At 45.1% G+C, this 253,554-nt stretch overlaps 4 protein-coding genes, 2 long non-coding RNA genes and 2 pseudogenes across 14 annotated transcripts; 4 read left to right on the top strand and 4 right to left on the bottom strand.

Moving 5' to 3' along the window:
- The first annotated feature begins 28,622 nt into the window (after positions 1–28,622).
- LOC112204602 (small ribosomal subunit protein eS19-like) lies at positions 28,623–31,435 on the top strand (annotated as a pseudogene).
- Positions 31,436–32,849: 1,414 nt separating this feature from the next.
- Positions 32,850–105,086, top strand: LOC134807060 (uncharacterized). 2 transcript variants are annotated; one of them, XR_010146610.1, is made up of 6 exons: positions 32,858–32,943; positions 33,199–33,261; positions 38,293–38,339; positions 38,901–38,987; positions 102,643–102,728; positions 105,004–105,086. It is a non-coding gene; the product is annotated as an uncharacterized LOC134807060 (long non-coding RNA). The 2 variants fall into 2 exon arrangements; XR_010146611.1 differs by lacking the exons at positions 33,199–33,261; positions 102,643–102,728 and having other exon boundaries at positions 32,850–32,943.
- Positions 48,254–52,418, bottom strand: LOC129136101 (double homeobox protein A-like; annotated as a pseudogene).
- Positions 103,750–108,606, bottom strand: ZNF22 (zinc finger protein 22). The gene is made up of 2 exons (XM_521459.8): positions 108,090–108,606; positions 103,750–105,799 (listed from the first exon to the last, which is right to left on the bottom strand). The coding sequence occupies exon 2, from the start codon at positions 105,708–105,710 to the stop codon at positions 105,036–105,038; it is 675 nt and encodes a 224-aa protein (XP_521459.1). The 5' UTR covers positions 105,711–105,799; positions 108,090–108,606; the 3' UTR covers positions 103,750–105,035.
- Positions 108,607–114,382: 5,776 nt separating this feature from the next.
- RASSF4 (Ras association domain family member 4) lies at positions 114,383–149,340 on the bottom strand. 5 transcript variants are annotated; one of them, XM_016918162.4, is made up of 11 exons: positions 149,192–149,340; positions 138,796–138,895; positions 137,212–137,287; positions 126,427–126,569; positions 124,976–125,067; positions 124,119–124,276; positions 119,715–119,816; positions 119,369–119,420; positions 118,020–118,141; positions 117,085–117,182; positions 114,383–115,828 (listed from the first exon to the last, which is right to left on the bottom strand). In XM_016918162.4, the coding sequence occupies exons 2-11, from the start codon at positions 138,855–138,857 to the stop codon at positions 115,768–115,770; spliced, it is 966 nt and encodes a 321-aa protein (XP_016773651.3). In that variant the 5' UTR covers positions 138,858–138,895; positions 149,192–149,340; the 3' UTR covers positions 114,383–115,767. The 5 variants fall into 5 exon arrangements, with proteins under 5 accessions (XP_016773651.3, XP_063636697.1, XP_063636696.1 ...); XM_063780627.1 differs by having other exon boundaries at positions 124,976–125,219; positions 149,192–149,325; XM_063780626.1 differs by lacking the exon at positions 117,085–117,182 and having other exon boundaries at positions 149,192–149,325.
- DEPP1 (DEPP autophagy regulator 1) lies at positions 130,269–131,732 on the top strand. Its single transcript, XM_016918164.4, has 2 exons — positions 130,269–130,470; positions 131,033–131,732. The coding sequence occupies exon 2, from the start codon at positions 131,058–131,060 to the stop codon at positions 131,700–131,702; it is 645 nt and encodes a 214-aa protein (XP_016773653.3). The 5' UTR covers positions 130,269–130,470; positions 131,033–131,057; the 3' UTR covers positions 131,703–131,732.
- Positions 149,341–172,235: 22,895 nt separating the features above from the next.
- On the bottom strand, positions 172,236–197,977 carry TMEM72 (transmembrane protein 72). Of its 3 annotated transcripts, none has more exons than XM_024346339.2 (6): positions 197,584–197,974; positions 187,964–191,810; positions 181,253–181,319; positions 177,180–177,433; positions 175,472–175,611; positions 172,236–174,594 (listed from the first exon to the last, which is right to left on the bottom strand). In XM_024346339.2, the coding sequence occupies exon 6, from the start codon at positions 174,587–174,589 to the stop codon at positions 174,116–174,118; it is 474 nt and encodes a 157-aa protein (XP_024202107.1). In that variant the 5' UTR covers positions 174,590–174,594; positions 175,472–175,611; positions 177,180–177,433; positions 181,253–181,319; positions 187,964–191,810; positions 197,584–197,974; the 3' UTR covers positions 172,236–174,115. The 3 variants fall into 3 exon arrangements, with proteins under 3 accessions (XP_024202107.1, XP_054515459.1, XP_001154517.2); XM_054659484.2 differs by having other exon boundaries at positions 177,180–177,251; XM_001154517.7 differs by lacking the exon at positions 187,964–191,810 and having other exon boundaries at positions 177,180–177,251; positions 197,584–197,977.
- Positions 197,978–225,729: 27,752 nt separating this feature from the next.
- LOC104008166 (uncharacterized) lies at positions 225,730–231,476 on the top strand. Of its 2 annotated transcripts, none has more exons than XR_001706576.4 (3): positions 225,730–229,060; positions 229,694–229,802; positions 231,213–231,476. It is a non-coding gene; the product is annotated as an uncharacterized LOC104008166 (long non-coding RNA). The 2 variants fall into 2 exon arrangements; XR_682648.5 differs by having other exon boundaries at positions 225,732–228,928.
- Positions 231,477–253,554: the final 22,078 nt, after the last annotated feature.

The following is a 253,554-nucleotide window of genomic DNA, read 5'->3' as shown; positions in this document are numbered from 1 at the left end:
TGCCTCTCTCCTGATCCCATTTCTAGTAGGAATTGTTAAATATGTTCTTGCTGGGAATAGGTCCTACTTCTGGCCACTGAATCCTAATTCTCTGCCAGGTCGTTCCTATTTGCAGAGTGGGTTTATGTCCCCCGCCGGAAATAACCTCCAAGCCAGTCATTCTGTTACTGCTTCATTCCACTGCAAAAGGTTCACAAGTTCCCATATCTTTTCCTGTGCAGACCCTCAATAGCCTCTAATTTCTTTAATTCTTTGAACCACATTGTTTTCTCAAACTGTGATTATTTGCTTTTTTGCCCCCAAATACCATCATTTTTAAGAAACACATAGAGGAAGCAGTTCTTTAAACAAGTCTGGCCGTTTCAAGAGGCCATTTGTTAGAAATTAGAATGCAAGCACCAGGAGGGCAGGGGCGTTTTCGCATTTGTTCCCTGGGGTGCAGTCCTTGCTCAGAAAACATTGAATGAATGAAAGAAGCAAGGACCTTGGATGGCAGGAGGTTAGGAAGGTTATGAGGAGGCTGATGGGGCTAATGGTTACGCATAGGAAGACTGAGACACAGAGCACGCCCATCAGCACTGAGAGTTCTGCTGGCAGCTTTATTAGGCTAAAGAGAAGGCAGTCACGTGATTTCCTGGAACAGACGGAAAATCCCACCTCCTCCCTTCCCATTTCCCTTAACTCTCTTGTTAGTGTTAAAAGACCAGATGATTATTTAATGATTTTTAAGGGCTGAGGAGCAACTCAACATTTCTCTTTACTGAGTTGCAAGCAGTCAAGTTTTGTTTTGGGAGCAGGGTTACAAAATCAAGAAACGCTTTTTGCAAACAATTTCAAGGCAAAAAACTTCTTGTCAAAGGAGAGATCTTGGGCTGGACACCGTGGCTCACACTTGTAATCCCAGCACTTTGGGAGGCCGAAGAGGGTGATCGCTTGAGCCCAGGAGTTTGAGACCAGTGCCTGGGCAACGTGGTGAAACCCCATCTCTACAAAAAGTACAAAAAATTAGCTGAGCATTGTGGTGCATGCCTGTAGTCCCAGCTACTCAGGAGGCTGAGGTGAGAGGATCACCTAAGCCTGGGAGGTCAAAGCTGCGGTGAGCCGTGATTGTGCCACTGCACTCCAGCCTGGGTGACAGAACAAGACCCTGTCGAAAGGGGGGGGAAAAAAAAGAGAGATCTTGCACAGTGGTTAATAACCACAGATGTTATCATTAGTAATAGCTGCGGAGCTTCTACAGAACTCCAATACTTGCTTCCTCCCCAGCCTACTAAATCAGGATCTCCAGGTGTGAGGTGAATTCTTGTGTAACTTGGTGTAAAGCTCATTTAATGCCTCTGACATGTGTCCTTGGTTAGCATGGTTAGTAGAAACAGAAAAATAAATGTATATTTTGATGTCATTTGATCTTATTTCATTTTTCAAGCAATGAGGCAACGTAGGATATTAAACAATTATTTTATCAGACAATAATTTGCCACCAAAATGTCTAGTTGAACCTACACGTGCCTATGTATATATTTTAAAATCTTACTCATTTTGCTTATCTTATTTAAATACTATATGAGGTCATCTTTGTTCAACATTTCTGTTAAGCTTTCCATTAACAACTCATGTATATTTTTATTCAGGTGTAGAATTGAGGGGGCAGGCTTTAAATGACTTTATTTTTGACAGCCATATGTAGAAAAGCTTAATCTTAACATTTGCCTGATAGCAGTTTTTCCTGATTATAGGCAAACACTTAGTTGTAAGTAAATGATAAACCTTTAGAAGTCACTGTCACGAGCTAAACTCAAGATGAAGACAAATGTACTATTTATTTTTGAATGGTGATTTTTTTAAAAAGTCAACATTAATATAATACTAATATAGTAACAGCTATTATAATAATAGGTAGAATGTATTAAGGCCTGGAATTGCGAGGCAGTAAGATAAGTGTTTTTCCTGCAATATCGCCTACAACTACCATAAGAATTACAAGCAGACTTTTTAGAGGTGAGGACATTGAGGTGAGGTGTAGAGAGGGTTGGTTGGTGACATGTCTGTGGGGGACACACAGCTAGTGAGTCACAGAGGTGAGATCTGAACCTGGCAGTCCCTCCTCTGGGTCCAGCTTCCTGATCATGGTGAGGTCCTCTTTCCCACCCATATGCTGGTAAAAGGATTCCTAGAATTGCAGTTTTAAAGTTTGAACAAAACACAACCCCAGCACACCCCCCCCAAAAAAAGCAGGCAGAGAGACGTTGCTGGATGGTGAGTTGGCATGGGCTTTGCCGGTGTGTGAGGAAGGCTAGCATAACACTTTGCAAAATGCAACTGAGATGGCCTCTGGAAGACAAATTGCTGTCCCATTCCAAGTCAGTTGCATTGTCCCCATGTCTCTTTCCCCTCAACAAACATGACCCCCAATGGGAACCTCTTTTGTTTGTTTGTGTCCCCAACACCTGAGGTGACCATCTGGATGCTGCTCCGGGCTGGCTGATGGGCAGTGCCGGGCACTGATGATGCACATGAAGCTTATGCTACAGGTTTGCTTCTGGGGGTGTTTTAAAGCATGGATGATGATCTCTCCCTGTATATTTTGTATGTATCTGAATATACAAGATGAAGGCTTTTGAGATTTCTGTGAAATTTCCTTTCATAATAAATCCAGAGTTTATTAACTTGTAACTTGTACTAGTATTTCAGCCAAGCAAGAGAATCTAGATGAGTTCTGATTTGTCAGGTCTGAGAACATGCAGGGACACAGCAAAATAAAGTCAGGGGCTTAGCTGGAGTTTTAATATGTGATTGTGTTACTTTCCCTTTATTGTATGTCCTTGAATAAGCTACTTAAACCGTTATGTCTGATTTCTAAGTAGTAAAGCACTTGCTTTCATATTAGTCTTTATACCTATCAAAAATGAGATGTAAGTTGAGTCTCTTGTGTAGCCATTCATTCATTTATTTATTCAGGTTAAGTTCCTACTTTAGGGCAGACCTTTGAGTCCAAGGAACTTTCTTTTCCAGTAAAGTAAGATTCACTTATTCAACAACTGTTTGTTGAGCCCCTGGTATTTGCTAAGGGTTATGACAAGAGACAGAACACCCGTTATTGATGATGTTCTAGTGGGAGAGGACAGAAAAAAGGAAGAGAGAATATGAATGACAGACACGTGATATTAAGAGTTCTGGGAAAAAATTGAGCATGGAAGGGAGTGTCCGGCTGGGGAAGGGGTAATCAGAGAAACCCTCACTCATAGGGTGGTGCCCTTTATGCAGAGACTTAAAGGAAGAAGAGAGGTCTCCTGATGGAGAGAACAGTAAGTGCAAAGGTCCTGGGTGGGCTTGTGTTGAGGAAGAGCAAGGCCAGTGTAGCTGGAACAGAGTGAGTGAAGGGGAGAGAGTTGTAACCAATGAGCTTATACAGGAAGTGGGGTCTGGTTCACCTGGGAACTAGTAGGACATTGTCAGAACTTGGGCTTTTACTCTGTGTGAAATGGACACCCCCATAGATGCTCCCATCCTAATCACCAGTATATGAGAATTTGTTACCTTATGTAGGGAAACAGACTTTCCTTATGGGCTTTGGAATCTTGAGATGGGGAGAGTATCCTGGATTGCCCAGGTGAGCCCAATGTAATCACAAGGGTCCTCATAAGAGGGAGGAAGGAGGGTCAGAGGTAGGAGTAGAAGACATGGTGACAGGAGCAAGAGGCTGGAGTCACTCGTGAAAGGGGCCACGAGCTGAGGCAGGCAGCCTCCAGAAACTGGAAGGGCATGCAGCCAGATTTCTGCTCCCAACCCTGAAGCTTCCAGAAGGAATGCAGCCCTATTGGCACCTCAATTTTAGTTCCATAAAATCCAATTTTTGGACTTGTGCACTGTAGAACATTAAGAGACTAGATTTCTGTTGTTTTAAGCCACCACTTGTGGTCATTGGTTAGAGCAGCAAAAGGAAACTGATACAAATGGGAAGACATTGAAGGGTTTTGAGCAAAGGCATAGCATGATCTGACTTTCTTATTTAGACACAGAGTCTTATGTGATCACACAGGTTAGAGTGCAGCAGTGCAATCATAGCTCACTACAGCTTCCATCTGCCAGGCTGAAGTGATCCTCCCGCCTCAGCCTCCCAAGTAGCTGGGACTACAGGCATGTGCCACTATGCCCCACTGATTTTCTCATTTTTTGTGTGTGGAGATGGGGTCTTGCTATGTTGCCCAGGCTGGTCTCAAACTCCTGGGCTTGAGTGATCCTCCTGCCTCAGCCTCCCAAAGTACTGGGATTACAGGCATGAGCCATGGTGTGCAGCCCTTGACTATTTTTCGGAGGAGTTCTTTGGCTGCTGTGTTGAAAATAGGCTGGAGGGCAGAGGGAAAGGGTGGAAACAGAGTCTGAGAGACAGGAGACTATTGTAGCAATCCTGGTGGGAGTAGATACTGGCTTCATCCAAATGGTAGTGGCAGTGATACAAGTAATGGTCGGATACCGGATCTGCTTCAAAGGCAGATCTAACAGGAATTGGTAACAGTTTAGATGAGGGGTGAGAAAGTTAAGGTTAACTGTGAGGTTTTAGTCTAAGCAACTGGAAGGCTAGGAAAGGTTATAGGAAGAGTAGAAAGGTTATAGGAAGAGTAGATTAGGAGAGGGATTGAGGAGAGGAGGTCGTACTGAACTGAGTTTCAATAAGTTAAGTTTGAGATGCCTTTGGGGTATCTCATTGAGAAGGCAATGGGGTATAAGAATCTGGAGTCCAGAAGAGACATCTAGGCTGCATATATAATTTGGGGCATTATCAGCATACATTTAAGGCTACAAATTGGATAAGATCCTATGGGTGTGACTGCAGAGAATGAAGGATTGAGCCATAAAGCACTGTGGTTCCTAAACACTGAAGCCAGAAGGATTGAGGATGTTTATGGGTTGGGCTGACTCGCAGGCAGACATCTGTGGCCAGTCAGGGACTGTGGCCAGTCAGGGACTGTGGCCCCCTCGGTTGGCACCACAAATGGCTCCCCATTGCTGGGGCTGTGTGGTGTGTTTTTGCTTCATAGGAAAAAGGGGTTCTTTTAGGAGGCAGATAGGGGCTATTCTCTTATTCCTGACATCTGCAGTTAACGCTGCCAGGGCAGGACAATGGAATGCATATAATTGAAATATCATCTGGAGCCTGCCTGAATGCAGAAGGCTCTTTTTGACCAGTATTTTCAGCCAGCTTCCAGTCTCCTAAAAATCAGCCAGCCATGTGGCTAACTGAAATTTCACCCCTTTTTTGTTCCTTCATATATTATTTCCTGGAAGAATTAATTAGTAGAGAGGATAAAGACCTTCATTGGTAGTGAAGAAAGGAAACTCAATATATGCCTTGACCAATCCTCAGAATAGGTCAGCAGCCCCGGAGAAAAAACAAAAAGGTAATTTGGGAGCTGGCGGCATCACCTGGGGTTTGCAAGCAGTTCTCTGTCCCACTTCTGCATTTTCTCACCCGCTGATGAGACCACTGTCATGTGAGCTGAATATTTGGATTATGTGTTTTGCATAATTCTCTTTGCTAAGCATTCCATGGTTTCCGCTGCTTGTTCTGAATTGGAATTGTTTCTGGTTTCTTGGCTTCTAGGCAATGATGGGACCTCTTCTCCGGCATTTGTTGCCCAGATAATTTTGCCTTTGGAGAAGAGAAGAAAATCACATTGGTCTGCTCGGAATGCAACAAAACAAAGTGTTATTGACACCAAAACCTTATTTGCACCAATCCAAACAGCCTATGGGACATATGTCTGCAATGCTGCACACACCTGGGGCTAGCCAGCTTAGTGCCCTACGATATGTGCCAATAATCGATAGCATTTTTTACTACAGTAATTATGAGAAGCTTAGTATTTTCTAGCATACTTGTGAAGAGTGGAAACAAATATTAATCCCCTTCAGAGAGTAAAGGACATTATGAATTGAGAATTTCCTCCCAATTTATTCTCCAGAATGAACAGAATTAACAGTGAGTGGATGTACGTCCAAAATTTCTTCTGTTATATCTCTTAATCCTTTTCCTGCAGACATCGAGAAACTAAAGAAAAATAACTTTCTTTACTGAGGCAGGCAAGAAGGAAATCCAGTATTCTTTGTTTGATCAATTAAGTCTCTGATTGTAAGTGTCTCATTTATCTTCTCTTTTGTTATTGTCACTCTGTCAACTGGTTCCCAATTATTTTATCCAGAGGTTTAAAACTTTTTAAAAATGTAAACAGTAGAGAATAGAGGTTAAGTGCTGCTCTCTTCATCACTAGGCTTGGGTTCAAACCTCACTCTCCCACTCCCTTGTTCTGTGACCTTCAGACTGATATGGTTTGAAAGGAAAGGAAAGGAAAAAACAGATCAAAATGTTTCAATAATCATGAACGTATATGTATCTGATAATGTACCCTTTATTTATGCTCAATGAGATTTAACATGTTCATCTCAGAAAGGGATAGATCAAGCTGCAAAAAGTTTGCATACATAGAAGATCTAAATAGCATGACTAATAAGTTTAAAATATTAATGTAGAATCATAAAAATATAATTTTTTCAAGCACACATATAATATTTGTAAAAATTGACCAGGTACAAATCACATAGTAATTCTCAATGAATTTTAGAAAAAGGAATAGCATTGTATAAACTGTGTTTATTTATCACAATGAGGTAGAAGTAGAAATTATTAACAATTATTAACAAAAGTAGAAATTGTCAAAAATGTTAGCTAATAAAAAATTAAAAGTCCATATGTCCTGAAACAAAAACACATGCCACTAAATACATCTTATCTGATTAAGAAATTATAATTTTGAAATATTAAAACTGAACATCAATAAAAAGTACTTTATGTCAGAACTTTAGGGTAAATATGGTCAAATGTAATTTATGGGTTTTTTTTTTAACTTCCATAGGTTTTTGGGGAACAGGCAGTGTTTGGCCATATGAATAAGTTCTTTAGTGGTGACTTCTGAGATTTTGGTGCACCCATCACCCAAGCAGTATACACTGTACCCAATTTGTAGTCTTTTATCTCACATCCCCTACCCTTTCCCTCGAGTCCCCAAAGTTCACTGTATCATTCTTTGCCTTTGCATCCTCATATATGCATCCTCATATCATTCTTTGCCTTTGCATCCTCATAGCTTAGCTCCCACTTATGAGTGAGAACATACAATGTTTGGTTTTTCATTCCTGAGTTACTTCACTTAGAATAATAGTCCCCAGTTCCATTCAGGTTGCTGTGAATGCCATTATTTCATTCCTTTTCATGGCTGAGTAGTATTCCATGGTGTATATGTATGCCACAATTTCTTTATCCACTTGTTGACTGATGGGCATTTGGGCTGGTTCCATATTTTTGGAATTGTGAACTGTGCTGCTATAAACATGCGTGTGCATTTACCTTTTTCATATTATGACTTCTTTTCCTTTGGGTATATACCCAGTAGTGGGATTGCTGGATCAAATGGTAGTTCTACTTTTAGTTAAGGAATCCCCACACTGTTTTCCATAGTGGTTGTACTAGCTTATGTTCCCACCAGCAGTGTAATATAGTATATTTTTTCTTTTTCTTTTCTTTTCTTTTTTTTTTTTTGAGATGGAGTTTTGCTCTTGTCGCCCAGGCTGGAGTGCAACGGTGTGATCTCAGCTCACTACAACCTCAGCCTCCTGGGTTCAAGCAATTCTCCTGCCTCAGCGTCCCAAACAGCTGGGTTTACAGGCTCCCACCACCTTGCCTGGCTAATTTCTGTATTTTTAGTAGAGATGGTGTTTCACCACGTTGGCCAGGCTGGTCTCAAACTCCTGACCTCAGGCGATCTGCCTGCCTCAGCCTCCCAAAGTGGTGGAATTACAAGCATGAGCCACTGTGCCCAGCCAATATGGTATATTTTTAAAAGGCTAGAAGAGAGGATTTTGAATGTTCACAACAAAAAGAAAGAATAAATGTTTGAGGGGATAGATATGCTAATTATCCTGATGTAATCATTACACAACGTATACACATTGAAATATTCTGTATCCCATAAATATGTACAATTACTATATGTCAAATAAAAATAAAGGGGAAAAATACTTCATGACAATATGTATGTGATAAAACAAATGCAGTACTCAGAAGGAAATTTATAATTCCAGATATATTTATCAGAAAACATGTGAGATCAAAAACAAATCACCTAAGCCTGTGCCTAAATGCAGAGCTTATCTGCACTGAAAGCTTTTCTCTGTAGCTTTAATTCAATGCAGGAAGATTTGAGGAGGCATGCCGCCTCCTTACTTTCTCCTTATTGAAGATATCCATTTATATTCTTCTAGGAACTGGCAGAATCATGTTGCTGGGAATATATATTTTCCACCATTCTATCAGGGCTCAATGATACACTGATTTCACCGGCACCCCACATCCACTCAGTAACATAGCAGCAGCTTCTCATTTCAGTGCCAGCCCACAGCTTTCCACTGCTGACTCCGCCAGGTCCTTTCCCCCAGGCATCTGTGTCAGACCCTGAGTGCAATCACCTGCCTCCCTTCTTCCCAGGCAGCCCCAGACAAGCAAGACCTACAGAGACTCCTCAGGCCTTTCTATTCTCCTGGTCCTGAATCTTTTCATTTCCCCTCACTTATTCCAAATGTTGATTTGGAAATACAGATGCTCCTTGGCTTACAATGGGGTAACCCCCCGCCCCGATAAACTCATTTTAAGTTGAAAATATAATAAGTCAAAACGCGTTTAATACACCTAAGCTACTGAACAGCATGGCTTAGCCTAGCTAGCCTACCTTAAACGTGCTCAGAAAACTTACAGTAGCCTGCAGTTGGGCAAAATCATCTCACACAGAGCCTATTTTATACTGAAGTGTTGAATATCTCATATAATTTATTGAATATGGTGTTGAAAGTAAAAAAACAAAGTGGTTGTGTGGGTACTTGAACAGTTTCTGCTATATTGACAATTAGCAGAATAAATTAGTTACCATTTATGTGAAATTTCCTTATTTAAGAATTAAAAAGGGCAGGTATAGTGGCTTATGCCTATAATCCCAGTACTTTGGGAGGCCAAGGTGGGCAGATCACTGGAGGTCAGAAGTTTGAGACCAGCTTGGTCAACATGGCGAAACCCTGTCTCTACTAAAAATACAAAAAGTAGCCAGGCGTGGTGGTGGGCACCTGTAATCCCAGCTACTCGGGAGGCTGAGGCACGAGTATTGCTTGAACTTGGGAGGTAGAGATTGCAGCAAGCCGACACCGCACTCCAGCCTGGGTGACAAGAGCAAAACTTTGTCTCAAAAAAAAAAAGGTATATGAAATATAAAACAGGACTGACTGCTCTGGCTATATATACACACACACATATTATATACATATATATGCTATACATACATATGCATACACACAGAGAACACTTAGTCCTGTTTTGCTCCAGGTTCTGAGGATACAGCAATGAACCAAAATGACAAATAGCCCTGCCTTGGGACCTTACAATCTAGTTGAGGGAAAGGCAATAAAACAAATAAATATATTGCATGATGATGCAGAGGAGAAAAGTAAAGCAAGTAATGGACAAAAGGAGAGTGGGAGGTGGGTGTTAATGATTAAAGGATGGATTTAGAGCCTACATCTGACTCCAATCAGGAAAAGGAGATGGTATCACCATTTCCTAGTCTACAATTACCGGAATGTTTTTCACTTCCTTTTCTTCATCCCTGATCCTATCAAAGTAGCCACCAATTTCTTTAGTGTCTTCATTCCCAAAGTCTCTGTCATCCACGGCTCCTCCCCATTCCTGTATGAAGACATCCTCATCCTGCCTCCTCTCGCCAAGGTCCTGTTCACACCTTTCCCCTTCCAGGAAGCCTCCCAAGCTCCTTGGCCTGAACTGCATTCCCTGTTATTTAATTCTCAGGAATTCTCTGTGGGCCACTTAGCACTGGCTGCCATAGCTGTGTAAGTTCAAATGAAAATCCCAATTATAATGCTTGTGGGATGAAACTTTCTCTGTATCAAATCACATTTATGATTAGAAAAAAACTGCAGAAACTGTTGAAGCTGTGCTGCAAAGGCCTGCAGCTGGCATGACAAAATGTGGCAAAGAGCTTCCTGGGTATTGGAGGAATTTCACTGTGTAGCCTCCTGAAGGCTCAGCTTCCTTGTCAATAAAATGGGAGTGAATAATCCCTACTTCATAGCATTGTTGAAAGGACTAATTGGAATTAAGTAGTCAGCTTGTGCCTTGCACATAGTAAACCAATAAGCCTTCGTAGGGCCGTTGAGGGAAACTGAGGACCGGAGAGACTGATATGGAGAACAGGAGGATTGTTTATTTTAGGCATGCACCGGCTCAGTGGATTTGCATCCAAAAAGCTGAGCCTTGAACAAAGACAGAGCAGGGTTTTTATAAGCAGACTTACAGAAGCAAAACAAAAGCAGTTAATCATACAGTGATAGGTCCCATAATCTATAGCATAACATAACTTGTGACCTTGTGTAGCTGGTGGCCTTGTAGCTGCATCAAAAGAAAAACAAGAACTGGCTAAATACAGACATTTGTAAAACATACTCATGCCTAAGAAGCCAGGAAAAGGAGTAACAGTAAAATAATTTGTCTTTCTCTTCTTTTTCCTTCAACCTTGCTCTGGAAGGGGGGCAGGGGTGTCTGGAGCCCATTCCTTTGGCCTTGGCTTCTCAAACAGCGTTATAACTGTCCTTCAAGTGAGCTTGCTAGGCAGAGGAAAACTTGTTCTTTTCTTTTTAACCCTTGCCTTGCCTCTTACTTTATTTATTTTTAAATTTCTGCCTCAGGGCCATCATCACAGCAAATGTGAGGTTTCTCTTCTGCTTCTCTTGGTGTTGCCTCTCCCTGAGTTCCGACTCCCATAGCTACCCCAAGCTCCCTCCCTCCACCCTTCCCTATCTTAAAGTTTACAAAGCAAGTCTGCTATTTGTCTTTTATACTTGACCAGCAGTGTGATTTTATTTAGTGGGCATAAATTCTAGTGTGTCACCTCAACCAGGATTTGCATTTTAAAACTTCAGTCTGATTTGGGAAAAGCTCCCAGCCTCACCCAGTAGGCTGGGAGAAGTGTGGGCAATTAGGGGGTTTTGGAGTCTGCCTCCAGAACGTCTCCTTCCGGCTTTGCTGAGATGAATTAATTAACAACTTGCTCAATTGCAGCTGTGGAAAACTGCCTTCATGGTCAATGACATTTTCCAGAATCTAACATTCACCCTCCCCGACTCCAAACTCCTCTCACTTCTCCCTTCCCGCCATGATTCAACTGAATGCAAGTTTCAGCTCACAGCCTCCCAGGAGAAGCCTCAGCACCCTGAAGAGAGGTACTCCCTTTTGAGAAATGCCACACAGAGATGCACATTCTTTCCCCAGGAAGGACCGCCTACAAGGCAAGTGTCTCTATATAGGGCTGTTATAAATAGAATCCCAATCTCCACAGTTAAGTTTCTCAGCATAAATGTTTAGCATCAAGTTCATCAATCCCCTTTTTGTTGTGAATTTGGGTCACTTGAACCGAAGACCCAGAAGCCAACAACTCCCACTGGAGCAACTACCAAGGGAGGCCTTTAATCTGCTCATGGTCACAGCCAGCCCCTGGATGGGCCTTCAGGGATGCCAGCAATGAGCACCGAATCTTGCCTGGACCCCCTATCCTTACTACGACAGTAAGATGATGAAATCCATTTTGGATCCATTACCTAACAGAGTCTTATCTCCCCACTCCGAATACAAGCTCCTTCCAGGAAAAATGAATTCTCTATTAAAAGGTGCATTCTGTCAGTTCTAGCATTTTCTACATGACATGGATTTCTTTCTCACATTAATTAATCAAACACACCAAGTACAAAAGCAGGCTTTCCCCACGCTCCACATTTCATCATGCGTTGTCTGTGGATGGGCCCCTGGTGGGAGGACAGTGATCTCATGGCATCTTCAACCCTGTAGATTTAGAGTCCTACATGTAATTGAAATCGGACAACATCACCCCATGGCTGATTGGGGGGGATTTGAATGTCAACAACACCAAAAACAAAACAAAACAAAACAAAACAAACAAACAAAAAATGCACAATAAAGTTCTGAGATTCTCATGTCTAGTGTGTTTTGTAAAAAGGGACAAGATTTTCCTGAAAAGTGTCCATCATTCCTGCAAGCTTTCCCTTGTACATGACTGATTGGAAACATGAGGTTGTAAATTACTTCAAGCTGGTGGGGACTGTTCTTAGGGATGCCAATTAGCATGGACTCTGGATTGACAAGGATGAGACCTTGTGTGAGCCATTCAACTCTGCGAAGCTACCAGTGGTGAAACTGATCCTCTGAGGCAAAGTCCTTCATCAATGGGATTATTAGCTACATGGGCAAGAAAATGAGAATGCTTAGTGAAAACGAAGAAAAAAATGTTTTTTAAGAAAAATCACCTAAGCAAAAGAATTTCTTGTTTTGGCAGTTTTAATGATGACTGTTAACAAGCAGCCAGCCACCATGCCGCGTTCTTTTCAGCTGCATCTAATCTCACACCTGCATCTAATACTCATTAATCCTTAACATCTGATAGCATTTCCATAATTTCCATGGAAGGGGACATTTTCTCATCATCTCAGTAATTAACTGTGTGGTGCATGCAGCTGAAGAGAAAACCTAGCAAGTGCTCAGGATTGATAAGCAGGGTCCTGAGTTACAGGGTCCAAGCTGGGCATGGGGTGGGTGCTGTGGTCTGTGGGACACCCAGAGGCAGAAAGGCCTGTTCTCTCCCTGGGCCCCCCGAGGCTGCAGGTCAGCAGCACTGCTCACTGAGCCAACACCAGGAGCTCTCTCTTCATCTAATCAAATGCATTCTTATCACAGGTTTGATATTATTTACAGATACACAATGTATTAGTCTGTTCTCATGCTGCTAATAAAAACATAATTGAGACTAGGTAATTTATAAAGGAAAGAGATTTAATGGACTCGTAGCTCCACATGGCTGGGGAGGCCTCACAATCATAGCGGAAGGCAAAGGGGGACCAAAGTCACGTTTTACATGGTGGGAGGCAAGAGGGCTTGTGCAGGGGAACTCCCATTTATAAAACCATCAGATCTCATGAGATTTATTTACTATCACAAGAACAGCATGGGAAAGACCCACCCCCATTATTCAATTACCTCCCACCAAATCCTCCCATGACACGTGGGAATTATAGGAGCTACAATTCAAGATGAGATTTGGGTGGGGACACAGCCAAACCATATCAAATGACATTCACATTATTTAATTTTCTCCCTGGAAGCCTAAGCCACACAGACAGTAATCATGTTTAGTGGAGTATCCAAATTAACTGGGATTTGAAGGTTTCCAATGACCTGTGCAGTCTATTAAATACTTACATTAGAATAACTAGAATTATGCAGGAAGTTGCAAAGATATTCACAGCCATGTGGGGTGATCTTGGGAGGGAGCAGTACAGAGGCAATAAAAGTTATTCCTGCAATTCCCTTCTTGCAATTACTCTGCCTCAGTCACAGCATGTATTTTTAAGAATCCATTTTGTTAGAATGGCACTCTGATATATTTCTTTGTCAGTGATCTTGTAGCCCCTGTTGGTGCTTACTTCTGGAGAAGGCCTGTGGTCTATGTGAACATCGGAAACCTTCTGGGCATGGGCTGTGGCTCAGTGAATGTCATCAGTGCCTGATGCTGGGGACCAGCCTCTGTTGAGGCTCTGTGTCATGACTGGCTCTGCCTTCTCTCCCTTTTCTGAGCCTTTCTTACCTGAAACAGAGAAAAGCAGAAAAGACTCGCCTCCAGGGAAGCTATTTTGGTCACCACTGGGGAAGTTTTGCCATGGCTGATGCCTGATTCTGAGAAAGCGGGCACTCCATTTTTGTCTCGGAGCCACAATTGGCCTCCTTCCCTGATCCCCTGCTGAGGGAGACAGCTGGGGAGAGATCCGCCTTACCAGCCAACTGGTCCTGGAAACCGTGCCCTGAACCAGCCCACAAAGCTACTTGCCATCTGAGGGAAATGTTACTCATAATTTCCCACCTTAGATATGTCCACCTGCATGTCTGTCTGCGAGACTTAAGACTGTCCTGGGGAGCAGAGGGCTTTGTTGTGGCTCACACTGCATCCTGGGATTGTGTACAAGGCCTAGCATGTCAGAGGCATGTCGTGGATGTCCTTTTTTTTTTTTTTTTTTTTTTATGATTCTGTCTCCCATGCTGGAGTGCAGTGGCACGATCTCGGCTCACTGCAATTTCCGCCTCCCTTCAAAACTCTAGCTCCCAGGGAAGGGTTAGCCACAGCTTTTAGTTTGTTTTATGGGTGGGTATTGGGAGCGGGGGTGGGAGCTGGTGAGTGATGCTAGTCTCAGACTCTTGAGTGGAGTAATTGTATCCTCTTTACCCCACTGGAACCAAACTGCAGACTGCCACAGTCTCCTTCCAGAACTGCCGTCCAGCAGGCCCCCAGCTCCAGCAGAGCCCACTGACTTGCGTTTCTCTTCTGTTTCTGGTTCATGGGGAGATTTATCTTGTTATTTGAGTCTCATTATGCTTTCAGTGTTCTGTGTTTCTATTTAATCTATTTTTTTTTCCTCTGTATTTGGACTGGGGGAGACATGTCCCATAAATAGGTCTTAATTAGGAAATGTCATAAATAGAATTATGTTTTAGAAAGAGCTCTCTGGGCTGGGTGCCATGGCTCACACCTGTAATTCCAACACTTGGGAGGCTGAGGTGGGAGGATTGATTGAGGCCAGGAGTTTGAGGCCACCCTGGGTAACTCAGTGAGACCCTCGACTCTACAAAAATTTTTAAAGAAATAGCTGGGCATGGAGGCATGCACCTGTCCCAGCTACTCAGAAAGCTGAGGTGGGAGGATTGCTTGAGCCAAGGAGTTCGCAGCTGCAGTGAGTGATATTTGTGCCTCTGCACTCCAGCCTGGGCAACAGAGCAAGACCCTGTCTGTAAATTTAAGAAAGAAAAAAAAAGGTGGCAGAACAGTTTCCCCTCTAATTTACTACAAAATTCCAAATCTTTACCAGCTGAGAAACAATTACTACTCCCCTGGATAGGAATTTACATTTACAGAGCCCCTCACATGTGGTTTCCTGGGATCCCCAGAGGGACCCAGGAGGAAACAAGGGCACATGCTGTCATCTCACTTTCGAAAAATGAGAAAACTTGGTTGAGTGAGATGTTCAGAGTCACAGAGCCAGTGGGTGTGCAGGAGAGCAGTAAGCTCCGACCTCTGGAGGGTCTCTCCCCACAAGTCTTGCAGGTCAGTGTCTTGTTTTGGAGCAGATTAAGTGGGTAAAATTTGGGAGCACTTGGTAGGATGAAGGGAGACCCAACTCTTTTTCCCATGAAATCTGGTAACTGGTTCAGTAACAGTGGAGGAAGGAGGGAAGGAGGAAGGGAGGGAGGAAGGAAGGAAGGAAAGAAGGAAGGAAGGAAGGAAAGAAGGAAGGAAGGAAGAAAGGAAGGAAAATTAAATGCAAATAATTAGACCACTTTCTGTGTCTGGTTCTCTGTGGTCAGTTTGTAGTGGGGTCTAGTTGGGCGTGGGTCACACCTTGACAGGTTGGGAGACCAGTACCCTGGGGGTGATCACAGATCAGTACATCTGGGAGTGAGGACTGCTCTGTGAACTATTTGTGTCTATTGGGGCCAGCACAAAGAGGTTCATGAGAAGATCCCGTGGTGCTTTCTGCTTTTTCCCCACTGTTTTCATCCAGGTAAAATCAGATGCCACGTGGGGAATGGAGGGGAAGGAGAATCATAAAAGGCCAAGTGAGGGCCAGAAGATGCAGGGTAAGGGAGTCTATAGACCCACACATCTGCTCGTTTATTATAAAGACATCTGGGCCGGGCACGGTGGCCCACACCTGTAATCCCAGCACTTTGGGAGGCCGAGGCAGGCAGATCATGAGTTCAGGAGATAGAGACCATCCTGGCTAACACAGTGAAACCCCACCTCTAATAAGAATACAAAAAATTAGCCAGGCGTGGTGGCTAATTTTAGGGCTAATTAGCCCTACTTGGGAGGCTGTTACTCCTTTTCCTGGCTTCTTAGGCATGATTATGTTTTACAAATGTCTGTATTTAGCCAGTTCTTGTTTTTCTTTTGATGTAAGATGAAATATAGATAGGTTAAGCATTAAGCATTCAACTTGGATGCTTGGTGGGAAGACTATATATAAGAAGGAGGAGGAAATAATAAAGATAAGAAATAAAATAATAGCAAAAATGTAACATAAGGTAATCTAAAGCTGACTATTTTTAAATGATCATGACAAATCACTTGAAAGACTGGTTAAGAAAAAATTAGAAAACATATATTAATAATATTAAGAATAAAAGGAAGCCATGATTATAGGCATAAAAATTTTAATTGAAAGAATTCACTAAACAATTTTATAAAAATAAATTTTGAAACTTGATAAAATAACCTTTTAGAAAATAAAATTACCAATTGTATTCGGCTGTTCTTGTGTTGCTATAAACACCTGAAACTAAACCATTCATGGGAACTCTTCCCCCATGAGCCAATCACCTCCCACCAGGCCCCACTTCCAACACTGGAGATTATATTTCAACATGAGATTTGGTGGGGATACAGATCCAAACCATATCACCAATATTGACTATAGAAGAAATTTATAACTGAATAAATCAATAATCTATTTCAAAATTAAATTAGTAGTCAAATATTCATCTCTAAGAGTCATCAGACCCAGAGCATTTTAAAGGAGAGTTTTACCAAACATTGGTGGAATAGATAATTTCTCTTTTACTAACTGTTTCTAAGTTGGAAGAGAAGAAAAAGGTACCTTTTGGGGGTATTAGTTAAAACCTTGATACCCAAAAGAGACAGGATCAATACCATAGAAGAAAGTTACAGATAAATCTTGTGTATGTACATACATGCAAAAATCCTTAAAAATTAATTTTTAAAAAGCAAATCAAATTTACATGTTTGTAAAAGTAATACACCATACACCATGTAGTGGATCATTTGAGGTCAGGAGTTCGAGACCAGCCTGGCCAATATGGTAAAACCCCATCTCTACTAAAAATACAAAAATTAGCTGGGTGTAGTGGTGGGCACCTGTAATCCCAGCTACTCGGGAGGCTGAAGCAAGTAGAATCCCTTGAACCCGGGAGGGGGAGGTTGCAGTGAGCCAAGATTGCACCACTGCACTCCAGCCTGGGCAACAGAGCCAGACTCTGTCTCAAAAACAAACAAACCAAAACAAAACAAAAAAACACTAGATGAAATTCAACATATTTTTATTATTAAAATATATTTGAAAACTAGATAGGAATAGGACAATTCTTAAACTAAAATACCTCGCTACAAACCTACACAAATGTTGCACTTAGATTTGAAATTTAGAAAATTTTTATTCAAGTCAAGAACTTTCTAGTTACAATTTGTATTTAACACTATATTGAATGCCCTACTCAATCCAATAGGACAGGAAAAATAAATACTATGAAAATTAGAAAGAAAAAGACAAAATTTGCCTTTATTTGTAGGTGCTATAATTGCTCACAGAGGAAATCCAAAAGACTAGAGTTATTATTGTAACTCTTTCAATATAGAAATTTTGCAATAATATGGGTACATTGACAATCTTCAGCTTTGATCCTATAGTTGTTATATATATATATATGGATTTATAAACAGCACAAGTCATTCTTATAATTTATGCCTTAAATAAGAATATGGACTTTCAAGTAATTAGGAGGAAAATATAGACTTGGAAATTTATCTATTATTTTAACTATTTCTCATGTTCTTCTCTCCTTCAGAAAGATCTGGTGTCATTTCCTTTAAGCATGACAAACTTCCTTTAGCATTTTTATAACTGAAACATTTCTTGAAATTTAGCATTGCTAGTTCTGCTGGCAATAAACTTCATTTCTTTCATCTGAAAAAGTTTTTGTGTTGTTATTACTCCTATTGTTTTCTCTGGATATAGAATCTGGGTTGACAGATTTTTTTTGTTTTCTTTCAGCACCTTACATATGTTATTTCACCAACTTCTGGACTCTATTGTTTGATAAAGTCACCAGTCATTTGAATGATTGCTTCCTATAGGCAATGTATCATTTTTCTCTGTTTTCAAGACTTTCCCTTCATCTTTGATTTTCATCAGTTTGACCGTGATGTGCTTAGGCATGTTTTTCTGTCAATTTATCCTACTTGGGATTTATTGAAATTCTTGAATCTGTAAATTTGTATGTTTTATCAAATTTGGAAACCTTTCTAGCATCATGACTTCTTTTTTTTCTTTGAGACAGGATCTCTGTCATCCAGAGGAATCACAGCTCACTACAGCCTCGACCTCCCAGGCTCAGGTGATTCTCCCACCTCAGCCTCCTGAGTAACTGGGACTACAGACATGCACTGCCTTGCCTGGCTAATTTTTTTGTAATTTTGGTAGAGACTGGGTCTCGCCATGTTGCCCAGGCCTGGTATTGAACTCCTGAGCTCAAGCAATCCACCCATCTCAGCCTCCCAAAGTGAGCAAACACTCCCAGCACATTGTCTTTAAATAATGTTTTCTGTCCATTATCTCTCTTCTCTACTTCTGGGACCCCAATTATGCATATGTTACATATCATTCTTTCTTCACAGTTCTCTGGGGCTCTGTTCATTTTTTCTCTTTTCTCTCTGTTCTTCATGTTGCATAGTTTCTATTGATCAATCATTAAGATAACTATAATTTCCTGTCATCTCCATTCAATTGTTAAGACTATCTAGTGAGTTTTTAATATATTTGATTTTTTAGTTCTAGAATTTCCATATTTCTGAATTCTTATTCTTCTGCTGAAATTTCCTCTGCCTTTGTCTGTTCTGAGCATATTTTCTTTTACAGCATTGAGCATTTTTATAGTTGCTGCTTTATACAGTTTGCCTGATAATTTCAACAGCCAGGAATGGTCCTTGTTGATTTTCTTTTCTTAGAGAATGGGTCACATATACCTGAATCTTTGCAGTCAGATAACATTGGATTTTATCCTGGACATTGTGAATATTAAGTTATGGAATCTCTGGGTTTTATCATTAGTCCTTCAAAGAATATGGATTTTGTTTGTTTTACAAGGTAAAAACTCTGTGTGTTTGATAGCAACTCAAATCTCAGTTCACTTTTTGTATTGTTAGTTGAGCTTCTCAGAGTCTGCCTCACATATAATATGGCTCAAGTGTTAACCAAGATTTGGGCAGAGTTTATGCAAACAATTTGGAGATTCCCTTTCTGGCTCTCTGCTCTCTGAGATTCCTCCTTAACTTTCCAGAGACTGTTGTTGCCTAAATTTTTCCTCTGGTTCTTCATGCCAGAAATACTATAGATTTCCTCTTGGAATTTTAGCTGCCTCACATGCTGCAGAATCCCCTGAGGCATTTCAGTGCCTAAAAATGAGGCACTCATCTAGAGTCATTGCCTTCTTTCAAGCATTAACTCCCTTTCATAATATTCCTACTTTGGTTCACCTTCCAGTGCCACCTCTGTTTTCTGTTTTTACTTTAATTTTCCTTCTCTTCTGTTTGTCTGTTCAATGTGTATAGTTATTAAAGGTGAAATCTCAGTCTGATATGAGCTTACTTGGCTATTAGTAGAGGAACTAATATTTTTTAAAACTTACAAATTGTTTGCATATATAAAAGAGTACAGTAAGGCACTAGATACAAAGTCAGCATCATTTAATTTCACACCAGTGATAGCCACTTAAAATGTAATAGAAAATATAATTTTTTAATTCCCACAGAAATTTTCTATCAAAATTAGAAATACCTTGTATTAATCCAAAAAATAAAAATATAAAGAACTTAATAAAAAATAATTATTAACAGACATACAAGAATTTTGGAATAAACGAGAGAGCAACTATATTTATAGAGAGAAAAACTCAGAGTAAAGATATCAGTTCTTTAAAAATTAACCTATAAATTTAAAGCCATTCTGATTAAAAGCCCCAAAGAGGTTTTCATTGACAAGCTGCTCCTTAAACTCATATGGAGAACAAACATCAAGAGCTAGAACAAACAACAACTTATGATGTAAAATACCAAGACATTTTATGAAGTTACATGTTCTATAGTAGTGAGACCTACAAGTAAACCCATGGAAGAGAACAGAGAGTACAGAAAGAGAACCACACATATATGAAAACTAGACATATAGAAAAGGTGACAATATAAATTAAGAGAAGGAGAAAGAATGAAAAGCTCAAATGGTACTAGAACAATTGATGATTCCTAAGGAAAATGGAGTAAAATTACATGCATACCCCAAAATAAATTCAGTTAGATTCAAGACCTAAAAGTGAAGTATTGGACTCTTAAAGATTTAGAAAACAATATGGGAAACAACTTAGAATAGCATCTTGGGTAATGATTTCCTAAACTAGACAATGAAAAATACAAACCAGAAATGAAAACATGGCATCCTTTCACTAAATTAAAAGTTAAAGCCTATTGTATGTCAATAAACATCATAAACAAGATAAATCACTGACCTGAAGTTATTTACTGTGCATACATACCTTTGTTTATTACACTGTATAATTTTCATTACGTTTGAAATACAATATTTCAACACACTTATTTTGAAGATCGTTCCATTGCCATTCACTTTTCTTAGAAGAAAGACAAAAACCCCAAGCTGCTCTTCTTCCAGCTGTTTTCTTTCCAGACTCCATTCCCCACTGTCTGTGACTTTTCTTGTTTTGGGGCCTTCAGATAAGTTGTGCTATTCCTTCTAATGAAAACACCTGCCCCCCGCTTCACTTAGTGAACTCCTCTTTCACCATCAAGCTCAAATGTAATCCTGCCATAATGATTTTTCTTGCCCATCCACTATAACACAAGTTAGTCCCCTGTTACAAACTCTCACACACTGTGAACTTCTCTTTCATTGTCATAAACGTTAACATTAATTATGTGTGTATTTTTTTAATGTCTGCTCTGTAAATTTCATGAAAGCAAATAAAATGTCTGTGCTATTCACCACTTAATCTACCACAAGACTTGACACATAGTATATGCCCAGTTGATGTACTGGGGAAAAAAGGGCAATAGAGGAAAGAGAAAAAGGGACAGGAAAGGAGGGAAGGAGAGAGGGGATGAGGGAGGAAAGAAGGAAGGAAGGGAAGGAGAGAGGGAGGAAGGGAAGGAGGGAGAGAGGGAGGAGGAAGGGAGGGAGGGATGGTGGGTTCTGGCCATTATGAACTGTTGGTTGGGGATGGTGAGATTGAACTGGGAGTCCAAAAAAAGTGGAAGAGGAGAGACAAAGATGAAGCAAGATTATACCTAAGATAGCTTCAATTTCTTAAACTCTATATTGAAAGGAGCTTGGGGGCTGATTTCTATTGGCATTGGCCTACATGCAATTTTCCAGTGTTCTGTTATTTACAATTTCTGACCCGTAATTATATACTTCCATCAGGGGCCCAGTTGCAGGAAGTCATGATTAAGAGTTCCTGCTAAATTGGCCCCTTGTATATTAGTCACTATTTTAACATTGAGTGTAACAACATATTCGACAGTGTATCTGTATATTTAAAAGGGGGAAAGGAGTCATTCTCTGTTAATACGAGGCATTAGTTCTGCAAATGAAGCAATTAATTTAAGTGGATCGGAGTTTTTAAAGATTGGATCCACTAAAACACACACATACACACACACATACATTCATCAGCACTTTCACACACTAATACTTATGCTCATACTCACACACTCACACACATACACCATTTAATTTGTTTCTAATGCAGAAAATACCTATTAGAAAATAAACCTAAAGAAAGCTATTTTTGAAGGGTGTAAAATTCATTTTGTATTTTGAAATAAGCGGACAAAGGTGATAATGGTGATGATGATGATGATACATGTAGACACAGAATAGTGACTAATATTTAGTGCATGTTTACTATGTGCTAGGGATTATACTAAGTACTTTACATGCAATAATTATCTTAAGTAATCCTTATAAGACCTTATGAAATAAATAATTTTATTACTCCCTTGTACAGTTGAGAAAAGTAAGGTATTCTTACCCAAAAGTTATCTAACTTTAAAGCCTATGATATGCCTAGCCACTTGGCTAATTGTCTCACCTGCCCCCACCACATCCCCAAAATTGTCACTCATGTGCCACATACCACATGCCACAAACATACACACACACACAGCTTAAAGTTCATTTTCACAAATATATAGTGGAAGCCAGATGTAGAAAAACTTTCATTCAAATGCTTAAAAATAGAGGCATTCACAGTAAAAGCAGATCTTCATACTGAATTCCCCAAATTGTAGAATGATTAATCTAATTTCCTCCTCCATGTTTTAATTCTGAACAGATGGCCACACAAACTGTTTAGTCTCATTGGTTAGTATCTATTTTCCAGACAATTCAAAGTCCCAACAGATGCTTGAGCCTAAATGTCACAAATTTATAAATGAACCTCCCACTCCTGATTTTTTTGTGCATTACAAAGCACCATACCTGACATAGTTGATGTGTTCATTTTAAAATAAATAAAGTTGAGGTTTTTCATAGCAATAACACGTTAAATGACGCTTTCAGTTATGGTGACCATGTGATTGACAAAAATAAATGGAGATCTAGAAACCTGTATCTGAGAAAGAAAATAATCTGATATATTTCCCATGAGAATTTAGAGGCCATCCAGATGGAAATAGCCTGTTTGCTAGGATTGGATAAGAATTCAAGTGCCCCAAGTGAGTACTGAATGTCCAGGATTCTCAAACAGCCTTTATTACCTTAAAATGCCCAATTTGAAAGGCATCCTGAGCGCAGATGGATTTTAAAAGCAAGGCAGGTATCTGTCTTTGCATATCAAAACAGAAGAGCATAACTGGAATATTTGCAACACAAAGAAATAATCGATACTTGAGGTGACAGATACCCCATTTACCCTGATGTGATTATTACACATCGTATGCCTGTATCAAAATATCTCATGCACCCCACAAATATATACACCTATGTACCCATGAAAATTATTTTAAAATTTTTAAAGGAAATATCAAAGAAAAAATTAACAGAATTTTGGAAGTAAAAGGGAATTTTCTTCTTGCCTTAAGTAGAATTGGAACAAACAGAAACTGATATTAAACTTGGGACAAAAAGAAATAAGTAAATGAAAGAAACATCAAAATATTTCCATGATTTTTAAATGCGTCTGTTCTCTTGTCTCTCTCCCCTCCACACCCTTACCAGAAAAAAAAAAAAACTCTCATCTGGAGAGAGGGGCAAGTGGGATCATAGTTAACCGCCTTCAATTCTCAAATCTCAGATGCAGTGATCAATACTTCCAAGCCAGAGGCAGTGGCTTTACTGTCCAACAAAGAATGGCATTCCCAACATCATTTTCTGACAGCTTCTGACGCTCATCATTGTAATATGGAACTCTGCAATAGGACAGGAAGAGTTAGAGAGACTTAGTCTTCCCTAATCTTCCCCTTTGTTAGCTCCTTGATTTTGGACAAGTTACTAATATGAGTCTCTGCTTCTTTGGCTCTAAAATAAGAGCAACCCTACCTATCTGATAACAAATGGAAATGCCTAGAATAACACTAGACAGGCACACAGTATACTGTCAACAACAGTGCGTAGTTCATGCAAGTAGAGTCAATTCAAGGAATAGAGTTTTGAGAGTCAACAGAGAATATCGTCACAAAATCAAAGAATTTTAGAATCAGAAGGAAACCTTTAGATAATTCTCGTATAGTTCCTTCCTGTTTAAGAAGAGGAAACTGAGAATCTTACCATCCATTAGCATCTTTTAATACTTAATGGAAGCACAGACTTAAAATGATAACCATTTAAAAAAAAAAAAAAAAGAAGGCCGGTTCTTAAAAAATGGTCCTAACACACAGTAAAGTCCCTAGTGGTCAGGGCCAAGCCAGAGCTCAATATATTTCTAGTGGAAGAATGACTTCATAGAAAGACTTTGCCAATAAAAACCTTACAGTTTGTAGTTTCTCAGGAGAACTCAAGATCAGCCCATTGTTTTTACTGTAGGCGTCTGGCCACTTGGCTCCCACTTAACTGGCACTAAAATAGGGGTTCTTTTTTCCAGTGGCTGATTTCCAGTCCTTCCCGTCAGAGCCCCAGTTATTACAACTATATATAAAAATGTCATTTATTCCCGGTGCTGAATTTTAATCTTTCTAAGTTGGTTCTAATCCCAAGAAGTTAAGAAGTAGTACATGAAGAGAAGCAATGGGCATCCGATTTCCTTCTAGGCCTGCCATCAGCCATCGAATAATGGAATCTATGAGTTGGACCTTATTCCAACCTCCCAGTCCTTGAAGGAATCCCATCTACGACATAAAGCAACCTGGTTATGCCATCCCAGAATATATCTGAGTTCAGGCATTCTTGGTGTCACAAAGACATTCTTTCCACTTTCCAATAGCCCTGTTTCACAGAAAGATTTATTTTCCTTTTTCCCTAAAATCTGCCTCTCTAGGACTTTTCCCCATAGTTCCTGGTTCTTCCCCTAGAGCTACAGCTTGTACCCTGATGTATTAATCATAGTTTTTAGTTTTTATATTTTATGATGTTTTGACCTCTTGGGGGATCTAGTTGGGTAAAAGAAACTGACCCCCTCCTCGGGGCTAGCTAATTCCTAAGATGATAAATGACTGGTCTGTGTGAGTGCTTTTCATACACAAACCAGCCAATCCAAAGGCTATATTCCAACTACCTCCTGTATCTAACATATACCAGGCCAATACTTCCCCTGTCCGAAATCAACACAGGACCAGATACCAGACAACTAGGGACAGCCCCTCTGCCCCTAAACCCACTGGCGTCATTCAAACTAGCCAATCTTAAGCTGTTTCCCCTGCCCTGCCACACCTGTTCCACAGAAAACACAATGAAGACTGGCCCAATCTCTCTCCTCACTCCTCTCCACCTCCTGTCCAACACTGGCCTTCCCCCATGTGGCCCTGGGTGGCCTGCCATGCCCTTCCTCTCGGGAATTAGAAGCAACGAAAATCTTTCCATCACATTAGCTGCTCAGTCACCTTTATAAATTAAAATAAACGAGTGTTCCAGCACTTTGGGATGCCAAGGCAGGAGAATTGCTTGAGCTCAGAAGTTCAAGACCAGCCTGGGCAACATGGTAAGAGCCCACCTCTATAAAAAAGAAACAAGATCACAAGGTCAGGAGTTCAAGACCAGCCTGGCCAACATGGTGAAACCCCATCTCTCCTAAAGATACAAAAAAATTAGCTGGGTGTGGTGGCACACGCCTGTAATCCCAGCTACTTGGGAGGCTGAGGTGGGAGGACTGCTTGAGCCTGCCTGGGAGGTCAAAGCTACAGTGAGCCATGACGGAGCCACTGCACTCCAGTCTGGGTGACAGAGTGAGACTCTGTCTCAAAAAATAAATAAATACATAAATAAATAAAATTGATGTGTGTGATCACTGAGATGCCTGAAAACCCATTGAAAGCAGTTACCCAGTCCCTTCCGAAGCTTTTTTCTGTGCCCTTAACCGTATCCTTTATCACCTCCCTCAAGACTCTAGAGGCATCTCTAATGCGTCCAGCTCAAAGAGTCGGCTATTCAGAACTGGGCCCGGTCCTTCATATAGGATCTGACTATTTTAGAATACTAAGGCATTCTCAACTTTGCCAACCTGGGCAATATGCTTTTATCCATTTAGCCATTATCTTTTTCAATAGCTCATTCACACCACTGATTAAAGCAAAGCTTGATTTTTAACAAAAACCTTCACTCTGTTTCACACTCACATTTGTTAAGCCAAATTTTCCCAATCCTTTCTTGCACAACTGATTGTTTAAATGTTAAAATTCATGATTATCTTGATTAAATGTGCAGTTTCCTACAAAGACTAGATAACTCTACTATAGTATTTATTTTTGTTATTATTTTAGAGACAGAGTCTCACTATGTTGCCCAGGCTGGTATCGAACTCCTGACCTCAAGCAATCCTTCTCACTTGGACTCCCAAAGTGCTAGTCTGCAGGCATAAGCCACCATGCTGGCCGTGTTTATTATCCATATTTATTATTCTTAATAACAACTATGACGACAGTAATAATAGCTAAAATGTATTGGGGGCTACTATGCTAAGTATTTGACATGTCCTATCCTATCAAGTTCTATTCTAGGTACTAATATTATCCCATTTTCTAGATAAGAACATTGAGAATTTTAGAGACTAAGTGTAACTAGCTCAAGATTGTACGAATTAGTGTTAGAACAGGGATTCAAATGCAGGCTTAAATGTGCATCTTGTTAATTGCGTCTTATTTTAGTTGTTTATGCGTGGATCTCCCAGTTAAAATTGTAGAATCCCCAATATGATATGTACCCACTCCCGAGGATCTAAATTGTGAGTGCTCAGATATTTGTTTTCACTGGATTCTACATTAAATGTTGGTAGTTTCATCAATCTTGGTGGCTATTCCACCTGGGTTTCCACAAGTGCCTTCTTTGTCTTCATGCAGCCATTAATAAATATTTTGAAAGATATAAAGCCCTGTAACATTCCCCTGAGAACCTCTGCTCTTTGGGATAATATTGGTGACTTTCGATGTATGGTTGTTCACAAGCTATGGATCTTTCTAACTAGATTTCTTCTTTTGACATTTCTCCCTACATATAACAAATGCTTCCTGGGTGTCAGCTGTCATTATTGTCATTATTTCCACTTGAACACTCACATGCTACCATGAGAGAATTTTTCAAATGATTTATTAAATCATGATTACATCAAGTTTATAGCAATCCACTACTCTTAACAGTAATCACTTTATCAAAGAATTAAAAAACAGAGGAAAGGAGTAAGCTTCCTTTTCTTTGTTCACCAATGCAGGCTCAAAATAATCCACCATTTTCTATTCTGAGCACTCTCTACTGCATTTAATAATGTATTACTCAAATTGATGCAGATTATGATTAAATTCACAAGAATAACTTTTCCATATTCTAATGAAGGCACACTCCAATAGTGCTTTGCAATTTACAAAATAGTAAATACTCCAATAGTGCCTTGCACTATTATACTCCAATAGTGCTTTGCAATTGACCCACAAGAAATCTTTCAGAAAATGTGAGGGTGTAATGACTCCCCTGCTTAAAGGGGTCATTTGCTGTGCCTCCTTGATTCAAAAGTTGAAAGCAATAAAATAGATATTTGCATGCACAAGATTTTACATTGTTTTCAATATTCTTATACCTGCGACTTTTGATCTGGAAAATCTCTCCTAAAGTTATCTTTTAACTGCAGCATTCAACATGGAAAAGATTGCAGAAAGCCTTCCAAGAGCTATAAAAATAGAATTCGTAACATTTGGCTTGTGGGGAGGGCTGTGTGTTTACCAGCTTTAAGGTAGAGTGGTGCGCAGCAGCTCTATGCATTTTCTCACGGGGCATGGTTTCAAAGCCCTTCCTTCCTGTGCTCCCCAAACCTGTTTACAACAATCTCTCTCCTCCACAGTACTTGCCACACGTAGTTAAGTGTGAATAATGACAACCAAAAAAAAAAAAAAAAAAAAGAAACAAACAAAACTAAATTCCCATCACTACAGAAAAACTCAAGTTAGCCCTCTGGGGGAGAAGCTCACAAGGATTAATTATATTGTAGGGGTTGATATCTCCATTTCCCTTTCCAGCAGTTTTGCAAATACATTTTTCCACAGTTTTAAAGAAGTGTAAGAATTCCCAAGTTCCACAACCAGAAAATCCTGAGTCTCTGATAGCTGAATAATGGATGAATCTCCACTGTTTACTTAGCAGGAGAAAAAAAAAGAACGATAGAGAAGTCCAGATAAAGTGCAGGAATCTGACATCCTCTTGTGCTGAACAATGGTGAGAAGAATATCCCAGCTTCTTCTTCTTTTTTTTTTGTCCATGTGGAAAACGTATACTAAAACAACAGTTCAGTATGGGGTTTATTATTATTTCACACCTGTACCTAAGAGTTAATCGGGTGATTCTCTTCTGTGTCAATGTGATTGCTTCCTTCAGTAATGGGCTAAGACCCGGAACACAGATTACTAAGCATTTCCATCCCAACAACTCCACTCCATCCCCTACTCCACTGTCACTCCAGAGAACTTTCTCTAAGATACCGCATAATTTTCCCAGCCAGGAAACACCTCCAATATTACCACATACTCATTTACTGAAATGTTGATTAAAACATTAAAGTATAATTAGCAAAGCTGAAGGTTTTCTTTGCAATAACGTTCAGTATTTCATGGCTGATTAATTCACATTCCTGTACTCCTTTGTAGGGTCAACCATACCAAGTCAGTCAAGTCGAAAGCTGTGGGGGGAGGTGTTTGTCTTCTGAGAGAATCCTCCCCATGAAATCTCCCACAACGCCTGTCACTGGTACCTAAAATTACACCATTAGAGATTCAGTCTTCTGGTTCTGGAGGCATTTTAATCCCTGGGGGTCCTATTAAAATGCAAAAACTCTGAGAAGAATAATAGCATTGAAAGCTATTATTAACTGACAGCAAGGAGGCCCTTGGGAATTGGACACGGGATCGAGCCTGAGGAACAACTCCAGGAAATTGGGGTACAAGCAGAGGGAAGGTAAGATGGCAGCAAAAATAAACTTTATCTACTTCGCCATTTTGCAGGGGCAAGGCAGCCCCACTTCTGATATTCTGTACGCTAAGGAAATTCCATTCAAGGTGAGATGATGGACACAGTGAGAGCAACTTATTTTCGGTTGTGCTAAAGGAGAAAATCAACAGTGACACAGAATAGTATTTATGCAGAACTCTGACTTCAGTGCAGCATGTTTAATCAGCATGTTGCCCCTGCCTGCCAGTGCCTTGAAGTACTCACTTGGGCTTGTCAAGGGTCTAAATCATATGATTATAAGCTCATGTTCTTCTATTCTTTCATCCTCTTTAGAGACAGCGATATGGAACTTTTCTTTCTCTGCTTGCTTTTAAAATTGTACTTTTCACAAGCACTTGGAATGTTTATGTAGAAAATGTGGAAGTGACTTAAACTAATAAGGTGTCACCAGAAGAGAAGAACTAGGAGTCTACGGAAGCTGACTTTGTAGATTTCAGAAAATCTGCCTGTATCTGATAAGGTGCTGATAGGCAGGAGCAGAAGTTGGTCCCAGAGCCGTTTCTCTCCCTCTCAGAGATGCTTCCTACCTTGAAAAGTCATATGGACACTAAAAGCTTTAAAATTCCAGGAAAGATTGAATTTCTGTTATTATTGTGTGGTGGTGATATGTGTATATGTGTGTATATGCATATGTACATGTGTGTGTATTGAAAAATGTAAATGCACAGTGGGAAAAATTGCAGTGGGAGATTAGATTTCCCCTAGAAAGATAACGTAAAACATTTAAACGTGTTATGACTGTAGGGAGAAAAGAATAGGTTGAGGCAATAAGTTTCTACACTTTTCTTATGTACCTGAAACAAAAAGTTATGGAGGTATTTTGGGCGTTTTATTATCGTTGCCATTGTTGTCATCTTTATAGTATACAGACGGAACGATTTAACCCAAACTTAGATCCACCTCAAAGAACGTCAAAGTCCAAGGCTTCTCAGTGAAGGCTGCCCAGGGTCAAGTCAGAGAACCAGGATTACAAATTGCTTCTGGCCAGAAGGAGAGAAGTATGGTGCAGAAAATAAATTCCTGGGGAAACAAAGTGAGTAGGCCTTTAGAAAACTGTAGATTTAAGAAGACAGAATAGATGCATTTCTTTAAATCATGGTGTCTTCACCATAAGCGAGTAACTGTGTAACTGTACTTCATTAAGGATGAGCTGATGGTTATAATATTTTAACAAAGAGTTACACTTTTGTGGAGAAAGCTTAATCAAGGGTGTCTTTACTCTGTCACTCATCTCAGTTATCTGAACTTGATGTAATATCTGTATCTCCACTTGCTTGCATTATACCATAACTGGCCTTCATCAAACAGGATGTGCTCCATTTCTAATGCTCCAGAAGCACAAAACACAAAACTCAGAAATATCTGAGAAAAATCCAGCAAAACCCTCGCCAATATAAAGATATGGAAGACTGCACACTACAAGAAAAAACAGAAAATGAGTATCCTTCAAACCGCAGGTCAACAGCTTTATCTACATGCATTTGCAAAACAGCAGTTTATTTTCCCCCTGACCAGCATTCAGTGGCCTTATTTCATGCTCTACTCTTTCCAGGGTAAGGAAGGAGGAGCAAAGACCCACAGGAATCTCCTGAAGTTGCCTTCCATAGCCACTTCTGAAAGAAGTAAATAAGGAATACAGTGTCTGGGGATTGTCAATATTTTGATTACAGATATGGAGGAGCATGAGAATGTACATGCGTGTTGGGTGTGTTTTATAATTTTAAAGTCCGTATCACCGGTTGCTGATAACAGTCACAACCATTCATCCAATCAACAAATACTGATTACCTATTAGGTGCCAAGGAATGTCCTATTAAGAAAAAATAAATGAGAGTTTCTGCCATTTAGTCTAGGCTAGGAAATAATTCCATAAAATAATTACTAGGGCCAGGTGTGGTGGCTCACATCTGTAATTCCAGCACTTTGGGAGGCCAAGGTGGCTGGATCACCTGAGGTCAGGAGCTCGAGACCAGCCTGGTCAATATGGTGAAACCTCATCTCTACTAAAAATACAAAAATTGGCAGAAGAATCGCTTGAACCAGGGAGGTGGAGGTTGCAGTGAGCTGAGATCATGCCACTGCACTTCAGCCTGGCTAACAAAGCGAGACTCCTTCTCAAATAATAATAATAATTGTTGTTATTATTATTATTACTGGCCAGACATGGTGGCTCACACTTATAATCTCAGCACTCTGGGACGCCAAGGCAGGAGAATCACTTGAGGCCAGGAATTTGAGAACTGCCTGGGCAACATAGGAAAACCTCATGTCTACAAACATTTTTTTAAAAATTAGCTGGGTATAAAAGACGTGAACCAGCAGGAGTTCATCAGAGCTCTGGCAGCCTTTCTCAAAAAGTCTGGGAAGCTGAAAGTCACCGAATGGGTGGACACCATCAAGCCGGCCAAGCACAGAGAGCTTGCTCCCTACGATAAGAACTGGTTCTACACGTGAGCTACTTCCACAGCGCGGCACCTGTACCTCTTGGGTGGTGCTGGGGTTGGCTCTATGACCAAGATCTACAAGGGCCGTCAGAGAAACAGCGTCATGCCCAGCCACTTCAGCTAAGGCCCCAAGAGTGTGGCCCGCTGGGTCCTCCAAGCCCTGGAGGGGCTGAAAATGGTGGGAAAGGACCAAGATGCAAACTGAAACCTCAGGGAGAGAGAGATCTGGACAGAATTGCCGGACAGATGGCAGCTGCCAACAGGAAGCATTAGAAAAAACCATGCTGGGTTAATAAATTGCCTCATTCAAAAAAAAAAAAAAAAAATTAGCTGGATGTGACCAAGCATGGTGGCTCACGCCTATAATCCCAGCACTTTGGGAGGCCGAGGCGGGCACCTCGGTCGGGAGTTTGAGACCTGAGGTCAAGAGTTTGAGACCAGCCTGCCTGACATGGTGAAACCCCGTCTCTACTAAAAATACAAAATTAGCTGGGCATGGTGGCAGGTGCCTGTAATCCCAGCTACTTGGGAGCCTGAGGCAGGAGAATCACTTGAACCCAGGAGGCGGAGGCTGTGGTGAGCTGGGATGGTACCACTGCACTCCAGCCTGGGCAACAGTGTGAGACTCTGTCTAAAAAAAAAAAAAAAACCGGGTGCAGTGGCTCATGCCTGTAATCCCAGCACATTGGGAGGCCAAGGCGGGTGGATCATAAGGTCAGGAGACCAAGACCATCCTGGCCAACATGGTGAAACCCTGTCTCTACTAAAAAAAAAAAATACAAAAATTAGCTAGGCGTGGTGGCATGTGACTGTAATCCCACCTACTCAGGAGGCTGAGGCAGGAGAATCACTTGAACCCGGGAGGCAGAGGTTGCAGTGAGCCAAGATCACGCCACTGCACTCCAGCCTGACGACAAAGCAAGACTCTGTCTCAAAAAAAAAAAAAAAAAAAATTAGCTGGGTGTGGTGGCAGGTGCCTGTAATCCCAGCTACTCGGGAGGCTGAGGGAGGAGAATCACTTGAACCCATGAGGCAAAGGCTGCAGTGAGCGGGGATAGCACTACCGTACTCCAGCTTGGGCAACAGAGTGAGACTGTCTCAACAACAACAACAACAACAAAAATGGCCGGCCGCGGTGGCTCACACCTGTAATCCCAGCACTTTGGAAGGCCAAGGCAGGCGGATCACGAGGTCAAGAGATCAAGACCATCCTGGCCAACATGGTGAAACCCCGTCTATGCTAAAAAAAATACAAAAATTAGCTGGGCATGGTGTCATGTGCCTGTAATCCCAGCTACTCAGGAGGCTGAGGCAGGAGAATCGCTTGAACCCGGGAAGCGGAGGTTGCAGTCAGCCGAGATCATGCCAATGCACTCCAGTCAAGCAACAGAGTGAGACTCTGTCTCAAAAAAAAAAAAAAAGGGAAAAAGAAAAAGAAAAAAAAAAGTAACTGGGTGTGGTGGCAGGTGCCTGTAATCCCATCTACTCGAGGGGCTGAGGCAGGAGAATCGCTTGAACCTGGGAGGCGGAGGCTGCAGTGAGCTGACATCCGCCACTGCACTCCAGCTTGGCGAGAGAGCGAGACTCTGTCTAAAAAAAAAAAAAAAAAAAAAAATTGGCTGGGTGTGGTGGCTTGTGCCTACACTCTCAGCTACCTAGGAGGCTGGAGCGGGAGGATCGCTGAAACCCAGGAGTTCAAAAGTTATTGTGACTGTGATGACATCACTGCATTCCAGCCTGGGCAACAGAGCAAGAGCCTGTTGGGTGGCGCTGGGGGCGCCGTGCCTCGCCCGGAGCCTCACCCAGAGCCTTCTGGGGTGGTGGATAGGTGAGGACCTCATTGAGGTAGGGGTTGGGTGGTGGGGAAGGGAGAGTGGGCGGGTAGCTTAGGGAAGCTCGTGAGCCAATCAGCACACAATGCGCCAGAGTGTGGGCGTGGACTGAGGGAAGAAGTGAAAAACACAGCCTGCAACGGTGCCTCAACAGTACCTCCATTTGAAATTTTGCCGGCTCCTGAGCAGGCTGGGGGTCTGGCGGGCTTTTGACATAGATTGTCAAGATTGTTTCAATTATACACTTGCAGTTATTGAGGCTGAGAGAGGTGAAGCACCTTGCCTAAGGTCATACAGCCAGTGTTCGAGCCCAGGTGAGTCATAGCTAGATGACCTCACCAACCCCTCCCACCCCTCTGCATAGGAGATCAGCTAGTTCTGGAGGAGGATTATAATGAGACCTACATTTTAAGTGAGCAAGAAATTCTTGAATTTGCCCGGGAGATTGGTATTGATCCCATCAAGGAAACAGAACTGATGTGGCTGGCATGGGAGGGCATTGTGGCCCCACTGCCTGGGGAGTGGAAACTATGCCAGGACATGGGGGGTGACAAATATTTTTTCAACTTTGCCATCAGGCAGTCTATGTGGGACCATCCACATGACAAACACTATCAGAACTTGGTGATCTGAGAGTGGGCAAAGCTGTCAACTCTGGGGTCATTAAGAAGAAGAAGAAAAAGGAAAAGAAAGACAAGAAGGACAAAAAAGACCCCCAAAAGTCCCCTGGCCCTGGGTTCCTCGTTAGCCCCAGTTCATGTTCCTCTTGGGGCCTGGCTCCTTTAAGAGGTCTTGTTAGAAATACCAAAATTGTTAGAAACTGATCATCAGTGCTGTGAAGAAAAGTCAGCACAGAGACAAAAGATCTCTCAGCAAGGCAATCTTTACTTTCTGCAGAAAGGTTGCTCAATCGCAGATGGACCAATGGTGAAAGCACACCTGAACAAAGGAAAAGCAGACATATTTATCCCTTACACATTTGGGTTGTCCTTACTGCTGTGTCCTGCATCCATTGGCTGGAGCGGAACCTCACACTCTTAAACTGATACCTGATTTGCTAATAGCCTAAAACTTCCTAAATAGGTAAGTGCAGGGACGAACAAAGAAGTTGCTTACGAAAAGTTTAAGGAAGCAATAACATTTCCAAATAAAGAAGGGGCATAGGCTGTGAGCTGGAACGTGCCTGTGAGCATGTCCAACAATTATATAGAATAGGGTTAAACAAAGCGAGGAGGCTTGAAGAAAGTTAGTCTTTAAAAGAAACTATTATTTCTAACACTTATGATTTATTCTTTAACAAGAAGGGAAACTTTGAAGAGGAAACTTTTTACTTTCTACAATTCCCTCCTCTTTATAGTTTCAAACTTGCTTAGCAAGTCTTGACTTAGTTGTTTAGATTAACTCCTGGATGTATGGTACAACATAACACCTAAGAAGAAGGAGTATACTTATTATAGTTGTTAAAGAGGTAAGAATTGAGGTTATGTGTTTTTTTTTTCTTTTTCTTCTTTTTCTGGTTGATGAAATGCCAGGGTAAAAGGGATAGCCAATTGAATTAGAGCATAAGTACTGCTCTAATTATTTGGCAGAGTGTCCAGTGAAGGTCCTCCATAATACAACCACACATCCAATCAGGGATGAATAAGGGCAGACTGATGGGTCAACTCTTGGAAGTGCCTGACTTCACTGCATGCTGTTAAGTCTCCAAGGAACGCGAAAATTTTCCTCTTGTTGGAGACATGAGGTAAAATTGGTCTTGGAAGATGGAGGCTGGATGGCCCTCGGGGGCTGACCCACAGGGTGTTGAACTTCAGGAAATAGCAGAGAAAGAGCTTGGCACAATTTTTTATTCCAGGCAGTGGAATCTTGAAAGAGAGCTACCATGCACTCCATGTCCACTTGATTTGAGGACCATCCTAATGGAAAGGGAACAACCTGGGCCTCTAGCCTACCATGCGCACAAGTGTAATAGTCGCTGTTGTTTAAAGTGTGAATGGAATATTTAATCCATTCTAACCAGGCATTTACATCTTTATACCCTGTTTTAATGGCTATGGTTTGCCTTAGGTCTCCTATTTGTACTACTGAGACCTTGGTTTCGCCATTGGGCATGAGGTGAGGCATAGTTTGATTTTGTAGGTTTGAGAAAGGGGCAGTTGTAGGAGGTGGAGAAAGGAGAACAAAGTGCATCTTAAAGAAGCCTATAGGATCCTTTCCAGTGACCTTTGCTCCTAAACCATAGAAACGCTCTAAAGTGGGGTTAGAGTTGCTAGTGGTAGGAATAGTAATGGATACAGGCACTGGGTTAGGAAAGAAAAGGAAAAGATAGATAGACTAAGCTTTTCTTAGTTTTAATTTGGTAGGGCTTGATCCAGGAACAATGGCCCATGATTCTGATGATAATGGTGCTTGCTTGACTCGGGTGTAATGTGTACATTCCCTTTCCGCTGTGTGAACAGCAGTCTCGGTGGTTAGCAGCACAAGGTAGGGTCCTTCCCGGTCTGGCTTGAGTTTCCCTTCTTTCCACCCTTTGATGAGAACGTGATCCTCTGGCTGGTGCTGGTTTACCGGAAATTTTAGGGGTGGTACCTGTGCTAAAAGACTTTTAGTTCTGAGGGAAAGTGGAAGATAAACCAAGTATATAATTTCTGAGAAACTGATCTTTTGTTTTAAGTGTGGGGACATCAGCAAGAACATACATTGGGGAAACAACAGTCTCTTCAATAAATGGTGCTGGAAAAACTCAATATCTATATGCAGAAGAATGAAACTAAAACCCCTGTCTCCCACTATATGCAAAAATCAAATAAAAATAAATTAAAGACTTAAATACATGACCTCAAACTATGAAACTACTACAAGGAAACATTGGGGAAACTCTCCAGGACATTGGTCTAGGCAAAGATGTATTGAGTAATAACTCAAAAGCACAGGTAACCAAAGCAAACATGGATAAATGAGATTACATCAAGTTAAAAAGCTTCTGCACAGCAAAGGAAACAGTCAACAAACTGAAGAGACAACCCTCAGAATGGGAGAGAATATTTGCAAAGTATCCATTTTACAAAAGATTAATAACCAAAATATATAAGGAGCTCAAACAACTCAACAGAAAAAATATCTAATAATCCCATTAAAAGTGGGCCAAGCATCTGAATAGGCATTTCTCAAAAGAAGACATACAGATGGTAAACAGGCATATGAAAACTTGCTCAACATCATTGATCATCAGAGAAATGCAAATCAAAATACAATGAGATATCATCTCATCCCAGTTAAAATGGCTTTTATCCAAAAGATAGGCAGTAACAAATGCTGTCAAGGGTGCGGAGAAAAGGGAACCCTCATACACTGCTGGTGGGAATGTAAATTAGTACAGCCACTTAGGAGAACAGTTCGGAGCTTCCTCTAAAAACTAAAAATAGAACTACCATAAGATCCAGCAATCCCACTGCTAGGTATATATCCAAAAGAAATTAGTATATTGAAGAGATATATGTACACCCATGTTTATTGCAGAACTCTCCACAATAGCCAAAATTTGGAAGCAGCCTAAGTGTCCATCAACAGATGAATGGATAAAGAAAATGTGCTACATAATGACAATGCAGTACTATAAAAAGGAATAAAAGGCCATAAAAAAATGAGATCCTGTCATTTGCAACAACATGGATGGAACTAGAGGACATTACATTAAGTGAAATAAGCCAAACACAGATAGTCAAACTCCACATGTTATCCCTAATTTGTGGGAGCTAAAAATTAAGACAATTGAATTCACAGAGATAGAAAGTAGAACAATGGTTACCAGAGGTATGAAGGGTAGTGGAGTGGGGGTGGGGGAGTGAGGATGGTTAATGGGGACAAAAATATAGTTAGATGGAATTAATAAGATCTAGTATTTGATAGCACAACAGGGTGCTTACAATCAACAATAATTTACTGTACATTTTAAAATAAACAAAAGAGTATAATTGGAATGTTCGTAACACAAAGAAATGATAAATGCTTGAGGTGAAGAATACCCCATTTACCCTAGTGTGATTATTACACATTGTATGCCTGTATCAAAATACCTCATGTACTACATAAATATATATATCTACTATGTATCCATAAAAATTAAAAATTTTAATTTTAATTTTAAAATAAGAAAAACAAAATCAAAACACAAAACCAAAAAAAATCAAATAGCCCTCAGAGAGATTACTTGTTACTGCTATTCACTTCGGGTGAACTGGTTTATCAGATCACCTGGCTCAGAATATGCATTCAACTATTTGTTGAAATAATTAATGAATCATTTATCTGTCCAGATGAATTTAGGCAGAATTAGAGCACTCAGCACAGAAAATAAATTTCAGCATTGACAAGCAGAGCCGCTAAGGTGTGAATGTGTTTCCTAAAAGTTAGAAACTTGTGTTAGAAACTTAATCCTCAAAGTAGCAGTATTGGGAGGTGGGTTCTAATAAGAGGTGACTGGGTCATGAGGGCAGAGCCCTCATGAACGAATCAATGTCATTATCATGGGAATGGGTTTTTTATTGCAAGAGTGGGTTGTTATAAAGTGAGTCCAGCTCCTGGAGCCTTTCTCTGTCTCATTGGCTCATTTGCCCTTCCACTATGTTAGGATACAGCAAGAAGGTCCTCATCAGATGCCAGTGCCATGCTCCCGGACTACCCAGCCTCCAGAACTAAATTTATTTTCTTTATAAATAACCCAGTCTATGGCACTCTGTTATAGCAACAGAAAACGAACTAAGACAAAGGCTCCCAAAGAAGATGTGAGAGGTATATAGCTAACCTACTTTGTAATTTTGCCTTATCATGGAATTAAAACAAAAATCCTCACGTGAAATGATTCAGTACTTTTCAGATAGAATGTAATTCGTTTGAGTTTAGTTTTTTAAAAAATCAGCAGAAATCAATTTTATGTTCCTTTTGGTAATCATTTAGTATAATACGTACTACTTAATTATAATCATGTAGATATACAGATGAGTATTATAGCTAAGACTTATGACATACACTTCCCTCCCAATAGCTGCTAAGAAGACCGCAGCAGCCTTCATAAGTTGTATCTTCCCCTTTACTGAAGAATCACCAGTCACCTACAGTTGCACAGCAAGCATGGGAAAATAACTGAAATTTTGATGTGCCATTTATCACTTCTTTAAGAACCCTCCTTCAAATTCCTGAATAAAGCTGCTAACTAAGACAAATGAATTTTAAAAGTGAGCCACTTATTTTTATGAATGAATGACAGAGAAAAGAAATAGGATTTGTAAAGTGACTGGAAAGTGATAACTATAGTTAATTAATATTTTTTTCTTCCCAAATTTCAGGTTTGAGACTTAAATACCTCTCTACTAAAAGGGAAATGGAGAAAAAGGTAAAGTAACAGGGCCCAGTTACCCCTTCTAGTCTCTGCTTGAGGTTGGCAGGGCTTTGGAAATTTGGCGGGACTGAATTTCAACGCAAGAATAATCACCAGGTGACAGATTAATAATAAGAAAGAGGGAAGTTGCACAAATGCAAGGCAGTCTAGAAATGAGAAAACACAGCTCTCAGCTGGACATAGTGGCTCACACCTGTAATCCCAACACTTCTGAGAGGCCAAGGTGGGAGAATAGCTAGAGGCCAGGAATTCAAGACCAGCCTGGGCAACATAGCAAGACCCAGTCTCTACAAAAACATTTAAAAATTAGCAGGACCTGGTGGCGTGCACTTGTAGTCCCAGCACCTCAGGAGACTGAGGGAGGGGGATTGCTTGAGCCTAGGATTTGGAGACAACAGTGAGCTATGATTGCACCACTGCACTCCAGCCTGGGCGACAGAGTGAGACCCTGTCTTGGAAAAAACAAAAACAAAAACAGCTTTTAAGTGAGCAATATGGCCAAGCAACTTTTCTTCTTGAGAAGCAATAACTCAATTCCTGACCAATGTCTACCAGATGCTGACTGCCAGGCTGGTTTCGGATCCTTTGTATTCTGTCAGATGAGAACACTTGTTTACCTTCCAGGACTGACCTGAGCATGAGGTGAGGTTTCTCCCTGATTTCCACTAATTTATACACACTCGAAACCATAGATTTTTCTAGCATGGATGGGTTTAAATTCTATTGTCTATTTCTGCTATGTTGTTTTCATGGCAGCCTTCCCATTATAAACCTGGGCACTCAGGGAAGGGGTTGCTTACATCTGGAAGGAGAAGTGTATTAAACTGGACAAGTGAGGAATGAGTCCGTACTGGGCAGAGTGGTGGGGGAAGAAGTGGGGGTGGCCAAGGGGCCGGAGGCAGGGAACAGCTGTGAGTATCCTCCCACAGAGAGATGGACATTTTTAGACTTCCTCTCTTCAGAAAGTCAATTTCTCAGCACTACCAAGGCTCTCCACTACTCGTCCTATAAAACCCAACTGCCACAGCTCACCCTTGGACCTCCTCCACAAACACCCCTTCCCTTTCCACTACAGCCATTTCTCTTTAGTCCCTCAGAAACTCTCTACTTCAGCCAAACCTATGTGCTCACTGGCCCCCAAACATTGTTTGCCTCTTGCTATAGCCAAGTTTTGGTCCGCATTCGACCCAAGTGACTTTCACAGCTTCTCTCTGCCCTTCACTTTCTAAACACAAAGAATAATTCACCCCCTTCAGGAAGCCCAACTCACCTAATCACAACACATACCACTGTCCCTCACTGGGGACTATGAAGGCACCTGCCATATGAAATTGTGTTGTTTACAGACACCCCATACCACTTTGTCTTCTTAGGCAGGACCAGAAACTGTGCACCAAATCTGAGTTTCCGAGGTGTCCATGTGCCTGTCCCTGTGTGTGAAAATACATCTGCCTTCTGCGTATCTATTGCAATACATTCAAGGACAAATAGTGACCACTTTTCAATTAGCCATGACTTCAGAATGCCCACTTCAGGACTTCTGTCCACTGGATGCCACACTCTTCCCCAAGGCTCACAGGGCTGTCTCTTTATCATTCAGGATGATGTTCAAAGAGCACCCCCTTATGAAAGTTTTATCTTGCTTTCCAGCCTAAAGAAATTTCCCAGTCATTTCAACTGATATCACACTGTTTGGTTTTCATTATAACACCCATGATTTCTTATGTACTATTGCATTCTTTCTTTCTTTCTTTCTTTCTTTCTTTCTTTCTTTTTTTTTTTTTTGAGGCAGAGTCTTGCTCCGTCTCCCAGGCTGGAGTGCATTGCTGCTATCTAGGCTCACTGCAACCTCCACCTCCCTGGTTCAAGCAATTATCCTGTCTCAGCCTCCTGAGTAGCTGGGACTACAGGCACATGCCATCACACCTGTCTGATTTTTATATTTTTAGTAGAGACGGGGTTTCACAATATTGGTCAGGCTGGTCTCAAACTCCTGACCTCAGGTGATCCACCCGCCTCGAGCTCCCAAATTTCTGGGATTACAGGCGTGAGCCACCGCACCCAGCCCATTATTTCTTTATTATCTCTGTTTCTGCACTGGAGTGGAAGACTCGTAAGAGAAAGTAGCTGTCTGTCCTGCTTACTACTTGTCCCCGGAATAATGCCTGGTACATATTGCATAATCAATAAGTATCTGTTGGCAAATCAGTGAATTCACATTCTAAGAATGCAGTTGTGATTTTTCTTTAATTATTCCATTCCTCATTTACAAATGAAAGAACTACCTGGTAGCATGGGAAGTTTTCTAATTTACTTTAGGAAGGTTCTACTCTTTTGTCATTGCTGTAATGATGCCAGGGCCGCAGTGTTCTCAGAGCTCTTGACTCAGGCTTTCTTCCACTCACCCTTTGAAACCACTTCCTTGTACAGAGAGTAGCTAATTAATGTACTTCATTGCAAAACCCAGGCAACTTCAAAATGTTTAATAGCCTTGTGGGTTTTACTGGGGAATAAAGGGATATTTAAAAGCTATCACTGAGCATTTTAAAATTCAGTCTCCTCTGTGATCATATGAAGTAGAAATAGTATATTCTCAAATGACAGAAAATGGAACCCTCAAGGGGTTTAAATGCTTGGATCAGGCCCAGTGTGGTGGTTCACACCTGTAATCCCAGCAGTTTGGGAGACTGAGGTGGGAGGATCGCTTGAGGTCAGGAGCTCGAGATCAACCTGGGCAACGTAGTGAGACTCTGTTTGTATGAAAACAGTAATTTTTAAAAATATTTGGCTGTGCACGGCAGCATCCCAGCACTTTGGGAGGCTGAGGTGGGTGGATCACCTGAGGTCAGGAATTCGAGACCAGCCTGTCCAACATGATGAAACTCTGTCTCTACTAAAAATACAAAAATTAGCTAGGTGTGGTCATGGGCATCTGTAATCCCAGCTCCTCAGGAGGCTGAGGCAGGAGAATTGCTTGAACCCAGGAGGCAGAGGTTGCAGTGAGCCGAAATCACGCCATTGCACTCCAGCCTGGGCAACGAGAGTGAAACTTCATCTCAAAAAAAAAAAAAAAAAATTTGGGGAGGCCAAAGCGGGGGGATCATGAGTTCAGGAGATTGAGACCATGCATCCTGGCTAACACGGTGAAACCCCGTCTTTACCAAAAGTACAAAAAATTAGCCGAGTGTGGTGGCGAACGCCTGTAGTCCCAGCTACTCGGGAGGCTGAGGCAGGAGAATGGCGTGAACCCAGGAGGCGGAGCTTGCAGTGAGCCAAGATCACGCCACTGCACTCCAGCCTGGGTGACACAGCGAGACTCTGTCTCAAAAAAAAAAAAAAAAAAGTTTAAAATTAGCCAGGCATTTGGCATGAACCTGTAGTCCTAGTTCTTGGAGGCTAAGGCAGGAGGATCACTTGAGTCCAGGAGTTCGAGGCTGCAGTGAGCTATAATCATGCCACTGCACACTCCAGCCTATGCAACAGAGTGAGACTCTGTCTCAAACAAACAACAAATGTTCAGGTCATATGAGTAGTAAGTGGTCAGAGCTGCATGCAAACCTGGGTCTTTTAATTTCATATCAACCATACATCCTTTCACATCTCCTAACACCAGTTTCTAAGAGGCAACATCGTCTCATGAAAGCAGGCCTAGACCAGAAGTAGGAAAATCTCTCCTCATTCAAAGGTCAGCTTGCCATTTGCCAGCCATGCTATCCTCAGCAGCTTCTCCTTCTGTAAAGTTGGGATAACAAAAAAGTTTCCCTCCTTGCCAACCTCCTCTGGTGACTGGGATAAGCACACAAGATGATGTACATCAAGACACAACACTCCCAGCAAACAATGGCATCCCAGTGGACTCTTGTGGACTGCCTGCCACGTGATGGCTTTCGCTTCAAGTCTACTGCCAAATCTGCTAAAGCGAGGGAGGAGTCGCAGGTGAGAAACACAATGACGTCATGGGTTTGTTAGCTGAGGATGGTGGTAAGCGAAGAAACTTCTTCTGGAAGAATAAAAATGGAAATAGCAACTAATGCTATTCAAATGGCTTGTTGCCATTTGAAGTGAGTATTAGCTTGCCTTGTCTTGGCAAGTCCTAGAGAGATATTTCACTGTGAGCACAGGAGTTAAAGGCGGCATGCTTCAGCTAGCACATTTCAGCTGGCTTAATACAACAAACCCAGAGGAAACCAACCAGCCCCAAAGGGAACTGAGCGCACAGCTCTACATCCCCATGAGGGATAGTTCATACTCACTGTGGCAAGCTGCTGGAGAAGATGCAGGGAATCTGTTCCTTCTCTAGCTGAGGATTCAGATCTGACAGGTCCAATGAACCAGGATCACCCTTTCCTCCTCCCTGATCAAGTTTTTCAGAGAAACTATGAGGGAACAAAAATAAATCCCTAGAATAATCCTTCACAGACTCCTTCTCAAAATTGTAACTCATCTAAAATGAAAACCAATCAGAAAAAAGCTAAAAGTTTTATTCATTTTGGCTGAATTAGAAGAATTTGTGTTATGACCTAGATAAGAGGCTCTTCCATATTTTTTTCTTTTGACTTAAGACACTATTGAAATGAGGCTTTTAAGGCCAGGCGCGGTGGCTTATGCCTGTAATCCCAGCACTTTGGGAGGCCGAGGCTGGTGGATCATGAGATCAGGAGATCGAGACCATCTTGGCTAACATGGTGAAACCCCGTCTCTACTAAAAACATACAAAAAAAAATTAGCCAGGCATGGTGGCGGGCGCCTGTAGTCCCAGCTACTCGGGAGGCTGAGGCAGGAGAATGGCGTGAACCCTGGAGGTGGAGCTTACAATGAGCCAAGATCACACCACTGCACTCCAGCCTGGGCGACAGAGCAAGACTCCGTCTCAAATAAATAAATAAATAAATAAATAAATAAATAAATAAATAAATAAGGCTTTTAATATCTTATCCTAAAAAGCCTTGGACATATCTATAATTTATGTTATGATTGTTGAGAGGTTTCACCTGAAGGGAGCGTGGAGACTATCAGCGCTCTATCGAGCTCTCCTTGAAAATGCTTTCCATTACTAATAGAACTTCTTTTTCTTATTATTTATACAAGACCTTCTTTGATTTCCGGCTTGTGACACTTTGGAATGAAAAACTGGTGACTGCATTAATTAAAAACAAAAATGAGATGGCTTATTTTTTTCTTTCCAGAAAATCCTAGCCAGAGTCCCTGCAAGCAGACCTCAGTGTGAGCCTGCAGTCTGCAGGGCCAAATGTTCAGGTTTCTGTCATTTGATCTAATACAAGCTTAAGCACTGATTACAATCATTTTGTTGGGGGGGGGGGGGTGTGTGTATGTGTGTGTGTGTGTGTGTGTGAGACAGAGAGAGAGAGAGAATGACAGGGTCTCATTCTATTGCCCAGTCTGGAATGCAGTGGTGCCATAATGGCTCACTGCAGCTTTGAACTTCCCGGTAAGCGATCCTCCCACCTCAGCCTCCCAAGCACCTCAGCCTCCCAAGTAACTGGGACTACAGGCTATGCCACTAGGCCTGGCTATTTTTTCTTTCTTTCTTTTATCTTTTTTTTTTTTTGAGAAGGAGTCCCGCTCTGTCACCGGGCCGGAGTGCAGTGGCACCATCTTGGCTCACAGCAGTCTCTGCCTCCCGAGCTCAGCCTCCCGGGTAGCTGGAACTACAGGCACATGCCACCACACCCAGCTAATTTTTGTATTTTTAGTAGAGACGGGGTTTCACCATGTTGGCCAGGATGGTCTCAATCTCCTGACCTCGTGATCCACCCGCCTCAGCCTCCCAAAGTGCTGGCGTTATAGGCATGAGCCACCGTGCCCAGCCGCTGTTTTCTTTTTTAATTTTTTGTAGAGATGAGATCTCACTATGTTGCCCACACTGGTCTCAAACTCCTGGCCCCAAGCGATCCTCCCGCCTCAGTGTCCCGAAGCGCTGGGATTATAGGCATGAGCCACTGCGCCCAGCAGAACCATTATTAATTGGAGAGTAAGATGAAGCCGAGCAACAGAGGCAGGTGGAGGTGGCAGTTTGATCAGCCATCTTAAAATTCAAAGAGGAAAGGAAACTTCACCTGCCTCCTTGACCTCCTACTTCCTTTCCCTCTCCTCCCCTCCCCTACCCCAGTCGAATTGCATGATCAGACCTGAGAAAGAAGAGAGACTTAAAAGAGAACAGGGTGAGGACTTCTGCAGCAGCAAAATGACCAATGAAGAGCTTGTGCCCCACTTTTCACTACATGGAGGAATAGCCCAGGTGCTTGGGGGACAGCTGCAGCTGGATGCAAATCCTGAAACCAGGAGGTCCTGGCCAGGTGCGGTGACTCATGCCTATAATCTCAACACTTTGGGAGGCCAAGGCAAGAGGATCACTTGAGGCCAGGTGTTTGAGAACAGCCTGGTCAACATAGTGAGGCCCCATCTCTACAAAAAGTAGAAAAATTTGCTGGGCATGGTGGCATGCTCTGTAGTCTCAGCTATTCAGGAGGCTAAGGTGGGAGGACAGCTCAAGCCCAGGAGTTCAATGCTGCCATGAGCCACAATGGCATCACTGAACTCTAGCCTGGGCAACACAGCAAGATCCTGTCTCTGCTTAAATAAATAAATAAAATAAAAGTAAGAAGTCCCATCTCCCTCAGAAAACCACCAACCAGTAAATGATAATACCCATACATGGGAGATGAACAGGAGCTTTCAGCTGTATTATCCCACACAAATCCTCCTTCAGTCAGTTCGTTCAGTAGGAGACTTCTGCCGTTGCGAGGATAAGGAAATGGTCAGCTTGTGCAAGAATCCTCTGTATGAGAAAGAAAAGACACAATACCAGAATTTGGATTTTCGGTCTGAGTCAGATCTCTTTCTTAACTCTCTGACACATTTAACTGAGTAACTATCACAAAGCAAAGGAAAATAAAGAAATACTAGACTTGATCTCTATCCTTAAAGAGCTTCCTGATCTGTCTGGGAATTCAGGGCATCATCTGGCTGTGAGTTACAGCTGTAATAGCTCAGTACAATGGCTGGGATGTAATGTAAGGGCAATGAGTTTATGCTTGCATTCTAGGGATAATCAGCTCTCACCTGCTCTCTAGAATGCCCAGCCCAGAGGTGGTCAGCAGTACTTAATCAGAAAGGGCCACACACTGGGTGATACGGCTTGGCTCTGTGTCCCCACTGAAATCTCATCTTGAATGTAATCCCCATGTGTTGGGGGAGGGGCCTGTTGGGAGGTGATTGGATCGTGGGGGCTGATTTCCCCCTTGCTCTTCTTGTGGTAGTGAGTTCTCCTGAAACCTGGTTGTTTGAAATTGTGTGGCACTTTCCCCTTCACTCTCCTGCTCCGCGGTAGTAAGATGTGCTTGCTTCCCCTATTCCTCCCACATGATTGTAAATTTCCTGAGGCCTCCTAGTCATGCTTCCTGTTAAGCCTGAAGAACTGTGAGTCAATTAAACCTCTTTTCTTCATATAAATTACCCAGTCTCAAGTAGTTCTGTATAGCAGTGTGAAAACAGACTAATACACTGGGGCAACAAATGTAAGTTCATCTGTTATCCTTATTGCCATCAAAAATTCATATTTTGCAAGTCAATAGGGCAGCTCCTCAAAAAATTAAAATTAAATTACCACGTGACCCAGTCATTCCACTTCTGGACATTTCCCCAAATGAATTGAAAGCAGGGTCACAAAGAGATATTCAAACATCCATGCTCATAGCAGCTCTATTCACAATTAGCCAAAACATAGAGCAACTCAAGTGTTCATCAAAGGATGAGTGCATAAAAAAAGGTGGTATATACATGTGAAGGAATTCAGCATTAAAAAGGTAGAAAATTATAACATGTGCCACAATGTGAATGAATTTCTTTAATTCAGACAATGAAGATGGTACAGCCTAAACCCTGACTTTTGATCCTGGTATTGTTTTTGGTTAAGCTGTTGTTTTTGATGGTAGACATCAGGTCCATTTTTCTCTTAAAACTATTTTGTATTCACCATAGTAAAATTATGTTTCGAATCCATCTAAAAGCTGCATGAAATTATTTAGATCTGGAGGAAGAAGGGGTCTAGAAAAAGCCTCGTCTCACACCTCTTGGGATGAACCTTGAGGACATTATGCCAAGTAAAGTGGGACAATCACAAAAGGACAAGTATTGTCTGATTCCACTTAATGAAGTAGTGAAAATCATCAACTTTATAGACAGAAAGTAGAATGATGATTGCCAGGGGTTCGGGGGAGGAGAGAATGGGCAGTTACTATTTAATGGGGACAGAGTTTCCATTTTGCAAGATGAAAAGAGTTCTGAAGATAGATGGTGGTGATGGTTGCACAACAATGTGAATGTATTCAATGCTATTAAACTGTATACTTACAACGATTAAGATGGTACATTTTCCAGCCTGGCCAACAGGGCATAACCACATCTCTACTAAAAATGCAAAAATTAGCTGGGCATGGTGGTGTGTGCCTGTAGTCCCAGCTACTCGGGAGGCTGAGGCACGAGAATCACTTGAACCCAGGAGGTGGAGGCTGCAGTGAGCCAAGATTGCACCACTGCACTCCAGCCTGGACAACAGCATAAGACTCTGTCTCAAACAAAACAAAACAAAAAGATGGTAAATTTTATGTTTCATATATTTAACCAGAATTTTTAAAATAACAATAGATACATTTATAAAAAATTGTTTTAATGTTTTGCAAATGAACATATTGAATGTCAAAAATGGGTTTTCATTAGTGAAACAAGTAACTTTCAAGTAGTGTAATTAATATTAGAAAATGACTTTCATTGGTGAATTGAAATGTAGTCAGAGCATGTGGATTCACTAAAATTGTCATTGCTCCCCAGCCTTACATGAACCGGACATAGAAGAGCATTCGGCCAGTGCTGGGTACTCCAAGGACAGCACTCGAGGTCTGATCCCTGGGCAGAGCACAGTGTAGTCAGTGATGTTTGTAGAGATGGGATCTCACCATGTTGCCGAGGCTGATCTGGAACTCCTGGCCTCAAGCAATCCTCTCGCCTCAGCCTCCTGAGCTAGGATCAATCCATTGTTGAAGAGTACATGGATGTTACTTTGCAGACTGTCAACCTGAATTTGTGTTTGCTTGACATTGCCTAATTATTAGTTTCAGTTTCAGCTTACCCACTTTCTGTCAGCAATATGCAGAAGAGACTGTGCCCTTTTTAGTGTATCATATCAGGAAGCAGCTCATGTTGGTTTGTGCCATTACTGGTGCAGTGACTTTCAGCCAGTTGGTTAAGGTGGAGTTGGCCATATTTCTTCACTGCAAAATTACTGATTTTCCTTTTGTAATTAATAAGTGTGTTTGAGAAGATTCTTCAAGATGAGGTATATATCTCATTCTTCATCGAACTATAAAGTTTTTTTTAAGTGAAAGAAAATTTATTAAGAAACTAAAGGAATAAAAGAATGGCTACTCCATAGGCAGAGCAGCGTCACTTTAAGGTTTTGACATCAACTGATTTTTGTCCAAATCAATAATTACTGCAATGATTGAAAAATGATTATTACTAAGTTTATTTTCATTGTCTCAAGGTCTGCTGAACTCTGGATCCAGGCTGTGTCAATAGGGTAGTGTGGTGCCTCCTGTACCTGTCTCGGTCTCCTACAGTCCTTTTTATTTATTTTGTTTTTTATAATAGAGACAGGGTCTTACTATGCTGCCCAGACTGGTTTTGAACTCCTGGGCTCAAGCAATCTTCCTGCCTCAGCCTCCCAAAGTGCTGAGATTACAAGCGTGAGCCACCACACCCGGCCAAGTCCTTTACCATTTTCAGAAGGCTTACCTTGCACTTTCAGCAGAAGGATAGACTCCAGGAAGACTGTGAGAGAGATTTAGGGCCCAAGTTGATAATATCAAATACACTGAACTTGACTGTGTTCACCATGTTCTGGCTCTAGAGAAATGAGAGTGCTAGTGAGGTTGGTGCCATTTTGTGTATCTTCTGTACCTTGAAGTCCCTCAGAAATCTTGCCCCTGGTCTTCTTGTTCTAAGGACATAACAGGTTCCCTTTTCTCTGGAGATGAAATCTAGATCTTCAATTTTTGGAACCAAATTTGGACTCTTGACTCTGGAGCACCAATTTCTTCAGCAAGTTGTTCTCTGGAATCAATCCCAGGGTATGGATTTTTCATAAATGCCTTGATGAGAGTGTGTAATTGAGAGGCGCTGTAGGTGGTATGACACCGTCTGGCTTCTCTACTTTGAAATTCCACCCCAGGTTGATCTTGCCCATGGCTCTGGCTTGAATCTAAAGTCTCAGGTTCTGGTCTTTTCTGGAATCTGTGCCTAGCTCTTTGATTCTGAAACCAAATCTGGATTCTGTACTTTTCTGTATTGATTTCTAAAGCAAGTTTTTGTTTGGTAGCATAATCTGGGTAAGGTTTTTGATTGAAGGTGTTGATAAGGATTTTCAATTGATCTTCTGTGAATTTGGTGTGATTGCTCCTGCGATTTGTGGCTACCATCTTGTGTGAAGAGGTGTCTTTGGCCATGCTGGAAGAGAGTTCTGGAGGCTGAGCTACTGTCTGGGAGACCGCTTACAGCTCATTTTTAAAAGGAAAGATTGCATATAATACAACATAATTCACAAATCTAAAGCATATGATTTTCTGGGTTTTGACAAATGAAAACACCTGTGCAACTTCAACCTTAGCAGGATATGGATGAGAGTTTCTACCCAAAAGCACCAGTATTCTAACAAACAGCTTTGGATTTTTTGAATTGTTCAGTGCCTATGAGGATTCCTTACTCCAAATTTATGACAAATATATTCAGAAGGCATAGTCTATAATTAGTGTTTGGGTAAGTATTTTCATCGATTAATTATTTGCTGTGAATTTAAGTATGCTGATTTTTATGTAGTTGTCTTCTGAGAAACATTGTGCCATTTTTCATGTAGAAACCACTTGTAGGATAAACAGAGATTATGAATGCACAGAGTTGGTTGTGATGGGCACGTCTACCTGTGGCTGCCATTTAAGGGGAAGGTGGAATCCGACTCTGGAGCATCGGCAGCCTGAGCTGGTGCTGGGCTCACACTGACCCTGGGAGTGCTCTATGCGTGCTTCACCTTATGAGGGGTGCAGCAGGAACAAAAATAGAAAAGTGTGCTCTACTTTCACATGTTACCAAAGGACAGAGGATACCACCAAGGAATTAGAAAACTGTTAAGTGAGGATTTATTCTTCTTAATAGCCTTTCAAAGAAGGAATTTGAAAACAAGATTCTACTCATCCCACACCAAAATGTAAACAGATATATTATTTTTTATATTCCCAGGATAATTTTGGTTTTACTTAAGCATCACTATCATGAGCAAAAGAACAAAGCTGGAGGCATTGCACTATCTGATTTCAAACTTTACCACAAAGCTATAGCAAATAAGACAATGTGGTACTGACCAAAAATGGACACACTGACAAACGGAACAGACTAGAAAGCCCAGAAATGAACTCACTCATGCACAGTAAATTAATTTTGACAAATGTGCCAAGAATACACAGTGGGAAAACATAGTATCTTCAATAAATGGTGCTGGAAAAACTAGATATTCACATGCAGAAGAATGAATCAAACCCTTATCTCACACATATATGAAAATAAACTCAAAATGGATTATAGTCTTAAATGTAAGACTGGAAACTGTAAAACTACTTGAAGAAAACACATGGGGAAAACTACATGACATTGATCTGGGCAATAATTTTTTGTATTAAACCCCAAAGCACTGGCAAGAAAAGATGAATGGCATTATCTCAAACTAAAAAGCTTCTGCACAACAAAGGAAACAAGTATCAGTATGAAGAGACAACCTACGGATTGAGAAAAAATATTTGCAAGTCATACATTTGATAGTGGGTTAATATCCAAAATACATAAGGAACTCAAACAACCCAATAGCAAAAAAATTTAAAAGTCAATTAAAAATTTGGTAAGGGACCTGAATAGACCTTTATCACGAGAATACCTACAAATGACCAATGAATATATGAAAAAAATGCTTAACACTGCGAATCATTAGGAAAATGCAAATTAAACCCACAATGAGATACAATCTTACACCTGTCAGAATGGCTATGATCAAAAAGACAAATGATAACAAGTGTTGGTGAGGAAGTACAGAAAAAGGAATCCCTGTATACTGCTGGTGGGAATGTAAATTAGTACAGACATTATGGAAAACCATATGGCAGTTCCTCAAAAAACTGAAAATAGATTTACCATATGATCTAGCAATCCCTCTTTTGGTTATTTACCCAAAATATTTGAAATCAGTTTGTTGACAAGATGTCTGCCCTCTCATATTCATTGCAGAACTGTTCACAATAGCCAAGTTATGAAATCAGCCTAAGTGTTAATCATCAGATGAGTGAATGAAGAAATGTGGTATACATACACAATGGAATACCATTCAGTCTTCGAAAAGAAGAATATTCTGTCATTTGCAGCAACATAGATGGAAATGTAGAACATTATGCTAAGTGAAATAAGCCAGGCACAGAAAGACAAATACCACATGATCTCACTTACATGTGGAATCTAAAAAAGTCAAACTGATAGAAGCACAAATTAGAATGGTGGTTACAGAGTCTGCCAGTGGTGGAGACAGAAATGGAGAGATGATGGCCAAAGGTTACAAAATTTCAGTTAGATAGGAGGAATAAGATTTTTTTAAGATCTACTGCACAGCATGGTGAATTTAGTTAAAAATGGTGTATTGTACATTTCAAAATTGCTAATACATTTCAAATGTTCTCATCACAAAATAAATAAGTATTTGAGTTGATGGGTATATGTTAATTAGCTTGATTTAATTATTCCACATTGTATTTTAAATCATAACATCCCTTTTACCTCATGTATATACAAATATAAATTGTCAATTTATAATTTTTAAAATATATGTTTCCAAATGAAGAAAAACTAAGATATTTTGTTGCCATCAGACCTACTCTTCCTCTACTCTTGCTAAAGAAATTTCTTCAGACAGAAGGAAATGATACCAGAAAGGAACTTGAAAAATCATGAGTGAAAAAAGAACAATAAAAAGGGTAAAAATATGCAACTCAAATGATGTAACATTTCTGAGACTAGGATTTAACAGGCATCACAATGTCTGCTTTCAGCCTCTTAGAACATTGAGACCTCTATGTTGTGAAGAAGTCCAGCCTAGCTTACTAGAGGAGGAGAGGCATGTCAGATAATAGCTAGTACCAACTTCCAGAATGTAAATAGGGTTGTTTGGGGCCTTTTAGTTTCAGTCAAGCTGTAAGATATCTGTAATTGTATGAATAATCTCATGTAAGACCAGTTGGAAAACCACCCAGATGGCCAGTCTACAGAACTGTTTGTTTTTTCAAAAAATTCTTAAGAAAATAAAGATGAGCAACAGATTTTGAGAAAATATTTCCAAAACACATATCTAATAAAGGACTTGTACCAAGAATATGGGAAGGACTCTTACAATTCAATAAGAAGAAAACAATCACCCCAAATAAATAAATGGAAATTATCAATACTTCATTGAAGAAGGTATATAAAAGGCCAATGAGTATAAAGAAGATGGCCACAAATTGTTAGTCACCATGGAAATGGATTTCTACTTAGAAATTAAATGAAATCAACTACTGATGTTTGCAAAAAGGTATAGGCATCTCCAAAACATGCAGAATCAAAGAAGCTAGACACAGAGAGTACATATTGCATGATTTGGATTATATGAAGTTTTAAAATAGATGAAACTATTATATGATAGTGGAAACAAGAACCGTGTTTTTCTCTTGGGGCAAAAGGCAGTAATTGAGGAAAGAAAGAAGAGAGCTTTTGGAGTTTTAGAAATGTTCTATATCTTAATTAAAGTAGTGGCTACACATATGTATACATTTTTCAAATTAATCAAACTTTAAACTTATAAACTATGCTTTTTGTTAAATATAAATTATGCCCCAAGAAAGATAAATAGAAAAAATAAATGCTAAATACAAGCTGACATTTTCATACAAATTATAAAGATACATAGTTTTAATCTCAAGACATAAAAGTCCTTACAAAAAATAAAAAATAAAAAATTATGTGTTCTTCAGAAACATAATCTTACAAAACAAAGTGTTACAGTCATCTGAGTTGTGAGTGTATTTATGTGAAAAATTTTTCTAACTGTTGAGAAATTCTTAACTTCAATGGGAAGAACAGTACAGAGATAGTTATGAGCTGACAACAAAAATATTCTCCAACTCTTTATTGTTCAAATAACCCATTTCTTGTTTGATAACTTTAAGGAAACTTTTAGAAAAATATTGGAGTTTTTTCAGAGGCTAACCTTTATACTGATAATGAATTGTGGTCTATTTTCAAGAAAACTGATTGTGCCTTCATATTCTTTATTTCCATGATGTTTAGAAAGAAATCCCAATGCAGGAGCACATGAAAAATTTCAGTGTTGTCATGAATACATTCCATTTGCTGAAAATTTCTCTAAAGTAAAATAAGAATTTTTCTTGTAATAAAATTTTAATCCTATTCAATTACAAATTGTAATGTAGCATATATTTTCATCACGAGGCATAATAATTTAGGTCATTATAATATATTAATAAAATCCATTCCTAGCTAAATACAAATTTATATGATGTTAAAAACTGGTAAGAAGCCAGGCAAGGAGTCTCAGTGGGTTATCGAAGTGATACACGGAGAACAGGATGATACCATAGTTGTGAAGTCTGGTTTTAAAAGTGTGTTTGTACAGAGTCACTATAGTCAATAATAATTTAATTTTACATTTAAAATAACTAAAAGAGTATAAATGAATGATTTGTAACACAAAGGATAAGTGCTTGAGGTAATGGATATTCCATTTCTTTTGGGGGGATTATTACACATTGTATGCCTGTATCAAAATATTTCATGTATCCCATAAGTATTTACAGCTACTGCATACCCATAGAAATTAAAAATTAAAAAAAAAAAAGTGTCTGTGAAGTGCACCAAGCTCTCCTGAAGGAGGGCAAGCCAGGAACAAAGATAAGTGGATTTTACCAGAAAGATGCTACTGGGGATAAGTGCCGAAGTGTTATCAGCAGACTGTGGAGATTAAAATCCAGGCCAAGAGAGAGAGCAGACATAGAATGGAGGTTTTGGCATTGCCAGCCCGTCACACCCAGCCTACCCATATACCCTCTGCCTACCCTCTCCACCCCACCACCACTTGATGCTGGTGACATGTTGTCTTCCAAGCGTGGTAGGAAACCAGTTCAATAGGTCTTTACAATTTGACAAGCAACCCACACCTAGGATGCACTGTTTTTGCTCATTATGCCACTGCCAGCCAATAACTAATTTCCTACTCGCAGTGGTTCTCAAATTTGGCATGCATCACTACCACTTGGAAGGTTTGTGAAATCACAGATTGCTGGGCCCTATCCCAGGAGTTTCTAATTCCGTATGCAGGGTCCAAGAATTTGCATTTATAACAAGGTGCTGTATTGCTACTGGTCCAGGGACCACAGTTTGAGAACCAATGTCATATTTCATTCTTCTGACACTCATTTTAATTCTCTTTCGCTAAGTGTAAATTAGTTTTTCCAGAACATTAACAGTAATGGAAATGAAGCTGAGGAACTAATGAGCTGTTTTACATACAAGAACAAGGCAGAGTATAAGCAAATCTGTATCACAGGTCGTATCAGTCTTAAATGAGGTGCTTATTATAATCATGCTGCTTGTAGGGGATAGAAAGACTGGAGACATGAGAGAAGAAAGGGAAAGTTTATTTTTGCCTACTTTGCACCAGCTGGCTCTGAGAGCCATGAGCAGAAGTGGCTTCAGTGCTAGTTAGTGGTAATTGTGATACAACATTTTCAGAGATGGGGATAGAGTTCTCTAGGGTTGCCTAAAACCCCTGTCATCCATTAACGCCACAAGTAAAGAGCTGCCACAGAATTTCTCTGCCCATTTGGGCTTAAGCTAGAAAGTGGTAAGTTCATTTCCTGGCCTACTGGTCACTCCAATGGGGATAAATGAACAGATAATTAATTCTTCAGAGAGTATATTTTCTTCCATTGTTTAGTTCAACTTGAAAATGTTTTCAATGAAACTAACATGCCTGTGGGAAATTATAATAGCTTGCTTTAATTATATTACTAATGTGCTAAGTAATTAGTGTAGAAAAGTAGTTATCAGGCATTTCCTATTATGAAATGCCTTGGTGAGTTGAATCTTTGAACTCAGGGCAGGGCTAGGCAAGGGAATTACAATATAAAATGTCACTTAACAGTATAGTGACATAGTATTGATTTGGGAAGAAAGAAAATGAGGTGAGAACATAAGATGTTAAAAAACTGGAGGACAATATTAGGTGTAGGTGATGCGTGACAATAGAGGAATAAATAACTTGTAGGAACCAGTTTTAGATAGGATGGAGAAAACACATTCCACACTGTCTCTACCACTGAATGCAGCTATGAAATAGAATATATATTGAGCAGCTATTATCATACTCTAAAAAATTAGTAGTAGCAGGATTGGAAAGAAGATCAGAATCCAAAGCCCCACCAAATCAGTGGCGAGTTTACCATTTTTCAGTCTTCTTGTCCTCTTGTGTGTTGCTCCAGGACATAGGTACAGTCACAAAAGTAAGCAACAGAGAAGAGTAACTAAGGCTCTATGTTTCTGGCTACAGAACCTAAAACAAGAGCCTCAAGGAAAAAAGATGTACTGAGGAGACTGTAATGATGAAGAACCTTAAGAAAGAAACTCCATTATGTTAAATAATCCCAAAGTTTACTCCAAAACTACACATGATTGGATCTGGCACTAATCAGTATAACAAAGACATTGAAAATTGAACTAACAGAAAGATTTCTGGCCAGAACCCACAACACAACGGGATAATACACAAATGGGACAGATCTGAATAGCTCTTTAAAAGTTTTGAAGACTGAGCTGATGGGACACCATTTCAGGTGGGATAAAACTTTTGGCCCAAATTTAACCAGGTCAATTTCTTCCTAAAATAAATATATCAACATTCTCCAAATGATTTTGCTTCAAGCCTCAAAACATGATACCTCAGTCCAAAACTACTCAGCAAATGGACACAACAGATACAAACACTGAGATGGCACAGATGTTGGAATTATCTGACACATACTTGAAATCAGCTATTTAAAAGTGTTCTAACAAGCAATTGCAGACACGCTAAAATTTAAAGAAAAATGGTCTCAGCAATGATATGAAAAGAAAAACAAATGAAAATATAGAACTAAAAAATACAATAACTGAAATATAAAACTCATTGAAAGAGCTCAAAAGCATAATTGAGATGACAGATTAAGTGGTAAGTGAAACTGAAAATAGATCAGTAGAAATTATCCAATTTGGAAATCAGAAAAAAAAAGCATTTAAAGCAAATGAACAGAGCCTCAGACCTGGGGGAAAATAATAAAGGTATAACATTCTTGTCATCAGAGTCTCAGGACAGCAGAAAACAGTGCTAAAAAGTACATTTCAAGAGATAATGGCTGTAAAATTCCCAAGTTTGGGAAACTACGTAAACCTACAGATTCAGGAAGATGAGTGAATCTCAAATGGGATAAACTCAAAGAAATTTCATGCTTAGACCAATCATAATCAAATTACTGTAAACAAGAGGACAAAGAAAAAATAATTGAAATCAACCAGAAAATAGCCACATCACCTATAAGGAAAGAACAATTTGTGTTTTTTGTTTTTTTCAACTTCTAGTTTCTGGGATTACATGTGCAGGTTTATTACATGGGTAAATTGTGTGTCAGCGAGATTGGCTGTATGAATGATCCCATCACCCAAATAATGAGCATAGTACCCAATACGTAGTTCTTCAACCCTCACCCCCTCCCATCCTGCCTACTCTAGTAGTTCCCAGTGTCTGTTGTTCCCATCTTTATGTCCATGTATACTCATTTTTTAGCTTCCCTTATAAGTGAGAACATGTGGTAGTTGGTTTTCTGTTCCTGCATCAATTCACTTAGAATAATGGCCTCCTGTAGATTTCTAACCAGAAACTACAAAAGGAAATAGCATAATATTTTTCAATTACTGAAAGAAAAAGACTTTTGGGGCCAGGCATGGTGGTTCACATCTGTAATCTCAGAGCCTTGGGAGGCTGAGGCAGGAGGACCACATGAGCCCAGGAGTTTGAGACTAGCCTGAGCAACATAGTGAGACTCTGTCTCTACAAAAAAATTTAAAAATTAGCCAAATGTGGTGGCATATGCCTGTAGTCCCAGCTACTCAGGAGACCGAGGTGGAAGAATCACTGGAGCCCGAGAGGCCGAGGCTGCAGTTAAATCCTGCAGCTAAAATCCTAAAAGTATATACACGTTTGTGCCACTGCACTCCAGCCTGGCTGATAGAGTGAGACCCTGTCTCGAAACAAAAACAAGCAAACAAACAAACAAAAAGAAAAAGAAAATAACTGTCAACTTGAATTTTTTTTTTTTTTTTTGAGATGGAGTCTCACTCTGTCACCCAGGCTGGAGTGCAGTGGTGCGATGTCAACTCATTGCAAGCTCTGCCTCCTGGGTTCATGCCATTCTCCTCCCTCAGCCTCCTGAGCAGCTGGGACTACAGGGGCCTGCCACCTTGCTCGGCTAACTTTTTCTTTTGTATTTTTAGTAGAGGCAGGGTTTCACTGTGCCAGCCAGGATGGTCTCGATCTCCTGACCTCGTGAGCTGCCTGCCTCAGCCTCCCAAAGTGCTGGGATTATAGGCGTGAGCCACCATGCCCAACCGTCAACTTGAAATTTTACAGTTATCAAAACAACCTTTAAAAATTGAAGGTGAAATGACAGAGTTACTGATGAAGGAAAACTAAGAATATTTTGCTAGCAGATGTGCTGTAAAGGAATTGCTAAAGGAAGTTCTTCAGACAGAAAGAAAATGATACCAAAAGAAAATGGTACAACAGGGATAATAAGAGAGAAATAGAAAATATCTTGGTAAATATAATAGGCTATTCTTATCCTCTTGAATTCTTTAAAATACATTTGATAGTTAAAAGAAAAATAATAACATTAAATAAATGTTTCAATGTATATAAATGTAACCTAAAAGACAGCTATAACATAAAGTGGGGAGGGTAAAGTGACACATATGGTTGTGGGTTTTCTACATTCCACTTAAGTGATAAAACGTTGATTCTAATTAACCTGTGAAAAGTAAAATATGTTCATTATAATTTTCAAAGTAACACTAAACAAATCTATTCCAAGAGATATAGCAAAAGCATGCTTGGTAAATTAAAAGATAATACAAAAAAATCAAAATAATCCAAGAAGGCAGAAAATGGGGAAAAATAAAAAAGCAAAACGGGGGAAATCAAACAAATAATAATATGGCATAGCTAAATCCAAACATATCAATAATTAAGTTAAATAGAAATGGCCTAAAGTCACAAGTTAAAAGACAGAGATTGCCAGGACAAATCCTACATGATTCTATTTTATGAGGCATCTAAAGTAGTCAAACTCTAGGAAACAGAAAGTATAATAAATAGTCTTTACTGGAGGCTGGAAGGAAATGGAAAAGGGGAGTTGTTGTTCGATGAGTATAGAATTCCAGTTTTGCAAGATGAATAAGTTCTAAAGATTTGTTGAACAACAATGTGCATATAGTTAACATTAGTATATTATAGACTTAAAATGGTTAAGATGACAAATTTTATATTTGCAAATAAATATATGGCAAAAATTTATATTATGTGTTTTAACTTAATAAAAAAGATAGATTTTCAGATTCATTAAACAAATAAACATGATTGCACTATATACAGTTTACAAGAAATAAATTTCAAATATGCTTGTATAGATAGGTTACAAGTAAGGAATGAAAAATGAGATAGTATGCAAATACTAAATTGTACTTTGGTGAATATACTAGTATCAGACAAAGTACACTTCAGAGCAAAAAAAAAATTACCAAGGATAAAGAAGAACATTACATAATAAAATTGTCAATTCGTCAGGAAGATGCAAAAATCCTAAAAGTACATACACATATGCCTAACTAAAGAGCTCCAAAATACTTGGAACAAAAAAAGGGCAGAATTGAAAGGAGAAATAGAGAAATTCACACATATAATTGGAGACTTCAACACTCCTATGTTAGTAATGGGTTTAACTAAGAAAAAGAAAAAAGCAAGTATACAAAAGAACTGAATGACACCATAAACTAAATAGATACAAACAACATTTACAGAATGCTTTGCAAGACCACAGCAGAATATACTGTCAGGCCTCTGAGCCCAAGCTAAGCCATCATATCCCCTGTGACCTGCATGTACACATCTAGATGGCCAGTTCCTGCCTTAACTGATGACATTCCACCACAAAAGAAGAGAAAATGGCCGGTCCTTGCCTTAACTGATGACATTGTCTTGTGAAATTCCTTTTCCTGGCTCATCCTCACTCAAAGCTCCCCTACTGAGCACCTTGTGACCCCCACTCCTGCCCACCAGAGAACAACCCCCCTTTGACTGTAATTTTCCTTTACCTACCCAAATCTTATAAAATGGCCCCACCCCATCTCCCTTCACTGACTTTCTTTTCGGACTCAGCCCGCCTGCACCCAGGTGAAATAAACAGCCTTGTTGCTCACACAAAGCCTGTTTGGTGGTCTCTTCACATGGACACGAGTGAAATTTGGTGCCATGACTCGGATTGGGGGACCTCACTTGGGAGATCAATCCCCTGTCCTCCTGCTCTTTGCTCCATGAGAAAGATCCACCTACGACCTCAAGTCTCAGACTGAACAGCCCAAGAAACATCTCACCAATTTCAAATCCGGTAAGTGGCCTCTTTTTACTCTCCTCTCCAACCTCCCTCACTATCCCTCAACCTCTTTCTCCTTTCAGTCTTGGTGCCACACTTCAATGTCTCCCTTCTCTTAATTTCAATTCCTTTCATTTTCTGGTAGAGACAAAGGAGACACGTTTCATCCATGGACCCAAAACTCTGGTGCCAGTCACAGACTAAGGAAGGCAGCCTTCCCTTGCTGTTTAATCATTGCAGGGACGCCTCTGTGATTATTCACCCAGGTTTCAGAGGTGTCAGACCACACGAGGATGCCTGCCTTGGTCCTTCACCCTTAGTGGCAAGTCCTGCCTTTCTGGGGGAGGGGCAAGAACCCCAACCCTTCTCTCCATGTCTCTACCCCTTCTGTGCTTTTCTGGGGGAGGGGCAAGAACTCCTTAACCCCTTCTCCTTCACCCTTAGTTGCAGGTCCTGCTTTTCTGGGGAGGGGCAAGAACCCCTCAACCCCTTCTCCTTCACCCTTAGTGGCCACTCCTGCTTTTCTGGGGGAGGGGCAGGACCCTGACCTCTTATCTCTGGGCCCCGATCCCTTATTTCCACGCCCCGACCTCTTATCTCTGTGCCCCAACCCCTTATTTCCATGCCCCAACCCCTTCTCTGCTTTTCTGGAGGGCAAGAACCCCCCACCCCTTCTCCGTGTCTCTACTCTCTTTTCTCTGGGCTTGCCTCCTTCACTGTGGGCAAGCTTCCACCTTCCATTTCTCCTTCTTCTCCCTTAGCCTGTGTCCTTAAGAACTTAAAACCTCTTCAATTCACACCTGACCTAAAATCTAAGTGTCTTATTTTCTTCTGCAATGCCGCTTGACCCCAATACAAACCCGACAGTAGTTCCAAATAGCCGGAAAATGGCACTTTCAATTTTTCCATCCTACAAGATCTAAATAATTCTTGTAAAATGGGCAAATGGTCTGTGGTGCCTGACGTCCAGGCATTCTTTTACACATCGGTCCCTCCCTAGTCTCTGTGCCCAATGCAACTCATCCCAAATCTTCCTTCTTTCCTTCCGACCTGTCCCCTCAGTCCCAACCCCAAGTGTTGCTGAGTATTTCTAATCTTCCTTTTCTACAGACCCATCTGACCTCTCCCATCCTCGCCAGGCTGAGCTAGGTCCTAATTCTTCCTCAGCCTCCGCTCCTCCACCCTATAATCCTTTTATCACCTCACCTCCTCACACCCCATCCCGCTTACAGTTTCATTCCTTGACTGGCCCTCCCCCACCTGCCCAGCAATTTACTCTTAAAAAGGTGGCTGGAGCTAAAGGCATAGTCAAGGTTAATGATCCTTTTTCTTATCCCAAATCAGATAGCATTTAGGCTCTTTTTCATCAAATATAAAAATCCAGCCCAGTTCATGGCTCGTTTGGCAGCAACCCTGAGATGCTTTGCAGCCCTAGAACCTAAAAAGTCAAAAGGCCATCTTATTCTCAATATACATTTTATTACCCAATCTGCTCCTGACATTAAATAAAACTCCAAAAATTAAATTCCAGCCCTCAGACCCCACAACAGGACTTAATTAACTTCGCCTTCAAGGTGTACAATAATAGAGTAGAGGCAGCCAAGTAGCAACATATTTCTGAGTTGCAATTCCTTGCCTCCACTGTGAGACAAACCCAGCCACATCTCCAGCACACAAGAACTTCCAAACGCCTAAACCGCAGTGGTCAGGCATTCCTCCAGAACCGCCTCCCCCAGGAGATTGCTACCAGTGCCAGAAATCTGGCCACCAGGCCAAGGAATACCCGCAGCTTGGGATTCCTTCTAAGCCATGTCCCATCTCTGCGGGACCCCACTGGAAACTGGACTGTTCAACTCACCTGGCAGCCACTCCCAGAGCCCCTGGAACTTCTTTTCAAAGGCCTGTTTCCCTTGCCGCTCAATGCCAATATCCCATCCCACAGCATGCTTTAAAAGGATTAAAGCCTGTTATCACTCACCTATTACAGCATGGCCTTTTAAAGCCTATAAACTCTCCTTACAATTCACCCATTTTACCTGTCCTAATACCAGACAAGACTTACAGGTTAGTTCAGGATCTGTGCCTTATCAACGAAATTGTTTTGCCTATCCACCCCATGGTGCCAAACCCACATACTCTCCTATCCTCAATACCTCCCTCTACAACCCATTATTCTGTTCTGGATCTCAAACATGCTTTCTTTACTATTCCTTTGCACCCTTCCTCCCAGCCTCTCTTCACTTTCACTTGGACTGACCTGACACCCATTAGGCTAAGCAAATTACCTGGGATGTACTGCCACAAGCCTTCACAGACAGCCCCCTTTACTTCAGTCAAGCCCAAATTTCATCCTCATCTGTTACCTATCTTGGCATAATTCTCATAACAACACACATGCTCTCCCTGCTGATCATGTCCAACTAATCTCCCAAACCTCAATCCCTTACAAAACAACAACTGCTTTCCTTCCTAGGCATGGTTAGTGTGGTCAGAATTCTTACACAAGAGCCAGGACTGCACCCTGTAGCCTTTCTGTCCAAACAACTTGACCTTACTGTTTTAACCTAGCCCTCATGTCTGTGTGCAGTGGCTGCTGCTGCTTTAATACTTTTAAAGGCCCTAAAAATCACAAACTATGCTCAACTCAGTCTCTACATTTCTTATAACTTCCAAAATCTATTTTCTTCCTCGTACCTGATCATATAATTTCTGCTCCCTGGCTCCTTCAGCTATACTCACTCTTTGTTGAGTCTCCCACAATTACCATTGTTCTTGGCACGAACTTCAATCTAGCCTCCCACATTATTCTGGATACCACACCTGACCCTCATGACTGCATCTCTCTGATCCACCTGACGTTCACCCCATTTCTCCACATTTCCTTCTTCCCTGTTTCTCACCCTGATCACACTTGGTTTATTGATGGCAGTTCCACCAGGCCTAATTGCCACACACCAGCAAAGGCAGGCTATGCTGTAGGACAAGCCACTAGCCCCTCTTAGAACCTCTCATTTCCTTTCCATCGTGGAAATCTATCCTCAAGGAAATAACTTCTCAGTGTTCCATCTGTTATTCTACTACTCCTCAGGGATTATTCAGGCCCCCTCCCTTCCCTACACATCAAGCTCAGAGATTTGCCCCTGCCCAGGACTGGCAAATTGGCTTTACTCAACATGCCCTGAGTCAGAAAACAAAAAATACCTCTTAGTCTAAGTAGACACTTTCACTGGATAAGTAGAGGCCTTTCCTACAGGGTCTGAGAAGGCCACCACAGTCATTTCTTCCCTTCTGTCAGACATAATTCCTCAGTTTAGCCTTCCCACCTCTATACAGTCTGATAACAGACCAGCCTTTATTAGGCAAATCAGCCAAGCATTTTTTTAGGCTCTTGGTATTCAGTGAAACCTTTATATCCCTTACAGTCCTCACTCTTCAGGAAAGGTAGAACAGACTAATGGTCTTTTAAAAACACACCTCACCAAGCTCAGCCACCAACTTAAAAAGGACTGGACAATGCTTTTACCATTTTCCCTTCTCAGAATTCAGGCCTGTCCTCAGAATGCTACAGTGTACAGCCCATTTGAGCTCCTGTATGGGCGCTCCTTTTTATTAAGCCCCAGTCTCATTCCAGACACCAGACCAACTTGTACTGTGCCCCAAAAAACTTTTCATCCCTACTATCTTCTCTCTAGTCATACTCCTGTTCACTGTTCTCAGCTACTCATACGTGTCCTGCTCTTGTTTACACTGCCAGTTTACACTGTTTCTCCAAGCCATCACAGCTGATATCTCCTGGTGCTATCCCCAAACTGCCACTCTAAACTCTTAAAGTAAATAAATAATCTTTGCTGGCAGGACTATGCTGAATCTCCTTAGGCACTCTCTAATTAGATGTCCTGGGTCCTCCCAATGCTTAGACCTTTAATTCCTGTTTTTCTCCTTCTCTTATTCCATTTAGTTTTTCAATTCATACAAAACCGTATCCAGGCCATCATCAATAATTCTAAATGACAAATGTTTCTTCTAACAGTCTCACAATATCACCCCTTACCACAAAATCTTCCTTCAGCTTAATCTCTCCCACTCTAGGTTCCCACACCACCCCTAATCCTGCTAGAAGCAGCCCTGAGAAACATCGCCCATTATCTCTCCATACCACCCCCAAAAAATTTTCGCTGTCCCAACACTTTACCACTATTTCATTTTATTTTTCTTATTAATATAAGAAGACAGGAATGTCAGGCCTCTGAACCCAAGCTAAGCCATCCTATCCCCTGTGACCTTCATGTACACATCCAGCTGGCCAGTTCCTGCCTTAACTGATGACATTCCACCACAAAAGAAATGAAAATGGCCTGTTCCTGCCTTAACTGATGACATTATCTTGTGAAATTCCTTCTCCTGGCTCATCCTGGCTCAAAAGCTCCCCTACTGAGCACCTTGTGACCCCCCACTCCTGCCCACCAGAGAACAACCCCCATTTTTCCTTTACCTACCCAAATCCTATAAAACGGCCCCATGCCTATCTCCCTTCACTGACTCTCTTTTCGGACTCAGCCCACCTGCACCCAGGTGAAATAAACAGCCTTGTTGCTCACACAAAGCCTGTTTGGTGGTCTCTTCACACAGACGCAAGTGAAATATACATTATTTTCAAGTACACATAGAATATTTACCAAGGTAGATATGACACAGTTGTTGGCATTATCAGACAGATGATTTAAAATAACTATCACTAATATGTTAAAGCCTGTAATAGAAAAGTAAATAACATACATGCAAGGTGAGTAATGCTCTTAGAACATTTATTAGGAAATGCTCTAAGAGAAAGTTTTTTTTTTTAAGTTAGGAATAAAAAAGCCACTATAAAAAAAATAAATAAATAATGCCTCTGATGGGCTCATCAGCAGAGTTGGTACAAGTGAGAAATCAGTGAGCTTGAAGATAGGTCAGTAAAAACTTCCTCAACTAAAATGCACAGAGAAAAATATAATTTAAAAATGAGAAAAGGTTAGAAGATCCTAACATGGAATGCAGAATGTAATAAAAGTATTAAAAAAAAAACCTCACTGGGCTAAAAAGTTGCTGATTTAAGTAACTTTGCTATGAATGGAGCCTGTAAGCCTAAAGGCTAAAGAAATTGTACATAAGCACTGTATTCTAATTGATAGTTATTTCTCACAGGGGTATGTTTTAACAATTCTGATGCCACGATACATGTATACAGGGATTGAAATTTGCATAAATAATTGACAGATGGGAGCTAGGTTTCACACTGTTGGAGCTGGGGATTACTGGTAATAATGGGAAGGAGGCTAGAATGATCCATGTGGTAATGAATGAGAGTTGTAGACATCAGTATGAACTCATGTTTGGCTTAATATAGACAGTACAGGACTTATTAAGAAATTATTTTTAGGCAGATAGAAAGGGGAAAAGTTCTCAGTGGAATTTTCCTTTAATGAAAGCAGCCCTAAACCATTTCTTTTCTAACAGAAAGCAGCATGATAGATATGCGAACTAGGGGCTTTCATATGTAAATGCAAGCAGCTGTACCTGGAAGCCAGGTACCTTCAATATGGCATTTACCACCCTCTTTTCCTTGTCACCACATGTGCCGGTGTCTTGGCGACCTCCAGGTAAAAACGTGTGCAGATATCATGGCAACCTTCAGGTAGAAGGCACATCTGCACAATAAAATAACCTAGTCTTTTATCGTGGGAGGGTCCATCTTTCGCAGGCTATGTGAATGGCACACATACACAAACCAATCCCCTGGGCCCTATGTCAATCAATCACTGCATCCTCAAGCCTCTGTACAAAATCAACTGTGTTCTGCCACAAACCAGAGATCCTCTCTTGGGCAACCCACTTTATCAACATGAGAACGCTTTTCTTCTCTTTCTTCCACTTTGTCTATTAAACTTTCCACTCCTAAACCCACTCCTTGTGTGTGTCTGTGTCTTGAACTCTTTCTCAACTGAGACAAAGAACCAGTCTTTGTATTAATATTGGTTTATTTGTAACAAATATGCCATGATAATATAAGATGTTAATAGTAGGCAAACTAGGTATAGGGTATGTGGAAACTATATTATCTTCATAAATATTTCTGTAATCTAAAACTATTTTAAAATAAAAATATTGTTTAAAGAACTTCTAATAAGGAAATTTCTAGGTCCAGATGGTTTTAATGGTAAGTCTACCAAAAATTCAAAGGAGAAATAACACTAATTTTAGAAATCTATCCTAGAAAATACAAGAGAAAGAGACAATTTCTTACTCACTATATGAGTTCAATATCACCCTGCTTCAAACTAGACAAAGACATCATGAAAAAAATAACTACACATAAATATCCTTCATAGACATAGATTTAAAAAAACTCAACAAAATATTAGCAAACTCAATCTAGAAAAATATTAAAATAATAATAAAATACCACTTATGGGGCTTATCCAAAGAACTCAGGGATGGTTCAATTTTTAAAAACCAGTAAATATAATGCATAATATTACTAATCAAAAGAAAAAGCACATCACAATACCAATTGATGCAGAACAGACATATGACAAAATTTAACATCTATTCATGGTGAAAATTTCCCAGAAATCTTCTTCAATGTAATAAGGGCATTTACAAAAAAAGTCATGATATACTTAAATGGTAAAAGGGTGAATGCTTTCCCCCTAAAAATCGGTAGCAAATCAAAGATGTCCCCCTTCACCATCCCAATTTAACACCATACTACAAGTCCCAGCCAGTATAATAAGGTAAGATAAAAAAGTAAAAGACACACAGACTGTAAAGGGAGAAACAAGACTGTACCTACCAACAGATGACATGATTATCTTCACAGAAAGACCCAAAGAAACTCTAGAAGGCTTCTTAGATCTAATAAGTGAGTTCAGTAAGTTGCAAGATACAAAGTGAACACACAAACCTCAATCATATTTCTATACACTAGCAATGTAAATAGAAACAGAAATTTTAAAACAATAATTAAAATATCTCAAAAATGTAAATAAGTATAAATATAACAAAATATGTACAGGTGTGTTGTGCTGAAAACCACAAATTAATGAGCAACAAGATCAAAAAAGATCTAAATAAATACCGTGTCCATAGACTATACAATCAATATTGCAAAGGTATACATTCTTCCCAGATTGATTTAAATTTTAACTCAATTTCAATGAATATCTCAGCAAGATTTATTATCGATATAGAAAAATTGATTCTACTACATATGGAAATGCAAAAGATTAGAATATCTTCAATAATTTTGAAAAAGGAGATAAAAATGGAAGAAGGTAAAGCAGTGGAAGGTGAATATAAGTGGAGTCATATTAGAGCTATAGTGAAGAGCCATAATAAAAGACTTCCAAAACCACACAGAGAAGACAAAACATTGCTATGAAAATTTGAATCCTATTATATGCTTACTGTCCAGGGATCCTAGACCTAAACAAACAAATCTTTCTCAGATATAGAATAAATAATTATTGAAACCTACCAAGGGGAAATTGAAAAACATTTTTAAAATTCCACCATGCATAACAGCAAACAAGAACTAGAAAGAGCAAGAAAAGTAGGGCAAAACTCCAAGAAGGCCATCTGAAGATTTTCTTTTATAAACTAATATCTAAGGTTATAAACAAGAAAAAGAAAAATGTAGAGAAGATTTTTGGATTCTACTTCAGGAGACTTTCAAAAAATATTCTGAAGCAGGCCCAAAGCTATTGTAAAAGGAGCCCTGTCCTCTCTTTATGTAATAGATGTGCTAAAATCTGAAATAGAAAATTTGGTTAAAAATTGCTTGGAAAATTGTAGTTATGGGGGAATCTCCAATATTTTGCTGAGTGATTTCAAGTGGACTTACAACAGTTGATATGCTAAAGGCCAAGACAAACTTATGGCCCTTCAGGTAAAACAACAGGTCTCTAAATAGAAACTGAATTGAAGGGCCTTCCATAATCTAAGAATTAGGGAATTATTACTGAGGATATGTACAGCTATTGCAAGCAAAAAAGCAATTGGTAGAGCCAATGTCTCATATTATTGAAAATCAAAACAAATCAAAACTAATCACCCCTTTCACTAGTCTATGTAATATGCCTGATTTGCTCATAAGGGCCAAATGGATGAGATTGTAGTTCTTTTCAAGATTTCCAAGTAACTAATACAAAGCTATGTGGTTATACTTTACTTTCTGGTATTTCCTAACCCACTGAGCATACTTTGCTCAGTCTTACCCTGAAGATAGAAAATTCTTCACTAACGTAGACTTCTATTCAGCAGTCTTTACTATCCCAGTAACTAAAGATAGTTAATATTTATTTTCTTTTCCTGGGAAAATATATTACTTGGACAGTGAAACCTGTGTAATTACTGGGGCTCTAGCTCATGTCTCTCAACTTTTAGATTAGGATATCTAAAATAAAATTTCCATTTTGATCTCCCTTATACAATATGTAGATGATCTCCTTCTACACTTCACTGATTCAGATTCTTCTACAACTAACTCTAAATATCTATTTGCTGAAGTGGTTTAAAAAGGATACATAGATTAAGAAAAAGCTTCCCAGTTCTAAAAGGCCAATCATTACCTCAATCATGATTTGTCAGCCAAAGTTAGGGTGTTATCTGGGGAAATATTGTTAACTATTCAAAATTATCCAAAGCTATTTTCTAAAAGACAAAATTTTTTGGATTTGCTGTATTTTTATACAATGGTGACTCAGCTTTACTGAAATAGCAAGGCCATACATGAGCTTCACTTCTGTGAAACTCAGAAATTAAAAAATGCCCTTAGTAACCTCAAAATACCTCTTCAATAACTACCTTTGCTGGGTCTTCCAGATTATGATAAACAGCTGTTTTTGTTTGTTTGTTTCTTTGTTTGTTTGTTTTTTCTGTGTTTCCAGATAAGTTCAGGTCGTGGTCTTAAGGCATGAATGTAAAACACCCATCAGTAACTCATTGCCTATAGCCTGTCTCTTGATCCAGAAGCCAAGACTTATCCTTTTGCCTCCAGATGACTGCAGCTTCAGCTAAATTTTTCAGCTAGTGAAATTAGTTACTCTTTTCCCTTACCTGATGACTGAGCTGCAATGATGTTTTTATCAGGAAGAATGCCAAAGGCTGATAATCTAGATTTTCCCCTTCAAAATCTTAATGTGACTTTATTTGTTGATGGGTCTTATCTAAAAAATGACAAATGTCAATACTACATTTGGTTTCCTGTTTGCCTAAGCAAGAATTTTGAAATTTTTTTGTTGGAGATTTGAGAAAAGTGTGATTTCCTTTAATTAGCAGCTGCACAACTGTGCCACGGTTCTTAAGCAAGAGAAGAAAGTCAGAAGCTGTCAAGCTAATTGTTAAAACAACTAAACTAAAAGCTGAATTTTAAGAACATAAATGATTATTAAGATTCTGCATAGCAAAATATACATTTATATGAACAAGTCAAGTACAAAATGATAGATTGGAAGAAAATAGTTGTATTTTTTTTTAATTCAATAGATTTGGGGAAACAGGTGGTATTTGGTTCAATGGATAAACTCTTTAGTGGTGTTTCCTGAGATTCTGGTGCACCCATCACCCAAGCAATGTACCTTGTACCCAATGTGTCATATTTTATCCCTTACCCCACTCCCACCCATTCTCCCATGCCCCCAAAGCTCATTGTATCATTCTTATGCCTCTGCGTCCTTACAGATTAACTCCCACTTATGAGTGAGAACATATGATGTTTGGCTTTCCATTTCTGAGTTACTTCATGTAGCATAATGGTCTCCAACTTCATCCAGGTTGCTGTGAATGACATTATTTTGCTCCTTTTTATGGCTGAGTAGTATTCCATGGTGTATATATATATACCACATTTTCTTTATCCACTCATTGATTGATGGGCATTTGGGCTGATTCCATATTTTTATAATTACAAATTTTGCTGCTATAAACATGCGTGTGCAAGTCTTTTTTTGTAAAATGATTTCTTTTCCTCTGGGTGGATACCTAGTAGTGGGATTGCTGGGTCAAAAGGTAGATGTACTTACAGTTCTTTAAGGAATCTCCACACTGATTTCCATAGTAGTTGTACTAGTTTACATTCCCCACAACAGTGTAAAAGTGTTCCCTTTTCACTGCATCCATGCCAACATCTATTATTTTTTTATTTTTTTATTATGCCTATTCTTGCAGGAGTAAGGTGGTATTGCACTGTGGTTTTGATTTGCATTTCCCTGATAATTAGTGATTGTTGAGCATTTTTTCATATGTTTGTTAGCCATTTGTATATCTTCTTTTGAGAATTGTCTGTTCATGTCCTTAGCTCAATTTTTGATGAGATTATTTGTCTTTTCTTGCTTTATTTGAGTTCCTTTTAGGTTCTGGATGTTAGTCTTTTATTGAATGCATAGTTTGTGAAGATTTTCTCCCACTTTGTGGGTTTTCTGTTTATTCTGCTCATATTTCTTTTGCTTTGCAGGAGAATTTTAGTTGAATTAAGTACCGTCTATTTACTTTTGTTTTTGTTGCATTTGCTTTTGGGTTCTTGTTCATGAAGTCTTTGTCTAAGCCAATGCCAAGAACGGTTTTTCCAATGTAATCTTTGAGAATATTTGTATTTTCAGGTCTTAGATTTTAGTCTGATCCATCTTGAGTTGATTTTTGTATAGGGTGAGAGATGAGGATCCAGTTTCATTCTTCAACATGTGGCTTGCTAATGATCCCAGCACCATTTTTCGAATAGGGTGTTCTTTCCTCCAAGTTATGTTTTTGTTTGCTTTGTCAGAGATCATTTGGCTGTAATTATTTGGCTCTATTCCTGGGTTCTCATTTTGTTTCATTGGTCTATGTGCCTATTTTTATACCAGTACTATGCTGTTTTGATGACCACAGCCTTATAGCATAGTTTCAAGTTGGGTAATGTGGTACCTCCAGATTTGTTCTTTTTGCTTAGTCTTGCTTTGCCTATATGGGCTCTTTTTTGGTTCCATATGAATTTTAGGATTGTTTTTTCTAGTTCTGTGAAGAATGATGGTGGTATTTTGATGGGAATTCCATTGAATTTGCAGATTGCTTTTGGCAGTATAGTTATTTTGCAATATTGATTCTACCCCTCCATGAGCATGGGATGTGTTTCCATTCATTTGTGTTGTTTATGATTTCTTTCAGCAGTGTTTTGTAGTTGTCCTTGTAGAGGTCCTTCACCTACTTGGTTAGGTATGCTCCTAAGTATTTTATTTTATTCACGGCTGTTGTAAAAGGGGTTGAGTTCTTGGTTTGATTCTCAGCTTGGTTGCTGGTGTATAGCAGTGCTACTGATTTGTGTATATTGATTTGGTGTAGCAGTGCTACTGATTTGGTGTATAGCAGTGCTACTGATTTGTGTACATTGATTTTGTATCCTGAAACTTTACAGAATTCATTTATCAGATCTATGAGCTTTTTGGATTAGTCTTTAGGGTTTTCTAGGTATACAATCATATCATCAGCAAGCAGCAACAGTTTGACTTCCTCTTTACCGATTTGGATGCCTTCATTTCTTTCTCTTGTTTGATTGCTCTGGCTAGGACTTCCAGTACTATGTTGGATAAAGGTGGTAAAAGTGGGCATCCTTGTCTTGTTCCAGTCTCACAGCATTTGCAGTGGCAAGCTGCTCCTTTCAAGGCATCTGCGAATTCTTTCAGTTTTCCTGTGTTCCTGTGGTGGTTCTTGGAGCAAAAGTTCATGATGTGGGTCTCCACATGCTGTTCTGTCCACCTGAGTGGGAGCTGCAAGTTAGTCCTGCCTTCTATCCACAATTCTCATCAAACCTCCCCTACATCATATTTGACAGACAAAGGTTAGTTTTCTTAACACAAAAATCTCTCCAAATAGATAATCCAATAGAAAAATTGACACACGACATAAAGAGACAACTCTCAGAAGAGGAAGTGTGCACGTCAATCATGCTGGTCACCAAAAAAAAAAGCAAAAGAATAATACATAATAAGTAATAAAATAATAAATAACAGTAAAATGACATTTATCCATGATATTGGCCCACACTTAAAAGAAGTACAACAGTCAGGGCAAACAAAAGATACAGGGAAAAAGCCCCATTCCTCTGCTTTGGGTGAGTTGCTGCAGCCTTTGTGGATCAGAATGTGCAGTACCTAGTGACACTGAGACACGCATACACTTTTATTTTTTAACTTTTAAGTTCCAGGGTACATATGCAGAATGTGCAGGTTTGTTATATAGGTAAACAGGTATTGGGGGGTTTGTTGTACAGATTATTTCATCACTCAGGTATTAAGCCTAGTATCCATTAGTTATTTTTCCTGATCCTCTCCCTCCTCTCACCCTCTGCCCTCTGGTAGGCCCCAGTGTGCATTGTTCCCCTTTATGTGTTCATGTGTTCTCATTATTTAGCTCCCACTTATAAGTGAGAACGTGTGGCATTTGGTTTTCTGTTCCTGCATTAATTTACTAAGGATAATGGCCTCCAGCTCCATCCATGTCTCTTCAGAGGACATAATATCATTTTTTGTGGCTGCATAGTATTCCATGGTGTATATGTACCACATTTTCTTTATCCAGTCTATCATTGATGGGCATTTCAATTGATTCCATGTCTTCGCTATTGTGAATAGTGCTGCAGTGAACATATGCATGCATGGGTCTTTATAATAGAATAATTTATATATACCCAGTAATGGGATTGCTGGATCAAATGGTATTTCTGCCTGTAGGTCTTTGAGAAATTACCACACTGTCTTCCACAATGGTTGAACTAATTTGCATTCCCACCAATGTAAAAGCATTCTTTTTTCTCCACATTCTGCCAGCCTCTGTTATTTTTTGACTTTTTAATAACAGCCATTCTGACTGGTGGAAGATGGAATCTCACTGTGGTTTTGATTTGCATTTCTCTAATGATTGGTGATGTTGAGCTTTTTTCATATATGCTTGTAGGATACAGAGACAGGCATACATTTTGATACAGCAATCACACTTGGGGGAGTCTATCCCACAGAACTTAAAGCCCTAGTACAGAAAGATCTATGTGCAAAATTTGTATCACAGTCTCAGCTTCCACACTGGTAAATAGTTGACTGTGGTGTGTACTTCATGAGGCCATTACTGGGGTTAAAGCTAATGAACAGGAAATGCATTTTGAAAATTAGTTATCACTATTAAAACACATGGCAACATGGAAATACTGTGGGATTTCCAAAAGAAGATCCCAGATTTCCTACCCTGACTCCTCACACAGCATCCTCTGTGTTTCCCACAGTGTAGTACTCAGAGGATACAACATGGGAAATAGCAGAGATAAATGTGACAGTGCAGGAGAGAAGCCTGTGCTTCCTCAGCCCAGAATAGAGCCACCCTAGAGGGCCCCTTTCTGGAACTTTGACTAACTAGTCTACTGAGGTTTCTCTTGGTATTAATTACTCCCAGAAAGTTTGGGGAAACTACAAAAAGAAGCCTCTGGATCTTGGAAGCAGAGACAGCTCCAGCCATGTCTGCAGGGATCCTGGAGTTCAGTCATTATCTGCCTGTCTCTGAGGACTTTGTTAACTCTAGGAGGGTGGCCTCCCAGTGGGCTCTTCCAGGCAGCTTGGAGGCTCTGGGGTGTTTTCAGAGGTCAATTCTAGGCTGAAGTGACTCGGAGCCTTTGGGAAATTTCCCTTAGTAGATAAGGGATGGATAAATTCAGGGGAATTATTATGACTAAGAGAAAAGTCTACAGGCTGGAGTAAATGTATGCCAAGAAAATAGAGGCTGCAGAGGACCCTTTGCTTTGGGAATCATATATCTTTCTACCAATGATGTCCCAAGTTAGTGAGGGAGTTTCCCAAAAGCCTGCAGGGTTAGGATGCTTGCTTTGAGTAATGAGAGATGTGCAGTGTTTATAGGGCTTCCTCTCCTCCACCATCACCCAACATTTATCCCTCTTACCCCATATCCCACCCTCTCAACCACAACTTCACTGGCTTTAAGGGCATGACTCTTTTTAAAAAAATAAAATGTGGAGACAATGCTATTATGTTAGTCTGATAAGTGAGGTAACTAGAATTTGGCTGGAGTTAATTCTATGAGATCCTTGGTCTGTGCAGAGAGGCAGGAATAGGTAGGTAATGTGGAGTTACACAATGTTAGGACATCACCCTGTCACTTGCCTGTCATGTGCCTGTCACAGTGATTTCACCTCTGATATCTCTGTCTTGTGTAAGGTGGCCTGAAACCACAGAAGAGCTCAGAACATGTTAGTTTCCTTTACCTTTGAAATTAAGGCTGTGCAATTGAAAGTTTGTTATATGGGTTTTATCACTTGACTATAGAAAATCATCATAATCTAATAGAACAGAAAAATGGGCTCCAAACAAACCTGTAGCACATAGTTTCACAAATCAATGCTGGTGTTTGAACAATGAATTATTTACAAAAATAGCTACTCTCTTTATAATATATGGTAAACTAAATTCTAGTTGAATTAAAGAGTTAAATATGAATAATGAAACAATAGGAAACTACAGTGGATATTTAACTCATCTCTTAATCACAAAACTTAAGCACAAAAGTGAAAAAGAAGGAGAAGAAGAGGAGGAGGAGAAAGAGAAAAGGGAAAGAAGAGAAAAAGGAGAAGGATAAACATGTAAGATTTAACTGTATAAAATGCTAAACTTCTGTATTAAATGTAAAAATAGCCAGAATATATAGGAGAGTTAATTTCTTAATATGTAAAAAAGCTCAACCAAGTCACTAAGTAAAATATACACATTCTAAAACTGTCAAAAGATAGTAATAGAAAATAGCAAAATCATTTCAAGTGCTAATAAATGTGTGAAAAATCCAACAAACTATAACACTTAAGAGAGCAAGATCTAGACGTTGACTATAAAATGGAAAGGCCAAAGTGTGCATTAATACTGAATGCTGGAATGGATGCAGACAAATGGGCCCTGCTGGGAAGTGGGGGCATAAGCAATTCCATAGGGATGTGCCACTGGAAATACCAGGAAGAGCATGTGCCAACTGTGGGGCAGCCTGATTCCAGGAGGAAGGGAAAAGGAAGGATGAGGACATACCTGCCCAGCTTTTCTCTCAAAATTCACCAATAACATAGGTCATCCTCCAATTCACATCTTCTCAGTAAATGAGGTTGGGGGAAAGCAAATGTCTTACAGTTGGAGGAGCTCTCTCTGCATGAAAAGAAACATCAGGATTTGGAAAGAAGTCTCCCATTCCAATGACAAGTGCATTCCATTATCTTCTCCTTGCCCTCAACTGTTTAACTAATTGTATTACTTTTCAATTGCTGAGTAGCAAATTATCACAAATACACCAGCTTAAAACAACACAAATTTATTATCTCACAGTTTCTATGGGCCAAGATTCTGGGCATGGTTTAACTGGGTCCTCTGCAAAGCTGTAATCAAGGTGTCTGTCAGAGCTTGGTTCTCATCTGGAGGCTCAAATGGTGATGAATCCACTTCTAAGGTGTTGACAGAATTCATTTCCTTGTTGCTATAAGATTGAGAGTCAGCTTCTTGCTGGCTGTTGGCTGGAGGCCATCCTAAACTCCCAGAGGCTGTCTGCAGTTCCCTGACACCTGACCCTCTTCAGAGGCCCTCTCATAACATAAAAATTTGGTTATTCAAAGCCAGCATGGGAGAAAGAGAGTGAAATTCTGGCAAGATGGAGTCTTAGATAATGTAATCATGAGAGTGATAGCCTATCATCTTTGCCATATTCTCTCTTGATAGAGGCAAGTCAGAGGTCATTCCCATTCAAGGGTACATCACACAGGGTCTGACCACCAGGAGGTGAGCAGCATAGGGGCAATCTTAGAGTCTGTCCACCACAACACTGCATAACAGGGACAACCTGGCCACAGATCGAGGAATGCTCACGTTCCTCATTTCCCCCATCTCATCATATTTTACAATCTGTCATTTGTAACACTCCAATTCCAAGTAACATATTTCTATATTAATCAAGACTTCCAGTTTTAAAATAACATACACCAAACCAAAACTAGTTTATGAAGAAGCTAAATTTGTTAACTCACAAATACAAGTAATAAAAGAATATCCCAACTATAAGAAGAGACCAGGGATGGTGGCTCATGCCTGTAACCCAGCACTTTAAAGGGCTGAGGCAGGAGGACTACCTGAAGTCAGGAGTTCAAGACCAGCCTGGGCAACATAGTGAGACCCCATCTCTACAGAAAATGTAAAAAGTAGTCAGGTATGCTGGCACACATCTGTAGTCCCAGTTGCTCAAGAGGCTGAAATGGAAGGATTGCTTGAGCCCAGAAGTTGGAGACTGCAGTAAGCTATGATCATGCCACTGCATTCCAGCCTGGCTGAAAGAACAAGACCCTATTTTAAAAAAAAAAAAAGTAAAAATGGGCCTCAACAAAAACTGAAACTAGGACTCCAGGACTTTAAATGCTATCAGGACATGTTTTCCATCTCTCATAAATGCATCTCTTTGTGTGTTAGACTTGTTGTTTCTTATAGTGGTGAAATTTCTCTGGCACTATTAAACATGGCTACTGATAGCACTCAGGTTTTATGTCTTAACAGCTTCTACAACTGGGAAGATATCAACCCACTATTAATTTCAATGTTAAAAATACCACATGAGGGGTTTCACTTATGTGTAGTGGACTTCTACATGTGGTATGGTTGAAAAAATAAAAAAGATCTTGAGACCAATTTGAGAAACCAGATAAGATTTTTTTTTCTAATTTAAAAGCACTGGCTGGACGCAGTGGTTCATGCCTGTAATCCCAGCAATTTGGGAGGCCGAGGTGGGCAGATCACAAGGTCAGGAGATCGAGACCATCCTGGCTAACATGGTGAAACCCCATCTCTACTAAAAATACAAAAAAATTAGCTGGGTATGGTGGTGGGCACCTGTAGTCCCAGCTACTCAGGAGGCTGAGGCAGGAGAATGGTGTGAACCTGGGAGGCAGAGCTTGCAGTGAGCCCAGATCGCACTACTGCACTCCAGCCTGGGTGACACAGTGAGACTCTATCTCAAAAAAATAAAAAAAAAATCAAAGGCACTGGGGAGTTGTTGAATTAACCAGGACTAGAAGCACCAATATTTTACACAGAGGAGAGAAATCATGGATTGATTAGATGATGCTTTGCAGTCACATTTTTCCCTAGAAGCATTTGCTGACTCCCATTGCGGGAAGTCAGGGACCCTGAACGGAGGGACCGGCTGAAGCCATGGTAGAAGAACATAAATTGTGAAGATTTCATGGATATTTATTAGTTCCCTAAATTAATACTTTTATAATTTCTTATGCCTGTCTTTACTGCAATCTCTGAACATAAATTGTGAAGATTTCATGGACACTTATCACTTCCCCAATCAATATCTTTGTGATTTCCTATGCCTGTCTTTACTTTAATCTCTTAATCCCATCATCTTTGCAAGCTGAGGAGGATGTATGTCTCCTCAGGACCCTGTGATGATTGCGTTAACTGCACAAATTGTTTGTAGAGCATGTGTGTTTGAACAATATGATATCTGGGCACCTTGAAAAAAGAACAGGATAACAGCAATGTTCAGGGAACAAGAGAGATAACCTTAAACTCTGACTGCCGGTGAGCCAGGTGGAACAGAGCCATATTTCTCTTCTTTCAAAAGCAAATGGGAGAAGTATCGCTGAATTCTTTTTCTCAGCAAGGAACATCCCTGAGAAAGAGAATGTGTCCCTGAGGGGAGGCCTCTAAAATGGCCGCTTTGGGGTGGCTGTCTTTTACAGTTGCAGCAGTGGGATGAAATAAGCCCCAGTCTCCCATAGTGCTCCCAGGCTTATTAGGATGAGAAAATTCCCACCTAATAAATTTTGGTCAGACCGGTCATCTGCTCTCAAACTCTGTTTCCTGATAAGATGTTATCAATGACAATGGTTGCCCGAAACTTCATTAGCAATTTTAATTTCAACACGGTCCTGTGGTCCTGTGATCTCGCCCTGCCTCCATTTACCTTGTGATATCTTATTACCTTGTGAAACATGTGATCTCTGTGACCCACACCCTATTCGTACTCTCCCTCCCCTTTTGAAATCACTAATAAAAACTGGCTGGTTTTACGGCTCAGGGGGCATCACGGAACCTGCTCACATGTGATGTCTCCCCTGGACACCCAGCTTTAAAATTTCTCTCTTTTGTACTCTGTCCCTTTATTTCTCAGACTGCCTGACACTTAAGGAAAATGGAAAAGAACCTACATGAAATATCGGGGGTGAATTTCGCCTGATAGACTCCTAGTGCAGAGAAAAGAGGCTAAGAATCTGGTTAGGTAGAGGATCATTAGTGGGAAGCAAAGAAACCAGTGGAAACTCTAGAAATCTTCTGGAGTTGAAGAAGAGAAATTAGAGATTGGAAGAAACAAGATCTTAATGAGAAGAAAAGAAAAAAAATCCTAAGCCAGATACGTGGACAAGTTTCCCTTTAAGACATTTGCTGAGTCCTAAAGCTTCACAGAAAAGAAGGCAAGTGGGGGCACAGCTGGGGGGTGGGAGTGTGGGGGGAAAAGCACCTGGAGAGTGGTAAAGCATGTTTAGCAATCATGGCTAGTTGAGGAAACAAGGGAGTTCAGGAACCTCCAAGAGAAGGGGCCCAGGTGAATATGCTAGGCTTTTAGTTAGAATCACTAAACAACTGTACCCTAAGAACATGGATGGGCCAGAGGCAGATGGAGCCTTTCTGAAGCTGCAATCACATTTGACTCAACACAACACAATTCCTGATGAAAATAAAGTGACCAGCCAACTCCCAGACTAGGTAACATAATAAGCCTCTGTCTCTACCAAAACAAACAAACAAACAAACAAAAGGCAGGTTTGGTGATGTGTTCCTATGGTCTTAGCTACCTGGGAGGCTGAGGTGGGAGGATTTCTTGAGTTTGGGAGGTCAAGGCTGCAGTGAGCTGTGATTGTGCTACTGCATTCCAGCCTGGGTGACAAAGTGAGACCCTGTCTCAAAAAAAAAAAAAAAAAAATTAAAGAAAAATGATGCTAGATGGAAATGCAGAAATGCAGGAGGGAATATAAATATAAAATATAAAAATTAAAAATGAAAGGACTTACAGGTGATTCAGATATTGAGGTTAGCAGATAAGGGCTTAAAATGAGTTATTTAAAAAGATTAACATATCCAAGATATAGAGGAGAAGGTGGAGGAAACAATGGAGAACAATTTCACCAGATAATTTGAATTTAATAAAAAGAATCTAGTTGAAATTCTGCAGTAGAAAAATATTCAAAATTAATAACTGAAAAGAATAGATTTAACAAGCAGATTAGAAACAACAGAAGAAACAATTTGTAAATTAGAAGACAGCTCAATAAAAAATATCCAAATGAAAGCACAGAGAGATAAAAAAATAAAAAGAACAAAGAAGTGTAAGAGTCATGAGGTACACAGTGAGAAATGCATATATAACTGGAGACATATAAGAAAACAGAATGGAGCAGAAGAAATATTTGAAAAATAGTGGTCGAGAACTATCCAGAACTAAGAAAAAGACTTCAGTCCGCAGATGCAAGAAGCTCTGTGAATGACGAATACGTTAAATACAAACAAAACCATACCTAAATATATCATAGTAAAACTTCTGAAAATCAAAGACAGTTAATTCTAAGAACAACCAGAGAAAAAAATTTAAATTAGTAGCAATAAAACTGAAGTCAAATTCTCAATAGAAACAAGAGAAGGTAGACTATAAGAAAACAATATTTAAAGTGTTGAAATAAAATTAACTGTCAACTGAGAATTCTATACCAAGAAATATATTCTTCAAAAACAAAGATAAAATATTTTGATAAGATACTTTGCAAAAAACATTGAGTAACTCTATTGCCAAGTAACTTCATTAAAAGAAACACTAAAGGGAGTTGTCTAGGCAGAAGAAAAGTGATGCTAGATGGAAATGTAGAAATGCAGGAGGGAATAAAGGAACATATAAGAAAATATAAGTGACTGAATATTGCCTGTACAAACAATAATAACAGTTTCTTATGCAATTTAAAATACATATAGAATTAAGATGCATGCCAAACTTAAGATAAAAGGCATGCAGATGATAAAAGAAGTGAAATTGTTCTAAGGCATTGGTATTATCAGGGAAATAATAAAAGTGATTATATTGGACTGCAAATACCTAAGATACACATAATTATTAGAGTAACAACTAAAAGGGTAAAATATTGTATGGCTAACAAGTTAAGATATATATATTTATATAATATTTGTAATATTAAGTAACATTTAGTAATTGATAATAATTAGTATTAATATAATTAATATATGATAACATAATTAAAATCATATATAGTAAATAATATATAGTACTGTATGGTAAATATATAGTTATTATATAATTACTATATATAATAACCATATAATTAAATAATATATAGTACATTCATATATTTTAAAATATATTATATATAGTATATTTAAATATACTATATATAAAAATTATATAATTAAATAATATATGGTACATTTGAATAGATTATATAAATATCAAATATAAAATATTAGATATATAAATATATAATATTAGATATATAAATATCTAATAAGTAATATTAGATAATTCTAATATCTAATATTAGCTATAATATATACATATCTAATAAGTAATATTAGCTATAATATATACATATCTAATAAGTAATATTAGATATGATATATAAATATCTAATAAGTAATATTAGATATGATATATAAATATCTAATATATAAATATCTAATATGTAACATTACATATAATATATAAATATCTAATATGTAATATTATATATACTGTATATAAACATCTAATATATATATTTATGTAATTAATTATTGAATATTATACATATTAGATGTTTATATATAGTATATATAAAATTAAATCCTTCTCCCCCAAAAAAAGAGAAGAAAGGAAAAGAAATATATCAAATAGAAAAAAGTTAATCCATATAAAGAAAAAAGACGGTATATATAAACACATTTATCTCTGTAACTATGTTAAATATAAATAATGTAATTGTGTCAATAAATAGACAAACTGAATTAGAAAAGTAGAAGACTAATTCACCTATATGCTATTACAAGTAAACAACTTGTTAAGGACACAAAGTTTAGAAGCAAAATTGTGGGAAAAGGTATTAAGAAAACAGTGAAAAAGGGAAACTGATATAGAAATTAATGGCAAAGTAGGCTTTAAGGCAGGAAAAGTCACTAGAGAAAAAGGAATATTTCATAATTAGGAAGGAATCAATTTACCAGGAAGATATAACAATTCTCAATGTGTATGCACCAAATAATATAGTTTCTAAATATATAAAACCAAAATTGACAAAATAGAAGAAGAAACAGAAAAAACACAATTAAAGTAGGAGACTATAATACGCCTCTCAATAACCAATAATATAATCTAAAAAGGATATATAGTAAAGATAAACATTCTGAAGAGCTTAACTGAGAAATGTGACCCAATTGATGTGCATAGAATCCAACAACATCAAAATACAAAATCTTTCAAGTGTACATGGAACATTCACCAAAACTGGCCATATTTTGAGTACAAAGTAAATCTCAATACAAAATAATCAAAATTATTCAAAGTACATACTCTAAGCATAGTTCATAGAGGAAAATTTCTGGCCTTAAATGCATACTTAGAGGAAAAAGTATATCTGAAATGTTATTTTTTAACTTTCCTCTAAATAAGCTAGAAAAAGAAAGTAAATCAAACTTTTGAAAGGCTAATGAAAACATAAAGAAAATAGCAGAATTCCAAGACATTAAAAAAAATGAAAATAGAAAACTCAACAATTTCAATAAAATGACTTTTTTGATATGTTAATAGAATTGATGTTAGAATTGATATGATAGCAAGACTGATAAAGAAAAAAACACAAACATTACAAATAACAGGAATGAAAAAAGGGACATCATTCCAAATACCACAGATATTTTAAAAATAATAAAATATTTTGGCAGTTTTTTGCTTAATTCATATATATCATTCTCTGGGTTCTTCCCTGGAAGGACTACACCAACAGGAGTTCTTTGTTCTCTGTTCTTCCATTTGGGGGTACCCTGACAAATTGGAGGTTGGAAGGAGAGTGAAGTCAGGGTATTTATTCTAACAGCTTCCTCCCTACTGTGTCATTTCAGAGGAATGGAGGCTGGATGCCTCCATCAAGTGCCCTAGCTCCTCTCAATGGTCACCCTCACCATACAATTATCCTTCCCACTATGACAATCATTCCTTCCCCTCTTCTCCCCTCTTTAAGCCTAAGGGTGGTTCCAGCCCCACTGCTACTAGCCCCAGGGTGCTGCACTGTTTCTTGTGATTTTCCCACATCTTGCCCATACCTTTAATAATTTTCTCTATAAGAGATAGTTTCTTTAATAAACCCTGTACAGAAAATCCTAATTGGAACATACCATCTGTTTCCTGCTGTGACTTTCACTGATACAGCTCCTTTGTCCCCAATATCCTTCTTCTAACATATTGCTTTATCTTAATTAGCAATGTCACATTTCAATAGGTTGTCCAAGCCAGAGATGTAAAAAAAATCATTCTAGTGCCCTTCCCTTCTCTCATTCCTCATACCTAGCCATTGCTGAGTCTGTGTGATTCTTGCTTTTTTTTTTTTTTTTAAAGAAATCACTTTTGTTGCTCCCCTCTTCTATCATCACAACCACTGGCCTCATTAATCAGGCCCATATCTTTTCTCTCTGAAAAAAAAAATGCTGCACTCTTTCAATTGGCACCTGCAAGGTTGTTGCTCTGCACTCTACTTGTGCACTCATCAGTGGAAGGATGAAGGGGGCTGAAACCTCACTTCTCCTCCACATTACATGTTATATGTCCTGCAGCAGGGTCCTGTTAACTTGGAGGAAAGGATTCCTTTCTTATTCATACAAAAACAATGAAACTAGTGGTGGTCCTGAATTTAGCAACCTACAGCCCATGTAATGTTCTGACCACCAATATAATCCAGCCAACACATGATCTAGTAACATAATCTAGAGCCTTGCTTGGCATAAAAAGCCCACAAAGATGTGGTCCCTGCTTAGTTCAGATTTTTTTTTCTTTTTTTCTTTTATTATTATACTTTAAGCTTTAGGGTACATCTGCACATTGTGCAGGTTAGTTACATATGTATACATGTGCCATGCTGGTGCGCTGCACCCACTAACTCGTCATCTAGCACTAGGTATATCTCCCAATGCTATCCCTCCCCGCTCCCCCTACCCCACAACAGTCCCCAGAGTGTGATGTTCCCCTTCCTGTGTCCATGTGATCTCATTGTTCAATTCCCACCTATGAGTGAGAATATGCGGTGTTTGGTTTTTTGTTCTTGCGATAGTTTACTGAGAATGATGATTTCCAATTTCATCCGTGTCCCTACAAAGGACATGAACTCATAATTTTTTATGGCTGCATAGTATTCCATGGTGTATATGTGCCACATTTTCTTAATCCAGTCTATCATTGTTGGACATTTGGGTTGGTTCCAAGTCTTTGCTATTGTGAATAGTGCCACAATAAACATATGTGTGCATGTGTCTTTATAGCAGCATGATTTATAGTCCTTTGGGTGTATACCCAGTAATGGGATAGCTGGGTCAAATGGTATTTCTATTTCTATTAATCTCTACTTTGTATTCTATTCTCCAGCTATGCTAACCCCTGGCAAGTCCCTAAATGTGACATTCTATCTCACACTTTCATATCTTTGTACAAACTGCAATCTCTGGAATACCCTTCCTCTGCTCCTGTGCTGTGTGGGCTTCAAGATGGTCCCTAGTCATCTCTGCCTCCTAATGTTCACATCCTGTGTGGTTCCCTCCCTTGAGTGTTGATGGAGGGGGAGCTCTAAGTTAATTCTAACCAATAGAACATAGCAGGCATAATGGAATATCACCTCTATGATTATGTTACATACGATTGTAACTTCTATCTTGCTAGCAGACTGTCTCTTGCTGGCTTTGATGAAACAAATTCCTATCCTATGAGCTGCTATATGAGGAGGCAGGCCCACATAGGAAAGAACTATGAGAAGCTTCTAGCCAACCACCAGAAGGAAATAAAGTCCCTCAGTCAATAGAACACAAGAAACTGAATTCTGCCAATAACCACATAATTGTGGAAGAACATCCTTCCCCAGTCAAGCCTTGAGATGAAATTGCAGCCCCAGCCACCATCTTTTTTCTCCCCAATTGTTTTCTTTTTCTTTTTAGTTGACACATAGAAGCCATACATATTTATAGAATGCAGAATAATATTTTGATGTATGTATACAATGTGTAATTACAAAATCAGGGTAATTGGTATATCCATTACCTCAAACACATCATTTCTTTGTGTTGTGAACATTCAAAATTCACTCTTCTAGTTTTCTGAAAATACACAATAAATTATAATTAACCATATTCATGCTACAGTGCTACAGAACACTAGAACTCGTTCTTTCTCTTTAGCTGTAACTTTGTATCAGTTAGCCTTCTCCTTATCTCCCCTCCCTTCTACCCTTTCCAGCCTCTAATACCCACAATGCTACTCTCTACTTCCATGAGTTTGGTTTTTATTTAGCTCCTACACATTAATGAAAACATTCAGTATTTATCTTTCTGTGCCTGACTTATTTTGCTTAACATAATATCCTCCAGCTCCATCCACGTTGCCATGAATGACAAGTTTTTATTTCATATTTTTTTTGAGACAAGGTCTCTGTCACCCAGGCTGGAGTATGGTGGCATGATCATAGCTCACTGCAGCCTGGAACTACTGGGCTCAAGTGATCGTCCTGTCTCAGCCTCCTTGAGTAGCTGGAATTACAGGCATGTGCCACCATGCCCAGTTGCTTTTTTGTATTTTTCCTAGAGACAGGGTCTCACTATGTTGCCCAGGCTGGTCTTGAACTCTCAAGCAATCCTCTAACCTCAGCTTCCCAAAGTGCTGGGCTTACAGGCATGAGCCACTGTGCCCAGCACAGGATTTCATTTTTTATGGCTGAGTAGTATTCTATTGTGTATACACACCAAATTTTTTTAATCCATTCATCTGTTGATGGACATTTATGTTGATTCCATATCTTAGTTATTGTGAATAGTGTTATGGGGGTGCAAGTATGCCTTTGATATACTGATTTCATTTCCTTTGGAAAACACTCAGTAGTGAGATTGTTGGATTGTTTGGTAGTTTTAGTTTTTTGAGAAACCTCCACATGGTTTTCCACAATGCCAGCCAACATCTTGATTGCAGCCTAGTGAGAAGCCAGGAAGCATAGGACCCCAAGAAGCTATGCCTGAACTCTTGACTCATAGAAACGATAAGATAAGAAGTGTGTGTTGTTCTAAACTGCTAAGTTTGTAGTTATTTGTTATGCAGCAACACATAACTAATACAGCCTCTGAATTCAGAAAACTCTTGGTCATCAGCGGCTGGGATGCTCCTTCCTCTTGATTCCAATACACCAAGTGCATTCCCCATCATGCTAGCCAGAGACTCGAGAGCTGAACTCTGTCCATTGAAATTCTCACTTTTCTTTCTTTCTTTTTTTCTTTTCTTTTTTTTAAGATGGAGTCTTGCTCTGTTGCACAGGCTGGAGTGCAGTAGTGCCAACTCAGCTCACTGCAACCTCCAACTTCCGGGTTCAAGCAATTCTCCTGGCATCAGCCTCCTAAGTATCTGGGATTACAGGTGCATGCCACCACGCCTGTCTAATTTTTTGTATTTTTAGTAGAGGCAGGGTTTCATCATGTTGGCCAGGCTGGTCTGGAACTCCTGACCTCAAGTGATCCACCCTCCTCGGCCTCCCAAAATGTTGGGATTACAGGTGTGAGCCACTGTGCCCAGCCTCATTTTTATTTCTATGTTCTTTTTCTCTACACTCTGGATGTGTCTCCTGATCTCTCTTTTACATCATTTTGTTGTCTAAAATATCTGCGTTGGTCTCTGCTGCTTTCAGTGTGGATTTCAATTGCCTGGATTTCAATTTTAGATTTCTTGCAATCTTTCCTAATCCAACTGTTTTCTTATTTTGTCTTTTTGCTTTCTGAACTTGGCTTCTCTCATATTTGTGAGGATGAGAAGCATTTTGCTGCATTTCAGTAGATAGTTTTCAGAAGTATTGTACCAGGTCTGGTGCCAAACTCCCATCCTCTCAGTCTTGCTTCTGATTCCAGCAGTGACTGAGGCAAACAACTTAGCATGGGCTTTGACTCACCTCACACCACAAGCGTCTTGCTCCAAATATGCCTTGCACATCCTTTACTTTCATTTTTGGATGTCTTTGTCATCATAGACTGCAGCCCTCTCTCCAGCACACAAGAACCATCACAATCTGGAAGTATGTGGGGGATTTAGTGTCCTGGGCAGCAGCCCTATCAGAGCCAATGGATAAAGACTGCTCCCTGTGGGTCCTTGGATAGACAAATGGGAGAGACACTCTATAGGCTCCTTTGAATGTCCTGATGGAATTAAGTTCCAGTTGCTCTCAGTTTTTCTTCCTTTTATCACTTTCCCAGGGGCCTCCCTTCCATTCTCTGAGATTTTCTCCCAAATTAATTATCCTATATATATATTCTTGCTTAGTCACTGTTTTTGGTAGCATCCAAGCCAAGCCAAGTATATTCTTCCTTTCTAATGCCGGGATAATTCCTTTTTACTACTCTGTATTATTTGCCAGCAACCTAGATGACCTGGAAGCACCTTCTTGCCCAGAGCCTCCTGATGAGAGCCCAGCCTAAACCTTGATTTTGGTCTTGTGAGACCCTAAGCAGAAAACTCTGTTGAGCCCATCCAGAATTTTGACCAATAGACCTATGTTGTTTTAAGCTACTTAGTTGGTGGTACCTTGTTTTCTCACTGATCTTGAATCACAGGAGCAGGCCAAGAGATAGAACCTGCACTGGGTTAGATAGTGTCTCCCCAAAATTCATGTCCTTCCTGAATTTTAGAATGTGACCTTATTTGGAAATAGGACCATTGAAAGTGTACTTACGGTTAAAATGAAGTCTTATTGGAATAAGTGGGCCCTTAATCCATTCTAACTAACTGGTATTGTTATAAGAAGAGAAGAGGCACAGACACTGAGACACACCAGGGAGAAGGCTTTGCAAAGATGGAGGCAGAGATTGGAACAATGTGTCTATAAGCCAAGGAATGTTAAAGATAGCCAGCAGCAACAAAACCTAAGAGAAAGGCATGGAACAGATTATTCTCCTCCAGACCCCACAAGGAGTACATGGCCCGGTGTACACTTTGATTTCAGACTTCTAACACTCAGAACTGTAAGAAGACAAATTTCTGTTATTGAAAGCCACCCAGTTTGTGTTACTTTGCTATATAGCAGGGCTAGAAAACTAATACAGGACCTAAGTGTTTTTCTGCTGTTTTTATGTCGCCTTTGTTTCATCAATCAAAGCCTGAGCCTTCCATGTAACAAAGTCTGGACTGTATTCCTTAATCTAGGCTTATTTGTTAATAGGTTGTCTATCATTCTGAGGTTTTAGTGAGAGCATGGGTTTGTATTCTCACCTGTGTGTTCAGGAAGATATCAGTGGGCAGTTGAAATAAGCTCTTTTAGAGACTGCTCTAGTAGTCAGGGCTCTCCAGAGAAGCAGAATCAGTCAGATATATATAGATGCATAAAAGGAGATTTATTTTATTTTATTTTTTGAGACAGAGTCTCCCTCTGTCACCCAGGCTGGAGTGCAGTGGTGTAATCTCAGCTCACTGCAACCTCCGCCTGCTGGGTTCAAGCAATTCTCCTGCCTCAGCCACCCTAGAAGCTGGGATTACAGGCATGCACCACCATGAATGGCTAATTTTTGTATTTTTAGTAGAGATGGAGATTTCACCATGTTGATCAGGCTGGTCTCAAACTCCTGACCTCAGGTGATTCATCTGCCTTGGCCTCCCAAAGTGCTGGGATTACAGGAGTGAGCCACCGCGCCCAGCCTATAAAAGGGGACGCCCAGCCTATATCATGGAAATTGGTTCACATGATTATGGAGGCCAAGAAGTCCCACGATCTGCCATTTGCAAGCTCAAGAACCAGAAAAGCAGGTGGTATAATTCCGTTTGACTCCAAAGGTCTGAGAACCTAGGGGGCTGCTGGTGTCAGCCTCCAAATATGAAGGCTCAAGAACCAATAGTATCAGAGCCTAAGGGTAGGAGAAAATGGATTTCCCAGCTCCAGAGGAGAGTGAATTCACCTTTCCTCTGCCTTTTTGTTTTATCCCAACTCTCAAGGGATTGGATGATGCTCATCTACATTGGTGAGGGCTTATCTTCTTTATTCTGTCTACAGATGCAAATGCCAATCTCTTCCCCACATACACATCCAGAAATAATGATTTATCCACTACGTGCATATTATTTAACCCAGTCAAGTCAACAAGTACAATTAACCATCACAACCACTATGAAGCATGACCATTCTGAGTGTTGTTGTTGCACATTTTGGAAACTTACTATAATTTTTTTCTAGGACCATGTGAGGCATTAATTAATTATCAAAATAATAAATGTTGATAGAAGATAAGTAAGTCCTTCAATCCACTACATAAACTTTGCCTTGGCTTTGGAGCTCTGGAGGTTTAAAAGGCCAGCTCTGGAAAGGAAAGGCCTAAGCCACTCAATTTCCCTTGAATTTCAGAAAGGAAATATTAGAATATATGATTGTCAAGTGGTATTATTTGGAATAACATACCCTCAGCATCAGAAAATGGAGAAGAGGAAACTGAAAAGAATCTGTGTAACGTGCAATAGCATATATACTTGAGACATTCTTCTACATGGCTGCCAGAAAGATCCATTAAAAATGCAAATCTGGCCAGGCACAGTGGCTCAGGTCTGTAATCCCAGCACTTCGGGAGGCCCAAGGTGGGTGGATCACTTGAGGTCTGGAGTTTGAGACCAGCCTGGCCCACAGGGTGAAACCCCATCTCTACTAAAAATACAAAATGAGCTGGGCGTGGTGGCAGGCACCTGTAACCCCAGTTACTTGGGAGGTGGAGGCAGGAGAGTTGCTTGAACCGGGGAGGCAGAGTTTGCATTGAAACGAGATGGTGCCCCTGCACTCCAGTCAGGGTGACAGAGTGAGGCTCCATCTCAAATTTAAAATAAAATAAAGTAAAATAAAATAAAAATAAAAATAAAAATCTGACTCTATATTGCCCCTACTTAAAGCCCTCTGGTAATACCAGAATGACTTCAGGAACATTGGACACACTTCTTAGCTGGTCATTCACACCTTCCATGATTGGTGCCCTCTCTACCTCCTCATCCTCATCTCCTCTGAACTGGCAAATCCTTCCTGGCCCACCCAACCAGAGGAGGTTCTCTCATCCTTGGTGCTGTGCTGGGGCCAGTGCATGTCTCCGTTCTGCATGTATCCCCATCTTAGGCATGATTTGGTTTTGTGGCTCATTTTTTGCATAGCTGGGGCCCACTGAGTCCCCCACTGGCACTATTGGCATGGAGCCCATCAGTGTTTGCTGATTAAAGACACAAAGTGGAGTGCTGGCCGCCCATCCAGAGTCACATCAGAGCTGAGTAGCAAGTCACATCACAGCTGAGTAGCAGCCTGGTGTCTGCATAGTATAAAGTTGTGGAGATAGACAAAACCTGGAGTCTAGTGGGACATGGCTACATAACTTTTTGAAATGAAAAAGAAAAGACAAGCCAGTGCAAACACATAACCTTAAAAAGCATGATTTTTCCCACTTTGTGACTCTCATGCCCATGCACAGTAACCAGATTTGCATCTCCAAGATTATTTTCCAGGAAAAGGAACCATCACCTCTTGGAGGACAACTGATTCCACAGCTCAGGAAAAATCACCATGGGTCTAGACTTACTAGTAACAGAAAATGGGGATGCTCTCAAGATGTCAGGGCGATCTGCTCCTACTAGTGAGAATCAAAGACCACAATCATAATTATGTTTAATTAGAAGAGCTTAAGCCAGTAAAAGGTCATGAGTTCATAAAGTACTTAAAAGAGGAGAGTTAATATTATGTAATAAAACAGTAGTAATATTTAAAAAGATGAGTATAATAGGATTAAAAGAAATTTATATATATTTCAATAAATATCAGAATATTAATATGAGAACTTTTTCTCCTAATTACATGTTAATTAAAAGTTTATACACATCTAGGTAAGAATACACACTTTTTATTGGAGCACAGGAAAGAGAACAAAATAATGTGGTCATAGTAGATATAAGCAATCTGAAAGCTAAGTTAGAAAATATGGCTTAATAATTCTGCTATGAAGTATTAAGTTTAAAACCAGTACTTGAGTTAAATCAAGATTTTTTTAAAGGGAAAATTGCCGGTGAGGAACTTTTCTCAAGTAAGTGTGAAGTAAAAAGCAATTTAAATGCAGGCAGACCTCATTTTACTGCCTCCCTTTATTGCACTTTGCAGATATTGCATTGCTTACAAATGGAAGGTTTGTGGCAATCCTGTATGCAGCAAGTCTATTGGCACCATTTTTCTAACAGCACGTGCTCACTTCATTCGCATTTTGGTAATTTCACAATATCTCAAACACAACAATACTGAAATTAGGCCAGTCAATAATCCTACAATGGCCTCTAAGTGTTCAAGTGAAAGAAGAGTTGCATGTCTCTCATCTTAAAAGCTAGAAATGGTTAAGCTTAGTGGGGAAGGCATGTCAAAAGCTACGCAGTAAGCCAAGTTGTAAATGCAAAGAAAATGTTCTTGAGGAAATTAATTTTTTTCTTTTTCTTTTTTTTGAGATGGAGTCTCACTTTGTCGTCCAGGCTAGAGCGCAGTGGCGCGATCTCAGTTCACTGCAACCTCTGCCTCCTGGGTTCAAGCAATTCTCCTGTCTCAGCCTCCTGAGTAGCTGGGACTGCAGGTGCCCACCACCACACCTGGCTAATTTTTGTGTTTTTAGTAGAGACGGGGTTTCACCATATTGGTCAGGCTGGTCTCGAATTCCTGACTTTGGGTGACCCACCTGCCTCAGCCTCCCAAAGTGCTGGGATTACAGGCGTGAGCCACCACATCCAGCCGGAAATTAATGTTTTTTTAAAAAAATCATCATTCATGGATTCAGTGAACATATAAATGACAGGAAACTGAAACAACCTTATGGCTGATATGAAGAAAGTTTTAGTGGTCTGAATAGAAGGTCAAAACAGCCACAACATTCCTTAAGCCAAAGCGTAATCCAGAGCAAGGGCCTAACTCTCTTCAATTCCATGAAGGCTGAGAGAAGTGAAGAAGCTGCAGAAGAAAAGTTGGAAGCCAGCAGAGGTTGGTTCATGAAGTTTAAAGGAATGGGCCATCTCTATAACATAAAAGTGCAAGGTGAAGCAGCAAGTGCTGATGAAGAAGATGCAGCAAGTTATCCAGAAGATCTAGCTAAGATCACTGATGAAGGTGGCCACACTAAACAACAGATTTTCAATGTAGATGAAATGGTCTTCTGTTGGGAGAAGACACCATCTAGCTAGGACTTTCATAACTAGAGAGGAGAAGTCAATGCCTGGCTTCAAACATCAAAGGACAGGCTGACTCTCTTGTTAGGGGCTAATGCAGCTGGTGACTTTAAGTTAAAGCCAGTGCTCATTTACCACTCTGAAAATCCCAAGGCTGTTATGAATTATACTAATTCTACTGACTCTGTTCTGTAAATTGAACAAAATCTGGATGACAGTTCATCTTTTTAAAGTATGGTTTACTCAATATTTTAAGCCAACTGTTGAAACCTAATGCTCAGAAAAAAGATTCCTTTTAAAATATTACTATTCATTGACAATGTACCTGGTCACCCAAAAACTCTAATGGAGATGTACAAGGAGATTAATGTTGTTTTCACAGCTGCTAATACAACATCCACTCTGTAGCTCATGGATCAAGGAGTAATTTTGATTTGCTAATCTTATTATTTAAGAAATATATTTTGTCTGTAGTTTCCATATTGATTCCTCTGACAGATCAGGGCAATATAAAGTGAAAACCTTCTGGAAGGTATTCGCCATTCTAGATGCCATTAAAACCATTTATTATTCATGAGAGAAGATCAAAATATCAACTTTGGAAGAAGTTGATTCCTATCCTCATGGGTGACTTTGAGAAGTTCAAGATTTCAGTGGAGGATGGCACTGCAGATGTGGTGGAAATAGTGAGAGAACTAGAATGAGAAGTGGAGCCTGAACATGTGACTAAATTGCTGCAATCTCATGATAAGACTTGAATGCGTGAGGAGTTGTGTTTTATAGATGAGCAAAGAAAGTGGTTTCTTGAGATGAAATCTACTCCTAGTGAAGATGCTGTGAACATTGTTGAAATTACCACAAAGGATTTAGAATATTCCATAAACTTAGTCGGTAAAGCAGCATCAAGGTTTGAGAAGACTGACTCCAATTTTGAAAACAGTTATATTGTGGGTAAAACGCTATCAAACAGCACCATATGCTACAGAGAAATCTTTCATGAAAGAGTCAATTCATGTGGTAAACTTCACTAAGAATTTGCCATAGCCACCCCAACCTTAAGCAACCATTATCCTGATCAGTCAGTAGCCATCAACATCAAGGCAAGGCCGTCCTTTAGCAAAAAGATTGAGTCTGTGAAGGCTCAGATCATCTTCAGCATTTTTTTAGCCATAAGGTATTTTTAATTAAAGTATACACATTGTTTTGTAGACATCTTGCCCTTGCACACTTGACTATAGTGTAAACGTAACTTTTATATGCACTGGGAAATAAAACAATTTGTCTGACTCACTTTATTGAGATATTCACTTTTTTGCTGTAGTCCAGAACCAAATTTGCAGTATCTCTGAGGTATGCCTATAATTTTCTGTTTTATTGCTTCTAAGTAGATAGGATTCACTTACTGGAAGTCCTTAGAAGACCTGACTCAATAATATAAAAATTATTAGTATTTTTTTCCAGAATGGATATAAAACATACTACCAAGACTTACATAACAAAACATACTACCAAGACTTACATATTTGACAAATTATTGTTTTTTCAAAGTAGTCATATGTGAAAGTTGTATGTTCATTGCAATGCTGCGATTGCTCAAAATATTGTTAGAATACTAATTTGTAAATTTAGAAATTGCCTCCAGAGCTAATAAGTTTCAAGAATATAAATTCCATCTCTTTTCTGTTTTCTCTTTTCTCTTCTTCCTCCCTCCTTTCTTTCCTTTCTTTCCTACTTTCTTTCTTATCATTAGAAATAACATTACTCCTCCCCCTACAAAACACACACATTAGAGACAGGAAGGAGCCCTGTCATTACAGCTATGGGCAGGTTGTAGCTAGAGCTGAGAACTTCTAATGGTAGTCCCCTGAAGGCCCATTCATAACCTCGAGATACCTGGGGCTGCCCTGGCTACCCTTCCTAAGTCCCGGTGGTTCAACTCTTTCTTCAGTCATCTTTTTTTACTTCTCTTTATTTTGCTTTAGTTAGTGAATGTTGGTTTCAGCACCTTGAAGCCATAGGATCATAAATGAAACAAGGTTAATTGCCAACTTTGGCTTCATCTGGTATTAAGACCAGAGAGAAAAAATGACTTGCCTAAAGGCACATAGATTTTCCATAGCAGAACTGGATCTAAAACTCAGGATTAATGACTCCAATTCAGAGATTATTCTCTTACATCACACTGCCTTTCAGATTCTACATCCCACCCGAGACGCACTCAACTGCTGACCACGAAGAGGTTCACATGTGTAGGCTCTGTGGTACAGCTCAGCCTTTTGGAAGAGGGGAGAAGAAAAGCACCAAGAGGATTAGAATAAGTACTAGATGAGATGGTTGCTTTATGAAATTCAGTGCTCACAACTGACTTCTCAGTGGTGACTTCTCATCTACCAGGCAAAGGCGAGAAAGGACCTAAGTGTTATTCTGGGACCCCCTTTCCTGTTTCCCTAGGCTGTTCCCAATCTCTGTTTTGCTACTGGAATGTAATTTACTTTTAGTTTACATTTCAACTGTCAATAGAATGTCTGCACATGATAAGAAGTTCAAACAGCTTATCTATGAAAAGTAAGCTGTTCTCCCAACTCTGCCGCTCCTGCATCAGTCTCTACAGCTGCATTTCATTCCCAAAGGGTCTGGCCTTGTATTCTAGCCATCCTCTCAAAGTCTGGGCACCTATTCTGCACAGATTTTCATGGAGACTCCTTGGAGAGAGTGGTTTTAAGCAGAGTGATGGATTAAAACTTGATGGAAATAGACTAAGGGGAGACTGCCAGGTAAGGAAACAGGGAAGATAAATGTAGACTAATCTTTCATGGAGCTGGCTGTAGAAAAGAGTAAAAGAGAGAAACTGAGAAAATAGCTATTATTAATTTAGCAAACACTTTGGATAATTTGTTTTTCTACCAGGATAAGAAAGGGACTTGCCTGTCCTCCTGTGTCTTGTAAGTTATTTAACATCTAAGTTACAGTGGAAATAGAAATGGCATTCAGGTAATTTGACTAAAATGAGCTCAACTTTTAAAATTATGCTTGTATTTTCAGACATTTAACTGAACCCTAGTTGATTGTAAGGAGTAGTCTCTACATTTTGAGCATGGTATTTTCAAAGGAAAACACAGGTTGAGCATCCCTAATATGAAAATCTAGTATTTGAATCTTTTTGAAGAGAAGGAGCCAAGATGGCTGAATAGGAACAGCTCCGGTCTACGGCTCCCAGCGTTAGCAACACAGAAGAAGGGTGATTTCTGCATTTCCATATGAAGTACCAGGTTCATTTCACTAGGGAGTGCCAGACAGTGGGTGCAGGTCAGTGGGTGCATGCACCGTGCATGAGCCGAAGCAGGGTGAGGCATTGCCTCACTCGGGAAGCGCAAGGGGTCAGGGAGTTCCCTTTCCTAGTCAAAGAAAGGGGTGACAGATGGCACCTGGAAGATCGGGTCACTCCCACCCGAAGACTGCGCTTTTCCGACGGGCTTAAAAAACGGCACACCAGGAGATTATATCCGGCACATGGCTCGGAGGGTCCTATGCCCACGGAGTCTTGCTGATTGCTAGCACAGCAGTCTGAGATCAAACTGCAAGGCGGCAGCGAGGCTGGGGGAGGGGCGTCCGCCATTGCCCAGGCTTGCTTAGGTAAACAAAGCAGCCGGGAATCTCCAACTGGGTGGAGCCCACCACAGCTCAAGGAGCCCTGCCTGCCTCTGTAGGCTCCACCTCTGGGGGCAGGGCACAAACAAACAAAAAGACAGCAGTAACCTCTGCAGACTTAAATGTCCCTGTCTGACAGCTTTGAAGAGAGCAGTGGTTCTCCCAGCACGCAGCTGGAGATCTGAGAACGGGCAGACTGCCTCCTCAAGTGGGTCCCTGACCCCTGACCCCTGAGCAGCCTAACTGGGAGGTACCCCCAGCAGGGGCAGACTGACACCTCACATGGCCGGGTACTCCAACAGACCTGCAGCTGAGGGTCCTGTCGGTTAGAAGGAAAACTAACAAACAGAAAGGACATCCACACCAAAAACCCATCTGTACATCACCATCATCAAAGACCAAAAGTAGATAAAACCACAAAGATGGGGAAAAAACAGAGCAGAAAAACTGGAAACTCTAAAAAGCAGAGCGCCTCTCCTCCTCCAAAGGAAAGCAGTTCCTCACCAGCAACGGAACAAAGCTGGACGGAGAATGACTTTGACGAGCTGAGAGAAGAAGGCTTCAGACGATCAAATTACTCCGAGCTACAGGAGGAAATTCAAACCAAAGGCAAAGAAGTTGAAAACTTTGAAAAAAATTTAGAAGAATGTATAACTAGAATAACCAATACAGAGAAGTGCTTAAAGGAGCTGATGGAGCTGAAAACCAAGGCTCGAGAACTAGATGAAGAATGCAGAAGCCTCAGGAGCCGATGCGATCAACTGGAAGAAAGGGTATCAGTGATGGAAGATGAAATGAATGAAATGAAGTGAGAAGGGAAGTTTAGAGAAAAAAGAATAAAAAGAAATGAACAAAGCCTCCAAGAAATATGGGACTATGTGAAAAGACCAAATCTACGTCTGATTGTTGTGCCTGAAAGTGACGAGGAGAATGGAACCAAGTTGGAAAACACTCTGCAGGATATTATCCAGGAGAACTTCCCCAATCTAGCAAGGCAGGCCAACATTCAGATTCAGGAAATACAGAGAACGCCACAAAGATACTCCTCGAGAAGAGCAACTCCAAGACACATAATTGTCAGGTTCACCAAAGTTGAAATGAAGGAAAAAATGTTAAGGGCAGCCAGAGAGAAAGGTCAGGTTACCCTCAAAGGGAAGCCCATCAGACTAACAGCGGACCTCTCGGCAGAAACTCTACAAGCCAGAAGAGAGTGCGGGCCAATATTCAACATTCTTAAAGAAAAGAATTTTCAACCCAGAATTTCATATCCAGCCAAACTAAGCTTCATAAGTGAAGGAGAAATTAAATACTTTACAGACAAGCAAATGCTGAGAGATTTTGTCACCACCAGGCCTGCCCTAAAAGAGCTCCTGAAGGAAGTGCTAAACATGGAAAGGAACAACTAGTACCAGCTGCTGCAAAAGCATGCCAAAATGTAAAGACCATCAAGACTAGGAAGAAACTGCATCAACTAACGAGCAAAATAACCAGCTAACATCATAATGACAGGATCAAATTCACACATAAAAATATTAACCTTAAATGTAAATGGACTAAATGCTCCAATTAAAAGACACAGACTGGAAAATTGGATAAAGAGTCAAGACCCATCAGTGTGCTGTATTGAGGAAACCCATCTCACGTGCAGAGACACACATAGACTCAAAATAAAAGGATGGAGGAAGATCTACCAAGCAAATGGAAAACAAAAAAAAGCAGGGGTTGCAATCCTAGTCTCTGATAAAACAGACTTTAAACCAAGAAAGATCAAAAGAGACAAAGAAGGCCATTACATAATGGTAAAGGGATCAATTCAACAAGAAGAGCTAATTATCCTTAATATATATGCACCCAATACAGGAGCACCCAGATTCATAAAGCAAGTCCTGAGTGACCTACAAACAGACTTAGACTCCCATACATTAATAATGGGAGACTTTAACACGCCACTGTCAACATTAGACAGATCAACGAGACAGAAAGTCAACAAGGATACCCAGGAATTGAACTCAGCTCTGCACCAAGCGGACCTAATAGACATCTACAGAACTCTCCACCCCAAATCAACAGAATATACATTTTTTTCAGCACCACACCACACCTATTCCAAAATTGACCACATAGTTGGAAGTAAAGCTCTCCTCAGCAAATGTAAAAGAACAGAAATTATAACAAACTATCTCTCAGACCACAGTGCAATCAAACTAGAACTCAGGATTAAGAATCTCACTCAAAGCCGCTCAACTACATGGAAACTGAACAACCTGCTCCTGAATGACTGCTGGGTACATAACGAAATGAAGGCAGAAATAAAGATGTTCTTTGAAACCAACGAGAACAAAGACACAACATACCAGAATCTCTGGGATGCATTCAAAGCAGTGTGCAGAGGGAAATTTATAGCACTAAATGCCCACAAGAGAAAGCAGGAAAGATCCAAAATTGACACCCTAACATCACAATTAAAAGAACTAGAAAAGCAAGAGCAAACACATTCAAAAGCTAGCAGAAGGCAAGAAATAACTAAAATCAGAGCAGAACTGAAGGAAATAGAGACACAAAAAACCCTTCAAAAAATTAATGAATCCAGGAGCTGGTTTTTTGAAAGGATCAACAAAATTGATAGACCGCTAGCAAGACTAATAAAGAAAAAAAGAGAGAAGAATCAAATAGACACAATAAAAAATGAGAAAGGGGATATCACCACTGATTCCACAGAAATACAAACTACCATCAGAGAATACTACAAACACCTCTACGCAAATAAACTAGAAAATCTTGAAGAAATGGATAAATTCCTTGACACATACACTCTCCCAAGACTAAACCAGGAAGAAGTTGAATCTCTGAATAGACCAATAACAGGAGCTGAAATTGTGGCAATAATCAATAGCTTACCAACCAAAAAGAGTCCAGGACCAGATGGATTCACAGCCGAATTCTACCAGAGGTACAAGGAGGAACTGGTACCATTCCTTCTGAAACTATTCCAATCAATTGAAAAAGAGGGAATCCTCCCTAACTCATTTTATGAGACCAGCATCATCCTGATACCAAAGCCGGGCAGAGACACAAGCAAAAAAGAGAATTTTAGACCAATATCCTTGATGAACATTGATGCAAAAATCCTCAATAAAATACTGGCACACCGAATTCAGCAGCACATCAAAAAGCTTATCCACCATGATCAAGTGGGCTTCATCCCTGGGATGCAAGGCTGGTTCAATATATGCAAATCAATAAATGTAATCCAGCATATAAACAGAACCAAAGACAAAAAACACATGATTATCTCAATAGATGCAGAAAAGGCCTTTGACAAAATTCAACAATCCTTCATGCTAAAAACTCTCAATAAATTAGGTATTGATGGGACGTATCTCAAAATAATAAGAGCTATCTATGACAAACCCACAGCCAATATCATACTGAATGGGCAAAAACTGGAAGCATTCCCTTTGAAAACTGGCACAAGACAGGGATGCCCTCTCTCACCACTCCTATTCAACATAGGGTTGGAAATTCTGGCCAGGGCAATTAGGCAGGAGAAGGAAATAAAGGGCATTCAATTAGGAAAAGAGGAAGTCAAAATGTCCCTGTTTGCAGAAGACATGATTGTATATCTAGAAAACCCCATTGTCTCAGCCCAAAATCTCCTTAAGCTGATAAGCAACTTTAGCAAAGTCTCAGGATACAAAATCAATATACAAAAATCACAAGCATTCTTATACACCAATAACAGACAAACAGAGAGCCAAATCATGAGTGAACTCCCATTCACAATTGCTTCAAAGAGAATAAAATACCTAGGAATCCAACTTACAAGGGACGTGAAGGACCTCTTCAAGGAGAACTATAAACCACTGCTCAAGGAAATAAAAGATACAAACAAATGGAAGAACATTCCATGCTCATGGGTAGGAAGAATCAATATCGTGAAAATGGCCATACTGCCCAAGGTAATTTACAGATTCAATACCATCCCCATCAAGCTACCAATGACTTTCTTCACAGAATTGGAAAAAACTACTTTAAAGTTCATATGGAACCAAAAAAGAGCCTGCATCGCCAAGTCAATCTTAGGCCAAAAGAACAAAGCTGGAGGCATCACACTACCTGACTTCAAACTATACTACAAGCCTACAGTAACCAAAACAGCATGGTGCTGGTACCAAAACAGAGATATAGATCAATGGAACAGAACAGAGCCCTCAGAAATAATGCCACATATCTACAACTATCTGATCTTTGACAAACCTGAGAAAAACAAGAAATGGGGAAAGGATTCCCTATTTAATAAATGGTGCTGGGAAAACTGGCTAGCCATATGTAGAAAGCTGAAAGTGGATCCCTTCCTTACATCTTATACAAAAATCAATTCAAGATGGATTAAAGACTTAAACGTTAGACCTAAAACCATAAAAACCCTAGAAGAAAACCTAGGCATTACCATTCAGGACATAGGCATGGGCAAGGACTTCATGTCTAAAACACCAAAAGCAATGGCAACAAAAGCCAAAATTGACAAATGGGATCTAATTAAACTAAAGAGCTTCTGCACAGCAAAAGAAACTACCATCAGAGTGAACAGGCAACCTACAACATGGGAGAAAGTTTTCACAACCTACTCAGCTGACAAAGGGCTAATATCCAGAATCTACAATGAACTCAAACAAATTTACAAGAAAAAAACAAACAACCCCATCAAAACGTGGGCGAAGGACATGAACAGACACTTCTCAAAAGAAGACATTTATGCAGCCAAAAAACACATGAAAAAATGCTCACCATCACTGGCCATCAGAGAAATGCAAATCAAAACCACAATGAGATACCATCTCACACCAGTTAGAATGGCAATCATTAAAAAGTCAGGAAACAACAGGTGCTGGAGAGGATGTGGAGAAATAGGAACACTTTTACACTGTTGATGGGACCGTAAACTAGTTCAACCATTGTGGAAGTCAGTGTGGTGATTCCTCAGGGATCTAGAACTAGAAATACCATTTGACCCAGCCATCCCATTACTGGCTATATACCCAAAGGATTATAAATCATGCTGCTATAAAGACACATGCACACGTATGTTTATTGTGGCATTATTCATAATAGCAAAGACTGGGTACCAACCCAAATGTCCAACAATGATAGACTGGATTAAGAAAATGTGGCACATATACACCATGGATTACTATGCAGCCATAAAAAAGGATGGGTTCGTGTCCTTCGTAGGGACATGGATGAAATTGGAAATCATCATTCTCAGTAAACTATTGCAAGAACAAAAAACCAAACACCGCATATTCTCACTCATAGGTGGGAATTAAACAACGAGAACACATGGACACAGGAAGGGGAACATCACACTCTGGGGACTGTTGTGGGGTGGGGGGAGGGGGGAGGGATAGCATTGGGAGATATACCTAATGCTAGATGACGAGTTAGTGGGTGCAGCGCACCAGCATGGCACATGTCTACATATGTAACTAACCTGCACATTGTGCACATGTACCCTAAAACTTGAAGTATAATAATAATAAATAAAATTTTTTTAAAAAAACAACTTTTTGAATGTCAATGTGACGCCACAAGTGGAAAATTCCTCACCTGACCTCATGTGATAGGTCACAGTCAAAACTTTGTTTCATGTGCAGAATTATTAAAAATATTACCTTCAGGCTATCTATACAAGGGTTATAATAAACACATGAACTTCATGTTTAGACTTGAGTCCCATCCCCAAGATACCTCATCATATACATACAAATATTCCCAAAAATAATTAAAAATCTGAATTCTGACACACTTCCGGTCTCCAGCATTTCAGATAAGGGACACTCAACCTGTGCAAGCTGAATGTGGAGAAACTACAGGACAGGCTGTTTTCCATGATCTCTCCTTTGCTGCCATCTAGTGACAGTTTTGTGTAACGTCAAATAGAAAAAGTCTGTCTTCTAACAATGAAGTCTTGATGTGGCTATTTCCTCTACTTATGCAGCGCCCTCACTGGACTGAAGTATTTCCAACTGAGACTGGGAATTTAATTTGCTGGTTTGCATCAGCAGTGACACTTAATCTCCTCAAGAGTACTTACTAAACTACACTCTGGGTCCTGCACAAAGCGAGGCAAGCTGACCTCTGAAAATGACATATGGTACAACTACAGCACAAGGAAAGGTCATGAGAGCATCACAAAAAGCCTATTATTGAACAAATACATGACACTACATTGGAGCCAGATGCCTTAGTGGGAAATGAGTCTTTTCTATAAAAATGTGCAGCCATGTGTATATGTTGTTTCATATTGTTGGTACTGTATCTTTGGAAACAAACTCTGGAAATATAATTTCTGGATCAGAGAGTAAATGCATATATACTTCTGCTAGATATTGCCAAATCCCTCCTCAGTATGGGTTGTAACATTTTGTATCCCACCATCAGTGCCTGAGTTTGGCTGGCTCTCCACAGCCTTACCAACAGAGTAGGTTTTACACTTTTGATCACTTTTGATACATAAGAAATAGTAGCTCCTTGTAGTTTTATTTCTCTTATTATTGTCCTTTCAGCCAAAGTCTAGCCAGAAAAAGAGAAACCAGACCAATTATTCTAATAGAGAAAATGGAATACAGATGCTGGGTTAAACTGAATTGGTGAACTTACCAGGCAAAGAAGAAACACAGACATAACAGAAAGTCTAACTAGCTATATTAAACTATGTGGAATACACAGAATGGCCTCAGTTTTCTCACTGAACCTGAACTTCTCTTCATGACTGTTTGCCCCCAAATCATCATATTGTCCCCTCTTTGACTCACCTGCTTAAATTCTGATATTTAGCCTTTTAATCCCACTGAATAGAGAGGCTTCTTGTATCCTAGGGGACCCATTTAGATTGCCCTGAACATAGAGATATAACCAGGGTCTCTCTGGGATTTAAGGTTACTCATCTCAGAAGCTTCATTTAAATTGGCATACCCATCCTGAATTCCTGAATTCAAAAGATCTGTGCCTGAGATGTCTCTTGACAAATTGGGAGGTAGCATAACACATTAGTAACCTGGTGTTATGAACTTGGCACAGTTCCTGAAATGCTCTACGATGTAATCGACATTTATGACAAAGATAACATATAAAGAAACTTACAACTATGTCAGTTGATGTATATTGATGTAAAAGTTCTAAATAAAATACTGTCAGATATTATAACACCAGAATTATAAAATGCCATTACTTAGTAGGACTAAATTGCTCAATCTATTCTGATACATTACCAACCATGAGGATCAAAGGAAAAAAAATATCATCCATAAAAAGACTATGAAAGATTTGTTCTTTCTATATTTAAATGCAATGATTCTAAGCAATAGAACTATTTGTGCTTGGATTTACTGTAAGGAATGCAGCTATGAATTATGTTTCTGTCATTTTTGTCTCTTTCCATCACTCAGCAGTAAAATTTATCCATTTCAAACTGTTCTGGATTATTTTCCACCTCTTCCGAACAATAAAACAAGAAAAAAGTAATTCTTTCACCAGATGTCACAATGCTTTATTTGAAAAATGACAGAAAAGAATCTCTTAGTTATCAGTTTACTACAGAACTCTGAATTTAGGAAACAGCCATTATACTTATCCCTAAATGAGACTAAAATAGGCAGTCCCCCTGTTTTACCAGTGTGGTGAGAAATCCTACTTTGGAGTCCCCTCAACATATCTAGGGTTACATTACAATCTAGCGCTTCATGTGGACCAGGAAATTGGAGGAAGGTCCTCTGGTCTTCAGTTCATCATGACTGCAATTGGGAAGTTCAATTGTCCAAGCTGGTTGGTCTGTTTGAAATCAATGTGCAACAGGGACCAGAGGCTCTTGCTCTTGGAGGTGAGTCCTCCTGGCACCCACTCAGCATCCTCTCATGGGTCCTGTCACACTCAGACTCTGCATGGTGGAGGGACAGTCACCCCTTTCTCCCACGTTTGAAGACAGCATATCAGTCTCAGGACAGATTTTCAACTTCCAGAGCTGATATCACAGGACATTCTGGCAACTCTATGTGTGGGGACTTTCAACCCAGGCCACAGAGTCATGGGATACAAATAAAACACACAAACAAGCTTTAATGCTGCCTTTAAGTCTCAGTAAGGAACAAAGAGAAGGGTCCCAGGCCAAAAAAAAAAAAGGAAGTATGGAAGTATTACAGTATTACAGAGTATCAGCTAGAAACAGAAAGACAATGTGGGGGAGGCAAGGCAGTGTTTCTCAACTATGAACTCAAAAAGCTGTTTTTTCTCATCAGGCCACTAAATGGATAGAACTTTTAAGACTGATGATTGGCTCCAGAGATGCACAAAAACAGCAGGATGGGTGCATCAATCAGGACAGGTACCAAATCTACACTGAAATCTGTGGCCTATCTCAACAGTTTATTTCTCACTCATGGGATACCTAAAGCAGGTTGGCAAGAGACTCAGGAACTACCTAAATGTCAGCTCCACTTTGGCCTGGGAAATAGGAGCACAGAGAATCACCCAACAGCTTTTAAAAACATCACTAACTCAAATGGCCAGACCTAGTGTTGTTTCTCACAGCACTGTAAGGGTGCCAGGAAACGTGGGGTGAGTATTTGGGTATTTGCTCACCAAATATCCCTCTTTCCTCCTTCCACACACAACATACCTTCTACCCAAGGAAGACAACCCCAAATCCCATAGTCACTACACTCTGAAAACCCTGGGACATCTCTAGATCAAGACTGGCTCCATCTATCTCCCACTGGTCCAGAGCTGTATTAACCAAAAACATCCCTCATCTGTGCTCCTCTCCACATTCCCCAACACAGTGGAGAAGAGTAATGCATCCCCATGCTCAAAGCGCACAGAAGACCTTAGTCTGTGACAATTTCTCTGCTGTCCTGAAGGGCATACTGCTTGTTAAATTATTTTGAATATCACTACTGTGCACAGCCCTGTTTGCTGTCAAAATGGGCAAATTCCTGAAATGTAAGAAAGAAGTGTTGGTCCTACCCAGAAGCTATTGCATACACAAAACTAATGTGAATAGCATTGATAGATCCTCAAAAGGGCCCCATAGCCACAATCCTGCCAAGGAGTGACTTGGATATAATAGGACGGCCAAAGATCACTGCTTTCATAAAAAACTGTGATCACCTCATGTTTACAAAACACCTTGTGAATATCTTGTTGAATGACACTTGTCAACAAGGCCATAACAAGGTCAACTTCTATGGCCCTGCACTCAAATGCAAGGCCAAGAGGAAGGCAAAGTTCAAGTTTGAGGAAATCAAAAACAGGCAAAACAAGTGATCCATCCAAAAGCTGTGACTTTAGATCTATTGTCTAAATAATTAAAACAATTCCCCAGGAGAAAAATAAACAGAAGGTAGTAGTATACAAAATATTTCATTTTTTATTTTCATGAATAATTGTCATTAATACAGCAGAAACCGATATGATTATAAAAGATACCAAAAAATCAGAAGAATGTTAGCATTCAATAGAAATTAAAACCTGAGCTGAGGGCTCATTAGAGTCTGACACTTGGCACCATTCTCATGGAAGTGAAGAAACATGTTTGCCGGACTCCTTAAAACAATTCATGTAACACAGAAAGAGTTAAATTTCAAAGGAGCTACAATGTACTGACACTTACGACTCTTGTTGTTGACAAACATTTAAGCAGGGCTATCCAAAGCTCACAGTCTTGAAGGCAGGGAGGTGTGTAAATTGTAGGTTTTTAATTAAGCAGTAAGCAAGCTGAGATTTTTCTTGGTAAAAGTTTGTTTATTCATGTAGATCTAAAAGGCTGGCTCAGTTTGTCAGAGCACAGGAGAATGCCAGAAGAGGTCAAGGGCATGGGGATGTATCGACATGAATCCATCCCAACTTGTGGAAAACAAACGACACAGCAGTTACCATCACAAAGAACTCTATTAGTAGGAATAGAAGACTTGAGGTCCAATTCAGTTCTCATTTGGATTCTATAGTATCTCTAAGAATTTGGTTAAAAAAAACAAAACAAACAAAACAAAAAAAGGGAAATCCTTACTCCTTTCATTAACAACTGTCCACAAGGAGAAGAAATAAAAGACAACTAATATAGATAGGCCTTACTGATTAAAAATCTGTGAGCTTGAATACATTTTAATATGTTGAATCTAGAGTGATAAACCAATGGTTAATATACTACAAAACTTTACAAACAAAATCTCATCTGTTGCAGAACTTCAAAAGTAGTGGAATTAATTTCTTCTCCCTTTTAATTTTTTCTTCCACAGAAAGTCCTAAAACTGAGTAGTCATTGGCATGCCTGCACTTTCACAAATGTATCCTCCAAACATGATGGTTTTTCTCAAAATGTATCTGCAAAACATGATGGTTTTTGAAAATGGAAGTAATTTCAAACGAGGTCAAGGATGTCATGCTCCCTCAAAACATATTTTCAGTTCTTTGTGCTCCATGTCACATAAAAAAGAAATGAGGGTAGCTGGACTCATGTAATTTCTTTCAGCTCAATAATGTCATTAAATTCCCAATGTTTTCACACTAGCAAAAGATCCAGTATTTAAGTGATCTACTATAAAGCATCTCTATTTCTAAAAAAGATTCCTTTCATTTTTTACTTTTTATTTTTTCTTAAGAGGCCTCAAAAAGCTGTCAAAAAGCCCTATACTTAACGGAGACCAGCCACAGACTTCCTTCCTGTACCAGCTTTCCAAGAGGGTAAGTGAGTCTTCACCCTGATATTTTTGCCCCGGGTTTTACGAGGCTTCTCTTCTTTATGCACCTTCATGTGCTGCCTCAGATGAGAGCTCTGACTGAAACATTTGCCACATTCACTGCACTGGTAGGGTTTCTCCCCAGTGTGGGTTCTCTGATGTTGAATAAGGTGGGAGCTCTGGCTGAAACACCGGCCACACTCATCACACTGATAGGGTTTTTCTCCAGTATGAATTCTCTGGTGCTGAATGAGATTTGAGCTCTGTTTAAAGCTTTCTCCACACTCATCACATTTGTAGGGCTTTTCCCCCGTATGGATCCGTCGATGCTGAATGAGATTAGAACTCTGAAAGAAACTTTTCCCACAATCAGCACATTTATGGGATTTCTTTCCAGTATGGATCTTCTGGTGTTGAAAAAGAGTTGAACTCTGACTGAAACTCTTTTCACATTCAGTACATTTATAGGGTTTGTCATCCAAGCTTCTTCTGAGTCTACTGAAGCTTGAGTCAAATCGAATAGTCATGCCCCACTTCTGCCGCTGCCGGCCTGTTTTGCGCTTGTTCTCATAGGCCTTTCCTTGGCTTGAGCTCCGAGAAATACCCGCTTTAGGCTTTGCTAACCTCATGGTGAATAACCAAATGTATGTGTAAAAGAGTTTACAGGCTTCTTCTGACCTAGTGTTTCATTTCCTAGAGGTGTACAGCTCAGAATTTTCTGTGTGTAGAAGGAAAAAAAAATTAGAGATGATCAGAAAAAAAATTATAGATATCTGTTAACTATTCAATTTTAATATCTCTTCAACCCACCAAAATTGCATTCATGTTTAAATTTAAAAAGTATAAATGCAAACAAAGATAATATGGGGGGAAATTTGGGGGAAATACTTGCAAAGTAATTCTAACAATTCCAGAGTTTAAGCTTAACAAATATCACCAAATTTTGACTGAGTTTACCACTGGAGTTTCTGTCTATTGGGACAAGACAAATTAAAAGTGATCAGGTGAAATATAAATCTTCCAAGCATTACCAAATGAGTACATAATTTTGAAGAACTAAAAAGTGGAGATAAGGTAAATCTTAATGGGAATGGAGTAACTCCAAAAGACAATCAAAATTTGTGTAACAGAACATTACTATGCTTTGATATTTAGTTCCATGTTAAACTTCTACTAACTAGTAACTGCCTAAGGTATCCAAATGAATAAGAAATGACAAATTACACTACTTTATGATATATTCCTGTTTATCTGTATTTAGCATTCGATTTCCATAGCTCTAGATGACAGTTTAGCTCTAATTCTGCAGCATAAAGTGTTTTGAAAATTGAAACTTCTCTACAGGGAGTGGTAGGTTTACTTAGTCTATGAAGACACACTTTATTATTGGTTTTTATAGATCCTAATGATCCAAGAAAGCAATTTGTTGAAAACCCAAAACGAAAGTACTGTTTTCGGAGACAGAAAAACTGCAAAAGAACTTTTACCAGAAAGTGGAATGAAACTGAGTAGAAAACGCACGGTAGGTAGGACACAAGAAAAGGAGAGGGGGGAGAAAATGAGTTTACATGTAAAACTAGGATGGAATTTTTAGAATACCCAAATGCTGCAAAATTCAAAATTTCAAATGATTTTATTTATTTATAAGGCTGACTTGTGGCTATTTAAAATAACGGCCAAAACAAACCAACAAAAACCCCTACAAACCCCACATAGGTGGCAATGTCGGAAAATCTAGAACTTCAAAAGCAATAAAATTATTGGAACTATTTTTCATTATCTTGTGTCAGAATGTGGAATTTAAAATAGAAACAATTATTCTGGGTTTCTTTGCATACAAACATATAAAGCAAATAAATGAAAACAGAAACATAATTTTTCTTGCCTTCCTTTCATCTTATTGTATAATTGAGACTTTAGGTCCAGGACTTTATGTGGATATTTAATAATTACATCAGCTGTAATTATGGTCAGCGTAAGAGTAAGCTGCATATAACACAAGATTACAGTTAGGACTACCCACTCCTTAACTTAAGCAAATATTTACAGAACATCTACCACACAGGAGACATTGTGTTAGGTACCTGGTGTTGGTGTTGCTTTTTTTTTTTTTAATAACTATAATGGTCATTATACATAAAAGTACACGCATTTAATACAATGGAAGTCAGATCTAGTCAGAAACTCAGACTGTCAAATCCACCTACGGATGAGGCAATCATACTAGTATGTGCCAGACACTGTGTAACTTGATTCTGTGCTAGCTCTTTAATTCTCCTGGCACCTTTATGCAGTTATTTCCGTTTTAAGTTAAGGAAACGAGGGCACAATGCTAGAAGGCACTGGCCGGGTTCCCAGACCCTAGCAGTTTGACTCCAGAGCCTGTACTCTTAGTGGCAGCCACATCTTCCATTGCTCAGTCCAGCGCGGCGACCCGTGCTTTGCATAGCTCCCCAGCACGAAGTTAAACCTGAGTGACAGAAGCTGCTGTTCCTGCACACCCAGCTAACTGGAATGTGCCTCAGTTTCCTCGTAAAATGGGGAGGGTAATGATAAAGTGGCAACACCATCAAGATGTTAGAAGTTGCAATGAGTCTGAATCTGAAAACCGCTCAGAGCAGCCCTGTGCTGCCTAAGCATTTGTTCCACGTATCGAGTCCTCGAACGCTCCGAGCGACAGAAGGGGCCGGGGCTGCTGCTCACCCGCCCAGTTCCACCCGCCGCGGGCCGCGCCTCGCCCGGGCCCCCAGTCCAAGCCTCCCGTTCCCAGCACTCCGCTGGCCGCTCCTCATTGACCCGGCCCGCCCGCCGCGCAGGCCGCGGCCCCACCCTGGGCCCGCGTGGCCCTCCCGCCCCCGCCCGGCGGCCAGGCCCTGCCCGGAGGCGGGAGACGCAAGCCACGCCATCGCCCGGGCCCGCGCCGCCCTCGTTGCGGCCAGCGCGCTCCCGAGCGGACCCGAGTATCCGACGCAGGCCCTGAGCGCCCCAAGTGCCCCAATCCCACTCACCGCGCGGGACCAGCCACCACCCTGGCTCGCTGGGCGCCTCCCGCGCCGCCGGAAGTGAGGGCCTCGCCGCGCTCTGGCGCCGCCGCGGTCGCTCTAGGAACGTGGCGGAGCGACCCTCTATGGTCCCGGGCCCACCCGAAAGCGTTGTTCGTTTCTTCCTGGGTTTTGTTTTCTCCTCCCCCCAACTCGGAAGGCGTCCTGTGACCCCCGGGACCTCAAGAGCTGTAACCGCCCCTGTGTGTGGTCGAGGCTTTTGAAACCGAACTCTAGCCTCTCCAACCTAGAAACTGCATACTTTCTACAAATTTTGAGATTTTTGAGACCCTGGTACTTTTCACGAAGTCACCTTAATTATCACCAAAAAGCTCCTGCAAGATGGGAGTGGTTATACTCCATTTACAGGAAAGGAACCAAGGCTCAGAGAAGAAATGTGCTCCGTTCACCGTGTGTAAGCGGACGACCCAGAATTGGAATGGTTCTTTGTGGCTCCAAAGTCTGATTTCAACACACCCCTTTTGTTGCTCATTAGTAATGATCTCTCTTTGTTCTTATTCCTTCCAGGCTCCTCCTCAGCCATCCTGGCCGTGCTCAGTCATCTGACCAGCTGACCTCCGTGTTCCCCCACTCCCTGGGGAGCTCCTCCGCCTTTTGGCTTCCAATGCTATTGCTGCATGCTGAAGACTCCCGCATTGGTAACTCCAGTCTGACTGTGGGACGTAAATGTTATTGAACTTTAGACTTGTATATCGAACTGATTACTCAAGAGCTGCATTTGCATGTGTAATGGACATCCCAAACCTAACATACCCCCCAAATGAATTCCTGATATCTACCTAACCTGTTCTTGCAACAGTCTTCTTCCCAGGGATGGGTGAAGATCCCATCATCTTTCCAGTTGCTCAAGCCAAAAACCTTGATGTCACTGTTGTCTCTTCTTTTTTTCATCCAAAATTCACCTGTGATTTATCCACAAATTCTGTCGGCTTCATCGTTAAAATATATTCGTTATCAAGCCACTTTCAACACTTCCACTGCTATAACCACCAAGCCACCTTCATCCACCTTCTGGATTATATTGGCTTCCAGACGGGTTGCCCTACAGTCTATTCACAGCCCCAGAGTAATCCTCTTAAACCTAAGTTAGATCATGTCATTCATTTGTTAAAAACCTTCAAAGGCTTCCCAACTTATTAGAGCAAAGCCAAGGACCTCGCAGTGGCACCCGATGCCTCTCATGATCTGTCTCTTTAGTTCTTTATTGTGTCTGCAGTGCTGAAAACAGTGCTCAGCAGGGAACAGACACTCAGTAAATAGCTGTTGAATGAATGAATTTATAAGATGCCTTATTGTTTACAAAGTACTTTTACATCTTATCTTCTGGTTATTCATCTTCACCATAGTCTCATGAAGCACAGATTATCATATCTGTCTTGCAAATCAGTAAACTGAAGCAAGAGAGGCTGACCTGCCTGAAGTAATACAGTGGTTTGTTGGTGGAGGCTAAACTAAGTCATAGGTTCATTCTCTTAAGTTGGGGCTTTCTGCTCTGTAGGGAGCTGTCTCTGCATATGGCAAAGCACAAAGCTGAATGAGGTCTGGACAAAGAAGCTCCACTCGCAATCTAGAGAGTATCTGGACTATTGCAGTGATTAAATGAGGTAATGTAAGGCACTTAGCACAATGTATAACACAGAAGAAATGAGAGTCGTTGTTACTTTTATTATTAAATTGTTATAAGTTGGTTGATGCTGGTGGTTGGAGAGTTTGGGGTAAAGGGCAATGGCCAGAGATCTAGAAATGGTTTAGGAAAAGCGTCAGGAGCAAACATGACCCGTTGGGACTGTCTGCTCTATGTACACTAAAATAAAAAGATAATTTTTAAAAAGCCATTTTGTTAGTAAGGTAGTTACTAATTAAAACTAACTCCTTTAATGTCTACATAAAGATGGATTATCCCTTTTTCCTATACCTGAAAACAACTGGGCCAGCCATAGAAGGGCCAGAGGTATGTCAACTAAAGCATTGGGTAAACGAGGATGGATTTTTTAAAAAGAGAGAGACGAAAGTCAGGAAATAAAGGGGTGTGTGTCCCTAAGTGTGGACAGAGTCCTGGGCAGTAAGGATGGAGAGGAGGGAGAGCCAGAAAAAGATATGAAGGAGAGGAGGGTAAAGGAGAATGGGAAAAAGACAAGGAGAGAAAGCAGGTAGGGTTTTATGCCTTCAGCCTAGCTGTTAGTATAATAATAGTTAACACTTATTGAGTGCTTATTGTGTGCCAGGCACTGTTTGCAGCATTTGAGGATCTCACGTGAGATTCCTGAGGCATGATTATTCCTGAGGGTTTGCTCCACCTTCTCTGGTTTTGGTCCCTGCACTTTGTGGTGTGACTCTGGTGCCTCCTGGTGAACCACATGCCTGTCCCACTGATGTTGACTTGACCACTGATTTGAATTGGCTGACCGCATGTGACTGGATGCAAGGGGTACATCACATCCCAGAAGAAACTTCAAGTCATTGTGTTTCTGCCAGGACTCTGCTCTTTCCCTCTGCCTTGAGAATAGCATGTCCCAAGTAGGGGCTGCCCCTTTAGTCTAGGAACCAGGATGATAAGACACATGGAGCAGAGCCACAGAAGCTCACATGTAACCACAACAGTCCCACGTAATGTTAGAGAAACAAATGCTCTTGTAACACTGAGATTCTTGGTGGTATTATTGCATTAAAGTTGACTAATGTACCTCCCACCAACCGTAAGAGATAGGAATTGTTATTATCCTGTGATATTGTGAAATACATAGTTGATCTTCTCCCCGTTTCCTGACATACAACTTCTAAAATCCTTAGAATCTCCAAAGTGATGTCTTTTTATATGCTGATGAGTTGACTGATGCCTGGCAGCCCCTGGGTAGCTTCAGGATGGGGCTGGTCACTGGAAAGACCACAGCAGGATTAGAAGGATGGCAATTTCAGCTCCACCCCATCAACATCTGGGGAGGAGGGCAACTGAAGGTGAAGTGGATCACCAATGGCTGATGGATTAATCAATCATGCCTGTGTTACAAAGTCTCCATAAAAGCTCCCAAAGGACTGGGTTCAGAGAGCTTCTGGATACCTGAACACGTGGATGTTACCGGAGGGTGCCACCTGGGGTCGGGGGGTGCAAAGGGGAAGGAGTATGGAAGCTCCGCACCCTTTCCTTCATACCTCACTATATGCATTTCTTTTTCTATATCCTTTGGAATATCATTTGTAATAAACCAGGAAATGTGTTTCACTGAGTTCTGTGAACCGCTCTTGCAAATTAACCCAAGGAGGGGGTCACGAGAATCCCAACTTGAAGTGGGTGGTTCACAAGTTCCAGAGGCCAGGGCTTGTAACTAATGGGAAGGGTGGAGACCATCTTATGGGACTGAGCCCTCAACCTATGGGAGGTGATGCCATCTCCAAGTAGATAGTGTCAAAACTGAATTAGAGGACACCCAGCTGGTGTCCCTGCAGAAATGATTGCTTGGTTGGTGTGTGGGGAGAATCCCTCACCCCATTTGGTCACAGAAGTCTTTTGTGATTATTGCTGCTGAGTGAGAGAATAGTAGAAAGCACTTTGAGTTTGTTTTCTTCCACACAGAATCCCCATTTCACAGATGAGAAAAGTGAGGCAAGAAACTCGCCCAAGGTCATGCACATTTGTAAGTGGCAAAGCCAGACTTTGAAATCAGAAAGCCTGGCTCCAGAGCCTATTAACCTCTCTATAACAGTCTATCTCCCAAATGGGATTCTAGGCAATTTTTATGCAAATTAAATTATTGAAAATGGTCACGCATGATATTTACAAAACACAAGGGAGAAAGGGAACAAGGGTGTGGGAGGCAGGGGGTGGACACAGTCTGGGCATCTTTCTGCACATATTTCTGGGGATTCTGGCCCAAGAGAGGCCAGATCCCTTAGTGGCTGGGACATCTCTGGGAAACTACCCAGCAGGGACCAGTGTGTCCCTGAGCCCAGTGGTATTTGAAGGGTTCATTCCAGGAAGAAGAGTCTTCTGGGGTGAGAAAAATCCTGGCAAGACAGTTTCATTTTCCTATGTCTTTGTCCCCTGCACCCCACTGGCTTGCGCACACACACACAGACACACACACACACACACACACACACACACACACACACACACACACACACGCTGTCTCAGCAGGGAGCACTGCTGCCTTGGGTCTGTGTTTGGCAACATGGATCCCCAGCCCAAGTGCCAGAAAGGCAGTTATAGGTGTGGCTCATGTGCGGTAACAACAGTGGTCCGTCTCCTACCAAGAACTCTCAGCCCAGGGATCCTGAACAATGGTTCTTTCCACCAAGCCTGAGACTTGGCTTTCTGTTTCCTTTGGACTCTCTGGGAAAGAAAACCCTGGGAGTTCCCATTCCTAGGTCTGAGAAAACATCTCTGTTAAAAGTTGACCAGGAGGGCACAGGGCCCTACCCTGCACAACGTGAGTCTCAGGCAGGGCACGTGAGCAGCTAGCCTGATCCCAAACAATCGCAGCTCTCAGGGCCTAAATATAGCCCATGCATCTGGCTGTTTTTATACTCAGTTGCTTGGCTCTGATCGACCAAGCTTCCTGTCTGATCACCACTGAGGAACTGAGGGCAGGGGGCTGCTGCCCACCACTGCACCTGGCAAGGATATCCCGCTGCCCCTCTGCAGCTGCAAGGCACCTGCGTCCTACACACCCGGGACACATTTTGCAGGGCTGGTTCCTCCACAAATCATCTGGTCAGACTGGATAAGCTTTGGGCCTTGTTTCCATGGGACTAAGGGGCCAGATGTATCCTGGGTGAACCCTGGCTCTATTTTGCCAGTGGGAAGGTCTTTTTCCATTTTCTGGTAAACATTCCAATCAGGTAGCATATGGTTATCACCGAGGAAAAACAAGATGTTTTTGATCCCTTCTGGTAATTTGTTCTGGGCAAACAAACTTGTTTTTCCTGAGTCCAGTCCTTTTGCAATCATGCTGATTTCATCCTGTGCTGTTTATTATTCTCTCTGGTTCTTGAGGCCTGGCCTGGCAAGACAGTCCTATTTTAGGAGACAACACTCTCCCATAGCAATCTTTGCTTTATCTTCGGATACGTTTATTACCTGAGACACTAGGTAGCCAATGGGGCATATGAGAAATACCCTAAGCTCTATGGAGAAAGAAAGCGGGAGCTCCCCACAGGAACCAGTAGGAAACCACAGAGACCAGCCTCTAACGTTTGAAATTATGGGGTTGAGGTGAGCTGAATTTGCAGCTTTTCAGATTGCCTCTGAACAGCAAATATGATGTTGATTAAAAAAAAAAAGGTGTGAACTCCTCAGCTGATTGCAGAAGTGTACTTTTCCCTTTTTCTGAGCCACTTGCTAGTGATTTTTCTGACCCATAACGTTCAGAAATTAGATTGATAACACCTACTTTAAAAGTGACACTTATCCAAAAAGGCCTTAAATAATATTGTAATAACTTTCAAAAGCAAACCAACCAACCAAACAGGCTGGTACTTAGGGAGGGTCTCCTGCTCCACTGGCTTCCTGTGTGCCAGGACCTGGCCTGCTCCTAGCTGGCAGGTGCATCTTGGCCTGTGACGCCACATGCGCTTCTTAGCCAACTCTGCCTTGGCCTCCACCTCACTCCCAGGAGCTTTGCCGGTTCGCTGCTCAGCTGATCTCTTGACCCTTCCAGTGTCTGGCCTTCTTCTCCTGATGAGAAGACCCCTAGACACAGGACAGACTGGCTCCATCTTTGTGCCTCCAGGGCTGAGCACAGGCCTGGCACAAGGCAGTCACTCAGTTACAGCTGAACAATGGGACAGGAGCTGTCCTCCACCTGAGATTGTAAATAATAGCTTGGGAGTACAATTACCTGGGAGCTCCTGTTTGATTTGTTTTGTACCCTCTCCTAGGCCCTGCTTCCATCCCACCTGAGCCCCTGGCCTGGAAGATTCTTGGGGCCCTCCTGATGCTAAGACTCTGTGACTCGGGGTGACTCTATTGCTCATCATCCAGGTCACCTCTAGGCTCCCACCAGTGACGCCTGCGTGTTCCATGGCAGCCTCTCCTCAGGCTCCACCCTAGTCCCCAAGGCATGCACAGAAATGAAGGAGTCATGTCGGCTCCTAGAGCAGCGAGTTGTGGCTCTTCTGCCAAACATGGCCACACATCCTTTAGGATAAGAGTTTCAGAAGTTAGAGCCGGGGGTCAGGGTGGATGCACAGAAAGCAAAAAAAAAAAAAAAAAAAAAAAAAAAAAGCTTGGTTCTCACTTCTTCAGTTCAATACAGCACACCTTTATTGAGCACCTAAGGATCTATGCTGCCAGAGGAGGGCAGAGTCGACAAAACAGTGGGCAGGCCTCCCCTGCAGCTCTCTGTGTCTGTGATGATGGAGCTGGGTTGGGGAAATCCTGCTGTGACATTTGCCCTGATGCAGTTCGGCACAGCATGGTGGCTTCCAAGCTATGCTCTTGATGGGCACCCGTAAGGAGCTTCTACATGCATTAGAGATGGAGCCTCTCCTATCTTTGCAAGCCTTTGTGGTTCTTCCCTTTAAATTTGCCATCCACGGACCTCAACAGGAGAATAATTTGGTCTTCAGTTTGCTCTGTTTTAGACAAATACTTCACATGACTGATGTAAACTGTTGCATAGTTTCACAAAGGCTTTCTCATTCATTCCTGAAATTCTCCATCAGTCACAAACACAAATTGTTCAGTATCTGGGGAATTCAAAGCCCTTTCCTCAAAACAGACATTTCTCCTTATCATTCTTCCTTCAGGGGAAGTATTGAAAGTCATTGAAAGTCATCCCCACCCACTAGAGGAGAGAAACGCAAGCCCAGAAAAGGCAAGAGGTACACAGGCATCCACGGGACAGTGGTGATGGGGCTGAGCACTGCCTTCCAGAGCTGCTGCTGGGCATTGAGAGGGCAGCACCCTCTCAATGCCATGTGGACCCTCCTCAATGTGATTGAATGACCGTGTTTCTTGCAGCAAGCTCCTTGTAAGAATCGCTTTAGGTCTCTCTGATGAAGTAAAGACTGATTTCTGCAGAGAAAGTGAGATACTTGTGGCCTTATTCCTGGTCTCACCTCTGTGTTGGGGCTGAGCTGTGCGAGGCTCACAGGGTGACATTGGAGGCTTAGAAGCCGGGGACACTGTGGCAAGGTGATGGCTGAAAGCAGGCTAGATCTCATACCTGCTGGCAGGCCCTGCTTTTCCCAGCAGCATTCCTGTGGGGCAGCGTGATATGAGGGCAGACAAGAATCTCATATGAAGGAAGAGGACAGGGGCTTGTGGACCCACAGGGGCTCTGGGACAGGCAATGTGCAAGCAGATGAAGCCTAAGCCGCAGGGGCTGGGCCAGCACTGCTCTCCAGTGCAGGAGAGGCATGGTGTGGACAGGGCTGGCCACACAGATCTGACCCAGCAAGTTCCTGGCCCCTCAGGCCTGGGTCGGCTTCCTGTGGGTGCTCATCTTGGAGCCAAGAGCTGGCTGTGGGAATCATGGTGCTCAGGCTTCAGAGAGGTAGACACACAGGCACTCGATTCGTCAGGCGGTGGCCATCAGTCAATGTGACCGCCCGGGGCCAGCAACCAGGGATCAATGTACACCTGCCACTGCTGGGGACTTTGGAAGAGGCAGGTGTTGGCCAGTTACTTGGCCTCCACCAGCTGCTCCAGGCGCTGCAGCATCGTCAGACGCAGGGCTTGGAACCTGGAGGGAGACATCGCCAAGAGGACTCACTGAGGCCAGACAGGGCAGGGAGGTGGGCAGCAGAGCGAGGGACCTGCAGATGGCCAGCTCAGGAGATCCCTGCAGCAGCCTCATCTCTCCTCTGCCAAGGAGAGGGAAGGCTGTGGCCTGCGCCTCATGAGGTGCAGTCAAACCAGGCTGTGGACTGCACAGAGCATCAGAGCAGAGTGTTGTCATTTCTATTGCAGACTCTAATACAGACAACAGCACACTGGAGTGGACAGAGCGGTAGGGCAGAGATCGGGAAGCCCATGTTTCAGCCCAGATTCTGCCATAACCTATGCGGCAACCTTCCTTGTGCTGGGCCTCAGCGTCCACTCTGTACGTTGAGTGGACCCACTAGTTGCCCCCCAGATCCTCAAATCCTACGGGGTCAGGACTGACTGCAGAATGGAAGATTCCCTCTGACTTTGGTCTCCTCTGCCTGTTTGGGGTCTGGCTGCACAGACAGGAGCCTGTGGAGGATGTGGCTTTCCACGGGTCATTCAACCAGAGGCTAACATCCATCCTTTCCCCACATACCCCAGGCCCTCTCAGTGAGCTCCTGCCCTTTCCTTCCTAGCTGCCTCCCCACCAGCCCTGGTGGGGTGCCCTCCACAAGTCCTGGACCACACTTCACTTTGCTGAGGGGGAGACGTCATTGGGACTACAGCCTGGCTAACTCATGCAGCCGGGCCCTGGCGTGGTGTCCCCAGGAGCTGGCAGGTGAGACCTGCTCACCTTTTCATTGAACTAGCCCTCTGCACCTGAAAACATCAGCTGAGGCTGGGAGTTCCAGCATCTGCCACTTTGGGGAAGGCTCAGAATTCCCACTAGGACAAAAGGCCCTAACCAGGCCAAGTCTGCCTCAGCATGCCTGCTCCTTGGAGCCACATCACCAGCAGAACTCAGAAGCTTGACCCAGCGCCCACTTGGGTTCCTGCCTGACTTTCCTGCCAGGTGTTCTGCAGCTCATGCCTGCGCTGGTGAGGATGCCAAGACTGGATGGGTGATCGGGGCTGTGTCCCACTGTTTTGGCAAGCTGTCACCCCAGCGTGGTGGCAATACCGAGCAGGGGGCCAGAGGGTGATGCTGGGGAGCTAGGGTTAGCAGGCCTTCCCATACCAGGGTACTGGTGCCCATGGAAGAGAGAGACCTCCCAGCCGGCACTGGTGCTGTGCTTTGCAGACCTGCCCTGATGTTCAGGACCCATGACTGGCTGTTTAAGTGCTGCTTACTTCATGGTCAGTTTGATTATTTCTCTTTCTTCCTCTTCTTTTAATTTTTCAACAAAACTGTCCAGCACCGGCATTTCAAACTTAATGTACTGAGCGACCTAGAAAATCCAAGAACATTTTAATGTGCTTTAAATTCGAAGCCAAAAGTATGTTTTCTTTTCCTCAAGGCTTCCATAGTGGCCCATCCAGCCAACATCTTGTATCCACAGAAGGAGCTGCCGCTTTTCCCACCCCACCCCCACACTGCTGTGTTGTGTACAGATGCCAGGATGGGAGCCTATTCTTATCTCAAAGGCAACTGTTATCCCTGGGAGGAAATATTAAACTGAATATTAGGAAGAGCATTCAGTACAGCAGCATTGTCACATTGGGTGCCCTCTGGGCTAGGGGGTAGGGAGGTGGGAGCACCATTTTTTCTAACAATGGAATGCAATTGCAGCAGCCTGAGGGATACGGGGTCACTAGGCCTCCTACTTGAGGTTCAAACCCCATAAGCATCTTCTATGCAGAGGAGTTTGGAAATGCACTCACTGTCTGGTCAGAACTCAGGCTGTTGGTAAGACTTAAATATCTCCCTGTTTTCCACAGGTGCGAGGTAGGGCCTAGTTAAAAAGCCTTTGCATAGGTCTCTCACATAATGACAACAAAATACATTCCAATGAAGGAAAAGACTTTACTTCCCTAAGAGGAAAAGGACAGGGCCATGGTTTTATAGGACCCAAATTCTTCTTTCCCCTAAGCTGCTGGTGCTGGCGGTCACTGATGGGAGAGGGAGGGCTGGCGCCTCCCTGTGCTAGGCTGGGAGCCCTTTGGGAGAGTGTGGAGCTCCTGGAGACACCAACTGAGAGGGCTCTGGCCAGGAGTCCTTGGGAGGCCCCGTCACCCAAGAACCCCTCACCCTAGAGCAGGCCTCCCCAGACTTGGCCCCCACTCACTTCATGGGGGACTTCCACGCCCAAGTCAGCTTCCATCAGGAACATCCTGGCGATCTTCTCACATGGCCCATGCAGGATTCTGGAAATCAGCGGGTACTCGCAGTCTTTTAATTTTGTCCGCTCTGAAAAAGAAGGTGGTTTACAAAAATCACGGGAGATTAGGATCACCTCTGTCTGTTCCAGATTAGGAACTGATAGAAAATGCGCGTCTAGGGGCGCAGGGAACCCTAAGAACACAGACCTCGCTAACAGCGCTGCCCTGAGAGATTCCTGCTCATGCAGAAGGGAGGCAGAACAGGGCCCCCAGATCTGCCACTTTGGCATAAGGATTAAGTGGAGCGGCTGGCAATTGAGAAGAAGAAGATACAAGCGAGGCTCTCTGCCCTCCCCTATTTGCCAAAAAGCAGGACATAAATTTGTCAAGGTGTGCCCCCGTCCCTCTCTAGGCAATGATGGAGTTAATCACCAGAGACAACCCGAGCCCCTCCTCAGCCTGGAGAGGGCACCAGAGGAACCTGCACAGCACGTCCCGCTGAAGCCCTTCCCTTCCCGCAGCTCCCCGTGTGGTGACCTTCCCACCCTTCGCCTCCCCAGAAACTCAGGCCCTTCTCCTCTGTCTTGTCACTTCTCTAAAAACTTACTGCTCTTTTGTGAATATGCTATTTAAGCCCAAATTCTAACCATTCATCCCTGGATATTCCAAAGGGCATGCATGATGCAAGTGTTAACAAACTTCTGTTTGTTCTTCTCCTTAATCTGTCTTTTGTTAATCTAAATACAGGGCCCCAGCCAGTAAACCTAAATGGGTAGAAAGAGAAGATATTTTTCCTCCCCTACAGTGTCATTCAGCAAAGGTGCAGCTTGAAGAGAAACAAGATCTGACGGGGTGGGAGAAAGGAAAGCTGAGATGGGAGGGCCAGGGCCTGAAGCACTGTGACACGCACCCCACCCTTCCTGACCCAGCGTCAATGAGCTAGGGACCCACCCATCCATTTCTCTGGAAGAGGTGGAGAGGGAGGCTTCCTATAGCTTGGTGGGATTCTCTTTCAGAATCCTGAAAGAATTAAACTTAATGTACTGAGCGACCTAGAAAATCCAAGAACATTTTAATGTGCTTTAAATTCAAAGCCAAAAGTATGTTTTCTTTTCCTCAAGGCTTCCATAGTGTGCCTGGGTTTGGGTGGGGGAGAAATATTCATGCTGGGAGGCACAGTGTGCCCTAGCCCACTAGGCAAGCCAGCACGGAGCCCATCTGGGAGGGAGTACAGTCAGTGGTTGGTGGGGAGGGGGCTTGCTGGACAGGTAGAGACCTTTTGCTTTTACGATCCAGAAGTGGGGCAGGTACTTACCCCCAGACTCGTGAACGATGTAGAGTGCGAACTCACTGGGGCCATCTTCCACCTGCACAGGAAGTCACAGGAAGTCAGATCACGGTGCTTGGAGATGGGAGAGAACTGAGAGGGTCCCCTGACAGTAACTACACCCCCAGTAACACACACGCTAGTCACAAGGAACCTGCCCTCTCCCAACCTCCTCTTGCTTGAAATCCGAGAGACCAAAGCTCAGCGGAGGGACCCTTGCTAGACCTTCTGCCCAGGCAGCTTCTGCCACGGGCAGCTTTCCCCAGAACCCCACCCCCAACAGAATAGCAGACCACTGGCATCCTGGGGCAAGGCCGCTCCTGGCCAGGCTTACCCTAAATTTGTTCAGCAGCAGGGTGAGCACCTGCAGGGTTGTCATGGTGCTGTTGACCCTCACATTGGTCACGGATCCGTAGGCTGGAGTAAACACGGAGGTCTGTACCAGGAAGGGAAAGAAATTCAGGTCAGACCCAGAGGGGACAAGGGACTGACATCACGATGGTGAACAGACCAAGGCAGCAGGTGACGCTGAGATCTGGGAACACCTGCACCTGTCCATTCACGCTGATGCACACACAAGCTGTTCCCAGACCTGGGAGACACTCCGGGAAGCTGTAGTAGTGCACGCCTTCCAGAGGCCTAAGGAAGATGTCTACACACCCAGAAGGGCCAGCTCTCTGGACCCGAGGAACCAGGGCCATGGAAGTCATTCACAAGGGTGGGGGAATCAGTCTCTCCATCACTCTTTCTATTGATTAAGTCACCAGTTGTCTGTTGATTCTAAGGCTGAAAGTTACGCAATCTGTCTCCTCCTCTTCATTCTCCCAGCAGTGCCTAGTAGAGGCACTGGTCACACCATATCAGCTTCCCAGCTTGTTCCCTTCTGGTCTCAGTCCCTCTAATCCGTAGTCTGCACCGCTGCCTACAGGAACGGACTTCTAAAACCCTTGCACCTCCAAGTGACGTCTAGCCCAGCTGCATCCATACAGTCTCGGCTCCCTTCCCTACCCTGCTCCATACCATCTGAATCAGAGTCTGCGTTTGTAGAACACAAGGTGAAGCGATCTGTGCAGTTCAATGTGAGAAGCACTGTTTGAAAGCGCGGGTCTAAAAGTATCTGAAGGCTTCCTGGGGACTGTGCAATAACATCTGTAGTTCTTCTCATTGTCTCGCACGTATGACACTATGGTTGCCTAACAAGCACCATGTGCTCCAGTCACAGAGCTTCTTCACAATTTGGCTGGGGGGTGGGGGGACACATTATATTTTTGCAGGTATCTTGCCTTTGCCTAAGAGACACCATATATGAAATCAACCAGGACTCTGCCTGACACATAATAGGTCTGTCCTCAATAAACCCTAGCTGTGTATTGAACCTGCTAAGATTTTACATACAATCATTGATTTAATATTCATAACAACCCTTTGAGGCAGCTATAACTAGTCCCCTTTTCTTAGAAAGGAATCAGAGGCTTTAGGAGGTTAACCAGCTTGTTCAGAGTTACCCATCTAGAAAAGACAGAGCCCCGATTCAAAGGATTCCATGATTCCTGAAAACCTACATGTTACCCACCTGATGCTGGTGCCTCCCAGCGAATGTGACTCCTCTGCAGGTGAACCTCTCCTTGCTTTTCAAACTCAAGTTTAGATTCGCATATTCCTCCTCTGAGATCCTAGCTCTGTTTTCCCAAGGAGGTAGCTGAGGCTCAGAGAGCTCAAGGACCTATTCAGTATCCCCGCTTTGGTAAGTCCAGGCACACCTGGGAGCCATTGTGAGTTCAGGTCCAGACCATCACAATGAAGCGAATATCTCAATAAAGTGAGTCACACAAATGTTTTGGTTTCCCAGGGCGTATACAAGATATGTTTATACTATACTGTAGTTTCTTAAGGGTGAGACAGTATTACATCTAAAAAATATGCATGCCTTAATTAAAACTACTTTATTGCTAAAAAATCTGACACAGAGACACAAAGTGAGCACATAGTGTTGGAAAACGGCACCGATAGACTTGTTCAACACAAGGTTGCCACACACCTTCAATTTGCAGAAACCGCAGGTGCAGCAAAAAAAAAAAAGTGCACATTTTTGCAAATAGAAGGTTGCTGTTCAGCAACCTTCCATTTGCAAAAATCTGCAAGGTACAGTAACAAGAAGCACAATAAAATGAAGCATGCTGTGCCAGAGTCAGACTCAACCTCAACCTGCTTCCCCCAGCTCAATTCTAGTTGAGGTGCAGAATGACTGAGTTATACAGAAAGCCAGGATTAGGATTAGGCTTTCTTGTCCAAAGAAATATGGAAGAGAGGGCCAGGTGCAGTGGCTTACGCCTGTAATCCCAGCACTTTGGTAGGCAAAGGCGGGCGGATCACGAGGTCAGGAGTTCAAGACCAGTTTGGCCAATATGGTGAAACCCCCGTCTCTACAAAAAATACAAAAATTAGCCAGGCATAGTGGTGCGCACCTGTAGTCCCAGCTACTCAGGAAGCAGAAGAATCGCTTGAACCTAGGAGGTGGAGGTTGCAGCGAGCCCAGATCGTGCCACTGCACTCCAGCCTGGGCTACAGAGTGAGACTCCATCTCAAAAAAAAAAAAAAAAAAAAAAAAAAAAGAAAGATGAAACAGAGGAGTTAGGCTATTTCAAAGAGACAAAAAGTCTTGTTAACAAGACACTGTGTTTCTTCTGCATGAAGCCTTTTCTCAAGATGATACCAACCAACTCCAAGTAGGAACAAAGGCCCCCTGGCTACTTTCTTATCTCTAACCACAAATGGTTTCTCTCTAACAGAACACATTTGAATCCAATAGGTCAGGTAGTAGAAACAGCTACAAAGTTTCACCCAGTCTGGAAATAAAACCAACATTTCTGGGAATCAGAACAGTTTTGGAAAATGACTGAGTGAAGTAATCGTGCACAGTTCTAAGAAACAAAACCTGGAACTATCTCAGAAATTCAATGCTAGGAATTACTTATTTCAATTGTTGCCTCTGACTCAAGGAATCTGTGCCCTCATTTCCAAGGACGTTAGTTCTGTATGGATGTTGAGCATGGTAAGAAAGGGCTTTTTGCATAGTGCTTTTCTTTGGGACTTCCCTTACCCAGGAGGTGGGGGAGCTACTGTCCCAAATGCTTAAGACACTATTCCGTGTCCTTGAAAGCAGTACTTTTTTCTGGAAGAATGGATTCACATTCCACAGGCAAATCTGTCACTAGGAGGAAAAGCAGCCCTCACTGGGTGACAGGCTGAGACCCCGTGTCATCTGGCTGAGCTCTTCTTGATAGTGTGGTTCAGTCGGAAATGAGAGGCTGTGATGAAAACCCTCACTGTTCATTTCAAAGGCTGCAGAGTGCTCGGGACATGGTGTTCCTATGACACTAGCAATCACTACAATAAGGTTTAATGTACCAGACACACCTCTTAGTGATGAATGAGACCCTTCGAGGATAAGCGAATGTACCAATGCTAAACTCCACCATTCACTACTTTGAATCATGGAGCAAAACATCCCTGCCCGCCCCACTTTTTTTGGTAAGGAACACAGAACTGGAAAATACCTAAACCCACGCACATATTTTGGAAAATTTTTGAATAATTCCTTAAACTAGCATATCAACATTTATTTGAATGCTAACAATGAGTACTCAACACATTACACACTAAACCCCTTTTGGAACAAGATTTAAAGAATACTCAAGTCATGTTATGTGTCCTTGGGCTAATCTATACCTTTGTTAATCTCTGCCTAACTTCAATCCTGGGTCCCCTTTACTCTCTCAGGAGACTCTACTTTGGAATAGTCCTGGATTTTTCCAGATTTAGCAAAGGCAACCCTATTGTCATTCATTCACTCACCACAAGCCTAGCAGGGGGTGGAAGGGAGATCCTGAGATTAAAGCAGGGTCCCTTCAGCTTGCCCAGCAGAATTCCAAAGTAGACATTTCAAAGTCCAGGGCACCCTAAGTGTAGCTTGAATGGCCCCTGGATAGCCTAACCTGGAACACATGCTCCTTCAGATCGGACCCTGAGACCCTCCTCCTGAGCCCCCTCCCTGCCATAAGTCATCCTCTATCAAGAAGGGCAGCTGCTTCAACTGGAAATCTCGGCTTGCATTTCCCAGTGCTGAGGGAAAGATATGGCCTGTCACAGGACGCTCCATCCAGGGCCTTGCCCAGACAGCCAATCATTCTATTTACAGTAACAATTAACTTCTCCTGCTACAGTTCAGTTTGTTTATAGAATGATGTAATTTGGGGAAAGAAAGCTTTTCCTGAGGCCAGTACAATGCATCCTTGGACAAAAGGCTGTGTGCTGGGAATCTGGGGTCGTCCAGGTTCTCTGGGGCACAGACACACGTGCCCTGGGCACACCCCTGCTTAATTATTCGGTGAGAGTGATGGCTGGATACACAGTGTTCCCAGGGATCAACCAATCGAGTTCGGGGGGAAGCCTCCTAGAAAGTGCCCTCGTTGAAGACACGGTCAGCGTTACTGTCTGCCCAGGGCATCCCCAGCTTACTTGCCAGAATTCTGTGTGACCTGTGAGGATGCACTGACAGTGAGCATGTGCTGGAAAACGCTTAGGTCATAAACGGGGCTGTTATGTGGATGCAACCTGGTTTTTCCTCCTGAGGGCACAGGAATGCCAGCAGCCCCCACACAGGTCATGGTGCTTGCTGTGCCTGTGCTCAGGCCTGGCTCCCCATGCGCCCAGGGGAGAGGCCAGGCTGGGGCATCACCTTATGATTGTAGAAGTGGCCGTTGATAGAGAACCGGTGTCGCCGGATGCGCTGGGCCTCACCGGGGGTGCGGCACTTGGGCCTCCTCTGGCTCATGCAACTGGCGTCGCTCTTGGTCCGCATCAGCTGGGGGGCCTCCTCTGCCTCCTCCAGGGGCCCTGCATGAGAAATGGGTGAGAGAATGGCAGGGTGGGTGATGCTGACAGAGCAACTGCCTGCTGTCGGGAGATCTGGCACCCTAGAGCCCTGTAGTCACGTGCATTGGGGCAGATGGGGACGTGAGGGCCATTCCTGGACTGGAGGCTGGATATTCCCAGCTTGCAGATAGGAAGGTGAGACCCAGACAGGGTAACCTGGGTCACAATGTCACATGGCCATACCCCTCTTGGTCTCTGTCTTAGGGTGCCCATGGAGGTCTTTCGTGGCCCCAGCCCTGTCTTCTGAGCCCCTGCTCTGAAACAGGCCCTTCACTGAGGGCTAAACGAAGGGGAACAAAAAGGATGAATGAGCAGGTACAGAGGGTGAGGACGAGGTCGCAGAGGGAGGCGAGGGGCCAGGAGAGCGCAGTGCCTTCTGTGGATGCTCCTGTTTCCCATAGCACACACAGGGCGGGGGACTCAGGCCACCCCCACACTGTCACTGTCACCTCCCAAGCCTCTGCTCACTTTTCCATAAAAAGGAGCGAGAATGAGGGCAGAGCACCTCACAGGCAGGCACCTGGGTAGGGGTCCAGCAGGTGAAGCCCCTCTTTTGCTGGGGCACAAAGCTGTCCTTCGGAGATTGTGGTTGTGAGCCAAGCCCCTCTGCTCCTACCCCGGATGAGGCAGGGGTCTGGGCAGCTTGCGGGCTCCGCTTACCCGAGCTGTCTGTGGAACTCTCAGCCTTGTGCACTGGCTGAATGCTTGGCCCCTGTGCTGTGATGTTCCCGTTCTGGGGCGATGGCTCCTTTCTGAAAAGAGACAACTGCAGGGCTGAGATGGCTGCTGGCAGAGAAAGGGAGCTCAGGCCAAGGAGAAGAGACCAGCAGCCCCTGGGGTAGGACACAGGCGGGAAGCAAGGCAGGCTGAGGTGAGGCCTGGATTTCAAACCAAGAGAGTCAGTCTGAAACAATAAAAGAAAAGTAGAGGCCTCCCCCAGCATCTGCTGGACGGAGAGTGAGCCTGGCCCTGCAGACCTGAGGGCTTGTGCTGGGCTGCATCGCACAGACACATGGACACATGAACATAGTCAGGGCCTGCGCATTCCTAGACACCAGGCTTAGCCAGGCCAGCAGCTGTGTGCCAAACAGGATCCCGAAGGCCTAGTGGGGTGTCAGGCAGGGGCCACCTAGAAGGGCCCAACCTCCAGGCCTCTTGGCAGGATGAACCCCAGGCCAGGGTAGCTAGTGCTGGGCTGGAGAAGGAGTGGGTATGATGGGGCACAGCCCTGTAGCCCAGGGGACCTGGGGAAGAGAAGACAGATGGGATCCTGGAGAATACACGGGCACAGCCGCGACTGCTGTCTGTGAGTGCTTTACCTCGAAGAGGGGCACATGTGAGTCACACTTGCAGCCTTCCTAAGGAGTCTGACTTTATGCTCTAATTCTGTGTGCCTCAGAATTTGCTGAGTGACTGGGGACACCTAGGTATGTGCTGGGGCTGTCAGGGTGGTGGGTGCTGTCACAGCATGGGTTTCATATGAAATCTGAAGGGGGCAAAGCTCTGAATGTGTGCCCTCTACAGGAGTTACTACTGCAGAAGCAGGCAAGGCCCAGCCACTAACTGCGTCTTTTGGGAGTGGGCCGAGGAGGAGATAAATGTGCATTGAATGGTAAGGCAGGCAGGAGACCATTTCCTCCTGACAGAAACATTATTCTGATATTAAACAAATGTAATGTGAAATTCTGATAAATTTATTTTTAAAATTTTGACATTAAAATGAAAACAGAGTAGTAAGAGGCTAAATTCGTGTAAATTTTAAAGATAGAACAAGAGATGGCGAGACATGTTCGGCTTGCATAGGTGTTGGGAGCCCCCCTGGCTGTAGTCGTCCCTTCTTGCCAGCAAGGTGGCTTGCAGGAAGGTTTGAGAAACAGAAATGGAGGTCATGGGAGCCTGGAATGTTCTCCAGGAAGGAGGGAGAGGCCACCCTGGGTGAGGCTGTGGACTGAGGCAGTCACGGGGCATGGGGATGAGGCTGGGTCACCCTCCTGTGCCAGTGTCCCATAAGGGAACAGGGCTCCCACCCTGAGGCTCGGGATATCCCCAATCCACACCCCAGACAGGGAGCTCAGGCTGAGCAGGTGTCACAGAAGCCACCGGGTACTCACGGAGGGCAGCTGGGCCGTCCGGGCATCCATGAGGTGGAGGGGAGGTGCACCTGCTCCCGGTCATCCTGCATCTGCAGCCGGATGGGCCGCCTCAGCCCCCAGGCAATGTTGAGGAGCCCCTCGATGATCAGAGTCCCTTCTTCCTGTGGGGGTCCACACATCAGCCCTTCCCCCAGAGCAGCTGCCTACCTTCCCTGTGCCCCCTAGGGATGGGATGCTCTGAACACTCAGGCCTCGCACATCCCTCCTCCTGAGTGGCCCCATCCCCTCAGGAAGGACCATCAGCCACTACGTGCCCTGGGGTGTGTGACCAGGCCCTGTGGGAGGGAGCCTGAGATGTGCTCAGCTCATGCCTGGCCAGGGGCACAGCGCAGAACACAGTGGCTGAGTCAGGTGTCCCACAGGAATCCAGCTGCTGGCCGGCAGGCACGTCCACACCGCGGTGAGGAAGTGGTTCCAGGGACGCACAACCTGTCTGCTCATGCCAAGCAGGGGACCTCTCTGCCCACACTGCACCTGGGAGGGGGTCCTGCGCCACCAGGTCCTATGGCCACCAGGCCCGGCAGGGTCCCACACCCACCAGAGCAGAAGTGGGCACTCTCTGTCCTAGCTGTGTCTCAGCCTCACCCTTCTCCCGGTGCCTTCCAACAGCAGCAGCGTCCACTTGCCAGGGCTGACAAAGGGTCTTGTTTTTCTCACCACTGCTTAGACATCACTAGCCCTATATCCCATACCAGAATTTCTACAACAGCCTTCATCCCATGTCCCCAACCTCCCTCGGTTTCCCTAGGTCTGCAGGTGACATGGCTTCTCTCCTGCTGCCAACCTGGGGCCCTAATCAACAGAGTCCTCTGCAGGCACCTTGCTAGTAGTGCTGGTTGGCACCCCTTGGGCCCTTGATTCAGTGCCTCTGACCTATTCCAGGCCTCTGTCTCTGCGAGACCACCCCAGGCCTCTGTGCCAATCCCGGTCACTCTGTGTGTAAGCCTGGCCAAGCTGAGTCATTTGCCAGAATACTTGCCAGCAACCTCGGCTGCCCTCTACCCAGAGCTGCAGTCTCGAAGCTACACACTCCTAATGTGCTCTGACACTAGTCTTCCCACAATTAACTTTGAATATCATTCTCTCATTGCCATCTCAACTAACATTTAATTTTATTATTTATTTATGTTTTATTGTGATAAGGACATTTAACATAAGAACTACCCTCTAAACAAACTGTTCAGTGCACAATACTGTATTGTTCACTGTAGGCACAACGTTGTCCAGCCCATATCCAGGACTTACTCATCTTGCATAGCTGAAACATTATATCAGCTGCACAGCAACTCCCCACTTCCTCCTCCCCTGCCCCAGTCCCTGCAACCACCATTTTCACTCTCTGCCTCTATGAGCCTATTTTAGATGCCTTATATAAGGGAATCATGCAGTATTTCTGACCCATATTTTAGATTCACAAATCCCATTTCTCTCTCCTCGTTGGCACTAAAAGCCCTGTGAGAACAGGGACGCCATGGAAACTTCTTTGAACCCCTGACACACTCAGGAAGACCCTGCACAATGTGGATTTCATGGTAACTTAGAAATGGGGTTTCTAGGTTCAAACATCCTGCCATCCACAGAGAAAATAGTGTATCCAAAGGTTATCAAATATACACACAGCTTCCAGATATGACCTTGCACTATCTGCTAAAAAGGAAAACAAACAAGCAGAAACCAGAGCTGTTTTTGATACTCACTGGTGCTCTACAAGCACAGATGTGTCACTGAGCTTCCTATGAAGGAGAGGCCAGCATGGATCTATGGAGTTCAAAGGTCTATGGGGGGTTCTGTTCTTGCCTCTTGGTCTCGGGTGCCTCTCAGTGGAGAGAGCTTGTGAGGATGGCTCACTCATGGAGACCCACTGCCCTCCAGCCCCACCCTGGACCCCAGGCAGAGGAAGATGGAGCAGACACAGCCCTGGCCACGAGGGGCTCAGGCTTGGACGCAGAAGGAGATGCAATGGAGCTTCTTGGAGGAGCTGCTTGTGCACTGCACCCTGGAAGACGAGTGAAGGGGGACAGGGAGGAAAGCTGAGCAGGTGGCCCTGACCTCAGGACCTGCCTGGACAAGGTCGGGGGCTTGGCTGTACTGGGGACAGGCTGGCTCGCCATGACTCAGGCCAGACATGCCTACACAGGTGACGTGTGTGCCCCCAACATAGCCGCCCGCTGTTCACCCTCCCCCAGCTTGGCCGCATCTGAATGGAGGGAAAGCCCCGTCAGCCAGCAGCGAATTCTCCGCCTCCCTCCTCCTTTTGGTCTCTTGACTAATCTGCTCATTGCTAATAAATTCAAAGAAGAGCCAGCGAACTAGACAAAGGGTCTACAAAAGATATAAGAGCTTGGGCAAGGTGAGAAGTGCCATGTGCCACTGAAATCCTGGTCACTGTCTCAGGCACTCCCTGCCCCGATGCCTTTGTGCACATGGAGTTCCCACCTAGAATTCAAGAACTTGGGACTGCCGGTCCCTCTTGCTTGCCTATGGAGTCTGGGATCTGCCCAGTACTCAGAGCTCAGGCTTGGGCTCTCAAGACTCCTCTTTCTCCCCCACCTGCAGCACAGGCAGGTGTGTTCCAGGTGGGGCTGTGGCTGGGGCAGAGGATCTGTGGCCTGTCTGGGGAGTGCAGGAGCTTCCCAGGGGCTGCCTCTCTCATCCTTGGCAGCCTCCTTTGCTGGCATGGTCACTCCTGGACAGATGCAGTGGCTTTCTAATGTTGCCCAGGTGCTCCTTGGCAGCCCCCCAGCCCCAGCCCCAGCCCAGTCCCAGCAGCTGCAGCGATCCTTTGAAGCAGAAGCCAGACTGCAGTGCCCTTGTTCAAACCCTGCAGTGTCTTTCCCTCCCTCCTAGAGGGAAACACAGCATCCACCCCAAGGTCCACTGACCCCCTCCTACATGGTCCAGTCTGCAGGCCCCTTGCTGTGCCCTGAGCATGTCTGTCCGGCGCGCCCTCACCACAGGGGCTTTGCACGTGCTGCCCCCGCCACCTGGAATGTGCATTTTCCCATTTTTTTCAGGTTTCTGCTCCAATATCTGCTCTTAAGGAAGACACCCCTGACCACTGTACCTGTGGCGGCAGCCCACCACAGCATGCCACTGTGCTGCTTTCCTTCAGGCAGTTCTTGCTGTTGCCTGAATCACAGCACCCATTCATCTCTGGCTTGATCTCCTCCCTTACTAGAATATGAGCTCCAGGGGGCCACACCTTTGTACGCTGCTACGTTTGCTGTGCTTAGTGCAGTCACAGCACACACTAGCACCTCATATCTGGTGAACAAGTAAACAAATCCTCCGAAAGCACCCCATCTGGGGTGTAAGAAGACCAGGGTCAGACCCCGCAGACCGCCCTTGGTCCCTTGGGAGCAGGGTGTGTCTCTCCTAGGAGCAGGCGTAGGGACCCAGCCTCAGCTGCCTCCAGACTGGGGTCCTGTGCTGCTGATTTTTCATCAAAGTTGCCAAGGACCTGGCCCAACTTCACAGGAGTCATGATGGGGTGGTGTAATACAGAGTGGGAAACAAGCTTTGGGGCAGGGGTGGCCCTGGGGCTACCTGTGAGGGCCCAGTGGAACCCCTCCCTCTCCCAGTGCCCCTACTTGACCAGCAGTGAACCCACCCCTTTCCTGCCCTGCAGCGTAAACATTCCCCAGCCTCCTACAGGCAGAAAAACACCTCCAAGCTGGCAGCTGGGCCAGGCCCTGCCCACCAAGCTGTTTTCCTAAGACAGCCTTCCTGAGCAGGCTATTTTTGGCCCTCGTGACAGTGATGGATAGCTGCTGGGAAGGTATAAAAGCAGCTTGCCTGCCAAGGTTCTTCACACTGCTCGGGGAAGAGCCTGCTATGGTGGACTGTGAGACTCAGTGCACTGTCCTCCTCCCAGCGACCCCACGCTGGACCCCCTGCTGGACCCTCCACCCTTCGGCCCCCAAGCTTCCCAGGGGCTTCCTTTGGACTGGACTGTCCCTGCTCATCCATTCTCCTGCCACCCCCAGACCTCCTCAGCTCCAGGTAAGAGACAGCAGCTGCCCTTGGGTTTGAGACAAAACACAAGGGCTTTGTTTATTTTTGAGGGCAATTCCCAGCCTGAACTTGCACAGCCTCCCTGTGGGTTAGAGACCAGGGCTGTCTGTAGAGGGCTTTGCATTTATAAAGGGATTCAGGGGTTATTTCATGCATTTCCTACAACATCCCGGCCAGGGGTATTTATAACCCTGTTTTATGGATGGGTAAGTGGAGGCCTGGAGAGGTGGCCTTGCCAAAGGTCCCAAGGTCAGTGCGTGGCCGATCCTGGTTTTAAACCCAGCCTTCCTCTGACCAGTGTTTGTTAGGTTAGGTTCTCTTTATCTGTGCACATTCTGAAACGATAATGATAAAATCTTAAGCCTTTGGGGTTTTTAACCTGAACAGGAAGAAAGATCCCAGCAGTCTGAGCTCTGGTCTGGGCTCTGTAGACTTCGAACTGCTCTCAGGGCACCGGATTCCTACAGGCAGCCCCAGAGGAGTGTGGTGACGCTGAGGGGCGGTGGGACGCATGGCAGGCCCTCACCACCAGGCTTCTGTTTCCCAACAGGTTGCCACCTCCTCTCGCCAGAGTGATGAGGTCCCGGCTTCTGCTCTCCGTGGCCCATCTGCCCACAATTCGGGAGACCACGGAGGAGATGCTGCCTGGGGGTCCTGGGCAGGAGCCCCCACCCTCTCCTAGCCTGGATGACTACGTGAGGTCTATATCTCGACTGGCACAGCCCACCTCTGTGCTGGACAAGGCCACGGCCCAGGGCCAACCCAGGCCACCCCACAGGCCAGCCCAGGCCTGCCGGAAGGGCCGCCCTGCCGTGTCCCTGCGAGACATCACCGCACGTTTCAGTGGCCAGCAGCCCACACTGCCCATGGCTGATGCTGTGGACCCCCTGGACTGGCTTTTTGGGGAGTCCCAGGAAAAGCAGCCAAGCCAGAGGGACCTGCCAAGGAGGACTGGCCCCTCTGCTGGCCTCTGGGGTCCACATAGACAGATGGATAGCAGCAAGCCCAGGGGGGCCCCCAGAGGGAGGCTCTGTGAAGCCAGGATGCCTGGGCACTCCCTGGCAAGACCACTGCAGGATGGGCAGCAGAGCTCTGACCTAAGAAGCTGGACTTTTGGGCAGCCTGCCCAAGCCATGGCCTCCTGCCACCGCCCCCGCCCCCGCCCCAGCAGTGTCCTCAGAACACTCTACTCGCACCTCCCGGTGATCCATGAACTCTGACCCCTCCCCAATAAAGGCTTCTGTAAAGAGCATGCTGGGTCTGCATCTCCTCTCGTCTCCTCCATGGTGGTCACTGCCCCTGGCAGGTCTCTGAAAGGGAAATGCTTTTCTGCAGAGGCCCCTGCTTGGGCAGTTCACAGTGAGACCGATCCCCTCTGAATATGATAACAGCCTGTCTCACATGAGGAGATGTTACCAATCCCGTTCGCTCTGATCCTTGCTGGCTGATCACCTTGAGCAACTTAACATCTGTGTTCCTCAGTTTCTCATGGGTAATATGGGGATAATTACTGGCACCTGCCTCCCAGGCCATTCTGACGTGTAACCGCATATAGGAGCCCACTGGCTGAGTAGCTACCGTCATCGCTGGTGGAGAAACTGGTGGTAGGGGTGTGAGGGTAGTGGGGGTGTCAGCCCCCCAGGTGTTTCAGAACAAGGCCTCGGGCACTCCCAAGTCTGCCTCTTGGCTCCCACCCTCAAAGCCCATGTTCTGTGAGGCCCAAGAGAACACATGGAGTCTTAGCAAATGCACTAATGTATTCCGGGGGACTGTCACCTGGCACCACTGGGGCACTCTGCTGGCTACAACTCATACGTCCTGTGGTGGCATTGGGAGAGTTCCCCCATGATGAGGGCCAAGATAGAATCTGTACCACACAGTGCTACCATCCCCACCCCTACACCACTTCCACACAGGGGCCTCATGGCATGGTCAGGGTCCCAGCTGTGGGTGAGAGCAGGGCACTGTCCAGCTGTCCACTGGGGAAGTCAAGATGTCCTAAGGCCCAGGCCAGGGCATCTGGAGTCTGAAGGACCCTAGTTCCTAGAGGCATCTGGCAGCAAGAAGGTGAGGCATCAGGGAACGGGAATCAGGCTGGGACTGATCAGAGGTGAAGGGACAGAGAGAGGAGAGGAGGAAGATTGAGCTGGGGGCAACAGCCAAGCTCACCTGGGCAGGTCTCTGCCACCTCCTTGCTCTGTGAGCTGTCAGTCTAGGTTATTCTCTTTTTTTGTGGCTATTTTTAATTGCTTTGGATTTGTTAAATGTTTATCTGTCTTCTGTTAAGTGTGTTTTCTCGGGAGATAGAATGTAAACCATATTAAAAGGAAAAAGTTTCAGACAAGCAATTACCCAGTTTCCTTATCTATAAAATGGGGACATCAGCAATGTTCTTCACACCCTGCAAGGGCTGGGAACCTGCGCATGTGAACTTGGAGCTGCATTTATGAGCACTGTAGACAAATGTTTGTATCTGTCACAGCCCACTGTGTCTCTGTGGTGGTCTCAAACCTGCAGGTCCCTGACTTTGGGCAAACGTGTGGGGCAGCCTTTAGCCAGGGCAGCCTTTAGCCAATCATCATCCTCGGGAGAGATCCAGAGGGCCCACCCACCAAGGCAGAGGGGTTGAGGTCCAGGCTTGCTGGGCCCAGCCTCACTACAGCCCCTTCTGCAAAGCATCATGAAACGGGGTCAGAGGGAGAGTCCGGCAACTAGGATGAGGTCAGCAGACTCCTCCCCTATGCTCAGAAGCCACCTCGCTGCATCTGGGGAGGTCTGGCAGTTTGAGGAGACCATCCCCGGGCTTCCTAATACCCAGCTGTGTGAAAGAGGTCAATGGCACCTTTGGAAGGCGCTCCCTCCCAGTAGAATACAGGTTTGTGGTTGGGGCTTCTGGCAGTGTCCCAAGCTCCTGCAGAGAGGCCCAGGGGAATTCCTTTCCCTTCAAGCTAAGCCTCCTGGTGGGGCCCTTGTAGAGCAGTTACATTCTCCTTCCTACTTGCCACTGGGGTGGGGGTGGGGAGAGTGGAAAGGGGAGTAGAGAGGGGAGTGGAGAGGGGAGTGGAGGTGGGGGTGGGAATGGAGAGGGGAGTGGGGCTGGGGGTGGAGAAGGGAATGGAGAGGGAAGTGGGGGTGGGGGTGGGAGGTGGAGAGGGGAGTGGGGGTGGGGTTGGAAGGTGGGGATGGGAGGCGAAGAAGGGAGTGAGTGGGACACAAGGCCCTGCCCAGAGCGGGCAGGCTGGGAAGCGCTTTGCGGCTCCCAGAAAACAGATGTTCGTGGGGCTGGCCAGTCACTCCAGGGGCCAGTGGTCTGCGCCAGGCCTTCGGAGAGGGGACGGGGCAACTCTCTCAAGGCGGGATGCTGGTTTTCCGCACCCCTGGGAGAGACAGAGCCCCCGGACCAGGGGAAGCCCCTTCCGTTTCTCGCATTGCTGAGGGGTCCCTGGGCCGAGGAGCGGGACTGGATGTGGAGCGCGCCCGCGGTCACCAGGGGGCGCCCCGGAGCCTCGGCGCCGCGCCCCAGGCGGGCGGGGCCTGCACACAGTCCCCAGAAAAGGTCCTGCAGCCTGGGGCTCACTTGCTTGTCCAGAGCCATGGGTTTACACAAGGACATTTCCGGGCGGTCCTTTTTTCTTTTGAGATACCAGCCAGCCTGGCTAAAGCCCTTTGCCATCTTCAAAAGGCACAGACTGTTCCCCGTTGCTCAGGCTTTTTGTTGTAATACAAGCAAAATTATCTCAAAGGCGAGGTTCATGATACAGGAAGTCGGCGCCTCAGCCTCCAGAGAAGGCGTCCCTCCTCTAGCCCCTCGGAAGCGGGGAGAAGGCTCACAAGGAGCCGCTGGTCCCAGGGCGTGACGCTGGCCTCAGGGCGTGGCCCTGCCCACCTTCGGAGAAGTGGGATGAGACAGTGGAGGAGAAGGCACCCCAAACCGTACTGCTAAGGCTGCCGGTGCTGCGGGTGAGGGGCAGTGACAACACGGGGGTTCTCTTTCAGGCGGCTCTGGGAGCGCGCCCCGGGTGGTGAGCCCTTCGCCAGCCTGAGAGCCCCTTAGCTTGGGGCTCAAGGGCAACAAACAGCACCCTGTGTCCCTGAGACCTGTTCACTGATACTGGGTGGAGACCTCCAAAGCCTAATGGAAACGGTATTGCTGTTTTGTAAGTGGCTGTGAGCTTGGGGCCATGGCCAGCACCTTTCATTTACTGCAATGTGACCTTGGACTAGAGACTTAAACTCTGGGAGCCTCCATCTCTTTGCCTGGAAAATAATCATTCCTATATCACCTTATATTAAACAAAGGAGAGGCAAAGTGCCTGGTGCATTGGAGGTTCTCTGGCAGACCTCTTGTCTGCCCAGCCCTTGGGGCCTGTGGTGCCTGAGGAGAGACTGGCCTGGGATGGCCCTGCCCCTGCAGCAAGTGCCCAGTGGCCCAGGAGGTCGTGGTGGGTGCATCACAGGGTGGCAGTGAGACCTGGAGGGGCTTGGTGCCCCAGGGACCAGTTGTGCCTATCAGTGTCACAGCCTAAAGCCTCGTCTTATGTGGTAATTGTGACCCAGCAAAAACACACACTTCTTCAGGCCGGTACCCCCTGGGCTGTTAAGGCTACAGAATTTTCCTGAAAGGTACTTTCTGACTCCATGGAGACCAGGTCAAACCCTTACACTTTCTTCAGCGTTAGGGACAGGAAAATCCCCCTGGTGGGTTAACTTTCTATCATTAAGGGCTGTCAAGAACACCTCTTCCCAGCCCGACAGTCCCCTACTTCTCTATGTGGGCTGTCCCGCAGCATACACCAACACACACAAACCACAAACGCAGGGTGGAGGCTCTTGGGGCTTCCCGCTCCCGCGCCCCTGCCCCCGACAACTGTTCCTACAGAGGGGATTATCTTGGGGAATCCCGAGTGCCAAAACTAAGCTCTTACTAGTGGTTTTCAAACTTGACCTTCCACCAGAATGCCCTGGAGGGCTCCTTAAAACTTGGACAGGAGGACTCAGTGTTTTCGGTTCAGCAGGCTGGGAGAGGGGCGTGGTAGGAATTTGCATATCTAACCAGTTCCCAGGGCAGCTGGTGCTTGGACCACCTGTGGAGAGCCACCTGGGATTTAGATCAATCCCTGAACAGCCAGAGCTGAAGAACAGCAGTGACCACACCCCAGGCCTCCACCAGAAGATATGAAGTGGCGTGTGTTAACAGCACAGGTGGAAATCCCTGTGGCGCCATCACCCTCTCCCCAATGCCTCCCTCTACCCAGCACACTGGAGCTCAGGACCGAGGACTCACCCCAACTCTCTCCAGGCCTACACCTGCTGCTTAAGTCACCCACCAACTCTGCACAGGGACCCACAGGGTGCCTGGCCTGGGGAGTGCAGGATGGGGGCAGGCAGGGTGAGACAGGTGTCACAGAAGCGAGCATGAGGAGGTGGGATGGCAGGAGAGGGAGGGGAGCAAGCTGTGGGGCCTCGCAGCCTGGGCAGGTCAAGGAGGCAGAGTGTGAGGTTTGTACCATGCCTGGTGGTCACAGGCAGCCCAGCACAGCTTGGACCAGGAGCCAGAAGCTCCTGAAGGGTGTGACGTCTGGCCTGGCCAGCCAAGGGGACGCCTCAGGGGCTGGCTGAGGCCATCTGGCAGCAGGTTCCGGCCGGCCCTCTGATCTGCCACTGTCTGGCAATCCCCAGCTGCCCAGAGTTGCCTGGATGCCTGGGCTAGCTCTGGCCTGGGAGCTATAGAAGGGTGTCTGAGTTACTGAAGAGGGAGGACTAGGACTAGTGAGCCAAGACTAGTGAGGAGAGAAAGTCCGGGAGCCAACCCAATCTCAACTGCAGAACCCCCCAAAAAACAGCCTTACCACGATAAGACTTGCCATTAGGCGGTACAAATATGTTGAATTAGACCAAGATAGGGCCACAAAGCCCAACCAAGATTCCCGCATGAAACATCAGAGGATGTGAATGACCGCAAGACTAGGGCTCCACTTGCCCTGCCCAGTGGGTGGTCCCCCAAGCCTAGGCCCTGCAGAGTCCAGCCAGTGCCCAAGGGCTGTGTTTGGCATCAGACATGTATTTAGCCCACATGATGTTTCAAGATTTGGGAAATTCCTCATGAAATTCCAGATAATCTATCCTCTTTTGAAAAATCAGAAAGGGTCTGGCTGCACCAGGCCCATGGTCCTGCACAGTAGGGATGGTTTGATCTGATGGGCGGCTGACTCCTTGAGTGGAGACCCACTCCCCACACCTGCGCTGCCTGCTGTGAGCATCTGAGCCTATAAGCCCCTGTGTAGCCCCACACCCCACTTTACAAATGAGAGTACTGGGGACCAGGGGCCACAGGTGAGACCCTGCAGATATGTGGCGGGACCAGCAGGGAACAGAGAGGGACTGACTCCTCTTGTCCGCTGAGTGGTGTGATGGGCTGAGGACGGACCTGATGGACAAAGGTCTCGGGGGAAGGGGAAAGGGGGAAGACCCCCAAGGTGATTTCTGCCACTGGGAACTCTGGAAGGGATGCGCTGACCCTCTGCAAGGGAGATGACCTGGCTGCTGGTAACCTGGTCCCTGGCTCAGGGTCAGAGGTGAGTGATGAGAGTGACCATATAATTTATTGTCCAAACTAGGTCACTGCTGAGAGTGAAGGGGATGGTCTTCATCATTACCCTGAAACAACAGGTATCAGGCAGGGCCTCCCAGGGTACGTGGTGACCCCATGAACAAGAGCAACAGGCTCACCTCACGGTGTCTCAGCTGGAAGCTCTTGCCCTCATGGTAGCAGTTGTAGGTTTTCAGCAGGCCTAAGAGCTCCGACCTAAAAAGGGAAAGACACACATGTACTCCTAGGGTGTGGCAGGGCCTCAGCTTCTGGCCTTTGGCTTCCCTGGCCTCTATTTCCTCATTTGTAACAGGAGTGTGACAGCACCCTTCTCGCCGGCCAGGCATAACCAGAGGAGACCAGACTGCCATCGCGATGCACCCAGATGGTTTTGCACATGGCCCTGGTGGGGGGCATGGGGGTCGGGCTGAGGAGGAGGCGAGACTCACGGGACAGGCCTGCGTCTGGTCCAGGATGTCCAGGGTGCCGACACTTTCACTATCACAGGTAAGGCCCTGGCAGCCTCCCTGCCCTCCACCTGCGTTGCTTCCTCACAGTAAATGCCCTGGACTTGCTTTTGGCATTGTACAGCCTCTTGCTTTTCCCCATATCACTTCCTACAAGGCCTGCTGTGGCTGCTGCGGGCCACCCTGAGGGGTGCCTGCTTCTTCCCCACCCTGACTTTCCAAAGGCGCAGTGGAAGGTGATGATCCTGTGAGTAAGGCCCTGAAGTCTGCAGTAAGCCACTTTCCCTCAACGCTGTCTCCCTTCCCGAAGGGAAAGCCACAGCCCTGGCTAATGTTGGAGGAAGGGGAGGCCTGGACAGCTGCCTGAACCCAAGCTGGGCTCTGTGGGGCCGTGGGGCCAGCAGACGTGGGATGTGAGCCACACTGGTAATTTCAATCTTCTAGTACATGTTAGGAGGTGATATGGTTTGGATGTGTGTCCCCACCCAAATCTCATGTGGAATTGTAATTCCCAGTGTTGGAGGTGGGGCCAGGTGGGAGGTGTTTGGATCATGGGAGCAGATCCCTCATGAGTGGCTTGGGCCATCCCCGTGGTGATAAGTGAGCTCTTGCTCTGAGTTCACACGAGGTCTGGTCATTTAAAAGTGTGTGGCACCACCCTCCACTCCCTCTCTCTTGCTCCTGCTTTCGCCATGTGAAGTGCCTGCTCCCCGTTCGCCTTCCAACATGACTGGAGGCTCCTTGAGGCCTCCCTGGAAGCCGAGCAGATGCCAGCACCACACTTCTTGTAAAGCCTCCAGAACCGTGAGCCAACTAAATCTCTTTTCTTTGTAAATTACCCAGCTTCAGGTATTTCTTTATAGCAACACAAGAATGGCCTAATACAGAGGGGAAAATGAAACAGGTGAAATTAGCATTAATAACACATTTTATTGAACTCAATATATCTAAATTACTATTTGTCAACATGCAATCAATGTAAAAGTTATAATGAGGCCCTGTACACACCTATTTCCTATAAAGTGCCTGCCATCTGGAGCCTCTTTTCTATTGCCCATGCCTCCCAGCCATGGTCATGTGTAGCTTGGGGATCCCCTATTGGACAGGCTCAAAAAGAAGCACCCCATCACTGTCCCCCAGGGCACCCCATCAGATCTCTGAACAAGTGCTCAGAACCCCTCCACCTAAAGGCTGCCCAGGATGAGGGGGATGGCAAATGTGAAGACTCCCCCACCCAACCTGCACACCAAGGCTTACTTCTGAATGGACTTGCTGTCACTGATGGGCACGTGAGAACTCGGCAGACAGTCTTCCTTCATCTTCTCTTCCTCTTGTCTGCAGACCTAGAAGTTACTTGCTGGGAAGACAAGGAAGGGAGGACAGACAGGTGAGCCGGAGGAGTGCTGGCCAGTGCAGCACCCAACACCCGCAGCCCTGGCACAGACACCGTCGGCCTTGGCATCACACCGCCTTGGCACAAGGTGGCTGCAGCTGAAAGGGTCTGGCCCAGACCCACATGGCCACATGTCAGTCAAGCTGCCTTGGTTGGGCAAGGTCATGCTGAGCCAGTGACACTGGTCCTTTCAGCCGCCCACCCCAGAAGACTCTCCATAATCCCCAGGAATCCAGATCCATCTCCTAAGCATTTTAGATCACATGCTCCCTTCCCTTGGCAGGGACAGCCTGACTAATGGCTTCTGCCTCGGTTGCTCCTGCAATCCTCCAGAGCTACCCTGGGCCTCTCTCCTGCCTTCCCACTCAGCCAGGCAGTGGCCCATCACTGACTGTCCTGGCAGTGGGTTAGTCGGCACTGTGTTCCCTATGTGCTGTAAATGGTTGGCATCTTCTCTGAGTTATCTCCTCCAGTCCCTACAACAATATTGTGAGGTGAGTATCACCATATTCCCATTTTATAGATGAGAAGACAGGGACAAGAGCTTAAGCACTTTGCCCAAGATTACCAGCAAGTAAGCAGAAAAGCCACTGTTCCAGCACAAGCATTCGGACCCCTGATTCTGGTCTCTTAGCACCTTCTCTATATCGATCACGGGCAGTGACTTAAACTCCCAAACCTTCCTTTCCTCGTCTGTGCAACAAGGTAATCTCAAGCCCACAGGATCATTAGTGGATCCACACACACGCGGTTCACACACACTGTTCCACACACATACTATTCCCTCTTTCCACACACAGCCTTGATTGGTTTGAGGAGCCGCTCCTGCCCTCCCCAGGTTTCTTTCACGGATGGTAAATCCACCAGAGCTTTCTCGATCCTGTTGGCATCTGCACAGCTTCCTGTTCCTTTCTCTCCCCCATGTCAATGTGGCCAAGGACTCTTATCAAGGCCTCCTACATGCTGGGCAGGGAGGTAAAGCTTCACACACACATACATACACACACACACACAAAAACACATGCATACACATACACAATCACAGGCACACACACATTCACACTCAACACACACACACTTAACACATACACATGCTCACACGCACACACATGCACACACACACACATACACACAAACACACACAATCTCATAGACACACACTCACACACACACATACTCCAGTGCTGACCTTGCCTCCACCTTCCATCTCCCAAGTTGCAGCTCAGGGCTGGGGGTGTTAGGACACATTGGGAGGGGGCACAGCCTGGGGCCACACCACATCCTGCCCACGACAGAGCGCTGCTCATTCACAACTCCCCCACATCTGTTCACACAAACCCATCATGTCTTCCCAACCTGAGTGTGTGCAAATACCACGGGGGGCGGGGGGCTCAAGCTCAGCTCCACCTGCTGTCGTATTTATTAATGTCCTCAGAGCCCATCCCTGCAGAATGCCCATCTCCTCAGGCACTCACTCAGACCGGTCCAGTTTGCTCTCTCCCTCCTTGCTTGACACCCACAAATGTGACAAACCTGCCCTCTGTGCTAGCATCAGCCCTGCATGAGCCTGTGATGCAAGAGGCAGGGAAATACAGTTGGCCTGGAGAAGGGGAAGGATTTGAGGGAGTGGGCTTCCTGATGACCTCAGGATCATCCTATCCATACCTCCCCTCTGCCTTGCTCCAGAGTTAAGCACCTCAGGGCCTGGAGAGATGTCAGGCCCCCAGCAGCAAGACCTGGAGCCGGGGACTTATTGCTGCATTTTTCTTGGCCAGGCAACAGGGATTTCAACATAAAGTTTCAGTTCCTCGGCACCTCCGCTTGCCCATGGAAAAAGTGATCTGCCCGCCTCTCTGGGTAGTTCCTCATATACTTGCAAGGCAGAAGCCTAGTGCAGCCCAGGGTGAGCCATGGAACTGGGTTTCTTAGCCCACACTGCTTCTGTGGGTCTTCAGCATAACAAAGTCTTGCTTTCAGCAAACTCATTACAGGAAGGGCTGGATTTACCCCAAAATTACAGGCAGTGTTTTTTTCTCTTGCCTTCCTCTGTATCCAGCTTCCACCCCAACTTCCTGCTCTAAGCCCTGGGCTCACTGAGCAAGTTCACGGCTCCCCTAAGGAGCCCTGTGCTTTTTTTCCCTTAGGGCTTTTGTAGTGCTGTTCTCTGTTCAGAACCCAGAACTACTCCTGTCCTCTGATGTTAGCTCCTCCTGGAAACCCTTGCCAGAAAAGCCCCAGTCCATGTTGGGGCAGCCCCTCTCTGCCTCATCGTCTCTTCCCATTTCCCCACTGGGCCCTGCAGAACCCAGCTCTTGTTTAGACTTCCCTCCCAAGAGAACAGGATCATGGTGGGGGTGAGGGCGGGGGGTGCTTTACCACTAGTTTCCAGCCCCAAGGATAAGCCTGGCACATCGCAGGAAGTCCATACATGGTTGTTAAATTGCTGAATAAATACAAGAAGCTTCTAGACTCCCTCCAAGTCTACTCTTCCAAAGCTGTGCACATACAGCAGGAATAAATAATATAAAAGTCTCCAATGGCCATGGAGGTGACTCCGCTGAGGGACATTCGTCACGGGGTCCATGGGGAATGGGGGGCACATTCCTTCTTCGACGGGGCAACTCTTTTGGCGTTTCATAAGAAGCCAGGAATCTGGATTTTTCTGGGCTATATTTCACTACTGAAAGGTGGCTGGCTGGCGGAGGCATGCACTGTCCCTGGAATGCCCGTGTGGTCGCTCACCACCCCGGCCCTCTGCAGCTAGCTGGGGCTGTGGGCCTCATTCTGACCACTGAGCTGCGAACAAAAGTGTTGTGGGTCCCTTCCAGGCCAGCAGCTTTAAGAGCCAGTGCACAACCCTCCAGTTCTCCTGTCTCCACCGTGGTGACCCAGAAAGCCACGTGTTTCAAGCCACGTGCAGCTACTCGATAGTCAGCCTGGGTCCCTGAGTGACTGTGGACCAGGACTGTCTGCCAACCCACACTGGATATGGACTGAGAGGGAGAAATAAACCTCTGCCGTGACAAGCCACTGGTGTATCAGGGATTTGTTACTGCAGCATAACCCAGACCAAGTCTCATGCAATACATAATCCAATCAAAACAACAAATATTTAATGTAATATTTTATATTTAAATATGTTTATAAATAAACTAAACATCTTTGCAAGACAGATACACCTAGTGGTGAGACAGGAATAATACAGATGATCGCAGGAGAATAGAAAATTCTAGGCAGCCATTTCACATGACCAGCAAAAGGAAACTGTTAAAATAAGGGTCATAAGAAGCTAGGGGTCATAAGACTCTAAAAAAATCAGAGTGTGGGCCAAGCTGGCTAAGACCAACTGAAACCAACATGGTGCTGGATTCGACCTAGGTTTCTTCTAGGACCTCACTATACGCTCATTAACCAGGCAACTCTCTGAGATGCTCAATTACACACCCACAGGCACCGCGACAGTTCCAGAACACCCATATTTCATGTAAAAATGCGTGGCACCACAGTTTCAAGAAAGTTCCACCTTTTTCCAGGAATCTTCTTGGATATTGCACCCCTTGGTTAAAGAAACCCATAAAGGAAGCAGCTCCCAACCCCCTTGCACACTCTTCCTTCTTGAGTGTGTACTTTCACTATTTTCTGACTCATATGGGAAGGAATTCAAGGAGTCAAGAGCCTGGACATCAGCTGGGGTAGAAGTCCCACCAGTGTCTGGGGACCTCTCCTAGTCCACTGGACAGTGAGGCTCCAGTTTGTGACTTCTCATTCACAACACGGCATGATTTACATTTACTTCCGGTCTCCTATAGCGTGTGGGGAAGAAGTTCATTTTGCCATATGTAGTAGGAACACTTAGAAGTGGAATTTCCCATAAGTCAGGCAGTGGTTACTTATTCATAGAAAATGCTTCCTAAAGAGCTCTGGGGTGCTTCGTTGCATGCCTTCTCCTCTCTGGGCCTTAATTTTCCCATCTGTACAACAAGAATATTGACCTCCAATGGGTTTGAAATTTTCTTAACTGTGGAACTCTTTGTTCAAATAGAAAATGTATGCAAAACAGATTAAAGGGGATTGCCGTGGTTGACAGTGAGGTGGTGGTGGCAGAGAGCCTCATCTTCTAGAGCTCTGGGTAACACTACTTGAAAAGCATGGTTCTCCCTCACTGGCCTTCAGGAGTGCTTTTCCCCTGCACGCCTGCTTATTTATAGGACACAACCAATGTGTTGAGTGTCTCCGGCCATGACTGAATGGCACCAGCTGGGGGCGGCTGCTCAGAGGAGACAGACCAGGAGGAAAGTAAAGGAGAGTCCTAGGCTGCAGATGGCAAAGTGAAGGGATAAAGGGCAAGGTGGGCTTGTAGGGTAAACAGCTGGGGCAGAGAACGGGGCACACCATCCCAGGGGAGGGCAGGGGGGGTCAGCGAGCAAAGCTAAGGGAGGTGGCTCAGGGCCCACTGCAGCAAAGGGAGGTTTTTCCAGCTTGCTGGGCTGGGTCCTGAGCCTTACGGGGTGGGAACCTTGGCTCCACACAAAGAGAGTCTCTCCTTTGAGAGAGGCACACATTTCTGTGTCCTCCAGCACTCATTAGCTTCATGGCCCTAAGCAAGGGAAGGAGATGAAAATATTTTATCCCCAACATATATTTCTTTGACGTATTCTTAAATGGCTGCCACTTGCCCATCCTGAAAGAAGTGGCTAGCCGAGTGTCTTCAGTGGGAAAATTTGCATCTGTAGAGAATCTCCATTAATGCAGCCAGGCCCCCTCCCCTTTCCAGATCTTTCCCCACATCCAGGAGAGACTGAGAATCCACACCTTTAAAAGTCTCTTTGAGGGAGGCTTCATCTACATAACAAGGTCACTTTCACTAGCCAAGCCTCTCCTCCTTCCATAGCCTGTTTCACCAGAATCTAAGCCCCGTTCTTTCTGTAACCTCAAAATGGTATATAAGTCTCTGTTACTCACTGGGAAGCTGGACCATCATTCTGAAGGCTCCCATGCATGCACCTTAAGTACATGTGTATGACTTTTCTCCTATTAATCAATCTGCCTCATGTCTGTGATTTTTAGTGAAACTTTAAGGGGCTAAGAGCCTATGGCTCCCACAAAAGTCACTTGGTCTCTCTGGTTCTCAGACCCAACACAGCAAGAAGATCTGTTTTTCCTGAGCTCCAGGATCACTCACAGAATTCCACTGCAGATCTCAACACTGTGCTTGCGCCCTATCCCCTTTACCAGACTTTCATTCATTTTGATGAATTTCATTCGTTTTGACATCACATCTACAGGAAACTGCATGAGTACCTAAGGGGTGTCTGAAAGACAGCTGTGGCAGCAGCAAACTGCAAGGGGGAACACGCACACCCAACAGGAGAGGAAAGGGAGCCATCTCTCTATTTGGAGCATTTTCCTGGAACAGCCTTTTGCATTGAATCTCCAAGTGCACTGGGTGGGGCCTTTGAGAATCTCTGCTGGAGTATTTTTCAGTCTTTTATAAACAGCACAACCTTATCTTGAAATTAGATCCTAGGTAGAAGCCCAATACACAAATGGATTAAAGCGAAGCTGCATGGGTGGCAGCAGGAGTCAGGAGAGGATGGGCTGGGGCTGGCCTGCCACCCAGGCTCAGGCTCAAAACCACAGAGTGACAGATGCAGTTGGACAGGCCAAGTCGGCCAGCAGGCCCTCCCCTCCCCCCAGCCGTGCCATTCTGCTGGGAAAGTACAACTTTCTTTGTCTGGGCCCGTTCCCCTCCCCCAGGTCCCAGGACATAGCTCAGGCCTCCACGCCTGTTTCCCAGGCTGGAGGACACTCTGTCCCCAACCAGAGTGATCAGCTGCAGCCAGGGCTGTCTGTACCCCAGAGGAGGCCCCCTAGGCGGGATGCCAGCCATGGCTACCTGTCCCAGTGAACAAGCAGTGAGTTGTTCTCCCTTTCCACTTCAGCAGCTGCTCTGCCAGCCGTGCAGAGAGAGACAGTCTGCTGTCACTACTGAGGGACAAAGGCCGCCGAGGGCTTTAGAGCTGCCAGGCATGGGCCGTCTTTCCTTTTTTGTGTTTGTGGGGAAAGTTATTACAGAAGAAGGTGACTGTGATTCTTTCAGTCACCCCCAGGGCCCAATTCCTACAGGCCAGTGGCAAAAGGAACAGAAGATGCCGAGTGAAGTGAGGCTTTCGTGACACGAAATTGAGTCCACTTGAAAGCCTTTTATTTTAAGACTGTGCTGCCTGCTTTTCCTTCTGACAGTGTCCCTTCTTACATAAAACATGGCCAACACAGATGTGGTGTCCTCACTTGGCAAAAGGGAAAACATACAGGCATCCAAATTAAAATGTTCTAAGCATATCTGTGAAGTCTGAGAGCTTGGTTACCTCTGTTTTCACATTTCCTGAAATTGTGATTTTTATTTTCTTATTTCAGCGTGATTTAAATCAAATAGGTCATAAAGAAAGTGACCTGGGAAGCAAAAGAAAGGAGGACAAGTGTGTGGGGCACAGCTGGGAGCCTGAGCTGCTCCCGCTGGTGGAGGACAGCAAGTGCAGGCCACAGAGCAGGTGCAGGCCACGCTGATGGCATTCCTGGGGGGACTAAGTTCCTGGCTGCAGTCCGTGGCTACCACATTCGAATTGCCAGCCACAACGGCAGCAGGGCACAGAGGACAATGAACCTTTAAAAGGCCCCTCCCAGCACCTGTTCGCCAGCAAATGGCAGGAGCCTGGCCAGGGAAGAAGTTGCAGCGTCTGCCGACACCAGGTGCCTCTGAGGGGGTACCCTCAGCCAAGCATTTTTGTGGTGAGAGCTGGCTGTCTGGTTGTAGATGGCAGGCGGCGACTCAGCAGCTGCTGCTCCCACCTCCTTCCACACTGCTGTCCCCTCCTGCTGCCCAGTTCCAATCACCAGACCCCTCCTCTCCACTCCCACCATCATCCCTCTGGCTCAACTCACTCCTCCCTGCCCCAGAAGACTCTGCACTGTCCAGGTGGAGGTGATGGAGACCAGGGGAGTCCAGGAGAGGCGGGCACAGAGCTCCCCTCCACCTCCACTCCCGCCTTGCCCTGGACTGACCACACAGGCCCAGCTCACCTTTACTCCCCGCTGCGGTTCTGGCCTCTCACTGACAGGTCTCTCTGAGTCCAGTCCAGCATCCAGGCCTCCCTGATACAGCTCCCCTTCCTCTGAGAGCCTGGCCCTGAGCACCCATGTAGATCACAGACCAGCCTTCCCAGTGGGCAAGACTTCTGGCTTCTGCCCTTGTTTCAAGGCAAAGCAATTTGTGACAAGAAAACCATTTCCAGTCCTCCTGCTCCCCCCTTACACCTTAAACATACATTCTCTGCTCCTGGAACCCCCTGAACCACTCCTCAACTTCCCCACCAACCAGGCTCACCTCTAGCCTATGGAAGAGAAGATCCACAGAAACAAAGATCTTCTTAGCTATGGTTTTCGGGCCAAACGTGCTCAAAATGGGCACTGTCCAATATCCCGATTGCCTGGGGCTGGGAGTGCAACGCAGAGGGGCAGACCCCTCTGGGTGCCTGCTGCTGCAGGGCTGCTCTGGAGGCTTTCTACGGCTGCCCTCACCTGTGCTGTCCACTGCCCCAGGCCTGTGTGCCACATGTCACTGCTGGGGACATAAGGGCCCTGTGAGACAAAAGGGTCTCAGAATCTTTTGGGTCATAGAGTCCTTTGGAGTCTCTTGAAAGCTTAGTGCACTGTCCCCAGAAAATGCATGTATGTGCATGTTGTTGCAATCTGCATCCACGTGCAAACACACACACAATTTGCATATCACTGCAGGGGGATGAGACAGCTCTTGTCCACGTACTCCCAGATCCCCAGATCCTAGGTTTAGAATCTCTGCTGAAACCTGTCACAGCAAGAAAGAGGAGGCAGAGGAACGTTGTAGAGCCTTGCATGTGAGTTTTGCTGTGGCATTAACTTGGCCTGTGATCCTAGCGTGTTGCGCCGTCTCTTGGGCATCAGTTTAGCCAGAGCTGTTGTGGCAGCTGATAGAGAGTCTTCAGGGCTCTTCCCAGCACTGCAGCTATGGGGCTCAATGACACCCCACCCCTGCTTCCCAAGGTCAGGCAGGGCAAAGGGAGGGGGTTCCGGGCCTCTTCCTCAACAGTATATCCTAGGGAAGAAGGTGGGATAGCCAGAAAAGGAGACCCTGGGAACTACAAGTTTCTCTTTTACAAAAATAAGAAAACTGTTGAAGCTTTAGGAAGTGCAGCCACTTCTTATTTGATTTTCTTTATTTTAAAACAATTTCCCCAAACATACTCTGTGAGAGAATAACCACCTAGCCTTTGCAAGGCTCTGGGTTTAAAGCTCTGCTCTGTGACTGCCTGGCTGTGTTACCTTAAGCAAGTCCAGTTCCCTCTCTGAACCTTGGGCTCCTCATCAATTAAATAACTATAATCCTCGATGACTTCTGTGAAGACGAATGAGGAGACCTGTAAGATGGGCCTTGTGTTGGGCTCACCCATAATGAAAAGAGGCTCCCATTACTATTCTTATTGACACTGGGAGTTGGGGGCTCTGGAGAGACTGTGGAGCCCCAGAGATGGGAATGTGAGGCCTGCCTGCAGGAGTGGCCATGAATGAGGAGAGAGTCTGAGCTGACACCTGAAACCAGGCCCCAGACCCCAGGGACCCAGGGCAGAGGGCTTTCTGGCAGATCCCCTAGTTAGGGTCTCCCCTTTGAGGCTTTGCATTTCCAGAATCTGAACTCTACACACCCAAGTTTCGTTCATGTTCTTTGTTATCTGTCATGGTCCACTTGGTCCTGACCCAGGGCGACCCTGGACCTTGATTCTGTTCTCGACCTCCAGGCTACCCACTGGAGCTTCATGGTGGAAATACAACCCAATCTCCTGAGTTTCAGACAGACACTTTAATCTGTAGCATCAACCTTTTTGTTGTCAAATCACCAGCACTACACACTGAGAGAATTATGGCTAGAACTAATGACAACAGCCTTCACATACACTGACAAAGTGCTGAAACAGCCCATGACAATTTCCGGCCAGCATTTTTTTAACCTAAGTTTAATGAGTTTCATCTCTCCTCTTCTCTCCCTTCCTCTTTCTCCTCTGACCCTCTCCCTTCCTGTCTTCTCCCCTAACCTGCTGTCCTGGCAGCAGTAGCTAAGGAACCACACAGAGGAACAGAAGGCAGGACGGTCTACATTTACCTGTTACTTCACCAATTCACTTCTAACTTAAAAAAAAATGGTTTCTGGCAACAAATCCTGATTGACACCTTAGTACTGTGAGCAGTTAAACTACAGCAAAGCCAGCGAGGGGCTCCTCTGTGAGTGCAAAGCATAGCTTTGGAGTCTAACCTGCTTGGGTTCAAATTCCAGAAGCCCAGCCCTTATTTGCTGTGCGACCTTATTTAATTCCTATGTGAAATGGGGCTCCTGAAGCTGTCCTTACTGTGTTTTAAGAAAGTGCTGGCCCTGGCCTGGGCACTGATTCTGGTGTGAGAGGAGGCCTCCCTCCCTCCACCGTGCCAGGTTAATGAAAACACTGAGGCATGTTTTGGAAGTGGGAAGTGCAGGATGGGACCGGAGTCAGGAGCCCAGAAGAGCAGGGCAGCAGGCAGGCTGACCTTCGGAGACTAAGGGTGAAGAGCAAGAGACTCAGGGGCACAACAAGCCCTAGGTTCAAATCCTGGCTCCATCACCAACTCATCCGGTAAAGGTGGACAATTTTATAACTCTTTAAGCCTCAGTTTTCACATCTGAAAACGGGATAACGAAAGTAGGACTCTCACTTGCTGTGAGGAGTAACAGGCATATCGTGTTAAAGCACTTGGCCCAGAGCAAGGCAAGCCCTCTACAGACAGCGATTGTGAGACAGACCCCCCCTGCTGCTATTATCTTGGCGTTCGATTTCCATCAGTGAAATCAGAGTTGTGCCAGAGGCCTCTAGGCTGTCTCCCCAACTCTAGGATCAGTGCTTCTAGGAAACTGGTTAAGGACAAGGTGAGCAAAAAAGGTGTAGCCAGTGGCCGGGCTCATCTGTCGTGCTCAGGTTGTAGCCCCTAAAGTGCTTAACAGAGGTGCCAGGCGCAGTGCCCACTTTCAGCAATGAGCCCGAGGCCCGCAATGCGCCAGGCTGGCGGGGGAGGGACCCTGCGCGCTGCGGCCGAAGGGCACAAGTGCCCAGGCTTCAGCGTCCCTGCCTGGTGGCAGTCCTGGGTCGGAGGGGATGCTCCATGGACGCCCAAGCACTCTCCTGCTCGTTCATCACTCACCGTCCAGTCATCGCGCAGTCCAGAAGCCACTGCATGTGTCGTGTCCTCGCTTGCACCGGAGCTACGCCCGCAGCGCCTGCTGACCCCAGGCTTCAGCTGCTCGGGGCCAGGGCCGCCCCTCGCCCGGCCCCTCGCCCCTCGCCCCGCCCCGCTCCCCGCCTCTCGCCCAGCACGGCCAAAGGTGCCGCCCCGGTCTCTCCGTCCCGCCCCGAGCACGCCCCTCACTCCGCACCGGCCAATGGCACCGCCCCGTCCGCCCCGCTCTGGGAACGCCGGTAGGGTCCGGGTGCAGGGCGGTGCCCTAGGGGCGGCGGGGAAGATTTGGGGCCTGCGACCTGCCAGGTGTCCCCAGGCCATTGTTCAGCTCGCCGCGCGCTCCCGAGTTCCCGAGGGCGCCCCGGGACGCGCGGAGAAAGCAGCCCGACTCAGCCCCGAGAGGTTCGGTGTGCGGGCAGCGGCCAGGGACTTTGCGGGGTAGCGCGGACTCCTGGACTTCCAACAAGGGCCGCTGCGCAGGCGCTGCAATCACTGCAGGAACTTGTCTGCATGCCTGGTGGGGCTTGGAGTCTGGGGAGGCTTATCAGTAAAGCCCAGAGCATTTGCTATTTATTGCTCAAGGGGTACCTTTGTACAGTCTGGTCGTTTGCTTGGCATGGCCTCTTAGAACTCCTTATCGTTTAAGAAATCCGATCTGGTGAATAAGAAGTTAGTCTTTCTCTCCCAGTCACTGCCTCCTGGACGAATATTTGCCAGCACGGAGGCAGAGAGGACAGAAAACCACAAGCCATTTGGGGAACTGGGAACAGTTCAGTGTTTCTGGGGTGTGGGGGTGTCAAGGCGGGGGATGGGGTTGATGGAAAACATTTGCAATTTCTGCTTTACCTCACGATTCCCAGCTCTGACCTCTGGACCTGTTCTCTCCCACCCCTAACATAAATCATTTTAGTTTCATTCAGTGTGCGTTTCCTAATATTTTTAGGGTCTCATGGCTATTTTAGAATCTGATATGGATCTTCTAGAAAGTGCAGGTGGCCATATGCACCAAAATCAGCCTGGGATTTGAGTCTCATGGGTCCCTGAACTTCGACTTAGAGGGGCTGTGCTAATGCTTGTATGGCTGCTGTATGACTTATGTTGCAACCCCCACCTGCAAAAAGTGACAGGACTGAAGATACCCAGTCCAGGGGCCCTCCCGTTTCTGCGTTTGCTTGAATTTTTGGAGAATGGCCCATCTTTTGACAGCTCTGAGGCTCCCTGTGGTTGGTGACTTGTCATGATACATTTGCTCTTCCACAGCCCTCATCAAAGCTGAGACAAATAATTGGGTGCTTCCAAAGGTTTTTTAAAAGTGGGTAAAATTCAATATAACTGTCAACCTCTGAGCATGAGATCCTAAGAATTTAATCACTCCTGATAGGAGAAATAAACATAGCACCAGGGTGACATAACAGTTTCCCTGGGCTCTCCGGAACTCGAGTGTGAATCATTCTCTCTGACCTAATTAATGCTGTTCACAGGGCCATGACTGGCTCTGAGTGAGGACTGGGTTTGGGACAGCAACCCCATGTGTCCTGTGCACCCATTGCGGGCTCAGACACTATGCTAGTGCTTTACATTGGGGATCCCATGCAATTCCCCCAGCACTCCTGGGCAGTTGGTGTTACTGCTTGCATTTTTTAAAATTTCCATTTTTATTTTAAATTTAGGGGATACATGTGCAGGTTTGTTACAATTGTACATTGTGTGGTACTGAGGTTTGGGATTGATCCTGTCACCCAGTTGGTGAGCATAGTACCCAATAGGAAGTTTTTCACCCCTCGCCCCGCTGTCTCCCTCCCACTTTTGAAGTCCCCAGTGTCTATTGTTTTATCTTTATGTCTAGGTGAACCCGATATTTAGCTCTTTTGCTTGTAAGTGAGAACATGTGGTGTTTGCTTTTCTATTTCTGCATTAGTTCGCTTAGGATAATGGCATCCAGCCACATCCATCCTGCTGCAAAGGACACGATTTTATTCTCTTTTATGGCTGTGAGTGCTTGCATTTTACATCAGACACAGGTGTCCATTGTCAGCGTCCTCCCCTCAGAAGGGGAGGGTCCATTGTCAGACCCCTCAGAAGGAGGGGTCACCTTTTCTTTCAGGGTTCAGTAGAACTGGGTGTGGTCTCCAGCTCACTTATGGTGGAGGCTGCAGATACAGTTGGTTGCCAGCCAATGTCCATTTCCTTCTTTGGAAAAAAGAAAGAGAGATAGGAAAGAAGGAAAAGGACAAAAAGGAAGGAAGGAAGGAAGAAAGGGAAAGAGGGAGGGAGGAAGGAAGGAAGGACGGAAGGAAGGAAGGAAAGAAGGAAAGGAGGGAAGGAAGGAGGGAGGGAGGAAAGAGGGAAGGGGGAAGAGAGGAAAGAGAGAGGGAGGGAGGGAAGGAAAGGAGAGAGAAATACCCACTTGTCTGTAGCAGCAACATGCCAGCCCCTAGTTATGGCTCATGCCCACTTGTATTTTTCATACTCTACTTACAACCCAATAGTGGGTCATGAAATTAATTTAGTTGATGATGTGACTAGTACTTCAAAAATGCAAGGGAAAATACCAGTGTACAGCACAAATAGTAAATATAAGTTGTGTTTTGTGGAACTTTTTGTTTGCATTGTTTATGTTTCAGTTATGTGTGCTTCTTACTGTGGGTTACAGTAAAAAAAACAAAACAGCTGTCTAAGTCTTGACAATCCTTTTCATAGCTTTTTTTCAGTGAAGCTAGAAGTGGCCATACGACCTACTTCTGGACGCAGAGACGGGGGAAGGTGTCCTGGGGGAGGAGAGATCTGAGGGATGGTGAAGATAACTTTTGCTTTTCTGGTAGAAAGAACAGATGTCTCTCCTGCCTGCCTGTCTCAAATGAGGACATGATGTGTAATGTCTGGAGCATTGGCAGCCATGTTGAGATCATAAAGCAACATGTCCGCATGCTGAGGCTGGCAGAGCATAAAGATCAAAGGTGTCTGGATCCTTCTTAACATCATGGAGCTTCTGCACCAACCCTGCACTGCCTACTCCAGACTCCCTACCATGGAGAAAAATTAGCCCCTATTTCTTCAAGGCAGAGGTTGGTAAACCTTTTCTGTACAGGGCTGGATAGTAAATATTTTAGGCTTTGTGGGCTAAATGGTCCGTGTCACAACTACTCACCACTACTGGGGTAGTTTGAAAGTAGCCATATACAATATGTAAACCAAAGGACATGGTTGTGGTTCTCATAAAACTATTTTAAAAAATGGATGGCAGGGCTATAGTGTGCCAACCCCTTCCCTAGATGATCTTGTCCCCTAATTGTCTCTCTGACCTCATCTCCTCCTACTGCCTCTCCTTCTCCCTGCTCTGATCACACTGTTTCTCCCACACACCCAGCCTGTTCCTGTCAGGGTCATTCCTTCCCTTGGAGGGCTCTTTCCCCAGATGTCCACAGCGCTCCCTCCTTCCCCTGCTTCAGGTCTTTAATCACAAATCACCTCCTTTTTAAGGTCGTCCCTGGGCCCTCTGTAAAATGCCCGTCCCTGACCCACGCATACCACTCTGGCATGCTGTATATTCCAGTCTTTATCATGAGCTCCTAGAGGAAGAGACACTATGTTTCCTTAAAAACTGATTCTGTCTGGATTGTCACAGTGTTTAATCAATATCTGATGTATGATTGATTTTTTTTTTCTTTTTGCCAGATTCAGGTAAGGAAACAGACTCAGGGAGGCTGAGTTCCCCCTCCAAATGACATGTGCAGATAGTGGTAGAGTCCAGGTTTGTGCCTGATGGCCCACTGTGGTGGTGTCTGTACCACCCGGGAGTGAGGGAAAAACAACATCTACCTCTAATGGAACACACTGGGTCTCAGGGGAGCCAAGGCCACACAGAAGTTCCTGCAAGACTCCTTGCTCCAGGGCGCCACCCCAGTAAAGGAGGCCTTTGGGAGTCCATTAAGTGAGCAGGGCATCCTGTTCATCTTGGGCAATTGCATTCTTTGTGGCCTTCCTACCTCAGAAAGACTTAGGAAATGCTGTTATTCTGCAAACAGTTTGGACTGACTTATAAGATTCGTAAAAAGACAAATGGAAACACTCATGAGCCAATGTTTTTATGAAAGAGCCGCAAAGGATAAATTTATGTTTAATTCGCAAGTAGGGAAGCTCATAAGAGCCTAAGAGCTTGATAAAGGCGACTGGGCCCATCTGTCAGGCAGGCTGCTCTGTGTGGTTTTGGCTTGAGGCATCTTGGCACCAGGGCACAGCTTCCAAAAGACCGAAAAATTACCTTCTTCCCTTTGGTGCTCCCAGGGGGAAATGCCTGGGTACAATCACATGTTGTTGAGATGTAATTTAGATTTTTGAGTCCTGAAAAATAGGTTTATATATCTTGATGTAAATGATATTAATAATGAGAACCATTTTCAAGCCATTCTCTTAAGACAGTAAGTGGGATTTTGAATTAATTTCTAATCGATCTGATTGATTCCTTAAGGCCTTTTATGGATGGCTTCATGTGACTTTTTCCCCCTTCATTGTATCCAACATTAAATTAAAAACAAATGACTTTTATTTCTCTTTCTTCTTTTTTTCTTTCTTTCTTTCTTTTTCTTTCTTTCTTTCTTTCTCCTCTCTCTCTCCCTTCCTCCCCCTTCTTTCCTTCCTTCCTTTCTTTCTCTCTCTCTCTCCTTCCTTCCTTCCTCTTTCCCTCCCTCCCTCCCTGCTTGCTTGCCTTCCTTCCATCCCCTTCCTTCCTTCCTTCCTTCCTTCCTTCCTTCCTTCCTTCCTTCATTCCTTCCTCCCTCCCTCCCTCTCCCTTCCTTCCATCTTTCCTTCCTTCCTTCCTTCCTTCCTTCCTTCCTTCCTTCCTTCCTTTCTCTCTCTCTCTTTCTTTCTTTCTCTCTCTCTCTGTCTCTCTTTCTTTCTTTCTTTCTCTCTGTCTCTCTCTCTCTTCTTCTTTTTTGGCAAGTCTTGCTTGCTCTGTCCCCTAGGCTGGAGTGCAGTGACAATCACAGCTCACTGCAACCTCGACCTCCTATGCTCCAGCGATCCTCCCACCTCAGCCTCTTGAGTAGCTGGAACTATAGCCATGGGTCACCACACCTAGCTAATTTCTAAATTTTTTGTAGAGACAGGGTCTCTCTATGTTGCCCAGCTGGTCTCTAACTCCTGGACTCAAATGATCCTCCTGCCTCGGCCTCCCAAAGTGCTGGGAATTCAGGCGTGAGCCCTGATGCCCTGCCACAAATGACCTTTTCAAGCAATTTTTCAAAAAGTCTGTGTGATTCCAAATGTGTATTCTTTAGAAAACAGTTGATGATTGTGTGTGCTTGGCAGGAAGAGACCACGTACAGAACGTTTCTTGCTCTGTTCGCTTTGGTGAAATCCTCAAGCAATGAGGTTATCCCATTGCATGATCTTAACGTACAGAAGACTTTGTATTTACCATCAATTTTCAGGTGAATTCTCAAAAAATCTGCATACCACTTATCTTTCCTTTCTATGTGAAATAGTTTTCATTAACTCCATTTGTTAGCATATAAATAATAACTTTAGGTTAATGTATTTTACTCTTCAACCCATACCAGAGGCAGGCTAGAAATGATAATTTATTCTCCAAATGCACATAAAGTTTAATGATGTGTGCTGCATAAGTGCCTTCTTGTTAAACACACACACACAAGTGCACAGATTTTATGTATTATTTTTCCATTATGATTATGCTTTAGAAAAGCCTTTGCATGCCACCCTGCAGAACTAATAAGTGCCTGAGCACAGGGTTTCCTAGGATGGGGGGAGCTTGCTTTAAAAGATGGTATAGTTAAACATTGCTGCTGAAACTTGCTTTTGAGGAAGAAATAAGTACTTGGCTCAAGCACTTGGTCTCTACTTGGTCTCTGAGAAAAGGGTAAGCTATCTAACACATGTCTACTCCAAACACATCTGTGAGGACAAGATGGTCTGAAAGCCCACATGCAGAGAACATAACTAGGCCTGGTTTGTTGATAGCTTTTTCCCTTTGTCCTTACCTCCCTATCTTCCTGCTACTGGAAATTATCTATCTATCTATCTATTTATCTATCTATCTATCTATCTATTTATCTATCTATCTATCTATCTATCTATCCATCTATCTATCTAGTTATAGATATAGATTTATCCAACAGAACAAAGGCTGGAAAAGGACATCTCTCCACTTTCCTAGGCTGCCCCTGCCTCCCCAGGACTGTGTCACCTCCCCACCCATCCACACTTCACCACCCTTCTACCTTTGCCTTGGGCTGTTCTCCTGTGGGGCACAGAGAGTGTGGGGCTCCTGGTAAGCTGATTATTATTAATGGGCGTTGTAACTGCTGTGAGTTGATAACATCTTAAAAATAAGACAAAAATAATTACGGTGATGCAAGACTCCTGAACAAACTGCATTTTCAATATAACTCTAATTTTAACATCAGAAAGCAGCTTTATGTTGGTCAATATTTTGATCATTTAACAAACAGCAGCACTGTAAAAGGAAAGTAGGCACAAAACAGTTCAGTGTAGGAGGGTTTACAGAAGGACGGCGCTTCTCAAAGGAGAATGTCTTAAAAATGGATTTTCCTCCACAAAGAGCCTGGTGTTGCAGCTTGGGCTCCAGAATTCCTATGAATGGTGAGATATAACTGAGATGCAAAGCTGTGAACTAGTAAGTGATCAGGACCTTCCCTCAAGCCAGGATGTGAAACAGCCAAAGGAAGTGGAGACCTCCCAGATGGAAAAGGAAAGGAACCTTGAGAGGGCACAGCACATATGCACAAACAAGGGCGATCTGTCCAGCTCCTGGACTGCACATTTTAAAACACACCATCCTCAGGGCATTCTGGGAAAACCCACCAGCCAGACAATGTGGCTGCTCCCATGTCCTGGAGGGAAGCTCTGTCCTGTCTCTCTCTTTTAAGTATGCAGCTTCCAAGGAATGTAAAACATTCCCCAAGGGGGAAGGGCCAAACTGCCCCACAGCTAGCTAGACTTGACCTGTTAACCCTGTGTTTAAAGATGCTTCAGTTGAGTTGACCTCACCTCCCAGCCTGCCATCAAAGCCACCTCTGTTCAGCCTCCCGTTTGATGGGGGCTGCCCATGCCCAAGCTGCCTTCCCAGTCCTCCTAACTGTGAACTAAGGACTAGTGTTTAAGAAAGGATAGAGCCATGTAATTGCAAATTGTCTTAAGTTTTGTCTCATTTGGGGATCATCTCTGTCTTTTTACCTTGAAAATGAATGCTCTCAAAATAATGAATAAGCTGTCGACCTTACAACTAAGACAGAATTAGAATGATTAGTGTATTAATCAGGGTTATTCCAGAGAAACAGTATATATATTTTTATATATCTCCCATTGAGGTCAAGAAAGACATGGGTGTAGCTAGCTAGGTAGTTCACTATACAGCTAGATAGATAGATTATAAGGAATATTTGGCTCATGTAATTGTGGGCTGCCAAGTTCAAAATCTGCCGGGCTGACCCCAGCAGGCTAGAAATTCAGGTAAGTTGATGTTACAGTGTTGAGTCTGAAATCTGCAGGCCAGCAAGGTGGAAACTGAATCAGGGTTTCCATGTTGCAGTCTTGAGGCACAATCGCTTCTTTTTCAGGGCACTTCAATCTTTGCTCTTAAAGCCTTTAGTTGATTGGATGAAGCCCACCCACATTACAAAAGGAAGTCTTCATTACTCAAAGTCTGCTGATTTATATGTATGTGTCATCTGAAAAAATACCTTCACAGCAACATCGAGACTGATGTTTGATCAGACACACAATAGGCTAACCAAGTGGACACCTAGAATTAACCATCACAACCAGTAAGCATGGAGAGTTTGACCCACAGCTCGTACTCATGTTTTATCAGGACAGACTCTGTAGCAGAGTGTGGCCTGATGCCAGGGCATTCCAAGGTTCCTTAGCATGTAATGGTGCCTCTTTTTCCTGGGATTTCATCTACCTGTGCAACCTGTGGCAATTTTTGAGAAATTTTTGCTACTCCATTGGTCTAATGAGTCGACCTTAGGGATTGGCAAACATTTTCTGTAAAGGGCCAGATAATGAATATTTTCCTATTTGCAGGCTGCACTATCTCTCTTGCAACTGCTCAAGCAAAAGCAACCATAGGCAATATGTAAGTGAATGAGTGTGGCTGTGTTCCAATAAAACATTATTTACAAAAATAAGCAGAGGGCCTGATTTGGGCCATAGGTGAAGAAGAGTTTATATGGTATCTCCCTTTGGCAGGGATATTTTCTCCCCGCCAAACATGGTGAAGGGGATGGATAAGTGACACTCTGGGCTGGGATGCTTTTAGTTGTGAGGAGTAAAAAAACCCAAACAATGGGGATTTTATGACCTCACATAATAAAAATCCCCAGCAATGGGTAGCTCCAGACTTGGTTTATTCAGTGTCTCAAAGTCATCTTGAAGGACCCAAGTTCTTTCTTTCTTTGCTCATTGCCATCTTCAGCATATTGGTTTAATTCTCCTTGATATTTGCAAATGATTTCTGTGCTTTCCCTCAGACATGCCGACATTCGGGGAAGAAGAGGAAGAGTGTTCCAATGAGGATCCGTTTATTTTTTTATTTTTTGAGACAGGGTCTCACTCTGTTTCCCAGGCTGGAGTGAGTGGCACGATCACAACTCACTGCAGCCTTGACCTCCCAGGATCAGGTGATCCTCCCACCTCAGCCTCCTAAGTAGTTAGGATCACAGGTACACGCCACCACACCTGACTAATTTTTTGTAGAAATGGGGTCTCACTTTGTTGTCCAGGCTGGTCTCAAACTCCTGGGCTCAGGCAATCCTCCCGTCTTGGCCTCCCAAAGTGCTGGATTTACAGGTGTGAGCCATGGCGCCCCACCTTGGGATCCTTTTAGTACTGAGGGAAGGAAACCTTTCCCAGAAGCTTCCCAGTCACCTTCCCTTTCTTCCCATTGGCCACGACTAGGGTGCAGGCACCTTGGGGAGGGTGGACCACTGTGACTGACCCAGTGCAGGACATGGCTGGCCAAGGGGAGGAAGGTACATGAGCCAGGACAATTCAAGCTCCATCAGAAAACAGGGGGTCAATAGTATCCCCTGGGAGAAGCCGTGCAATGCCTGCCACAACCCTGCAGAGTCCCAGCAGCCGAGGGGATCTATTCCAGGGGCGAGATCACGGCCTGCAATGTGTGAGCTGGGTCTCAAGAGGGAGAGAGGGAACAGGCTGGAGAGATGGAAGTCTGGGAGAGCAGCTCCTCGGGAGAGCACCATGCATGAGGAGTGAGGCTTGGGGCAGCTGGGAGAGGACCTAGAGATGGGGAGAGAGAGAGGGAGTGTGGCCAGGAGCACAGGGGGCCACTCAGGCCAGAGAAATGGGAACTGAAAATGCTCTGGTGAAGGGGAGAGCAGCAGCTGGGCCTGAGACCAGAAAAGCTCCCATGGGCTGCTGGAGGCTTGGGGAGGTGGCAGTGAGCTCTGGGCTCAGGGCACAAGAGGCTTTTGGAGGCTGGGTGCTGGCTGGACTCTGTTTGCCAGCCTTCTCTGTAAGTCCCAGGCATTAGAGCACAGCAAGCAGGAATAACAGGAGCCCTGGGCCCTTAGAAGGAAACTGAGGAGAAGCCTGGATGTCCGTGCTGTGTTCCTGAGTTTTAAGGTGACATTTTCTTGGCCACTTTTTATCTGCATGGTGTTGGGGAGACCCTGCTGAGGCTAGGGTTCTTGTTCTGGTCTTGGAGGTGGCAGGGCTGGGGCCTGGTGGGAGAGCTTGGCACAGCTCCCAGGCTCTGCTGGGGCCCAGCTCCGCTCAGGAATTATCAGTCACTCAGAGAAAACTCAAAGGGCACTAGGCCTCCAGCAGTCAGCAGCAGTCACAACCAAAGTGGGGAGTGGCTCCGTTTGCCTTCTCCACCTGAGCTAGTGCTCCCCTTTCTCATGCTTCCTTTATCCCCCACATCGATGAGCCACTTTTTCCTCCTCTTCTTCTGCACTGCCACACCCCACCCCGAACACTTAGCATCCCAGGTGACTTAGCTGGAGGGAACCTGCTTTGGACTGAATTGTATTCCCCTAAATTTATATGTAGAAGCTCTAATCCCCAGTGTGATGGCGTTAGGAGGTAGGGCCTTTGCAGGGTGATTGGATCATTTGCATGGAACCCTCTTGCATAGGATTAGTGCTTCTGTAGGCAGAGACATAATAGAGATGACTTCTTTCCTCCACGTGAGACTATAGCAAACAGGCAACTCTCTGTGACCCAGGAAGCCAGCCCTCCCTAGAACCTGACCATGCTGGCACCCTGATCTTGGACTTCTAGCCTCCCCTCCAGAACTTCGAGGAATAAATGTTTGTTGTTTGAGCCACCCAGTGTATGGTATTTGTTATGGCAGCCCAAACTGAGTGAAACAGAACCTTAGGGGTTACCTGGTCAAAATCCCCCTTGTTCAGATGATGAGAGGAGAGAGGCCCAGGCCATCAGGCAGGTGAGGTCTGTGGCCAGCCTCAGACTTTAGTTTCCTGATGGCATTAAGAATCTCTGCTCTGAGCCTGGAATGAATACAGGCTCTACCTGTTTTTAGCTGTGTGCAAATTACCACGCACTATGGTTTCCCATCTATAGAATGGGGCTGTAAGGGACCTGGCCTCACAGGCTCTGGGGATTGGAAGAGATGGAGCAGGCAAAGCACTGAATCCACTGAGGTCTCAGTGCTCTCAGTGATTATCATCATTGTTGTTGATACGCCTGCTTGCCTTATATTCTTTTTACTGCACAAACGCCTTGTTACGTATGGAAAATAAATCCACCTGCTTCAGACTCTGATGGACTTGGCCATGCTTCCTTTGTCCCAAGATAGACAATGATGTGCATGATAAGATTCTAGCTCTGCTTCCGAAGCTCAACTCAAATCTACCTTCCCAGACTTCCCTCTGCCTGACTTCCTCTCTCATAGCATACTGTTTGTGATTTTACTGTAGTGCTATGTCTGCCTCATGTCAGTCACACATTTGGCTTGTCTAGAGAGCACACAGCATGCCAGACTCACTCCTTCAGCCCAGCACCTTGTGTGATGCCTGGTCCACACAGTAGGTGCTTAGTAAATGTTTGCTGAGTTAAACTGACTTTTGCCCTTAGCAACCTATTCTCTAAGTTTATGCTGGTGCTGTTGGTTTAAAAGAAAGGAACATGTTTCAATGTGGAAAGAGGAACTCAAGACTTGGGGCCTGCAAATACCTCATCCAGTTTCCTGGAAGCTGGAAACTGAAGCTATAGTGGGCTGGTGGCATCCTCACCCCTGGTGGAGCGTGTGCAGCCTCAGGTAGAAGCACCGATTTAGGGACAAATGAATAATCAAAGGCATGGCCCATTTGCTTTACTCTTTATCTGCTCTTTAAAGGGAAATTTGATTTGAAACTCACAGAGTCTTCCATATCAATGAGGTGGTAAACATCTGCTTGGATGGGCTCTTGCTCCTGCCCCAGTTATTCCCAGTACAACCTTCTGTGGTTCTGATGCTCCCCACTTCCTCCAGATCCCTGTCCTGAGACTATGCAAGCTTTCCAGAAGCTCATACTGTAAAAAGAATTGCACAGCATATGTTTAGACTCAGTGCTGGATTTTCCTTGGGCTTGCTCTTAAGTTTGGGCAAATGCCCCCTGGTAATGTGCACAGCTGGGCATCCCTGAGGCTTGGAGCTGGCAGGACCTTTTGGGATGGCCTTATCCCTTGGGTTTCATGTGGGGAATGACCCAAGGCTCCAAATCCCAGCAGAGTCAAGTAGGACCATACTCCTGGACTCCTGACTTCCTGGAAGCTGCTATTCTTTCTATGCAGCTGTCTCACCCTTGTCATAATGGGAAACTCAGGGCATAACATTCCACTTAACTGCAACTTGGCTTCTCGAAATACCTCTTCTCTTCTGTGCAAAGATCATGACTCGGTTCTTCCTTCTTCTGTGGACCATAACAAGCCATTCAGCCAGTCAAGCAAGTCCCATGGGAAATCCCCATTTTGGCCAACAGAGACAGTTCCTCTTTATCTCCCAAGAACACTACCCTTTTGCTCCCCTTTCCAGGTAGTCAAACAGCTGACTGTTCATCAGCAGGCTAGCAGCTGAGCCCGGGGCTTTGAGGGACAGATGACAGCTGGATGGCTGACCAGCTTGCAGAGAAAGCTTGAAATCTTGGGCACACAGGGAATGGAGCAAGAGATTTTCCCATTTGGATATACCAAAGGATAAGTTCTCTTTGAGAGATTGGTGAGGAGTGAGATGGGGTAGAATTCCAGGAAAAGGGAATGAAGTTTGTTTCTCAGGCAAACATGCCATCAGCAAGGTATGGGCTCTAGGCTGAGCTGACAGCAGCAGACAGGGCTTGATGAGCGTGACTTCCAGCCTGCAGAGAGAGCTGCATTCCTGCAAGAAGGGAGCAAATGGCCCCAGAGCAGCTGTAGGCACCAATGTCCCAGGAAAGAAGCATTCCGGGGCCAGGAAGATCCTGCCAATACTTCACTTATATCATAATATTTAATTCTTAGCCATTTGTGGATGTCAGTACATTATTATTGCTTTTTTTCTGTTTTTTTTTTTTTTCTTTTTGTATTATTATACTTTAAGTTCTAGGGTACATGTGCACAACGTGCAGGTTTGTTACATATGTATACATGTGCCATGTTGGTATGCTGCACCCATTACCTCATCATTTACATTAGGTATATCTCCTAATGCTTTCCCTCCCCCCTCCCCCCACCCCACAATAGGCCCTGGTGTGTGATGTTCACCTTCCTGTGTCCAAGTGTTCTCATTGTTCAATTCTACAGAATGGGAGAAAATGTTTGCAATCTACTCATCTGACAAAGGGCTAATATCCAGAATCCATTATTGCTTCTTTACAAATGGAGAAACAGGCTCAGAGGAGTTCCACTAGCTGGCCACACAGCTGGTGAAGGGCAGATATAGGGCTCAAGCCTAGGTCTTGTGTACTTGATGGTCAAAGTTCTCATCAGTGCACTCCATTTCCTCATGGTCATGGTAAAAAAGTAAAAATTAGGAGCAGTACTTTAGGACTCAGTAGCTCAGATGCCCCATTTTATAGCAAAACAACTATTTTACTGGAGAAAATGACAAATATTAATTCATTTAAATCTCTGGAAATTGTCCTAAGGGCACACAGCAAATGGAGAAACATTCATTTAATAAAATCTACTACATTTTGGTAAAAACAGTGAGGGAGGGTCCATGGCATTTGAACCATGACCCACTCCCCTACCCTCTCTCAGCTCTGCCTTATGGAAACTCTGCTCTAGGGTCTTTACTCTGGGCAGGTGTGGTCAAGAACACAGGGGCTTCCTCTCCCTGTAGCCCTCAGTCTAGGCTATAATTTCACTCCAGGAGGGGCAAGATGCTGGTGTGTCTCATCCCACTTGGCCCTGTGTTGCAGAAGCTCTATTCTAGGGAGGCATGGCCAAGATAACTTAGGTTTACTTTCTCTTCTGAGCACCGAGTCATTTAGCAGAAGCTCTATTACAGGAGCAACAGACTGAGAATACTGGAGCCTTGATTACTCACCCTAACTCACTCCTAGGGCAGAGGTTTCACACTGAAAGGGGCAAGCTGAGCATACCCGGGGCCACTTCCCCTAGAACCTACTTGTAGAGCAGAGGTTCCCCTAGTACCTACTTGTAGAGCAGAGGTGCCTCTTCAGGGAAGCAGGTAGTTCCCACTCCCAGCTCCTGTGCAGTGCTGCAGACATTCTACCCAGGGAGAAAGCAGACAGTAAGAATGAAGAGCTTATAGCTCTGCCTGAGAGGAAGGATTTTGTTCAGGACAGGATGTGGATAATTCTGTGCAACATACTGTTATTGAAAACAATGAATAGCTTGGGGAGAGCAATTAAAAGTGCTCGTAACTCCGTGAAACTGGTAGCAAAAAACAAAAGGGCAGGACACCCAGAAATTTAACAAATAACTGGGAAAAGAGACAGCCAAGATCCCAAGAGCCCTCTTGGCATCACAGTCAATTCTGGGAATTGGGAAGCCTGGGCAAATACTAGGCTGTACCCACTCAGGAGCAATCAGAGCAGAATGTGGAGCAACTTGAAAACACTCCCCAATTTACACACAAATCCATCAAAAAAAAAAAGTATAGATGCCTCACTGGCACAAGGGGCTTAAGCACATGCTCTGACCAAACCCTAGACTGGGGCAACTCCTAGAAAGCTAGGCCAAAAAAATAAAATCACATACATCTCAGGCAGTCTAGATCACAGTTTTGTAGGCTCAAGATTGTGCCCTCTTAGAAGTGATCAGAGAAGAAACATCCAAGCTACTGGTCCCTAGATGAATGTAGGAATAAATGTAACCTCTTTGAATTTTGGTAGAGGCCTCCAAGCCTTATGCCCCTAGTTAGATACTTACTTAAGAGGTAAGTGTCTTACTGGTTAAGGGGTCTTAACCACAACTTTTGACCAGTAAATGGCTTATGCTGACCCAGGAGAAATTCTGAGGTAACTAGTCTAAAAGATAAGGACAGGGAGCAGGGACATCAGAAGCCGAACATTGGGGAAAAAGTGACTGACTTCATAGAATTAGCCCATACCAGTCAATAAAGAAACAAATGAATAAACAAACAATAACAAGAGACCAGGTGAAAAAGGAGGGAGAATCAGTATCCAGAATTGATACCAATTATGTTCTAAAATGTTTAAATGAGAGAGTGTGATCCACAGGGAAAATTGCAAGCAATAGACACAACTTTTGAGGGGACCCAGATGTTGAACTTAGCTGATAAAGACATCAAAGCAGCTGTTATAAATATGTTCAAAGAACTAAAGGAAACTACATTTAAAGAATGAAATAAAAGTATGATTATATCTTATGAAATAAAAGAGATATAAATTATTTTTAAAACAGACCAAATGGAAATTCTAGATTTGAAAATTACAATAAATGAAATTAAAACTTCTCAACAGTAGATTTGAGATAGCAGATGAAAGAATTAGCAAACTTGAAGATAAGTTGACAGAGATTATGCAACCTCAATGACAGGAAAAAGAATGAAGAAAAAGGAACACAGCATCAAACTAATGTGGGACACTATTAAGCATACCAACATATCCATAATGGAAGTATTAGAAGGAGAGGAGAGAAAAAAGGAGAAGAATAAATATTCTAAGAAATAATGGTTGAAAAATTCCCAAGTCAGATGAAAAACATTAATATGAACATCAAAGAAACTCAATTAATTTCAAGAATAAATGCAGAGACCTACATTCAGACACATTTTCGTAAAAATGTTGAAAGACAAAGACAAAGAGAAAATCTTGAAAGCAGTAAGAGAAAAATGACTCAGCACACATAAGGGGACCCCAGTGAGAATAACAGCTGACTTTTCATCAAAAACAATGGAGACCAGAAGGCAGTGTGAAGACAATCAAAGTGCTGAAAGTAAAAACAAAAACAGAAACTGTTGACCAAGAATAGTATATCTAGCAAAACTCTTTCAGAAACAAAGGTGAAATAAAGACATTCCCAGGCAAACAAAACCTGAAAGAGTTTGTTGCTATCAGACATATCCACCTAATAAGAAATACTAAAGGAAGCTCTTCAGGCAATGACAATAGCAGCACAAAGGAGACAGGTGGAAGCAAAACTACATTGCAGAAATGAAATGAAACCAGATGGTAACTTGAACTCAAAGAAGGATATGAAGAGAACTAGAAATGGTAAATAAAAAGGTTAATATAAGAAGTGAAAAATATATACCCCTTTCTTCTTTCAGCTTCTTTATAAGACTTGATTGTAAAAAGTAATAATGACAACAATGTGTTACCGGGTTTGTAATATTTATGGATCTAATATATATTAGTAGTACTATAGAAAATTGGGGACAGAATGGAGCTATACAGGAGTAAGGTTTTTATATTTCAATGGAATTAAGTTAATATAAATCTAAAGTAGATTTTGATATGTTAAGACATGTTGTAATCACTAGAGCAATCTCCAAGAAAATAACTAAAAATATAATTTTAAAAATTATAAAAGGAACTAAATTTTTGCACTAGAAAATATTTATTTATACAAAAGAAGGCAGTAAAAGGGGAACATAGAAACAAAAAATATACAAGATATATAGAAAAGTAGAAGCAAAGTAGAGGAGAAAATCAAGAGAAGTTGGTGAATAGGTCACATATATAGCTAGACAGAATATATATATATAAATATATGTATATAAAAATATATATAAAAATATATAAATATATATATAAATATATATATACATATATATAAATATATATAAATATATAAATATAAATATATATATAAATATATATAAATATATATATATGTTCTAATGTTTGACAGCAGAGTAGGGTGACTATAATTAGCAGCGATGTATATTTCAATGTTGCTAGCAGAGAGGAATTGAAATGTTCCCAACATATAGAAATGATAAATACCTAAGGCGATGGATAACTCAAGTACACTGACTTGATGATTATACATTCTATGCATGTAACAAATACTCTCATGTATCCCATAAATATGTAAAATATTGTGTATCAATATAAAAAAGCAAAATGAGATATATAAATCCTATCATATCAATAACATAAAATGTAAATGAATTCAATGATCAGATCAAAAGGTGGTGGTTACTGTATTGGATAACAAAACAAGATTTAACTCTATGTTGTCTACAGGATACACACTTTCGTTTCAAAGACACAAACAGGTTGAAAGTAAAAGATGAAAACCTGATACACACTTTAGTTTCAAAAACACAAACAGGTTGAAAGTAAAAGATGAAAACTATTCCCTGGGCAAACAGCAATCATAAGAGATCTGGAGTAGCTACAGTAATATCAGACAAAATTGACTTTAAAACAAAAAAGTTACTAAAGATAAAGAGAGACATTCCATAATAATAAAAAGTCAGTGCGTAAGAAGATATAAAATTACTGGCTTACATGCATCTAACCTTAGAGCCTTGAACACATTAAGCAAAACCTAACAACTGAAGGGACAAACAGACACATTAGTAATAATAAAGACTTCAATGCCCCACTTTGAGTAATGAGTGGAATGAATCAGATGATCAACAAGGATAGAGAAGACTTGAACAACAATACAAACCACTTAGACTTAACAGACCTCCACAAAGCACACCATCCAACAACAGAACACACATTCTACTTAAGATCATGTAGAATACCCTTCAAGTTAGACAGTATGGTAGGCCATAATACAAATCCAATGCATTTAAAGGAATTGAAATCATACCAAATGGGTTTGCCAACCACAATGGAATTGAGTTAGAATAGGTATAAATTAAATAACACACTCCTAAATAACCAACAGATCAAAAGAAGTTACAAGGTAAAGTAGAAAATACTTTGAGATGAATGAAAACAAAAACACAGCATATACCAAAACATATGAAATGCAGTCACAGCAGTGCTCAGAAATTTATAGCTGTAAATGTCTATATTAACAAATACATGGCCAGACACGGTGGCTCACGCCTGTAATTCCAGCACTTTGGGAGACCAAAGCAGGTGGATCACCACAGTCAGGAATTTGAGACCAGCCTGGCCAACATGGTGAAACCCTGTCTCTACTAATAATAAAAATTAGCTGGGCATGGTGGCACACACCTGTAATCCCAGCTACTCAGGAGGCTGAGGCAGGAGAATTGCTTGAACCTGGGAGGCAGAGGTTGCTATGAACTGAGGTCGCGCCATTGCACTCTAGTCTGGGCAACAAGAGTGAAACTCCATCTCCAAAAAAAACCAAAACAAAAACCAAAACCAAACAAAACCCAAACATATTTCATACCAATAACCCTACTTTCCACCTCAAGAAACTAGAAAAATAAGAGTAAACTAAGTGCAAAGTAAGCAGAAGAAAGGAAAAAATAAATATTAGAAAAGAAATAATGAAATACAGACTGTAACAACAAAACAGAAAATCAATAAAAGCAAGTGGTTTCTTTGAAAATATTGAGAAAATGGATAAAATTTTAGCTAGATTGACCAAGAAAAAAGAGAAGGCTTAAATTACTAAAATGGGGAATAAAAAGAGGGGGCATAATTATTGATTTTATGGAAATAAGAGAGATTACAAAGGACTACTATGCCAACAAATTAGATAACTTAGATAAAATGGACAAAACTCTAGGAAGACACAAACTATAGAAACCGATTCAAAGGTGAAATTTTCAAAAAATCTGAAGCTCTATATCAAGTGAAGAGTTTGAATTAGGCCAAGGCCCAAATGGCCTCACTGGTGAATTCTACCAAAATACAACAAAAAATCGATATCAGTCTCTCACAAACTCTCAAAAAATAGAAGGGGACACTTCTTGATTCTATGACAGCAGTATTGCCCTGATTCCAAAATAAGACAAAGACATCACAAGAATAGAAACTACAGATCAGTATTCCTTATATAGAGAAACACAAAAATCCTCAACAAAATATATCAACATATAAAATATAACCCAGCACCATGTAAAAGGATTACATACCATGAGCAAGTGGGATGCATTACATGAATACAAGGTTGATTAAATATCTGAAAGTTAATTAATGTAATGAACCTCATCAATAAAGGACAAAAACCACATAATCAATTCAATAGATGCAGAAAGACCATGCGAAAAATCTAGTACCATTTCATGATAAAAACACTCAACAAACTGGAAGTAGAAGGAAATGTCCTCAATCTGATACAGGGCATCTGTGAAAAATCCACCAGGAACATGGTACTCAGTGGTGAAAGACGAAATGCTTTCCCCAACCATCAGGAGCAAGACAAGAATGTTGGCTCTTGTTGCTTCTATTCAACATTGTACTAGATGTTCTAGCTAGAGAAATTAGGCAAGAAAAAGAAAGAAAAGGCTTCCAAATTGGAAGAAGTAAAACTTTCTATATTTGCAGATGACATGATATTGTATGTAGATAATAACAATGTATCCATTAAAAAAAGATTGTATAATCCTGCACGGTGGCTCACTCCTGTAATCCTGGCACTTTGGGAGGCTGAGGCAGGAGGGCTGCTTGAGTCCAGGAGTTTGAGATCAGCCTGGGTAACATAGTGAGACCCTGTCTCTATCAAAAGTAACAAATTAGGTGTGGTGGTGTGCACCTGTAGTCCCAGCTACTTTTGAGGCTAAGGTAGGAGGATTGTTTGAGCCTGGGAGCTCCAGGCAGTAGTGAGCCGTGATTGTGCCACTGCACTCAGCCTGGGCAACCGATAAAGACCCTGTCTCAAAAACAAAATACAAAACAAAAAGACTGTAACTAATAAATTTGTTTAGCAAGTTTGCAAAATGCAAAATCCATGTACAAAACCAATCATATTTCTACATTCTAGCATCTGAAAATGAAATTAAGAAAACAATCCCAATCACAAAAGCAAGGAAAAGAAGAAAACACTTAGGAATAATTTTAAGAAAAGAAGTGTGAGACTTGCACATTGGAAAATACAAAACGTTGAAAAAATTAAAGATCTAAATACCTGGAAAGACACCCCACATTCACGGATCAGAAGATTTAATATTGTTCAGATGGAATGGAATACTCCCCAAATTTATCTACAGAGTCAGAGAAATCCCTATGAAAATCCCAGCTTTCTGTTTTGCAGAAGTTGGCAAGCGGATCCTAAAATTCATGTAGAAGTGCAAGGGACCCTGAATAGCCAAAACTATTTTGAAAAATAAGAACAAACTTGGAGGGGGCTCAGACTTCCTGGTTTCAAAACTTACCACAAAGCTACAGTAATACATGGTGTGGCAATGGCGTCAGGATAGACATAGAGATCAACAGGCTGGAGTTGCAAGTTCAGAAATAAACCCTTTCATTTACAGTCTATTAATGTTTAACAAAGAGGTCGAGACAGTTCAAGTCAACAAATAGTGCTGTAACAATTGTATATTCACATGTAAAATAATTAAGTTAGATTCCATTTCATACCACGTACAACAATTATCTCAAAATTGATCATAGATCTAAATGTAAGAACTAAAACTATAAAAGTCTTAGAAGAAAATATAGAAATAAATCTTCATAACCTTTGGTTAGGCAATAGTTTCTCAGATTTGACCACGAAAGAATAAACAACAAAGAAAAAAAAATTGAATTTCACTGAAATTAAATTGTTTCTTCCTCAAAGGACACTATCAAGAAAGTAAAAAAGGCCGGCGCAGTGGCTCATGCCTGTAATCTCAGCACTTTGGGAGGTCGAAGGGGGTGGATCATTTGAAGTCAGGAGTTCAAGACCAGCCTGGCCAACATGGTGAAACCCCATCTCTACTAAAAACACAAAAATAACCAGGCAGTAGTGGCATGCACCTATAATCCCAGCTAATCAGGAGGATGAGGCAGGAGAATCACTTGAGCCTGGGAGGTGGAGGTTGCAGTGAGCTGAGATCACACCACTGCACTCCAGTCTGGGTGACAGAGTGAGACCCTGTCTCAAAAAAAAAAAAAAAAAAAAAAAAGAAATTAAAAAGACAACCTACAGAATGGATGAAAATATTTGCCAATCATATATCTGAAAGGGTATAGTATTCAGAGTACATTAAAAACTCTTACAACTCAAAATACAAAGACAAATAAGAACCCAATTAAAAAACAGGCAAAGCATTTGAGTAGACACTTCTTAAAAAAGATATTCAAAGGCCAGTAATTACATGAAAGAAGCTCAACACCATTGGTCATTAAGGAACTACAAAGCCACAGTGCATGTATGACTATAATAAAAAAAGACAATGACAAGTGTTGGCAGGGAGGTGGAGAAATCAGAACCCTCATACACTGCTGGTGGGAAAGTAAAATGGCGCAGCCCCTCTAGAAAACAGTTTGGCATTTCCTCAAGAAGTTAAACACAGTTACCATATGACTCAGCAATTCCACTCCTAGATTTATACCCAAGAGAAATGAAAGCAGATGTTCATGCAAAAACATGTACGCGAGTGTTCATAGCAGCATTATTCTTTATAGGGACAAAGTGGGAACAACCCCAGTGTCCGTTAACAGACGAATGGATAAACAGAAGGTAGTATATCCATACAATGGAGTATTATTCAGCCATGAGAAGAAATAAAATAAAGATACATGCTACAACATGGATGAACCTCAGAAATATCATGCTAAGTGAACAAAGTCACAAAAAAACCAGTATTATATGATTCAATTTATATGACAGAAAGTAGATTAGTGGTTGCTTAGGGCAGGTGATGGGAGGTAGGGAGTGAGTGCGAATGGGTGCTAGGTTGTGTTTGCTTTGGGGGATGATGAAAATGTTGTGAATTTACATTGTGATGAACATAGTTTGAGAATCTACTAGAGGCCTGGCATGGTGGCTCACGCCTATAATCCCAGCACTTTGGGAGGCTGAGGCAGGTGGATCATGAAGTCAAGAGATCAAGGCCATCCTGGCCGAGATAGTGAAACCTGTCTCTACTAAAAATACAAAAATGGCTGGGCATGGTGGTGCGCGCCTGTAGTCCCAGCTACTCAGGAGGCTGAGGCAGGAGCATCGCTTGAACCCTGGGGGCAGAGGATGCAGTGAGCCAAGATCACACCACTGCACTCCAGCCTGGTGACAAAGCGAGACTCCATGTATTAAAAAAAAAAAAATCTACTAGAAACTGTTTAGCTGTACACTTTTTTTTTAATTTAAAATTTTTTTAAAGATTATTTTGAGACAGGGTCTCACTCAGTTGCCCAGGCTGGAGTGCAGTGGAATGATCTCAGCTCACTGGAGCCTTGACCTCCTGGGCTCAAACCATTCTTCCATCTTTGCCTCTTGAGTAGCTGGAACTATAGGGGTGTGCCACCATGCCTGGCTAATTTTTTGTACTTTTGGTAGGAACAGGGTTTTGCTATGTTGCCCAGGCTGGTCTCAAATTCCTGGGCTCAAGTGATCCACTCGCCTTGGACTCCCAAAGTGCTTGGATTACAGGCATGAGCCACTGTGCCTGGCCTAGCTGTACACTTTAAATTGGTGAATTTTATGTTATATGAAGTATATCTCAAAAAAGATATTTCAGAAAACTAACAACAAAAAACCACCTTAGGGCTGATGGGAGAGGGAGACAGAGGACCCACGGTGTGACCCCCAGGGTGCAGCTGTTAGGAAATGTGGGGTCCACTATGACTTTCCTCTGAGGTAGGCATTGGGGGCTGTACCCTCCCCAGGCTCTAGCCCTGGAACCTGGAGTGGAGACAGGAGCTCTTGGACTTGAACTGGCCTTGCCACAGACGCAAGTCAGGGTGGTGCTTCCTCAGTGCCCCCTCACGGCGAGTCCCCCATAGGGATAGGGATGTGGTGCAATCACAGTGACTTGTTTGTAGTTCTGAAAAGCACTTGCCCATGTCTTGTTGAGTTACTGCTGTGATTCCCGCTTAATAGGGGAACCTGAGCCAGAGATGCGAAGGGGCTTGAACGAGGTCAGACGTGTATAGGTGGAGGTCGAATGGTGCTCAGCCTGGGGCTCTTTCTTCTTCCTGTCACTCTGTTCTTCATATACAAAATGCTCCCCTCTCTGCTGAGGCAGGGAGGGGGATCATGGCAGGGCCAGTCCTAGTCTTTGCTTCTTGGCAAGGATGCAGATCATTACAACATCTGCTTTGCAGGGATCCTACTGGACAAGGATGTGGTCATAGAGGTCACAGGCTGAGAATCAATGGAGACATGTGGTGCTCATCTGCTTATGAGGAAGATGCCACTTTCTTGCTTGGTCCACTGATGGGTGAGAGTTCTGGCCTATTTAATGATCTCACTCCAGCTTTTTGTTTTTTGTTTTGTAGCCATAAGAGTGTTTGAGAACTTTACTAACCTAGGTAAGATCATAATTGTCCTGTAATGCTGCACACCAGCAGACACTCTCTTAACTGATGACTATCTCCAGGAATCGTACGTGCCTCAGAATTCCATCGCATCATCACTGGAACTCCCAGCACACACTAAGACACCTCCAAAAGGGTGCTCCCAACACACATCTCTAAAACACACCCAAAACAACACTCCACACTTGGGTTTACTGAAGTGTTTATTAAACGGGATCTGACATCTCTGCCATCACACTTTCTGGTTTGCTTCTTGAGACCTGGTCATCCAGCTCTGCTGACTGGGGCTTCTAGGACAGAACTACTCTGATGCACAGGAACGTCAGAGGCTGGCCATGTCTGTGCCATGAGGGTGTCTGTGGCCATCGCATTCCCCTTCCACAGATGACAGGGGAAAGACGCCTGGCTTCTCTGCACTTAGGCTCTTTCTGTGCACAGGGGGCCTGCCTGAGACACCCGGCCCATCAGCCATGGGGCACGATCCTTGCCTACCACCTACCTATACCCATATCCCATATTGTTCACTATTCCCTGACTGTAGACAGTCAGGTCCTGAGGTCCTGCCTTGACGGCAGCTGAAGAAGCAGCTCTGCATCTCTCACCATCGAGGGCTTGCAGGAGTGTCTTGATTAGCCATTTGTCATTTGATTGGTGAGACCTGGGCTACTGCAGGAAGAGCTCTGCTTATCTGCTTATCAGGAACACCTGCTGCATTTAGGCCCCAAACTGATACTAGCTTCTGGTTGGCCATTATTTTCATACCTTTGTAAAATATCCTGTAGGGAACATTGAAACGTGTGCAAGCACAAACACAAGTTTCTCATTAGACCGTAGAGCGTGCACTCTAAGGCTTGTTCTACAGAGCTTTGCGTTAGCCTCCACAGGGACTGAGAAGCCACAGGACTCTGCCTCCTGACTGCTCCCTCACTGCAGTTGCCATGAAGAATGGTGTGTCTGCTCTTCCTGGCAACAGCCTCATGGACCCGACAACAATTTTTAGAAGTAAAGCCTATATTACAAATCCTTTACAGATTTACAAAGGAATATCTGATTCAGATGTCTTTGTTCCTTCTGGGTTAACTGTCACTTCCGTGGCCCCATGGCAGAGAACTTGCCTGCCTGCCCACTTCCTCCTATCCTCCCATTTTCCCTCCTCTTCTTCCCCCCTCACTTCCTTTCATTTTGAAGAAATTTATATTTATCACCTATTCTGCTACCAAGTGCCTAAACATGGCACTGCCACTTCTCTGTGCTGTGCCACCCCTGGGCAGCCTCTGTGGTCCTGCACACAGCAGACATTGCCTTCTGGGCCCTGGCATTCACTGCTTTCAGTTTGCATCATCAACCTGGAATCTTGGAAAGGCCATGTGATAAGGAGGCTGGAAGTCCCCAGCCATGTTTCTGGAATGAGCTTTGCTCATCTGGCCTGGCTTTCCCACAGTGAGCACAGAGCGGCATTGTTTTCCTGAGCAGCTCAGCTCCAGCCCTAGAGCATGAAGAGAATGTGGCCCACAGCCCGGCTGCTCTCACCAGAGGCCTGCAGCCTCCCCTCCCGACCCTGAGCAGTCTTGGTTGGTCAAGACCCACAGCCACCTTCTCTGCCTTAGAGATGCTTAAGTTACTGACACTTCCCTGGGCCTGCAGAGATGGGTGGACCATAGGTTCCTCACTGAGTGTTGTGCCCTGGGTCAGGAGTAAGAAAAGCCCAGAGGCTTTTGCTGGGCAGACATCCTCTGTCCCTTCTGGGCTGAGTCAATGGCACCTGCAGCCTCGTGCGCAGTGGCAGTGATGGTCTTGTTGGGGAAGCATAAGTGTTTCCCCACCTGTGGCCAGGAGGAAGGAACTTGTGCTGGCTTGAGGTGGCATGAGCCTTGTTTGTGCCTCCCTCGAGGCCTCTGCAGAAATGCTGGCCAGTCACACCTCCTGATGGCCTCAGGGGCCCAGCCAGCATGGGGGTGTCTGGTTACCCCTTGAAAAGCTGACCAGAGAAGACCCTGAAACTCCAGGGAGGGCCATTGAGCTAGGTAGACCCCTCACTGAGCGTCCTCCAGGCTGGAGCAAGCGCTCAGAACAGGCCAGTGGCTGTAAGAGATGACAGGAAGAGCGGGGCCTGGGGAGGGGGAATGATGGGTGTCGTGTCAGAGGTGGTCTCCTCTGGCTCACTGTCCCCATCATCCAGACCTTCCGCGAGGGAGGGGACTATGCGGACCAAGTTGTCTTCAAAGTGCACCTGCTTCTTCTTGGCCAGGGAGTCGGCTGGCTTCAGGCTCAGCTCCATCAGGGTGTTGGGGGGCTGGAAGGCACTGGGCTTCTTGGTCCCCTTCAGGATACTCTTCATGTGGATGAAAAGGGAGCTGGGCCCCTCCTTGAGGGCCCCATGGAAAGTGTAGGTTTGCTCTGTGTCCCCAGAGCCGGTGGTGCTCACAGCGCTGCTAGAGGGGTCTGTGTACTGCTCTGGGGAGGCCAGCACCTCGGGGGCAGCTTTCCTCTTCTTCCGCTTGCTCAGAAGGAAGTAGGCCAGGCCAGTGATGATGAGCATGGAGCCTGGAAAAGAGCCAGAGGTCAGGGCTCTAGAGGAGTCGTGGAAAAAATCCAGAGCCCTTGCAAGCATGTCGTCCAGCAGGGCTCCTGCAACCCGGCGCTGTGTGGCCATTCACAGGCCCCTGTGGCCCTGGCCCTCTTGCCTGGCTTGTCCTCACACCCCACATCAGATTTGGGGGTCCACTTGGAGGCTGGGATGGGGATGCTAAATGGCAGGAAGGATGGAGGCTCTGCTTTTCAACATGGTCTCCCTGGAGGGCTTTCTTCCCTGTATTGTAGATGGGTTCATGAGGAGGGGGCACAGTTTTCACAGATAGGGAGCAGAGAGGAGAAGGACACTAGCAGAAAAGGTCGTGGATGAAACTGAAGAAGTGGGAGCAAGAAATCCTGGGTTCTCTGACCAGAAACCAGCTGGCCAGTGGTATGCACACAGTGAAGTGGAAGTAGATGAGGCTGTGAAGACTTTCTGGGGTCCCACCCTGAAGTGCCTTTCAACCCAGGCTGAGGAGTTTGGACCTGAATGAGTAGGCACTGGGGAGATTCAGAAGGGTTTGGGCAGGGAAGTGGCCATGTCACACCCTTGGGAAGCTCAGACCACACATGGTCAGTGGGAGGAAAGGTGAGGTCCCCTTTGCGGTTCCACTTCTGGACAGCTCTGTGAAGGAAGGATGCACTTCTTGGGACATTCCTGCCATTTGATCAGCATGGAGTATGTCTGGCATTCCCATGATTCCTCATGTCCACCCTCTAGGTCAGAGAGGGCAGTGGGGCAGGTAAGGTCCCTGGAGCCACCACTGGAGCTAGACTTTGAGGGGCTCAGCTCCTCCTGCTCAGAGTCCACCTGTGCTGGGGCTGCATATCTCTACCCCTGTGCTCTTACCTGGGATGGTCACGTGCCAGACCAGGACCGGGTGGAGGAAGCAGGCCACCGACAGCAGCAGGTAGGCCAGGAACTTCTGGAAGCAGCCCAGCCAGTGGGCTTTCTCCCTTACTCTGTCTGCCAGGGACCCTGGTTGACACCTGGGGAGAGGGAGTCCAGGTTAGCATAATGTGTCCCAGGAAAACCCCAGCAAGACCGGATGCCATGGAGTCTGGGCCAGGCCCTGCTGTGGGCATGCTCTGCAGTGGGCCCTGGCTGAACAGGAAGCCCTAGCGGTCCTTGGTGTGGGTTCCACAATGAGTGGATTTGCCTGAGTCCCTCTAGAGGGTCCACAAGTTTTTGAAAGGCTGCCCAGACCTGTTTTTCTGGTCGAAGGGGAAGCAAGTTAAATGTTCTCAGGATGCTGCATGAGTTAGTGAGGAAGACAGCTGGAGGCTCAGGGCTCACTGGGAAGTCTGCACTAATGCAGAGAAAGTGTGCAGTTCGGGAGCCACCTGCCTGGGACAGCTGTGCTTGTAGTGCACTGCATAAGACGCCTGGCCAGGTGAGTGAGCAGGCTGGCACCCAGCTGTGCCCTGTTCACCCAGCCTTGCTTAGGCACAGTAAAGTGTCGGCCCAGAAGGGCTTCTTTTCTAACTGTATACACAGGGACCACACATAGCCCTGGCAGAAGCCTGATGCTGAGCAGGCTCCTTCAGGGGCGCTGCCTCCATGTTTCACAAGGGGCAAGTGCCTGCCTTTAGACCCAGCGCCTCCATCCTCTGAATTGGCCTAGAGCTGGGGCTCTACACAGCCGCATCCTGCCCCTCTAGCTTTGAGGGAGTGCTCAGGCTGTCCAGGTGGCCCAAAGCACTGCTCTCTTATGCTCAGCAGGCTGGACTGCCATGGCTCACTGGTGCCCCCTGGTGCCCATTCCTGCGTGTGTGTGGTGGCAGGGTGCGGTGGAGTCCATCCAGGGTCCATTCCTCCCCAGCCTTCTCCCCAGCTGAAGTTTCAAGCACAGCTTGGCGGTGGAATTCAGCAGAAAGGGGAAAGCTTTCTGCCTTAGGGCTGGTGAGCCTGAGAGGCAGCCAGTGGCCTTGCAAGGTGCTGGGACATCTGGATCTGAAGACTGGCTCTCTCACTGACCACCCAGGGACCAGTGTCTAGGTTCTGAGAGCCACAGTCCTCGGTCTCACCGATAACAGCTTCCACATACTGAGTGTAGGCTGGGAAGCAGCAAGGGCCTCACGAGATCCTGCAGGGTCTGCACTCCTGCCCCACGAAGGGGTGTAGAGACATACTGCCCCTGACTTGCCCCCGGGCCCTAGGAAGAGACAGAGCCAGTTCCCAAACCCAGGTCTGCTCACTCCCAGCTGGGCCTTCTGCAGGGTCCTCACCCCATGGCAGATGGCTCAGACACTGGGGCCCAGTGACTGGCTGCTCCTGGTGAGGGGGAGCTGGACTTTTCTGGGGATTCTGGGCAATGACAGGCCCTGAATGAATGTGTCAGTTGGTTCTCTTGGTTGGGACCAGGGCAAAGAAGGCAATGGAGCCCCTTGGGCCTGTGCCCACCTCCAGGCCAGGCTGGTTGTACCTCGGTGGGGGGATCCTGTCCACAGTGGCTTCAGGAGCAGGACATCCCCTGGTTGTGGGCTCTTGGGTGGAGACATCTGTGGTGTCTGGGGCTGGGGTGGACAATGGAGGGGTCTCTCTGGAGACTACTTACTGGAAGCAGATGGCCAGCAGCTGAGCCACAAAGTAGGCCCCTTCACATATGGAGACAGCGGCTCCTGTAAACCTGCAGGTGGAGACAGGTGAGGGAGGCTGGCGCCTCTGTCTTCCTTCGCTTTCCTGAGGGCTGTCTTCTCACACGTGGCCTCCTGACATCACATCTACAGCCAGTGGACTCACCTGGATTCCCCCAGACAACATTCACCACGGGCTGTCTCCAGGACATGGCGTGTTCCGGACTGGGCCATGCTGGGGAGAGGTGGGGTCTGGGGTTCAGAGATGGGTGGGGAGGGCCCGTGGCCAGCAGGTGACATGGCCTTCACCTGGCACCCTGTGTGACACTGGCAGGCACGTCCTTCTACCTGCTGGTCACCAGGATGGACACCCACTGCCTGTGTTCCAGCCTTAAACCTGGACCTGTTCCTGACCCTTTCCTTCTTCCTTTTCCTATTGTCCAAACAGTCACCACAAGCTGTTGATTACATTCCTTCAATACCTCCCAAATCGCTCCTGTTCTCTGACCTCATGGGCATTGCCTGGGTTCAGGCCCTGCCCCCTGGACCCCTGCACCAGTTCCACTTCCTCACTTACCCCAGGCCTGTCTCCTGCTCCCCCACTGTGTCACTCTGGGCTGCCTGACACCTGAATCTGATCATGTTCCTCCTGATACAGGATGCCTCAAAGGCTCCTTGTGCTCCTAGTGTGGTCCACGGATTCTGCAATCAGCATCTCCTGAGGAATGTGTAGAATTCATGGCTCCCAGGCCACCCCTAGACTCACATCAGAATCCTTGGAAGTGGAATATGTACTTACGGAGGGTCTCACTGCCTATCCTCCATGTTCCCTTGACAATACAAGAAGCTATCAGGTGCCACAGGGCTTTTGCACAAGTGAGCTTTTCCTGGAAGGCCTTCCCCTTCCCTCTCCAGTCTGTCTGGCGACCTCCTCTTACTTCTCCATGTGGTACCATATGACCAGAGTCACCAGTCTGTGAACTCCCAGAGGGCGTTCCCTGTCTAATTCTTCTGTACAGCCCAGGCTCACAGTGGGTTGGGCTTATTGGGCTCCATTAATGAGCATTGCAATAAATGAAGGAATGAAAGTGGATAGTGTTGTGCAGAAGGTGGCTTGGGGTCAGGGTTTCCTCAGAGCCATGGGTGTTTCTAGATTGTGTGATCACAGGTGAGAGGTGTGACCTTTCTGTGTCTTAGTTTCCTCAGCTGTAAACTGGGGTTATTATAGTGCATCAACAGTAAAACTGTTCTAAGAATTAAATGATATTTGTAAAGCACTTAGGACCATGCTTGGCACACAGTGATTATATCAATTCTAGTTATCATTTCTCTCTCCCTGTGATTAGTTAGATCATTTAGTGATCTCCGCTCCTCTCAGTCTCTATGCCTCCCAGTGTGAGCCTAACTTTTACCCCTTGGTTTTAAAATGATAATAACTAACATTTATGTAATGATTGCTATGGGCCAGGCATAGTTCTAAAGGCCTTACAAATATCAACTCATTTAGTCCTTGCAACAATTTTATAATAAGTACTATATTATATTATAATAAACACTATAATTACTGTCAGTTTACAGATGAGGAAACTAAGGCACAGAGAGGTTTGCCCCATCACCAATGGCCCCTTATCAGTAGCAGGGGGAAGATCAGAACCCAGCACGCAGGCTCCAGAGCTTGTGTGCCTAACAGGCACATCAAGACATGTGCTTTGCAAAATAATTGCCACTGCCTTTTTCTATGCCCTGGGACAGAGGGGTATATCAAGGCTTGGGGAATAAAGTGACTCATTCAGACTTCCTCTCTGGTGCTATTGAGTGGCAGGGAGGGACAGACAGGGCAGGTACTGAGTGCTGATCCTGCAGGTGTTAGAGAGCAGGGCACAGCAAGGGGCAGGGGACCCCAGGCTGGACTGGACCACCCAGAGACCACATGGGCATAGGGTCCCCTCAAAACAGAGACAAAACAGGGTTCTGGGCAGAAGGCAGCCTGCATTCACCTGCCATGGCCTGACCCGAGAGTTAGGGACCCACTGGAGAGGAGGAAGGCCTGCCTGCTTCTGGATCCCAGGGCAATGGTGCACAGCGGCTAGGGACATGGTCAGTTAGACACGGAGGGTGTTCAGAACCAGGAGAAGTCACTGCCAGCCAGCAGGGGCTCCAGGCTCAGGGCACAATTGCCAGGGCAGAATGCCAGGAAGGAGTGTCAGGCATTGGGCAGGTGGAAATGGGTGGAAGGTGCTTGGGCACCCAACAGAATGAGTGAAACTTGGAGGCGAGGCCATGCTGGTGAGTTTGAAAAAGATTCAGAAGCCTCCTGCTGTACATGAGTGGCAAGAAGTGAGGCAGAGGCCAGAATATGGCACAGGGTGTGGACCAGAGGTGGTGGAAGCTCTTGAAGGTTGTCAGAGAGATCTGTGTGTCTAGATGGCAGTGTGGAAATGGGCTCAGAGGTTGGACTGCATCTGGGAGATGGCAGGTGTGAGCCCCCAAACACAGCAAGAGGCCTGCCCTGAGGCGGGAGGGTGGAGGCTGCTAAGAGCACAGGTCAGCTGCCACCTGAAGGTGGAGGTGGATCCTGAGGAGGCGGGGGGGAGTGGAGGTCACAGCCTGGTGGACCCTGTAGGCAGAACAGGACATTTGTGGGGCAGCCTGGCAAATTGTTATCTATTGCTTCTCAGTTCAGTAAGCTCTTCAGGATTTAGGGGGCTAGAACACACAGCCTTCCTATATCATTAGGAAGAAACTGCTAGAAGCCCCTCAGGATGGGGCTGCAGAGATGCTGGGGCAGAGACCCAGGTTCTTCTAATCGCCTGGGACACCACTGCACAGGGATCACCTTCCTGCCAGGACACATTTACAGAGGTAGCTGGTAGTGGAGAAGAAAAGACATTGTCTGGGGAACAAAAGGGTCTTGGGTTTGAATCTGGATCCTGCTGCTCATGAGCTTGGTGATGTGGGCTAACCTGCTTACTCCTTCTGAATTTTCTCATCTGTAAAACTAGGCCAATATGCCCTTCTCCTACAGTGCTGTGAAAGTTAAATAACATAATGCAATTAAGACATTTAACTGTATTTGGCACGTAGAGAAGCTCAAATATATATTTCTTTGACCTGATTCCCCATTCTCTAAACAAGAGCTCAATTAATATTTGCTGAATAAATAAATGATTGATGAGATGCGTGGATGGGTGGGTGTATGGATGAGTAGGTGGATGGATGGATGGATGGATAGGTGGGTGGATGGATGGATGGATAGATGTATGGATGGGTAAATGAATAGATAGATAGATGGGTAGATAGATAGATGGGTGGGTGTATGGATGGATGGGTGAGTGAATGGATGAATAGATGGATGGGTGAATAAATGGATAGGTGGGTGGATGGATGGATGGTTGGGTGTATGGGTAGTTGGATGGATGGATGGATGTGTAGGTGCATAGATGGATGGATAAGCAGGTGGATGGATAGATGAGTGGCTGGCTGGATGAATTGGAAGATGGATGGATAAATGGGTGGGTGGATGGGTGAATGGGTGTGTGTATGTATGTATGCATATATGGGTAGATGGATGGATGGGTGGGTGGATGGATAAATAGATGGGTGGGCGAATAGATGGATAGGCAAGTGGATAGGTAGATGGATGGATAGATGGATGGATGGGCAGGTGGATGAAGAGGTGGGTGGGTAGATGGATAGGTAGCTGGATGGATGGATAGATGGATAGATGGATGAGTGGATTGGTGCATGAATAGATTGGTGGGTGAGTGGATGGATGGGTGGGCTGACGAATGGATGGGCAGATGGATGGATAGATGGGTGGTTGGCTGGATGAATTGGTGGATGGTTGGGTGGGTAGAAAGGATAGTTCATTGATTTATGGGATGGTCTGCACAAACCAGGAGCTATTCTAGAGCCCCCCTCAACTCCCTTCACCCCTGAGATAGGATGGAATTCGCATGGGAAGGGGACTGCTCTGAGTTATTCTGAGTAGACAGATGTAGGGTGAGTTGAGCAGAACTTGCAGGTCAAAAGTGGCACATAAACACATACTCACAGCAGATAGAAAGCCAGGCTTTTGAACTGGCCCTGGAGGAAGGTCTCAGTGCCCACGCCGATCAACACTAAGGGGCAAGAGAAGAAGGAAGAGTGGGCCTGGTGCTCTACACCACAGCACTGCCCTGTTGAGTGTACCTTGGCTGTGGAGTGAGTCTTCTTCCTGAGGACTGACAGCCAAGGTAGGTTCTTCTCTTCATGACACAGGCAGCTGTGACTAGCAAGGTGCAAGAGAGCAGGAAGCCTCCTGGATTGCTCCCTGGAACTCCAGGCAGAGGCCCAGAGGTCTTCTGATTAAGCTTCCCCAGAGCAGCCACCCTTAGTGCCCCCAGCAACTGCCCACACTAATGTGGCACCAGCCCCTTGATTCACAGCTGTTCTCTGTCATGTGCTGGGGCCCACCCCAGTGTGTGCTGTGTGTCTGGCTTCAGTGCTTGGCCATGGATGGGTCCTGCCCCAGCCCTGTTCTCTTGCTTGGGTCACTGGCTGCTGTTGTGTGGCCTTGGTCTTGCTTGCTGAGGGCTGGCGGCAGGTCACACTCATTGCTTTGGACCCAGTGCTGATTAAACTCCTGGGGTTTTTCTCTGACAAGGAAATGTTGCTCAACCTCAGCTCTCCTCCTCCCCTTTCTTGGCAGTTAGTGCTGACCTTTCATTTGCCATAGGTGAATTTCATCTCGGACCTGCCTTTCCAGACTTGCTGTCTCTGGGTGCTCTCCTCACAAGGATTTGCTGGCTCCCATGGCTTCCCACAACCAGCACAGCACTGACCTTTGGAGTCCCCATTAGAAACATTCCAGGGGCAGTGCATCGGCCTGCTGACTAGAAGTCTTTCTGTCCCTAACTGATTACAATGCTGACCCTGTTTCTCTCAGGGCTCTGATGATGCCCCTGCTGTGTGCTGAAGGGTGGCTTCATCCTCTCTTCCTCCCAGTCAAAGATGGTGGGCTGGGCTGTCATCCCTGGCTGCCTGGGGGTGGCGTCTCTTCCCTGCTGCTCGTGGCGCTGCTTCCTGGCTTCTGGTGCTTCCTCTCTTCCCTGGCAGAGACTTTGTGTGGGCTTCCATCGCCTGGTGTCTCAAGCTGAAGGGGGCCCTTCGTCCAATGCTGAAATGCCTCTTCTAGAGAGCAGGAAAGAGCCTTGCACTGAAGCTACCAGCACTCCACCCCTCGATTCTGGGGGTGGGGGGTGGGAGGGGCGATCATGGAGATACGGGGCGGGGGAAAGGGGACAGAGCACTTGGATCTAGGCAGGTGAGAAGAGGCGGTTATGTTTTCTGAGCGATGGATGGAGGGCTCTGGGGCTCCGCTGTGCTTCATGGGCGACTGCCCACATTAACATGCCACCAGTCCCTTGGTTCACAGGAGGCGGACACCGAGTCTCCCACTCTCTCCAGGTTCCAGCTGCCCTGCTGGCTCACCTGGGGCGAGGACAGGTGATGCTAGCGGGCCACATCCCCCTGCAGTGTCAGCCTAACTGAAGAGTCAAAACTTACAGAGCACTTCAGAGCTTCCACACCATGTTGCACACGTCCCGGCCCTTCCTGCAGGCCTGTGGCACAGGAGTCCCACTCTCTCCATTTTACAGAGGAGGACAGTGAGGCTCAGTGGCCTGTGTAGTTCACTCAAGGATACATGCTGGACAGTGAGGGCCTAGAGACCAGGTGGAGGCAGCCAGCTCTAGGTGGTGCGCGGTTTCCTGCTACCCACTGCCTGCCAGCGTGCGTGCGTGCGTGCATGTGTGGACACGTGTGTGCGTGTAGGCTTGTGAGTGCATGTATGTGTGAGTGTATGTGTGTGTGTACATGTGTGAGTGTGTGAGTGTATGTGTATATGTGAGTATATATGTGAGTGTGTGAGTGTATGTATGTGTGTATGTGGGTGTGTATGTAAGTGCATGTGTGAATGTATGTGTGAATGTGAGTGTGATTATATATGTGCATGTGTGTGAGTGTGTGTGTGAGTGTATGTGTGTGAATGTGCATGTGTGAATATGTGAGTGTATGTTAGTATACGTGTGATGTGCAGGCAAATGGCCATTTATTTGGTTTTCGCCATGTCCTATTCTCAGCACCCAGCATTCATTTGCTTTTTTAATCATTGCAGCAGTCCTATGAGAAGGTACTCTTGTTATCCCCACTTTACTTAGAGGAAACTGAGGCACACAGAATGTAAGTAATGTAAGTCAAACCAACCAACCAACCACGGATGGAGGCCCAGGTCAGATCCTGAGTTTCAGTCTCTCATTTTCCAGTTCATAGCATAGTCACCCAATCTCTCTGTGTCTCAGTTTCCTCATTATCTCCTGCACACAGTGGTCATGAGGACCGTAGTGAGCTAACTGATACCAAGCGTGTCATGGGTGCTCAGTGAATCACTGGCTGGGGAAGAAGTGCTTCCTGCCCTGGGCCTGGGAAGGGGTGTTCGACTCCAGGCTGATGCCTGTGTTGAGCACTCTGTAGGACAGGCATGGGCTCCACTTACGTGACACGTCATGTTGGCCAATTTGCAGGGGGCTTGTGGCAGATGACCAGCAGATGGCAGGAAAGGGTCTTGGGAACTCAGCTTCTTCCCTGACCTGCACCTGTTTGGCATGTGGAGAGCTATTTTGATGCCTTTTGTTTTGTACTCCTTAGACAAACAGAGGGTCAGCGGTCAGAGGGGCATTTGAGGAGCACTGTAGAGAGAGTGCTGGTTTGCATAAAAAAAAAATGGCAACAGAGAAATGAGAGCCGGATGGAAATCCCAGTTCTGTGTGTTATTACATACAAGTGGCAAGTACTTAACTCATCCAAGCTGTGTTTTCTCATCTGTGGAAGGGGCAGAATAAGTTACAACTCACAGAGTCATTGCTTGGATTGGAGAAAATTTCTTGGATTGGAGTCTGAAATGCACGGCTTAGTGCCTGATAGATGTCAGGTGATCAATGCAAAGAGGCGACTCCTTCCCCCCAACTTGGCCCTGGCAGCTTTGCCAGTGTCCAGTCAGCCACTTTGTACTAAGGGGCGTGAGGTCACTCCCACAAGCTCCCTCCAACCATAGCCAGCAGGAAGGATTCTGCCTGCCGAGACTGAGGATTGCCAGTTGGCGGGAGGAGGAGAGTGTGGGGAGCCAGGAGTATGGCTCCTCAATTTAGCCAAGGCGGAAGAGGATCAGTGGGGTGCTCATGGGAGGCTGTAAAGCCCTTTGATATCCAGGCCAACGGATCACCGCTTTCTGCTCAGTCCTCCCACTTTTGGGGTTCGTGTTCCTGGATGCGGAGCATGCCAGGTTGAAACAACATGGGACTCACACCGAGTCCCTCCTCTGTCCCCTGCTCTGTTTGCCTCTGGTCTCAATGTTCAGGCAGCTCTGCTGGGAGCGGCAGGCCCACCCTCCTTGGGGGGCGGCTCCTGGCCGCTTCTCTGAGGCCCACCTGGTCTTCTGTGGTTACCGGTTGGGCCAGGCACTGGGCTCATGGCTGGGGTATGCTTAGTCCAGCAGGAGAGATGTGATGTGGACTGAGAAAAGTGCATTCAGCGAGGGCAGTAACCCAGGCTGGACGAGGGACTCACCCAGGAGCTCTGGGGCCAGATAGGAGGGGCCACTCGTGGGACTATCAGGGAAGATGAATAAAGACGAAGGTAGAGTGGACTAGGAAAGCAGCAGGAATAGACCTGTGCAGATGGAGGGGCCAGGCACTGTAGGGTGTGGGGGCCCCTAACAGCAGAAGCAGGGGCACAGTGGGGGGCAATGGGCAGTGCATGTGGATCAAGGCGATTGTGGGGTTCTTAAATATTGGGCTCTGCAGCGTGAGCAGAAGGGACTCGTGTTTAGATTGGTATTTCAGAAAGCTCCCTGACCCCGTGCAGATGGTGAGAGACTTCGGTGATATTTGGTGGTGGCTGAGGGACAGAGACCAGCTCCAGGTGCTCCTGGCCACTCCCTCTCCCAGCACAGGGTATCTGCTAGTTTCTTTGTTGACTTGGGCTTGAAGCACAGTTCTGGCTGTGGCTCCTGGTGGTGTGGTGCAGGTGGCTTTACTGTCCAGTGGCACAGCAGGGCGCTTGGCATAGAGGCCCAGAATAGTGGAGGGTCTGTTCTGTCTGGGGACCCAGAGAAGGAGGCTTCCCAGGCATAAAGCAGAAGGCATGCCCTGCCATTGCATGTTGATGTTTGGACTTTATCTGGGCAGTAGGGGGGCAGAGGTGTGGGCTGGCCAGGAGGTGTCTGGGATTGGAAGCTTCCTGGGCATGTCAGCCCTGTTGCCTCTCACCCAGGTGCCACCACACACCATGTAGACAGTAGACCTTCTCCATACGTCTTGTTTCCTCTGCACATCTCCCAAGTGGGAACTGCCAACTCTAAGATCTCCCAGTTTTCTCAGCGATGTGCTGGCTGCCATCTCTCAGGAAAATTGGCTAAGAATGGTTTTGCTGTGAAGACACACCTGCTAATCCCTGAGGAGTGAGACCAACATATTGTGAGGAAGCCCAAGCCAGCCTTGTAGAGAGACTTCTAAAAAGAGAGAGGGAGAAATAAGAGTGAGAGGGAGAAATGAGAGTGAGAGAGAGAAAGAGAGAAAGGAAGAGAAAGAGAGAGAGAGAGAAAGAAAGAAAAAGAGAGAGAGAGAGAGGCACAACAGCCCCAGCTGGTTCAGCGTTGCACAGGACAAATGATGGAAGAAGTTATCTTTGACATTCCAGCTCCAGCAGATGTGACACAGACTGGAAGTGATGGACCCAGACAACAATCAGAACCAAAGCACCAGATGAGCCACCTCAGCCACGTGAGCCATGCCAGCCACCCTACCTGTGACCCCATCTGTGGCCCCAGTTATCATGGAGTAGAGGTGAGCCACCTCCACCGAGTTCTGCCAGAATTTCCGAATCACAATGTTTTGAGTATAATCAAATGATTGTAGTCTTACATCACTACGTTTTAGAGTGGGCTGTTATGCAGCCATGCAAGGTTAACTGGAAAAGCAGCTAATTCAGTCATCTAGCCACCTGAGGTTTTTGGCATAGAAGTCTCTGTGTCTGGCCTGACGCCTTAGAGTAAACATTATATTCTGACTCCTCAGGAGTAAGCATTTCTGGGTCCTGCAGCACCTGCCCCATAGCCTTGGAGATTCAGGCTCCTAGGAATAGGGATGGTGTCTGGGGACTCCCACTGGGTCATGGAATCCTATTGGTGGTTTTATAACTTAAGACTTCATAGAGGATCTGTGGAGGAGAATCCTGTATCATCCAAAGCAGGTCCCTCCCACAGTTGCATTTTGCAAACATTCCCAGTAGAAAAAGTAAAGAAAGCAAGAAGTGAGATTCCTTGCTGCAGGAATTTCGTGAACCATATCCAACACTCACCCCAGAGAGCCATGTTGGGACTGGCTGTGGAAGCTCCTAGCCTGGTGTGCTAACTGGACTGTACTGGGAACAAAATATTTTTGGAAGGTATCACAGTTCCACATGACATAGATATAGGACCCCAAAGTGTTTTCACCCAGGGCCTGGAGTTTCCCAAAAGTTTTTTTTCCAGGGGACTGGTCTCCAGAATTGGCAGGAGGTGAACATGAAGTGTGGCCTGAAATTTAGTGGGGGCTTGAATGAAGAATGGGATTGTCACAGGTAAGAAGGAGCTCCTCTCCAGTCTGCTGAGCGTCTGTTCCCGGAGACTGCACAGGTGGGCCCCCGCCCTCTCAAAGGCCGCACTTCAACCTGTGGATGAGGACGGCCCACTCCTTGTTTTGTGGAATTGGACCTTAGGTTTCTGCCAGGTTTCAGATTTAGGTGGGGCTCTCTGTTAAACACAAAGAAGTTATGGCACCCGGATAACTAGGAGCAGGGTGGGCCCAGAAGGACACCAGGGCTCAAAATTAAGGAGGCACACCTCCTAAAATTACAGAGGTGCTCATTCATTAAGGAGGGGTTCTCCCTAAGACTAAGAAGATATTTGCCATTAAATTAAGGAGGTGTTCTACAATGAAGGAGGTGCTCCTCTTACAATTAAGGGGGCCCTCATTGTAATTTAATGTGGCCTTCAGTCTAAGCCCAAGGTGGCACTCCCTCCCTCAGGGGCAGTGTAGGCCCTTCCTGGGCCCTGAGAGTGGTAGCTCTGGCCCTGGCATCTAGAGATTTGGGAGGCCCAGAGTCTGAGGGCTTCTAGCTCCTCTTGGAATTTAGCCTGCGCTCTGGCCTTCCATACTTCTCACAGGGCAGTGGGGCTGGTGTCTTGTAAGCTCTGCCTTCACAGGGTACTAGTCCAGTGTGGAAGTGGTTGGCCTGAATCAGCAACTCACTGGAACAGATACCCCCAGGGCATTACCCTGAGCTGGGACGAGGGACTGAAGAGCTGATCTTTGGATCAGCTGATCAATGATCAGGAGCCAATCAATGGAGACAAACAATGGGACAAAGGCCCTGCTACCCGCAGAATCAGAGCCTCATGACACCAAATTCTCTACAAGAAATAATCGCCCTGAGATGTGCTTCAATCCGGCTGTGCTGTCTTTCCCACCCAGGTGGAGGGGCACGGGAACACTGAACAGCACTGCTTGACACGGCCATTAGTGGCCTTTGACTCCTTCCATCCCTCCCTATTATCCCACCTCAGGCTCCCCAGCTACTCTCACCCCAGCCCAACAGAGGTACCTTATGCCCACTCCAGCACAGCTCACCCCATCCCATGCCTCTGTCTCACTCCCTGCATGATCCCAGGAGGTGCCTTGCATCGCACCTTGATGGAGCCATTCACGGACAAGCCTGGCCTCTCTCATCTTGTTAGCTCCTTCCCTCCAGTCTCTGTCCCTCCTGTCTGGGCCAGATCCAACCTTGGTACAAGAACTTTCTTCTCTCAGGGTCCAGGGCTTGCTTCTGTGTTGCTTTCCTGAGCTGTTTGTTGTAGTTCAGGCTTAGCAGAGATCAGAGATCCTGGGCCAAGAGCCTGTGGTACAGCCCTGGGCAGGGCAGCCACTGCGTGAGTATCCTTCTCATCCTGGAGCTCTGGTCTCAGCATGGGTAGACGAAAGCTAGGAGGGGGCTGCACCAGAGCAGAAAGAATATGGGGCCTGCATCAGAAAAGCTGAGTCCTGCATCCTCAGGAAAGTGATTAACTCTTTGGTCTGCATCTTCTTCTGGAAAATGGGGAAAATAAAAACATGCAAAATGGTGCCGACCACTGCTCAGTCTAAGTAAATGAGAGTGCTGCGCAAATGCAGACGATGGCTAGGAAAGCTATTATAAGAGGCAGGCGGTTCCCATCAGTATTCTCCAGTGGAAGGAGAGGGTTTATTCTCATCCTTTGCTCCCATTAACACACTTGTGGGTTTTTTTTGTGGCCAAAAAGCTGTTCCCTGTGCACCAATGTTGCTTGTTGTTCACTAATTTACTTTGAGGTCCCTTCTCAAAGCCCAGTTGGGATATAAGTGACCCAAACTCCCATCTATCTCCACATCTCTTGTGTTAGCCCTCCATAACCCTGCTAGGGTCCCCACGGGGCTCAGGCCAGCATGTTCCTGAGGCTGGGGCCATCTGCGGGGCTGCCTACTGAGGGGATATTCCCCTGGCCTCAGGCTGCTGCTGCTTTTGCCATAGGGCTGACCTGATGATCCACTGTTGCTTATCCGTTCTGACTCCATGGGTTGAATTGTGACATATGTCTTGCATTCATTGTGATGCCCTTGGTGGTAACATGGGATGCTTCACAGTCATGAGAGGCCACACTAACCTTGGCACTGTATGCCCTGGGCATTGGATGAAAATTTTGTACTCACTGTTGCTGAGGGCAGCCTCAGAACCCACCGTGTATATTTATTGCTTCTTTTCATTCTCATCTCCTGCTGGACTCAGGGTGTCCAAAGACACCTCAGGGAAAGATGCTCCAGGCTGATGACAATGGGCGTGGATGGTCCAGGAGAGGTGGTCACCGCCAGGGTAGAGGTGAAAAGCTAGATTTGTACCATTTCCAAGACTACGGAGTTGCTGGAAACAGTTGCTGTGAATTCACTGGGACAGTAAGGCAGTAGCCACAGGCTTCTTAGCTCAGAAGTTGTGGCAAACAGTAAGCATGGTGGGGAGGTTTACCTACGTGTGAAGATCAGTTCAGCTGATATACATGAGCCAGGGTTCAGAGACAGTGTGGGAAAAGGGAAGGATTTCATGGCAGATATTTCTGGACATTCAGTTGGAAGAGACTTCAGATTGAGCTCCTATTGAAACTGTATAGCAATTTGGGGGAGAACTGATGTCTTAATGATATTGAGCCTTCTGACCCATCAACAAGATACATCTCCATTCATTTAGATTTTCTTTGTTATCTCTCAGCAATGTTTTCTAGTTTCTAGTGTAGTTTGTTTTACATCTCTTGTCAGATTTATCCCTAAATATTTCAGATTTTCAATGCTATTATAAATTGTATTTCTAAAGATTTCATTTTCTAATTGTTTGTTGTTAATGTATGGAAATACAGTTGATTATTATATATTAAGCTTGTCTTCTGCAATGTTGCTATTCCCTCCATTAGCTCAAGTAGCTTTTGGGGTAGATTCTATTAGATTTTCTATAGATGATAATGTCATCTGTGAATAAAATTTTTCTTTTTCCTGGACAATCTGTATGCATTTTGTTTCTGTTTCTTGCACTGGCTAGAACCTCCAGTACAATGCTGACTGGACGTGGTAGAGTGGACACCCTTGCCTTGTTCCTAATCTTAGGAGGAAGCACCTGGTCTTTTACATTTAAGTAGATGTATGTTTTCTGTAATGACCTCTTAAGGTTGAGGGAGTTTCCTTTTGTTACTAGTTTGCTGATGATAGTTTTATTTTAATCATAAAAGAATGTTGGATTTTGTTTAAAACTTTGTGTCTATTTAGATGATAATATGGTTTTTCTTTTTTAGTTTTTAAATATGATGTCTTAGTCCATTTCAGCTGCTATAACCAAATCCCATATACTGGGTACCTTATAGACAACAGAAATTTATTTCCTACAGTTCTGGAGGCTGGGAAGTGCAAGATCAAGGTGCTGGCAGATTTGGTATCTGAGGGACCCCTTCCTTATAGAAAACTGTCTTCTCACTGTTACCGCACATTGTATGATAGAAGGGCCTAGGGAGCTCTCTCAGGTCTCTTTTATAAGGGCATTATTTCCATTCAGAGAAGGCCCTACCTCCTAATACAATCATCTTGGGTGTTAGGATTTCCACATATAAATTTGGCTGGGGGGACACAAACATTTAGTCCATAACACATGGTAAGTTACATTAATTGATTTTTCAAATATTAAAACAACCTTGCATTTCTGAGATGAACTCCACTTGATTATGATATATTATTCTTTCAATATATTTGTGTTTGTTAAAACTTTGCTTAGAATTTTTGCATCTATATTGAGAAGAATATTAGTCTATAGTTTTCTTGTAATATCTTTGGTTTTGGTATCCACATAAATACTAATTTTATAGAATGAGTTGAGAAGTATTCCCTCCTTTCAAATTTCTGGAAGAGTTTGTGTAGAATAGTTATTTCTTCCTTAAGTGTTGGTAGAATTCACCTGTGAGTCCATCTGTGCTGATACCCCACTCTTTGGTGATGAGGAAGGACTCTGCAGACCCACATGGTTCATTGGCACTATTGAGGATAGTGTCTCCCACGTAGAATAGCATCTCCCTTGTAAGGACCCTGACATGGTTTGGCTGTGTTCCCACCCAGATCTCATTTTGAATTCCCACCTGTTGTGGGAGGGACAAGCAGGAGGTAATTGAATCAGGGGGGCAAGTTTTTCACGTGTTGTTCTCGTGATAGTGAATAAATCTCAAGAGATCTGATGGTTTTAAAAAGAGGAATTCCCCCACACAAACTGTCTCTCCTTGCCTGCTGCCATCCATGTAGGATGTGACTTGCTCCTCCTGGCCTTCTACCATGATCGTGAGGCTTCCTCAGCCACATGGAACTCTAAGTCCAATTAAACCTCTTTCTTTTGTAAATTGCCCAGTCTTGGGCATGTCTTTATCAGCAGTGTGAAAACACACTTATACAGGCCCACAGGAGAAATTTCTTCTAGGTCTCAGTGTCAGGGAGAACCGAGGTATTCACTTCCTATTCCTTCTCAGTGTTCAGGGAGAATGCATCTGCTCACTCATCCACGTGGCAGGTTTCCAGAAAGCATTGTCCATGCTCCCATTGTTCTCTGTCCATTCCACACACACAAGGCTTCTTCATCTGACCCTTACCTGGACTCCTGAGGGTTTCCTGAGCCCCTTCTTCACAGTGTCAGCCACTTATGTCAGACAACATTTCTTTTTGTTCACAGCCCTCTTCAGAAGGCTGAATAGAACCCAGGACAATCTTGAAAGAGCTGTCATCCCATGAAAAATAAAACAGGGCTGCCATCTTTCCTCTGGTTGGCTTACTATATGTGGTGTAGAAATAGCCAAGTTCCTGTGGGCTGATCTTCACAACCAAAGCTCAGAATGTGATGGGAAATGTTTCCCAGTATAATGCTCTTTACAGTGTAGCCGCTTCCTCCTTCCAGCCTCATGAGTCACATACTGCTTTGCTCCTTTCCTCGGATCTTCCTTCTTCTTCCTTCCAACAAAAGGAGCCAATAACTCATGCTACACAGTTCCATGCCCTGCACGTTCCTCTAAAATTAGCCCATGCTGAGTGAGAATCTATGTGCCAGGCAGCTTGCTACTTTAGCCATTGTTTCATTGAGCCCTCACAACTCCAGAGGGTAGATACAGTGGTTGTCCCAGGACACAGACCCACCTCCCAAACACTACGCTGCAGTGCTTGGTGCTCGGATGTGCACTTACTAGTTTGCTTCTCTGTCCAGCCCATACACTCCCACAGGGCAAGGTCTTGCCATTCTAATCCATGTGTCTATGCTGCATGACTGGGGACTCAGGACTGGGGATGCAGGACTGGACTGCATCCTGCATCTTGGGGTCATCAAAATACTATGGGACATGCTTTTTAATCCTGATTCAGGTGGAGGAAATAGCGATTAGGAGTGCAGTCTCAGGAACAGACCACTGGGGACTCAGCAACAGTTTGCCAAGTAAATGAAACCTAATTGAAGTTTCAGATTTCTTGTTATAAATCTAGAAGCAAGGCACAGGCACAAAGTTGTGAAAAAAGAAATGTTTGAACCAAATCCTATTGCCTGTTGGTGGTAGGTGGGGGGAACAGAGGGAGGCAGATTCCATTTACTTGTGGAGCCAATTGTAACAGGAAAGGAAAACAGTCAACATTCACTTGGAAGGTCTGAAAATGCAATGTGGGCTCACTTGGGTGATAAATCTCTTGCGAGGCGTTGGAGTGCGTGACGCTTTCTTAAACAGCAGGAGGTGGTCATGGGGATATACATGTAAGCGGGGTGAAATTAGCATGGAGGGCCCAAGATGGCTGCTTCAGAAGCATTTGTTTTCCTGAAGGCTTTGAACAGGGCTAAGGTCAAACTATGCATTTGCTGTATCCTTTAAAATATAATGAGAACAGCTGGGTTTTAAATACTTCTTTTCTCCTAATGTACATTAATAAGCCAATGCTCTAACTGTGCGGGAAGCATGGAAGCAGTTGAAAATGTGGCTGTGTCCATTATATAGAGAAACAGGTTAATGGGTCAAAACCTGGAACAAAATAAAACCCCTCAGTGATTCCAGGTTGATTCCAAGCACTCAATTTGTGAGAAACAGCACGTCAGCCTGACAAGCAGAGTTCGCTCAGAATGGCTCTGCCTCCATCCCCTCATGCCCTGCTGGCTCTGCCATACCCTTGGCTTTGGAGCTGCCATAACACAGCCCTGTGTTTGGGCAGAGTGGAGTTCCAACACCGGACCTCTGTCTCCTGGCCATGTGACCTCTGCCAGGTTACCTCAGTGTTCTGAGCTTCAGTTTCCTCATTTGTAAAATGGGACTGAGCCCAGCACTCTAGCCTCTCAGGCATTTGTGGGGCTGGAGCGAGACAATGACCATAATGCATGCAGTCAGCCCTGCACCTCTGGACCCATCAAGGCAAGCCCTACTATGATAGTTCCCTCTGGAAATGTGTGCAGATTTGTCTGTCCCCAGATGGGTTCCAGGAGCATATTTGGCTAGAGAAGGTCATGGTGGTGCTGGTTAAAGCATGTGTGGCAATCTTGAGATAGAGAATGGATAGCTGCAATGAATATCGGTGTCTTGAGATTTAGAAAGTGTTTGGTGATCCTTGACTATGTGCTTCAGTGTACGTGTGTCCTCACCATGACCCCACCTGCCTGATCAGAACTGACCAAGGGCAGTAGCATGAGGGTAGAGGATGGGGAAGTTCTGATCAAGCCTCTCCTGCTCTCCTCTGTGTGTTTTGCATCCTGCATCTTGGGGTCATCAAAATACTATGGGACATGCTTTTTAATCCTGATTCAGGTGGAGGAAATAGGGATTAGGAGTGGAGTCTCAGGAGCAGACCATCATCAGGTGGAACTTTGTCTTCTTGCTTCCTGGTGTGAGACCCTGAGCAAGATGCTTCGCTCCATCAGGCCTCGGTTTCCCTTCCTGTACAGTGGGTATGAGGATGAACATGATGATGCTTCCAATGACAGGAGGATGAAATGCGATACTGCATTTAAAATACATAGTGCAAAGCTTGGGCTTTGAGTATTATTTGAGTAAATACTCAAATAATCATGTTCATTCTCAGCAACCCCTGCTCTGGGCAGAGGCTGGAAGAGTGAAATTCAGCCCTGGAGATGGGGCAGTGGGGCCTCAAGCTGGAGCCTCTTTGCTCTGAGGGAAATTGGGAGGCCTTGCTCAAGTGCCCAGAGACATTTTCTGAGCAAGCCTCTTTTGGGGAAGCCCATGCACATCTGTGTGTGAGGACACAGCCTGAGGGGAGGGCTTTCTCTACAAGGAGGGGCCCAGGGACATGTCTCCCCTTCCCTCCATGCCCAGCCTGGACGGCCTGAGAGGTGCCTCCTCTGCCCCACAAAGGGGGCTCTTCCCATGCTCTTCCTGGCCACCTCAGCAGGGGCTGGGGAGTGGCAAGGGAGTTATTCAAGATTCCCCTGAGGTTAAAGGGTAAGAGGATGGCTGAAGTTCAAAGGGAAGCCAACCCTGCCTTCCTAGCCTGCAACTGCGACCAATGCTGTGGGACAGGTCCTTTCTCATCTCACAGGGGAGGAGTGCCTTGGACCGCTGTGCTCCAGGCTCAGTTAAATCCATTTCCCAGGACCCCTTTCCTGCCATTTGGTCTGTGCTGAGAACCTGTCACAGGGCTGAGCCTCCTCTGGGGCCTGAGTCTCACACTCAGGACATCTTTACCCTGTCTCTAGTGGACACGGGGAGAACCTGCTTTGAGGGATGGACAGGCAGGAGCTCCGGCATCCACACAGGGGGATGTGGAGTGCTCACAGCCTGTGTGCCATTTCCCAGCTGTGTCTGCTTCCATGGGCGGCAATGGATGCCGCGTCTCAGCAACTGAGGCACTTAGACATCACACGGGCGCATGCATGCACATGGACCCATGGGCGCCTGCCCCCAACCCCCACATCCCGAGCCAGGGAGGTGATGCAAATGAACCCGGTGTAAACAATGCGGGAGTGGTCTGTTATGTCCTGGAAACCACATGACTGCTCCAGAGGGAGGGAATTTTCTAATTTTAGAAACACTTCCACCCAGGTGCAACTACCTGAGGCCTGTTTTTCCCAATTTGGTGGCGGCAATGATCCGTCTGTGCTCTACGACCCCTCATGATATGGGGCTGGACACTGAGGTGGGGCAAGAATGGTCTGCGGGACTTCGAGGAATCCTAAGGAGGCTTCATCCAAAGGCTGTGGCTTCATCCACAGTCATAGGGCCTTGACATGCTGGCAGAGGCACCCACCAGGTGCCCTCAGTGCTTTTGACAGCCCTGATCCTGTCTGCAGGGGGTCCAGGGAAGAGGCTGCTAATGAGAGGCTGTAGCCTCTTAGCAGCTGCCTGGTCCCTGCAGGTGACACTCTGAGTGCCCTTGGGTCACATGTCTTCCTAGCTTTTAAGAAATCCACACTCCCTACCTCCCTAGGGTTTCTGCAAAGTGAGGCCCTCTATTTCCGGTCTTATTTCCTCTCTAGCAGCAGTGCCCTTGTAAATGAAGCCTGGATTTCTCAACAGAAGATTTCAACAAAAAAGAGGCTTAGGAGAATAAGGAATTTGCAAATCTTATGTACTGGAAATAGGCCAGGAGTTCAGTGATGCTGGAAGAAACTCGAGATTTGCCCAAGAACACCAAACCCCTCTCTCTAGCCTCCCACTCGCTCCCAGCACTCTAGAAAGCCCGAGCAAGATCATTTGAAAGCCTGGCCATTAGAAGGGAGCTCATGGCTATTTTTAGTCTGAATCTCCTATCAAAACCAAGAGGGAGGCCCATTCTCAGCATTAACAGCAGTCCCTGTGCGGAGATAAAGGCTGTGGTTAAGACGAGCCCTATGTGCGCGCGCACGGGTGTGTGTGTGTGTGTGCGCGCGCACATGGGAGTGTCAGGGGCTGCAGATTCTTCCGGTGACTGAGATAAATCAGACTGTTAAACTGTCTCTAGCTAATCCATTAGAAGGATAGGTACATACATCTTAGAACAGCCTCTCGACGGGAGCTGGGCCTCAGCTCTGGGTGGAGTGTGGCTGGGGGAACTGTGGGATTCTTGGCATTTTACAGATTTGGAAACCAAAGCCTAGAGGGAGCAGGGTGGACTCAGATCAACAGACATGGAAACCTATTTAGGGTGGCCTTCCCCTCCCCAGGATGGCTCTTTTGCTTGTTGGGGGTCTTGGCCATCATTCTCTTATGTGTAGACGACAACGTGGTTCTGAAAGTGGCTGGATCTGGCTCCTCCCTCAGTGCCTCCACTCAGAGCCTCAGCAGAGCAATTCTGAACCTCTTCCTGCTGCCTACTCTGGAAGACAGGGAAGGTTTTGGCCAGAGCCCTGGCCTTTGTGAAAGTTGAAGGACCAGGGCTCCGGGCTGGCTGTCCCTCTGACCATGACCTTGGGCAAGGTCACCACCCGCATTTGAGCTCAGGTGCCCCATCCTGTAGCAGGAGGGGTGGGGTTAAACCATCCAGTAGCCCTTCATGATCTAACTCATGGCCTAGATGCTGGAAGAGCCCACTGGCCAGCTCATGGCTGAACCCAGCCCAGTGCTCCTGAAATGATGCAGCTTCCCATTGAGCTCTGGAGTGTGTCATGGGGGCTTCTGCTGAGAGGTTTTCATCCTCAGTTCCACTTAGCCATGCTCAGTTCCTGCATCCTTAATCTGTCCAAACACCTGGCCAGCAGGTCCAGCATCTCCATCATACAGATCAGAAAGTGCAGCCTCAGAGGGGTCAGGGGCTCCCCAAGGTCATATATCACGCAAGTGACTGGGCTGGGGCAGGAACAAGCACTATGTGATTTTGACCTAGGAGAACTTTCCCATTTGGTAAGACCCGTGGGTAAGCTTTTGCCCAGTGGTGGGGAAGGGCTTTGATAGGGGGTGTGTCTCTTCTTTGTCCCCAAGGGACAATGTGGCTCAGAGTTAAGGGCTCAGAATTCTGCCTGTTCATTTCCCCAAAACAGTTCCTGGCCCTGTAGGGGGAATGGGGCTAAGGTTCAGGCCTGCCCTGGGGAAGCGAGCAGGCAGGGCTCAGGATGGTGGCTCTGGGCTCTGCTCTAACAGTCTGCCCTCCTGTCCAGTTGAGCAGCCCTGTGATTCTGCTGGGTGAGAGAAGGAGCCCAGCATCTCTGGGAAGCATCTCTGCTGCTAAGACCACAGTGCATTCCTGCAGTCAGACCTCAGAGAGGGGTCTGGGTTCCTACAGGGTGTTCTGTTAACAGGGTCCAGCATGGGCCCGAGGGAAGCCTGTGATCTCCATGTCCAGCCGGGCTCAGCCTGTCCCTCCAGGGCAGAGCTGCTCATGACTGGGAATTCTCTCTCCATGAGGTAGGGCTATGGTTTGAGTAAAGCAGGATGAGCTCAGTTGACCTTTTGTAGCTACACAGCGAAGCCCAGCCCTTTCTATCTTCACCTTCTGTCTCCACCTTCATCTCATGACAACTCTCTGAGTAGGTGGGGCGGACCCCTGGAATCATTTTGCAGATAAGGATCTTGAGGCTTCCCAAGGTCACAGGGAGGGTGAGTTGCCAAGCAAAGATCCAGCACCCAGGCCTCTGGTCCCCAGCCCTAGGCTCACCCCACTGCACCTGCTGCTGCTCTACAGAGCAGTGTTTCTAGGGGTCTTGGGAAAAAAATTGAAGCACAGAAGTGGCCAGATGTGCCTGCTGTCTCCTGGCCACCTCCCACCCCTCAGGCAGCCCTATCTGTGGTGCCAGTGCGCAAGGATCAGCAGCCAGGAGGCAGGGTCTTACCTGCAGCAGTGGTGATGCCCAGGAGCCGGCAGGTGTATTCCAGCCCAGTCCAGAACACCTGGAGCTGCATGGTGCCAGGGGTGAGGACAAAGTCCTGGCAGGGCAGGCAGCAAAGTCTTCGGCCCTGAGATGCTCCCGAACACCCTTGTGTAGGTAGGAGGCTGCTGGCTGTGGCTGCACACCCGGGCCCTCCCTTCCCAAACCAGTCCTGGCCACCGCAGCCTGGCCGAGGTGTGAATAGGGCTCACCTTCCCTGCTCTCAGCCCGTGCCCTTGCCAGGCACTCAGCTTAATCATTACCTTGGAAGAATGCTCCCGCTGCTCACACAACCCCAGCCTGGGCTGGAGCCGCTCAGCCCCAGCGCAGCCCAGCCGCCTGAGATCGGCGATTAGGGCTGGGCTGGAGGCAGTCTGGAGCTGGCAATTAACCGTTTCTGGCTGGGAGGAGGGAGCCAAGGAGTGGGCCAGGCCCTTCCTTACCAAGCCATGCCTAGAAAGTCACACCTGGATTTCACACTTGCTGGGGGCCTGTAGTGTCAGGCTCTGGAGGGGACAGTGCTCTTGCAGGTCTATGCTTATGTGCATATGGGAGAGAGGAGTGTGTCTTTAAATCACCAGTAGAAACAACTTTTGAAATGAGTTCCAAGCTTTATTCTTCTGCGTATAGGTGGATTAGAAAGCTTTTCAAGTCTGTCCCGGATTTGGACTCTGACTAGACATACTTAGCTCAGGCCCCGCCATACAGAGGCCTTCCTTCCTCATTAACATGCATCCCAACATGGGACGTGGGAAATCATTTTGATTCTTTGCTTTGCGAGGGGAGTTGCTATGTCAATAATTAACCGGGTGACCTTGGGGAAACCCAAAGGCATCTGTGAGCCTTGGTAACTTTTGCAGAAAATAAATGTGAAGTTTTGGCTGAATTGGTGTTTTTGACGTACTTGGAGTGTCCCTGTAGCTGTTTCAAGGAGCCCAGCCTTTACACTTGGACAGTGGTGGGCTTTCCCTCATTCTTAATTTACTAACGGATGTGCTAGATTGAATGGTGTTAAGATTTATCTCTCAGGTGTTTTTCTGAAATCTTTTACCCCTTTGCTCATATAAGATAGAAAACAAAACAACCAAATAAGGAAAAAAACTCCAAGCAAACCCAATACACATGCTCCTCAACTTATGATGGGGTTATGTCCCAAAAAACCCATCAGACATTGAAAATATTTTAAGTTAAAAATGCACTTAATCCACCCAACCTACTGAACATCAGAGCTTAGCCTGGCCTACTTAAATGTGCTCAGAACTCTTAGTTTATGGTTGGGCAAAATCATCTAACACAAGGTTTGTGTTATAAAGTGTGGAGTAGCTCATATAAGAATATATTGTAGGGCATGTTGCTAGCCCAGGAAAACATCAAAACCCAAAATTTAAAGTACAATTTCTACTGAATGTACATCATTTTCACACCATCCTAAGTTGAACCATGGAAAGCCAAGGTCTGCCAATAATAACGGAAAACTCAAGAACAATTAGTTTGGCCCTTCCCTCCCCTCCCTTCCCCTCCCCTCCCTCCCCTTCCCCTTCCCCTTCCTCTTCCTTTCTTTCCTCTTTTCTTTTTTTTTTTTTTTGAGACAAGGTCTTGTCTGTTGCCCAGGATGGAGTGCAGTGGCACAATCATTGTGGCCTCAACCTCCCAGGCTCAGGCGATCCTTCCACCTCAGCCTCCCGAGTAGCTGGGACCACAGGTGTGCACCATGCCTGGCTTGCATTTTTCTTGCTTGAGGATGATACACCCTCAACATATATAATGAATAGATATTTTTTGCTATTAAAATTATTTTAATTTGATTGATCAATTTGATCAAGAATCATGGCATTCCATAAAGATTACCGTTTTTTGTATTTTTCCGCCTTGAATGAGTTTAGGAACCTCTGTGCTCGTGTGATCTTCAAGATCACGTTTATGAGTGTATGATTTACATATTTATTTCCTGGGTTAGTTGTTTTCTATTAGCAGACTATCAACTTCAATCTTCTTAGACTTTGACATATCTTGACACCACGCACACCCACTCCCCCAAATGCAGGTGTTCTGGTCTCTGTGGCATATGCTGAATTGCACAGATGGAGCTGCAGGGGCCGGGCTTCAGCAGCGATGGCAGCTCCCTGTCCTTTAGGAACCCTTGATTTGCATGGGTCGGGAAGCTCTGGCTGGCCCACAGTGCTCACTTGCTTCTTGCTGGCCAACAGCCACTTATTTTTGTTTTGTATCTGATGGCCACCTGCTCAGAAGATATGAATTCCTTCCGGGCCTGGCTTGGCAGGGTCTGTTCAGTCCACAGGTTAGTCTACTGTCTCCCTTTCCCAGAGACTGCTTTAGGAATGAGAGGGTGTGACCCAGTTCTGATCAAATAGCCCAGACAGGGTGTGTGCTGAGGAGCTTCTGGGAAAGCCTCTCTTGCTTTTAACAAGAGGGAGAGGACCAGCTGCACTCCCTCCCTTTGGATGCACCTGCTCAGGGTGGCCAGCTGTCTGCTGTTGTGGCAGGGCTCAGCCAAGGCCATCACCAGCTCAGGTCCTGGCCCATGAGACAGGAGCAGCACTGGGCAGTGGGGGACGTTTTGGAGCTGCTAAACTTGCCTGTTCCTAATTGTCAAATGGGTGATGTCGGCTTCCAGTTAGAGCTAAGAGCATTTTGCTGACGGTGGACTGTGTCTGAGCTGTGCTCTCCCCACAGCCTTTTCTGCAGAAGGCTTTTTTTTCTGTGCACTGGGCTCAGGTTAGGGGAGCTGAGAACTAACAAGGCTGAGGGTTATCCTGGGACTGCCCCCATAAGAGGGAGGGAAGAGGAGGGTGTTGGGTGACAGTGGAAAGGAAGTAGGGCCTATGGCAAAAAACAAAATATGGAGGAACCCCAGAGAAAGTCCCTCTTGAAGAACCCGCAAAGAGGGCTCTGGTGGAACTTCCAACTCCTCTACTACCATCTAAGCCCATCTGTGGAGCCCCCGGAGGAGGGAGAGGTCTGGCTGGGTGGGTGTGCTCCTTAGACCTCTCCGGAGTTAGAGAAGAGGTTGCCAGGAACCAAAGGCCACACCCTAAAATAGAAGTTGGAAGAGAAGGTGGTGAAGCCCCAGACATCCATGTCTGACCCAGCAGTTGCTAATGGACCCAGAGGTAAAAGAGAAGGGGCATTTCCTGGAGAAATCAGCGAATGCCCGGGGAGAACTGCTTCTAACAGGCTGTGAGAGGGGGAAGGACAGAGGGAAGGACAGAGAGCCCCAAGGCAGTGAGGGAGGTGGAAACCTGCCGAGTGCGGAAAAGTACTCTGAGAAGGGAGTCTCAAGTTACAGCATTCATGAAGCAGAGTGGACAGGGGCCCAGCTGCCTGGGGAAAATGGTGCAATGTAGATATTACACAAAGAAAGCACAATTGCCATTGCATCCTAAGGAGTCCAAATCTGGGCTAGTGAGGAGAAGCTGGGTAGGGGAGCTTTTAGCTCAAAGTAGGGGAAGATGCTCCAGCAACCTGCCACTTGGTGTTAGGCTGAGCTGCTGCGGGAGGTAGTGATGACCTGGAGCCCATTTGGGTGCTGGGTTGGGAAGGATGTCCCGGACAGTTGTCACACACTGACTCAACCATTCGGACCCAGGAGTCTGTGATTCTGGGCATCTGCAATTCCTGAAAGAACCCTGAGAGCTCTGAGAAGTTGAAAAGGACTTCTGGAAGACAATCTCTGCTGGAATCCAGCATACAAAGGACCAGAGCTGGGGCTTCCCCCTCTGCTGGTTTTTTCTTGTCCATGGTCCTTGGGTGTTTGGTCAGGAAGAGCAGCCATGTATGAAGGGAAGGAGGCCAGAAGAGGCACGAGGGGAGGGGAGAGGAGGGGAGGGGAGGGGACAGGAGGGGAGCAAAGCCCGGCTTCGCAGTCAGCAGCTGTGTGGCCTGGGAAATTCGTTACTCTGTTGGTCCTAATTTCCTCATCTGCAAAATGGGTCTAGAAGTTGTCTTACTGGGTCAGATATACTGTGTCTAGAGAGGGTGCCAGGAAATGGAAGCTAATATCATAAGGGAACAAAGAAAACTGGCCACTCTGACCAATCCTGCATAGGTTTTGTTATAGGATTCCACCTACTGAACCAACACTCCAAACTGGGGACACAGTCTGGCCCCCTGGTCATGGAAAATTGGGGTAAAAGGAGTAGCTTTTCTTTGGAATGACGGGCTCATCCAAAGCCCATGTTCACCATATTGTTTCATTTCACTGTACACTAAGCAACGTGTCTATGTGCGGGAGCAATAGGAAGACAGACTCAATAAACCTATAATCAAGTCCCTTGGCAGTCATGTCTGACCTCCAGGGCTTGTAAAAAACAGTTAGTGTTTGCTTAACATTAAATGCATTCCGGGTACTGTGCTAAATGATATATGAACAACCCCATTCTTCCCATTTTACAGATGAGGAAGCAGGGTCATGTGAGGTTAAGTGGACTTGCCCAAGGCTTGACCCTCTGCTGCCACTCTGGTTTCATAGGTACCTCAGGCATTAGAGCTGCCTAGTGAGAAGAGACTGTCTGCACAGCCTCGGGGCAGATGATTTGGGAGGACTAGAGGCAGAGGTGTTGATCTCACTGTTCCTAGATCTGCAGAGCTGATGATGGATTTGGGGAAGGCTCCCATCATCTTCCTTCCAGGTGGTCCAGGCGAATAAGCTCCCCCAGCAGTCAAGACCACAAGTCCCCCAGCCTTGACTGGAGCTTCTATTAATATAAATAGATGCTTTGTAGACATTCCCAGCTGCAGGGGATGGACATAAATTGTGCACCATTGATAGTAGCACACAAATTCCAGATGCCTGGGTGGCTCTGTGGAGCATGAGAAGTCGGGGGAGGATGAAACAGGGGTGTGTGCTACTCTTCAGCTGTGGGGTGAGGAAATTTCCACAACACAGCAGGAAGGTCATGGGCATTACTCAATGCCAGTGCCTGTCCCTGGAGACAAGTCACCAGAGCTAACCTAAGCCTTTTATTTCTTCTGAACCCCCTCCACTACCTCATCCCTCAACTCAATGTCAGCAGAAGAAAATAAAGACCCTCAGACGAGCAGCCTGCATACCTCTCGCATCCCTTTCAACCATCCCTCACCTGTCCTTTCCTGCCACTAGAGGAAGGGGAGTTAATTATCTCAGCTCGTGCTTCCAATCACTGTCCTCATATGTCCTCTGGGACTCTAGATCATCAATTAAGTCTCTGTCCCATGTCTTCCAGTTTTCCCCTCTACCTCTTCCCACCAGCCAAAGCTTTTGTGTACACAACAGCTTTCCCCTGCAAACTACTCTCAGTCTCTCCTCACATCACCACCAATACTCTGGAAAGTGGTTTACTTTTACCAGCACCTTCCATTATGTCTTCATTTTCCACCCACTTCTCCATCTGCCAAGAGGTGGCTTTTACCTGCTTTTGTAGCATTGTGGCTGGCCATGCCAGCCTAGAAGCTGGTCACCAAGTCCAGTGGCCTAATTTCCATGCTCATTCAGTTCCCATTGCCTGGACTTTTTAGCATTTGAAACCACCCTGTCCTTCTGGACAATCTCCCATATATATTATTCTCTGGTAATCATCCTACATGCACTGGGGCTTGCATTCTTTCTTTTTTCTGTGCATGCTTTACGGACTCATCTTTCTGTGCTGTTTCCTGGGTTAGTGATCTGTGGTTGGCAGCCTCCAATGAACCAACCTCTTGTTATTCACATCCTTATGTGGTCCTCTCCCACATTATACCTGGGTTTGCCTATAGGACTGAGCACAGCAGAAGTAGTAGCAATAGTCCAAGTGTTGAGTTATAAAAGATAAGACCTTGGTCACTCTCTCACTCATGGGTTGCTCTGTTAGAGGGAAGCCAGTTGCCTCCATGGGGAGCCCTGCAGAGAGGCCCATGCAGTGAGGAACTGAGGGCTCTTGCCAGCAGCTGCCATGTTAGGGAGCTTAAAGGCTGATGCCCCAGCCCCAGTTGAGCCTTCAGATGATGGCAGCCCCAGCTGACAGCATGGCTACAACCTCATGAAAGGCCTTGAGCCAGAGCCACCCAGCTAAGCTGCCCCCAGGTATCCTCAGAAACTGTGAGATAATAGATGCTTGTTATTTCAACTTACCAGGTGTCAGGGTAATCTGTTACTCAGCAATAGACCAAGGCATCATTTGCAACCCTCTCTCTCCCATCCACTCTCCGCTCTCTTCCTGGTTATTGCTAAGGGGCTCTGTGGCCTGAGCACCATAAGCACAAGGACTGTTCCTAGCAAGGATTTACACCAGCATTTCTCCTCAGCCGTGAGCTCGATTTCCACCTGCCTATTGGTCACCTCTGTGTCACACTCAATGTATTCTAAATCAAACCATCTTTCCATCTCAATTCCTTTCCGCTTCCTGGACTTTACATCTTGGCCACTGGTTTAATTATTACCCTTGCCACCAAATCTGGAAACAAAATAAGTTTTGACAATACTTCTTCCTCTTCCATTCTGCCAATCCCCATCCTCATTGCTCCACATCTGCCATCTCTCATCTGTGGCTCCCATCCCTCTCATTTCTTGTACAGATGCTGCCCCAGTCTCCTAATGAGCCTCCCAGCCTCCAGCATCATCCCTCTCCAATCTCTCCTCCAACTGCTGGAATTCACTTTGGAAACAGCAGGTCTTCACAATTACAGCCCTGCTTAAGACTCCCAGAGATTTTCCATTGCCTAAAGTCTGAGTTCCTTTGTCCAGATCCCAGGCTTTCTGCAAGCTTCCCCCGCACCACCTCTCTATCTTCCACCTTCCATCCTTCTCCTTCTCCTCCAGACTGACTCCCAGGCCATGCAGACAAATGCTTTCCTGTTACCTTTGTCATGTTCTCCTTATTCTTTTGTTTCCTCCTTCTCCTTTTTTCCCTCAACATTCTCTTCTTCTCATCATCATTACACACATTATTCAAAGTCCAGATAAGTCACCCCCCGACAGTTGTTTATCCTCACAGTCAGAGTGAGTTACCTGCCCTCCAGCCCCCAGCACTCATCTCTTTGTATTTTTTTTTTAAGATGGAGTCTCTCTCTGTCACCCAGGCTGGAGTGCAGTGGCTCTATCTTGGCTCACTGCAGCCCCTGCATCCTGGGTTCAGGTGATTCTCCCACCTCAGCCTCCCAAGTAGCTGGGACTACAGGTGTGTGCTGCCACATCTGACTATTTTATTTTTTATTTTTAGTAGAGACGGGGTTTTGCCATGTTGCCCAGACTGGTCTCAAACTCCTGGGCTCAAACGATCCTCCCGCCTTGACCTCACAAAGTGCTGGGATTACAGGCATGAGCCACCGTGCCCAGCCCCTTTGTATTTGAATTCCCTAAATTAATGCTGGCATTTCCCACCAGCTGGGAAGATTTGTAAAATGAGAGGTGGTAGATGATGGAATGAATGAAGGAGGCTTGTCCAAGGGGGCTCTTTTATTTAGATTCTTTTCTGTAGAATCAATTGGCCAACATCCATGAAGCAGGTAAAGCCACACACCCAACTGTGGAACAGGGTGCAGTGGATACATTTTCAGGTTCACCTTTGTCCCTCACCTCTCCCTCCTTCTCTGAGTTAGATGCAGTCCCTGTTTCCTGCCTCACACTGTGGGCAGTATCTAGAGTACGCGCAGGGCTTGTGTTCCCAGCAAAGCAGAAAGGCCCTGTTATTGTGCATGATTCTCCTGACCATTGCCCAGCAAGTCTATCTTTAGCTTCCAGGGCATTAGAACTGCCTAGTCCACTGGGCATTGGTCTGTGCAGGATGGAGTGAGATACCTGCTCCACAATGGAGCTGCAGAACAGTTGGCTCTGCTCCCCCTGCAGTTCATATGGGGGCCTTAGCAGCTGTCATTTGCCACCTGATTTCTGGTAGGGGGATGGCGCAGTGGTTTTTGAGCCAGATTACCTGGGGGGTGAATCCTGATTGGAGCTAAAGGTCAGTGGGAGCTTGTGCAGCCACACTTTCTGAGCATTGGTTTTTCTGTTCACAAAGAGGTAGTTGAACCCTTCAGATCCTCGTGAGTCACTGAAGCTGAGGTCTTTATCACCATGAGCTCCATTTCACCTAAGCCTCCTTGAAACAGGGCACTGAGAGAGTGAGAGATTGCCATGCCAGCTGGGGTCAGGCCAGGGATCACCTCTTTGCTGCACGAGCTCATTGGACGTCCTTCAGACGGCCCTGCTGGGTAGCTCTGTCTCCTGGGATGAGCCGTCGCGAGGCAGATTTACAATGTCTGGTCACGGTAGAGTCTGAACCTTCCCGGGCCTGGCCTTCTAGATGAAGGCAGATTTCTGTAAATTGGTGTCTGACGTCAGTCCTCCCCAGAGACCCAGGAGACTAAGTACACAGCATTCAAGAGGTTAAGTCCCCAATGCCTCCAGGAACGGATTCCAACATGCAGAGGAAGCAGTATTTCAGGCGAAGGCAACGAGTGTCTGTGGACAGGGTCCCCCTCTGCTCTTGCTATGAGAAAAGGGTTTCCTCATTAATCAGAGCCTCCAGGGGCAAGGGGCTGGCCCAGGAGAAAGCACAAAGGATCCTCTGTGAGGGCTGGGCTGTGCTCTTCAAGAGGTGTAGGGCTGGAGTAGACTTTGGAGGGAAGCTACAACCTCCCATCTGTGTCAGTGCTTTTTATAATAATGTCTCTGAACATTTGATTTTTTCAGTTTAAATTAATTCTCAAAAGATGGCTAAAGTTCTATCAGGAAAAATGAGAATTTAGTCAGTAAAAGTCATTTGTAACTTCCCTAAGTGTTAAAATTGTGTTTTATTCATTTGGCTCTGTTCATTCGCCCGCCATCAACCAATTGCCAATCCACATAGCAAAAATACACACTTCCTGGCATAACTGAAAAACAAAACAAAAAACAGGCTTATTTTTGAAAACACAGGGACTTCCAGATACATATAGCTGCTCAGTGATCGGCATTTGGCTCTTCCCCACCAAAAAAGAAAGTGAGAATTTAAAATACGTTCATTCTGAGGACACAGATAAGAGCAGACAGGAATTCTGGTGAAGGGTTGGGGGGTAACTGATCTTGTGGAACACAGGAGGGTTCTGCCTGCAGTGGGCTGTTCCTGTGAGCAATGAATGTTTCACCTGAGCCCACCTGAAGGGCTTTGCACCCAGAAACACCAGGAATTAAGGAGCAGAGATTGGGCTTGGGGCTGAAAATGAGGGGATAGCTGAAAGTCTGCCTCTAGAGCAGTCGGACCCCAATCTCCTCCCACCCCACCCAATCTGGTGACCCCCATCCCTCCTCTCCTCCCTGCCCCCTCCCGGCCCTTCTCCTGCTTCCCCATCCAATGCAGACCAGAGGTTTATTCTCCAGATGAACTGAGTGGTGACGGGCCAGGCCTTGGCAGGCTGGGTGACACAGAGGATGGAGATGGGGACTGAAGCCAGACTTGTGTCAACCAGTGGCTCTTCAGTCCCCGTCCCCAGAACAGCAGCAGGTACCTCTATCCCAGGCAGTTAGAGGACTCTTCCTGGAGAGTGTCAGTAACCCCAGAAAAGACAGGGATATGGTTTGGCTGTGTCCCCACGCAAATCACATCTTGAATTGTAACTCCCATAATTCCCACACGTTGTGAGAGGAACCCGGCAGGAGGTGATTGAATTATGGGGGTGGGTCTTTCCTGCACTGCTCTTATGATAGTGAATGAGTCTCATGAGATCTGGTGGTTTTAAAAATGGGAGTTTCCCTGCACAAGCTCTCTCTTTGCCTGCTGCCATGCACGTAAGATGTGACTTGCCCCTCCTTGCCTTCTGCCATGATTGTGAGGCCTCCTCAGCCATGTGGAACTGTAAGTCCAGTAAACCTCTTTCTTTTGTAAATTGCCCAGTCTTGGGTATGTCTTCATCAGCAGTGTGAAAATGGACTAATACAGGGATACTAACATTTGCAGGACCAAAAATTCTATGACCCCCTGGTGAAGCCAATAAGTCTTTGAAATCTTCAACACTCACATGTAATAATTTCAATCAGTTTTTCAGGGCATTGTTCTAGGTATGAGGACAGCCCAAAGTCAGCTGGTATTTGAGGAAAGGATCCAACATGAAGCACAGAAACCAGGACAAATGGAAAAAGAGGACCTGGAGAGGGCAGTGCAGCCAATGTAGGACACATACAGAGAACTTAAAAGAATAATATACCCTACAGTTACTATACTGAGTGATATATGAGAAGATGTTACATCTATAAAACAAGGACAGAATACCATGAAAAGTAACCAGACCACAAGAACCTCAAAATTAAAGACAGGCAAAAAATTAAAAAACCCAAATAAAATAAAACAAGAAAGCAACAGAATGGTTAGAAGCTAAAATCAAGTAGAACAAAAAGACAAAGGGAAATAGAAGAGAAAGCATAAAACAAATTATAGGGTTTATTCTCAAGGCCAGTCTCCTGACCTACAAGAGTTCCAGAAACAGAACAGGGGGAGGAAAGCTTCAAAGACTTAATGCAAGAAAATTTCCCAAAACTGAAGAAAAGGAGTCTTCAAAGTGATTATGTGTTAGGAAGATGGGAAGAGGGTTAGTGATGGGGGATTCAAAAGTTAATGCCTACAGCTAATCAATTAAAAATTGCAACATGAATATAGTACCAAAAATATGAAAGTGAAGATGAGAAGAATTTCCTAGAAGTGTTAATGACAATGTTTGTCTTTGGGGAGAACTGGGGGTGGAATGGGTGAAATGGGACTGCTTTGTGTTACTGTTGTTTTTCTTTGTCTTTTTAAGACTTACTGTTTCTTGGCTTTTTAAACTCAGTGCATGTACTACTTTGAAAAAAATAAAAAAGTATTTTAAAAAAAGAAACAGGCATAAACATTAAGAAAATACTTCCTCCCCATCCAGATTTTAATATACTAAAATACATCCTTTTAGATGTATTTTTATGCATATACAGAAAAACATTTCCTTACCATAAAAAGTTAACATGCATGTTGCTAAATAATGATTTATTTAACCTAAATACTGGAATCATCTGTGTGCCAACAGAAATATTCAGAGTGCTTATACCTGGATGTCTCACTACAGATACTGCAGAAAAGAATGAGGCCCTGTACAGTTCACAGCAATAAAGGCTACATGAATTGAGTGCCATGTAGGAGAAATAAGCAGGCTGAGCTGACCCAGGGAGGCTTCTCAGAGAAGGTGTTTTCAGGAATCACCCCAAGTCACAAATGGGAGGCCTCAGCACCCAAGAGGATGAAATCAGCCCAGGATCATGCCAGCCCATGCCACCCACAGCCACTGAAGTGCTTGTCTGAGTCTTGCTGGAAAAACGGGCCCATGTTAGTGATTATGAGCCTTGCAGCAGCAGACTCAAAGCTTTCTCTGCTGAGAAGTTTCCAGCAGTTCCATCAGTGCGAGCTGGGAACTGATGACCTGAACGACCTGGAGCATGGTGAGGTCCCTGCTGCTGGGGGTTTTGGGAGAGGCCAGGCTACCTCTCTGAGCTGCTGGCAAGCGATTCTGAGTTTGGGGAGGAGGGCATGCCCCCATGACCTTCCATGTGGGCTGATGCGCCCAGCTCTGACCCTACCGAGTCAGCTCCTGTCTGTATGTTCCCAACTTTAAAAGCCAGGCTCTCACTTTTCCTCTGCCTTTTTGTTTTTCCTGTTTCCTTGCTGATTCAGGCTGTGGGTAGAGATAGTTCCTTGTGCCTGTAGGACAGAGGTCCCTGTTTTCCTTGCTGTCTGTCAGGGTAGGGCTGTTCCCAGCTTCTCGAAGGGCCCACATTCCTTTGTTTGCAGCTTTTCTCTGTCTTCAAACCAGCAAATGTGACCCAGTCCCTCTCACCTGTGAGTCTCTACTTCTTTGCTCCTCTCTTTCTTCCAACTGGGAAGGGAGTGCCATTGTAATTACAATGGGCCCACCTGGATGACCCAGGCTAGTTAGTTGCTGTATCTTCAGGTCAGCTGGTTAGCAGCCTTAATTCTGTCTGCAGCCTGAATTCCCTTTATCCAGCAACACAACACTCACAGGTGCCGGGGATTAGGACCTGGACGCTATTCTGCCCCATCCACTCTCCATCCTTCCTCCACACACTCTGCCTCTGCTGAAGATTGGGGTGGGGAACTTCAGCACAAGAAGTCAGAGTGCTTTGGTTAGACTTGCAGAGAATGCTCATGTTAGAGAAAAAGCTACACTGTGGGAAAGTAGAAAGCAGCAGCCCAGGCCTGCGGTTCTACAAGGAGGCTCCCAGGACCAGCGGCATCAGCCCAATCAGGAACCTGTTAGAAAGACAAATTATGGCCCCATCCAGACCCACTGAATCACAAACTCTGGGGTGGGGCCCAGGAGTCTTGGTTTCACAAACCCTCTAGGAGATTCTGATGAGATCCTTTGCTCCAGAACAGCCACCCTGCTTCTCTTGCTTTGGTTCTGGTGGGCCCATCAGCGAAACTGCAGGTAGGGCCCTCTGCATCGTGCTTGGCCCAAGGAGTTCTTTTTAGACTGCTGGTGCCTCCCAGTCACTTTGTGCCACCCCCAGAGGACGGGTAGCTCAATTTCCTCAGAAGCCAGGCTGCTAATGCCCTGAAAAGGTAACATGACCCAGAAAATCGACCAGCAGGAACTGAAAAGCCTTTGGCAGGGTCTCCAGGGAAGACTTACTGGCTCCTGGCTCAGACAGGGATGGAGGAAGGCAGGACTGCAGGGGAGGAGCCTCAAGACAGCTGCATGCAGGACCTGGGCAGCCTGAGCTTTGTGGTGCCAGCTGCAGGGCTTCTCTGCATGTGGGGCTGTCTCCATGGCCAGAGATCTTGACCTTGGAGGATGATGTGCATGGAACTCCTTGGGGTTAGCAAGCACCCAGGCGGCGGGGGGCCTTTCAGATTGTGCAGTGGCTCACTGCTGTAGTCCCAGCACTTTGCAAGGCCAAGGTGGGCAGATCACTTGAGGTAAGGAGTTCAAGACCAGCCTAGCCAACATGGTGAAACTCTGTCTCTACTAAAAATACAAAAATTAGCTGGGTGTGGTGGTGTGTGCCTGTAGTCCCAGCTACTGGGGAGGCTGAGGCAGGAGAATTGCTTGACCCCGGGAGGTGGAAGTTGTAGTGAGCTGCGATTATGCCACTGCAGTCCAGCCTGGGCGACAGAGCGAGACTCTGTCTCAAAACAAACAAAAAACAAGCAAACAAAAACTTTTCTGAGAATCCCAGATTCATTCTTCACCTAAGTGTCACTTAAGACATTGGGCCTCACACTTGACTGCCCATAGGAATCACCTGGGAGCTTTCAAAAGTCCTGATGCCCAGGTCACACCTCAAACCAATTCCATCAGAATGAGTGAGGTGGGACCCAGTCTTAGTACCTTTTCTAAGGCTCCCCAGGTAATTTCAATGTGTACACAATGTGCAGGCAATGTTGAGTTGAATACTACTTGTCTAAAAGTGGCTCTTAGTCCTGGCTGCACATTAAAATCAACTGGGAAACATTTAAAAAAATAATAAAGCAGGCTGCCCCCGTGCCATAAGCCAGAGTCTCTGGGGAGGGGGCCTGAGCATTGCAGGTGGTTAAAGTCCCCAGGTGATTGTACTGAAGCACAGCAGGGTTGAAACCCTGGCACCACGGGCTGTGGTGCTGTCTCTTGCTGGCTGTGTACAGTCCCTGGGCTCAGCCCCACCATCTCTAGGGTGGGATTGTCGTTTTTAAACTCCAAGGCATGACAGTGCTCAGTAAGCCTTCCTTTGCATCCTTTGTTGTTTGCAAACTGGCTCTTATTTGTGAGCCTCAAGGAAACCTGTGGCAGAAGGAAGGCTTGAGCCCCACACATGAGACCTGAGAGTTGCCCCAGAGGTGGCCCATGTAGGTCTGGGTTGGCTTTAGAGATTATTTTTAAAAATAAAGATCTAGGACACATATTTTGATAGCTTATGGAATGATTTTCCTAGTTTATCTTTTTGCTCTTGTAGTTCTGTATAACCCACAGAGAAAAACCGGACAAAGGAATCAAGAAGGGACCACTCCTCAGCACTTGCAAGTGTTCAAAGATAAACTGAGGCACATATTAAAATATTAAAGAGATTTTCTTGAGCAACTCACGAACTGGGCAGTGCCAGATAGAAAGCAGTTAGGGCCCTGAGGAAGGCATGCGAGAGGAAGGCTTTTACAAGGTGGAGGTGGGAGCAAGGCAAAGAAAATACATGCTTGTTTACAGTGAACAGTAATTTCATTCGGATCATTCCAGTGGAAAGTCCCCAGTTAGAGAGTAGTTGGTGGTTTCTGATTGGTTAAGCTTAACTAGTAGAAAGTCGCCAGTTAGGGGTTAGTCAGCAGTTTCTGATAGGCCTAGAATATGACTGTTTATGCTGAGTCGGCTTGTGGATTGCTAACGAAGGAGTTGGAGGCACTGCAGCTGCCTCAGCCCAATGGCCTCCTGATTAATTTTTGTTTTTAACACAGGTATGACAACACAGTGGCCACATGTGCCTTCCAGGTCCCGGGTTGGGAAGGTTGGTGAGGTAGCAGCAGCAGCTCCCCAGTGCAGAAACTGAAGGCTCTGCTCCTGGACGCCGCTCTTCCTGATGGGCAGCCAATACTTCTCACAAGATATCCTCTCTGCAGCTCTCAGCTGCTGAGGTTCACTTTGTGGCTTCCAATGTCAGTGGGCCACTCTTCCTGAGATACAGGCACCCATAGTATCATGTCATGTGGTTGTTAAAAGCAGGGTGGGTGGGCTGGTCAGTTTCAGCTATTTACCAGCTGCATGACCTTGGTCAAGTCAATCAGCTTCTCTTAGCCTAGGTCAGGTTATCTGTTTTTAGTGGGTATGCATTTTAGTTTATAAACACTTGAGTATAAAAATTGTCCCATTCTCCAAATTAGATAACTGCTCTAGTTTCCAATCACTGAGCTGGTGGAAGACAATGCACTCTGTCCAGCTGAGCAAGTATCAAGAGTTTTAAATGGTTCAAGCATGGCTGGGCATAGTGGCTCACACCTGTATAATCCCGGCACTTTGGGAGACTGAGGCAGGAGGATTGCTTGAGTTCAGGAGTTCAAGACCAGCCTGGGCAACATAGTGAGACACCGTCTCTACAAAAAGTTTAAAAAAATTAGCTGGGCATGGTGGCATGTGCCTGTGGTCTCAGCTACTTGGGAGGCTGAGGCAGGAGGATCACTTGAGCCCAGGAGCTTGAGACTGCAGAAAGCTGTGATCGCACCACTGCACTCCAGCCTGGGCAACAGAGCAAGACATTGTCTCAAAAAAAAAAAAAGAAAGAAAGAAAGAAAGAAAGAAAAAAAGGCCCAAGCATTCAGAAGAGGCTCTCTGGCATTCATTCCACGCTGAAATTCTGAAATCCTCTTTGCAAATCCAGAGGTTTCTTGAAGGCAGGTGACTGGGTCACCTCATAGGCCTATGGCAGCAGAGTGCACAAGTGGCCACAGTCCTCCTCTCCTTCCCATGTCCACACCCTTTATAACGTGGCTTTGCAGCAGCTTCTCTCCCCTCTGAATCTGGGCTGGACTGTGTCTGGCTCTGACCAATAGCGGAGTGATGAGGGGCCAGCTCTGGACCTGCATCTGGCTGCAAGACCTCCGTGCCCTGCATTCTCTCTCTCCCTGAACCCACCCCGTTGCCTCTGGAGCAAGTCTGGCTAGCTGGCTGGAGGAGCAGGGAGACTGTGGGAGCTGGCCCAACTGCAAGGCGCCCCCCAGACCAGTCAGCCCCTGCCCACCCAGCAGCAGAGGCACACAAAGAACCATGTAGCTGAGTCTGCCTCAAATTGCCAATCTGCAGTATTGGGAGATAATAAGTAGCTGCATTTAAGTCATTAGCTTTAGAAGGTTTATTACTCTGACAGAGCAGTCTTTATCCTCTCTCAGTTCTCTGCAAGGAGGGAGACCAAGCTGCTGCTACTTACAGAAAGGAACCCCACCATCCCCAGCCTCACTCCTTCCTAGTGTTGCTAATTCCCTCTCAGCCTTGGCTTCTTTCAGCAAACTAAAGCCTATGCAGCAGGTGCATCCTTCTCCTGGGCACCGTTTGACTTGAGGTATTGTTCCTGAAACATGAATGACAGCCACAGCTCCCTTGGGAGGGGACTCCTATGTCAGAACACACAGTGGGTTCCCTTTCTAGATGAGGCAGCGTCATACCATTCTTGTTCTCTCTGTAGTCCCTAGAGCCCGGAAAGCAAAGGACCATCTCTGCAGGCAAAGCAGGAGTGGCGCCTGCCAGTATCTGCTAAAGGAAGTCGGAATGTGCGGGTACTGGGTCCGCAGTCACTGCTAAATGAAGATGGAATATGTGGGTGCTGGCACAGCGCTGGGCCTGTGATCACTGCTAAATGAAGATGGAATGTGTGGGTGCTGGGCATGGCGCTAGGCCCGTGGTCACTGCTAAATGAAGATGGAATATACTGGTGCTGGGCACGGTGCTGGACCCGCGGTCACTATTAAATGAAGACGGAATGTGTGGGTGTTGGGCACGGCACTGGGCCCATGGTCACTATTAAATGAAGATGGAATGTGGGTGCTGGGCATGGCGCTGGGCCCATGGTCACTGCTAAATGAAGATGGAATATGTGGGTGCTGGGCACAGCGCTGGGCCCGCGGTCACTGCTAAATGAAGATGGAATGTGCAGGTGCTGGGCCTGTGGTCACTGTGAAGTGGTGGGGCGGGGCTGTTTCTACCTCACTGCTGCCCTGTCCACACTAGGCTTGCTCTGGCCTTCCTGTTGCCTGGGGCCTGCCCTCTCTTGCTGCTGCAGAACAGGCAGGATAATCTCTCTCTAGGGCAAGGAATGCACTCGGGCCAGGGACTCCTCACCACCAGCTTGAGGGGCTGTGCCCAACCCTGCCTCCTTCAGGAGGGTGTCCCAAGTTCTGTCCTTGCCTAAGCAGCTGGCACCTGTGCTCAAAATATTTATTGCCCCCATGCCAGCTGCTCTCCCACTTGTCCTGTCAAAGGGAGAGTGGGGGCCTGGGTGGGGGGGTCTTGCTGCATCCCAGCCCAAGCCAATCAGATGTGGGGGATTTTGCCCCTCTGACCCTGCTCCTCATGAGGCACAGTCTGCATGAAGTGACAGCCCCGGCGCTACCTGAGCCCATGGGACTCAGCTCTTCATCCTCTCAGGGCCTCTTTTAGTCTAGGTGTCCAGGGCACTGAGAGGGACCTGGAGTGACAGGAACACATGACTCATGGAGCAGAGGTGGAGCAGCAGCTCAGGGTGGCTGTGTGCCCTCCCTGGGGGTCATTCCCTCTCTCTTGTCCTAGGAGCTTGGGGTGCCCATGCTTGAGGCAGGAGGCTGTGTGCTCCTGGGAGCTGGCCGTGGTGCCGTCTTCCAGGGCCATTTCTCATGCCTCCCAGTTTCCAGTCCCTCCTGACTCCCCTCCTTCTGGGTCCTCCGCGGCACAATGATATATTTCATATTTCTATGGAAGGGGTGTCATGTCTCAGCCCCCACACTGGCACACACACACACACACAAATATATATATATGTATTTTTTTTTTTTTTTTTTGCTAAGTAAGTCAGCTTGGACTCAAATGTCAGTTTCTTTGAACAGATTTGTCAATGATCTCAAATTAAACTCTCCCATTTGAGGAATGGCAGGTGCTGCCCTTAATATATCTTGCAGGCCTGGGAGTGACAGGTGTGGGGCCTGCTTACCTCGGATCAACCCTCTGGGCCTTGGTGATCGTATCCGTTCAATGAGCATCACAAACATCCTTCCACCTCAGACACCCTGAGATTGTAAAATGAGGTGAAAACTTGCTGAGCAAGGGAAGTGATCCATTAGCAAGGACATGGGCATCCTCTCCCAAGCTCTTAGCTCTTGTCGAGGTTCCCAAGAGTGCACCTCTATAAAAATTCTAGATCTGAAGGAGTTCAACTCATTAGGTAGGAAAAACACCTTCTTACTAACTCTTGTCAGACTTTAGAATGTCAGCATATGAACAAGCTGGAATTTATATTCATAGTGTTGGCTGCTGTTTGGCACTTGCTTGGATTTTGAGATATGAATTATACTGTGAGCGTGTCCTGCTCTAGGGCTTAGGTTATTTATTATTTGAGGTTAATGTATGTGGAGGATTGGATGTGGACCAGGCGAGTCTGGCCAGGGACAGATTACAGGGCCCTGGGTTATTTTCTCTTGTTCTTTACCCATTCATGTTGGTGCCAATTATTTTGAAAATGAAAAATGGTCCATAAATATGAGAGCAAAGCTTGGGTGCATTGCCCTGAGCCTTGCTGTCCTCCCTGGCACTGGTTTGTGCTTCCTCTTCTGGGGTGCACAGGAGAGGCAGATTGGGGCAGGGGAGATTGGCAGTATGATAGCACTGGGACTGACCCTCAGAATCCCTAGTCTGAGAGTGACATATTACCAAGCTTTCTAGACAGGCTGGTAGCTCCTGTCACCTCTGTTTCTAAGGAAAGAAACATAGAGACAGTTACAAATTTGTTGAGATTACCTTTGGCAATGCCTTACATTGCCCTTAAAGTATAGGGTACACAGGCTGGTGTACAGTACAGAAACAGTGCATAGTCCAGAAATAGCCCACCACAAATTAACGCTTTAGACCAACATAGGCGTGAGATGGATGCGTGTGGGATGCAATCTGACAATACGCATAGAATAGAGCAAAAGGCCAGTCCACATGCATTAGGATGACTGCTACCAGAAGAATGGGAAAGGCAAGAGTGGGCGAGGACGTTTAGAAACTGGAGCCCTGTGCATTGCTGGTGGGAATGGAAAATGGCACATCCATTGTGGAAAACAGCATGGCAGTTATTCAAAAGGCAAACACATAAGTGAAATAAGCCTGATGCAGAAACACAAATATTGCACGTTCTCACTCATACTTGGGAGCTAAAAACATTGATCTCACGGAGGTAAAGAGTAGAATGACAGACACCAGAGACTGTGGAAGGTAGCAGGGAGGAGAGATGAAGAGGGATCGGTCAATGGTTAAAATGGTACAGAGAGGTGGAAGGAATAAGTTCTAGTGTTTCATAGCACAGTAGGGTGACTTTAGTGAACGATAATTTATTATGTATTTCTTTTTTTATTATTATACTTTAAGTTTCAGGGTACATGTGCACAACGTGCAGGTTTGTTACATATGTATACATGTGCCATGTTGGTGTGCAGCACCCATTAACTCATCATTTAGCATTAGGTATATCTCCTAATGCTATCCCTCCCCCCTTCCCCCACCCCACAACAGTCTATTATGTATTTCAAAATAGCGAGCAGAGAAGATCTGTAACATTCTCAACACAAATGTTTGGGGTGATGGATATCCCAGTTACCCAGATTTGGTCGTTACACATTGTACACATATATCAAAATAGTACATGTACCACATAAATATGTACAACCCTGATGTATCCATAAAAATTAAAAATAATAAGTTAAACACTAAACGGAATCACCATGGGATCCAGCAATCCCACTTCTAGGCGAAGCTCACTGAAATAAGTCATACACAAAAGGACAAATGTAGTATGATGTGTTTACACTGATATGAAGCTACCTAGAATAGACAGATTCTTAGGGACAGAAAGTCAGATAGAGGCTGCAGGGACCTGTGGCAGGGGAGGATGCAGAGTTATCATTTAATTGGGACAGAGTTTCTGCTGGGGAAGATAAGACAGTTCCGGAGGTGGACGATGGTGTGATTGCACAACATTGTAGATGTCCCCAATGCCACTTAAAAATTGTTAGAATTGTAAATTTTATGTTATGTACATTTTATTATAAGAAAAAAAGAGAGCAAAGGCAGCTGTGGGTGAGTTCATGACGTTTCCCCTGAGTTCCAGCAGGTCCCATCTGTGATGTCCCACAGTCCTGTTGCGTGGGTAGGGCTGGTGACGTTGCTGGTCCCATTTTATAGATGACTAAACAAGTCACTGGGACATACCTGTGTGTTCTCATTCACATTCCTGTTCATTGTCTGCCTCCCTACACTGGGGTGTGCATTCTGTCAGGGCAGGGACCTGGTAGGGCCGCTCACCCCAGTGTTCTCAGGGCCTGGCACATATAAGATATTTGCACTGAATGAAGACGTGAATGGCACACTTCATGTGAGGCTGGCCCCAGAGCTAGTAAGGAGCAGGCCCAGAACACTGCCCGGTCCTCCTGCTCTGGCCCTGTATTCTCCAATGCCTTAGGCTGCCTGGAGGGCGAGCGGGAACCGCATACACATGAAGGCCCTTCCTACCACAAACCAGGGCAAATGGCCTCTGAACAGCTGCACTTGGACAACAGGCCTCTGCCTTGGGGTCACCCCATTTTCTTAGCTTGACCTCCTCCCAGCCTCCCACTCCACCCTACTTAGACCTTGTCCCAGTGCTGGCAGGTGTGCCCACACAGGTGTGGCCTCTTCTCCTGTCTCCTCACCTCTGCACCCAGGCATATTCTGCTTCCCCAGGCCTGGGTCAGAGTGGGAAGCTGACCTCATCTCTCCCAGGGTGGCCAAGAGCCAGTAGCTGGTGGGGCACACTTCATAGGGAGGTGGAGCCTGACCCCAGGCTCAACCCTCACCTGTGCAGCCTTCTCCTCCCACATCCTCCTCCCAGGGGGGCCTGTGCCTGGGGTCACCATTGCATCTCCACTTCTCCCCAGCCTGGCACAGTGTGCCTGTCTGGTCTGCGCTGGCCACAGATCCAGAGGCTCCTTGCTGAACCTGCAATTGCTGCCCTGGTGGACCCAGTTACACCTCTGCTTTCTGGGTGTGGTGTGGAAAAGGCCAGGAAGATTAATGAGTGGAAGAGAAGGAAGAGGGAAGGAGAGGCCTGTCTCCCACCACGCCCATCCTTTTATGAAGTCAGGCTCTCAGAGTGACAGGGAGTGACAGGCTTGTAAAACTGTAAAAACTACTGGGCACAGACATGATCTGCTAGCTAAGCATGTGAGCATCTGTCCTCCAATCTCTTCTTAGCCTGCACCCTGTGTTCAAGGTCATGGGCACCATCGGTTTCTTCTGTTTCAGAACAGCCTAACGCGGCTCATCTCTTCTCAGTCCTGGTTCTTGCTTTAAGCCTTCTGAGGCTTCTAACTTGGCTGATAACATTGGCATCCACCCGTATCTCAGGCTTAAAACCTCAGGGCCAGCATTTGCTCCTAGTTTTCCTCTAGTGCTTCCCAGTTCAACAGAAGCCCTGCCCTTTCCACCTCCCTGGCTACCACCCTACTGGCTGCTGGGGCCCCAGGGTCTGCCTATTTATCCTCTGATGCAGTGCCATCGACTGCTGGCTGACTGTCTGCCACACGACAGCCAGGGGGTGGCTCAAAAACACAGAATAACCATGTTATTCCCCAGTGTAAGATTTCAACAGCTTTCTAGTTCCCCTGCAGGTCATGTAGGCAGCCCTCATGAAGCTCTGGGACAATAGTGTGCTGGCAGGTAAGTATTTAACAAAAACTGTCCAGGGAAAAAGCCCTTACCTATAGCATTTGCCAATTTCTGTGGTATAAATACTCCCACTGTGGCTGATTTCAAGCCACCCACATGATGTCACTGAGTGCAGGGCTGGGAAGAGATGCCTAGAATCACAATGTTAGACAGCATCTCCCCTGTGCAGTGCAATAGACACTAAATGACCAAGAGCAGAGATAAGAGGAAAATGTAGTCAAATAATTAGGATGTGATGAGTTTGGGGTACTTATTACACTTTATCTAATTTATTTAATTGAAAATAACTTAATGATGGCTTTGTTTAACATCCAGCTCTAAAAATGGCTGGAAATTTAACCATCAGCTCTCACAAGCTAGCACAAGTCAACTGCAGTGCATAACTGCCTGTGACCAAGTTTGTCTCCGTTTTGACTGGGGGTATAGCGAAGGGCCATGGGTTTGGGAGTCCAGCCGAGTCAGCTTGCACATGGACTCTTCTCTGCTTTCCAGTGACCAAGTCCAGCATGGTAGGTCTTGTCCTACTCTAGTTTCTTGGGCGGAATCTCAGGTCCTCCATAAAGTGGTCCTGTCTTGCAGTTCTCAGTTTCTTTCAACTTCAGGAGTCTGTTTACTCCCATATGTGTTTGTGATATAGTTGCAGCAGCCAGAACCAGGCCCTGCCATGGCCTCTGCAGGGTACACAGGCCATGCCCTCCATGTGGCTCTGCTTTCCCTGGCCACCCATCTCCTTGGCACCATCATTCTCGCAGAGCTGGAAGGCAGAAGCTCTGTCCTGTAATCAGTGTGGTGGGGCGAACTGGACAGCCTGTGGCCTGGGCTCTGTGTCTGCAGCCCTCTTGCTGTGCTGAATGCACACTGTTGGATGTCACTTGATGGCTCCCTAGAAGAAATTGGTGGAGTTAGACTTCTTCCTGCAGAGGAAAGTGTATTAGAAACAAAATCAAAGCCCAATCAAACAAAAGAAGCTCTGAGCTTGCACATCAGGTGTATTGTTTTCTGGGAATGCAGGAAGTTGGAAAAGTCCAGGAAGATTAATGAGTGAAAGAGAAGGAAGAGGGAAGGAGAGGCCTGTCTCCCACCACGCCCATCCTTTTATGAGGTCAGGCTCTCAGAGAACTGCTGCTTTTGCTTATGGAGTCAGAACAAGCCCTAGCGACCTTCACACCTGCCTAAGAAGCTCAAGTAGAGTCCACCCTCTGAATCGAGATCACTTCTTTTTCTCCCATGGAGGGGCTTGTGCACGCTTGGGAAAGCCATCCTCAGATTGGGATCCACACTGAAGTGAGTGCTAGAGGCACAATCCAGAGCCTGAGAACCTGGAGGACAGGCCATCCTGGACACCAGCATGGAGTCAGCTATCCATGGAATCGAAATACAAAGCATCACACACCCAACACTTCATCTCTAATTCGTGCATGCTTTTCATTTGTGGAACCAGAGTGCAGATGGATTTGAAAAGCCCCGGACTCTGGTAAAATGCCATTTGAAATTGTTATATGGTTTTCCATTAGGAGAAGTCCAAGGAATTGGTAAGACTTATGGTGGACATTGTACAGATCATTGTATAATAATGTTTCTTTGCAATTAATTAATCTTCATCTCTGATATTCACTTCAAATATGTGATGATAAAATGGGAAGGGACCCTTGCTTGGGCAAAAACAACAACATAGCTTTTCTTGAAGACTGCTTATAGCAATGGTGCCAGCACAAGGTTTAATGTGAACTGACCTGGTCCTTGGGCCAGGATTCTGGGTCCTTGGTGTATTCCTCTGTCCTCCCGAAGGGCTTCTGACTACCCAGGAGAACTGGTAGGCCCTTTGCAATCTACCCAGACATTCTCCTGGCCCTCTGTATCTTGTCTCTTTGTCTGCCGACCAGGGTGAGCATCCCAGCACCCATGAGCCCTTCCCTGACCACCCCAATAGACGTGGCCATTTATCTTCTATGCTGCCAGAAAATCTCATCCATTTGCTATGGTTGCCCTTATCTCATTGTAATCATCATCATTGTCTCATTGTAACCACTAATATTTCTTTTTCTTTTCTTTTTTTCTTTTTTGAGACAGTCTCGCTCTGTCACCCAGGCTGGAGTGCAGTGGCGCAATCTCGGCTCACTGCAACCTCTGCCTCCTGGGTTCAGGCAATTCTCCTGCCTCAGCCTCCTGAGTAGCTGGGATTACAGGCACCCACCACCAAGCCCGGCTAATTTTTGTATTTTTTTTTTTTTTTTTTTGAGATAGAGTCTCGCTCTATCGCCCGGGCTGGAGCGCAGTGGCGCAATCTTGGCTCACTGAAAGCTCTGCCCCCCGGGTTCACTCCATTCTCCTGCCTCAGCCTCCCGAGTAGCTGGGACTACAGGTGCCTGCCACCACGCCCGGCTAATTTTTTTTTTTTTTTTTTTTTTTTTTTGGTATTTTTGTAGAGACAGGGTTTCACCATGTTGGCTAGGATGGTCTCAAACTCCTGACCTCAGGTGATCCGCCTGCCTCAGCCTCCCAAAGTGCTGGGATTACATGTGCCGCTAATATTTCTGAACACTCACAAGATGCTAAGCACAGGGCTGAGCAGTTTCAGCTGTCTATGTGCCTGACTCCCTCCGCCCCTGCTTCTGTGAGTTCCTGGGAGGCAGGAACCACGTTTAATACAACTCAGTCCCCTTTATCTGGTGGCTACCATAATGCTTGATTTACAGTAGGTTCCCCTAAAAATATTTGTTAAAGGAACTTGCATCAATTGATTTGTAACCATGTGTTTTATACAATCAATCTCATTTCTATTTACTGCTTGAATAATGGCTATAGTCCTTTGTCTTTTGCAAGAAGGCCCTTCTCTCCTCTGGAGGGCCGTGTTCCTGTAATAAGTGTAGTGCACTCACAGGATGCTTACTTAGGCCTGCAAGCTTAGTGCAGTTTCTTCTCCCTTCCCGATGGGCTGAGACTGGAGGACTCCATGGCTGGGGCCAGAAGCTGTTTCCTGTGGAGCGGCCCCAGTGCTGATCTTGCTCCTGCTGCCACGGGGCGTGCCACGGGGTGTGGGTGCTTCTGCTGCCCAGCTGCGGTCTCACTCACATGCCTAGCTAGGTTGGTATACTTGGATAATCAAAGTTCAATATATGTACCCCATGACAGGGGGATGTCTTTGTTCCTGTTGTTATAACAAAATACCTTACACTGTGTAATCTATAAAGAACAGAAACTTATTTCTCACAGCTCTTCGAGGCTGGGAAGGTGAAGCTCAAGGCAGTGGCAGGTGAGGGCCTGGTCTCTTTGCTTCCAAGGTGACACCTTGAATGGTGACACCTTGAGTGCTTCATCCTCACATGGCAGAAGAGCAGGACAGAGAACAAACTCCCGCAAGCCCTTTTATAGCGGTGCAGTGCTCATGACCTAAATACCTCCCAAAAGGTCCCACCTTCCAAACACTGCTGCACTGGGGATTAAGTTTCCAACACATGAATTTTGGAGGGGACATACTCAAACCATAGCAAGATGTTTACATGGTGATGTTGGAAATTGTGCAGACCCTCAGCTCTGACCTTCCTAAGGGACTTGTCAGGGCCAGCTGAACGCAGGTCTATCTTGGGGCCAACAGGTCTGAAGCAGGAGTTGTAAACCCTAGTCTCACTGTACTTCATTGCAAAAGAAAGTTGGAGAAAGTAGAAGTTAATGGATGAGAGAGGACTTCAGGTAGCTTTTTTTCTCCCTAATCAATTGCTTCATAAAATGCATACATGATTAGAATTTCCTGCAGGGGAGAAGGGGGAGGGCAGAGAGAGGGAGAGAGAGAGAGAGAGAGAGAGAGAGAGAGAGAGAGAGAGAGAGAACATCACCCTGTAGTCCCTGCCCCATTTTTCTGCTGCCCTTACAACACAACTCCTGAGTGAGTGGCCTGCATCTGCTGTCTCTCTGTCGTGTGGTGTAGGAAATCCTTCCCTCCCCACCACCGTTGGGGTGTAGAAATGGTATAATTATGTGGCTAATATAGTCAAAGTGTGTTGACTACCTGGATACTTTGGTGTGTAAGGTTGGGTTTTCTGAGTCATCCATAGCTGATGTTGGTATTTAGCAATTTAGAACAATTCTGCATTCACAGAACGCCTTTGGTCAGCCTGTCCCTGCCAGGCTTGGGGGACACAGAGGTGAAACAAATGACTGGACTCCCTGTGTCCGAGGAGTTTCTGATTTAGGAGCTCAGGACTAGAGGGAGGCAGGCACTGGATAGTGATCCGAGAATGCACTGCATAGACGCTGCCTTCAGAGGATTCAGGGAGAGGCAAGGATAGAGCAGTGTCCGTGTGGGCTTCGAAATCCTTCCTCAGCAAGTCACCACATCTGACTCAGTTCTGGATTTCAGGGCCTGTAGGATTGGGACATGGAACCCCTTCAGTCTTCACAGGCCAGGGCCACCCCTTCCCACTGAGTCACAAACCTCCATATGGTTCCTAGACCCATGATCCCCACTGAGAGGGCCTTTAAAAAATTGAGGTACATACAACACACGATTGTTAAACAAAAATTATAGGAGGCCATTGTTTTGGACTAAACTGCATTAGGCCCCAACAGGCCAGACTAAAAATCAAAATGGAGTCAGCCATGCTCAGAAAACTGAAACTGAGTAATTATCTGGGCTGAGAAATCAGATGAGATAACATCCACATTTCCCACACAGGTTCGCTTTCAATGTTCAGTTGGCGTAATGATGAAGTTCATGCCCTCAATCCTTATAAAATAGAGTAACCTGAAGCAACCTGGTGTTAATCAATCTGTTATTTTTCTGTTATTCTGTCCAGGTCCCATCTTATAAGAAAAGTAATGTTGAAATGAACAATGTGCTTTTTGTTCTTTCTTTTTGCTTTTTTCAGCCCTTTCTCTGTCTACAAAACCAACTTCCTCTGCCCAGCTCATGGGAACACTTATTCTGTTGTATAAAATGAAGTGTTGCTTGATTCTAGAATCGTAAGTAAAGCCAATTGAGATCTTTATATCTGTTGTAATTTTGTCTTTTGACACAGTAACATGTGTGATTTAAGCCTTCAGTTTGCAGAATTTTGATAATCATTTATACCTGTTTAACTACACTCAAAACAAAATGTGAAACATTGTCAGCCTCTAAGAAGCCCCTTTCTACCCCTTTCCAATCAGCCACCAACAACCATACTTTATTTCAGTCTCTGTGGATTCGTTTTGATGATTCTAGATTTAGTATAAATGGAACCATAAAATATGTACCTTTTTGTGTCTGGCTTCTTAATTTTTTTAAATCTTCAAATATTTACTGAGTTCTTTTTTTAAATTTTATTTTTCCATAAGTTATTGGGGTACAGGTGGTATTTGGTTACATGAGTAAGTTCTTTAGTGGAGATTTGTAAGAACCTGGTGCGCCCATCACCTGAGCAGCATACGCTGCACCATATCTGTTGTCTTTTATCCCTCGCCCCTCTCCTACTCTTCCCCCCAAGTCCCCAAAGTCCATTGTATCATTTCTTATGCCTTTGTGTCCTAATAGCTTAGCTCCCACATATCAGTGAGAACATATGATGTTTGGGTTTTCATTCCTGAGTTACTTCACTTAGAATAATAGTATCTAATCTCATCCAGGTCATTGCAAATGCTGTTAATTCATTCCTTTTTATGGCTGAGTAGTATTCCATCATATATATATATATATGTGTATATATATATATGTATATATATATATATATACACACACACATATATATGCCAGAGATTCTTTATCCACTTGTTGATTGATGGGCATTTGGGTTGATTCTATGATTTTGCTTTTGTGAATTGTGCTGCTATAAACATGCATGTGCAAGTATCTTTTTCAAATAATGACTTCTTTTCCTCTGGGTAGATACCCAGGAGTGGGATTGCTGGATCAGATTCACACATTCAGGTTTTCATACCTGTAGTTCATTTCCTTTTATTAGACCACAATTCATTTAGCCATTCACCCACTGTTTCTAGGACTTTTTTGACTGTTATGAAGAAAATCGCTGCAAACATTCAGGTACAGTTCTCTTTTGTAGACACAGGCTCGTATTTCTTCAGGGGTGAATACGCACAAGTGGGATTGCTGAGTCACAGGGCTGATGGACATTTAGCTTGACAGAAACTAGGAGCTGTGCTCTGATGTGGGGGCGCCCCTGCAGGACCCTGATGCTCACTGAGAGCCAATGCCTTGAGAGTCAGCCAGGTGAACCCAGCTCTGCCTGCGTGGCAAAATGAGAAATATATATTTGGTCTTTGAACCTAGATCTGGCAGAGAGCTCCTAAAACTCTTGGAATTTCCTGAGTGACAGGAATGTTTTTTGTTTTTCATAATGAGCCCCTTTGAATATACCCAAGTTTATTCCAAGGAGGCAATGCCTGGCAGGCCCCGAGACAGCCTCAGGATGGAGCTGGTTGCCAGAGGGACTGGCCACAGGATTAGAGGGTGGGAACTTGCAGCCTGTCTGCTGACCTTCTGGGAAGGAGGAGGATCTGGAGATGCAGTGCAGTCACCAATGGCTGATGATTTAATCATGATGCCTACATAATAAAACTTCAGTAAAATATCGGAAGCAGGAGGCTAACGGAGCTTCAGGGCTGGGGGACACGTAGGTGCACCCAGAGAGGGTGTGAGAGCTCCGTGCACTGACTCCCCATCCAGCCTGCCCGGTGCCCCCTTCCATTCATTTGTGTCTTTAGAATATGACTGTAATTATGAAGAGTGTCCTCCTGAGTCCTATGAGTCATTCAAGTGCATTGTTAAACCTAAGGGGGTGTCATGGGCACCCCCAACTTTGTAGTTGGCCAGGCAGAAGTGTGGGTGTCCTGGGAATTGCATTTGCAGTTGGGTCTGAATGGGGGCAGTCTTGTGGGATGGAGCCTCACCCTGTGGGGGCTGAGTAACTCTAGGTGTTCAGTGTCAGAATGGAATTGAATTGTTTGACATGCAGTTGGTGTCAGAGAATTGGTATTGGAAAGATGTAATGGCGTTATGAAAACCACATGGGCTCATTCTTAGCACCCTTCCACTGCCCATTCTTTTCTGTGCCCGTTGTTTTCTGAGCTGCCCTTTGAATGACAGGACCTGCTTGTGTTGGGACAGAAGAGTGGCGAGAAAGACCTCCTCGGAGGCCTGGGGCATGTGTGATGCTCCAGTGAAAACAACAGAATCAGGGTGTGAGCAGGCATCTCCGTGGATTTGCCAGACGCAATTTACCAATCTTCTCAGCACAGACTCTTACAAAGACTGCATTCCTGACTATGTCACAGAGCCCAGGAGGGCAGGCAGAAAGCATAAACCACCCGTGTGAGCAGAGGAAGGTGGCGAGGAGAAGTCGTGTAAGGACCCTTTAATGGATATGTAAATGGCATCAGTGAGGGAGACTAAATGGCAGTGGAGTGTTGCTTAGAGGCGTTTTATGCATTTTATGATGTTTTGTGCATTTGAAAATACTGGTAACAGGAAGAGAGGGACCCTATCACAATTCTGGTCTCTCATTATTTGTACATAATAAGCATATCCATTATCGTTATTTAGACCACTTGCTAGTCTGAATTTTTCCAGAAATGATGTTTTCCCAGAATGTCTAGGACTTCCTCTCTCATACTGAGTTGCTGAGCTTGGAGTCTGCTGCAGGTTAGAGTCTGAAGCCAACTTTGTCACGAGGTGTCTCAGCCAGAATACTGAGCTGCTCAGGGTCACCTGCCCAGGAAAGCAGCCAGGGAATTCCTGGGCATTGAGACCACACGGGAACGTGAGCATCTATTGCTAGAGAGCTGTGCAGTGTGGGACAGGCAGTCCGAAGATTTTTAAAAGAAGCAGCTGCACACATTGTCTGTTTCACCACTCATGGGCAGGTGGAAAGCTGATCCTGAAGAGGTAAAGTTGTTGGCTGGCCACAGGCAGGGGAGGGGGAACCCGCTCCCTTAGGCCTTTGTTGCTGTGCTGGGTGAAGGTTGTGGAGAAGCCTTGCCTCTAGAAAGAGAGGACAGGAAGAGAGCAGTGATGCCTTAGGAAAAGAAAAAACTGCAAGTTACTGAGCTCTGACCACGGGCCAACACCTGTCAGTGCTTGATGTCAGCCACAGCCCTGAGGGACAAGGGCATGGAGCCTGGGTCCGTGAAGTGAGCTCTCTAAGGTCGGAGGTGAAGCGAGGGGGGCATGTGCAGTGTGAACTGGGGGCTCTGACTGCAAGTGCTGTCCACCATTGGATCCAGGTGGCTGGGCATACTCTCACTGTCCAGACGATGACTGGATTCGGGGGTCTTTTCTGGTGCCAGTGTTCCAGTGTTTGTCAGCAGCTCTGGTTTTTGTTGGTCCCTTATCACCAAAGACCACTTCCCCTTTGCCCTTGTGGGGGATGTGAAGGGTGGCCCTGAATCACGCACTTCCACTTCCTCTGGTCTTCGCTGGAGCTCTGAAAAGGGGTGAACACCAAACACTACTATTCTGGGCTGATGGCGTTCAATCTGGCCTTCTGTGCACCTGGAGCTTGGGCAGCTCATCTTGGTCTTGCTGATGGCACTGTTTTCCAGTGGCTGAAGGAGCAGGTGATGCTCTGTTTTGTTGCATGTTCTGTGCTTTCTGCAGACTCCCCTGGTCACACTTGGGCCTGGGAGCTGCATGGTCACCCAGACAGGGCATGTCTCAGCCTGCCAGCCTTGGAAGGAAACATCCCCAACTCATCAGTGAGTCCTTGCCGCATCCTATGACCTTCCGGGTCCCAGGGCCCAGAGCACACCTGCCCCTCATGAGACTTTCCTCAGCTGGGATTTAAGTCTGAATTTCTTAAGAGGAAAGGAGCAGGTCCACAAGGACTCAGAGGCTACAGCAAGTGTCCAGTGAAGCTGTCACATATGATTAAGAAGAGAAAGAAGCCTGTCCCATGTTCCGGGATGGACTGGTCTGGCTGCTTAAGGCAGCTACGCTGAATAAAATGATATGACAATGCCCCATGTCTTGAAACTTCAGCTTCCTCCTCTTCATCCAGGAGCCTCCACCCTGGTCTGAAGCTGTCCCTTCTATCCTAAGGCCTTCCTTGCCTTCAGAACCCATGGTCTGTCAGGCCTACCGGTTCCTCATTCCCCCAGATAGAGGTGTGAGGGAGGAGCTCTTCCCACCTTCTGCAGACAGGCAGACTGAGGCTTGAGCATCTGTGGCTTGCTTTTGAGGACACAAGGGAGGTGGGGGGCCTAGCTGGAGCCAGGTCTTTAGATCACGGCTCTGGGCTTTCCGCCCACCTCACCCTGACTCCTCGTCTAGCCTCATCCCCGATTTCCCCATTAGACACCTGCTCTCTACCAGGAGACCAAGCAGGAAGGTCCTTAGCACCCTTGGGAAATCTTCTGTTCTTGGGGTACATTTGGAGTGATTTCCAGAACGACACCATCCCCCACCTCCTGATGTCCTCACCCAGGTGTCCCACAGGCATGTCTGTCCTTCCTTGCCCAAAAGGGACCCCACCATCTCCCCCATCAACAGCTCTTCCCTTTGTTAGACCCCCACCTCTAACCCAACACCCTGATCAGAGCCTGCTGCTGAGCTTATCCACACACCTGCCTTCCAGTGGCCTCTCCTTCCTCCCAGCTCTCATCCCTCCCTTCTCTTCACTTTTGCCACGCCTCAGGCACTGATCATTTCTTACCATGACCGTTGAAACTATCTCGGACGGGTCCCCCGCTGTGGCATCCCCGCTCCACGTGGCCCTGGGTGCCTTGCCCTCTCTCACTCGCAGTCTTAGGAACCTATTCTGGTAACGTGAGCGATGGGAGTGCACCGGAGTGTGTGAGTTTGCCGGTGGATTTGCAGAGGGCTGGCGAGCCAGGCCTGGAGCTGGCAGGTGTGAGGGGCTCCCTGGAAAAGACGAACCCATCTCCCTCACTTCGCCGTGTCACACCAGGTGTCCACTAGAGTTGCCAACTGCGACAGTGTCCGGAGGTAAGGAGGTGGAGCCTGCCCCAGGGTATGACTTCCCAGGATCCAGGGCAAAGGATCTGAGAGGAGAACCAGGCAATGGACAGGGTCTTTGCTAGTAAGACACAATCAGGGCTAGGAAGGTCCTGCTCATGAGTGAGTGTTCAACTGGGAGAGGGAAGGCGGGGTTGGAGGGGAAGTAAGGTAAATAAAAAAGGAAAGAAGGAAAAGAGAGAGGGAGGGAGGAAAGAAAGAAGGGAGTAAAATGGAGAAAAGGGGAGACTTTAGATTTGAGGTCGTGGCTAGACCCCAGGAAACCCAGCAGGCATGAGAAAGTCTAAAGTGGAGGGTGGGAAGGGGTTCTGGGTGGGAGGTAGTCCTGGGGAAATCCCTTGAGCTGAGGAAGCTTCCCCTGGGGAATTTGAGGGCTCGGGTGTGGACGGGAAAAGATTCTCTAAGGACGCCCCCTGGAGCAACCCTGGACATGAGGAGTGGGGAGAATGAGGCAGAACTGTCCCAGGTGCCCACAGGGCAGCAGCGTCCCCGGGACACCCTCAGACATAAGGGAGTGACAGGGACGAGGGAGGATGCAAACAGCTGAGACTGTGGAGAGCCGGCTTGTTTCCAGGCGGTGTTGCTGCCTTCGCCTTGCCAATGAGGACAGTTGGACACAGGGAAAAAGGGGCTCCACCAGCAGCACCCAGCGAGCGCCCAGCATGCCTGGGATTCGAGTGCAGGCCTGTCTGATTCTGTAGGGAGGAGAAAATCTTTTTTCCTCTACCCCTCTAGGTTCTCTGGCTGGGGCTCTGAAAGAGACTGACAAAGGCAGATTAACGAGAGAAAAACAGACACGAGTTTATTACCACGTGCATCACGCACACCCATGGGAACGTCCGCAGTGAGTAACTCCAAGGGGCGGCCAGAGCTCGAGCACCTCACAAGAGAATGCTTGTTTAGAGAAGTGACAAGACAGAGGAGAAGGGCTTGAGTTTCTGGGGAGGCGCAGGGCGGGAAGGCCACCCTACGGGGAGCTGAGGGAAGGGAAGGGCTTCAGTGGGACCAGGACGTGCTGTGCAGATTCCTCTGGTGCCCTCTCCAGGCTGAGGAGGGGCTCGGGTTGTGTCTGGTGATTAACTCCATCCTTCCCGGTAGAGAGGGGCGGGGGCACACCTTGACAAATTTATGTCCAGCTTTTTGGTAAATAGGTGAGGGAGGAGAGTTTCTCTTGTATCTGCTTCTTCTCAATTGCCGGCAGCTCCACTTAATCCTTATGCCAAAGTGACAGATTTTAAGGTGGCATGTTCCGCTCCCCTTCACTTGCAAAGCACTTTGCTTTCTTCCAAACTGCATATGCTGTCTGCCTGAATACCGATCTTCCTGCAGCTCAGCCAGGCTGAGGCAGGCAGACCCAACCCCAGCGCGGTGCTTCACGGACATGTGCGCATGCGCACTGGCAGAGCGCTGCTGCGGCACAGGGACTTTTCCTCTCTGGCTCCTCCAGCGCCTCATCTCTAACACTGGGTGGTGAGCGAGGAGGCCTCCCCTCCACCTCCAAGCTGCCTTTTCCCCTCCCCAGGCTGCCCCCTCCCAGGTTCCACGCCTTCCCAGCTGTTGACTGCAGGAATGGGTTCCTGACCTGGCTGAGAGGCATGGCCACAAGGGTTTGTTCTGTTTTCCAGCACTGCCCTTAACTCAAACCTTGCTGTGCAGCATCTAATTTTGGCTTTCTGACACCCTTCTTTAAAAAAAAAAATTTAAATTAAGAAAATGGATACATGTTTGTACATATCTATGAGGTACACGTGAAATTTTGTTACATGCGTCTAACATGTAATGTTCAGGCCAGAGTATTGGGGTGTCCATCACCTGGAGCATTTATCATTTCTCTGTGTTAGGAACATTAAAAGTCCTCTCTTAGGTATTTTGAAATATACAGGCCTGGCGTGGTGGTTCATGCCTATAATCCCAGCACTTTGGGAGGCTGAGGTGGGCGGATTGCCTGAGGTCAGGAGTTCGAGACCAGCCTGGCTAACATGGTGAAACCTCATCTCTACTAAAAAAATATATAAAAATGAGCCGGGCATGGTGGTGTACACCTGTGGTCCCAGCTACTGGGGAGGCTGAGGCAGGAGAATTGCTTCAGCCTGGGAGGTGGAGGTTGCAGTGAGCAGAGATTGCACCACTGCACTCCAGCCTGGGAGAAAGAGCGAGACTCCATCTCAAGAAAAAAAAAAAAAGAAATATACAATACGTTGTCATTAACTATAGTCACTCAATGCCACTGTCTTTCCTTTCATCTCCTTTCCAGGCCTGACTCCATTTGTCCCACTTTCCAATATTCCATGTGGATAGCCTAGAACCATCTAAGAGATAAGGCACCCAGATCACAAACCACAGGACTCGGAATTCTCTGCTTGTCTCCTAATTAGAAGCCATTGAAGAGTCAGTGGACTGAATACAAATTAACCATTAGATCAACTGAAAATGTCAAGTTTAGATGAATCTGAGTTCTCATTTAGATATTTTCTGGCTGTTGGCCCAGCCCCCAAAATAAATACACATTTGAAAGTTATCCTGTTACTTTGATAAAAGAATTTGGTCTCTTACAAATGATAATTCAGCTCTCAATGTGGCTTAGGTGAACATAGTTTTGGATTTCTTCAAGTAAGATATATGAGCACAGTGTGTATTATCTTTACAACAGATATCCATAATAATTATAGTAACAAAGCCATCTTTCTATATTTCTTTAAAGTTTGTTTTTTCCTTTTAAGCTCCATCCCAGGAATTTGGGCTGTAATTCAGGGACTTGTAGAACCTCACAGTGAGAGAGGAGTGAAGTCCTGTCTGCTTGGATTTATTGCTGTTTTGATTAATGAGAATTGCTAGCTTTTCCTTACTTTTGGAAGGAGGCTGGGAAATGCAAACTTCCCACCTGCCCTTCAAGGAGAAAGGAATCTGGACTGGATACAAGGAAGCTGGTGAGGAGCATTTATCCTGCAGTCCCTGCTAGGTGCAGGGTGCTGGAGCCTGGAGACCGGAGACAGGGGCAGCACCCCGATGGTCGTATACCTGCCAGCCCTGCTGGAGGGGACGATTAGGGCAGAAGTCTTTCCACTGAGAAGTGGACTGTGCACTGTTGTGGACTGAGCTGATAGGTACTGAGCTTTTGGACACTGTGCTGCTGGAGCAGGGTGGGGGATACAGGGGGAGTGAAAGGAACCAGCCCCCTCAGCAGGCCTGGAAAGACGAAGTGGGTGCCCAGACCCAGTAGGTTGTTGCTCTGCTGGCCCATACTGTAGCAGTGACTTGGCTTGGTAGACCTGGGAAGCCATTGTGTTTTTATACTTACCACAATTCATGCATGGTCTGCCCAATGTGTGGGGTTAGTTCTGCCCGTTGATTCTCTTCCTCTTGTTTCATGGTACCCTTACTGTAAGGGGAGTGACCAGAACTGGCCACACAGTGGGCATCTTCTAGGCACTGTCCTGGCCAGGAGGACAAGGCCGCCTTTTGCACTGGTTCCCCTGTCAGGTCAGGCCTTGGCCCACCACCTGTGCCTTCCATGTCCTCCTTCCTGTACCCTCACGCACCCCTCCCCTGGTAACCATGTTGCCTTTACATCCATGAGCCCTGCTGTGGTGCCCTTGCCAGGCACAGTGAGAAACACAAGGGTGACCTGTAGACGAACTGGGCTGACATGGGTGGATCAAGGCCCAGAGCTGATGTACAGACGCGTCAGAAATACATGCGTATGAGAAGGGAGAGTAATGAGAAGAACCTCATTCAGTGGCGAGTGGGGAGGAAGGTGCTGGCAAGAGCCTGGTATGGAGCTCAGACTAGAGGTGGACCAGCCTTGTCTTTAGAGCTGTATGAAAGCTCGAAAGCTGCCCCCACCCCAACTCATTCACCCAGTCACAAAGATAGGTGACCTGTCATCAGATGGCTTCTGTTTCCCGCTAACAGTCTAGGAACACAGATGGGCCCATTCTCCTTAGCACCATTCTCTCCACCGCCAACACTTACTGGTCACCCCTGGATACTGGAAGAGGTGAACTGGAAAGACAAGACCACTCTCTGCCCTCAAGTTGGGGCTGTGTCTAGCTAAGTGAGATGTGTGTGTGTGTGTGTGTGTGTGTGTGTATACACATATATGTATAAAGACAACCATATTTATTTGTCTATATGGGACTACATCTCTGCATAAACACTGCCATATGCAGGCTCTGAGGTCAAAGTTCATCCTTACCTCAGCTTGACAGGAGGATCCAGCATTTTCTAATTAATAAAATACCTCACAGCTTTCCTTATCCTGCTGTAATTGGACATGGAATTCTTTTGGTTACTCTGCTTAGGAAAAGTAGCCTCTGCATTAAATGCCAAGCTCTGTAGGGGAGCAAAACCTATGCTTTGCTTAACACATAGAATGGAATTGCATTAATGTGAGAAAGCATTTCGAAAATGATGGAGTCTGTAGAGATGCTAGGAATCGTTTTCATTATCATTACCTGAAGCTTCATCCTAAAATGTGCTGACTCTTAATTTAAGTATATGCAACCCAAAGTTATCTAGGCCTGTCAGCCTCAGCCTTAAGCTCTAGTCTTAGCACTGTGATGCATGAAGAGAAATATAATTTCTACTCCAAAAGTGTTTTAAGATAACATAAGATTGGCCGAGCGCAGTGGCTCATGCCTGTAATCCCAGCACTTTGGGAGGCAGAGGCAGGAGGATAACGAGGTCAGGAGATCGAGACCATCCTGGCTAACATGATGAAACTCCGTCTCTACTAAAAATACAAAAAAAAAAAAAAAAAAAAATTAGCCGGGCATGGTGGCAGGCACCTGTAGTCCCAGCTACTCAGGAGGCTGAGGCAGGAGAATGGCGTGAACTTGGGAGGCGGAACTTGCAGTGAGCCGAGATCGCACCACTGCATTCCAGCCTGGGTGACAGAGTGAGACTCTGTCTCAAAAAAAAAAAAGGAAAAAAAAAAGATAACATAAGACTTTAATTAAGTGTTTGGAGGGCTGGCATATCAGGGATGCGACACACAGCAAAAGATTTCCAAAAATCCTCACACATGTGCACCACTGTCCTTGTCAGCATGGCCTTCTCCTCACCCTTTCACGGGCCACAGTCCCTCTTCTGGCCTCCCCTAAATGCTCTGGCAGGCCCTCTTTCATGACCACTTCCCACCTACCTCTTCTTATAGCTCTCCTGGTGCCCTGAAGTGACACCTTAGCACAGGGTGAGCCTCCTTGGCGTCCTTGAACACCACAAACAATTCAGGACCAGGCTTCCACTGACAGGTGGGGAAAGGTGCTGAGTACTTTATGCCATATTGTTGCCTTTGTGACATACTCTATAAAAGCCACTCAAGTTGGGTCTAAAGTCTTCTTTGATTTGCATGAACTGTAGGTATTAACAGTGGGGGAAGCTGCACCTTAATAACTCTTGGTGAGGGGTCCCCTGTGGAGTCCACCAGGCATGGGAATTTAGCCTCACTTACTGATGAGGAACTGAAGAGTCAGAGGGGCGATTTGACTTGCCCAGATCACAGAGCTCTTAAGGGGGCACAGCCTGGTGTTAAACTCAGTTCTTCTGGCTTCGAGTTGAAGGTCATGTCCACAAACTCCCAGAGCAGGAACTGAGTCTCAACTCTGACCTTTGGATTGTGCGTGCTACACCAGGAATCACAGCTTCACGGGGAATAAATGTAGATTTGTTTCATTGCACAAACTGGTGGCATTTCTACCAGTCATAGTGACTGAGAGATGAGCAGTGCTTTGGCACTCTAACTGGGTGACCCTCATCTCCCTTGTGCCACCTGAGCCCACCCAGGGGAACACTCCCATCCAGCTATCCTGCTCAGGGCTGCATTGAAACCACTGGTTCCTCCAGGACCCAAAGCCGCTTTTCTGGATGGAATGTAAATCATTCCTGCCTGGGGCCCTGCCAAGCCTTGGCAGGATTCAATGTGACATTCAGTTCCAGATTAATCCAAGTTGGAACAGTTTTGCCGAAGGTTTAGAGACCTTCAATTTATTTATCTTCTGAAACCCTGAAACAGCTTTAATAACATAGCTTTGGATTTCTGCAAGTAAGATGTATGGGCTCAATGAGTATTATTTTTACAACAGATATCCATAATCATTATAGTAACAAAGGCACCTTCCTATATTTCTTTAAAGTTTGTTTCTTTCTTTTAAGCTTTGTCCCAGGTATGGGGTCTGTAATTCAGGGACCTGTAGAAGTTCACAGTGTGAGAGGAATGAAGTGTCCAATCTGCAATCTGAATCTTCCCTATGAAATTTCCACCCGGTGCCCTCCAGCGCAGATTCTCGCACCCACAGTCCTGCCTTACAGGGCAGACCATTTCCTCTCTGACAGTACTACCTGTCTGAATGGTCTGCTTCAAACTGAGTCAAGATATGTGAACCCTGGGTAGAAGAATTATCAGGTCTGGAGGGAGCACAAGCAAACTATCCCATTTTATGGACGTGGAAACCGAGGCCTGAGGGAGAGACGCACCAGGAATCAGGAGATCTGGCTCTGATCAGCTGTACAAATTGAGAATTGTGACCTGACCTTGTCCAACCCAGGTGGCCCAACTCCTAATTCTGTGAGTGACATGTCTCTGTTACTTTGGAATATTGATTGAAGGTATGTGATTACAACTTTTTATTATAATATTCTGAGACAATTTTTTATTATAATCTTATGAGAAGCTAAGGACTGGGTGGATATTTTCCTGGGTTAAAAGTAAAGTTTTTCTTGTTGAAAACTTAGGCATTCAGAAAATTTTCAAATTGTTTTTATTATATAGAAACTGTAGATTAGAAACATATTGTATGATGATTGTTCATGATGCTTCAGTGTAATCACTTCAGCAATGTTGCAATGACGCCATTCAGGGGCGTTTTCAAAGTGTGGTCCTGGGCCAGCACCATCGGCATCTCAGGAAACTCTCACAGGGACAGCCCTGCTCTACTGGATCAGAAGCCCTGGGGCTGGGACCCAGCAATCCATGCTTTAACAAGCCCGTCAGGGGCTTCCTATTCATGCTGAAGTCTGAGACCCACTGTTACGATATGTAGTCTTCCTGATCTTGATAGTGTGATGGTAAATTTTATGTGTCAATGTGGCTGGGATATGCTGCCCAGTTGATTGGTCAAACACTAGTCTAGAAGTTGCTGTGAAGGTATTTTTTAAACATTTAAATCAGTAGACTTTGAGAGAAGCAGATTACCCTTCATCATTTGGGTAGGCCTCATCTAATCAGCTGAAGGCATAAAGAGAAATGACCGAGGTCCCATGGGGAGGAAGGAATTCTGCCTCCAGACTGTCCTGGAACTCAAGACTGCAACATCAACTCCTGCCAGCTTTTCCAGCCTGCCAGCTTACTTTGAAAATTGCCAGCCCCCATGATTGTGTCAGCCAATTCCTAATCTCTTCTCATATATATATATATGTATATATATACCGTATGGCTCTGTTTTTCTGGAGAACTCTGATAAATACAAACAGCATTAGAATCCAATCTCAGCAATTTCTCATTTAGCCCAAGCTCAGCTGCACAATCCTTCTCAGTGCAAGACTCCAGACAACTGCTTTCAATAGGCAGGAGCCAGCATAGGCATGCCACTTAATAGCTGTCCAGGACTTAAGATGGTAACTGGGGACCGAAAAATTTGTAGGTATACCTGTTTTGGCAGAAACCATTTGATTTTAGGCTATTCTTTAGAAAATTCTTTATTGAAAAAAATCTAGATTTCAGTGGGAAGTTAAAAAATGGATGGATCCAAATTTGAATCCCTGCTCTAACTTACTCTCTAAGTGGCCTCAGGCAAGTCACTTAACCCATGTGATCAATATTTTCTTCATCAATGAAGCAAGCCGGGAGTGGTAGCTCATGCCTGCAACCCCAATGCTTTGGGAGGTTGAGGTGGAAAGATGGCTTGAGGCCAGGAGTTCAAGACCAGCCTGGGCAAGATGGTGAAACCCCTATCTCTACAAAAAATACAAAAAAAGTTGGGCATGGTGGCATACACCTGTGGTCCCAGCTACCCAGGAGGCTGAGGTGGGAGGATCGCTTTAGCCCAGGAGGTTGAGGCTGCAGGGAGCTATGACTGCACCACTGCACTCCAGCCTGGGCAACAGAATGAGACCCTGTCTTTAAAAGAAAAAGAAATGAACCAAAGGTACTAAGGCTTTCCTTCTGTGGTTTTAATAAAGCTTCTAGGTAGCACATCTCAGGTGCCAATTTATGTCAGGCTTATTGTAGGCGCTCAGTGAATAATACTTATTATGGTTTCAGCTTGCCATTCCCCAAACTGGAGGTATGCCAGAAAGATATTACTGTTAACTGGGAGTCCTAGGTAACTGTTCTCTCTGGTGAATCTGTGATTTACTGTAACACAGTAGAGATAACATGTTTAATTGTAATCAATATAGCAACATTATTATTTGAGCAATGCACTAGGCACTGACTGGGGAGGGATGCATCCCAAGAATGTGGGAGCCATAGCATCAGCCCTTGGTGATGAGCAATACTAAGGCTATGATGAAGGCTGTCAAGGATGCACCCACATTTCATCATAGAAAGAAGCCAGGCAAGCCATGGGCTCTGGGAATTTCTATTAAAACAATATAGACTTTTAAGGGGGGATGTGGGGTACACAATCTATTGGAAATGTTATTTGTCCTACATAATTCTAGGGACATGAATGATGTAGGGAAACAATGTTATCAAACAACATGATTTTCTGTTTCAACTGAGAGGAAGGGTGGCCTATTCAAATAAGCCCAGATTAATGTGTGAACATAGCTAAAAGGATCAGCATTTTCCTGTTACTTGAACACTCACAGTGCATTCAATTATATTTTAATGAACTTGAAAAACTGAATTCAATAGAAACAGTTTTGGAAGACTAAGAGGCAAAGCTTAATGATGAAGATATTAGAAAAGTTATACAAACTAATAACTACTAAGAAAAGTAAGGTGGTATTCAAAGATTACCCCTCCTCAAAGCCCCAAGCCCGGATGGGTTGTAAATGAATCTTACTAAATTTTCAGGAACAGTTAATTGCTAATCTTTATAAGTGGTTCCGTAAGATGGGAAGAGAAAGTTGTGTAGCTCATTTTATGAGTCTAATGTAATTCATAACTCAAGTATCAGATAAGAACAATAAATACAAAGAGAAGAAGACTTCAATTGATTAGTATATCAACATTGAAGGAAAAACTAAATCTTGGCTAAGTGAATCACATCTTTTGTTAAGAATATATTATAATTAAGTAGGATGCTACCTAGGAATACAAGAGTGACTCATCATTGGAAAAACTGTCATAAAATCTTTTGTTAAAAATATTGCCATATTAAAAGACTACTGAAGAAAAATTACATGGCAATTAAAATTAGTACAGAAATAGTACTTTATGAAATTCAACAACTTTTATGATTAAAAAAGCATAGAAAACTAGGAACAGGAGGAGATTTCCCTAACTTGGCAAAAGTTATATTCAAGAAAACCTACCACAAACCTAATATTTAATGGAGAAACATAAGACCCATTTCCTTTGAAATTACAAACAAAATAAGGATGTCCAGTGCTATGGTCTGAATGTCTGAGGCCTCCCCAAATTCATATATTGAAAATTTCAAGATAATGGTATTAAAAGGTGCGGCCTTTGGAAGATGATTAGGTCATGGGGGCAGAATCCTCAGGAATGGGGTTAGGGCCCGAGACCCCCTCATCCCTTCTACTGTATGAGGACACAGTGAGACTGTGTGCAGAAAGCATGCCCTCACTAGGCACCAAATATTTTAGTGTCTTGATGTTGGAATTCCCAGCTTCCAGAACTGTGAACAATAAATTTCTGTTGTTTATAAGCCACCCAGTTTAGGGTATTTTTTATAGCAGCCCAAATGGACTAAGACACCCATTCTAACTGTTTCCGTTTGGCACAGTGTTTGAGGTTCTGGCCAATGTTGTAAAAAGAGGGAAAAAAAAGCTGGAAGAGTTGGTGTGTGAGAGAGATTCTAGCTGCTCTATTGAGGGCCAGTGACAGGCAGGGGTGAAGGCGGTGGGGATCGGACCAGACACTAAATCACTCCGGCTTGAGCTGGGTCTGTAGCTATATAGGTGGTGAGAAGTGGTTGGATTTTGGGTAAATTTTGAATATGTGTTTGACAAATTTGTCAAAGGATTTGAAAGTGGGGAACGAGAAAAAGAGATGGGCCAAGGGTAATTCTGTGTTCTTTTGGTTTTGTTGTGTGTGTGCTATTTTTAACTCGAGCAGTGGAAATTACTAAGATGGAGAGACAGTGGGAAGCATAGTTTGTGGGAATTTTGAAAATGCCAAGTTTGAGATCTCTACTAGATATTTAAGTGACGATGCCAAGAGGTAGAGAGGACTCTAGGGTTCAGGGAGGAGGTCTGAGCTACAGGGAGACATTTGAGGGTGGTCAGTGTAGAGATGAGATTCAGAGCTATGAAATCCAGTGAACTCACCAAAGGAGGCGAGTTAGAGAAAAGAAGACTGAGTTTTAGGGCACTGCCAGTTGAGAGGTTGGGGCAATGTTGGGGGAAGGAGAAAGACCATCCAGGAAAGTATGAGGAAAACTACAGGCACACGGTGTCCCAAAGGACAGGTGGAGAAAGCTTCTGTAGAGAAAACGCTCAGTGATATTTTCTGAGAGTCTGAACACGTGACAAAAGGGAGTGAATCCTTTTCTCCTTCCCTTCCTCCCTTTCTACCTCCTTCCTTCCTTCCACAAGGGTGTAAATTCCTCTGTCCCTCCCTTTCCTTCCTCCCTGCCTCTCCTTCTCCCCTCCCTCCCTCCCTTCCTCCCTCCCTCCCTCCCTTCCTTCCTTCTTTCCCTCCTTCCTTCCTGTCTTCCTTCTTTATGAATGTTCACAGCTTTATTTAGGTATAAACAACACAGAATAAATTGCACATGTTTAAAGTGGACGATCTAAGTTCCGACATATGTCTACATCTATGAAATCACCACCACAATCACTATAGTGGCCCTATCCGTCACCCCACACATTGCCTCCTGTCCCTTGTAGTCCTCCATTCTGCCCTCCCCATTGCGTCTCTGCACATGGGGAGCCTCTCCACAAAATATCTGCTTTCCATCAGTATAGCTTAGTCTGCTCGAATTTTATATAAATAGCATCTAACAAAAACTCTTTTTTTTGTCTGGCTGCTTTCAGTCAGCATAATGATTATGACTTTTTTCCATGTTGTTGCTTGTATCGATGGTTCATTCCTCTTTACTGCTGAGTAATTCCACTGAATGAATCACCACATTAGCTTATCACAAATAGTTCCTCCTATATATGCTTATAGAAGATTCATTGTTTTGTTTTGAGTGAATTTTGGTAGGTGCTGCAAAATATGAATTTAATTCATTTTGATTCATATGGATATCAAATTGTTTCCATTTGATAGACTGGAATAGACTATCTTTCCCACGTTGGATTACCTTTGCACCTTTGTCAAATCTCAGTTGTTCTTATGTGTCCGGGCCATGTGTAGCTTTTCTTATTTAGGGACATTTGTCTTTCAGAATAACTTTGTCAGTTTCTACAAACCCCCCTACTCCCTGCTTTGGGGGCTTATATGGGGACTGATCATTTCTTTTTACTGCTGAGTGGCATTTCATTGAATGAATTGCCTCAGTAAGCTTCTCACAAATAGTTCTCTCTATATTTTCTTCTAGAAGTTTCATTTTTTTTTTTGCATTTTGGGGGGAAATTGACATATTAGTGGTATTAGATATTCAAGTGGAGATGCCAGGAGGTAGAGAGGAATCTAGGGTACAGGGAGGGGGTCTTTTGATCTTTATATCAATTTGAGGGCAAATTGACATCTTAGTGGTATTATATTTTCTGATCCATGAATGCAACGTATCTTCCATTTTTTGAGCTCTTTAAAATTTTTTTCTGAGCAATGTTTTATGGTTTTTGGTGTACAGTTCATTCATATCATTTGTTAAATGTATCCCTAAGTATTTCATATTTTTGATGCTATTTTAAATGATACTAGATTTAAATTTTAATTTCTGATTGTCATTGCTAGTGAAAATATAAAACAATTGGTTTTTGTATATTGATCCTCTATCCTGCAACCTTATTAAACTCACTTGTTAATTCTAGTATCTTTTTGTGTAGGCCACATTGAATTTTCAATATAGAAAATCATGTCATCTATGAATAAAGACAGTTTTACTTCTCCCTTCTAATCTCAATGCCTTTTATTTCTTTCTCTTGCTGTATTGTATTTGCTAGAAAATGTTGAAAAATGTTGAAAAGAAGTTGTAAGAGTACATAGTTTTGTCTTGTTCTTCATCTTAGGGGAAAAGCATTCAGTATTTTAGTATTAATCGTAATGTGAACAGAAGGTTTTGTAGAGGCCGTGTACCAGGTTGAGAAAGCTCCTTCTACTCCTAGTTTGTTGAGAGAGTTTATGTCCAGAATGGATGTTAGATTTTTGAAAATGCTTTTACTATGTCTATTGTGACACTTCTGTGGTTTCTCTTTTTTAATTTCAAAATATGCTGAATCACATTAATTGATTTTCAAATTATAAATCAACCTTGCATTTCTGGCATGTAACTCATTTGGTTATGATCTTTCATACTGTTGGATTTGATTTCATTTGCCGAAATTTTGTTTAAAGTGTATTTTGGTATAAAGTGTATATATAGAGGCCAGGTGCGGTGGCTCACACCTGTAATCCTAGCACTTTGGGAGGCCAAGGTGGGCAGATCACTTGAGGTCAGGAGTTTGAGACCAGCCTGGCAACATGGTGAAATCCTGTCTCTACTAAAAATACAAAAATTATCTGGGTGTGGTGGTGTGCCTGTAATCCCAGCTACTCGGGAGGCTGAGGCAAGTGAATCACTTGAACCTGGGAGGCAGAGGTTGCAGTGAGCTGAGATCATGCCATTGCATTCCAGCCTGGGGGACAAAAGCAAAACTCTGTCTCAAATAAAACAAAATAAAATAAAATACAGTGTATATACACACACATATATATATGTGTGTGTATACACACACACACAAAATTTGCATTCATGTTCATAGAGATATTTGTCCATAGTTTTCGTTCTTTGTAATGTCTTTGGTCATGGTACCAGAGTAAAACAATTTGAGAACTGTTCTGTCTTTTACAGTTTTCCAGGAGTGTGTATGGAATTGATGTTCATTCTTCCTAAGTTGGATAATAAAGTTATCTGGGCCTGGAGGTTTCTGTGTGGGAAGGTTTTAAAGTACAAGTTTAATGTAAAAAATAGACATAAGGCTAATTCAGATTATCTGTTTACTCTTAAGTGCCGATAGTGTCTTTCAAGGAATTTGTCTATTATATTTAATTTGTCATATATATTGGTCTTAAGTTTATCATAATATGCTCTTAATTTTCTTTTTAACATCTGTAGAATCTATAGTGATAGATATCACAATTCCGATTCCTGATGTTAGTAATTTGAGTCTTTTCTCTTTTTTGGGGGGATCAACCTGACCAGGAGTTTATCAATTTTATTGATCTTCTAAAAACAAACAGAAAACTCCAGCTTTTAATTTCATTGATTTGTCCCTTTTGTTTTTCTCCTTTCTATTCCACTGATTTATGATATGATCTTTCTCTCTCTTTCCCTTCCTTTCTTGCTGTAATCTTTCTTTCTCTCTCTTTCTCTTCCTTTCGTGCTCTGATCTTTCTTTCTCTCGTTCTCTCTCCTTTTCCCTTTCCGTTTCCTTTCTTCTTTCTTTCTTGAGACAGAGTCTCTGTCACCCAGGCTGGAGTGCAGTGGTGCGATGTCTGCTCACTGCAACTTCCACGTCTCGGGCTTAAGCTACTCTCCTGCCTCAGCCTCCCGAGTAGCTGGGATTATAGGTGCACGCCCCCACGCCCAGCTAAATTTTGTATTTTTAGTAGAGACGGGGTTTCACCATGTTGGCCAGGGTGGTCTCAAACTTCTGACCTCAAATAGTCTGCCCATCTCGGCCTCCCAAAGTGCTGGGATTACAGGCTTGAGCCACTGCACCTGTCCTACGCTCTGAATTTTCTTGTTTCCTTTCTTCTTACTTTGGGTTTAATTCGCTCTTAAGGTGGAAGCTGAGATTTGAGATCCCTCTTCCTTTCTAACCTAGTGTAGTGCTATCATTTTCCCTCTAAGTATTGCTTTAGCCAAATCCCACCCATTTTGACAGGTTGTGTCCTGGCACTTCGTCCACTGATTGCATTTTCTCTTCATTATGGGTAATTTTTTTCTCCCTCACTTCATGCATGGTCATTTTTTACTGGTTGGTAGACATTGCCACTTTTTTCTTGTTGTGTGCTGGATATCTTTGTTTTCCTGTGTGTATTTTCGGGCTTTGTTCCGGGGTACGGTTAAGTTACTTTGTAACAGTCTGATGCTTTCCGGTCCCGCCTTTGACGTTTCTCAGATGGGGATAGAGCTGCGTTTAGTAATAACTGCTCCCACCCCTGAAGCAGGGCTGTCCCGTGCCTCCTGAGTGGTGAGCCTGCAGTCTGGCTGATGGAGGAGGCGCTGTTCCCGCCCTGTGCAAACACAGGCTGATCTTCCCTCCAGCCCCACGGGGATCTTTCTGGGCCTCTGGCAGCTTCCTCGCCTGCACGTGCTGAGCCGCCCTGCTGCACCCTGGCCGCAGCCTTTGCGGATCGCTGGAGTTGTGTCTGTGCAGCCCCCTCTTCCTCCAGGGACGCCGTGCCTGCCCTGAGGACTCGGCTTAGTCCCTCAACTCGTGAGGTTGAGCTCATGGGGTCAAGCCCTGTCCGGGTCCCCACACCTCCTGTGCTGTGGCCCGGAAACCGTCTGGGTAGTAGGATCACTGTCCTCTGCATCCGGTGTGCTGGGTTTTGAAAACGGTTGTTTCTATAGTTTTGTCGGTTTCCTCCTGCTTCTTTCAGGTGGGAGGATAACTCTGGTCCCGGTTATCCATTTTGGCCATTCAACCTCATGGCAATCTAACAGGTAGGGACTGTTCTTCCCCCCACGTGACACAGGAGAAATCTTCCGCAGGCTGTTTTCAGTGACTTCCCAGGGCAGCCCTCTGGGAGGCGGCGGTGTCGGATGGAGTCGGCTTCGCTCAGAGCGCTCCGGTTCTGGGCTCCCGCGCGGCGTCCGCCAGGGGGCAGCAGAGGCCCGGGATCGTTTGCACAACGCCCGGCTTTGCACTCGTGGCTTCGTTCTCGGGATCCGTGTTTTCGCTCCCATCTTTTCACTGCTTTTGTCTCCACTCCTGGTGACTGCTTAGCTCTAGGCTTGGTTGCCGCACAACTTTGCGTCTTGGACGCAGGGCCGAGACGCGTCTGGATGCTTTGTGACGAGTCAGCCGAGAGCAGCAGTCACGGGGCTCCTGAGATCCGGTATGTTTGCTCCGGACTCGCCTCCTACGTCTTGGCTCCGCCCGCCCCTTAGTTTGGCTTTGTTCTCAAGCTGGTGTCCCTCGTGGTTCCAGCCTCACACATCACACCCTCCGTAACGAGAGAGAGACTCTTTCCAAAGTCATCAAGGAGAAATACCGGCTTCGCTGGGTGGACCCACCTTGGGACACACGCCGTATCCTCCCCCCAAACCAAAGAGCGGCTGATTGCTGCAGCAAGGCTTGGCTTGGGCTGGGATCCCTGATCATTCTTGAATCAATGTTGTTTGCGCTAAGGAGATGAGATTCTGATAATTAGCCCAAACTAGTGTGACTTTCCCCTGCAGCTGGGGTGGGGGCCAAACCCCTCACATCACACCCACTCCACATTAGGGAAGGAGTGGAATGCTAGTGAGCCTTCCCACAGTGTTCAGGACGTTGTCAAAGACAGAAGCGCCCAGAGGCCAGCGAGTGTCAGGGCAGAACGCTCAGGCCATGCGCGCTGACAAGCACTCGGTGTGCGACCAGGTGGCCAAACGCTCACTGCACAGGCTCCGCCCTTTGAAGCAGAGGCAGCCCGTGCGTGCGCAGGCTTGGCCAGCTCTGCTTTGCGAAGGAAGGATGGCGGGAGCTGGATCCGACACATTTGTAGACAGCCTAGCTCATCTGCTCTCTTAAAATGAATTAATCATCCACCAGGCGTTATGTGAGGACTGCATATGTGCCGGCAGGACTTCAAAGAATGTCCTGTTTACTAGGGAGAGAAACAAGAAAACCAATAAATGCAATATAGCATCAGACATTCTGAGAGAAAGAAATGTATATGGAACTGAGGTTGCTGAAAGGGAGACCACACTTTCCCTAGCCCGGGGAGGCTAAGAAATGCAGTCAAGAGGAGGATGTTCCCAGAACGTGAGGCACAGGGAGGAGAATGAAGTGGGTGTCGGAAAGGGGCGTTCCCGCGTCCTGGGGAAATAGGTGCAAAGACACAGGCAAGTTAGAAAGCCTGTCACTTTGGGGGCAGCCTTTCTTTCTTTTTTAAGCAACTCAGGATTTTTACGTTGGTTGAAGTTACTTGATGATTTCAAATCAGTGCTGACGTTATGCTTAAAAGAAACAAAAGGTCAAAGAAAGAGTATGGTAGGAGTAATTCAGGTGGTTACTTTGAACAGTTTCTATAGACAAGAACTCCGCAGCCACTTTGACGCACACCGCAAGCCTCAGCTACGCTCAGGTGCAGGCAGCGCAGAGTCCTCCGCCAGGGGAGCCACCTGGTGGGGGCCAACCGCAAACCGTGTGTGGTGTGGAAAAGCTCCAATTCCTTTGCTCTCCAGCCTAACTCATACTCACTGGATAGGGTATAAAAAGGTCTGTAAAAGACCTTCACAAACTAAAATCTGGTTATAGCTGCAATCTGGCTTGGCAATTCATGGATCGCTGGCTCCCCGTCCCTCTGCACTCACAATGACTGCAGGGTGGGACAGTTTCTCTGCTTTTTGAAAAAGGAAATCTGCTTTCCTAGATCTTGATGGAATATACAAAAACGGTTTAGTGCCATAAGCTCCTTCTCTAAGCAGGCAGCTCAGGGAGCTGATGCCAATTGGTTACTCTTGTAGAAATTTCGTGAACTACAGTAAACCATTCGCTAAGCCTTTCTGACATCTGGAGCAGCCTCCTTCCTGCCACTGCCTTTTCTCTTGGCGGAACACAGACCCTAGAGGGACAAAGGGTGGCAGAAATCACCAGAAGCTGTAACATACTGCGGCTGCACGGAGACCTGTGCCTGTTCATACTCCTCAACTCTCGGCTCCTGGTGGGCTTGTCTTTGTACCCCATGGAGCCCACCCAGCTTTGAGCCAGTGCCAATGTGCATTTTAAATCAAACTTTAATGGATTTAAGATGCATATATTCTCTTTCTCTATACTCATGGCATCAGGATCTCAAAGACTTCTCAATAATTTTTCATTTACTCATTCATTTATGCAAAAAGTATTTTTAGACCCTGTGCTGGGTACAATAGTGTACAAAGCCAGATAGAATTGCTGTGTTCATAGGGCTTGGCATCAAGCAGGAAGATCAATACACAGGGTGCAAGGGACATGAAGCCCGGTCACAAAAGCCTTCCTGGAGAAATGGGCGCTCAACTTGAAGGCAGGAAGGCAGGGCCTTGGCCAGAGGCAGGGGGAGTCTGGAGTGAGTAGAGATCTGCAGGGGTTGTGTGTGGAGGAGCCAGGCCAGCCTTGAGAGCCTGTGGTGCTCTTGAGCCTGTCAGCTGTAGCTGGGGCTGGGAGGCTTTGGTCAGGGTTCGTGGGAAAGCAGAAGCGCTCCAGCTATTTCAAGTAGAGAGAGATTTAATATGGAGAGCCAGGGCCTTCTCAACCATGGGAGGGAGTTGGGGAGCAGAGATCAGGAAGACTGCCTCACGACATCGAGAACAGAAATGGAAAGGAAGTCGTCACCGGCAACCCCAGCAGCCTGCAGTGCCCAAGCAGGTTGCTCTCAGGGGAACACGTGGAACTCCGAGAGCTGTGTGCTTCTGGAGGCCAGCCACCTGCAGTGCCCGTGGGGGCTTCTCAGAGGAAGCCCTGGGAGGCCAGAGAGAGAGTGCTGCTGATGGCTGTGGCTGCAGGACGGAGAAAGACACTCCATCTGACACCCTAGAATGTGGGCTATGCACGGGCTGAATCTAACCTGGCCTCTGGTGGGACAGTGATTCTGTGGCTTCAGACATGTCCCTGAGAAGCAGAGGATGGTGTAGCAGGCACCAGAAAATGCTGATGATGATGATGATCCAGCAAAATAGTTGGTGGAGAAGGAGCTGGGCTCCTGTCTTGCCTCTGCCACTTACTGGCTGCGTGCCTGTTTCTAGGCCTCAGTTTCCTCCTCTGTAAAGTGGGGATGACAGTACTACCTGCTTCATGCAGATTATAAAACATTAGACAAGATAATGAGTAAAGTTTTTAGCATATTACTTTGCATGTAGGTTTTGGTGGTTTCTGGTTATTATTCATAGTGATTTTTTCGGTAATTATATATTGAAAAGAAAGCTGAAAACCATTAAAGAATGTTAAAAACACCATGGAAATGTGCTTATCTTTTTAAAAAGTTGCAGTAGCTTTGGGAAGTCACCAGGAATGGCAGCCACGTGGCTCCAAACTGACTGCTGTGTGGCAGGGACCGCCAGGGTGGGGCTGGGTCCAGCTCAGAGTCATCCTGCTGAGCTTTCAGCCCCCAGATCCTTATCAAGTCATTGTGAATCTCAGCGCATTCCAATGGGCCATGTTCATGATGCCCGTGGAGGGGTGGGGTGGTTCCCTCCACTTTGGCCCAAGGAGAGTTTGCCTTTCCCAGGACTCTGGCCAGTAGAGTTCAAGTGGTATAATTTTCTTCATCTCTTAACTGTTTCCAGGAGTTTGCAGAGCCTTCTCCTTCCTGGCTTCCTTCTCTGCCTTGGGGGTGCCTGTGGCCACAGGAGCCCTGAGCAGGGTTTGCACTCCCAGTCTGGGGATGGACAGGAGGACCTGTCTGATGGGAGCAGCTGCCAAAGAAGGGTGGGGATGGGAGAGAACCCCCAAACAGAGCAGGTGTGGCGTCCGGGTGGGCCAGATGAACAGGGGTCCAAGGTCAGAGTTCACAGGCTCAACAAGAAACTTTCTCTTGGAAACCTAAAAAAGGAATCAGGACCGAGGGACATAACCACAGAGACACCAAAGGCCCAGACAACAGGCTCAGGCGGGAGCGTGGCTACTTGTGGTCATAAAGCTCTGAATGCTGCTTTAGTCTCCAGGCCCCAGAGCCTGAGCCTTCAGGACCAAGATCTGGAGCTCCTGCCCTGCTATACCAAAGGTGCTGCTGTAAACACTGTTCTGGTTTTAACTGTTTAATCCCACACCAACTCTAGGAGGCAGGTGCTATTTAATATCATCTCCAGTTACCAAGGAAGAAACTGAGATTCAGAAAGAGAGAGGCACCTGCCCAAGGTCGCACAGCTTGTGAGCTACAAGGCTGGGACCTGGGCAGCCTGGCTCTGGAGGAAGCGTCAGGCACCAGGGTCCCTGCAGGGGCCTCTGTGCACTTTCTCATTCACATGGCCTGAAGCTCATCCTGAGGTCAGCTGGGAGACTGTGCAGCCCTCTTCAAAGGCCCATCTACAGCATTTGCGAGTCTTTGAACCATTTATTGATTGTAGAAGACAATCAGCCCAGAGAGACGTGAGATGGTTCTATAGGAAACACTATGATAGGACAGTCAGCAGGAGCCTAGTACAGCACTGAGTGTGTGTGTGTGTGTGTGTGTGTGTGTTTGTGTGTACACTGAGAAAAAAGCAAGTTCCTACTGTGGCAAAGAATAGAGGGTAAAAATGCAAACATGCGAGTACCCCTCTGACAAAATGAGTTCTTTCTATTATTCATTTTTTTCTTTACCATTTTAATGGAGGCAACATTGCCCCAAGGGAATAAACGGACATTAAATCTCTGTGTTTTGGGATTTTCCTGGCATTTTTAAATCAGGAAAGTACTATTTACAGCTACATGCTCACACACACACCCTACACACACACACACATACACACACACACACGGGGAGGGTCAGAGACAGCAGACAATGGCACCTGGCCCAGCGGGGTCCCCTGGATGGGAAGGCAAGTGCAGTGTGTCAATCACTTAGAGGGGCAAAGGCGGGCTAGAGGGAAAGCCCCCAATTCCTGAAGATGGTGGGGCTGGACAGGAGAGACCTTCATCCCTGTCACTTTCCTCTAAGCTCCATACCAAGTGGAAGTCACGAAGGTTAGGGTCTTGTTGCTCACCCATAAAACGAAGTATGGTGATGACAGTGATGGGACTAAGTCACACTCAAGTTGTCCAGTACCTGCGACACAGACACTGCAAGAACAGTCCCTCTAGGTGTTAGAGACAGCAGCCTCTGTCCCAAGGCATCTGTGAGAGTTGGAAGTGGTGCTTGGTAGATGGCATTGTGTGGATGGGTACTGGGGGGAATCACATCTGCGGGTTGGTCCCTGTGCAGCACACAGAGAACGATGTCTGCGTGGACCTCACTTGATGGCTGTGACAGCCTCAGCTCACTTGGCTTCCCACACAGGAGACATGCAAGGCCACTCACAAAAAGCGATTGATTTAGTGGCTCAGGGCGCTGGGATGGAAGGGCCTGGGGAGTCCTTCAGTGACAACCCTTCTCTCTGCGTGGCCCCAGGCCCCAGCCTCCCCACTTCTCCCAGTTCTAGCAACTGACACTCATCTCTTCTCCCCAACCCTCTTTTCTCTTTCTAATCTGTGAAAGAAAAAGTAGTCCCCACTTCCCTGGGGCTTTACCTTTAGAATTCAAATTGTTTTACCACAACTTGGCTCTGGTAAATTCCAAGTTTTGACTTTTCTCTCTATTGTTTAATATTTGAATTTCAAGACCCAGCTTGGAAGTTGAAGAACTGAATATTGAGGATTTTATTCCCTTGTGTTCCTGCTACATAACTCCTGATTCTCCTTCTTGCAGAACAGGCTAGAGGGTGAGTCACTGTCTCAGTCAGCTTGAGTTGCTGTAACAAATACACCCTAGGCTGGGAAGCTTAAACAGCAGACATTTACTTCTCAGAGTTCTGGAGCTGGGAAGTCCAGGATCAAGGCACTGGGAGATGTGGTATGTAGGGGGCCCTTTTCAGGTTTGGGATGGCACCTTGCTGTGGTCTCACATAAGGGAGAGCAGGGAGGTAGGGAGCAAGCTAGCTCAGGTCTCTCTCTCTTTTTTTTTTTTTTTTTTTTTTTTGAGGCAAGAATCTTGCTCTGTCACCCTGGCTGGAATCCAGTGGTGTGATTGATCTTGGCTCACTGCAACCTCTGCCTCCTGGGTTCAAGTGATTCTTCTGCTTCAGCCTCCCGACTAGCTGGGACTACAGGCGTGTGCCACCACACCTGGCTAATTTTTGTATATTTAGTAGAGATGTGGTTTCACCATGTTAGCCAGGATGGTCTTGATCTCCTGACCTCCTGATCCACCTGCCTTGACCCCACAAAGTGCTGGGATTACAGGCGTGAGCCACCACACCTGGCCCTCAGGTCTCTTATAAGAGCACTAATCCCATCATGAGAGCTCCAGGCACATGACCTCATCACCTCCTGGAGTCCTCACCTCCAAATACCATCACATCGTGGTTAGGCTTCAACATGTCTACTCCAGGAGGATGCAAACATTCAGCCCATAGCAGTCATGTACCTGAGGTTGTGATGAAATAAATACACAAAATAACATTTCTATCTATCACCATCCTCCTCCTTTTTGACTGTTAGCTGGGCTGGCCAGCACCTCGAGGATGGTGGGTTTGCTGGCATCTCCCGGCAGACAATGGGGGCCCTGATGATGGGCTAAGAGACCCAGTGGCCCTCACTCTGTCTCTTAAGCCCTTGACCCTGGGCCTTTAGTGAAGCAGTTATCAGGACCCCATGACTCATTTGCTCCCCAATTCTTCCTAAGGATGTTTACAGACCAACTTACACCAGCAATAGCTTTTAAAAACCCTCATGAAGAATTCCCACAGTCTACCCATAACCTCTGCCACAGAGTTCGTAATGTCCCAGACCCCCGTCCTCAGCCATGCAATCACTAGCGTCTTTATATGTAAAGAGAAGATAGTAAAACCTTGCCCTGCTGAATTCATGGGATTCTTTTAAGAGCCCAGCAGTAGTAGATGGGAAGTTCTTTGTAAACGGAACCATGCTGGGACCACTTGCCCTTTTATTCAGGGTCCTGACTTCCTTCCTGGCCCTGCGGTCCCCCTGCAGTGCACTCTCCTGACCCTAGGTGGCAGCAGCACCTCGGCTCCCCTCAAGGGAGGCCTGCTGCGGATGGAGGCTAAGGTCAGGATGCAGCCTAATTAGCTGAACAGTTTGCAGCCCTGCTCAGCAAAGAAACCCTTGGGGTGCGGGAAGAGTGTGACTCACATTCTTGTTTCCTTGATAAAGGAGAATGTTTTGAGAGTCATTCTAGCGTTGCAGCCTGGGGTCACACCATCCAGACACTTGGCTTCTCTTCCTTCCCCAGCATCCCTCAAGACCTTTTTTTTTTTTTTAAATCCTCACTCCCCCCAACCCCCCTCAAATGCACCAATAGGCTCAGTCAGAACAAGGGCTCAAGAGTCTGCCCGAATAAAGACTCTTCTGTGTCCACAGGCTCAATGTGAGCATCCCTGTCCACACCCGGGCCTGGCCAGACCCAAGGGCTTTCTTACAGATGCGTGAAACATCAGCGTTGAAAGGGCTGGGCAGAGCATCTAGTCTAATGGGAATTTGACAGGGGTAAACTGTGCCTGAGAACCCAAAAGAGGCAGGGAGGGAATGAGCATTTCCTGATCACCTGCAGCGTGCAAGCCCTGTGTGAGGTGTCGGTATACCTGCTCACTCTTCTAGAACAGCCATAGGATGGGGTAGGTGAGGGAGGTGGGTTTCAAATGGAAAAAATGGCTGCACAAGAGAACACAGGTAGCTTCAAAATGAGAGTAGCTCAGCTCATTCATGGATTTATTTTTCCTGCAAATGTTCACCCTGGTGTGTTTCAGTGCCCAGGCCTGGGGACATCCCAGCTGACCCCTGCAGCCGGGGGCTCTAGTCAGGCCCACTGTCATGGCTCTGGTGGCTCAAGGGTGCACCTGGTCCTGTAATGCCTCCCAGGTCGGCCACACCTCTCAGAAGATACCATTCCTCACCTTCCTCGTGTGCTGGTTCCTCTCCTTCTGACTTTGGTTCTTCAGCCTCAGCTTATCTCTTCCTTCCGAGAGCTGGTGCTGACTTGAGCCCCCATGGCCTTGCCTTGGAAAATATGACAATGGCTGTAAATGTTTGGCCACAGAACTGTTCTTTCATGGGGCCACAAAAGAACGTGTGGCCTCCTGATAATGCCCACGGCTGGTGCAGGCTTGGGGAAGGAGGCCTCTGGCAGAACCAACCCTATAGATACTGTAGCACCACTGACCCCTTGCACATACATATGCTGCTGACTGTCTCTTGGCCTGAGAAACTTCATTCATTGACATCTTTCCCAGGGTACCTGTGTCCCCTTGGAATCTGGTTTATCTCCAGACAGAAAAACACATGATTCCTGTTTTCCTCAGGCAGCTCCTGGTTCCATACTGGTCACTGCATGGAAGGTTGAACAGGAGGATTGCCTAATTCTGTACATCTGAATGAGAGCACAGGCCCATCCAGGAGGTCTGCCGCAAATGCAAAGTGCTTGTCACATTACAGGCAATCAGTGAAAGGAAGCTGCCTCATGGTGTCAGCATGGGTTGCATGTCTTATAAATATACATTGGATCTCTTGCAACAAAGGCTCTGTAGAGTTTGAAGGGACCTGGGAGGGATCTAGTTTTGGCTTCTGATGGTGGAACATCGGGCATCAACCTGACAAGGCACTTTGGGCAAGGGGACTTGTTCTCTTCATCTCTGTGAGAGATAATTGCCATCTTTGGTGTTCATCATTCACTTGTCCACTTAATTCTGCTGGCTGAGCCTGGAATGACACCACACGCTGGAGACAGCTTGATGAACAGAACAAGACGTGGCTCCCAACCTTGCACTTTGTTGTCTGATGGAGAGCAGGGAAGCAAAGAAGGGAATAGGAGGCTGAGAGGTGAGGCTGGGCCATGTAAGGCTTTCTGGGCCATGTGAAGGATTTGCATCTTTAGCTCAAAAGCAATGTGAAGTGTTTGAAGGGATTTTAGGAGGCGAGTAATACAATCAGGTTTGCATTTCACTATTAAGTAGATGAATTGGATGGGGGCCTCCAGATCTGGAGGCCTGGAGAATATTGGTCCAGGCAAGGATGGTGGCACACAGGAATAAGGCAGTGAGGGTGGAGATGGAAAGAGTGAACAGATTTGAGAGATGTTTAAGAAGCTAAAAGTGTAACCTGCTCCCACCAGAGTATCTGTTCAACCAATGGCAAAGTCAACTCAATGGATTACATACCGGTCCCGGGATCCTGTGTTTCAACCTCCTTGTTGTACAAGAGATAGTTTGTAGGTCTGAGGGCAAAGGAACTTCTGGGGGCCCACAGCAAGTGAGATGCAGAGCCAGGGCCGAGACTGGTGTAAACGCATGGGAACCACACTGGGGACTCACAACAAAGCCCAGTGCTGGATGAGGTCCTCTCTAGGCCTCTCCCTAGGGATACCTGGGTCCTCTCCTTTCCTCTCCCTGGAGCAAGCCCCATTACCCCATCAGGGAGAGGAAAGGATAGGATCCAGGTCT

This window comes from Pan troglodytes, chromosome 8 (genome assembly GCF_028858775.2).
Source record: "Pan troglodytes isolate AG18354 chromosome 8, NHGRI_mPanTro3-v2.0_pri, whole genome shotgun sequence".
NCBI classification, from domain to species: Eukaryota; Metazoa; Chordata; class Mammalia; order Primates; family Hominidae; genus Pan; species Pan troglodytes.
This window is presented reverse-complemented; position numbering and strand designations above follow the sequence as displayed.

Excerpts from the sequence above, each read along its gene's own strand:
- RASSF4 (XM_016918160.4), bottom strand. The coding sequence starts at position 137,442 with ATGGCAGTCTGGTCTCCTCTGGTTATGCCTGGCCGGCGAGAAGGGTGC. Across the intron at positions 125,068-126,426 it reads GGACGGCCCAGCTGCCCTCC|AAAGGAGCCATCGCCCCAGA; the intron begins GTGAGTACCCGG and ends GTCTCTTTTCAG. Across the intron at positions 117,183-118,019 it reads GCGTGGAAGTCCCCCATGAA|GTCGCTCAGTACATTAAGTT; the intron begins GTGAGTGGGGGC and ends TGGATTTTCTAG.
- DEPP1 (XM_016918164.4), top strand. The coding sequence starts at position 131,058 with ATGAGGTCCCGGCTTCTGCTCTCCGTGGCCCATCTGCCCACAATTCGG.
- TMEM72 (XM_001154517.7), bottom strand. The coding sequence starts at position 197,653 with ATGCAGCTCCAGGTGTTCTGGACTGGGCTGGAATACACCTGCCGGCTC. Across the intron at positions 181,320-197,583 it reads GGGCATCACCACTGCTGCAG|TGTTGATCGGCGTGGGCACT; the intron begins GTAAGACCCTGC and ends CTTGCCCCTTAG. Across the intron at positions 175,612-177,179 it reads CTGCTGGCCATCTGCTTCCA|GTGTCAACCAGGGTCCCTGG; the intron begins GTAAGTAGTCTC and ends CCCTCTCCCCAG.
- ZNF22 (XM_521459.8), bottom strand. The coding sequence starts at position 105,710 with ATGAGGTTAGCAAAGCCTAAAGCGGGTATTTCTCGGAGCTCAAGCCAA.